This window comes from Polypterus senegalus, chromosome 5 (assembly GCF_016835505.1).
Source record: "Polypterus senegalus isolate Bchr_013 chromosome 5, ASM1683550v1, whole genome shotgun sequence".
Classification (NCBI taxonomy): Eukaryota; Metazoa; Chordata; class Cladistia; order Polypteriformes; family Polypteridae; genus Polypterus; species Polypterus senegalus.
Window position 1 is genome coordinate 98,205,684 of NC_053158.1, and position 210,000 is coordinate 98,415,683.

Here is a 210,000-nt window from a genome sequence, read left to right on the forward strand (position 1 = left end):
GAAAACATACATTACTAATAAAGACTTGAACAAATGGAAACACAACAAAAAACCAAAGGATTTATAGTCTTTTAAATCTTATCTGTACGGAGAGTTGAGCTCAGTCTGTAGTGGGGAATGAGAAGCCGACCATATCTCTTGTTCTGGGAAACGTTCCGATTAACAGTTCCTTGTGCTGGCCCGTCAAGTCCTCTCCCGTATTCCTTCCTCCCGAAAGAAAAAATAATTTGCTTGGAAATTAACCCGGGTTCACCTGACGATATCCAAGAGGTGTTAATCCTTTCCCTCGTGCCTTTTTTTGTTATGGCCTCCTTCTCTCTCCTAGCTCCTTCCTTCCCTTTTTTCCTGCCACCTATTTACATTCGGATAGCTCCTCCCCATACAGTCTGTTGGCCCTCCAAGCCGGGTGCTCCCGGGCCGGCCCTAAACATAAAGGCATACCACAAAACCAGGTATAGGAAAAGGTACAAACTTACAGGTACATATCCATATTTCATTTGACCGTTACAAATGTAATCATATCTAAAGATATATCACGGATTTTTCACTGGTTCACGGATTTCTGCGGGCAATGGGTCTTTTAATTTATGGTACATGCTTCCTATTCTGCGTCTGCATATCTGCGATATTTTTGGATACGCTTATACAGCAAACTGCTACAGCGAAACAATGAAATCACAAGCGCACAAACGCGTAGATCCTCACGCTATGGGAGAACAAGGAACGCTGAGTGAGCTGACGGGCTGGTAGCGTCAGCTTGGATGAATCCCCGAGTCGAGGCAGATTGGGAAACGCGTCACGCTTAACCACAGCCTGGCTCGTGGCTCGTTCCGTGAGCCAATGCTCGTATTTAGAGCCGAATGTTTCGCTCATACTTTCCTCTTATCTTGAATTTCTCATATACAGAGGTGATCGTATCTAGAGGTTCCACTGTGTATATATATATATATGTCACTCCATCGCGGATTTTAAATGTAAGCATATCTAAATATATATCATGGATTTTTTGCTGGTTCGCGGATTTCTGCGGGCAATGGGTCTTTTAATTTATGGTACATGCTTCCTCAGTTTGTTTGCTCAGTTGATTTCATACAAGGGACGCTATTGGCAGATGGCTGAGAAGCTACCCAATCAGAGCACATATTATGTATTAAATAAAACTCCTCAATGATATACGATATGCTTCCTGCACGGTGCTTCACACACTTAAAGCTTTAACAGCACATATTGATTTTGTTCATACAACAGAGTCCAGAACAGAACTGATCTATTATCGACAAGATGGTGGCTTTAAAGGCCAGTAAGGGAAGTGATTTCATCGGGATCAGAACCGGAAGTGATGTCATTGGCTGCCCTAGAGCTGGGAAGGATTTCCCTAGAATGGTCTGCAAGAGATCGAGAGAGAGAAAATTAGTGCACATTGCCACCCCCTGGTCTGGCAAGGAATTACATGTACTCAAGCCCTTTGTCTCCTAAACACGTGTGTGTGACACTATATATATATATATATATATATATATATATGTGCGTGTGTGTGTGTGTGTGTGGATACCTTACTAGGGTCCAAGTGAGCACCTACCAGCACAAAAAGACAATTTACCTAAGAAGCACATCTTTGCAAAATGAAAAGCCATATAGACAAACGAAGGATATGCAAACTCCACAAGGACAATGAGACCTCTGTGGTTCTGTGTCATTGGCTTTTTATAAGTAATATTAAGAACCTGAATTAGACACACATGCAAAAAATTATTGTGCCAGCCATTGTAAAATAAATTAAACGTAGTTGAATTGAGGAACATATGCAATGTATTATGTAATACATATGACTGCAGTGCTTTCAGGCAAACTATATTTTTTATTTATGTTATGGACATACATGTCAGTAAATAATTGGCTGGTTCTGGTTTATCACTCGCCTCAGAACTTGCACTTGGATAGTCTCAGCTAATTTTAAAACACAATGATGTTGGTAACTCATCACAGACATATCCAGGCTGCAGTTCATAGTTTAAGAAACACTGCCTTAAAATAATTGAGTAGACTTCCTAGTGATAGTTTATGAGCACTTGCAATTCAATAGATGCAGAAAAACCAAGAATTTAAAACCAGAAAGCCACAGCCAGTAAATATGTGCACTAAGTATGGCAGAGAACAGTAGAATGCCAATTATACAGGGAAATTCAAGTGAGGGAGGACCCCGAGTTATGACGTGTTACTCACGTAATAATGAAGCAACAGAAATGAAATAGATACTGTGCATACCATCATAGATGGGTAAACGATCAAATCCCATTCGTTGTTGTAAGTGGTCACCTTCTTCTTCCAAACACAGACGTGCTCCATATTTGCAAAGGTATTCACAAGCATTGTACGGGTGGTGGCAGCAATTTCTTTCCTGCTCAATGTTTTTCTGGAATTGTTCCAGTCTATGAGGCTTGTTCTTATACACGTTTCCGTTCCGTGGTCCCCAAAGGAAGAAATCCGTAGGTGACAGGTCCAGGGAACAAGGTGGCCATAGTCCCATTGAAATGACCCGATTGCGAAAAAACAATTCAATTTGTGCCATGCTGCGAGCCGACATGCGACAGGTTGCCCTATCTTGCTGGAAATAACCTTTGTTAATCTCATGGTCATCCAGTTCATTCACAAATAAGTCAATAAGAGCGCCATCCCTCACATATTTATACATTTATCCAGGAATACTGTAATTTTTATTTCATTTGGATTGCTTCATCATTAAGACGGTAATACATCATAAGTCGGGGTCCCCGCTCATTAGAATCACCCTGTATTTAGGCTATGAGGAGCAAGACATAGTCAGTATACCCACTTAAATTTTATGAATTGATGATTTCATTTCCATGAGGAAGTTCTGTTGTTTATGAAGATGATGTTTCTGTCTATTGGGGGTCTTAGCTCATTTGATCATTGGTTACTTAGAAGTAAATAAAGGTTTATAAAAGAACTCTACATTGTAAAGAGCAGCAAACAAACACAGGTTTCCTGAAAGAATTAAAGATGTTTGCAAGAAAGCAAAAGAGTAGATGGTAAGGGCCAAGTTATTGAGAACCTGTACTTCTTTAATGGTCATCAGAGTTGCAAGAAATGCCCTTAAATCTTTTCTTTAAACAAACTTTTAAAGAATTTTAAATAAATTCAACCATCGATTTTGTTTAAAACAGTTTATTTGGGTATTATGTTTTGATTCAGTTGTAGTTTTCACTGTTTTTCTTTTTTTTCACCCCTAAACAGACATGTTTTTCCAGCACATCCAAAGGATTTCAAGTCAGCTTGAGATCTGGTGAATTTGGAGACCAAGTAAACATCTTAAACTCTTTGTCACGTTCCTCAAACCATTCCTGAATAATTTGTTGCAGTGTGACAGCGTGCATTATTCTGCTGACAGAGGTCACTGTGGTCTGAAACAATCTATAGGTAGGTGGTACATGTCAAAGTACTGTCACATTCACATGAATCTCAGGACCCAAGGTTTCCCAGAAGAACATTGCCTAAAGCATCACTGGCTTCTTCCAATTGTACATCCTGCTGCAATCTCTTCCCCAGGTAAATGATGTACATGCACCAGTCTGTCTTTAAGATCTAAAAGAATATGTGATTAATCAGACCACCTTCCAATGCTGCATGATTCAGTTTTGATGCACACATGATGGTGCACTTGGTGGATAGAACACTCTGACCAGTCTGCAGCCTCATTCACAGGAATCTGCAATGCACAGTATGTTCAGACACATTTTACTCATGGCCAGCATTAGGTTTTTCAGCACTTTGTGCTAAAGTAGCTCTTCTGTGGGATTAGCCAGCCTTCCGTACCCACGCACACCAATAAGCTTTGGTCATCCAGGATCCTGTCACTGGATCTCCAGTTGTCCTTCCTTGGATCATTTTGAGTAGGTACTAACCACTGCACACCCTGAACATCCAACAAGACCATTTTAGAGATGTTCTGACCCAGTCATCTAGCCATCTTAATTTGACACTTATGCTTGCCCATTTTTCGAGCTTCCAATGCATCACCATTAAAAACTGATTGTTGGCTGCCACCTCATTTACAAGTGTCATTGTAATGAAATAATCAATGTCATTCAAGAATATACCACACAAGGTTCCTGTGTCTTCCATTTTCTTTCATTTATTTAAAACCTAAAAAATGCAAATGAGGTAACATTCAGCTTGGGTTTATACGAACCAAGCGTTAATTGGAATTTAGCTTGGAATAATAACTTGTATAAAACTCTGAAGGCAGAACAATTATACCAGTGTTTTTTCAACCACTACTCCATGGCATAGTGATGCACCATGGAAATAACAGCATAGCGCACTTGGGTCTGAACCAGTGAGGGACAAGCTCTGGTGGTGGTCGAGACCTGTCTGAGGGGGACCGAACTACCTGGAGAAGCTGGCATAAGAACAGATCTGCGATGTTGCAGACACAGTACCTATAACACATCAAACATGTCTCCTCGCTGCTAGAGTCCATCTGTGCGTGTAGTCGCCAGGCAGTCTCACAGGTCTGGTGGATAGTGGACATATGAGTTGTCTCTGACACAGAGAGGGGTGGGCAAAGGGACAAACTGGCTGGGAGATGCCACTGAAGTGCTCACTAATTGCCACGTCTGTGAAAAATGATCTTGGAGCTGCTTCTTTTAACGACTTCTCCGGTAGTCCTGCTTCTTCGGACAGCTGAACACGTGTATGAGATTATAATGTGTTTGTGGTTAGTAGAATAGTGGTGGTTGGTTGGGGTGGTTACCACAGAAAAAAGGTTGGGAACTATACATTTAAATATTTTATTTAGTTAGCATCTATACATTTCAGACATTAAAAAAAATCAAAAATTAAAAATAACTAAGATGAAAGACTAAAAATGTCAATAAAACACAATACAAATATAAGAACACAAAGAAATGCTACTGTTGCCAAGATCATGATTTACAATTCTGGTAAAAGAAAAAAAAAAAAAAGTCTTGAAGGACAATTTTGTATAAATAGTCTAGTCCTTACAGGATATACATTTTTATACATCTAACTACTACTTCCTATCTTCTGTTTCATCCGATTCTTTCTCCTGAAGTTCCCGTTCTCGTCTCATTTCTTTCAGCTCTTGTCTATACTTCCGCTCAATGAAGCGCTTCTGATGAGCCATCTGAGGAAAGTTATCTAAGAACAAATGTTTTAGATTAATAAAGGGAAAAATACTAGATAGCATTTTTTCCAGAAAGAAATATCCATCTAAAACAATCATTTTTGCATACCACATTTAAAATTTATACCAAATACGATATGTAGAGAATTAAACACTCTTTTGATTCATAAAATATGTGTCATGGACCAAAAAACACACACAAGAGGACCATTCAATACAACAGGATGACAAAGGTAGTTCCATATCCACATCAGACATTTAGAGAAAATTTGCTAGTACTCGAATACAAAAATGTTTTTAAATAACTGTGTGGTAATAAAAAGCAGCAGGCCTACATGCAGAAAGATTTTTCACCTGGTAATGGATGTGGCAAATAAAAAACTATAAAAAGGTTACCTTTACTTTTTCAAAAGTGTTTAATTTACTGGGCTAGAGTAAGAGGATTTCATTCTGCAAAAAGGCATATTTTATTACAATGGTGAATCTATAAACATACAGAATTGTTTTCAAAAATTTTAATGACATTTTATTTTTAAGTAACAAAACTCTACACCTTTATGCCGAACACCTCTACCAGAAAACATTTAACAACTTGCTTTAGAGCTGTTACTTTTAAAAATGAAAAAGAATAAGCAGTAACAGATTGATGAGATTATTAGGCACTTACTGTAATACAGAAAGATGTGTAACATAACACAGAATATTTTTAAACCTGCTTAATTCAACTTAGGGTTACCAAGTGCTGAAGCCTATCTAGACAGCACTGGGTGCAAGGTAGGAGATGACTCTAGACAAGGTGTCAGTTCATCACAGGGCCCACTCACTCACACACACACACACTCACACACTCACACACTCATGCTCATATTCACACCAAACCAGAGGTGGGTAGAGTAGCCAAAAATTATACTCAAGTAAGAGTAGCGTACTCAAGTACTGAGTAACTGTTTGAACATAATAAATAGATGATTTATTTTTTTAGAAATGCTGTAATAAAGATAGACAAAAATATAAAATAATGTGCAAATTCTGCCATTTCCAAATAATAAAATAAGAAAATGAGTAAAAATAAACTACATCTTTAAAAAATAAAGATTCACAAATAACGCAAAGTTGCAAATCTCAGTTTTTCACAACAAAGCTTTTGAAGCCAAAACCTACAGTAGGTAACATGTATGTTTGAACTACTTACAGTGACAAGATATACTGTACACTGACAGTATAATACTGTATATTCACTTTGGGGTGTAGCGGGTCTGCGGTTTCAAAAAAAGGCCAGTTTCAAATCCATAAAGCCGTCTCACTCTCTGTGGGCGCAATTGCATGACCACAGGGAGTTAATGAGGTAGTTGGAGCGAATCATTCTCAATTGCTTCATTGGCTTCCTGCGGCGTGTGATTAAGGCCCACAGAGACGGGAGTATATATATATATACGGGTCAGCACAAAAAAAAGAAGCGGGAATCAAAGAAAAGGAAAAAAGAAAAGAGGTTAAAGGACATGAAAGGCAGGCTTGGGAACAACAATCTGGCCACCTGGAGGGAGGAAGCAGTGTGAACTAGGGCCCCATGAAAGAGAATTAGCTGTGGCGCTCTAGGGGCTAGTTTGCCCCACTGAACATTTGGGTGGAGTGTGGCGAGCAAGGCAGGTGCCCTCCCTAGGCTTCCGAGATACGACCACGTGAGCCGACCTCAGACGGTCTGGCCGTGATGCCTGGATGCAGCCAAGATGGAGGTTGGCCAAACTGAGCTCGTGGCTGCCGAGTCTCCGCTGGCTACGTGAGCAATTGGTGAGCCAGGTGAATGAGAAGGAGGTGAGCTGAGATCAGGAGGAGTTGGTCTGCATTTTAACCTTGGATTTATTTATTGATTTTTTTTATCCTTACTTTTCACAATGATTTTTATGGATTTATATACATACTGTTTTTTAGAACACTGCACCATTGACACTTTTGTTGATTTTACTTTTGTTTTGACTATTTTTTAATAAAAGCACTTGAGCACTTTTTCCACCATCCTCTGGCCTCATCAGTGAATTATCCTCATGTGTCAGCTCATCTCGGTCATAACTATTGACGGTGTGGGTTAAGCAGACTCTCATGTGGGAAGAGGGCGTCTGTAGGGGACAAGCATCGTCACACATTTGCCCTCCAAACAGCACAGCTGATAGAAAATAACATTAGAACAAGGCAGCTTGTGCACATATGAGAAGTCTCACTTTACCATGACTTTCTGTGCATGTTTAGTTAAAACGTACTAGTTCTTCACTCAGTGAAGTGATGGTTAAGCTTCAGCAGGAGTTGGCACTCAAGGTTCTTACACTGAAGCTGTGACCGTTTAGCAGTGAAGAGGAGACCCACATGACTACAAAGTCTCTCACAGGCTGCAAGACGCAAGAAGTTTGTGTGTGGTCATGTGACTAAATAGCTACGTCTGATTGGTGAAATGGAGGCATGTGATTATTGTTGCGAAGTCCGATTGGTGAAACAGTCATGCAGTAGATCCAATGGTGACTTCTCTCTGGCAAAAATATAGTGTAATGTGTAAATGGAAAAAAGTAACGAGTCGAGTGCTGCCCAATGTAGCGGAGTAAGAGTAGCGTTTCTTCTTCACAAATGTACTCAAGTAAAAGTAAAAAGTATGGTGGAGTAAAACTACTCTTAGAAGTACAAATTTTTTAAAAAGTTACACAAGTAAATGTAACGGAGTAAATGTAACTTGTTACTACGCACCTCTGCACCAAACCAACATGGCATAGTACATTTTAACCTCAGAGGTACTGTATGCCTTTGAGGATGTGGTGGGGAAAAAACAGACTATTGGGAGGAAAACTAATGTAGACAGGGAAAGAACATGTAAACTCCACAAGGACAATGACTGGGTGTGGGATTTGAACCCTGGACACTGGATGCCTGCAATATAGGTAAGCAGTAACACTACACTGAGCTTGGCAATGCACATTGGCAGAATACTGCATTCATTTTCAAATAATTTTCAGCTTTTCTACATTTACTATATGACAAGTTCTGGGTGTCCAATTACAAAAGAAAGTTTAGATGACAAAAACATGTCTGAATAGAATTACAGGACTTAATTTTGTATAATTTTGGAAGCCACTCTAAATTTAACTTTGGTTTGCAGTATATTCAAAATTAGTTTTTCACTGTTTTATTAGATCACTTACATTTTTCAAGTGCATCCATTGCAGCTCCCATTTCAGCCTGCTGAATGCTGTTGTAAGAGGAAAGACACTTTATGAAACAGCCTACTATGTAATGATCATAGTTGCACATGTCAATGCTTTCTGATAAAATATATAATCAACACATCAATTAACTGTTAACATATGCATATGTTAATATATTATATATATGTTTATATATTATGTACGCTGAATGAATACAAAACATACAAAAAACAACAGGAAGTGAACTAAAATACTAGTGAGAACCTTAAAGACTATCAAAAGAAGGCAAATAAAATAAACAGTACATGCAACTACTTTTTGTCTCAAAACAATAAACTATAGGATGCTATCCAAATAAAATTATTTCAATATAAAAAAAAAGTAATTTTTATCATACTTGTTCAAATTACTGGATCACCTACATGGTGCAAATATCAGCATAAAGCCATTTAGTATAATGTATAATGAAGATAGAAAACGTCCAACTAATATATACTGAATGTATATATTAACATAAATAAGTCTACTTTTACAGATAGTTTTCTTCAATTTACAGACCACAGATTGATTTTCAATTAGATTACAGTTTAGGTTCTCAGATGGACATTTGTTTCATGTTAACAATTTTTTATTATTAGAAACTAGAAGGTCCACCACTGACTAACTTGGAGCTAATGGATATAAGAAATTACGCATTTGGACCTAATTTCCTGAAACTGACTATATTGTCCATTAATCTTATGGTACCATTACTGGTCACAACAGAACAGCCTCATAATATTAATAATCAACTACCATGCTCCACAGTGGGAATGAGATTCTTTTGTGTGCAATCCTCTACTGATTCCCAACCCCATGATGGTATAAATAGCTAGATGGTTCAATCGTAGTCATACCTACCCCTATAATCTAGTTAAAAAACATCTAAATCATGTTTGCAACATTCCAGAAGATTTGTTTATTGTAGTTTTTAAGCATCTTCTTCTGGCAGCAACTGTAAATGGCCAGTTGACATCAATGAATTGTTTACTTAAAGAAGAGTTGTTCAACACATGTCACATCTAGATACTGTAGCTTTCCAAATATGACCCTTTCACTTATTGTATTCTCTTGATTTTCTAACCATCTTCCATATTGTGCACCCAAGTCATTTTTTGTCAAGTTAGACACTATTAGGAATGATATTATAATAAACAACTGACATATGTAATTGGTATTTCCCAGATAAAGTATTTCCTGAATTATCATCAAATTGTTTATATATTTCAGAGACAATCTGTACAGTATTAAATCAATAAGCATTACTTTACCTTGGACCCTTACCACACCCAATCCTTTCCCCCTTAAAGTAAACAGCAACAGTATAGGTTCTTGCATGGGAAGGTCCCACAGTCTGAAGAGTCCTACAGTAGAAGTAAGATCAAAATAATTTCACTTTTACATGAAACATATTTTATAACTAAATAAAAACAATGAAATTAAAGGATAAAGGAAACACAACACACTGTTCCAAGGAAATCTGAGATGAATTGTCCGTTGCTGGACACAGAAAACAATGTACACAATTTCCTGCTCCATTTTTGTTACATCTTCTGATCCATCGAAGAGGACGCTCAAATCTGAAGTTATAGTCTTTGTAGTCTTTGCGATGCACTGCATGATACGCACCCCAAGCCCCCCTTCTCGAGAATGATAAATGGTCCTGACGTGAACTCCAAGCCTCTTGAGAAGCAGAATATCCTCCTCATATGAACACGTAGGACGTGCAAGTTTCGCTATGTGAAAGGCCAACAAAAAAAAAGTTACTCAGTGCTTGATGCTGTTCTTCAGTCAGCTTTTCTTGCCATCTGTCCATTGGACCACTGGGCCTCTGGTCCTGGCTGTGTATGTTATCAACCACTTGCACTACTTTCTGGTGCTCTCTACTATTCGCATGCTTATCAAAAGCTGGATGATTGAAGTTTTTAGTACATGTTTTTATCCGCCACAGTGGGATTTTCAAGGCATAGTTTGCACCACATTTCAGTGTGGGCGTCATTTGTTTGAAGCCAGCTGACCTCCTGCAGCCATTTTTCCAAGAACACATGCATGCACACAAAAACTAAACTGACTGCCCATTATGAAATATTGAAGGTTAAAATAACAGAATACAACAACACAGTCCATCTTGAGAGGCACTGTTATTTCTCTAGAATAATAAATAACAATGCTAGTAATCCCGGAGTCTTATTCTCTACGATTGTTCATCTGCTAAATCCAGGTCACTCAATGGAATCCCTCCAAAAACTTTCAGTGAAACTTGAGAATTTTGCTGTAATTTTTAATCAAAAAATGTATTATATTTGAAATAATATAGTGCATCTCTCCAATACCGAACCACCTAAACCCTGGTACTCCAGTTTAAACAAATTAAATTCTTTCACCAGGATAGATTTACCTGATTTATATAAAATAATTTCTCAACTGAGACCCTCCACCTGCGTCCTCAACCCAATATCAACAAGTTTTTTTTCAAAGAAGCATAGGGCGTACTAATTGATAGTATTCTTGACATAGTAAACTCGTCATTAGATACAAGGGTCTTCCCAGACTGTCTTAAGAATGCTGTGGTTAAACCCCTGATCAAGAAAAATAATTTTGAGTCCTTTGCTTTTGAAAATTTTAGACCCATTTCTAACCTGCCTTTAAGTAAAATTCTAGAGAAAGCAGTCATTATGCAGCTTAATAACCACCTCAATAAACATACTATTCTTGAAAAGTTTCAGTTGGGTTTCTGAACAAATCACAGTACAGAAAATGCAATCATAAAGTAGTAAATGACTTGCGGGTAAATGCAGACAGAGGCCTTTTATCTGTTCTCATCCTCTTAGATCCAAGTGCCGCATTCGATACCATTGATCACAATATTCTTAGAAATCGCCTTAGTCAATGGGTGGGCGTCTGTGACAGTGTCTTAAATTGGTTTGAATCCTACCTGGCAGGTAGAAAATTCTTTGTAAGTTGTGGTAATGATACTTCAAAGACCCATGATATTCTACATGGTATTCCACAAGGCTCTATCCTGGGTCCTCTGCTCTTTTCGATTTACATGCTTCCGTTAGGTCTGATTATGTTGGGGCATAACGTGAGCTACCATAGCTATGCTCATGACACACAACTGTACTTATCGATAACGCCTGACAACCCTGACTCTCTTGATTCACTGACACAATGTCTTACTTGTGTTTCTGAATGGATGAGTAGTAATTTTCTCAAAATAATAACGAGAAAACAGAAATTTTAGTGATTGGCGATAATGGGTATAATGAGGTTATTAACAACTAGCAGAATACCCATGCTTCGCAGCGGAGAAGTAGTGTGTTAAAGAAGTTATGAAAAAGAAAAATTTTAAAAATAACTTAACATGATTGTTAATGTAATTGTTTTGTCTTTGATATGAGTGTTGTTGTCATATATATATATATATATATATATATATATATATATATATATATATCTATATATCTATATATATTTATCTATATATATACAGTGGTGTGAAAAACTATTTGCCCCCTTTTTGATTTCTTATTCTTTTGCATGTTTGTCACACAAAATGTTTCTGATCATCAAACACATTTAACCATTAGTCAAATATAACACAAGTAAACACAAAATGCAGTTTTTAAATAATGGTTTTTATTATTTAGGGAGAAAAAAATCCAAACCTACATGGCCCTGTGTGAAAAAGTAATTGCCCCCTGAACCTAATAACTGGTTGGGCCACCCTTAGCAGCAATAACTGCAATCAAGTGTTTGCGATAACTTGCAATGAGTCTTTACAGCGCTCTGGAGGAATTTTGGCCCACTCATCTTTGCAGAATTGTTGTAATTCAGCTTTATTTGAGGGTTTTCTAGCATGAACCGCCTTTTTAAGGTCATGCCATAGCATCTCAATTGGATTCAGGTCAGGACTTTGACTAGGCCACTCCAAAGTCTTCATTTTGTTTTTCTTCAGCCATTCAGAGGTGGATTTGCTGGTGTGTTATGGGTCATTGTCCTGTTGCAGCACCCAAGATCGCTTCAGCTTGAGTTGACAAACAGATGGCCGGACATTCTCCTTCAGGATTTTTCTTGGTAGACAGTAGAATTCATGGTTCCATCTATCACAGCAAGCCTTCCAGGTCCTGAAGCAGCAAAACAACCCCAGACCATCACACTACCACCACCATATTTTACTGTCGGTATGATGTTCTTTTTCTGAAATGCTGTGTTCCTTTTACGCCAGATGTAACAGGACATTTGCCTTCCAAAAGTTCAACTTTTGTCTCATCAGTCCACAAGGTATTTTCTCAAAAGTCTTGGCAATCATTGAGATGTTTCTTAGCAAAATTGAGATGAGCCCTAATGTTCTTTTTGCTTCATGCCCAGTCTCTTTCTTATGGTGGAGTCGTGAACACTGACCTTAATTGAGGCAAGTGAGGCCTGCAGTTCTTTAGACGTTGTCCTGGGGTCTTTTGTGACCTCTCGGATGAGTCGTCTCTGCGCTCTTGGGGTAATTTTGGTCGGCCGGCCACTCCTGGGAAGGTTCACCATTGTTCCATGTTTTTGCCATTTGTGGATAATGGCTCTCACTGTGGTTCACTGGAGTCCCAAAGCTTTAGAAATGGCTTTATAACCTTTACCAGACTGATAGATCTCAATTACTTCTGTTCTCATTTGTTCCTGAATTTCTTTGGATCTTGGCATGATGTCTAGCTTTTGAGGTGCTTTTGGTCTACTTCTCTGTGTCAGGCAGCTCCTATTTAAGTGATTTCTTGATTGAAACAGGTGTGGCAGTAATCAGGCCTGGGGGTGGCTACGGAAATTGAACTCAGGTGTGATACACCACAGTTAGGTTATTTTTAGCAAGGGGCAATTACTTTTTCACACAGGGCCATGTAGGTTTGGATTTTTTTTCTCCCTAAATAATAAAAACCATCATTTAAAAACTGCATTTTGTGTTTACTTGTGTTATATTTGACTAATGGTTAAATGTGTTTGATGATCAGAAACATTTTGTGTGACAAACATGCAAAAGAATAAGAAATCAGGAAGGGGGCAAATAGTTTTTCACACCACTGTATACTAGCGTTTCGCAGCGGCGAAGTACTGCATTAAAATTTTTATTAAGAAGAAAATTAAACCTTTTTAAACTGAGGGAAACTATGCCAATAATTATTTGTTAAGGATCTCTTTGTATACCATGTTGTCAGTTCGGCCCACCGGTTGTAACATGACCGAGCTGTGCGCTGAGCTTACTCTTGAGCATGTAACTTACAGTTGGCCATGTGAACAGTAATCTTGTCTCAAATCTCACAGCTTGGATTGCTACTGTCATAATTGGTTTGAGTTTCATGGTTTGTTTCAATTACGACAGTATTTGTAGGACTTGTGTTGAAGAGACATTCGGCATCTGTCAAGCATTGTAAGTATACAACCGGTTTCATTGATAACTTCACATCCAGCTTTTGAGAGTTTAAACATTCATAAACATCAAAGTGTCCACTACTGAAATCGTCACCTGTCAATCTAAGATGTTTAAGAGGCATTGGCGGTTTCGAAAGGTGTAAAATATTTGGCCATTTCGGTACACTTGAAAGCGACAACCGAACAATTCAGCGGCAGCCATCAACTCACATGCAGAACCATAGGTGAAGGGCTTAAGCATTTCACTCTTATAGTGCTCCTGTGTACTATAATTATCTCCTGTACCGTCATCAGTCCACACCTTGAACCTGTCCCAGTCATACAATACATAAGATAGAATGTTCCTCCAGATATCAAGAGTGAGCCTGATATGGCCGTGCAATATGTAACACAGAGAATGGAAAAGGTAGGTGCCATCTCCGGGCATGAAAACCACTCGGTAAGTGACAGTTTGATCGATAGTGATCATCTCGATAGACATGGTAATGGGGGTTGGAACGATAAAGGAAATGGGTACCTGAGCAATGTAAAGTAAGTCTAAAATATCTACACAATAACTATAATTGTAATAAACAAACAATAAAACAGCGGAGAAGCCGTGGATTAAACAAAAAGGCTGTAGTTATCAGTAGAGAGACGTGAATCCCGTGGCGAAGCAAGGAGACCGGAGCGACAGACGGCCTTATATAGGTAGGCAGCCAACAACGTGGGAGGCGTTGGGATGGGGGACCCAACACCACCTCACACGGTGACCGAGGTGCAGTCTATGGACATATATATGTACATAAGTAGGATTCAGTTAGTGTTGGGAACCCGTGTACCAAATTTCTTGAAGATGGGCCCATAAGTAACAAAGACTGTTGAAAAGTTCAATATGGCGGCCGACAGTGGCATCATACCACCGAAATAAGTACAAAATTTCAGCCTTTTATCTACACGGGAAGTTGGAGAATTAGTGACGTTGGAAAGTTCAATATGGCGGCTGACAGTGGCATCATACCGCCGAAATAAGTATGTACATTGGTTTCGGTTAGTGCAAGGAAGCCGCCTACCAAATTTCGTGAAGATGGGGCCATGAATAAGAAAGTTTAATATGGCGGACGTTGTTGACCGTTATGCAGAGAATTTTGAAATGAAACCTGCTTAACTTTTGTAAGTAAGCTGTAAGGAATGGGCCTGCCAAATTTTAGCCTTCTACCTACACGGGAAGTTGGAGAATTAAGTGACGTTTGGAAAATTCAATATGGCGGCCGACAGTGGCGTCATACCATCGAAATAAGTAAGTACATTGGTTTTGGTTAGCGCAATGAAGCCGCCTACCAAATTTCGTGAAGATGGGGCCATAAATAAGAAAGTTCAACATGGCGGATGTTGTCGACCGTTATGACCGTTATGTGTAGAATTTCGAAATGAAACCTGCTTAACTTTTCTAAGTAAGCTGTAAGGAATAAGCCTGCCACATTTCAGCCTTCTACCTACATGGGAAGTTGGAGAATTAGTGATGAGTCAGTCAGTAAGGGCTTTGCCTTTTATTATTATAGATAAACTAGATGCATTAGAATTAAAAGTAAAGACGGAGGTAAAGAATTTAGGGGTAACTACTGACTCTGACCTGAATTTTAAATTTCATATTAATCAGATTACTAGGACAGCATTTTTCCACTTAAGAAATATAGCAAAAAAGTTAGACCTCTTATATCATTGAAAGACGCTGAGAAATTAAATCCACGCTTTTGTTTTCAGTCATCTAGATTACTGTAACGCTCTCCTCTCAGGACTACCCAAAAAAGACATAAATCGATTGCAGCTAGTGCAGAATGCAGCTGCTAGAATCTTAACTAAGAAAAGAAAATCCGAGCACATCTCTCCAGTTTTGATGTCACTACATTGGTTACATGTGTCAATTAGAATGGACTTTAAAATCCTGCTTATAGTTTACAAAGCCTTAAATAATCTCGCTCCATCTTATATTTCGGAATGTCGTACACCTTACACTCCAAATAATAACCTTAGATCTTCAAATGAGTGTCAGCTTAGAATTCCAAGAGCTAAACTTAAAAGAAGTGGTGAGGCAGCTTTCTACTGTTATGCACCTAAAATCTGGAATAGCTTGCCAATAGGAATTCGCCAGGCTAATACAGTGGAGCACTTTAAAAAAACTGCTGAAAAACACATTACTTTAACATGGTTTTCTCATCGCTTCATCTTAGTTTAATCCTGATACTCTGTATATTCAATTATTATCATTATTATTCATGGTATTAATATTCAAAATCTGTACTAACCCCTACCTTCTCTTCTGTTCTTTTTCCGGTTTTCTAGGGTGGCGACCTGCACCACCACCACCTGATCAAAGCACCATGATGTCTCTACATTGATGGATTAAAGGCCAGAAGTCCATATGACCGTCATCATCAGGTTCTTCCATGAGAAACCTGAATACAATGAGGACTGATCATTTATGTTAGGTAGAATGCCTAGAGGGGGCTGGGCGGTCTCGTGGCCTGGAACCCCTGCAGATTTTATTCTTTTTCTCCAGCTGTCTAGAGTTTTTTTGTTTTTTCTGTCCTCCCTGGCCATCGGACCATACTTTTATTCTATGTTAATTAGTGCTCCCTTATTTTAATTCTTATTTATTTTGTCTTTTTTCTCTTTCTTCATCAAGTAAAGCATTTTGAGCTGCATTATTTGTATGAAAATGTGCTATATAAATAAATGTTGTTGTTGCTTCTTTTGCGGTTCAGGTTCAGTCTGGCATTTCTTTGGAGGTGGAGGAATACCAAAGTAATTGCTCAACACTAGAATTACCAGAGCTTATGAAAAAACTCGTAGATCCGTCCCACCTTAAATCCGTCCGCACCTCTCCCAGCGTCTTTTGTCTTGTTAATGTTGAGATTAAGAGCAGCAAGCAGTCGGCTATTCCATCCCCCACCATCGCAGAACATGCACAAACTTCTCCCTGCTCTTGCCTTGATTGATTATCTGGGTGTGAAGTGGAGTTTTAGAGTGGAAATAATAGATCCTTATTTGGAACACACGCATTTCATGTGTGTTCCGTTTCTACAGTAATCTGTGTAAACACATTGTTAAAATAGAAACTTTTCCATATTTTAGTAATAAATGTTACAAAATCTAAGCATAAACTGTAGAATATGTAAGGGTTGATTTCCAAACCCTCATTCACAAAAGATTCAAGACTAGTACAGTAACTCCCATGGTGTAGCGGTAAGATTTGCTGTTGTAGCACGTTTACCGTGCCTCAGAGACCTGAGTGGGGAGAAACTGTTATTATTTTTTTCTTTTTAACCTCAAACAGACATAAAATTTATAAATTGGTATGCACTGTCAGTTAATGATATTGTTATATTTCCATGTGGGATGCTCCTTTTAAAATATTTTTAACAACTGAGACAGCAATTAACATGAACAAGTGTCCTTATAACTGTTATTTTTAAGATCCGTAACACACAGACAGACAGAGCACTGCGTAATAGAAACACAGACAAACAGGCAGAGAAGTCACTAAATAAACAGGGAAAGTACTGTATAATAGATATATCAAAAAACAGTGAAGGGAATAGTTATATAGATAGATAGGAAGGAAAGGCATTATATGATAGGCAGACAGGGAAGCTGCTATATAATAATAAAATTACTGTTATTACTATATAGATAGACGGAGTTCATAGTATAATAGACAGACAGAGAAAGCACTACTAAATGAAAAATAGGCGGGCTGGGGGTTAGAGCGTGATCGTCATTGAGAAAATAAAACTCAAAAAAGGAGGATGCAACATCATCAAGCTTCTGTTCCAAGACAGCCGGCTCCCCAGGAAAGTACACTGTGTCAGTGTCAAGTGCCCTTTCAATGTAATAGAAACAACAACATATAGAAAATTGTGCGCATTGCAACAGGTACACACATCGTAATGTAGGAAAGGCAGTTATTGTACACTCCAACTACCCCCCCCCCCCTTTTTGCCTGCCTGTTTGCGTGCCTCTTCTGATCTGACAGCGCGAGCGTTACTTAAGAGTCAGATCGGGGGAGAGGGGGAGGGGTTTGAGCACGTCAGCTTATTCTGTGCGGCTGGAACAACGCACATGTTGATCCTTTTTTTTCTTTCAGTACATGTGCCTTCCCAGTTTATTTAGTGACTTCTCTGCCTGTCTGTCTCTCTATTACGCAGTGCTCTATCTGTCTATGTGTTACGGATATTAAAAATAACAGATATAAGGACACTTGTTCATGTTAATTACAGTCTCAGTTGTTAAAAAATATTTTAAAAGGAGCATCCCACATGAAAATATAACGATCTCATTAGTTGACAGTGCATACCAATTTATAAATTTTATGTCAGTTTGAGGTAAAAAAAAAAAAAACTCTTCCTCCTTACCTGGGAATCAAACTCATTTCTCTGAGGCACAGCAGGAATGCTGTGACAGAATATCTTACCGCTCCTCACGGGAGATGTTGTATCATGCTTGAACCTTTTGTGAAAGTGCTTATTTGATCTTTAGAAATCAGGCTTCATATATTCTATAGTTTATGCCTACATTTTGTAACATTTATTACTAAAATATGAAAAAGTTTCTGTTTTAACAATGTGTTTATACAGATTACTGTAGAAACGGAACACACATGAAATGCGTGTATTCCAAAAACGATCTATTATTTCCACTCTAAAACTCCACTTCACTCCCAGATAATCAATCAATGCATGAGCTGCGAGAAGTTTGTGCATGTTCTGCGACTGTGGGGAATGGAATAGCCGACTGCTTGCTGCTCTTAAGCTGCACATTAACAGGACAAAAGACGCTGGCGTAGAGGTGAGGATGGATTTAAGAAGCGATTTAAGGTGGGATGGATCTACGAGTTTTTTCGTAGGCTCTGGTAATTCTAGTGTTAATGGAGCTGGCTTCTTGGACATTTTGATGAATGAATAAAATTATAAAAGCAGTGGCTCATACTACAGTCCAATGTTTAGCACATATCTTTCCTAAAATCTTAGGTACGCAAACGCATGTTACAACATTAGATCTGTCTAGAAATTGTTTATTTTGATAGCGCATACACACCTGTGCACCACTTATGTGCAACCCTGTCTATAAAGCTAATTGTAGAAGGTCACTTTACCTTCACTAAACCACTTCCAAGGTTACAGTAACATGTGAAAGTGAAGGACATAAACAAATACTTAATCTTAAATGTTAAACTTTATTATGAGTCTGATATATAGTTCACATAGCTGTCATGCTTTTTTAAATATTCACTGACAACCTGGTGGATGGGTGTATTGTCATCCTGGAAGATTTTACTTCAATAACAACAGAAATAGTGCTCTCTAGTGGAATCACTAAATACAACCAACGCCATAATAACCATCATAAATTTTGCCTATGAGGAACAAGTATTTGGGCCGGCAGACTTTTTCTATCATGTGGCATGCTGAAAGAAAACAACTTTTAGGATAACTTCTTTAAAAAAAAAAAAAAAAAAAAAAAGAGGTCACTAGATAACTGCAGAGGTCACTAGATAACTGCCTGTTTCATTTGTTCCACTCTAACCATAAATGTTAATTTTTCATCCATACTATTAAGTTAGGCACTACACCCAACCGCAATATCCTCTATAAAGTTGTTCACAGATTTACATTTCTGATAAATGAATGATTCAGAGTTGTGTGCCTGTTACCCTTGTATCCCAAACCAATGCACATAAATAAAGGTCATGATGTGTATATTTTAGTCTATAGTTGCAATTCGAGATATCAAGATATCAACATGTTCTGCAGTCACCACCACTGAAGTCACACAAGTCCCAACAATCTACATTATCTAAAACCCACTGAGATTATCACTGAGCAGCCAAAATTTCTTCACATAGATGCCAAAATAATAGCTGGGTGTCATACTTTACACTTTTAATAGTATGCTAGCTGCATATTTTCTCAAATGTAACAACTGTGTATAAGTGACTATTTTAAATATAATTTGTATCCCTAATATTACTCAAGTGTTTCCTTTACTTTTTTAAAGTGTGCTTTTGTATACTGTATACAGTACATATAGGTGCTTAAATAAAATAGTTACCAGAAGTTACAGTATTTTGTGAGTATTATGTGCAAAAAAAAAAAAAACACATGGAAAAAATGTTCTCTTTAATGCATACAGCATATACAAATTTTACTTTGATGAATATGTATTTTTTAACTATTAAAATAAACAAAGAAATTAAAGTCTTACTTGTACAAAGGTATATCAGGTTCTTTGCCTTCAGTTCTCAAAGTCAAACAGCACTGCTGGAGCTGGGACTTTGGGTCATTCCAGTCTTGATTGAGTATGAACTCCTTCAGAAACAAAAACACATAAAAAATCATGTAAACTTTTAAGAGGATATCAAATATAAATGCACAATTCTCCACAGCTGTTTAAGCAAAACCATCTATAGCACTTCAAATACACAGAAGAGTGTTCCATAGGGCATGCTAAAAGCTTATCCATTAAGACAGAAATATAAACAGAAAAATGCCTTAGTGTACAGTTACCAGTATCTATTTGATTCCTATAATTCTATACATCAAAAATTTTAAAATATATATTTTTGCTTTTCAACTCTAAGTAAACATCTCAAAAGTTAAATCCGGTAACAGATTTAGACTTTTCCTTTTTATAATAATCTGAGCAGACATCATTCCTATAATAATATTAGACCTGGAATACAAAGTGATACAAGATTTAACTTAGCTGACAATGTTTACATAAGATGTAATCATTGCATGTAGCAATACATACTAGAAGTTTAATAAAATTTATAAAGAATAAAAAATCCATCAGCTCCCTATACTTTGCACTGTAAACACTTGCTCTTTGTAAATCTGAAATGGAAAAGACTGTTGAAAAATGAAAGATTGATGAATAGATAGCTGTTTGGTAGCTATTTATTTTATAAATTCTTAAATAACAGCTGAATCTCCAGTATTTAAGATGAACACTTTTAAACATAAGTTTCATTCTTGTCACTCTTTCATAAAGGCTAGTATAATCTGGAAACTGCTGATTTATGCACCTTTACCACATTATCCATCCATCCATCCTCTTCTGCTTATCCGAGGTCAGGTCGCGGGGGCAGCAGCTTAAGCAGAGAGGCCCAGACTGCCCTCTCCCCGGCCACTTCTTCCAGCTCTTCCGGGAGAATCCCAAGGCGTTCCCAGGCCAGCCGGGAGACATAGTCCCATAGTCTGTAGCCGAGGACTTTACCACATTATTAACTATAAATTTCAGGAGGTTCTTTCCTGATGATCGTTGGCCTCTCATGGCCAAACTTCACATGACTCTACATTCTTCACAGAGCAGTGTTTTGTGTTCACTAAATAGCTTACATTTCTTTAGTATTGTAAGGCAGTTATATCGTAATTAAGACATCTTTTACCAATGCAAGACACTGTATAATGTAATAATTTTTTACTTCAACTCTCAGAAATGTTATAAGGTATAAAGTAAATAAATTTAAAGAATTTACAGAATTTAAAAAAATATATTTTTGGTGAAGTACAGGACAAAGATATAAGTTAAGGAACATAGGCAGTACTTATTAATGGAAGTGCGAATAGTTATGGTTACGCTACAAACCTGTTATGTGCCTCATCATAAATAGATTGACTATATTAGGCTTTCAATAATATAGAATTATTTTCATGCTAGGTTGAATAAAACATATTCAGCTTCAGCCCTGGACCCAGCATTTTTAATCCATTGTAAGCAATTCTTGTTGTTAGGTTTAATTGGAAATAATTGCTATACTACAAATGTCCACCAGAGGTCAGCAAGAACACATCACAAATTCTCCTTTGTGAAACTAAAGGGCACTCTGCAGTATATACTGTAAATAAGAAATAAACAATATTGCAGATTTTCTGTTAGCTGTAAAATTAACGTTTGTGTTAAATATTATTAAATTTGATGTATAATATTAGACCCATATAAAGCTTGTACACTTTCACACTCAAAAAAAAAAAAAAATAGCTTATCCCATACAAAATCACAGTATGAAGGATCTGATAAATATCAAATGCATGCCGTGAACAATTTTTGCAAGATGCAATTATTTTATTTCATGCAATGTTCCTCAAACTACTTTCATTACTGAATCTGAGCACTTCGATGAATATTCACAAGCAAAACAATTTTGGGATGCATGCTTGTTTATGCAGAAGGTGGATAAAACTTTTGTTAAGCAGAACATTCAGCTCCATGACTCAGTTCATTTCTATGTTATGGAATATGAGAATATTTAAAATAGACTGATAAAATATTATGGAAATATTTGAAGGTTGTAGACCTAATTCACAGTATTTTTTAAACCGGCATAAATAGTCTTTGTGATTATACTTTTTCGACAAGAAAAACAATCAACCTGGGGCTGTTTTGTGCCTCATCTAGCATTGCACCAGGGCAGGATAATAGTACAATGCTGTAGCACAGTTGCTAATTAAACCCTAGCCTTAAATTCAATATCATAATTTTATGGGGAAAAAAAATTCTCTTGCCTCTTTGAAAAGAGGAATGACTGAATGTGCAGCATCCTGGAAAACTCAACATTTGGGGACTATGTGATTTTCTTGGGGTTTAGGCATAAAAAGAAGACTGACAAAAAATAAAATGTTTTTTTTTTTTTTTTAAGAAAAAAGTGGCACTGAGCCTTTAGAACCCCTGGCAACCTGGAAATAAGCACCCTTGTGCGCCACCTCCACCTACTCAAAGCACCATAATGCTCCAACAATGATGGATGGATTAAAAGGCAGAAGTCTACGTGACCATCATCTTCAAGTCCTTCTGTGAGAACCCTAAAACCAAAGAGGACTGTTTCATGTATGTTAGGTAGAATGCCCAGAGGGGACTGGGCAGTCTAATGGTCTGGAATCCCTACAGATTTTATTTTTTTCTCCAGCCGTCTGGAGTTTTTTTTGTTTTTTCTGTCCACCCTGGCCATTGGACCTTACTCTTATTTTATTTTCTTACTGTGTCTTATTTTTCTATTCTTCATTATGTAAAGCACTTTGAGCTACTGTTTGTATGAAAATGGGCTATATAAATAAATGTTGTTGTCTTGTTCCCTTCATATATTTGATCATATTTGTATTCATTTCTGATATTTGATTTGTGAAATTTCATTTTCATTCATTAGTGAAAGAATGATAATTTACTATAGCACCTGTCATACTGAAAAGAACTGCAAATTAAACAAAGGCTAAAATGTACAATCCAGTATTTTACTTTTATTTGGGGCTCACTTCTTCAACTGGGTGTGAGTTGTGTGTGTATAATGTACTGTATATGGATTTTACATAAGAAAATCGCTAACAATAGGAAAATGAATGGTTAGCATTATTGAATATTTGTTATTTTTCCAATAGCCCATCAACTACTATCTGGAAGGGCTTTACGATGGCAATACTGTGGAAGCACAAACTATGGGCTATGGAGAACAAACCAAATGATTTTCTGTGTATGCCCAAAAAAAAAAAACTTGGGAAGAGCTGCAGCTTTTCCTGTACCACTGAATATGTTTACTTTCTGCAATCAAATCAGAAACCATTGTATCTTATTCTGTTTATTAAAGATCCAGAGGAATTGTATAAGATGTGGTTAGAGCACTCACACTGTTCCTTATTATTTTTGCATAAATATATTTTAAAACATACAAAAAAGTACCACATAAAATAAATGTTTTTAAAATGTTCGTCCCTACAGGTAAACAAAATGGTTACTGACATGGATTTTCCTTAAACTTGTCAACTAGATTTAATGAAAGGTAGATGGATGGATAGCACTTTAAAGCTTCATGCAAGGATCAACCCGCAATTATGAGACTACACTCTTTGGTCACTGACACGTACCTATTCTCAAAGTCAGTATTGTACCACTAAAGAACAAATAACCCACTGACAAAATCTGTTATTCTGTTTTCACATTTGCTTATGGCCATGTTTTTATCCTGAAGGTCTCTTATATGTAGCAAAAAAAAATCAAATCAAACAATTTAATATATAAATCTATGTAATGTTGCTAGATATAGCCTTCTCTAAGGTCATTGTTATCCATCACCTGTGTTCTAATCTCTACCACACAAAACATTATTCAGTTTTTATTATTCTTCATTTAAAATCTGGTTTTATGTAGCTGGATTAAGGAGCTTTGGATAGGTTATTAAAACATCTTTGGCATTCTTACACCCAACAAATTTATTCGGTTCAGAATTAACAGGAGACATCTTCTATCCTTGCAGCACTGGGCAGAAGGTGGCAACCAACCCTAGATGGAATGTCAGTACATCATGGAGACATTTACACATACACTTCCACAATAGGCCAATCAAGTGTCATGAGCATGGGACAGGCCATATATTAATAAAATCTAATAAAATTCTCAAGTTACTGAACAAGTAAGTCTTTGTGATGGGGGAAATGAGCATATCCAGAGGAAAAAATGAACAGATGAAGAGAACAAGCATACTACATACATCCAGTGTCTGGACTGGGTTTTGAACTTCAGACTCTGAAGCTGTGGCACAGCAGTGCTAACCCCACTGCTACTGTGCTGTACAATAGTTCAATGCACTAAATTAAAATATCAAAAGTGTTATATTAAAAAAAACTCACAAATTAAATATAAAAAAACTTGAAAAAAAATTGGTGTTATAATGAATGTGCTTACCTTTAATCTTGGAAAGAAGCAAACATTCATAAAAGTATGTACATACTCCAGATCTTTGTCAATATACAGTGCAGCTATAAAGGCTTGAGAAAGAAAAAACAAAAAAAAAACAAAAACAAAACAGATGCAACATTTACAGAATAACACATTACAAGTGATAACTTAAAGATTAAACTTACACATTTTTATTTCTAAATGTTAAAATAAAAAAGAGAAATATAATTTGTCTTTAAGATATTAAAATCGATACCCTCTATTTAGATACCCCAATAGATACAATTACTGTGTTTGTAAAATGTTTTTCTATGTGTAAATGAAACAGTAGTGCTGAATTTGCATTAAATATAATAGTGATGATTAATTACTTTATAGTGTTAATGATTCTGCATGTGAACACAATAAACAGTAGAAGGCAAATAATACAATTTCAACCACAAGTAAAGACCTCTGGAGTTATTTCAAAATGGAACTTTTGTGACAATAGAAGAATGAGTTCAAAACTCAACTGAGAAGACATAAAGTTAGAAATGGAGAAGGGAATTTTTAGCCCTGAAAACGTGTATGCCAGCTCGAAGAAAACATTTTTTAACTTAAATTCTTCACACTCTTTTTTTTTTTTTAATATAATCTCCGTTGGCTGATACTAAAAAGGTTCAGTTCCTTTATTCTTTCTTCATAGCTCAAGCCTTGCAGTCCTAGAATCAGCCTAGTACCACTTGTCTAGACCTTCTATAATATGGAGAACAAACTGCACACAGTACTCCAGATAACTTGGTAGTGCGTTATACAGATTAAGCATAATTTGCCTTTTCTTATACTCTACACATCTTTCTACACTATCAAACATTTTAATTGTCTTTGTTGCTTGTGTACACTGTAGGATGTAGAAGGTGACAAGTACGCTATGGCTCCTTTCTTCTCATGACATATCCATACCACTTTAACCTTCATTCCTGTATTTTTTTTAGATTTTCCTAATATTAGCTGTATCTATGATTCTCTCACTATTGATCTTAAGCTTTGTTACTCCATATATTCATCCAAACATCCTCATTTCAATAGCATCCCATTTCCGTTCATGCACCTTTTAAAAAAAACACAGGTTTCTGATCTATATGACAATGCCGGTCTGACCACTGTTTTATACACTTCACCCTTCATTCTTACACAGATTCTTCAGTCACATAAAAACTCCGGATACCTTTTTTTCCAACCTAATTGCATTCTATGGTTTATTTCTAGAATTCCTCTCCATCTACTGTTATGGCTGATCCAAGATATTTTAACTTTTCTACCCTTTTAATGCTCCACCTGGAGGTTAACTTTTCCATCTTGTTTTGATCATTAAGTCTTAGATATTCTGCCTTTTTCCCTACTAATCTTAAGGCGCCTATCCTCCATAGCTCTCTTCACTGCTCCAGAGTCCTCTCCACAATATTCTTAGTGGTGTCACATTGCACAATGCCATCTGCAAATAGCATGCACCTTGGGGCCTAATCTACTATTGACCTAGTAATAACATCCATAACCAGAGTAAAAAGGCATAGGCTTAATGATGTAACCCAACTTTAACTGTAAATTCATCTGTTATTCCTACTTCTCACACCCTCCGTATATGCTGTGCTGGTATACCCTTCTTCCTCTTACATCTCCATATTTCTTGCCAGGGAACCCTATCATATGCCTTCTCTAAATCTATAAATACCATGTATGCCTTCCACTTTTCCTTAATTTTATCTACAGTATATTACTTAGCACAGCTCCCCATTGACTTTATCTGTTTGATTTGGACAAGATCTATCTTTTTCTCCCATTCTCCTTCTCCCTTGCCACTGCCTGTGCTTTTGCTCTGGTCACGGCTCTCCTTGCATTCTTATTTATTCTCTTATGTTCTTCAATGGTTTTTATTCCCCATTCCCAATCTGTCCCATATCCTTTTTGTGTCCTTTTTAGCCTACAGTACTTCTTTTACCTCTCCATTCAACCAATCTGTTTCCTTATGTACTGGGGCATCATGTATAAATCGTGCATATGCTCAAAAATTTTGCATACGCCCATTTCCTCACACACTTTGAAGTGTATAAAAACTAAACTTGGTGTAGAGCCACACACATTTTCATGGTAGACCCCTACCTTGCATAAGCATGTTTCTGCTCAGTTTAGAAACCTGGCGGCACACAGCGGCACAGTGTGTTTCTGTGTCATTTACCTTTCTTTTTCATATTTGCATCAATGACACAGGATTTATCAAATACAATTAAATTAATCACATATCATTTACAAACTTAATTCATTTGATTGTAATCATTCTGTAACAATATAATGGTGCATGGAATGGCAAAACTATTCCAACTACCACAGCTGCTTTAGCGTTGTTAGAAGACATTGCAAATGTAAGAATTAGAAGAGTGTGTATTTATAGATGATGATAATGATGATTGGCTTCTAAGTCAATTTCGGTTTCGAGGCTATCCTCTTGGAGCTGTGTGCTGAACTGGTGCCGGCTTTACAAAAGGCAGACTTTGAGGAATTGTGCTCTGCCTGCTGCTTTGCAAGATCTGTTCACTCTCAGGTTTTTAACTACAGGAGCTTTCTAACGTGAACTTGTTGAATGACTGGGTATTTCACAAACATCACTGAGTCGCGCCATGCCATCTGTATAGGCTGGCATGATCAGCTTGTCATCCAGATATATAAGATTTCCTTACACTGTGGTCAAACTGCAAAACATCAAATGTGATCGGAGTGGTCAGCTGAATACACATTGCTATTGTAACGGCGCTGGACAAGTTACATCAGACAGGGATTAATAACCAAAAGAATGAGCAGGCATTACATCATATATAGCTGAAGAGCTTATAAGAGCAGCAGCTCCATACAGTCACAGGTGCTTTTTCCAACTAGTGCGGAAAAAGGCAAGCAGTCCTTTTAAGGACAGTGAGTCACCTCAAAGTGAAGAGCAGAGAATCAATCCGTTGTGTCACTTGGTGCCAGCACTGCATTATGAAGGCACCTTCAGAGAATAAATTTGCTTACGTAAATAGAAATCATTTCCAAAACTAGTTTACTGAAAGTGTGTTGCAGTGTGCAAGCATGTACCTGAAGAGATGTGCTATGATGAACCTAACCCTATACATGTTCAGCCAAGTCCGACAGCGTTATAACTTCGTTTGAATGTAATTAGCACAATGTAAAAACAGGTACTCAGATGCAGCATTTATTTTTTAAGCAATTAATTTCATATGTGGTCAATATCATATAGTATAGACCTTATATTCTTTATTCTAGTTCATTGGCCACATCTTTTACAGCAAACACTATTGCATTTTGTGACTGGAGAACAGTGTCCATCTGCACACAACCAGATGGCCTCCCAGCAGTTTCTCAGGCAGTAGTGTGTGTGCAGCCAGCGCTCAAAGACGGGCTTGGCACAACAACATCATCGCTGCCCGAATATCGTTTGGGGGGTCAGTTTTTGTAATATCGTCTGAAACAGAACAAACAACCGTTAGGTTGCGACTTGCCTTTTCACGTTGACTGTGATATCTGACCCATTTCTTTTTTCTTTCGGGCATTGTACGACTTTCTGAACTTGAACTTCCGAGTGTCTCCACCATGCTTTTATTGCTTATACCACTGTGTAAGCCAACAAATAGTACATTTTTCCTTGCCTTCACTTTGCATTCACTGAAATTCTTTTTTAACACGCCTTTTCCATTGTTTTTAACCAAATACTGAATGGAAGGCGATATTGATATTTATTTGCATATTAAAATGAGTCGGGGGTGGGGCTGTAGGTGCGTGCACATGCATTAAATTTCACGTTTGTTGGGATTTGTAGAGGGAAAGTGGGTGAAACTTGGCATCTGGATTTTTTTGTGCGCATGCACATTTTTACTTTTGTCAGTATGCCATGTTTTAGTATGAATTCTATGCATGGTGTTATACATGAAGCCCCTAGTAATTTTCTCCCAGTTGACTTTTCTATTTCTCCCATTTTATTAAAAATTCTGCTGTTTTCAATCCCACCATTCATTTACTAATATCTTCTGCCTTATTTTCTCAATAATCGTTTTTCTTCTTAAACTGCTTTCTATGTTCTCCTTGTCTAACTCACCACCATTTAATTTTTGGTCTTACCTGCTCTGGTCTTCCTTTTTATTCATTTATTTACTATATTTAACTTTGAAATCCATTACCAATAACAAATGGTGTGTTGCTACGTTCTCTTCATTTATAAAACTTTACAATTCTTAATTTCCTTTAAAGGAAGAAATCCAATTTGGCTCTCTCTGCCTCCATTCCTATATGTCACATACTTTTTGCTCTTTCTCAAAAAAATTATTGTCTATTGCCATATAGCGAGTCATTGCATAATCTACTATCTGTACTCCTACAGTTCCTCCGTGCCCAAATAAATAACATTCGACGTTTTCAAGAAATCATTTTATGACATGATTTACCTTTATTTATTTACTTACTTCTTAAAGCCTAAAGTCACAAGTAGCGTGCAGAGGACATGCTCAAAAATGTGTGTAATGCCACAAAAAGTGCCTGCTGACACTTTAGTATGCAAGCAATGGTATTTGCATTCTTGCTCTGATGTAGAAGGGAGCTGAGTTTACCTCTGTTACAGCGCGTCTATATGAAAACATCAGTGTCAGATACGGAGGTGGGGTGTGTTTGGGTTTGAATGCGGCTGAGATAATAAAACTGACAAAAAACAAACAAAAAAAAAAACAAAACCCAAAGCTAACCTTTACAAGTATCATAAATCACAACGGCTGTTACAGACTGAAGTCAAATGTATGTTTTTATTCTATAATAGTAAGACTAAGAGCAGTTTACTTCTCAAAACGGAGTGGTGCAGGATCGAACTCGCGACCTTATGGTTCCCAATCGGCAGCTGATTCTATTGCACCATGGAGACAGTCATAATAAACAGGTGTCAATGTCGCATGTTAAGGCGGCTTTTTGTTTCTGCAGTTATATTTTTGAATAGAAGCGCAATTGTTGTGTTAGATTTGTATCTTTTGTGAAAAGTATTTATTGGATACTTCAGGCTTCATACATTATATAGTTTATGCCAACATTTTGTCATCTACTAGTAGAATATAAAAAAACGTTTCTGTTTTAGCAATGTGTTTACACAGATTACTGTAGAAACGGAACAGACATGAAATACCTGTGTTCCAAACAACGATCTATTATTTCCACTCTAAAACTCCACTTCACTCCTAGAAAATCAATCAAGGCATGAGCTGGGAGAAGCTTGTGCACGTTCTAAGTCGGTGGGGGGATGGAATAGCCGGCTGCTTGCAGCCTGATTTTTAGCAGCACATTTAGATGACAAAAGACGCTGGTGGAGAGCTCTGAACGATTTTAAGAAGCGATTTAAGGTGGAACGGATTTACGAGTTTTTTCGTAGGCTCTGGTAATTCTAATGTTAAGGTGTCTTGAATTTTATAGGGTAAATAATATATCATTATTTGGAATACATATATTTAATGTGTGCTCTGTGTCTACAACAATCTGGGTAATTGTAGTATGACAGGAAATGAGACACAAGAAATGTTGAACTAATAACTAAAACAAACTTTTCATCCTATAGTAATACTTGACAAAATGCTGACATTAAGTGTAAAATGTGTGAAGACTGAAGTGCAAATATCAAATAAACAGTTTCACAAAAGGTGTAACAAAACAAGTGTGCCTTGATTGAAGAATACAATGGAAAAAAAAGAAACTACTCAATTTACATGTTACTTTCAATGTGTAAAAATCTAAGCGCAAATATCAATTGACACAGCCTAAACATGGCTTGTGTACAGGCAAGAATGACCGCTTCTAAATCAAGAGGTTGCAGGTTTAATCCCGAGTCTTCCTTGCATTTACCGTTTTGAGTAGTAAGCTGCTATTATTATTATTACTATTATGTAACAATATGTATGGGTGCAAAATGGTTTAAGGACTGAGAAAAAAAAGAAATGTTGACAGGAACCAATTCAGAAGTAGGAGAGGTTAAAAATGTTACGTCTCAGGGATCAGAGGTGTATACAATGACCTAAACCCAAAGACAGAAAACAAGCTGGTTTAGTTTGGCGTCATCTACAAATGTGGTGGAGTTGCAAATAATATAAAATAAGTCTAATTACTGCAGAAGGATTTGGACAGAATATAGGTGTGTAGAGATATGTGGCATAAGAAATTCAACACTAGCATCCCTGAAGCCTATGAAAAAAGTTGTAATGCCGGGCCACCTTCAATTCCTTCACACCATATCATCTGTGTCTTTTGTTTTGCAAATGTGTCAATCAAGTAGCAAGCAGCCTTCTATCCCATCCCCCACCAACACAACTAAAATCAGAAGGAAAATTCACAGAGGTCAAGTTTGTTTATCTGGGTGTGAGGTATCTTGAATTGTATAGGATAAATAATATATCATTATTTGGAACACATACATTTCATGTGTGTTCTGTGTCTACAACGGTCTCTGTAAATGTAGGATGACAGGAAATGCAAGGCAAGAAATGTTGAACACATAACTAAAACAAACTTTTCATGTTCTACTAATAATTGGTAAAACACTGATGTGGAGTGTATAATGTGAGAAGACTGAAGTCCAAATATCAAATAAAACACTTTCACAAAAGATATAACAAAACTAGTGTGCTTTTATTCAACAATATAACCAAAGAAAAAGCAATTATTTAATTCACATGTTGCTGTAAATGTGTAAAACCTAAAGCCCAAATATCACATCCACACAACCTAAATATTTTCGCTGCCGTAGAGATAAGCACTGCGTGAGAAAATATGTTAAACTAAAAACAACAATTTTTACATTAAAGGCATCCTTATAGCTGCAATATTTGCACATTCTAATGATCCACTACTTCTTTGACACTATAATTTATCAGCAAACCTTCATTATAGTCCAAAGTAGCCAACAGTTTTGCTTTGAGACTTCAATAAAAATTTTAGACTCTCCATTGGGTACTTATTTTAAAAATATTTTGTTTATGAAATTTGAACGATAAGCATATACCCTCCACAATTACCAACAGGACCTCAATCAATAACATTTTTACATCACTTAAATTAGAATCTGTTATCTATGAAAGCCATTGAGCCATGACAAGCATTTTTAACTATGTAAAAGCATATATTTAATTTGGACTACAAATGCATATAATTCTATTTTATTAATACTATTAGTCATTTGCAGCTTCTTTTTTGCTGCTTATTTATCTATCATGAAGTATTTTTCCAACTGAGTAAACACCATTACATTTGGCAAAAACATTGTAAACATTGCTGACTTTTGGTTAACAGAAAAGAGATAAAGCAAGAGGACAGTACTTCTGTTTAAAGAAGGTATACTGAATTATAAGTATTTAACTTTGTAAAGTATCGCATTATCTATGTAGTCTATCTAGTTAACCTGCTTTTAATTACTATGGACTGCACTATTAGGCCTATTTTTAATAGTAACTCTCAAGCAAACAGAAAGTACATTTATCCGGCATCTACTAATCCTCATAGCTGCCGATTGAGGGTCGACTGTATAGTTATTTTCTCACTACTCAAAGTGCTACCACACAAGAAGGACCTGGGATGTGAACTCATTATCTTCTTACTGCAAAGCAGCAGCGCTACCACTCAGACTAACATTTTCCCTTTGTAGCATTAAGTTTTAAAAATATGCAGTGAAGTCCCTGGTACAGTAGAAGAAATATAAAATGAGTAAAATAAATTAAAACAATTTAGTAAAGGTCTCTTACATTCCAACAGATCTGCAAGAGTCTTTGTCCTCAAAGCCACAGGTCGTTTGGTTTTATCATTTGTAATGGCATATTCCTGCATGCCTAATTCCTCCGCCACTTTAGCCTGAGTCCTATTGTTCACCAATGAACTTCTTAGCAACTGGGAAAAAAAAATAAATAAATAATGAAAATGTAAACAAATCATTACAATTTACTCATAAAGCAAAATAAAACTTATTTCATTATGACAAGGAAAAACAAAGTGGATGTGAAAGGCGAGTGCTTTCCATTGTATCTATTAGTTTAAAAAATATGTGCAAAATAATTTAATACATTTCTTTTTTTTAATTGACTAGAAATTAGCAACTACTCCATTGCACAAAAATATTTTTACTTTTGCTTTAAACGTCTGAAATGCATGTAAACTAAATAACTAGAAAAGCACAAAGCTTGGGAATAGATCTTTACTAATGTGTTTTGAAAATTCACTTTTTATATAAGCTTTTACTAAAATGTGCTTCCTTTACCGTTAAATGGCCTTCATGGTGGTCTGGGAAATGGATAAATAAGTACTCTGTGGCCACAAGCTGCATTATGGAGTCTCCAAGGAATTCCATCCTTTGATTGTGGCCTCTAAAAATGGAGAGAAAAAAAATTAAGCAATCTGCAGCATTAAAAAACTAACATGAAATTAATTTTTTACAAGATTCTGTTAAATAAAAAAATAAATAAATTCAAATGATGTTAATTTTATATTTTTAAATATTTAATGTTATACTTAAGGTATTTTTTAGTTCATTATTAATGTAGATGGATTTTACAAGAAAAAAAATTGATACATTTTAATGTTCAAAGAAGTAGCTGGTATTCAAAAACAGATTATTTATACCACAGAAACTTCAATTAAAATTTAGTTCCCCAAGAAAGAAAGCATACAGCAAAGTACAAACCAAAAGTCGATCATTGGTATAGACGCGTAGAATAGAAAAACATTTTATTTGACAGTTTTGGTAGCATACTGTTAGGCAGAAGTCAACATGGGATTTGGCAAAAAAAAAATAAAACAATGGTCTTATTATCTCTGGCTAATGGCTAAGTTTCTGATGACAGCAGAGTTTCATCTGTACAAAAAAAAATTAGAAAGCAAAAAGTTGAGCTACAGTTAATGGATATAGTTAGTATATGATAGTTTAATTTATACAAATTTTCTACAGAAAGGATTATATTCATATCATTAATCTGATTTTTATTAGCTACATTAGTGTGTTGGCTTCAAGAGCCCACAGGAAAAAAAAACGAAGTTAGACAAACAAAGTTTTAACTATGAACCCTTTATCAGGTTTATTACAACCACCAAAAGGATGCGTTTCTGTCTCTCTTTTTCAATTTTTCATCTTGTCTTAACTTACACTAAGTAGGCTTGCTTTCTGGCACTAGCAAAATTTCACTCTCAAACCAGTAAAAGTATACTTTAATTGTACAGTATAATGGAGATTTCCTTAACATAAACTAAGAAACATGATCATGGGATGGTACTTTTGCAACAGGTTTTCATAGGGAAAACTTCTGTAAGGTAAAAGTACCTCTTTTGAACATGCACATGTGAATTTAGAAACAAACCGTTTGAAATCACATATCAAGAGAGTAACAGAGTAAATGTACATTTTGAATATTTAAGTACACTAGGGGGCTTCGCACGCCAACCCCTGTGTTTGGTTAATCGGATATACAATTTTAAAAGCTTTTTTTTTTTTTATTTGGAATTGTTTCAATTTCATTATTTGCACTTTTACTTTAAAGCTTCATTAAAAACAATATTTGGAATTAACTTTTCTTCAAGATCGCTTTGAATTTTGATTCAAATTTTTGGAGATACATTGTGACAATGCAACGTATAACTAACTGCCTGTGAGTGAATATCGTTTCTTTTTCTCTAATAAATAATCTGACTTTTTCTTATGTTTGTCCCTGTGATTCGTTAATTGTCATAGCAATAGCTATTCTCATGGAAAACTGTAAACATTTTAATACGAATGGCATATCAAGATCTCATTTGGTGTGTAATGTTATTCGCGTAATATATACTACATTACCTTTCTTGTCGCCTGTTAAAATTTGCATCACTTCTCCATGATCATAAATATACACCTGACCGAATTGTGTTTTCTTTGAAATTAAACTTGCTTTAACTGTTGCGGAACCACAGATTCTCATAGTGTATGGTCCATTATTGTGTAAATCTACGTTTTGTGCATTGAACTATGAAAAGGCGAAGGCGGGAAGATTATTGTAGACTTGTATATTTTGCCTGTAATGTTTGTGGATTCTGCGGTGGGCTGGGATTGGCTCCAGCAGACTACTGTGACCCCTGTTTTTGGATATAGCGGTTTGGGAAATGACTGACTGTTTGTGTATTTCACTTTCCCCAAACATCAAATGTTTTAATTCTCTTGGATACGCCTTCTCACTGTGTAGAAACACTACTTTTCCCTGATGGCAATACAAATTAGACGATCTACAAGTCTCTGACTTAAACTTCAAAGCCTTACAATATTTTCATACTTCTGACATATCACCTATGTCCATATATTCGATCTCTATTCACCTTTCCGTTATTTCACTAAGTAATAAAATTTTCTCTTTTTAGCGCTAATGCTTTATATTCTATAAACTTGCTCTGTATGCATATCGCGCCAACTTTTTTTGTGTTAATTTCCTTTTGTTTGCGCTAATGCGATCTTTACTATCTTTTTTAGATACTGTAGCGACCTCTGCGCCCGGCTCAAAAAGAGAAGTAAATAAAACAGAGTGACGTAATAAAGTCTAACAAAAGTTTTACTTGAACAATCGCCGATTTCATAACCCCAAAAACAATTTTCTAGCACCCTCTCCAATCCCTCCTCCCTCAGTACTGCCCCCCACTGCATAAATCAATACCCTGCGGTCAGTCTTCTGTGCTGTACTCCTCCCTTCATCAATCGGACCTTACAGTCACTTAAAAAAAAAAAAAGGCTTCAACCTGGCTGGGATGCTACAATACTTTCGAATTGCACTGCTTTCATATTCTTTACTTTTCTCTGCATGTGTATTGCACCATCGTTATTTTGAGCCTTTCGAATTCCACTGCTTTCATAATCTCTTATCTGCATTTTTTTCTCTCCAGCGCTTTTGAGTCTCTTTTCTCAGCGCTGCTCTTTCTTCTTTGCTTAGTCGTTGACGTTTCATCTAGAACGTATTGTCCTTATACGCTTTATATGAGCTGAGAGCACAGGATCTGTGTGTGCTACGCACCATTGCACGACTGAGTGTTTTGCTCGCCATGATCTTATTTGATATTTGATATAATTAGGGCATGTCTTGCAAGAATCTCATGTTCCATGTCCCCGCGAGACAGTCCTGGGACAATCTCTATCGTCTCGTGGGTCTTTTAAGTGTCTTCCGAGAACTTCCGAGAAGATCACGTCTTGTTGCCCTGGTTTTCCTTTCCAAGATTTTTTTTTTATAATAGAGAGGTATCTAAATTGGAAAGCAATATACAAAAAGTAACCTGAATTACTAATTTTCCTCTCAAGATGTTACAAAAATAATCTATAAAATAATTTTCAACGTACTGTAGAGGACAATTATTTCGAAATCTGAAAAATTTAAAAGTGGAAATATGCCATACATTTTAAGGCATATATATTTATAATATTGTCCCATTAAGTTGTGAGTTGTAAGCTGCTGATGGATATGTTTTTTTTTTTTTAACACAAAATTTTAAAGAAAACTGAATAATGTAACAAAGCAACTGTCTGGGAAGAAGACAGAATGACACACATTTTGAATACTTTATCTTAATTTAAAAAAACCTTCAATGTTTTAGCACTTACAGTGTTAGATGATTAAATCCCACAGTGCGTAGTGTAAAGGCTCGTGCCAGCAGTCGAACATGGGTAAAAAGAACTCCAATCGCATTTTCAAAGTCAGTTAACTTCTGTAAGACTGGCGATGTCTCAATGAGCTGCCGATCTGTATTGGGTTCCTGCACCTAATCAATCAACAGAAAAAAAAGAATAATAAAAGCTTCAGTACCACAGCTACTGACATTCATTAACACTTAACAAATACACATATCTGTGTAAAAAATTATAGAATGTCTATGTGGAAAATAAAAACTTCAGGAGTTTTCCACTCAGAGGCTAAATGATCATATAAAATGAGTAAAACTAAAGCATTTACATTGCTTAAGGATGAAAGAATGTTCAAAAATACAGTACAGTGTCTGGGTTAACTGCTCTATTATTAAAAAGAGAAGTCATTATTTGAAATTTTCATTACAGTAAGCAGATAATGAAAAAAACTTGGATTACAGAGTATATATTCTATGAATGAGACAGAATACTTGCAAAAAGAGAAAATGGCAAATGAAACTGTGTAATGCAAGTGCATAAACCATAAAGAATTATGGCACAGATAAAGAGAAAAATAAAATTATTGTAAATCCTGGACAATGTAAAGGTCAGAGTATTTATAATGCCTACACAGCCCATTTAAAATTGGGCGTTTAACAGGCATATGTGCATGTGAGTCCTCCTATTTAAAATAATAAATTATTTTCTCTACACCTTTTCTCAAGAAGAAAAAATAACAAAACAAAAACAGCAGACAGTACACCACACAGTTGTTTAAAGTGAAGACTGCTTCTCTTCAATAAATGCTACAGCTCATATAAGATGAATGAGTCTATAACTACTGCTTATGCTCAGTGGATATAATTGAAAGTTTACTTGATTGGAATTGGAAGAAGTATATACTGACACAATGCATTTTTAATCACTGAACATACTACAGGAAAAGAAAGCATCCATCAAAGCATTCAATTGAAAAAGTAATTGATTCCAGTATTGTTGGAAAAGTATTTAAGCAAGATTTTTTTTCCACTCTTTAAAGTAATGTGTGGACAAATAGCCATCCCAGCCAGGTTAGTTAATGGTTATCTTTCCCTGTCAGGTGGACATTGGAGTGGAAGAACAGAGGGAGACTGCCTCACAAAGCCAAGTGTTTCTCCAATAGGCTGGACGGACTGTATTTTGACTCTTGCAGGGCTGCCTGCATGGGAGTTGTACTTGTGGTGGACAGCCTTGTTGAGGTCCTTCGGTGGTGCTAGGGGGAGTTACCAGGGGAAGGCTTCCCTGTCAGGGAGAGGTTCCACCTGGCCCAGAAGTGCTTCCGGGCAAAAACCTGTTGCACTGGAAGTACTCCCAGGCCCAGGGGAAAAGGAAGCACTTCACCGTTCCATGGTGAGTCAAAGTTGGGAGAGGAGTAGGGTGAAGCTCACCTGGAAGGCTTGGATGAGTTAAAGATGAAAAAAACAAATCATACTAGCAAAGTGAACTAATTGAAAATAAGTTTTGTAATGATTTTTTTTTTTTAATTATTAACTTTAACCTGGGCCTGCATCTGTAGCAATTGTATCATTGGTTTTGGGTGCCCTCTAAAGGCTATACCACTAACTCAAGGTTTACAGTATTCGGAAATAGTACACAAAGTCATAGAAACTTACTTGCAGAGGATGTAGTGGATAATTAAGCCACACTTCCCTTAGGTCCTGTAAAATAGTTAACACACTATTAAGTATTTAAATAGAGAAAAACCAGGTCAGGTTGATAATTTCAAACTGTTTTGGAGAAAAAAAAGTAATTGGATATGCAGACACATACAGCAAACCAATATAACAAAACAATTAAGTCTATGCAAGTGACATCTTGGAGTTTTAAGGTATAACACTATGCACTGCCTACAATAAAACATTAAAAGATAATCAGTCATAACACTATCTACCTATATCAATACATAAACATAAATAAAAAAAATATAGTATACAGATGTTGAAAAGAAGGTGCAAAACTACTCCCTACCTAGTTACTCATCACCTGAAAGTTAGAATAAGCCTTGCAGTAAAAATGATCAAAATTACTAAAAGGTTATTTTAAAGCTCTAGGCCATAAGCATTGGCAAAAACTGACCGAGGTTGTAGAGTTATTCTTTGACAAAATTGCTTAAAAGTATATATATTTATTAGCATCACCCCATCTTTCATTTACTTGGTACCACAGTACCTTAGATCAAAAGTTTGTGATCGACTTTATAGTCATGCTATTTGATTTTAAGCCATATATTCAGGACAACTGGCTAGAGAGAGAGAGAGAAAAAAAAAGGAATTCCTAAACATGAATACCCATACATCTAGAGTGATCTTATTGGTTTTCCAGATTACCACACAGCAGGAGGGCCAATCGTGAACCTTTGCTAGTGCTCTAAACTTGACAGTCATTATTTTTTCATTAGAGAAAGGTCTGCCTGTCACTTTGTGCTTGCATTCTATTCAGTGGAAGGGAAGACAGAAATCCTGGTTAGAAATTCTACCTGACTAAGTCAGCTTTGCAGCTCAAAGGTGAGTGCTTAGTGCAATTTGAAAACAGCATAGTGTCTCCTTCTGGGAGCAGGTGGCGGTTTTAGTAGCAAAAAAAAGTTTTATCTGAAGAGTTCTTTGCATGTAACAGTATCCAAACTGGACTGCTACAGGTGCATGTAATAATATGGCAATAATCAAAAAGCGTGCTGCAGGGGAACACTGGGTGAATTATGTCATACACAGAAGCAAGACATTTCAGCATGTAGATAAGATGGCTGGTTAGTGAAGTGAAATTTGTTTTTTCATAACTGTTTTGTGGCAGTTATTGCTCAGCTTCCAACATGACAGAACAAAACTCATAAATACTGACAAAATATCAATTAGATAGAGAATATTGTTTATTACAAATGTCATTTGCATGAAGCAATGCTGTTTTTCAGCAATAAATAACTTTTATGGTGAGCAACTTGACAGTTACAAGTGGTGCAATAATTTGTGCATGCGGGCTATCATTGGTTGTGGATTATTTTGTTCAGTTGCTCTTGTTCTGTATATTCTTTTTAATAGAAGACAGCAAACTTGTATGCAATAGATTTTTTATTTTTTTAATTGAAAGAAGAAATATGCAGGTTATAGTCTTCTTCAGAATATACTTGCGTAAAATATGGTAACAGCAGCAACTTTTTTACAGTATAAATCTTTTAAAAACTAGAAATTACACACTTTAAACAAAGCAAATTAATAATTTCAGAATGTAGCTGAAAATGTCAGATGCAAATTGAGATTTTGCCTATTACAGTTCTACTGAAGCAGCATGATTTTTATTTCAGGATCAAAAGATAAAACAAGAATAAAACATGGTATGTACTTGGATCAAAACTAATGAGACAAATCAATCTTTTGCCAAGCCGAAAATGTTAGACAAAATCATAAGACAGAATACGCTTTTAGTTTTATTCTAAACATGGATATCAAAACTGCAAATAATATGCCCTGTTATAGGGTCATGCTGATGATGTCACACAAGTACACTCCCAGGGATGTTGCCTTGGCAATGGTCGATGCAAAAAACCACCAAGTTTGATTTGTATTGCTTTACCTACGAAACCCCTTAACCGTCACCAAGATATCTCAAAATGTTCCTCAGGAAAGCACAAAATAATAATAAAACCAATTACAATAATTGATAGAGGCCCGAGGTGATTTAATCTACTGTATCACCTCTGTTACTTATGTCAAGAAACTCATTTAGATATTTTTTAATAATTGCTTACTACAAAACAAAAAGAGAAAAGTTGACAAGTAAATCTCATACAAGTTAATCTTGGAAATCACAGAAATATCTGACAACAGTTGCATAGGAGCAATATATTGAAATCAAATAAATTTGGACACTGGAAATGAATTTGAAATAGATGAGAAATATTTTAGAACATTGAAATTTGTTATTTATGCCTATTTATAAACGAGTAGATAAAATTATACTCAGCATATTTTTAAACAATTCTTTTAACCCTAATTAAAGATAATTACCTCACTATTAAATAACAATCGTCCAAATAAATGCTTTGCTTCTTCCAATCCACCCTCTAAGTATACAGCTCCTGAAAGAAGACAAAAAAAATAATTACAGGTAATCATTGACTTAAAACTTTTGCATCTTATGACCATTTCACTTACTACTGCTAACGCGTCGCATGGGTAAATGACCGTTTTTGCCACACCAGGTCCACATTCTGCGACTCATTCATCTCGATCTCAGTTTATTACCCGTCGTGATTTGACTATGTTCAGTTACATTTGTCTTACAAGTACAGGAAAAAGGCAACTGATCTTCACACAAAAATGAAGGTTATCAAGCAGTATGAGGAAGGAAAGAATGTGATTGCATGTGACTTTAAGTTATCCTATTGTAACCGGTGTTCATGGTATGCGCTATATTGCTATGCTCTGGGTTTAAATTAAATGTTTTATTCTATTTTAGCCACAAACAACATCGCAATCTTAATGCATTCTATCTGACAAAAGTCAGCAAAAATTTTTTGAATAGTAATTTTTCAGTTTTGCAGTATCCTCCAACTCTGTGCAAGTGTTGTTAACAAAAGAAAATATTTGTAAAAATGCTACATTTGGTTTTTTCACTGTGTACTTGTTTCTCTGAAAGTGTATGTGCAAAGCAAAAACTGCACATTGCAAATTGAAAAAGATTTACATTCAGGAAGAAGGTCCACAGTTCCATTTTTTTATGAAAAAGGTGTATTTTGTTAGAATATATTATTGTAGTTTAGAAATGGCAATGGCAAAATTATTGCATAGGAAATGGCAATAGCATTTACAAATATTTTACTAAAACCTGAGATGGCACACCTTAACTTAAAAAGAAAAAAACAAACATCCACGGTTTCATGTATGATTCATTTTACTGTAAGTTTTAGTTTTTCAAATTAAAAAAAAAGATTTGTTAATGTATATGGGGATATTTTGAAATAGAAACAGAAGCTTAGGGAGGATATTCATCTTGTAAATTCTCCTTCCTAAAGTAAGATGAGGGTAGACAATCTATGGATATCTTGTTTAGGTTTTTCCATGCAGACAGCAACATTTTGTTGAAAAAGAGCTTAATATTTACTTGTGATGTTTACTCCTAGGTATTTAAACTGTTCTGTAAAGATAAAAGGGAAGGTGTCCAATCTAATGTTTACTACAGAATTCACTGGAAAAATCACATTTTTGTTCAAATTAAATTCTGAGTCCTCGTAGAGCAGAATTTGTGATACCTAATTTAGAAACTGAACCAGATCTAAATACAGTCGACCCTTGATATACGACCGGCCTGACATGCAAACAATTTGATTTACGACCAAAATTTTTGTTTTGATTTACAACCAACGTCTTGCGTTACAACCCGAATGCGGTCACGTGTCTCCGCTTGTGCAATTATAAACAAACAGCCGAGAGCGTTCATAAGCATCAGTCGGAGCCCAGATACATGTGTTTGTGGACGTAATTTCGGTCAGTGCAGTGATTTATCTATACTAATAAAAGGCAAAGCCCTCACTCACTCACTCACTCACTGACTCATCACTAATTCTCCAACTTCCCGTGTGGGTGGAAGGCTGAAATTTGGCAGGTTCATTCCTTACAGCTTCCTTACAAAAGTTGGGCAGGTTTTATATCGAAATTCTACGCGTAATGGTCATAACTGGAAGCTGTTTTTCTCCATTTACTGTAATGGAGATGAGCTTGAACGCCGTGGGGGTGGAGTTTCGTGTGACATCATCACGCCTCCCACGTAATCACGCAGTACATAGAAAACCAGGAAGACCTCCAAAAAGCGCTGAAGAAAACATGCATTATATAATTGAGAAGGCAGCGAAACAATAAGAAGCGAGCGAGTAACATATACAACCATGTTTATGAGTTCTGCTACTTCGGAAACAAAACACGATGTAAATCTACACTTTAAATTAAGTTCATAGACAGGCTGCCGCTGGCGTTTGTAATTTAGTGCCTGCCCATATAAGGCCGTCCGTCAGCGCAATCCAATAGCAAACTCCCACTAAATATTCACGGGTGAAGGACTGTGTTTATGGAGAGGAAGATGAGATGGTCAGGGTGGTGTTTGACACAAACTCAGCGAAACTGCGAGAGAAAGTTTTAAGTGCCAGGACTAAGGTAACATTAAATACAGCCACGGACATAGCACGAGATGGCACCAGCACAGCTGGGAACCTTCGATGCATGTACACCGAGCGGCTCACGTGAACTGACGAGTGCACAGATAAAAGGCAACAGTTCCAAAGAGCGCTGAACAAAACCGAATTACACAATTGAAAAGGCAGCAAAAATATGAAGCGCCTGATAAGCATATTCATAAATCCAGCTACTGCGGAAACAAAGCACACGGTGGAAAAAGTCAATGTCCCGCTAAAGGAAGACAGTGTAAAAAAAAAAAAACCGTGCATGCAGTGTGTCAGGTCTCAGATAAAGAAGAAGACGAGCTGTTTATTGATGCAGTAAGAAACGAATCGATGAAAGAAACCTGTCATCTTTACAACGATTGACAAACACGGAATGTAACTTGAACACAACACATCCTACAAATACGAACCTGATTGAAAGAAATAATGATAATCAAATCCTTGATGACAGCAACACTCAGTAACACTCACAAAACAAATACTGTATATTGACAGTCATGTTACGTTATTTTTAAAATGTTCCCTTTTCTTTTCTAGCTTTTTAACACACTACTTCTCCGCTGCGATACGCGGGTATATATATATATGTATATATATATCCCGATCTACATACTCGAATAATGGATACTTTATTCGCCATCAATGATTGTTTTGGTAAAGCCATACTCAGTGTATTCATTAGATGAACGGTAAAAAGTAAGACGAGGGAGGATGCAGGCTGTAGTGCGCGTCAACTCTATCTGAATTGCGCGATCACATTTCAAAAATATATCTTTTCAAGTTCTATTTAGTCCATATTTGTCAAACTCAAGGGCCACGGGCCACATCCGCCCGCGTGTAATTATATCCGCCCGAGATCATTTTATATACTGTATTATTGTTATTAATGGCCCAGGTATATGAAGCGCTGGTAACACAATAAACTACAGATCCCATAATGCAGCGCTTCAGCTGCCTTGCCAAACACTTACCGCGTTAATCAAGTCTAGCTTATGATGCTGCAAGTTATTGCGAAGCTAGCTCACACGATGCTGAGAGAAAAGTTCATTCTGAAAATAGAGCCTTTAAAACCGATGGGAGGCTGAGTATATGTTTACTGAACCCGTGTGTCTCATTTGTGGAGCTGAATGTGGCTGTAATTACAGAATTTAATCTAAGACGGCACTATGAGACAAAACATCAGGGTAACCTGAATGCAATGCAGAAGATACAGAAAGCAGAATAATTAAATAAGAATCTGACACTTCAGCGGACGTTTTTACCCGTGCACAATCACAAAGTGATTTCAAGTGAAGCTGCTTTTATGGGACACAAATGCACCAGTACACCTTGCCCCACTTTCCCTGTTGCCAAGTAATGTTAAACCAAGTCGTCACTACGGTGTTCCCAAATACGCACTTTGCTGATAAACTGAGCGCACTGAGTTTGCACGGCGCTTTGGTGACTTTGAAGAACAAAAAGTCCGTCTACATGCGGCTCGAACCTTGTGCATGTTTGGTAGCACATATCTGTGTGAGAAGCTCTTCTCAGTGATAAAGACTAACAAAACAGCACACAGGAGTCGCCTCACTGATGAGCACCTGCAATCCATCCTGAGAATCTCCACAACACAGAACCTCACAGCAAACAAAACGAATTTGTTGCCAAAAAAAGATGCCAGGCGTCCAGCTCTAAAATGACATATGAGCAAAGACAACTGAATGATTTGATTTGTTATTGCTGAAAGGAACACATTTTATTTATATTTCCAGGTTTTGTTATGCAGCATGTTCATATTTGAATTTGTATAATTTTGACAGGATATATTTTTATGGAGAGCAAAATCTTTTGGGATATTTAAAATCTAAGTTTATTTTTATATAAAATTACATAAGAGTAAAGAAATTTGAATGTTTGTTCTTTTAATGTTTACTTTATTTCTAACTTGTATAATTTAGACAGGATATATTTTTATGGAGAGCAAAATATTATAAGTTGTTTAAGGTTTGAGTTGATTTATTCAGGAATAATATTCCTGTCTGTTTTTACCATTCCTACCAAAGATATTTCTGTCGACTAAATAAAAATTCCTTCTATTTAAAATTTAAATAGAACTTGAACAAATCGATAGTTCATAATATCCACGCAGACTTGCACGTAAGAGCGGGAGTTATCCATTTTAACAAGCAGCGTATTGCACTGATACTGAAATAGCTGTGTGTGCATATATGTAGATATATAAACATATATATACATACATATGTGTGTGTGTGTGTATGTATATATATATATATGTATTTGTGTGTATATATGTGTGTGTATGTATGTATGTATGTATGTGTGTATGTATATGTATGTGTATATATGTAGATATATATGTATGTATATATGTGTATATGTATAGATATGTATATATATATGTTTATGTGTGTGTGTATATATATATATATATATATATATATATATATATATATATATATATATATATATGACAACAACACTCATCACTCACAACAGTGACAAAACAATTACATTGACAATCATGTTACGTTATTTTCAAAATGTTTCCTTTTCTTTTCATTGCTTCTTTAACACACTACTTCTCCGCTGCGAAGCGCGGGTATTTTGCTAGTCTATATATATAATTCACTAAGACCATGGAAGCAAGACACATAATTGCTAAGAAAGGAAGAGAAGGTAACGAAGGTAAAGAAAGCAATTGTTAAGGGATTTTACCTAGCGGGCTGGCGCGGCACATGATGATATCACCAGGCTGAGTCAGCATCGGCTTGCTTTGGAGTGTATTATTACAGCTTTTCACAACACGACCAGCTTTGAACTGAGTGCTCAACTACTGTTATTACCTTGAGAAACAGCGATCACAATCGAAATGAAGAAGGAAATTGTGTGGAAATACGAGAGTGGTGTTCGTGTGACCGATCTCGCTAATATGTACAGCATGTCGAAATCCACCATCTCGACAATTTTACAAAGAAAAGATTTGCATGAGGAGGCTCCTTCTACACAATAACAACCTTTCGTTCATTCTCCTCCTCCTCCCTGCCTGCAGCCCAAAGATGTCAAATTAAATGGTGAGTACAGTATTAAATTGTTGTTTCTGGTAGGCTAGTCAATTTTTATAACTTTTTGGTTAGTACATTAGAACAATTATTGGTGTTTTGGTAAATTATGCACATTATACAACCCTTTTTTATTATGAAAAGGTTAAGTAAGTGTTGCAGTGGGAGGTTCAGAGCACATTATGGGTATTTCCATTATTTCTTATGGGAAAAATAGTCTTAACTTACAACCAACTTGAGTTACAACCAGCCCTCGCAAACGAATTGAGTTCGTAAGTCAAGGGTCCACACCCTACTAGGGGTTTAGACTAACTATTCAGGGAACACTCTGAACACACATCTGAACCTGTTAGCTCTGACCTTCCATTTCCTCTGACAGTAATGAGCCTGTGTAAGAAAGGTTCAAGATCAGAATTTGAATTTAAGCAAGCATAACCAATAGATGGTTAGTTTTAAATAACAGTTTGAGAACTTCACATTTCATAATAAAAAATGGTTTCTTATACCATGTGATATTGGACTGCATTGTTGCGGACTGTCCCAAAGTGAGACTGTTTTATGCCTAATGCACTTGAATTTGCTAGGTGCTCATTTCGCCTCTGAGAAAACGAGGAAGCTTATTTGGAAACATTTCTGTTGGGTAAATCTAGTTAAAGATTAAAACTTTTTTTTAACCTTGTATTAATTGTCAATCAGTCTCAGGAATTCAACCTACTTGTGATTCACTGACTCTAATGCCAATTTTAGAAGTGTGTTTTGAGAATGGAGATGGATATTATTTAGCCATTGCCAAAGAGCTAAAACTTGTGAATTTTCCCTTGGGATTAATAAAGTATCTATCTACAGGGTGCGGAAGAAATAACTCCCACATTTCAAAGGGGGATTGAAAAAAAAATGCTACGAGGTATTACCAAAAACTTTTTATTTCCCAAATGTAGATATAAATTTTTTTTTTTACTTTAAGTTTTAAAAATTATATCGTCCAAATGGTGGCCTTGACGGCTGATAAACATTTGGAGCCATTCTTGGAAGTTTTCCATCACTCTCACTAGCATGTCGGGCGAAATTCATTCAATTTCTTCTTGAATAGCCTCCTTTAGTTGGTCCAAGGACCGAGGACGATGTTTGAAAACCTCGGCCTTGAGGTACCCCCACAGAAAAAAGTCACAGGGACTTAAATCAGGCGAGCGAGGCCACGGAACTGCCTCGCGTAAGGAGACCACTCGACCCGGGAACATCTCCTGCAAAAGTTCGCGCAGACAACGTGCTGTATGGGCCATAGCTCCATCCTGTTGGAACCAGAAGTCCTCTAGGTGGTGTTCTTCCCCATACTCTTCAATTTTTGGGCGCAGAAAATTCTCCAACATGTCGCAGTATCGATTGGAATTCACAGTAACTGTGACTCCACCCTCTTCAAAAAGTAAGGCCCAATGACGCCTATAGATGACACAGAACACCAAACGGTCACTTATGGGCTGTGAAGATGTTGTGCATGGAGTTCGAGGGTTTTCAGCAGCCCAGTAGCAAAAATTTTATTTGTTCACTGTGCCAGAAAGGTGGAAAAGAGCTTCATCGCTACTCCACAGAATGCCAGTGGGAGGCACAGCTGCGAGGATCCCATTACAGCAATCCATACGTCCTCCCCAGTCTGCTGGTGACAATTCCTGACCAATCATAATCTTGTATGGGTGTAACTGAAGGTCAGTATGCAAAATTCGCCTCACAGTTCTTTCTGAAATCTAAAGAGCTGAGGCATGTTTCCGTGATGAATGCATTGGAGACAGCTCAATCGAAGCCCTCACTGCAGCAATGTTTTCGGGTGTTCTCACATTTTTGGGACGTCCGGGTGGTTTCCTCTTCACTGCAGAGCCTGTTGCCCTTACTCTTTGAACCCACAGCAAAATCGTTTTCCAGTCTGGAACACTTTCATTAGCACATAAACCGAACCGCGTGTGAAACACCCTCTGCGTCGCAGTTACAGATTCGCCATTTTTGAAAAAAGCCTCCACTACAAAGCCTCGATGCTCGCCCGACCACGGCATGGAGACAACTGAAAACTTTATTACGTACCATACCTAACGAAATGGGCCGCACCCCTCTAACTGCTTTGGTGAACCCACAGTGATTTTTCGAAATGTGGGAGTTATTTCTGCTGTACCCTGTATCTATCTATCTAAAATGGGTACTAGAATATTCCTTTGTTAGTAGATTATGCTACCATATATCTGGTGAAAGCACTGAAAGAGGTTTTTTACTCATATTGGAATACTTTTTGAAATTTCAACAGATCTGGATATACCTTTTACTTATAGATTTATGAAAGAATTGTGTAAGAATTTTACTATAAATAAATTATGCACAACTGTTTGTCATCTGCAGACAAATGAACTAACTGAAAAATGTAATACAGCACTGAAACAAATAATTAGGTATACTGTTCTCAAAGACCCAACATTATGGAATACTGCAGTTTCATATGAATTATGTGAGAGAAACACCATAGGCATCTACTGGTTGAAATGCTTTTTATGCAGATCTCCTGAGAGGTGCTTGATCATTTATAAGAGAAGAATGGCTGGACAGTCACACACATGATCATACGTTTAAATTAGCTGATCAACTCATTATTTTACAATAAAAAGTGTCTACATTATTCTTGATTGCAAAACTGCATTTGCAACGAGAACAAGAAACTGAAAAAGGTTTCTTAATCACAACACTTATTATTAATAATAACGATTTGGAGAATGAAAAGATAACAATCGTATACACAATGTTACTTGAACTACACAGAGATTCAAACAAATGCAAGATTAAACTTAAGTCAAAATATTTAATATACTCAAAATGAAATTAAAGCCTAAGGTATTCACAAATTTATAAATAGTAAATAACGCAAAAGATGGCTTTCTTGGTTTCACTCACAAATACATTATGTAACATTCTGAAAAAGGCTTAATCTATTCAGTATCAAAGTAGGGCCAGAGCCCATCCTGACAAAACTGTTTTCGAACCAGGAACAAACCCTGGATTAAAAAGTAATTCATCTCAGGGCCAACTCAGTAAAAACCCACACTCATACTGTGCTTGAAGAAATGCTGATGCAGATATGATGTGGCTGACTCGGACACAAATGGGCAAACTACATGCTGCTAACAGCTGGGTGAACAATTTGAACTCACGATGCTGCACATCTGAAGCAGCACAAATATATTTCCCATTAATTGATTCAATGTGACCAGAATTGCTCCAGGTATTTCTTAATAGCAGATAAAAGACTCTGAGCATAAAGTTCACTGAACTGTACTCAGCTTATGCATAATGATTCTAGAATGAAAATGTTACATATCAGTGTAAACCTTTATATCCTTTTCAGAACTCACTTTATGTAGGTAGGAATCTTGCATATTGCACAACATAGTCAAAGGTTCTGTGGCACTAAGCAATTTTTTATACCGCATTGCATTTCTTCTTTTTTTTTTGGTTGTGTCTATTGATGAGAAAGAGCTCTAGCTTTGGGTCCTTACTGGTTAAGTAAACAAGAAGAATGTTCCTGGGGATGGTCTGAGAAACTGGCTGATGTAATGTTCTTTCATGAACCTAGTAAGATTTGCTAGTTGCTATGTACACAGTTTTCAGAACAGAATAAGAGCTGAATTCAAGAGGTATTACAGAACAAGGATATAATGGAGAAAATTTTATTTTAGGCTAGTTGTGCCCTATGCTAAAATGCCTCATGTCTTTTAACCAATCAGAATATGGTACATAAGCATTAATTCAGCACTTTTATACAAATTTATTTGTTAAAAAATACACCTCTGCCTTTACTTCTCTGACCATTCTGATCATACTGTAACAGACTGCTTTGATGGATGCTCTCCCTTCAGCATGACGCTGCAATGGTAAATAAATGATGCAAATGAACAACGCAAATGCCTGATAACCAACTCAAAAAGGTTTTATCACATGTGTCCTTGTACAGCATAAGTGTCTTTCTTTAATTAATATGGTTGACCTCCACCACAATGGCTTGGGATTAACCTCTACAAGCAAATAAAGTTAGTCATATTTTATGCACTACATAGTCACATATTGTTCGTATTTTCAAAAATATAACAAAATCAAACAATTATTATGAACAAATCATATTGGCCATAACTGGCAGAAAGAACAATTCCATTCATGTATTTGAAAACAAAAATACGGGTAAATTCCAGTTCTGGAAATATGCTACAGCAATAAGCAATAATATTTATGACTTTTTTGATTGAACACATTTAAAACAATGATTAGCACTTAATTAATAAGTGAATCTTTATCTGGTATATTTGGTTGTTGCAAGGTTTATAAGTCTTGCATTTCATCTGAAAATAGATTTGCCAATATAACTTCATCTGGTAAATGTTTCTCTCTGATGTGCAAATTCAGAAAAATTATGCAGCTTGTAACGGTCACAACAGAAAAAACAAAATCAGAAAATAGATGCATTTAAATAGAATACTTGTTTAAAAGCTGTTTAATGTATATTTATACGACAAGTGATAATATAAGTACCATTACCTATCAAGGCTTCAAAGCAGTTGGCCATAGCATGCCTCAGATCCGACTCTCTGCACAAATCAGGTCCATGAGCATAAAGCATGAACCGGTCAAGTTCCAATTTCTAGTATATTGAAGAAAAAAAAAAAAACCAAATAAAAAAGTAGTACTATCGATGAAATCACATCACTTTCACATTTCTTATTCATTTTCTAAGCAAATAAAGAAATTATATATATATACATACATACAGTGTGTATATATATATATATATATATATATATATATATATATATATATATATATATGCACGAGAGATGATCAAAAAGTTTCCACACTTTTTAACTATTAAGAATTTCAAAAACAAATTACATCACCTTTTTACATTATCACCTTCATATGCAATGCAATTTTCCCAGCGTTGTACCAACTTATTGTCCAATCACTACTCCTCCCACCTTCACTGGAAACACCCCTTGTGTTTATATGTGTGTGTGTGTGTATATATATGTATATATATATATCACTCATGTTCATTAGTTGATAGTAGTTGAAAAAAGTTACATCTTTCCACTATTACCTCAATCACAGTGATCAACATTTTATTATTATGAGAGAGAATCAGTAAAATAAATAAATATAAAAGATAAAAACTGCAGTCAGTTGTCTATTCTATAAATGCTACATTTTACCTGAATTTGTTTGTACTCAAAAAATAAGGATCATGATACGTACATTTTTAAACATTAAATATTATAAATATGTAGATTAAACAAAAATATGTACTAACCTTAGCTAGCATAGCAAGGTGCTGATTCTGAACAATTGCTGTTCGGTAAGTAGCTAAGCCACCTTCTTCAAGGTTAGGGAACAAATAATACAAGTGCACACTGAAAAGAAGAAAATATAAACAAAAGCAAAAGTAGTATATATCCTGGAACATCAATCATTTTAGTATTATAGATAACAGAGGGGAAAACAATGAAAGAGTGCAGTCATCTGGATTAATGTTGCAATTACGTAATTTTGTCATTTTGCACAAGTATGGATCTGCACACAAGTAAAAGTACACTGTAAATTGGCCATATGGCTCAGAAGTGGCAAATGAGAGAATGTATTATTTTTTTTTTATTTTATAACACACACATATAGTTTATACTACAGGTCAAATCCCGTTAATAGTGAAAACCGAAGTAACACAAATTTCAGAATAATGAATACTTTTTATGGGCCTGAACAAAAGTTCATACAACATCATGTTTAATGGGTTTCATGTTAACAAAATGTAAATTTCAGTATACAAATGTTTTTTTGACCAAAAATAGCCACTGAAGATAATGCGATGCAAAAAATACTTAATGCCGTGCCTATTTTTGCTAAGTCTTAAGAACCCTGCAGCAGGCGGTCTCTTTATTGTTAGATCAAAGGAAAGCAAATGTTGTGAAATTTCTGGTCTATGGCATCTCAGCAAGAGTGTAGGTACGATATCATACTAATAGCCAATTTCTTAGTTAGTGCTCAACCGAGCACACATGTGGGTAGTTGGGTCATGTGCAGATATTTCTATAAAAAAAAAAAAAGTTATATCCAAGATCTCATTTTCAAATTAAATATTTCTTGCAGTTTAAGAAGCACTATTTAAAAAAAAATTAAATAGAAAGCCTTTCTTGTCATTTTACCGTTACAATGAAATTATAAAAGCTACATCTGCAAATGGTTTGTACAGGTATTGTCAAGCTTAGATCACAAAGCTGCATGAGATACAGGAAGGCGAGTCCAGGTTTCCAAGGAAAATGCAGCTACATTATTACTGTATAGAGAAGGCTGATACACTCTCAAGACTTCATTCAAAGTAGCAGCTGTTACTTCAGCACTCAAAATAGTAGTTGCAACAACACGGGCAATCCTTCTGCTTTCGCGCACATCTTCAGATTAGAAAAACACCAGTGACTCAGAATAACCACTATTGGCAGACCAGGGGACTCATGCATAACACCGTGCATAGAATTCACACTAAAACTTGGTGAACAGACAAAAGTGGAAATGTGTGTACGCACAAAAAAATCCAGATGCATACATATGTGTGTATGGCATCTTCCACGTTCTTCCATTCCACAAACCCCGGTCAGCATGAAAACTAGCTCTCATGCAGGTGATTGTGGCCACACCCTGACTTCTCCCAGGATTGCGCCTCTTTGAATATGCAAATCAATATAAATAGCCCCTTATGTTTTGTGAAAAGATAATGGCAAAAGCACGGGGAAAAAGGACATTTTTAGCGAATACCAAGTAGAGGCAAGGAAAAACATACGGTTTCTTTGTTTAAGCAGTGATATAAACAACAAAAGGAACTTGATAGAGTGAAAAAATGGCGGAGAAACTTGAAAGTTCAAGTTCACAAAGTGGCACAGTGCCCGAAATAAATAAGTGGTCAGATATCAAAGTCTCCGTGAAAAGGCCAGGTGTAGCCCATATGAGTTTTATGTGTAAGGGTATGTATATTAGGGTACAGAGGGGAAAAAAAAAAAAAACTGGGACACAGCGTGAAAAAAGGCCAAAATTTCTACTTGAAACATGTAGTTTATTTTGTCATTAAAGCAGAACGTCATAAACTTCATATTAAAATCATTTAATTGTTTCTTAAATCCAATTGTAACTAAAGTGGCATGTTAAATCTTCATATTCTATGTACTCTTATGTGTGTGAATCACTATTTGCCACTTAAACGGGCTTTCTCATAAGCCGACAAGACACAGAATACATTACATTCATGACGTTACATCTCTCTGAACAATTTAAATACTAAGATGTATACTTAATATCGTTTTCATGATGACAGAAATTAAAGCATGTATAAAACATTGAGGCACGTTGGCACAGTGTTGGCGATGAGCTGGCGCCCCCTTCCAGAGATTGTTCCTGCCTCCTGCATTGTGCGTAACCCTCAATAAAATAATTTATTGCGGCAGTACTGTCTCTTTCAAACATACTAACCCCCAATTCCTGTCCTTCCGTTTCTTTCTCCAAATAACCAATCGCCACACAATCAGCTATTTAATAAATGTCAAACCACCTGTAAGCTTAGAACGCAGATTCTTCAGAACTTTTAAGGAACATTGAAATATCTTTGTAGTACATGTTTAATTATTCCATCCATCTATCCATCCATCCATGATTGTGCGTGTACCAGCAAGCATACAGTGTGAGGCAGGAACAATCCCTGAATGGGGTGCCAGCTCATCACTACCGCAGACCACGGAGTCCTCGCATATTTAATCATTAACAGTATACATTATTAAAATTAAGTAAAAAATTTTATCTGTATAATGTAATATATATACTTCACTGCATTTCATCTTAAAAATGACATGAAGAGCTCCAAGAAGATAGCACCTGGAAATCTAAATCGACTTAGAAGCCAGTCATCCCCATCTGTAAATACATGCCCTCAACTGAATTGAATTCCTTTATTGCTATTGTATGATACAATAAGATTGAATATGCAAATCCTCTATGAACTTATTTTCCTATAAAAGGGTAAAATAACAAAATAATAAGGTAAAAAACAATGAAAAATATATAATATGAAAGCATAAGTGGCTCAGGTTGTGCAATATTTCAACTGTAATGCACGTTTACAGTGAGGCAATTGTACTTATAAGTACAAACAGTTCTACTGGGAGCACTTGATGGACTGACTGAGTACGTTTAGAGCTCTTGGGATGAAACTGTTTCTGAACCACAAGGTCCCTACAGGAAAAGGTCTGAAGTGTTTGCCAAATGGGAAAACTTCAAATAGACTGTGCACATGGCTGAGGCAGCATGTGCTAGAAGCTGTATCCCCATATTTCTTTCACTCTTGACGCAATTAGCTGCAGAGCTTTTAGATCAGTTGCTGTACAGCTGTGATTCCACACTCCGATACACTGGGTTAAAATACTTTGACTGGTGCACTGATAGTAACAACGCTAAAGTTGCTATGGTATTTGGAAAAGTTTGGCCATTCTGTGCACAATTATATAGTTACAGGTTGATTACAATCAGATGCCTTGAACTAAAAAATGATATGAGGTTAATGTCAGGGTATTTGATAAAGCTGCGTCAGGGATGTGAATCTAAAAATAAACGGAAACCACACAGGAACAGTAGCACTGCTTTGACGCTGGGTGCCACCAGTTTGCAAAACCGAGCGGAGAACTTGCATACGCAAGGGATTGAGCTGGTGTGAAAATGTGTGTGGCTTTATGCCAAGAGTAGTTTTTATATATCGTGATGTGAGCATGAAAACCGGCATACGCAACATTTTTGGGTGTACGCACCGTTTATATATGAGGGCCCAGGAGAGTACAAGGAAAAGGATGATGATGAATCATGATGCACCAACATTGATGGACTGAAAGCCAGAAGTCTACGTGACCATCATCATCAGGTCCTTCCATGAAAACCCTAAATACAAAGAGGACTGTTTGACTTATGTTAGGTAGATTGCCCAGAGGGGACTGGGCGGTCTCTTGGTCTGGAACCCCTACAGATTTTATTTTTTTCTCCAGCCTTTGGAGTTTTTTTGTTTTTTCTGTCCACCCTGGCCATCGGACCTTACTCTTATTCTATGTTAATTAATGTTGACTTATGTTTATTTTTTATCGTGTCTTCTATTTTTCTATTCATTTTGTAAAGCACTTTGAGCTACATTTTTTTGTATGAATATGTGCTATATAAATAAATGTTGATTGATTGATTGATTGACAAGGAAAAGGAGGTCAAAGCCCTATGTTAAATGTTCTAAACATCATGCGACTAGAATGTTACATGGTAAACCTGGTACTGCAAAGGACAACCAATTACTTTGCCCTTGGTTAACTGTTTACCAGACACAACAGAGCAGCTATGGAGCTGTCTTTGTACAGATGCCATTATAGATGGCGAATCGCCTGCAACCCCAATGGTACAAGTAATTTACAAAATATTCATTATAACAAAATTTCCAATATAACAAAATATTTTTATTGCCCCATGAATCTCGTTACAGTGGGATTCCACATGTATATACTGACACACAATCACTATGTATTTTATTAAACAGTGTGTAATAAATGTGTTGTCATATATTCCTTACCTTGTTAAAAATTCAACAACTGCATCACCAAGAAACTCCAGCCTTTCATTATGATTTATTCTGCACAGATAAAGAAAAATGAACTGAACAGAATTAACATTTAGTAAGATAGTCAACATATAACAAAACAATTAACTCACAACTGAAACATAAAATTTATGTTAAATATTTTTTTTTGCAATGTAAAACTTTATAGCTTATTAATGGTGCAAGGGAACAAACATGAAAGCTATTCTCAGAAGATTTCACCAAATTCTGGCCCAGAAATAATTATTGAATTGTGGAAGGAACCATTAGAGAACTCCTGAATCCAGAACAAATGTCTATATCAAAGGAGACAGTAGTCTGATGTGTTTGTTAAATGTTTGATGTAACTTGAAAGCTTTGTAGTGGTAAGACTGCAGGGGTTACCAAGATTAGGCCAGAAAGCCTAAAGGCATTGTTGCAATGTCATAGCCCATTTTGTGTTGAAAACAGGGATAGTACCATTGGATTGGCATACTGTGGTGATGGTCTCTGCTGTCAAACAGGGACACAGATGGACTTTTGGTTAATAAAGTACATTGCTTTCTGGTTCAAAAATGGGGGTGGAATGAAAATGGAAAACAAATTAAAAAATGTTTAATTACTGAAAATACCAAATATTGATAGATATACTGTCTTATATTTTCTTATATTAATAAAAATATTCTAAGCATAAGTACATCAATTACAGTAACAAAAAACATCATTTGCTAAAGAACAATGGCTACATACTCTTCCAGTATACGTTGCACTGTAAATAATGTTACCTTGAAGGAGAAGGATCATCCTGGCCAAGACGCGACATAATGTTAATTAATGTGTTAATACCTAAGGAAAAAACAGGTAAATATTTTCATTTACAACACTGAGTGAAAACACAAAAAAAAAAAATCTATCACTACACAAGTTCACGAAAGCCACAGAATTATTCAAAGACAAATTTAGATTTTGATAGGAAGAAACTGCATTCTGAGCACTGCTCCTTTTCTGAAATATTAAGAGAACAATGCTCTGAAATAGAAACAGAAGCTTGGGAAGGATGTTCATATCTGGACAGTACAGTATTAATTCTCTCTGCTAAAATGAGATAAAGGATAAACCATCTGTCTTAATTTTTTATATTTACTTATGATGTTCACCACTAAGTATTTGAACTGATCTGCTAAAATAAATGGGAATGTGTCCAGTCTAGCATTGTGTGCTACAGAACTCATTGGAAAAAGCACACATTTATGATACCTTGAGCATGGGAAAGGTGTTGTATAATAAAAATGTATTATTATTATTACATTTATTCAAATTAATTTTCAGTCAAGATACAGTTGTGCTTGGAAGTTTGTGAACCCTTTAGAATTTTGTATATTTCTGCATAAATATGACCTAAAACATCATCAGATTTTCACTCAAGTCCTAAAAGTAGATAAAGAGAAACCAGTTAAACAAATGAGGCAAAAATATTATACGTGGTCATTTATTTATTAAGGAAAATGATCAAATATTACATATTTGTTAGTGGCAAAAGTATGTGAACCTCTAGGATTAGCAGTTAGTTTGAAGGTGAAATTAGTCAGGTGTTTTCAATCAATGGGATGACAATCAGGTGTGAGTGGGCACCCTGTGTTATTTAAAGAACAGGGATCTGTCAAAATCTGCTCTTCACGACCCATGTTTGTGGAAGTGTATTATGGCACGAACAAAGGAGATTTTTGAGGACCTTAGAAAAAGAGTTGTTGATGCTCTTCCGTCTGGAAAAGGTTAGAAAACCATCTCTAAAGAGTTTGGATTTCACCAATCCACAGTCAGACAGATTGTGTACAAATGGAGGAAATTCAAGACCATTGTTACTCTCCCCAGGAGTGGTCGACCAACAAAGATCACTCCAAGAGCAAGGCGTGTAATATTCGGTGAGGTCACAAATGACCCCAGGGTAATTTCTAAGCAACTGAAGGCCTCTCTCACATTGGCTAATGTTCATGTTCATGAGTCCACCATCAGGAGAACATTGAACAACAATGGTGTGCATGGCAGGGTTGCAAGGAGAAAGCAACTGCTCTCCAAAAAAACATTGCTGCTCATCTGTAGTTTGCTACAGATCACGTGGACAAACCAGAAGGCTATTGGGAAGAATGTTTTGTGGATGGATGAGACCAAACAGAACTTTTTGGTTTAAATGAAAAGTGATATGTTTGGAGAAAGGAAAACACTGCATTCCAGCATAAGAACCTTATCCCACCTCTGAAACATGGTGGTGGTAGTATCACAGTTTGGGCCCGTTTTGCTGCATCTCGGGCAGGATGGCTTGCCTTAATTGATGGAACAATGAATTCTGAATTAAATCAGAGAATTCTAAAGGAAAATGTCAGGACATTTGTCCATGAACTGAATCTCAAGAGAAGGTGGGTCATAAAGCAAGACAACGACCCTAAGCACACAAGTCATTCTACCGAAGAATGGTTAAAGAAGAATACAGTTAATGTTTTGGAATAGCCAAGTCAAAGTCCTGACCTTAATACAATCGAAATGTTGTGGAAGGACCTAAAGCGAGCAGTTAATGTGAGGAAACCCACCAACATCCCAGCGTTGAAGCTGTTCTGTACGGAGGAATGGGCTAAAATTCCTCCAAGCCGGTGTGTGTAGGAATTATCAAAAGTCACCGGAAACATTTAGCTGCAGTTATTGCTGCAAAGGGGGGTCACACCAGATACTGAAAGCAAAGGTTCACATACTTTTGCCACTCAAAAATATTCTATCATTTTCCTTAATAAATAAATGACCAAGTATAATATGTTTGCCTCATTTGTTGAACTGGTTTCTAATTATCGACTTTTAGGACTTGAGTGAAAATCTGATGATGTTTTAGGTCATATTTATGCATAAATATACAAAATTATAAAGGGTTCACAAACTTTCAAGCACAACTGCATCTTTTGAAATTATTAGTGTACAGAGTACTGCTGGTACAGAAGTATGTGGATCTGACGTATACAGTACTGTATCATCTGTATATAGCGATATTTCCTGCCCAAAACCTTCTCTCTGACACAGTTTAAAAGAGAATGGTCAATGCCAATTGCAAAAAGCATTGGTGACAGGTGGCATCCATGTTGAATGTCACATTCTCATTTGAAGCAGTTTGAAATAATCCAAATTTGTACAATGTGGTGAATATGTAGTACCATTCAACCATGTAAAATGCCTTTTCTGTGTCTAAAGATAATAATATCTCTGGCATGTTTGTTTAATGTAATGTACTTGCCCATAAAACATAACGTCAAAGATTAGAAGCTATGTATCTGACTTTAATAAATCCAGTTTGGTCTTGAGATATTACAGAAGGATGCACCTTCTCAATACTGCTAGCATATCTTAAGTTCATTATTCAGACGTGAAACTGGTCTGTATTATGCACATTGTAATAAGTTCTTATTTTTCCTCAGAAAGACTGTAATTAATGCTTGGTCAAAAGTTGGAGGCAGAATTTTGTTGCCTCTAGCTCATATAAACATGGATTTTTTTTTTTTGTTTTTTTATAACATTCCACTGGGTACCCATCAGGGCCTTGCTGCTTTCTCACACTGGAGTGAGTTTATAGCGTCTAGGTTTGTCCAGCTCCTCTGCACTAAGAGTATCTATCTAGCTGTGGTATTTGTAATGTGTTAAAAAAATAAATAAAAAATAAAAAAATCATCAAATCATGTCTTATCACCTTTAAACTGGGTAGAATGTGTGGGTTATATTTTTATGATCAATGCTTTTATCTCCATTTATCTTGGTAACTTCTGTTATTGTGTTGCAAACTTCCTGCTTGTGGATTCGTTGAGCTAAGATCTTTTTAGCCTTCTCTCCGTGTTCATAGCATTGATGCCTCAATTTAAAGATGTGCTGCTCTGTTTCTTTAATTGTCAAGAGGTTGAATCCTGATTGCAAAACCTGTCTTTTCCTATAAAGTGCCTCATTTGGAGACCTGGCATATTCTTTACCTATTGTGGTAATTTCACTGATTAGCTCTGATGCCTCCTTCATGGTCTCCAATTTATTTTTGTGGGAAAAATATGAAATAATCTGTCCTCCTTAAAATGCCTTCAAAGTTCCCCATAGTATCCCTACAGACACCTATGAACATACATTTGCCTCTATTTAATAAACAATTTGCTTGGAGATGATGAGAACCGTACAGAATTCAAGTAATTTCATGGGGTTGAGCTAGCTATGAGATGAGTATGTAGGGTAGATCTGAAGTGAATGCTAGAAGTTGGCGAGTTGTTTATTAACAAATTTTTGTTATTTTGAGTTTGTAAAATTAGTGTAGGTCAGGGGGCTTTTTGCATATCGGCTTATTATACAATATAAACTTTGAAATAAACTTAGTAAAGTAAAATTTGATTTTTGGAGGATTTGTTTTCCAACTGCAATTACTTAGCAATGAATTCAGTGAGCGTGTTCGTGATTTCAGTACACATGAACAGGACTTTGCGCTGTTTACGTCACCATACTTTTACAATGTTGAGAATGCACCTGAGAATATCCAAATGGTATTGATAGAACTGCAGTCAGATTTTATTCTGAAGGCAAAATGCAATGAAGTTGGTGTGCCAGGCGGCTTGTATGCTTGCCTGCCACCCTCGTATGTGCAGATCCATAAATTGGCATTGAGAGTGCTGTCTATGTTCGGAAGCACTTACCTTTGTGAGCAATTGTTTTCGTTAATGAAAGCTACCTAAACCCCACATCCCTCAAGGCTTATTGTCTAGCACCTTTCATCTCTCATAAAAGTTGCAGCTGCTAACAAGAGATGCCAAGTGTCGAGACAAAAGAAATAGATCTCAGACTGTAAGACTCCTAATATAAGGACCTAGCCAAGTGACTAAGACTCTAATTGTACGCATTTGTATGGAGATTGTATGGAAATAAAATGCTTTTTTTTAAACTTTAAGTGTTACATTTTTAAAGTTTTCAGTATTGGAAAGAAAGCTGCAGTAACTTTGTATAATAGTATAATAGTATTTGTTACAGCGCGGCCTGCTGACGCACATATGGCAGTTGAAGCGGTCCACCAATGGTAGTGAGTTTAACATGCCTGTTTTAGAGAATAGTTGAGTTATGAAATTCATTGGGTTTAGACGTTGATGGTTTTCAAGGAGTCCTTCGATTCTGATGTTGTTCCATCTATATCTATCTTGCAGCGCAGCTAGTTTATCACAAAGCACTTTGCATTTGGATTTTACTGCAGTTGCCATTTTTTTCAGCAGCAGATGTCAGCCTCTTTAATAGAAGTCATAAGCGTTTTTTCTAGCACAGCACCAAGAACTCTAATTTTATTCTCAAATTTACTCATTTTCATGTATTTCTTCATCAATTCTTGCTAGAGTGTTTTTGAAGCTAACAGCAAAGTTATTACTTAAACATACCTCCTGGTCTTATATCCTGAAGCAACTTGTCATTTTTCTTGTGAATACCCTTTTTTATATCTTTTATATCCTTATTTATGTCACTCTTTATATTATAAATGTCTCTCTTTATATCATTTATATTCCCCTGAAGTGCAGTAATCATTATCTTCAACTGAGACAGTTCATTTCCATCTTTGCCGCACTCCAAAGGCAGAGTTGCAAGTCTGGTTGGAGTTGATGCTATTGACTCACTGGGGGTATTGGTAATAGTTAACAGTGGAAATAGAGGGGTCAACAACCCACCAGAGATCAGCAAATTCTCACTGCCCATCTCACTCACAGTTTTGCTCCCACTTTAGCTCTCGACTGGCGCAGATGCTGAAGGAAACATAACCCATAATTTGATCTCCAGGAATGTTTTAATTAAGAGAGTCTTACTTGTAGCATACCAAAATCATCACATGGAACTGAAAAACGGTTCAATAATTAAGCCTTAGATTCAGGAAAGACAATGTGGAAAAGTATATCACTTTGTCCTTGCAAAGACACTTTGGGTTTATTGGGAGTTTACCAATCTGTCTAAAAAAGCTTTGTGGATTTGGGAAAAGCTTATGACAGTGTACACTAATGTATCTTGTGAATGGTGCTGCAAGAGTATGGGATTGAAGAGTATCCAGTATGAGGAAATTAAGGGCTGCATTAATGCAGTTTGTGGACAATGTTGCCCTCATCATACTATAATCTCCAGTGTGCACTGGAATGTTTTGCTGTTAACTATATTGTCCACTGAAACAGAATTATCAAGCCTCTCAGAAAAGAATGGCATGTACCTTAAAGGTAAAGTGGTAGAAGATGCTCTAAGAGGAGCCAGAGTTGTTAGGGAAGTAGTAGTAGCAGTTTATAATGACATTACTGCCATATGTACAGAGTACAGTAACATTCTTACTTGCATAGTGAAATGGAGGATAATCCAGAGATGAAACTATCCATATCAGTATACATCCCTATCCTCAACTATGGCCTCAAGCACTGTGTAGTAGCTAATAGATTGAGATTACAAGTATGAACTCTTTGTGATTGCGTGACTCACTCTAAGTGACAGAGTAAGGAGCTTCATAACACAGGAGCCAGTTGAGATGGTTTTGACATGTAGTGAAACTGCTCATCTCAAGGTGTAAATGGGACAAACTGTGGAATTCAAATCTAGGTGTTTTGACAATGTTTTTTGTGGTGTATTTGCAGCAGGGACTGGTGCTGGCATGATGAAATAGCTGCTTAACTGGCCTGTGTAGATGTTGTCCTAGATCCCTGTTTCTGCTTAACTGGCCTGTGTAGATGTTGTCCTAGATCCCTGTTTCTCTTTGTGCTTGCCATTTTCCTACTATCTAGCGGTTTTTTTAGCTGATTTAGTTATATTACATTTCACAGTAACTCTTAGCTATTAACTAATGATGTAGTTAATATGAGACTGAGGTACGTCCGGTTATTAATAATGTGTCTGCTCTTTCACAAATTTCACCTGGATTAAAAATAAGAATGTGTCACTGTGTTAAAATGTTTAAACGTATTTATTTATAAGTTTAGTGCATGTGTGAAGAGGGACTATGGATTGGGAAGTGTGCTGGTCAGCACCAGACCCTAAGTGGCTACCCCCTTTCAGCTTCACTTTGAGACCACCTTTCAATAGTCACATTTCACCCTCATATAACTATAAACTTTGCCCTTCAATGCTAGACAGTATCCTATAGGTGAGTAGAAGGCCAGCCACCTCATATGACTCAATTCAAAAAAGTATATTACTGTACAAGCAAACCTGTGCAAGAAAAGGAAAATAATAATTTGGCATTCAGAAATAAAGCCTAATCTGAAGATGTAAATTTGGAATTCTGAAAATCTTTTGGTCTCCACATCAAAAAAAAAAAAAAAAGTAATTTCTAGTAATGCTACTGGCATCAGGTTTTGGCCATACACTGAGTGGCAAAGAAATAAAATATTTAAATATTTACAAAAATGAATGTAAAGCATTTTTACAGTATATTGTTTATAGTATAAATTAACTACAATCATCAAATTTTGAGTAAGTACAATAAAAACAAAAATACCTTTCTTTCTCATGTACATATGATGAACCTTCCTATCACCATATTTAGGTTGACGAATTCCACAATTTGACAGTGAATTTCTTGCATGATCTGGATTCATGCCAAAATTCAAATGGTGACTTGGATGGGTCATGGCCAGCTGCATAAGAGTGAAGGGGAAATCTAAAGTTAACACTTTCTAACAGCTGAAATATTTAAAACTACAAAATTAACTTCATGAGACTGTATTAAATAAGTCAGTATTTAATAAGATAATCAAGCTATCAGACAGCAAATCACACCTGCCAAGAAAAATAATGTTAAATATTTAATTCTGCAGACCTGGCAAAGGATGCAAAGTGTATTTTTAATAGTACTTTGACAAACAGCTGAAGCATGTAAAATTAACAAGAGGGTCTGCAGATTTGATTCTGAAGTATCAGCAGGACAAAATGTCAAAAGCTCCAGCACAGGCCAAAGAAAAGGGCTTTGCATTAGGGGAGGTCAATGAGGCCATGGAGAATAACTTTCAGAAACTGAAGAGGTGCCAGCAAAACCAATCAGCAACTGAAGAAGGATTAGGAGGATGTTAATCAGGCAGGTCTCAAAAAGGATACGGAAACTTTATTTCACCTGCAGATAATAATGAAAAGTCGAAACAGAATTCGGAGTCACTCATAAACCCTACAGTACCGCCAGAAGCATTGGCTGGAATATGATTCTTCCCTCTGGTCGAGATTTCTGTAGTCATTAACAAGCTCTGCATTGGGAGGCTGCAATGGTGTTTGATAATGGATAATGTTGGATGTTTAGACTAACACTATCTCTTCAAAGTTTCATGAAAGGTGGGGAACAAGCCTTGGAACTGGGTGACTAGGTAGTTGGTCCCAGTTTTTATAAAAGATAACAGAAAGGTGTGGTCAAATTACTGAAAGATAACATTCCTAGGGCTATCTGAAAAAGCACATAGTGGACACTGAAAATAGAGACATGATCTGATTCCACACTGGACAGTGGACTGGCTCTTTGCCCTTGCACAGACACTTGAATGGTCATAGGAGTTTGCCAATCCTGTCTGCATGTACTGTTTCAATTTGGAAATATTGACTGTGTACATCATGGTATCACGTGGAAGTATGGGTATGGAGTTTAAGGGCTGCCCACTGCACACCATTCAAACCTTCCACTTGTGGAAGATGCGTTTGAATATTTTTAATTAATTCAAGTCACTTCAGTGTGGAAGTTAGTGGGGTGTATGACATCTCATTTCCTTTCCATGATTTTCATGAACAGAATATTAACACTAGAATCTCTTTCTTTCAGGTGTGTAATAGAAACCACAGCATACAGAGAAGTGTGTACATTGCTTCTTACAGGAAAAGGCGATGGAAAAAGTGCACTTGAATAAAAGTGCACTTTTGTTATACTTTACACCAATATATGTTCCTGTGTTTGAACGACACGGGCAGATGGGGAGTGTCTGATTATTGCATATAGCGCCGAAGTTACTGCTCTTTACCATTCTTTCCTCTGCATGTCCTGGAGTACAAAAGAAACAGCATACAGCAACATGCGGGGACTGGCAGGAACACTCAATAAAACTGAATAAAAAGAAAAGCAAGTGACGGTGAGATACGAAGAAGGCAGCTTCGCCAGCGTTTGTGTGTCAAAACCCGGTTGGTGGGGGGCGTTAGTATGCATCGTGGTACATTGCAGAGCTATAGCGCGTCTTTAGTGAAAACAGCCGTGTCAGATGGGGTTGTATGAATTGATTCTGAACGCGATGGAGAGAATGAAAAGTGAATTAAAAAAAAAAAAGCTAACCTTTACAAGGATCATAAATTGCACCGGCTGTTACAGACTGAAATCAAATGTATGCTTTTATTCTAAAACAGTAAGACTAGGAGCAGTTTACTTCTCAAAACGGAGTGGCGCAGGATCGAACTCGTGACCTTTTGTTTCCCAAGCGGGAAATGATTCTGTTGAACCACGGAGGCAATTACAATAAAGTGCTGTCAATGTCGCATGTTAAGGCGGCTTTTTGTTTCTGCAGTTATATTTTTGAATAAAAGCGCAATTGTGTTATTCTTGTGAAAATGTTTCTTTGCTATTTGGACTTCAAGCTTCATACATTATATAGTTTATGCCTACATTTTGTCATCTACTACTAGAATATAAAAAACGTTTCTGTTTTAACAATGTGTTTACACAGATTACTGTAGAAACGGAACAGACATGAAATGTGTGTGTTCCAAATAACGATCTATTATTTCCACTCTAAAACTGCACTTCACTCCTAGATACTCAATCAAGGCATGAGCTGGGAGAAGTTCGTGCATGTTCTAAATTGGTGGGGGGATGGAATAGCCGGCTGCTCCTAGCTTCTCTTTATCAGCACATTTAGAAGACAAAGGGCGCTGGCGGAGAGGTGTGAATGGATTTAAGAAGCAGTTTAAGGTGGGAAGGAATTACGAGTTTTTTCGTAGGCTCTGGTAATTCTAGTGTTAAATTATACCTCATGACTCTCAGTGGAAAATGTAATAGATGTTAGCAACAGGGAACTAGTGTCCAAAATGTTTATCTATAAGCATCTTCAATAACTAGTCAAAAGTCAATTGCAGATCACATATATATCAGTTTCCTGCTTTGAGTATGATGTTGCTGAGGCAGTGGAGAAAAGGAAAACTGGAATAAATAAATAAAAGCTAAAAATTAAAGTTAAGCCTGTGTAAGTTTTCATGGTGGGATTTCAAAGGAAAATGTTGTCATTGTTTTTGGAACTACATGAACTGCAAGAAGAAAAAAAAAAAAAAAGCCAGATGCAGGGAGTTATGAGAGAATAAAGCATGACACCGCACAATCAATTAATTTAGTGCAGCTTAACTTGGTATTCTTATAATCTCAACGGTAGGTATAACAACTGACACAATTTCAATTTTGTGGGACTACTTACAAATTACATAAACTGTCAAAAATATCCAGAAAATCCTCGGACAGCTATTTATTCCTTGGACAACCCCCAGCCGCTTTTCAGAAAACTTACATTTGCTATTACTTTGCTTCCTGCTTTTTTGGGACACAGGTTACTCAGAATGCACTCTGTTTTTTCAATTATAATTATTTGTAAAGATTAAAAATACCACTTGCATACAGTGTCATCATTTGTAAAGAACAGTGTTATAAAACTACATTTTTAAATTAGTTATACACCTTTTGTTCTTAATTTAACTAGAGGCAAACCTTAAATAAAGTATCATTTAGTAACAATACATACAATTACATAATACACACATTTACACAAATATTCACACATATACTGCCTGTTTGTCTATAACTAAGGTTATAAATGGGATAGGCATAATTTAAATTAATTAAATTGATTTTTAACAACTTGTGTAATAGTAACATTATTTGATTTAAATTTTCTTCATACTTTAATGAAGGTTTATATTCTCAACTTTCTAAAATTGGTGTAAAAAATAATAATGCAGTCACTGGTGGCTACTCTGAATGTAGTTATATTTTAATTTTCCTGGACTTTCCTTGTGGTATGAAAATGATCTTGGTATCAAGTTTTTTATACTCACAATGCTGTAGTTATTTTCTTCAATGAAGCCCTCATTTAAAAAGTGAATTTAATATTTTTTTAAATGCTATTTTGTTTTGCTGAGGGATCTCACCATTTTGTAGGTTCCATCACCATAATGATGGTTCTGGTTCTATGGTGCGTGGCCTTTAGGGTGATGACATTGAGGGATCATTGGTGAAGGGTTAAAAGGTTGTCTCAACAGCCATTTTGTTGTAACTGATATTTGGATAACACACTAATATTTGCAATTCTCTTTACTTTTGATCTCTGGCTTTTGAAATTACTCTGTTCCTGGTCTCTGATTTTTGCTTTGTGGTTTGTTTTTTGTCACTTTTCTTTCTTATTTCCAATTTTGACATTTTCTGTTCTTCACTTTTTTTTGACTACTTGGTTGAGTTGTTACAGGTGACTTTATTTAGTTTAACACATGTAACATCTCAATTTGTTGTTGCTATACAAGTATACAATAAAGCATGCATATTTTCTTTAGAACATGAAAAATACCATCATTACTTACTTTTAAATACACTGTAGTATTTCAATAAAATGCTTTTCTGTTCCATTTAGTAGAATCAAACAGGAACACATGAATTTACTATATATATTACAAACTCCTAGATGCATAGTAAAATATCACCTGAAAGTAACACTGAGCTAAAAATTAAACTAGTAGAGGAGCTAGTTCATTCATTCTATTTTTACATATCAGTATGCTTCATGAGAAAGGTGCTAAATAATTAAATTGTATTACTATCATTTCAGCTGTTACCAAGTTTTAGCAATTCAATAAGTAATCAAGGAAAAAAAAAATTAAATGTCTTTACCTGAAGCAGACAGCGTTCTTTGAATACATATCCTATCAATTTATCCAAATGCATAAGACATTGATGGTATCGAATATGATGTGTAAGAACTGGTAACATCATTGCATGCTGGAAAGAGTAGAAATATATTTCATAACATATTACTCTGCATATTAAAGAAGATCTTATTTGTTTTTTCAATATTTCAAATGTTTTATTAATATTATGAGCAATTTAAAAAAGCGAATACCTCAGTATATGAACAGCACTACAATTTTCATTTCAATTATAATAGAATTTTCAAATTATTTTTAGGGATTTAGTATAAAACAGGAAACGTAATTATTTTAAACTAATTTTCATTTTTGATTCTACTCAGCACTTTCTATATAAAATATCTGGCTAAGGGAGGCACTAAACAGGCTACATGGCAAAAGCAACCAGTTAAAAAGAAAACAAAAAACTTACTTGCTTGATTATAAATAATATTTTTAGAGATTAGCCAAGTTACAATAACAACAGAATAATAAAATAACAACAAAACAAAAGCTTATCTAAAATCTGGTCAAGAAGTTTCATAAGCTTACCAAAAGTAAACATTTAAATAAAATAATAGTCTTTATAACACTGAATTACACTTCTGAAACAGAATATTAATAATTATTTTTTGCACCTGACAGACATCAGATCGAACGCCAGTCTTCCAGAAGCCTTGACTACTTAACTCCACAGTCACCTCTCTTCTCATAGTATTCTTCTGCCTGATTTTTTGAAGTGCTTCCTGAAAAAAGGTAAAATATAAAAATATATCCATACTGTAAATAATATTTCCACCATACAAAATTACCAGAAATAAAATAATCAATGTTAAGAAAAAGATGTTTCTCAATATCAGCTAAAGCAGAAACAAAACTACAGAAACATAAATGTACGACAAAAGATTACATCTTACATAACACATAATATTTATAAATAATACTTCAGCAGCCCTAAATCCTATTCATGCTTTACAAGGAGATTGGTTTACTGGTGTAGTCATATAATAAATTTTCTTTTATCTGAAAATTATATACTGTCTTTAGAACAATACTTATGGATTGTGGTTAGTGTATGCCTTTGTTTAAGGTGGCTGAAATATGCAAACGTCCATAAAATTAAACGAAAAAAAAAAAAAATTCTGCAACATTCTTAATGTTAATACCTCCTTCTCCAAATTCAAAAAATGCACACAACACACTAGTAACTTTCAGTGCTAATTATCTGAATTTCATAAATACGTAATACCAAAACTCATAAGTTGAAAATATACAACATAAAACACATAAATCACCCAATCATTTATTTCTTAAATGCATCTTTGATTGTACTTTTGTGTTTAGTAATGAGTTTGGGTTGGAATCCTGACCCTGGGCTTGGGTTGTGTGAGATACATTATTGATCCGAGTTTTTTTAAGGCTACATCTCTCACATTCCAATGATCTTATGTTAACAGTGAAATAAAAATAAAACACAAACTGAATGAATCATTTACCTCTCTCTGTGTTAACTTCTGCTTATCTACTTGTTTGACTTTTGGGCTATTGGCCAGCAGATGGCGTAGTTTTACATAACTCTTCCATAATTTCTGATATCTGAAATGCAAAACAAAGCATTACAATTTATAGGGTTGCTATTGCCACATGCACAGTGAAATTCATGAAGGTTAGGTTCAAAGGGTTACTATTTTAAGATCTGAAGGACTTACAATAAAATGATGAGACTGATAATGAATTTTTAAAAAGGAAAGAATGCAGCTACTAGGTAAATCTTTAGTTATTAATTATAACTCTATCCTAATAAAAATCTGTTGAACTCAGAAGAAGAACACATAAATAACAAATCACATTTTTAGTTCATAAAAGATAATAATAATAATAATAAAAAAAAAAAACTCACTGTGGGTCTCCAGCATAACTCAGCTGTGCTGGCCGTATTCCAAAATGAACAATTATAGGAAATGTAATGACATCTGGGTTAAACTGTTCCCTGTCTAACTGGTCAATACGAACTGAGCTGGGTTTCTGAGAAAAATAAAATTCAATATCACTAATAGTTTTAAAATGGATTATACTACCCATTTATCAAAACATCTTTATTATGTGAAAAGTGAGAATTGTATCACTTACTTTTCTAATAAATCTGCTATTATGTGTTTACCAAAAACACAATGCATTTCTACACCTGATATTCAGTATTTCTGTAAAAATTCAACCAAGTTGTTAATTAGGTAATTAGATTCATTGTCAGCATTGGTTCTCTTGACATGTTCTCATCTTAAAAAAAAAAATCACACAAAGAGTGTTTTTTTTTTTAAACTATCTAAGTGAACAATCAGAATCTTCATTTAAATGCATATACTACTCAAGAGAAAACAAATCTGAAAATGGCAACCTTTTAAACTGTATGTTTTTGTATATTTTCGACAAACTAAAAAAATGATTCAATAAATAAAAACTGCAAGGTAACATTGCATTAAAATTTTACATTATGTCAAAAAAGTAAATTACTATGATCAACTGGGGTTAATGATGCAAAATTAAGTAACAATGGTTTAAGAAATATGCACCAATATTTAATAAAATATTACATTCCCTAATAACAACCTATAAAAGACAAGAAAAATGTTATTTTTTCTAAATGTATACCTTCATCCATGATCTAACCGACGATTTAATTAATTCTAATCACAGACATAAAAGTCTATCATATTAACAGCTGACTTAAGACAAAGGAAAACTGTGCATCAATTTAATTTAAAATTAATTTAAAACGTATTCTCTGAAATTTAACTTACTTGACTCATGAAATGTCAGAAAAAGGATTACAAAGTATTTTTGCACGCAAAATATTACTTTTTAAATTTTTTTGAATTTTGTTAAATGAAATGTGAATGTTAAATAAAGAAACTTTTCTTTTTTAAATATAGATTTAAAAATCAATGTTTACAAAAATGAATATGTACTTCATTTTGTGGCAGGAAGTAAACCAACACTGACACTAAGTGGCACTATTATATTATAAAAACTGTAATATTCTATAACTTTTAGGATTATCACAACAAATTATCCTAAAATACATTTAAAAGAAATCAATTTATCAACTTTGCCATTTTCTTATTCTTTTAATTTCTGGCTTTTTTATAAACTAATTAAAAAAAGCCATCAATAATGCTATGATAAAAAATGTATTAATTCATTCAGATGCACTAAGTATTATTTAAACAGCAGTAATAAAAGACGGCAAAGTCAGAATAATAAAAATCATGGTTAAAGAAATGAGAAAACATCCTACGAGCCATGAAGATGCTTCTGAACCTATTAGTTCAGATGGCTAGTTAAAGAAATCAAATCCAAGTCCATCACACTCGTTCTATATATACTTTTCTCTCTTTGTCTATACAGTCAATTTACATTTCTTAGTCTGCCTTCCAAATAATGAAAAAAACCAGGACCTCAGAAAACTGAAAAATGCTGCAAAATTGGTTGGTACAAAAATCGGGGATGTTTGTCAGCCCTAGCATACTCCTCTAGTCCCCAAGTTGGTACTGGTTTTTGGATTGCCTCATAACCCTCACCCCATCCCCACAGTACAACTTCTCTATATTTGAAGTTGGAGAAAAGACAATGCACATGCAAAATTTTGTGAAAATCAGATCCAATATCTTTGTGTGATAGCCGAACAAACAAACAGGCAAATAAACAGAGAATGTCAATTTTATTTATACAGATAGTATTCACATAATATCAAAACTGAGTTACCATTCCAGGGTTTGTAACAATCATTCCTTTGCATTCTTCGGCATATTTCTGCCAGTCCAGCTCCTCCCATTGCAGCATATTGGCTATTTCTTCCTCAGGTACCAATGGTTTATTGCTGCGTAAAAGATACAATAGCACTTGATGCATTGATAAAACCTCCTTTCCACCATCTAGAAAAATTAAAAAACATATTCAACAACTCACAAATCAGTAGTTCCTACAGCTGTATAGTAACTCCAAGAAATGTAAAATAACTGAATATCAGCCTGATAAAATGTGTGAAAGATGTAGAGATTTTGATCTGTCATATTCCTTTTAATCAGTTTTAAATTCATTTTGAATCCCAAAAGCAGTAAAGTGTTAGCTGTACATTTATTCAACAAAATATGAATCAAATTAGCAGAATTATTTCAATTTGTGTTAAAATATTTTAAATATCTGCTTCAGTTTCACAATCTACCTTCAGAAACACTGTTTTCTAAATTATGAAAAAAGGAACTTTACCTATAAAGTTTCTTGAAAGTTTAATTGAACTAGACCAATCATAGGCAACATTGAACTACAGAGCTGCTTTATACATTAGCTATAAGACCATCTCTGCAATATATAAAATCATTTTACAGTCCCTCCCTTTCAAAGATCCAAGAGGACACTGGGAAAAAGATCTCTCAATTAATATATCAGAAAAGGAGTGGAAAATAGCAATGCAGAGAATTCACTCGAGCTCCATATGCGCAAAGCATATAATTATACAACTCAAAATTATATATCGAGCACATCTGTCTTGTCTAAAACTCTCCAATATGTTTCCAGAGCATGATCCAACCTGCGAACGCTGCAACCAAGTCCCAGCCTCACTGGGTCACATGTTCTGGGCCTGCACCAAATTAACATTATTCTGGACGAAAATTTTTAATTATCTTTCAGACAGCCTTGGTCTCACAATCCCTCCTAACCCATTAATAGCTGTGTTTGGGGTTCTTCCAGATGGGTTTAAAGTGGAGAAAGACAAACAAATTGTGATTGTATTTACTACACTTTTGGCATGCAGACTTATTCTGCTAAACTGGAAGAACCCAAACTCTCCTCTTTTAAGTCAGTGGAAAACCGATGTGTTATACTATTTGAAATTGGAAAAAATCAAATACTCATTTAGAGGATCTGTACAGACTTTTTTCAAAACATGGCAGGATCTAATCAGTAATATTTAAAAATAAGCTCTTAAAGCGCAGAGGAAGCAATTATTTCCGTATTTCTCTGTCTTATGCATCCATTTCATCAAATTTATTAATTTAGGTATGTTTACAAGCCTTAAATTTCACGCCGTTTGCCTTGCTCTCTCTCTCAGGGGTTTGTTCTTAACTCAATTTTACTTTTTGTAAAAAATTGATTGATTTGTATGGATTGCAATAAAATTAATAAAACTTCCAAAAAAAAAAAAAAAAAGAAGTATCTGAAAATTGAACAGATTCTGAAATAAGAAAACTTGTCAAAATCAAAAGAGGAAGCTACTCAGCTTGGTTAAAACTAGAGAAAGAAATACAGCATTTGATCCACAGCTAGTATTTTTCACCAGCAAAGGCAGTAATGTACTTGTGTGGAAATGCAGTGTGGGGATGTGCAATACAACACACAAACCAATCCTGACGTAACTTTCCAAAACTGTAAAAATGTAGCTGCACATACTTTTGAAATCTTCCTGCAGTATTTATAAAATATCCTTCCATAGCAAAGCTTACAACTTAAATCATTGTGATGAGAAGACATTGCACATAATAAGAAATATAATGTATAGAAATACCTTAGTTAACCATTACTTCCTAAAAACATGTGTGCAACAGTGCAATTAGTGACTTCATGTTGTTGAGATTTCACATCTTTTCGTCAGGCATGGTATTGACCTGTTAAATTACTTATCCATTCTGGTATGTGTAAGTAATTAACCTCTGTAAATTTCTGGAATGGCTATAGTGGGAACATTCTCGAACATCAAAACCGGTTCCATATTTCTTCTGTCAAAAAATACAAATATAAGAAACTAAAAAAAGATCTCATCAGATTCATAGTTGATGGACAAGTGTTTTAAGCTGAAAGAATAAACTACTAATATCACTAATGCCAACCGTTTGATTCTGTATTCCCTAAAATTAATTTTAATAAAATGTATTTTTGAATTTAAATACAGAGAACTACAAATTGTCGCTTTCAAAACAAAGACAATATTAAAAAATACTTTAAATGTTTGGAAATTTAGACTGTATTAAAAAAATGGGATCCTCTAATTACCTTTCCTTTGGTGAACAATACCAGATGTAGTCTTTTTACAGCAGATTTAAATTGTTTAATCTACACATTTGTACAACTTGCTTTCACAATATTTTCATATGTACTTGCTGTTAGAGGCGCACTTTAGCTATTTGTAAATTAAATTCAAGACGCTTGTCATTTCTACTTTCAGACATACCTCAATGTTCACTATGTCTCAAATGAATAAACATGGTAATATATAGAAAACTTAATAAAAGCAGAGCTTCTTATTAATCGCCGTTGATGCAGGCAAATAATGTATGAAAAATTTCTGTGTTAATTTAGTCCAGCCAATCTGACACGGCTTCACACATCCCTTGTAATACAGCATCATCCTGTATTGGAAAACAAACTACAAACCATTGCTATTAGTTTTTCTAAAAGTTATAGCAACCTCCAGGGTGTTTCTGGTACACAAAACGGCTCAATAAATAACTGGAATAATTTAATATACGCAGACAAGTGATTATCAACACTATTTTTAAGAAATTAATCACCGAGTTATTTCTTCTACCTTACAGAAAAAACATGCTAGAAGGAAAAACAATACATTACAATTAATATGTACCGGTAGTTAATTTTGATTAAATAATATAAAATTTGATCAATAATAATTACATTTTTTTAAATGAACACCAGCCTTTAATAAATGTAAAGAGTACTTTAGGTGTGCACAAAACAGGTCAGCTTTTGTCAAAAAGGCTTATCAATGCCTTTTCAGTGTTAGGACATCTGACGAAAGTCCAAAAGTAACTATTAAATGGAAATTGCATTCAGACTATTATGCTACTTCTTACTTTCTTACTTTTGTGTGTGTTTTTTTTTCCTGGAATTGTACTACTGCCATTATTTTGTGAAAGACATTAACACAGAAATTTCATTGCATGTGTAAAATACACATTAATGATTAATTTGTACTTGAGGTCTGTGTTTAACTTCTGCTGTAAAACAGAAGCATCAATAACTGTACAGTACATGGAGTTGGTCTTGTTGGAGATGGACGTCTAGGGAGGAGCTCCGTTAGCAGCAGGGTTGTTTTAACATTTTTCTTTTTTTAATATATCGAGACATCCTGTATTTATTCATCCCAAGGAGATTTAATAATACTACATGCTGTGATGGACGGCCAGCATTTAAGCCCGGCCGGAACATCCCTTAAAAGATGAAAACAGCCTTTTCAGGGCACATCCCCCGGGACACTAGATGGCAGCTCCCCTGGATGGAAATGGTTCCTCGGATTCCCACAGGGCAGCATGGGACATGGAGTCTGCCTCTTTAGCCCTGTTGGGTCCCGCCAGGGGGAGCTCACCAAGAACCCGGGGACTATTACGATTATGCCAACCCGGAAGTACTTTGGGGTCACGAGGAAGGAAGCCCGCAGTACTTCCGGGACACTTGATGAAGGAAGATGTGGTGTTGACCCGGAGAAGAAACACTTCTGGGTCATGGACTTTAAAAGGACTGTGGGGAAACCCCAGCAAACGGAGCCGGAGTTGGGTGGTAGAGGACGGAGCTGCTGGGAGTGGAGGATTGTGGTTATTGTGATTGATTATTGTGTTGATTTATTATTGAAGAATTGTGGAGCATGCGGTGCTTTGTGCACTTTATTGAAGAATTATTATTAAAGAATAATAGAAGAAGTGTGTCTGGGACGTCTGTCTGGTGGGCTCAATGGGGCAACAGTGACCCCTAGCGTCCACAATGCAAATAAGCATGTGTAGCAAACAAAGGGTGCAGAAGGAAAAGTATAAGGCAGCAAAAGCCTCAAAGTCTAAACCTGTTTCAAGTTCATGGTACAGCCTCCCAGAGACTGACCTGAAACAGACCTGCCAGGACCTGATACACGAGCATCGGCTATAGTGAGAGCGAAACTGCGAGAAACTGCATGGAAAAAATTAAACAACATGTTACTAGATGGTTTACCCTCCACCTTACATTAGCAGGGAGTAGAATCATTGTTAAGACAACCAACCTTCCAAGTTATTCTTCCTATTTTAAAGCATCCCCATATACATTAGCAAATAATTTTTTAAGAAATTAGACTCAATCACAACTTCATTTATTTGGAATCTGAAACATCCACACATCCAAAGGGCAACTCTACAATGACCTAAAGCAGAAAGGGGCATGGCACTACCCAATTCTATTACTGGCCAGCAAACATACAAGCTATAAAGACCTGGATATCAGCACAAATTCATGAATATCCACAAGCCTGGTCTGCAATAGAAATAAAAACTTGCAGTACTGCTTTTTATTCCCTGCTCTGTGCCCCAGTTAATACAAACTACCATCATTACACTAAAAATCCAAATTTTATCTGTTGCACCTTTACATAACAACCACCTTTTTCCACCCTCTCAAAAATATACACTATTCAATGCCTTGAAAATGCCCGGGACTAAAACACTTAGAGACTTGTACATAATAATGTCTTTGCATTCTACAAACAATTATGCTTCAGATGCATCTCATCAACACAATTCCTTCACTATTTTCACACTAGAAAATTAGCAAAACAGAACATGTACAATTTTCCTCACTTTCCATCCTGCTCTACTCCAGAGTAATTATTGATCAGTCTTGAAGACTCGGACAGCGTCCCGACAATTTATAAAAATATTTTAACATCTCTTCCTCAAAGGCCCCAGAGTACATTGCGGAAAGAATTTGTCACTTAATATTTCAGAAAATTGTGGAAGGCGGCAATGCACAGAGATACACTCAAGCTCCACATGTGCAAAGGATTCAGTCATTGAACTTAAAATATTTTATCAAGCACATTTATTTCATTTAAAAGTGTCCAAAATGTATCCCGAGCAAGACTCAAACAGTGAGCTCCATCCTCACTGGGCCACATGTTCTGGGTGTGCACCAAATTAACAAAATTTTAGAAGAAAATCTTTGCAAGCCTATCAGACAGCCTTGGTCTCACAATCACTCCTAACCCTTTAACAGCTGTGTTAGGTGTACTTCCAGAGAAGGACAAGCAAACTGTAATTTCCTTTACTACAGTACTAGCGTGTTTGTCACTGAACTGGAAGAATCCCACCCCACCACTCTTAAGTTATTGGGTAACTCATGTTCTTATACTTCTTGAAATTGTAAAATATAAATTCCTCACTTAGAGATCTGTTCAGAGCTTTTTCAAAATAGAGCAGGGTCTAATCAATAACATTTTAGAATAAGCTTCCATTTTGGGGAAAAGGATACCCTTCTCTTCTTGTTCCTTTTATAGAAAAGCTTTGGTTGCTGGCTCCTCTCTCTTTCTCTAGGGTGGGGGTCAAATTTGGTTCCGATTTGTTACATTTGACTTGACTGTATGGCATGTTATCCGTTTCTAATTAAAATCAATAAAAAAAAAAAAAGTGTATAGTACACGACACATAGAAATATCCAACATACCTGGCAGAAACCTAACAAAACGAGGCATGAAGTGAAACTTTGGGCAACTGGTGTCACTTTCTGAACCTACAACAGAAAAACAGAACATTTATCACAAACGCATATAATCATAAACTGTGTTCAATCAAATTTTTGTCTCTTCTATTTAAAGATGATACTATATTACAAAATGCTAATATACTGGAAATACCTATCATTTTTGACAATAAAAGGCATTTGTGATCTCGAAAAATGCTACGGATTCCAGACTGCATAGTGTTCCTGTTGACCCTCGATAAAATTGAGCTTGACATGCTTGAGCTAAAGATCAACAATTATGACAACATTTATTGTCAAATATTTGCATTCACTTTAACAAACTAAAAGGAATAACAGTTTAAGATTAGACTGCATTACCAGTTTTATCTTTGACTTCTAAGCAAACTACTTAATATTAATAAACACAGGCACAAAACGTTTATCAGTGGCATTGTATTGAACTGATGAAAATCTACTGAAAACTTTCATAAGGAAAATGTTAAACATGTAATCAGATTCAATGATTAAACTCTTTACAGGTTTTTAACACCATTTTTGTCATACAATGTCAACTGTGCAGTATGTGCTGTAAGTGCTGTAAGAAAAACATTCATATTACCCATTAGATTCCAGTCGTACAACTCCAATATATCTTTAAACAAATAGGATGAAAACAGTTCAAGACCTCGTACGCAAAAATTCTGTATAAAAAAAAAAAACAACTTAATATTGGAGAAAATAAAAGTTGTCACATACATCTGGTTATTAAATGTACATCTTGAAAACAATTGTTTTTACACTAACAAAATACCAAATTATGAATTATTAGGTACTGAGGCTGACATACCATAGTATAAAATAACAGCTGCATTTGATTAAGGAAGTATAATTTTTTTAACTATTTAATATAAACAAAATTTCGAGTACTCTGTCATCTGTGTCCATTGTAGATTCACTACAAAAGGCTTACTTACAGAAACCAAGGATGGTGATTGAATAGTAAATAAAACAAAATAATAAATAACAAAAAAATTTTAAAACTACAGTATATTTACATTTACACAGTCAATCCCTATCTTTTGACAGGATAATGTTGTTAGAAAATAGCATGAAAGTCATGGATGTTAAAGTTAATACAGTTATCCCTCCTCGATCGTGGGGGTTGCGTTCCAGAACCCCCGCAATAGGTGAAAATTCGCGAAGTAGAAACCATATGCTTGTATGGTTATTTTTATAGATTTTAAGCCCTTATAAACTCTCCCACACTATTAACATTATTAGAGCCCTCTAGACATGAAATAACACCCTTTAGTCAAAAGTTTAAACTGTGCTCCATGACAAGACAGAGATGGCAGTTCTTTCTCACAATTAAAAGAATGCAAACATATCTTCTCTTCAAAGGAGTGCCGTCAGGAGCAGAGAATGTCAGAGAGAGAGAGAGAGAGAGAGAGAGAGAGAGAGCGCACGACAGAAAAGCAAACAATCAAAAAATCAATACATGCTGTTGGGCTTTTAAGTATGCGCACCGCGATAAAGCAGCCGCAAAGAAAGGAGCAATGTGAAGGTAGTCTTTCAGCATTTTTTAGAGTAGCGTCCATATCTTCTAGGCAAACAGCCTCTGTGCAAACAGCCCCTCTGCTCACACCCCCTCCGTCAGGTGCAGAGCATGTCAGAAAGAGTGAGAGAGACCGAGAAAAGCAAACAATCAAGCACCGCTCAGGAAGCACATCGTATATCATTGAGGAGTTTTAGTTAATATGTAATACATGCTCTGATTGGGTAGCTTCTAAGCCATCCGCCAATAGCGTCCCTTGTATGAAATCAACTGGGCAAACAAACTGAGGAAGCATGTACTTTAAATTAAAGACCCATTGTCCGCAGAAATCCGCGAACCAGCGAAAAATCCGTGATATATATTTAGATATGTTTACATTTAAAATCCGCAATGGAGTGAAGCCACGAAAGTCGAAGCGCGATATAGTGAGGGATCACTGTACATAGGCTCTTAACCATAATCTAATAAAGGTAAGCCTAAACAGAAAAAAAAGATCAGAGGTATAAAATACTAATAGATTATACCAATTCCACTGCTGCCAACTGATTGTCACACAGATAGAAGTATCTAATGGTGAGACTGCAAAGGCATCAATTATTTAGTTACAGAATTTCAGCTTTAATTTTGCTACATTAATTAGAGCAGACCACAAGAATGTTTAATGGATTTAAATAAGACTATTACTAACTCTATCAGTCTAATCAAGTTACAGTTTCAGTTTCAGTTTGCGGTTTGTTGCCTCACTTATGCGGTACTTCTATTTATCTATGCAATGCATTTTTTTTACTATATGCATGTAAAATATACATTAAACAGATGGTGCATTGCAAACATTAAACACTGACTATGCTTTATGTTGTCTGAATTTTAAGGTTATACTAATTACAAAAAAGAGTTGTTTTAATTTCTAACTTTTCTTTACCTCTCATTCCATTTTTCGCACAGGGAGAGACTGAACATGTGCGGCCCGCGCATACGCACTTCACCAGAAGACACACACGGACACCTGGACGCACACAGGGGTTTTATTAAAGAGGATTCATGCACTGTAGGTATTACACATATTTATCAATATCTAATAGTTAAACCAGTTCCAAAACAATACTCTGAATGTTCAGTAACTTCAAGGTATTTCACATGTCTGTCTTTGTTTTTATGTTTACTCATGTTTCTTTGTTTTACTTTACAAAGCTTTAAATATATATTTGTAAAAAAAAAAAAAAAAAATTACCTCTGGCGTCATTTCTTCAATAAAATGAATGGTATAGTCTATATTGAACCGGATTACTCTGCATAGTGGAATCTGAGGAAAAAAATCCAACATGCATACATGTTTAAGCAAAGTGATGTACCATGAGACCTTGACTAAGGTACAGTAGTTAATTAAACTCTAGAAGTAGTATGATAAAAAGCATGCTCACCTCATCTCAGGCATCACAAAGGTATAATACATAAGGGATATAAATACAATTCAACAGCAGGAAGTAGGATAGTCAGCGAGATGCAGAAAGTAGACAGGAGAACAAGGAGATATGGTGCAAGGTGAAGAGAGAGGTGGCAAAGGCTAAAAAAAAGGCGTACCATGAGTTGTATGAGAGGCTGGACACTAAGGAGGGGGAAAAGGACCTGTACCGATTGACAATACAGAGGGACCAAGCTGGGAAAGTTTAGGATGATAAAGGATAAAGATGGAAACGTGCTCACAAGTGAGGAGGGTGTGTTGAGAAAATGGAAAGAGTACTTTGAGGGGCTGATGAATGAAGAGAGAGAGAGAGAGAGAAGGTTGGATTATGTGGAGATAGTGAATCAGGAAGTTCAACGGATTAGCAAGGATGAAGTAAGGACAGCTATGAAGGGAATGAAAAATGGAAAGACCGTTGGTCCAGATGACATACCTGTGGAGGTGGAGGTGGAGGTGTTTAGGAAAGATGCCACTGGAGTTTTTAAACAGATTGTTTAATGGAATCTTGGAAAGTGAGAGGCTGTCTAAGAAATGTACTAATACTGACTTTTAAGAATAAGGGGGTAGAGCAGAGCTGTAATAACTAGAGAGATAAAATTGATGAGACACAAAATGAAGTTATGGGAAAGAATAGTGGCAGCTAGGTTAAGAAGGGAGGCGATGATTAGTGAGCAGCAGCATGGTTTCATACCAAGAAAGAGCACAACAGATGCAATATTTGCTCTGAGGGTGTTGATGGAGAAGTATAGAGAAGGCCAGAAGGAGCTGCATTGCATCTTTGTGGACCTGGAGAAAGGATATGACAGGGTGCCTCAGAAGGAGTTGTGGTATTGTATGAGGAAGTCGGGAGTGGCAGAGAAGTATGTAAGATATTAGGGAAGTGTGACAGTGGTGAGGTCTAAGGTAGAAGTTATGGATGCATTCAAGGTGGAGGTGGGATTACATCAGGGATCGGATCTGAACCCTTTCTTATTTGCAATGGTGATGGACAGGTTGACAGACGAGATTAAACAGGAGTCCCTGTGGACTATAATGTTTGCTGATGACATTGTGATCTGTAGCGAGTAGACAGCAGGTTGAGGAGACCCTGGAGAAGTGGAGATATGCTCCAGAGAGAAGCGGAATGAAAGTCAGTAGGAACAAGACAGAATACATGTGTGTAAATGAAAGGGAGGTCAGTGAAATGGTGAGAGCGCAAGGAGTACAGTTGGGGAAGGTGGATGGGTTTAAATATTTGGGATCAACAGTACAGAGTAACAGGGACTGTGAAAGAGAGGTGAAAAAGAGAGTGCAGACAGGGTGGAATGGGTGGAGAAGAGTGACTGGGGTGATTTGTGACAGACGGGTATTAGCAAGAGTGAAAGGGAAGGTCAACAGGACAGTGGTGAGACGAGCTTTGTTATATGGGTTGGAGACGGTGGCACTGACCAGAAAGCAGGAGACAGAGCTGGAGGTGACAGAGTTAAAGATGCTAAGATTTGCATTGGGTGTGACGAGGATGAACAGGATCAGAAATGAGTGCATTAGAGGGTCAGCTCAGGTTGGAAGGTTAGGAGACAAAGTCAGAGAGGAGAGATTGTGTAGGGGAAAGATGTCAGGTATATTGGGAAAAGGATGTTAAAAATAGAGTTGCCAGGCAAGAGGAAAAGAGGAAGGCCTAAGAGAAGAAGATTTATGGATGTGGTGAGAGAGGACCTGCTCTGTTACACCCATCATCTACAAGATGCAGAAGACAGAAAGATATGGAAAAAGATGATCCAATGTGGCAACCTCTAATGGGAGTAGCCAAAAAAGAAGAATCTTTATTTTATCTTCACTCTCACTTCTTAAAATAAATCAACATTACTTGCAAGCTTGTAATGAAGTTAAATACAGAAGAACAAAAAGTTATGCTTCTTTTTTATTTTTTTTCTGAACTATACAGTTCTATGGAAGAAGAAAAAAACACCCTGGGTTTCCAAAGTTGTTCCCACATGAAGTACAATGGGCTGCTGTTGGTCAAGCTCTTTTCTCTTTTTCGAAATTATATGTTTCTTCCAAAATTCAGTAAAACTCTGCATGCACTGTCATTAAAGGAATATTCCACCCATAAAGAATGACTTATTTTATAGTTACTTACCGATGTAGTTCATAAGGCTGGGCAAGATAAACTTTTTTAAAAAAAAAAAAACATACAAATTGTGTGTATTGTTTTCTAACAGTTACTTCCTGGAAACACGGAATTCACAGTAAGTAGGAAAAATGTTTTTCCAAAAAAAGACAACACTTTCGATCAATGAATGAGGGGGAGAGGCAGTTAATAATATTTTAGAAAAGAATGCGAAAATTTTGCACACTTTGACCATACCAAAGGATATCAAACACGTGGAGCATGCAACATGAAGTAGGTGAGAATTTTTTTTCACCTCAATGGACACTTTCATTTGTTGAGTTTGAATATTCAATATGTAATTTCTCCACAACAACATGTGATTAAAACACACCACTACAAACTACATGGAGTTACCAACATTTTAAAAAATGTAATTTTGGGGTAAAGTATTCCTTTAAAATAAACTTTCATTAACTGGTTAAAATCAGGAATCTCTGATCCCCTCTCCTATCGAGAAAGTTAAAATCAAACTGAAATGATACTTTGTGTTAATGAAATTAACTTTAAGATAATCTCTGTAGTAGATATTTAAAATAATGTATGTTTATGAGGTTTCATGATTCAAATTCACAATTTGGGCTGGTCAATTACTGCCTAACTGCTTTAAAGATTTACTACATAAAAAGCTGCCACTTCCTATACATTTTAAGCACCAGCTTCAAAACCTCCTCTTTCCACTAGCTGAATGCTATAATTGTTGCTATCTCTGCATCCTTACAAATTGTATAAATTCTAATCAGCCATTTGGCACCATATTTCTCCAAATGGAGATTTAGCAATAAGGCCTATTTCTCAATAATTCATTCAAGAACATTGTCACATCCTTTTCATTCTGTACCAGTTAAGAGAATAACTATACATGTACCATTAAAATCACCAGTTATGTCATGTTTAACTGTTCTTAACCATATCAGCAATTTTTAATTTTTCTTTATTTCATAACTACTTTACTAGATAGCCAGGGAGATCAATATGGTTTTCCAAATTTAGGACATAAGTGAAGATTTTCATAGCTATAGTTGGGGCAAAGTGTATATGCTAGTATAGGATGTCCCAGAATCATTACTGTCTATAAAAGGAATTTTGAAACATACACTTTAATCAGATGGTATTCACCCCTCAGGGTACACGTTAAAGAATCTAAAAAATTGGACCAAAACAGTCCTGTTGCTCTTCTCAAATTTGTTACTGAGCGTTCTTTAGACAAGTCATCAAGGTCACCGAGTCTTTGCCAACCAACATGATCAAAAATATTCACAGCCGTAAGTTGTGGCAAAGTGCCAGCAGCTATCCTTCTCTATAAAAGGATTTTGCAAACATATACTGTTAATGTTTCACATCACTTTATTTTTGTAGCAATATTTTTTGTGAAAGTGAATTAAGCTTTTGTGGACAAGAGAATACATCTAGATCCTATTAGAGATTCAAATACTATATGCAGACATATTGATTTGTTCTTATTAAAGCCAAAGTGACTGGAATTCAACTTGTATGCCTTCTATTATTTTTTTTGCTTTCAAGTCTGTTTCATCAAAGGAAAAAGGGGTTTTCAAAAAAACCCAAAACAAAGTAAAAAATTATAATAAGAAAACTTACACTCTCTGTATCGACATCTTTACATGAAATACTTTTAATTGTATTTCTTCCTTCTGAACCCAGAATATCAGGAGAATTTAATACAGTGGTACCTTGGTATACATCCTTAAACCCGTCCAGATCCTTTGACTTATACCAAATAGGACGTATACCAAAAAAAATTTTCCCATAAGAAAGGAAAATGATGAATCCGTTCCTATGAAAAAAATCCTATTGTTATTGTCATATTACACATCGATGGGGTTGTATAAAATAATTTAAACACTGCTTAATACTAAAATACATAAATACAAAAAAAAATTAGATGAAATAAATGATAATTTAACCTCAATTTACTTTGTTATAGTGTTTTTTGTTTTTCACAATCGTAGATACCGTTGTTCTCGGCATACGGTATGCAGCAGCCATGTCCCGGATATGCATGCCACCTTCATACTTTTCAACAACCAATTCAAATCTACGTAAAAAAACACAAAATCACGTGAAACTTCACATAGAGTTATAGCACGGGTTGTTCACTGAATGCTAGCAACTGGCGTACTGACGCTCGTGGGCAGTCGTGGCTTTGTCTCGAGAGAGGTAAACAAGGGTAGTGTGCGGTGTTCTAGCACGCGAGTCGTATTCCAAACAAAGGTCATATACCAAGCAAAATTTTTCGCGTCCAAACAGGACGCATACCAAGTTGGACTTATTCCAAAGCGGACATGTACCAAGGTACCACTGTATATGTATTTATTTGTTTCTGCATTATTAATGACAGGAAGGCAAAAATTACTTATACATTAACGATCTATAAATAAATGTATACATTCTAAATTAGTAAAACTTACATTAGTAAGTGGAGTATGAGAAAACAAAGAAAAGCCTTCAAAGATGTACTCATGATCATCATATTCAATAACAGTTGGACGATCAGTCTAATATAATAAAAAAAATAAAAAAAAAATCAAACAAGCGAGACAGTATTACAAAAGTTGATGTAGATTATAAAAGGAAACTATAAAAGGCTTATAAAAGGAAACTATAGGTATTTGTTCGAAAGTGACTATTTAAGACCATACAAACCCTTCTGATAATATACAGTCCTAATTTATATTTTGTATACTACTTGACTGCAACTGTTGTAAATGAAGGGCAACATAATGTAATGTTTAATAGTTTCTAAAAATAAGTTTACCTTATTTACAAAACTGTCATGACAATACAAAAAATACAGAACAGAACTATGTATACAATGTCATTAAAGTAAAATTAAGATGGGCTAAAATCAAGAATTTCTTTCCTCTTCTCTTAAACAAAACATAAATGATACCATTGTGATTCTATGCAGCATGAGACTTGCTTAGGAGAAAAAGCAATGCATACAAACATTTTACACACTAGTTAACAGAATAAGGCCCATTTATTTGTGTCCCTGACCTTCCATCGTCATTACTTTAACTAACAATTATGAATAATGCTTTGTTGTGAAACCGTACTCATTTTAAAGTGGAATAAACACTGAACAGAACTAAATATCCTTATTTTCATTGTTCCAAATACATTTTATTGATTTTATCTTCATCTGAAAAGAGCCGATTAAAAGTATATTTTATTCATGAATGTTGGGTATACTGTATGTGTCCACTACTTCTGTTGAACAGGAAAAAATCAGAAAAGAATTTATACACGTGTTCCTTGAAAAGGTCTTTATCTTTCAAAACCATTTTCACATTATTTTCTCAGGTGCTAATCTTACAATTTAGCAAAGTAAGAAAGTATGACTTTTTCCAGATGATCAATAAAAATGTATACAATATACCAAATCAAAAGAAACATACTGAAAAGCTTTCAACAATTTGTAAAATTGTGAGATGAAGTAGTTTTCATACCCTTTATAAATTTAGAGCTAATTTTGCTTAAGTGCAATATATTACCTTACAAACTCCCCTAATTTGTTGATGGAGTCCACTTATGCAAGAATTGGAAGGATCGCCTGTGTTAAACAAGGATAAATAGCCCCTCTCATTTAGGTCTAACAATATATTTATGTCATAAAGCAAACGAAAATTAAGACAAAACTTCATTCAAAACAAGTCAGGGGTATACTTACAGGGAAGCACAGATCTGAGGAAGAGTGCAAGACTTCCTGAAAGTCAGCAAACAAACTTTGGGGTTCACTGCACCCCAAAATACAGAAATTGAAAAAATATAAAACTACAACCACACTGCCTAGGTTAGGCCATTTTTATAATGTTAGTCAGCAAACAAGAATGTCACCTGTCAGAGGCTACCATGTTGCTAAATAAATAACATGTCCTTGGCAGGGAAGAATCTGTAAAACATCACTTGGTGGATACCAAAGAGATGTGGTACAAAGTCTTGGGGTCTGATGAGGCTACAGTGACACTTTTTGAGCACTAAATGGTATGCATTGTGCAATTTTTCAGCAGCAGGGGCCAACAATCTGATCAGGATTAATGGAAAAAACGAATGCTACACAGTAAATATAGATCCTGAACAAAAACCTACCCCCTTTTTCAAAATGTAAACTTGGGAAGAGCTTTATCAATTAACAGGATAATTACCCAAAGCAGGTCACTCAAACAAAAATGGAGTGGTTTAAAAATAAAAAAAATCAATGTCCTTGAGTGGCTTAGTCAGAATGCTGACCTTAATCCCATCAAAAATTTGGGACATGACCAAAAAATGTCTGTCCACAACCAATCCTCAACGAGCCTGGCACTATTTGAACAATTTTGGAAAGAGGAAGGGATAAATGTTTCTCCATCAGAATGTGCATAAAGACTTTCCAAACAGACTACTTGTTGTAATAGGTATAAGAGATGGTTCAACCAGGTACTGAATAGGGGAGGAGAGATTATAATTTTCTTTCTTTTTAATTCCTGTTGAAACTCATCAAAATCTCAGGTTGTTATAATCATTTATGAGAAAAAAGGCAATAGGGACTAAATACCTTTTCAAGGCTGTATAAGTTATACAGATTCAACAAAATTACATAAATCATAATACATATTAGGTATCTTGGTTGGAAGAACTAGATTTATTAAAGTAGTCAGATATGTACAAAACTCATAACATCTTTCAAAACAGAAAAAAAGAATAAAAGAGAAGTGTACAGAAAAAAGCACCAAGAGGAATACCATGTTGTTAAGTCAATCTTGCTTAAAATGTATAATTTTGAGACATAAGTGTAATGTAAGTTCTTTAATAAAAAATATTTAATTACTTACTAAGAAGTTAGTGGGTGGAGATACAGTTATTCTGTAGTGGAATAAGCGACCAGCATTGTTTGTCATTGGGCGACATGCCTTAATACTCTAGGGAAAAAAAAAAAAGGAAAACCATTGCTGTGATTAGGCAACTGCAAAATACACATTTAAAAAGTGTTTTTATATACAGTTGCGCTTGAAGGTTTGTGAACCCTTTAGAATTTTCTATATTTCTGCATAAATATGACCCTGAACATCATCAGATTTTCACTCAAGTCCTAAAAGTAAATAAAGAGAAACCAGTTAAACAAATCAGACAAAAATATTATACTTGGTCATTTATTTATTGAGGAAAATGATCGAATATTACATTCTTGTGAGTGGCAAAAGTATATGTACCTCTATGATTAGCAGTTAGTTTGAAGGTGAAATTAGAGTCAAGTGTTTTCAATCAATGACAATGACAATCAGGTGTGAGTGGGCACCCTTTGTTATTTAAAGAACAGGGAGGGATCTATCAAAGTCTGCTCTTCACAACACATGTTTGTGGAAGTGCATCACGGCAAAAACAAAAGGAGGAGATTTCCAAGGACCTCAGAAAAAGAGTTGTTGGTGCTCATCAGGCTGGAAAAGGTTACAAAACCATCTCTAAAGAGTTTGGACTCCACCAATCCACAGCTAGACAGATTGTGCACAAATGGAGGAAATTCAAGACCATTAATACCCTCCCAGGAGTGGTCAACCAACAAAGATCACTCCAAGAGCAAGGTGTGTAATAGTCGGCGAGGTCACAAAGAACCCCAGGGTAACTTCTAAGCAACTGATGGCCTCTCTCACATTGGCTAACGTTCATGTTCATGAGTTCACCATCAGGAGAACACTGAACAACAATGGTGTGCATGGCAGGGTTGCAAGGAGAAAGCCACTGCTCTCCAAAAAAAAAAAACATTGCTGCTCGTCTGCAGTTTACTAAAGATCACGTGGACAAACCAGAAGGCTATTGAAAGAATGTTTTGTGGAGAAAGGAAAACGCTGCATTCCAGTATAAGAACCTTATTCCGTCTGTGAAACATGGTGGTGGTCTGGTTTGGGCCTGTTTTGCTGCATCTGGGCCAGGACGGCTTGCCTTCATTGATGGAACAATAAATTCTGAATTATATCAGTGAATTCTAAAGGAAAATGTCAGGACATCTGTCCATGAACTGAATCCCAAGAGAAGGTGGGTCATGCAGCAAGACAACGACCCTAAGCACACAAGTCGTTCTACCAAAGAATGGTTAAAGAAGAATAAAGTTAATGTTTTGGAATGGCCAAGTCAAAGTCCTAACCTTAATCCAATCGAAATGTTGTGGAAGGACCTGAAGCGAGCAGTTAATGTGAGGAAACGCACCAACATCCCAGAGTTGAAGCTGTTCTGTACGGAGGAATGGGCTAAAATTCCTCCAAGCCAGTGTGCAGGAATGATCAAAAGTTACCGGAAACGTTTAGTTGCAGTTATTGCTGCAAAAGGGGGTCACACCAGATACTGAAAGCAAAGGTTCACATACTTTTGCCACTCACAAATATGTAATATTCAATCATTTTCCTTAATAAATAAATGACCAAGTATAATATTTTTGTCTCATTTGTTTATCTGGTTTTTCTTAACCTACTTTTAGGACTTGAGTGAAAATCTGATGATACTTTAGGTCATATTTATGCAGAAATATAGAAAATTCTAAAGGGATCACAAACTTTCAAGCATGACTGTAGCTTTCAATTTTAATTTAATATATTTTTGTTACATCTTACAGTACAATTAAAAGCATATCTTGCCAGTAGCTGCTAGGGGTAAAAAATATATATTAAACACACAAATATGCACATATGTGAGTAGTCCAGGTGCGTGTGAAATTGGAGCTTATGAAGAGAAACATTTAACATTGTATTTTATTAGTTACGTAGCAAATATTTTTATGTAACTTACAAGAAAGGCAGTCTCCTGAGAATATAATGAGTGGAATCAAGGCCAATGAAAAACTAGTTTTAAAATTTGCCAAACATAAGTCTTCGATCATTTGTAGAGGGACAAAAATGACCCCGCCTACTAGAAGAAAGTTTTTGGTTGTTTAGAAAATTAAAACAGAATATTATGATGGTTGAAGAGGATATAAATGGCATCAGCATTTACCTGCATTTCTATTTGTTAGTTGTCTATATAGATGAAAAAAATGTTATGAACTAGTAGTGCCCCTCATTACTTACCTTGCTTAATGGAAAATTTCCAATTTACAAAATCATTTTCCACCATGGGTAGTACAGTTGCAACATAAAACAAGTCTCTCAATTTAGCAACTCTAACCTGAAATTACTAACCTAAATTAGAATAAAATATACTGGCAAAACAAAAAATATGTTGCTAACTAGCGTACTTTAAATTATCATATACAAAGATCCAAGAGTAAATGCATATTTAAAAAAAAAATAATCAAAGCAAACAATATAATTTTTAATTAATAAAACAAAATCAAAAAAATACAATAATGAAAAAAAAGTGTTCAGATCAAGATTGCTACCTTGTGCTAGCATTTTACTATTCAAAATGGTCCAGTTTGTCAAATTGTTAAAATGATTTATTTTGTTAACAATTATGACATTGGTTACACCCTGTAAACCTATGCCATCTTTTTCCAGAAAATGAAAATCGCTTCAAAGAAAAAGCCTCATTTGTGAGGTATGTTTACGATTAAATGAGATTTAAAAAAATTAATAAATAAATAAAAATACATGATACTGTGTACCTATGCCTAACACATGCCATTGAGGAGTGAAGAACTAACTAAAGAAACAAGGAATCCCAACAAAACAAACACTCTATATTGTGTAAACTCCATACAATGATTTAGAGCATTGGAGTGGATACATTTTATATATATATAAATTTAAATATACATATTTTTTCTGTTTATAAATGATGAAGATCTCATTGTTATGGTTTAAATTTTATTTTGACTTGAATCGAAAAAGCTTGTTTTTATTAACGTCTTGATTTCATAGTTTATATGAGTCACTCCAGTTGGAACCATGACCAATTCAGTTGCATCACTGATCATCAAATATGACGCTATAAATATAGTGGCATTTGTATCCTAGTTATCCTTCAGTGGATATTCTCGACAAAACTCTAAAATTTACAGCAGTTAGCCTTTCAACTCTAGTAGGCCCTATTGGCAAGTTTTCTGAAATTCTTTTTGTTCCTTTTTTGCTTCATACTTTTATGATTCTGACCTTTGCTTGTTTTTGAAATTAATTCTGGTGTGCCTTCTGGCACCTACTGACTCATTTTCTTTCTATCAAAAATACTGAGACACTGTTTTACAACATGTAAAAATGGTGTAGTCTCACCAAGATAAGTTTCATTTTTGTGAAAAAGATATGAATACATATATTTTTGATAAGCATCCAATCTTAAAATGTACGCCAACATAGGTACATTCTTGGCTTTGAAGTGAACGCAGAAGAAATTAGTTCACACAAGACTGAGCTTTCGAATTGAAGACAGGACACTTTAGCAATGAATGAGAGAGAAGTGGCCATCTTCAATTCAAAAGCTTGATCCCATGTGAACGCATTGCTCTGATTATTTGAAAGTATCCATTTAAAAATATTTTAACAAAAAAATGCATGATTTTGCCAATTTTGAGTATACAACTAGATTACTTGATGTGTTGATTATGTGACATGAGTAACACAAGATTTTTTTCATGGACATTAACATATCGTTTCCTGTGGTTCAGTTTTGGTCTCCATAGAAGGTCATTCTACCAAAATGTTTGTTATCTCCACTTTCCAAGAAAAAAAAAAAAAAAAGAGATTACATCTTTTCTTGGCCATCACTGCAAACCACAGGGTGGGCCATTTATATGGATACACCTTAATAAAATGGAAATGGTTGGTGATATTAACTTCCTGTTTGTGGCACATTAGTATATGTGAGGGGGGAAACTTTTCAGGATGGGTGGTGACCATGGTGGCCATTTGGAAGTTGGCCATTTTGGATCCAACTTTTGTTTTTTCAATAGGAAGAGGGTCATGTGACACATCAAACTTATTGGGAATTTCACAAGAAAAACAATGGTGTGCTTGGTTTTAACGTAACTTTATTCTTTCATGAGTTATTTACAAGTTTCTGACCACTTATAAAATGTGTTCAATGTGCTGCCCATTGTGTTGGATTGTCAATGCAACCCTCTTCTCCCACTCTTCACACACTGATAGCAACACCGCAGGAGAAATGCTAGCACAGGCTTCCAGTATCCGTAGTTTCAGGTGCTGCACATCTCGTATCTTCACAGCATAGACAATTGCCTTCAGATGACCCCAAAGATAAAAGTCTAAGGGGGTCAGATCGGGAGACCTTGGGGGCCATTCAATTGGCCCATGACGACCAATCCACTTTCCAGAAAACTGTTCATCTAGTAATGCTCGGACCTGACACCCATAATGTGGTGGTGCACCATCTTGCTGGAAAAACTCAGGGAACGTGCCAGCTTCAGTGCATAAAGTGGGAAACACATTATCATGTAGCAATTTAGCATATCCAGTGGCCTTGAGGTTTCCATTGATGAAGAATGGCCCCACTATGTTTGTACCCCATATACCCCACCATACCATCAATTTTTTTGTTCCAACAGTCTTGGAGGGATCTATCCAATGTGGGTTAATGTCAGACCAATAGCGGTGGTTTTGTTTGTTAACTTCACCATTCACATAAAAATTTGCCTCATCACTGAACAAAATCTGGAAGCCTGTGCTAGCATTTCTCCTGCGGTGTTGCTATCAGTGTGTGAAGAGTGGGAGAAGAGGGTTGCATTGACAATCCAACACAATGGGCAGCACATTGAACACATTTTATAAGTTGTCAGAAACTTGTAAATAACTCATGAAAGAATAAAGTTACCTTAAAACCAAGCACACCATTGTTTTTCTTGTGAAATTCCCAATACGTTTGATGTGTCACATGACCCTCTTCCTATTGAAAAAACAAAAGTTGGATCCAAAATGGACGACTTCCAAATGGCCACCATGGTCACCACCCATCTTGAAAAGTTTCCCCCCTCACATATACTAATGTGCCACAAACAGGAAGTTAATATCACCAACCATTCCCATTTTATTAAGGTGTATCCATATAAATGGCCCACCCTGTACACAGGGTAACGTTATATAACAGCTTATCCCCATCTAGCCTCAGAAAAAAATGATCTTAAGCCTAACACAGTGTACCCGAAACACATACTGACAATGGTGAGCGTACAAGATGCTGAGATAACAGTTAGTAATTATTACAAGCATTTCTAGCAAACCAAAATTAAACCTTTAGTTAAAATAAATGCTGCAAGGATTACATCAATTTATCCTGTAATGAAATGCAGAACTGGGTTACCGGTGTGTCAAGTTGGAATGAGTAAAGCCTTTCATAGAAACTGAAATCAGCAGAAATCAAATGAAAAGATTCTTCACGAAATGTGGAAAGCACTTTAAATACTAATAAATAACTAATGGCTGTGCCAAGTACTGTACTTTATTTCAAAACAACGCTGCCAATGTTAACTATTTATATTCATACAGCTTACAATTATACAATACTGAGAAAGAATAATATGAATTAAGCCAATTGAACAAATGTAGCCTAAAACAGACACTAAGCTGTAAGAGTGTATTCTTGTAAGACAAATGTACTAAACTAACTTTGAAGGTGGCTTTTGATATTATAAAACCAATTATTATGTGTGATGATCATTATAAGCTATAATAAGAATGTGCTGTGCATTACCAGACAGTATAACATTAATCCTTTTATAAGTTGAAATAGGATTCTTAAATTGTAACTGCCACATAGCCGTTTAAGTGTTATAAACCTGATGATGCAGAAGAATAGGGAAGTACATGTTTTGCAAAGTGCCGGCTCTGTAACTGTCTTGCAAAACTAGCCATAGCTGAATTGCATAGCCTAAGCTGGGTGGGAAGCCTGGGACTGTGGGTGTACCATCAGTTTCTCTTATCTAAAGACTTCCGTGTATTTCTGCATGTAATGATCTAATGTGTCATCTTAAGCTACTTGCAAACTCTGCATGACCTGAAAATGAACTGCCACACTTCCTCTTTTTGTTTAGTAAACAAGTTAGGTATAAAAAGAGAGAAACTCCCTGCTGACAGGAGGCTGCCTGTAGCAAACTGAGCTGACAGCTGCTGCGGTCTACTGCTCACCAAGAATAAAGAAATTGCTTTTTACTTTACATTGGTGTCTGTCTCCTGTCGTTCCTGGCTTTCAGTGACCACAATACCACATTTGCTCATCAACAACATATCATATTCTCTGTGCAACTTTGATAAATGGCATTACCAGTCAAAAATGACAACTGTATGAATTCTGTCAAAATGTCAACTAAAAACAGATGCTCACACACAGTCAAATACTTAAAATAAATGGTCACAAAAAAATGTAACTCACCTCTTCACCAGGATAAATACTGTGCCGAATTCCTGTTCGTCTGGCTTTAGCACTACACTTACACAATGGGCCATCATTCATCTGTACCAAATTATCAAAAATAAATAAACAAGAAAGTATTAGTAAATTTCTATGGGTGCCTGTTATCAATTGTCCAAAACAAAACAATTTTTTTTTTTTATAACAAAAAAAATGCATATGCATGGTCATTATTATATACTATATTGTAGAATTATCTTGGTAATACTTTGCAGCTCATTGTGCTTTAAGAGTAGTATTGAAGGTGGAAGTCAAATTACTGTATTATTTTTTTTTAAATGCCTGATACTGTACTTTCACTACTGTACAGCATGTGGAAGTTCAAATGAAATGAACTAGAATTGCATTCTTATGTGATACACTTACCTTCTTGCGGAAACACAACAAGGCATCTATAAGTAGCACCATTTATGATACAACTTGACTAGTAAATATACCATACATCACACGTACACGAGACTGCTACTGATTTAATTTGTCAAATTATTATTAAAGCAATTTAAGCACCAAAATACGGTTACTTCTTGAATAACTCTTCTATTTTCAGTGTTCCTTTACTTAAGAATTTGTGCAAACTCATTATATACCAAAATTTCATGTTAAAACAAAAAGAATAACAATTCATATTAATTAAAACCCAACTCTTTAATATTTAAATAATCAAAAGCATTTATTATTTTTTTAAACTGTTGCAAAAATGTGTTTTCCAATACAAGTTTGTTTTTTGAAAGTAGATCCCAACTTAAGCTATCATAGCCCATCCGGATTCCTCAGTGGAGACAACCTATAGAAATGATGCAAGAAACAGGTTTTGGCTGGGCAGGGTATAAATCAACCCAGAATACTTTTTTCCTTATATTTTCCTTAAGTAAAATATTTTTAATTCTAAACTTATTTTTATATTGACTCATACATTTCCTGTGAACTGATAACCTAAAAAAAAAAAAAAAAACTTTCAACTTCTCTCTTTTTTTAAATGACTGCCCATCATATTCTCAATCTAGTCTTCCACTTATTGATATCCCTGGATTTGTTATTTACTGCCCTCCCCAACCAATCTTCTCTAACTGCATATTTTCTCATTTTACTGCATGTTAGGCAGACATAAAGTATTATAAAGCCACCACTACTAAAATAGTGTGTTTACAATGCTCTTTTCATTGTTCAACATGCAACTAAGAGTTATCATTTTTTACCCCAGCAAGAAATACTCCACAGAAACAGGGAGACATTTCTTTATCAGCTTGCTCTTCTATAGTCATTGTTTAAGGCATTCATGTAATAAAAAGAAAATATCTTGGCATGCAAATGTGATGCATTTTATAATAATTTTAAAGAAGATGTAACTTTTTGAAATAAGTCGATTTTAAAACATTTCAAAAGCCAATATTGACATCTGAAATAAGTGAGTAAATGCAAGAATTTTACCAGGATGTTTAACTATGTGATAAAATTGTTGCTAAACCCTTATTACATACAGAATTTTAAGAAACTAAGGTATGCTGTCCTAAAAGCATTGAATATATGAAAATAATCCTTTTAGTGATTTCAAATGTATTTAAAAATAGTACTAAAATACTACATTTTATAATTATTAAGTCAACAAAAGTAAAAATGTAATCCACAAGAAAGAAAATTTCTTCCCTAGGAACAGTTTGTATTTTCTAGGCCTCTCATTTGATCCAAAGATAGTGAATTTTGAATGTCAGTTAAATGAAAAAAATTGGTATTTTTTTCAGATACACGTGGGTCTCAGATTATAGCAATTTCGCAGATATAGACAAGCACAAAACAAATGAATTTGTTTTTGAGTTTACCACTTGTCGTGTGTTTACAGGGACAGGGAAAGAGGAATGCAGTGCTATTACATTTTTTTTAATTTTATTTGAAGAAAACATTATTTTAATTTTATTAATATGGCTATGAGCAATAAAACTAATACTGAATCATGTTTTACTTAGCTTTATGACAAGGAGAATGACGTTTACAGACTGCACATTTACACAACAAGCTGTGGCAAGAAGTGTAGTGGTGTTGGTGTGGAAGGGAGTGAAACAGAATTCCATATTACAGGACGCCATCAAAAGCAGTATTGGGTAAAGGTAATTTAAAGTTGATTTATTCAAAGGTAAAAAAAAAAAAAAAAACTGCTAAAAATCTCAACAATGCATTGGCATCAAAGCCTAAAATGAATACTGCCTCATTATACGGTGGGATGGAATAAATGCCTACTAACAACAAAACAAAAACAAAAAAAAAAACAAAAAACTGTTGTTACGGTTCTGTAGCAGCTCTAAAACGTAATTTATTTGGCTTAAAGTTTTTTAGTTTTATGATTTAATTTAAATCACTTAATTTTAATAATAAAAAAAGGACAGTTTTAGTAATGCTAAATCAAATTTTAGTAATGAGGCTAGTGCAATGCAAATCCTTTTGGATGCTGGACGTTTTAGATGACAGCTTGGAGGAGCCAGTCTTCTATGAGGGATACATTTGCATGAAATGCCAGCTGATCCTGCACCTCGAGCTCAGAGTGGCTGAACTGGAGGAAGAGTTGGCTGGCTGGCATTGTAGTAGAGAATTGGTGGACCTGGCCCAGGTGTCCTTTAGAGAGATAGTGTGCACCGTTAAGCTGGCGCAGGAGGAAATTCCAGACCAGACAGGTAAGAGATAGGTAGGTCACGGGCACAAGGTAAAGGGTGCACACTGTCCAGGGGCATCAACCCCAGAATTGAAAGTGTCAAACCATTTTCAGGTCCTTGTGGAGCTGGTTGGTGTCTCTGATGATTCCGACGTGGTATGCCACCTCAAAACTAGTTCCCAGAAATAGAGGGGTAGTGATAGTTGGGGACACCATCATTAGAGAGACCAAAGCGAGAGTTTCACAGAGTGTGTTGCCTTCCGGGTGGCACGGATGGGAGACCTCACTGGAAGGGTGGATAGGCTCTTGACCAGAGCAGGGGTGGATACAGTTGTCAATGTCCATGTTGGAATAAATTACATACATAAAAGGTAGTCTGTCAGTACTGCGATCCAAATTCAGAGTAAGGTGCCAGGCTGAGAAGTATAACTGATAAGGTAGTCTTCTCTGAAGTTCTACCTGTGCCACTCGCCAGTCCAGGCAAAATTGAAGAGATTAGAAGGCTTAATTGGTGACTCAAATATTGGTGAAGGGCAGAAGGGTATAGGTTTATGGGGCATTGGGACTCCAAAAGAGATGGGACCTGTTTTGCCACAACAGGTTATATCTAAACTGGAGGGGCTCTAATGTATTGGGAAGGCATCTGAGTAAGTTAGTTCAGGATTGTTTAAACTATGGAATGGGGGGTGAGGGGTGGTGGGGAGTTTAGGACAGGCTACGTTTAGAACTACACATGAAGGAATAAACAGTGTAAAATTAATAATGTGTAGTAATGTAAATTCTAAACAAACATTTAAATGTAAAAGGAGTAACACATTAAAAATAGCTTACCTTAATTCTAGCAGTACCAAAAATAAGGCAAGTGAGTTGGAGTTGTATGTTGTAGAGCAGGGGTGCCCAATGTGTTGATCGCGATCGACCGGTAGATCGCAAAGGTAGTGCAGGTAGAACGCGTTGCATTCAAAAAAAATTTTTTTAAACATTAGTTTATCATATATCCTCCCTATGCCATTTGCCACTTGATTGACATACCGGCCAGTCTGAGATCTCTCTTCTTCTCACACACTTGTCACCCCGCACGCATGATCAAACGCTACTGCAAAACTCCGGATGTGATCTAGTTAGCCTTCCAATTTATATCGACTAAAGAAGGGATTAAAAAAAAAAATTGTTTAAGGAGGCTATGGCTGGATGTGGAATTGGAAGAGGATTTTTTTTCTCACAATGTCACAATCAAAGTGTGTTTGTCTGACATCCGAGGTTTGACTCCCGATGAGGGGTGCAGTGGAGTGTGTACGCTTGATGAGCCCAAAATAGGGTGAAACAAATGTCGCATACTCTTTGCATTATTTGAAAGTTAACTATGTAACATTCTATGATCTGCTTCTCGCAACTGAGAGGGCACCCGTGGCACATGTCTGCCGACTTGCAGACCAACCACATGCATTACCTGGTAGGTAATCACCCATACAATCAGACAGTGATTTAAACTTCAAATGATATATATCTGATTTTTAATGTAGGTAGATCATTTCAACCTGGTCATTTTAAAAGTAGCTCGCAAGCCGAAAAAGTGTGGGCACCCCTGTAGTAGAGCATAATTATGATATTTTAGCAATAACAGAAACCTGGCTAAATAACAAAGATGGGGAGAAGTATAACACAGAGGGACACAATTTTTTTATGAAGGATAAACAAAACAGAAAAGAAGGTGGAGTTGTTGTTTATGTCAAACAGAACTTTAATGCAAGTCATATTCAGTTGGACGATGAGCCCCATCGTATAAGGAAATATGGCTTCACCAGGAGAGCATTAGGGAAAGAGGGCTTATTTTAGGAGTGTGTTATAGATCGCCCAATGCAGACAGTAAATTGCAACACACATCTTTTTAGTAATATTCAAAAGGCAAAGACACTTGATTTTTTTTTTTTAGAAGAATTAAGTAGATAGGTCTGGCGAGCTTTGTTGGGCTGAATGAGTTGTAGAACCTCGCCTAGATGGTTCTAATGTTCTAAAAATGATATCCTCTTCTCTTTTGTATCACATTCTAAAAAAACTCAATCTCCATCAGCTATAGAAAAAAAAAAATACTTCATTCTGTTCCATTGTGGCTTAGCTACATCAGTTATTCTGCATTTGTTTTTCTTTTTCTATTTCCATTGTGGTTTTTATTGTTGACTAGCAAAATACCCGTGCTTCACAGCGGAGAAGTAGTGTGTTAAAGTAATGAAAAAGAAATATTTTGGAAATAACGTAACATGATTGTCAATGTAATTGTTTTGTCATTGTTGTGAGTGATGAGTGTTGCTGTCAATATATATATATATATATATATATATATATATATATATATATATATATATATATATATATATATTATATACACACTAATAAAAGGCAAAGCCCTCACTCACTCACTCACTAATTCTCCAACTTCCCGTGTGGGTGGAAGGCTGAAATTTGGCAGGTTCATTCCTTACAGCTTCCTTACAAAAGTTGGGCAGGTTTTATATCGAAATTCTACGCGTAATGGTCATAACTGGAAGCTGTTTTCTCCATTTACTGTAATGGAGATGAGCTTGAACGCCGTGGGGGCGGAGTTTCGTGTGACATCATCACGCCTCCCACGTAATCACGCAGTACATAGAAAACCAGGAAGACCTCCAAAAAGCGCTGAAGAAAACATGCATTATATAATTGAGAAGGCAGCTAAACAATAAGAAGCGGCGAAAGTGACATATACAACCATGTTCATGAGTTCTGCTACTGGAAACAAAGCACGATGTAAACCTACACTTTAAATTAAGTTCATAGACAGGCTGCCGCTGGCGTTTGTAATTTAGTGCCTGCCCATATAAGGCCATCCGTCAGTGGCAATCCAATAGCAAACTCCCACTAAATATTCACGGGTGAAGGACTGTGTTTATGGAGAGGAAGATGAGATGGTCAGGGTGGTGTTTGACACAAACTCAGCGAAACTGCGAGAGAAAGTTTTAAGTGCCAGGACTAAGGTAACATTAAATACAGCCATGGACATAGCACGAGATGGCACCAGCACAGCTGGGAACCTTCGATGCATGTACACCGAGCGGCTCACGTGAACTGACGCAGTGCACAGATAAAAGGCAACAGTTCCAAAGAGCGCTGAACAAAAACCGAATTACACAATTGAAAAGGCAGCAAAAAATATGAAGCGCCTGATAAGCATATTCATAAATCCAGCTACTGCGGAAACAAAGCACACGGTGGAAAAAGTCAATGTCCCGCTAAAGGAAGACAGTGTAAAAAAAAAACGTGCATGCAGTGTGTCAGGTCTCAGATAAAGAAGAAGACGAGCTGTTTATTGATGCAGTAAGAAACGAATCGATGAAAGAAACCTGTCATCTTTACAACGATTGACAAACACGGAATGTAACTTGAACACAACACATCCTACAAATACGAACCTGATTGAAAGAAATAATGATAATCAAATCCTTGATGACAGCAACACTCAGTAACACTCACAAAACAAATACTGTATATTGACAGTCATGTTACGTTATTTTTAAAATGTTCCCTTTTCTTTTCTAGCTTTTTAACACACTACTTCTCGCTGCGATACGCGGGTATATATATATATATGTATATATATATCCCGATCTACATACTCGAATAATGGATACTTTATTCGCCATCAATGATTGTTTTGGTAAAGCCATACTCAGTGTATTCATTAGATGAACGGTAAAAAAGTAAGAGCGAGGGGAGGATGCAGGCTGTAGTGCGCGTCAACTCTATCTGAATTGCGCGATCACATTTGAAAAAATATATCTTTTCAAGTTCTATTTAGTCCATATTTGTCAAACTCAAGGGCCACGGGCCACATCCGCCCGTGTAATTATATCCGCCCGAGATCATTTTATATACTGTATTATTGTTATTAATGGCCCAGGTATATGAAGCGCTGGTAACACAATAAACTACAGATCCCATAATGCAGCGCTTCAGCTGCCTTGCCAACACTTACCGTGTTAATCAAGTATGATGCTGCAAGTTATTGCGAAGCTAGCTCACACGATGCTGAGAGAAAAGTTGATTCTGAAAATAGAGCCTTTAAAACCGATGGGAGGCTGAGTATATGTTTACTGAACCCGTGTGTCTCATTTGTGGAGCTAATGTGGCTGTAATTACAGAATTTAATCTAAGACGGCACTATGAGACAAAACATCAGGGTAACCTGAATGCAATGCAGAAGATACAGAAAGCAGAATAATTAAATAAGAATCTGACACTTCAGCGGACGTTTTACCGTGCACAATCACAAAGTGATTTCAAGTGAAGCTGCTTTTATGGGAGACACAAATGCACCAGTGCACCTTGCCCCACTTTCCCTGTTGCCAAGTAATGTTAAACCAAGTCGTCACTACGGTGTTCCCAAATCGCACTTTGCTGATAAACTGAGCGCACTGAGTTTGCACGCGCTTTGGTGACTTTGAAGAACAAAAAGTCCGTCTACATGCGGCTCGAACCTTGTGCATGTTTGGTAGCACATATCTGTGTGAGAAGCTCTTCTCAGTGATAAAGACTAACAAAACAGCACACAGGAGTCGCCTCACTGATGAGCACCTGCAATCCATCCTGAGAATCTCCACAACACAGAACCTCACACAAACATAAACGAACCTGTGCCAAAAAGATGCCAGGCGTCCAGCTCTAAAATGACATATGAGCAAAGACAACTGAATGATTTGATTTGTTATTGCTGAAAGGAACACATGTTATTTATATTTCCAGGTTTTGTTATGCAGCATGTTCATATTTGAATTTGTATAATTTTGACAGGATATATTTTTATGGAGAGCAAAATCTTTTGGGATATTTAAAATCTAAGTTTATTTTTTATATAAAATTACATAAGAGTAAAGAAATTTGAATGTTTGTTCTTTTAATGTTTACTTTATTTCTAACTTGTATAATTTAGACAGGATATATTTTTATGGAGAGCAAAATATTATAAGTTGTTTAAGGTTTGAGTTGATTTATTCAGGAATAATATTCCTGTCTGTTTTACCATTCCTACCAAAGATATTTCTGTCGACTAAATAAAAATTCCTTCTATTTAAAATTTAAATAGAACTTGAACAAATACGATAGTTCATAATATCCACGCAGACTTGCACGTAAGAGCGGAGTTATCCGTTTTAACAAGCAGCATATTGCACTGATACGAAATAGCTGTGTGTGTATATATGTAGATATGTATGTATATGTATATATATGTGTGTGTGTATGTATATATGTATGTGTGTATGTATATGTATGTGTATATATGTAGATATATATGTGTGTATGTATATGTATGTGTATATATGTAGATATATATGTTTATATGTGTATGTATATGTATATATATATATATATATATATATATATATATATATATATATATGACAACAACACTCATCACTCACAACAGTGACAAAACAATTACATTGACAATCATGTTACGTTATTTTCAAAATGTTTCCTTTTCTTTTCATTGCTACTTTAACACACTACTTCTCCGCTAGCGTGGTATTTTGCTAGTGTGTATATATATATATATATATATATATATATATATATATATATATATAGCAAAATACCGCTTAGCATGTCATGTGTTAAAGAAGTTATGAAAAGAAAAGGAAACATTTTAAAAATAATGTAACATGATTGTCAAAGTAATTGTGTTGTGTATTTGGTGGCAGCGCCACAAAGTTTTTTCGTCTAGCTGCATCAGAAAATGTACCACAACGCCTGACACGCCTCCTTTTTAGTGTTTTCTCACAGCTTGGATTGCTGCTGTCATATATATACACACACACACACACACAAACACACACATACATACATATATATACACATACATATCTTCATATCTACATATACACACACATATATACACATACATATATATATATATATATATATATATATATATATATATATATATATATATATATATATATATATATATATATATATATATATATATATATATATATATATATATATATATATATATATATATATATCTATAGCATATATACATATATACATACATACACACAAATTATATATATGTGTGTGTGTGTATATATATATACTTGTGTGTATGTTTGTATGTGTCTATATGTGTGTGTATAGCTTTGGTCACTGAGTGCAAGGGAAAAATAATAAAATATAGTCTATAAGTTATTAAACAGTAAAACATTAACGTTTTAAGGAGTACAGGTACATTGAGCACTACTGGAGTGGTTTCAGGTAAACTACATTTTAAAGACTGTGTAACACAACATGTAAGTAACTAACAGCAGCTAAAATGTATATGGATCATCTCTCGGTAGTTGATCCCTTTTGAAAGGCGCTACACGACGGCTGTGGTATAGAAATTACATTTTCTATGTGAACGCTCAAATTTGTGCCTGTGGTAATGTGCCTTACCGGCATTTAAAGAAAATTAGTTTTGTGTCCTCTGCAGTGTTAAGAGAGAAAGGCTTTGGTTTGGGATAAAAGGAAAAAAGGTGTAAAGAAAGGAAAGTTGCCTTTTCTTTTATATAGTATAGAGAGATGTGTTCGCTGACGTTATGATCGCCTTGTGTAAACTGGTGAGACGTCCCTGCCATTAATCAGCTGTGATGGCACGTCAGTCCTCCACTCGTGTGCGTGTTTTCATAATCCGAGGTGAGGACCTCATAATCGTATACGTGCAAAAGAAAGTGTGAATCGCCTTAATATTATTTTCCGTGGTGTAGAAAAGGGGTCCCGTGTTTGCACTTGTCTGGGCTATAGCGCAGGGGGAGGATGAAAAAAATTAAAAGTGCTCACTTTGACTTAAGGCAGAAGCGCAGTCAGCGTCTCAAAGGCGGCACAGCTATGCGCGCGCTGGCTGCTCGACTTTTGCTGGGCAGGAGACCACAGTTTTGCAGACACGCTCATGATATCAAAAGTCTCAGCTCTTTGGAGGTCATTCATATATTATATATATAGCAAAATCCCGCCTCGCAGCGGAGAAGTAGTGTGTTAAAGAAGTAATGAAAAAGAAAAGGAAACATTTTAATAATAACGTAACATGATTGACATTGTCATGAGTGTTGCTGTCATATATATGCCTGCCTAAATAAGTCACCCTCGCTTTGCTCTTACTTTTTTACCGTTCATTTAATCACGGCTATTGGCGGAAAAATTATAAAATGGAAGGAGGATGGCTTTACCAAAACAATTATTGATGGCTTAATCGATTATTCATAAAGCTTGAATTGGTGATGTTTTTCTGTGTTAACCTCATATTTTTCAGACTTTTCTCAAACTAAGGTGGTGCCAGGGTAAAATGAATCGATGCGCTTGATCAATGTAATCGTGTACCAGGAAATCATGCATTGACAAAAGCTCCCTTTGCTTGTAATGCAAAGTGTGATTAAATGCATTATTTTTTAACGCATTATGGAGCACATGCATCGAAGCTTCTCAGCTGTGCTTGTGCTAAGAAAAGGAAAGATTTTAAAAATAACGTAACACGATTGTCAATGTGACCTTTTGTAAGTAGTGCCTGGAGGATTCAGTGTGGAGAAACTCTATAGAGACAGCGTGTGTATTAACTTGTGGATTTTTCTGTGAGTATTTGGTGGCAGTCTGACAAAGTTGCTTCGAAGACGGCATTAGCTGAGCTCAGCTCAGACCGAAATTAGATGAATGGGAGGGGAGATGATGACGTGACTCCCCCACCCGCCTTTAACTGTCAATCCCCCACAAACACAGTCTCGGAATTTGCATAAGCACACCCCTTCACCTACAATTTTAACTTAGTTACAAAGTGATCAAAACTCTCGCTTATATCCGCGTCCTCTCATTAAACTTGTATCCCGCATTACCTGTGGGCATGTGAAACGCCAGCGTAGCCTGTCTATGAACTTAATTTAAAGTTTAGGTTTACACCTTGCTTTCTTTCCGAGGCAGCAACACTCATGAATATGGTAGTATATGTCACTCGCTCGCTTCTTATTGTTTTTCGCTGCGTTCTCAATTATATAATGCATGTTTTCTTAAGCGCTTTTTGGAGGTCTTCCTGGTTTTCTACGCACTGCGTTGACAGTCAGTTCACGTGATTACGTGGGAGGCGTGATGATGTCACACGAAACTCCACCCCCCACGTCTTTCCAGCTCAACTCTATTACAGTTAATGGAGAAAAATACCTTCCAGTTATGACCATTACGCGTAGAATTTCGAAATGAAACCTGCCCAACTTTTGTAAGTAAGCTGTAAGGAATGAGCCTGCCAAATTTCAGCCTTCTACCTACACGGGAAGTTGGAGAATTAGTGATGAGTGAGTGAGTGAGTGAGTGAGTGAGTGAGTGAGGGCTTTGCCTTTTATTAGTATAGATATATATGTCTATATGAAAGGTGTGCGATTTTCCTAATAATGTTCAATCAAATAACTTGGCCACTGGTGGACTCCATAAAAGGTATAGAAGCATCTCAATGAGGATTAATAAAATGGGATTGCATCCAAGCCAAATTTCAATGTGATATTTCAGATTTTTTTTTTTTTTAATAATAAATTTCCAAAAAATTTTATAATTCACTGAAAAATGTCAATGGTTGCTTGATTAGGTTTCCAGCATAGTGCAGCACACTAAAACATAAATTTTGCTAACCTGGCCTGGGTCATTGTACCACAGTTCGTCATGCAAGCGGTCAGGATGGGCTTTTTTTCGTTTGATTTCTGCGATGACATCAAATACTTCTGAATCTGAGCTACTAGTACAGCTGCTTCCTCCATCTGAATCACAGTCCGAATCACTTGAGCTTTCATCTTAAAAAAAAAAAATAAAAAAAATTAATATGTATATATGTTTTTTGGCACTATTCGTTATATCTTATCTACAGCATATTAAATTTGATGGAATTCCTCCACAAAAAAGAACCCACAACTGTGTCTGAAATAACTTGAAACTGACAAAAGTAATTTGTGCCCATCATTGTTTATTCCATATTTAACAAACATCAGACATTGCTTTAGAATTTTGATTCAACAGAATATTTCAAATAGTAACACAAATGAAAATGGCATGGACAAAAATGATGGAACACTTAACATACTATTTTTGTTGCACAACCTTTAAAAGCAATCGCTGCAAATAAGTGATTCCTGTAGCTTCCAATGAGACTTCTGCAACTGTCAACAACTGGCACACTCTTCCTCAGCAAACTTCTCCAGCTGTGACAGGTTTGAATGGCGCCTTCAACAGAATGCACGTTTCAGTTCTTTGCGTAAATGTTTGATAGGATTTAAATTAGGGCTCAGAGAAGGCCACTTCAGAATAGAACAATGTTTTGTTCTTAAACATTCTTTCGTGCTTTTATTTGTATGTTTTGGGTTAGTATCTTTTTGACTGAGACAGAACAGACACTGAGACACTGTGTAGTATGTTTCACTCTTGGATGTCTTGATAATCTTGAGATTTCGTTGTTCCCTGAAAAGACTCAAGACACCTCATGCTACACACAGCAAAGCAGCGCCAAAATGTAACCAAGGCTTCTCCATGTTCCACAGTAAGGATGGTGCCCTTTTCTTTGAAATCTTTATTTTTCGCCTCTGGACACAGAGCTGATGTCACTTGCCAAATAGATCCAGTTTTCTCTCATATGTCCAAAGGACATTCCTCCAAAAGCAGTGTAGTTTGTCAATGTGCATTTTAGTTAATTCCAGTCTGGCTTTTGTATGTTTTTTTTTCCAGCTGCAGAGTTGTTCTGGACATTCCTCCATTGAGCCCACTGTCACTCAAAAAGAGACAGATGATGCGATCAGACACTGACCTTGAAGCTAAGTTTGTATCTCTTTGGAAATTGTCCTTTGCTTTTGGTCTACCATTCTCACTATTCTTCTGTCCATTCTGGAGCTAATTTTCCTTTAGCTGCCATGTCCAGGAAGGTTGGTTACAGTCCCAAGGACCAAAAATTTCAGAATAATATTTGCAACTGTTGTGATGGTTTTATAGCCTTTGCGTTTAATATGCATGTCTCTAGTACTCTTTCTGAACTCCTCAGATGACCCTCTCCTTTGCTTACTCTGTTCCATGTTCAGTGTAGGACACACAATGTTATTAAACATCAGAGTAACAACTTTTATACATTTAAATAGGTTGAATGTCTGTTTGCATAACTGGAGACAAATATAATACTGAACATAGAAAACAGCTAATTTGAAAGATCACTTAATTCCAATTGTTTATGAATCTGGCCATTTTTAGAAAATCTTTGTAAAACAAGCAATATATTATCTCATTTCACACAAGCTTTACTTTACTCAAAGACATATCGAATGCATGCAGGAATACATGGGATAATCACTTATTTTATCACGTTTCTACAAGGCATACAGCACTTTGTTCAATGTGCTGTAAGTGTATCAACATTTATCTACATCCATGGGTGTGTGTATACATACAGTATACACCCGTTTCTCTCAAATAAACACACACAAAAACACACAAGCCACAGTGATAGATTAATTTAAAATTATTTGCTATGTTATGCCCTGCGTGTACTTTCAGCGCCTTTCCTCTGCATTCGCAGTTGTCTAAATCTCTCTTTATCAACACTTCATCTGACATGCGTTTTCCCATAAAGTTTGTTTCTCAGACTGTCATTTTCAAGATATCTTTCTTGAATATGGTCTGGTTTTATACTTTGTCTTTCATGATGACTCATTCAATGTGTTCCTTTACTCGTCCACATGTGTCTCACACTTGCACTTCCTTTCATTGTGTCACCAAAACCAAACTAACCACTCCGAGGGGCTAGACACACAAACCATAGAGTTTTATTGTATACATTATATGCAACAGTCTAAACATATTTTATCAGACATTGACACAAATCAATCAATATACAACAAGCCTGGTCTGCAATAGAAATACAATTTTGCAGTACTTCTTTGTATTTACTGGGGCACAAAGCTGGGAATATAAATTATTATGAATATACTAATAATCCAATTGTCCTTGAATCACTCAAAATATGAAATCAATGTAGGAAGTATTTTAAGACAGATAAGCTTTAATTTGTTGCACTTCGCAGGGTGGTCCAGATCTAATTATGCAATTATGAAAAGGAGAAACACATTGCACCCGCTGTTTGACTGACAACTGTCTCCCTGCAATTTTGGAATGTATGGCAGGTGCTACCATCTATCAGCAACAAAAAGATTTTTTTGTGAATTCTCTATGGAATAAACTTAATAAGTTATAGCGTAATGAAAATTGCATAATTAGATCTGGACCACCCTCCTTGGGATTAATAAAGTATCTATCTATCTATCTATCTATACTTGACAAATCACCTTTTCCTACCCTCTCACACCATTTTCCTTACCTCCGACTATTTTCTATTCAAGAAGAAATATTGGTCAGTCCTGAAAACTCAGACAGCATCTCTATATTAAATAAAAACAGTTTAAAATCCCTTTTAAAGATCCCAGGGTACTGTGGGGAAAATACCTTTCACTTAATAATTTAAAAAGGAGTGGAAGGCACCCATAGAATATTAGCTCTATATGCTCAAAGCAGTCAATCATTCAATTTAAAATCTATTATCGAGCACATTTATCTCATTGAAAATTATCAGAAATGTATCCAGGGCAAGATTCAATCTGTGAACGTTGCAGTCTAGCTCACTGAGCCACATGTTTTGGGAGTGGACCGAATTAACATCAATATGGACAAAAACCTTTGAATGCCTATCATACAGCCTTGGTATCACAATCGTTTTGTGTACTCCCAGGTGGGAGAAGAAGGAGAAGGACAAACAAATTGCATGTAAACTTACCTTGCTTAACTGGAAGGATCCCACCATACCTCTTTTAAGTCAGTGGGTAACTGATTTTCTCTATTATTTGAAATTGGAAAAAATCTAATTTTTACTTAGAGGACCTTTTCAGAGCTTTTTCAAAATATGGCAGGACCTAATCAATAACATTTTAGAATAAGCATCTATAAATCGGGAAAAGAATACTCTTCTTTCTCTGCTGCTTTTAAAGAGTTGATCTGGTTGTTGGCGCTCCTCACTTTCACTTGGGTGAAAAATTATTTTTGGTTTGTTAAGTTTGACTTGACTGTATGGAATGTTATTTGCTTCAAATAAAATCAATAAAAAAACCCTCAAATTTAATAAATTAAGTATAATGTGTATAACGTAATTTTTTAGTTGACCTGGTTATTTTTCTGTTTTAGCTGAAAGGTCACGTTAGATTACAGTTTGGTAAACTCAGATAGCAACGAAATAGCACAAATTGTACCACTAGAAGTTATCACTACAAAGGGAGTTCACAGAAATTTTCTCATTGTAATACTCACATTTCACATCTTGTGCAATGCAACACACATATGTTGTTGCTTTCAAAATCTTTTAATAACACAATTTTTAAAATACTACTGTGACACAAGAACAAATTAGTACATGGGGGGGGGCATTGCCACTGTTTTTAAAAGTATGTTCTTATGTCGGAGCCTTACAAGGGGTTCATTTAGCAGCTTTGAACTTTGAAGTGTGCAGCTCCCCTTCTTTGTTGTTTGCCGTGGTTTATAGACCTCCTGTAACTAATGATACTTTCATTTATGAATTCTCTGATCTTCTGGCTGATATCACACTCTCCCATGACAAAATATTTATTGTTGGCAATTTCAACATTCACGTTTGTTGTCAATCGAAACCTTTGGTCAAAGACTTTTTATCACTATTGGACACATTTGATTTTATACAGCATATTAATACGCCAACTCACTCTCTCGGTCACACCCTTGATCTCGTTCTTACTAGTGATATTTCAGTGAATAGTATTGATTTATGTGATGTTTCTTTCACTGATCTCTTTTCTTTAATGATGGATCTGCATATTACTGTTGATCTCCCGACTAATAGCCGTCCATCATGCTGCTCGCGCTTTATAAAGTCTTCCATCATATCTGATTTTAAAACCATTTTCTCTAGTCTTTATATGCATAACCAAAATAATATTGATGATTCTGTCGTAATATTTAGTTCCTCCTGTAAAACGGTTTTAGACGCAATTGCTCTGCCCAGGATACGCAGTAATAAGGTAAGACCTGCTCCCTGGCTAAATGAAACTACGCGATCACTGCGCCACGCCTGTCGAACTGCTGAACGGCGATGGAAAAAAGATGGACTAAACATCTCTAAACAGATTTTCAGGAATTCTCTTTTCAATTTTCCAGGCTGAAGTTAAGAAATCGAAACATGACTTCTTTGCCGATTTAGTATCCCGTCATTCAAACAATCCTAGGGTTTTACTTAATTTAATTAATGCAGCCATTCACCCTCATTCTATGATGGGATTAAATAGCACTGTTCATTCATGTGAGCAGTTTCTATCATTCTTTGTCAGTAAAATTGATGCTATCCGCCGTGGCATTGTTCAAACTGGCTATGAACTTCCTACTGTTAATCATGACATTGTTTTAGATTCCTTTGATCAAGTCTCACTTTTAATGCTAAAAAGAACTATTGACACCCTTAAACCATCGTATAGTCCCCTCGATATTATACCACCATGTCTCTTAGTGGAAGTCTTTGATGTGTTGGGCCCATCTTTACTAGCCATTATAAATGATTCTATTAGTTTGGAGGTTGTGCCCTCATTTTTTAAACATGCTGCAGTCCGTTCCCATCTAAAAAAGGCAGGATTAGATACTGGAGTTTTAACCAACTTTCGTCCAATTTCCCAGCTGCCATTTCTGGCTAAAATTCTAGAAAACATTATTTATAATCAATTGGTCAATCACCTTAACTCCAATAATTTATTTGAGATCTACCAATCTGGTTTTAGGCAATATGGTGTTGAAATGGCACTCCTCAAAGTGTTCAACGACATCTCTCTTATTACTGACTCAGGTGATGTGGCAGTCCTTGTCCTCCTTGACCTGTCCGCTGCCTTTGACACCATTGACCATAAAATATTGCTGATGCGGCTTGAACATCTTGTTCGGCTTAAAAGATTAACTGGTAGACACTTTTCAGTGACTTTAAATTCCTCTTTTTCCATCTACTGCTCCTCTTAAATATGGTGTTCCTCAGGGATCCATCTTGGGTCCTATTTTATTCTCTATATACCTTCACCCTATTGGAGCTATTTTTAGGAAATTTAACATTTCTTTTCACTGCTATGCTAATGATACTTAGGTTTATATTCCCGTCTGCAACTCTGCAACAAATCAACTCCACAACTGTCTATCTGAACTAAGATCCTGGATGGCTAATAATTTTCTTGATCTAAATCAAAATAAAACAGAGGTGCTTATAGTGGGTCCATCAGCTAAAGCCCAAATTGTTCTTGGACTTCTCGGCTGTTTCTCTGTCTTTTCCAAACCTCAAGTCCGCAATCTTGGTGTTACCTTTGATAGTAACCTCTCTTTTGAGAAACAAGTAAATTCTGTAGTCAAGAGTTGCTTTTTCCAACTTCGTCTATTAGGTAAGATCAAGCCTTTTTTATCTTTTAAAGATCTTGAGAAAGCTATTCATGATTTTATTTTTTCTCTCTTCGATTATTGCAATTCGCTGTATTCTGGTATTAACAAATCTCTGATACACATGTTACAGCTGGTCCAAAATGCTGCCGTTCGTTTTTTGGTTGGGGCAAGGAAGTATGACTCTGTTTCTCCTATTTTAGCTTATTTACACTGGCTGCCTGTCAGTTTTCGATTTGATTTTAAAATCTTGTGGATAGTTTTTAAATCTTTACATGGGCTTGTTCCTGCCTATTTATCTGAACTGTGTGTTTTACACCAGCCATCCAGAGTGCTTAGATCTTCTGGTCAGTTATCTCTCGTTGTCCCTCGTACCAAATGTAAAACCAAGGGGGATAGGGCCTTTGCAGCTGCTGCTCCTCACCTGTGTAACTCTTTACCTCATTATATAAAGGAGTTGTCTATAATTGAACTGTTCAAAACAAGTTTAAAAACTCACTTATTTTCACTTGCTTTCAGTGACATTCAGTAATACTGATGGTTTCCATCTTTGTGATCATATAACATTATTTCTATTTATTATCTATTTTATTTTATGTTCATATATTTTATTACTATTTATGTTTTATTGTTTATTGTTTTTGTTTTTTCTTTTATTCTATTATTGTAAAGCACTTTGGCCACAGCATTACTATGTTGTTTTAAATGTGCTATATAAATAAATTGACATTGACAATATCATCAATACAAGCAGTATAGCAACTAACACTGTGACTCTACTGAGCTTAAACAATTAATCTCAGGATTGGGTGGCTTCTAAAAGGGGTTTTATTGTGCTGTCCAATTTACGTGAATTTCCTATTCGGGTGTCAATTTCTTGTCACTAACCTGAACCTGTGTGAGGTGCCTTTCATGTATTGCTTTTCGGGAGTAGTTTCTGCTTTGTGCCTGCTTCTGGAATAAGTTATACCTCCCAACTTTCCATAATGGGCAAAGAAGTTTAATAAATAGAAACTATATATTAGAAGTCTTATGTGTCATAGATTCAGTACCAAAAAATTAATAATATAGGTATGTCACAACTACATTTAATGTTCATACACCACAAAAAAAAAAAAACACAACACTTCACCTATGTCTTCGTCAAGTTTGGTCTTTGGCGGTTCCCATTCAGGTCTTGCTGCTTTAGCTCTTGATTGTCTCTTTCCTAATTCTTCTTCAAACCTATCATAGAGATCTCTTAGCTTGCTTGTGCCAACAACAGTAGAGTCTCCCTAAAAAGGAAAAAGACACAAAATTAACAAATCAATAGAAAATATAATATGGAAAAAGTGAGGAAAGCAAGCCTTTACTCAGCCACTCCAAATGTAGACACAAATCTGTTTAAAAAATATTTTGCCAGGAAAATGCATGTATCAGTGGAACTAATTTTTGTGCAGTGAATGACCATGAGAGGCCAGCACGGTGGCACACTGGGTAGCACTACTGCCTCAGTTAGGAGACCTGGGTTCGCTTCCTGGGTCCTCCCTACATGGAATTTGCATGTTCTCCCTCTGTCTGCACGAGTTTCCTTCGGGTACTCCGGTTTCCTCCCACTGTCCAAAGACATGCAGGTTAGGTACATTGGTAATTCTATATTGTCCCTAGTGTGTGCTTGGTGTGTGTGTGGGTGTTTGCGTGCCCTGCGGTGGTCTGGCGCCCTGCCCAGCGCCCTGTGTTGGATGGGACTGTCTCCAGCAGACCCCGTGACCCTGTAGTCTGGATATAGCAGGTTGGATAATGGATGGATGACCAGGAGAACTGAAATAAACAGTGATGCTACTAAACTTAATGGGCATCTGCTTTAGACAGAAACCACTACTGCCTCTGAAATATTCCAAATTCATACACAAGAATGGCCAAAAGCAGAAACAGAAAAGACCATGGTGATGAATTACAGAGATAAGCCGAACAGCAACTATTGGGACTTTAACAGTTTGATGTTTTAAGGGACAAACCCCATGTGCAGAATGCACTTTGAATGTAGCATTGTCTTGTGCACTATGAATGTACTTTGAATAAGTAAGTGAGCAGAGGATGAACTGATTACCAAAAGGCATTAATTTAAAGATGACACATTTCATTTTAGCATTTTATGCAAGATTAGTGTATTGTTTTTGTTTTGTACAATTGCATATTAAATAAGGAAAAGAACACCATGCAAACGTTTGGGCACTCCAAGATAGTTGAGGTCTCAGACTATAATTACTTCATTAGAGCTATGGCTTGTTCACAGTCATTGTTAGGAACCCTCAGGTGATGTATGTAAATAGAAAGCATTTTCAGCTATACGTTTCCTCAGTTCATATTATTTTTAAGAAACAGCAATTAACAGGAACGATGGAGGTCAAGTTAGGTCTGGGAGACCAAGGAAACTTTCTTAAAAACCTGCTTGTTGGACTGCTAGAAAGGTAAATAAAACCCACTGTTTAACCACAAAAGACCTTCTGGAAGATTTAGCAGACTCTGAAGTGATGGTACTCTGTTCTACTGTGCAGTAACACCTGAACAAATATGACCTTCATAGAAGAGTTAGCAGAAGAAAATCTTTCCTATATCTTACACACAAAATTCTGCAATGGAACATCTCAAGAGGTGCAAGTTGACGGTTTTGGCCATGGTCATCATAGTCCTCAGACCTAAACATCATTGAAAATCTGCGGCTTAGCAGTGCATGCAAGACGGCCCAAGAATCTTGCAAAATTAGAAGTCTTCTGCAAGGATGAATGGGTGAAAATACTCCGAGTAAGAAATGAAACACTTTTAGATGGCTACAAAAGTGTTTTCAAGCCGTGATACTTGCCAAACAGGGTGTTACCAAGTACTGACCATGCTGGGTACCCAAACTTTTGCTTCAGGTGCTTTAAATTTTTTTGGTATTTTGTACCTGTGAGTAATGGAGCTGAAAATATAATCTTGCTTAAAATATTAAAGGAATGTGTCATCTTTAACTTTATGCCTTTTGGTGATCAGGTCATTCTCTGCTCACTTAACTATTCACAGTAAAACATTTGAAGCAAGAGTGTCCAAACTTTTGCGTGCCACTGTATACAGAAAAGGTTATTGTTACAAAAAGACATGGCATTGGAGTGAGCAATGGATATTTCAGTAACAGAGTCTACTGCAAAAGCTGCATCTGAATTGCAACAAAAAGGCACTGAATGTGAAATACAAGGAATTTACGTAACTCATACTAAATGTTAAGCATATCAGGGCTTAAAGCAAGAAAAATTCCTGAGTATAAAACTTTTTACTGAGGGCTATTACAAAATATGCAACAATCTAAACATAAAAATGAATTTATCCATATTTTCCACATTACATAAATAATAAATATACAATGGAAAAAAATGTTTAGATTGTTTAATGTGACATTTATATACATTATTTATTAGGGATAGGAACTGATTAAAAGAAACTGACTAATTGTACTTAATTAATTGTGATTAGTCATATCTAACAAACAATTTAATTATAAAATGAATACATAAATCATTAAGTAAATACATACTGAATTACAAAATTAATGTAGAATCAATACAAAGGTTTAACTTAATGACCTTTAACCTGAACTTTTAACAAAATACTATTTGAGCATGCACAACCTGAATTTGAATACCTACCTTGAAAAGAAGGCAATAAGAAAACAAGACCGGTGTATTAAGTACCAAATTGACATAGCATATGAGACACAGATCTGCCAAGTAAAAACTATAGAGACAATCTTAACTAACTGCATGATGGCCTGGTACAACAGCTGCTCCAAGACTGCTAAAGAAGCCCTGCAGCAGGTCGTAAAAACAGCAGAGGCCATTATTGGGACTGAACTGCCATCACTCGAACTCTTATATAAGACTCACTGTGTGAAAAGGGTCAAAGACATTCTCAAGGACAAAACTCATCCTGGAAATTCTTTGTTTGAGCTCCTCCAGTCAAGCAGATGCTTTAGGTCAATCTGAGAATGCACAAACAGACTAAAAAATAGCTTTTTCCCATCCGCCATAAACTTTCTGAACTCTGAATCTCCTCAGTCTGAGATCATTTTTAATTGAACATGTCCATTAAGCGATATTAGTAATGTGCAACATACTAATGTAATACAATATACAGTATAATATGTAATGTACTATTCATTAACAGGTGCAATAACAATTTATGCTGCTGTACTTTGAGCAATAATAATTTGCTCTGGTTACTTGATCACTTAACACTGTCCCTGGGTTCAGACCGCAGAGAGACACATGATCCTCAGGTGGTCGAGACCTATCTGAGGAGGTCAATACTACCTGGAGAAGCCAACATAAAATGCAGCTTGGGTACTATAAAGACTCGCCAAAAGTCCTGCTACTCAATCGCATGAAATTGTTCCAAAGGCTTCCAACCATTTGCAAGTTGTAACCTTGCATAGGATATACCTCCTTCTGATCAGCTATTAGTATAAATCCATTGTTAAGTATGACAGAGAACTCAATCTCCCTATGTTGTTATACTTGACAAAAATCGCAAATTGCCTACTCTTCCCTTAATAGGTAAGAATAACAAAGATACTACATCAGCTTTACAAACACTAACAGTGAAAAAACACAATTATAGGCTAATTAACTGAGAAGATTTTAGTTTTCTATCGGATGTAAAGAATTTTCACCAATACCTTTACAGCCAAAAGTTCATGCTGATTAAATAATCACCAATGTTTAATTTCAATGTTTAATAGCAGAAAAGTAATTTACTCAGTGACTGGTAGCGTTCCTGCAAAAAAACAATTTCTCTTGGATCACATTTCTACTACAGCAAATAAAAATCAACAAATTGGCAGTGATGCTAAGTTATTACCATTACAAAAAAGATGGATCAAATATTCTACCCACTTAATAGATATCATAATATTTGGTCATTTACATTTTATAACTGGTTTTACATAAAGAGAAATGGGGAATAACTCAAGGATATCAAACAGTTAAAAACACCAACATAGAGGGCTGACTAATTATGAAAAGCATCTTTACCCAAAAAATGCAGTCAAAAATAACTTGCTATCTGTACATCAATCGATCTTAATGGCTGGAACTCATGGAGCATTCCTTTAACTGGGGAAGAGAGTACTTTGCAATATTCTTAATAATGCACTTGTTAGAACAAGGTGGCATTAATATACAGCAATTTACCATATTTCACTAAAGAGGGATTCTAAATCTTCACAAAGAAGAATTGCATTAAACATGTTAGATCTGTTTCTCATTATCCAATAATAAATGGTTTAGTTAGGAAATTTGTCCAAAACTTCAAAAAGGCCCTTCAGGCCGTGGATAAAAAACTTACTATTGCAACAAAAACTTGATCACTATCATTTTGCATTTTTTGCAAAACACACAACAACTAACCCTACACCAGTAATAATTGAGTTTAATACACACATTAAAATTTCATTTGCAACTTATGAATATGATATATGGCACACAATGAAGATCACAACTAGAACAACTTGATCTTTGTTCAAATTAGAAGCAATACCTCCCAAGTGGTTTTTCAAATTCAATAAAGGCTGTGACTACGTAAAAGTTAAGAGCACAACTCAAAAGTCTTCAAACACATAGACATATCACCCGACTCTAGTTATATACTTTACTTCATTTGTCCCCACGAGAAAATAAAAATTTTACAGAAGCTCTAATAAATAAATAATTAAATAGATAAGATAAGAACAACCAACCTACCAAAACACACATAAAAACATCTTGCTTGGATAACAAAGAGCTGCTACTGTCAAAACAGGCTTGTAGGTGGCAGTAGGATGAGGATTGGATTGTGCCACAGGTTAATATTTAAATGCACTAATGTTTAGGGAAAGCAGTGTCCACAAAAGGAACAGGTCTAATGGGCCTTTACTCAGTCTTTAATATCATCAGCATTAAGAATAATTCATCAAAAAGATATTGGCACAGAGTGAATCATTTCTGTTGCTGAGTCAGCCAGGATGGTGTACAGTAATTCAGTTCATTAGTTCAGCGCAGAGGGAAAATGTAAAAGAAAAGTCAAGAAAGACTAGAAAAATAACCACAAAGAATGAATCTTGAATTTGTTGAATGCTGAAAATAGACTCAACAACAACAACTTAGTAACTTCAAACAGAACAATCTCTGTAGTCTCCTAATATTGACCAGGCATTTAGCCAATGTTTCATAAAAGCTTTAAAAATGATCTAAATAGCAGCAATACATTTCAAAATACAAGTCCAATCCTAATTGTATATGAAAACAAGCATGGGTGTAATCTACAGTATGTATTGTTCTGACTAAAATCAACCTTAAAGCTTAAGTAATGACCAACAGCTGAGGAAGACTAGTTTAGCAGCAAATCACATCAAGCAATAGAGAAACTGCTCCAAAACATTTGGAAACTTCTCTCAAACCCTAACTAAAAAAAGCTACGATTTTGAAAGTCTTTTAAATAGCACATATTTGATAAAATATTTACACCAATGATAACTTAAAAGTTTTAATAACCTCTAAATGAGACAAGAATAACTATGTACTATTATAAAGAAAATTACATTTCCAGTAATAAATTCTCTGGCTCACATATGCAAAGTACCAATAAAAATTTATCAGAGAACAAACGCCAGAATTCAAACCAAAATGAAATTTAGTAAATTTGCAAGGAAAGCTTAAATAAAAAATATGCAAAACAAGAAAAAACCAAGAAAAACAAAATAAAAATGAATTATGTTAAAAAATGTCATACATACCACTTGATCCATAGGATCATTTGAGTAATAATTCTCAGCATGAGTGCACCGAATCCACACAGGCTTTAATAGTTCTTCTTCTTCATCTTCTTTCTCAGTATGACTATCCTCCGCCTCCTTGGTTTTCAGTGAAGCCAAGTTTCTGTCTCTTGTGGAACTACGACTCTCAGGTCTTCTTTCACGTTCTTCTTCCCAGCGAAGCCGTTTTCTTTCACGACTGGCAGAACGACTGAAATTAAAACGTATTGTCAGGTTTCTAAACTCTTTTGGGACTCCCCCCAACGGGACGACACGATGAAGAACATCCCGAAGTGCGAGCGCATTGTGAAGAAGCTCACTATTGATGAAGTCCTGTCAGGGATAGACGAGAGCCTTTTTGATGAAATGCTACAGAACGACGTCCACTCGCTGCTAGAACTGACCCACAGACTAGAGGGTGCACAAGCCACCTGGAAATAACGGGGTTACGCAGGCTTGACCCCGATTTCGATCCAGCCACCACAAACCTTCAGTGTCACCAGCACCACAGGTAATAGACGCCAGAGTGTGAACACCATAGTGTGGACTAAATGCAGCTGCTTTTGCTGCGATCGACTGGGACATCTGAATCAGGAGTGTAACCTCCCAAATGCGCAAACAATGGCTATCGGTCTGGCCCAGCCATGTGGCTCGCAAGTTTCCCCCAAGGTGTTAAAGGAGGACAATTTGAAGGTCTCTATTACATTGGCAGGATGGGAACTATCTGCACTGCTGGACTCTGGTAGTGACTTCCGCTTAGTCTGCTGTGATTTGCTCTGGCTGACCCCTTATAAGACCACAGACAAAGTGAACATCCACTGTGTCCATGGTGACATTAAAACATGCAAGACTATATTACTCCCTCTTGAAATTTAAAGGGAAGAACTTTAAGGTTTGGACTGCCATATCAGACACCTCATCCTGGCCACTCCTAATAGGAAAAAGAAATGTCCTCTTTCCAAGGGTGCTGGCCACCTGCAGAGCACCTACCCCCGTAGCAGATAGAGAGGGGCTCGCCACAGACAATGTCAGTCATGGGAACAGGTTTAAAATTGAACTAGAGTTGTTCAGGGAGCTGGGGGACTGATCCTCAAGTTAAGACCCAGGACAGCTTGCAAACTTTTCCATGCCATCGCACGCACCAACAGCTTCCCCAGACCAGACACTCGAAATAGACTCAGACGAAAACAAAATAGCAATGAGATGTGAGTGTGATGCTGCATCAGACACGGAGGAAGCAGAGACTGTCGTCTAGGTGGAGTTTGCTCACCAAAAAAAGCTCATAACTTGGATTTTGCATTTAGACAAGCCCATGATGACTCATTATGTGGAGAGAGAAAACCCAAATTTTAAAAATCCACATTTATTACTGAAGGATGGTTTTTTAGATCAGGTAATTTCTGATTGTATGGGTGATTGAAGTATCGAGCAATTGGTAGTACCAAGTGAGCATAGGAAGAAGGTTTTAAAAATTGCTCACAGTAACGTTTCGGGGGCCACCTCGGCGCAGAAATGAGGAGGGAATGCTTTTATTGGGTGAATATGGGCCGGGATATGGAGCAATTTTGTAAGGCCTGTCCAAACTGTCAAATAGTTTCTGCTCACAGACCTGCTAAGCCACCCCTTGTATTGATGCCTATTTTAGATGTCCCCCTTTGAGAGAGTGGGATAATATATTGCTGGCCCACTTCCCATAAGTAAAAGTGGCTTTCAGTATATGCTTATGTTAATTGATTATGCCACAAGATACCCAGAAGTAGCAGTTTTGCAACAGGCGGACACCCGAACTATTGCAAAAACGCTCTTGGATATGTTCACACATATTGGTATCCCTCGCGAGATTCTCACTGATCAGGGCACACCCTTTATGTCTCTCATCATGAAGCAGCCATGCGAAAGTTTCAGAATTAAGCAGTTACACTCCACAGTTTATCATCTGCAGACAAATGGCCCGAAGGAACGATTTAATAAAACCGTAAAACAGATGGTTTGGATTGTAGCCAATGACGATCCAACTTCCTAGAACACTGTAGTAACTTTCCTCCTCTTTGCTGTCCAGAACCACCCGCAAAGGACAATTGGGATGAGCCATTGCAAACTATTATTTAGACAGAGACGGTAAGAATGGACAGGGAATCACAAAACCACCCCTGCGGGGAGGTTTGTCGATCTAGTCATTTTGCTACAAGAGCCGATTGCCAGATTGTCCTCTATTGCGGTGGAACATCACGAGCATGAGCAGGAAGCACAGAAATGTAATTATGACAGGAAGAGTAATTTCCACGAGTTTAAGAAGGGGGATCTTGTGCTGGTGTTGATTCTGTCCGATCCACATAAATTTCGGACCGAATGGCAAGGGCCAATAGTGATAGAAGAGTGTACGTCTCCAGTGATTGATAAATTCAGAATTCCCGGGTGGTAAAAACCTGTACAAATTTTACACATTAATTTTTAAAAGAGCGACCATATAAAGTCCTGGGGCCTCATGTATAACAGCGTGCGTAGAATTCGTACTATAACATGACGTAAGCACAAAAGCTGAAATATGCTTACGCACAGAAAAATCCAGATGCAGAAATCTGTGCGTACTCCAACTTCCATTCTCCTGGTCAGCGTGAAAAATAATGCATGTGCACGCACCAGCTGTCCCGCCCCAATTCCTCCCAGAATTACGCCTCTTTGAATATGCAAATCAATATACAGTAAATAGCCCTTAAGCTCAGCGTTTTGTGAAAAGACAATGGGAAAAGCACAGGAGAAAATATAAGAATTTCAGCGAATACCAAATGGAGGCAAAGGAAAAACATACTACTTGTTGATTTAAACAGTGGTATAATCAACAAAAGGAAGTTGAACAAGTGACATAGCATGTTGGAGAAACTTGAAAGCTCAAGTTCACAAAGTCGCACAGTGCCCGAAATAAAAAAATCGTCACATATCAAAGTTGCCGTGAAAAGGCGAGTTGTAGCCCACCGTCTGAGTGTCATATGAAAGCTCATTAGGGTACAGACAAAAAATAAATATAGGCACACAGTGGGGGGAAAAAAGCACGAAATGTCAGCTTTAATCTTGAAATTTCCACTTTAATCACGTAGTTTATTTTGTCATTAAAGTAGAACATCATAAACTTCATCTTAAAATCATTTAATTTACTAGTTTCTCAAATCCCATCGTAACTAAACTAGCATGTTAAATGCTTTGTTTTGTATTTGATCTTCAATGTGCTCTGTGTGTGAATCACTACGTGCTTCCGTTCTTTCTCTTTCTCCGACAGGACACAGAATCCATTACATTCGTGATATTACAGCTCTCTGAATAATTAAAATACTGAGATGTATACGTGACATCATTTTCATGATGATTGGAATGAAAGCATGTTATTAAACATGGGAACACGGTGGCGCAGTGATTGTTCATGTCTCACGCAAGATGCTGCTGCGCCATGCGTGACCTTCGATGAAATAATTTATTGTAGCAGTACTGTCTCTTTCAAATGTACTAACCTCCAATTCCTGTCTTTGCTTTTCTTTCTCCACATACCCAGTCACCACACAATCAGCTCTGTAGTAGAGCATCTGTAAGCTTACAATGACGATTCTTCAAAACTCTTAAGGAGCATTGAAATATCTTCATAGTATGTGTTTAATTATTCTATCCGTCTATCCTTCCAGTGTCGCGCCAGCCTCAGCAAATATACAGCGCGAGGCGGGAGCAATACGTGAACTTGCTAGCGCTGTGGCATCGTGTCCTCACATGTTTAATTATTAATAATACAGATTATTTAAATGAAGTTAAAGTTTTATCTGTATAATATAATAAACATACTTTGCTGCCTTTCATCTTAAAAATGATATCGTCATCATATGTAAATACGCGCTTTATAAAGTGGTGCAGTTTGTGCAATATTATAACTGTAGTGCAAGTTAATTATACTTAAGTACAAACAGTTCTACAAGGAGCAATTGATTGAGTGCATTTATAGTTCTTGGGATGTTCTTACTGCTGCTTGGCAGTAAGGAGACTGTGGAAGATTGTGGGTTCACTTCCCGGTTCCTCCCTGTGTGGATAGCGCTTTGAGTACTGAGAAAAGCGCTATATAAATGTAATGAATTATTATTATTATTATTTGTTTCTGAACCGCGAGGTCCATACAGTAAAGGCTTTGAAATGTTTTGCCGTGGCTGAGACAGCGTGTACTTGATGCTGTATACCGATAATTCTCTTTCCGATCAGCTGCTGCTGTGATTCCCCACTCAGATACAGTGATAAAAATACTCAGAGTGGTGCAGTGAGTGTAATATGGAAAAAGACGATTCACTGTGGCAACCCCTAACAGGAGCAGCTGAAAGAAAAAGAAGAAGGTGCAGTGAGAGTAACAACGGTAAATCAGCTATGGTATTTACAATAATTTGACCATTCTGTGGGCCATTATATTGTTACTGGCTAATTACAATCAGACGCATTAAACTAATAAACAACATGCGATTTATTTCAGTGTATTTATAAAGCCGCGTTAGGAAAAGAAAGAATAAGCACACAGGAACAGTAGCACTGCTTTGACGCTGGGTGCCGCCAGTCTGCAAAACCGAGAGGAGAACTTGCGTACGACAGGGTATGAGGTGCCGTGGAAATGTGCATGGCTTTGCGCCAAGTTTAGGTTTTATACATCGGGATTTGAACATGGAAACGTTCTTATGCAACCTTTCTGTGCGTACGCACCGTTTATACATGAGGCCCCTGGTCACAGCCGTAGCGGTCCCCATTGGGGATGATTTAACTAACTCCCAGAAAATGGAATTGCTCCAATTAGACATTATTCGGCAGAGCAAAAGCGAATGGTGATGTCCAACTGTACTTGTCTCAGAGTCTGACGGTTCGGTTCAGTACTGTATGGATTTTAGGCGTTTGAATAAGATTTTCAAGTTCAATGCATACCCAATGCCGCATGTTGACGAGTTGTTGGAAAGGCTCAGGCAGGCTTCATAAATGTCCACCCTTGACTTCACGAAGGGTTATTGGCAGGTCCCCTTTGAGAAGTATAGCTGCAAGAAGACTGCGTTCGTCACTCCGGACAGGTTGTTTGAATCTACAGCATTCCCTTTTGGTCTCCATGGTGCACCGCAGTCCCTTCAGCGAATGATGGATCAGATCCTGCGTCCCTATTCCACGTACACGGGTACCTATCTTGACAATATGGTTATTTTCAGTAATAACTGGGAATCTCATCTTGTTCGCCTTCGGGCGGTGCTTGACAGTTTACGGCTGGCAGGATTGACAGCCAGCCCTAAGAAGTGCAAGCTGGGTATGTTGGAAACCAGTTATCTGGTATATTCCTTGGGGAAGGGTTTGCTCAAGCCTCAAATGGACAAGATATAGGAGGTGCTTGCATTTTCCCGTCCTGAAACACAGAGACAGGTTTGTGCCTTCCTTGGGCTTGCGTGGTATTACAGGCGGTTCATTCCCAATTTTGCACATCAGGCTGCCCCTTCACTGACTCCGTTACTATCTCTGGGGACAACGGCTTATCCTGGTGACTGACACGCCCCGCTGTGGACACGAAGTATATGAATGCCCGGCTCACTCGGTGGTCTATTAGCTTGCAAGATTTTGCTTTTGATGTTCGCCACCATCCCGGGGCTGCACCCACCAATGCTGGTTCTCTCCTGCCTAGCCGAGCCCAGCTTGGACGGTCACTTTACCCACACCGGTGTAGACAAAGCTGATGGGGGAGATATAAGGTTTCTAAACTCTTTTGGTACTCCCCCCAACGGGACAACATGCCAAAGAGCGTCCCGAAACGCGATTGCCATGTCTGTAGAAGACAGCCTATCAGCTGCCTGAGCAACTGCAGGCTCCCAGTGAAGTAGCAGCTCACAGCAAAAGCAAATCTGAGTCGATCGCATTCACGCTATATGTGCCTGTTGTTCATGGGTGATGCAAGGAACATTATAAATGCAGGGAACAGTATTACCTGGCCACGACCCTACCTGATTACTGTGTCTGTGTATAGGAGAGTGGTAGATCTCGTTACAATAAATAACCATGATGTTCCTGTTTTGAAGCTGAATAAAGTTGGTTTTGCTAAAGTACTGAGCCTCAGCCTCATGTTTTGGGGTGCAAGACAGGGACTCGCATGTCACAGTATGTAAAGTCAAATTCTATTAAGAATATTGGACACTAAAAACTGTATCAATATAAAATATAGACAAAAAAAGTACTAAGACAGGACTCGCGTGTCACAGTATGTAAAGTCAAATTCTATTAACACTAGAATTACCAGAGCCTACGAAAAAACACGTAAATCCGTCCCACCTTAAATCGCTTCTTAAAATCTTTCTCAGCTCTCCACCAGCGTCTTTTGTCATCTAAATGTGCTGATAAAAATCAGGCTGCAAGCAGCCAGCTATTCCATCTCCCCACCGACTTAGAACGTGCACAAACTTCTCCCAGCTCATGCCTTGATTGATTTTCTGGGAGTGAAGTGGAGTTTTAGAGTTTTATTTGGCACGGACATGCTCAAAAAATACATGTGTAATGCCACAAAAAGTGCATGCACACATATCTGTGCCAAATAAATAACATTCGACGTTTTGAAGAAATCATGGTGTAGTGCAGGTTCAAACTCGCGACCTTTTGATTCCCAGGCGGCAGCTGATTCTATTGCGCCACGGAGGCAGTCGTAATAAATGGGTGTCAATGACGCATGTTAAGGCGGCTTTTTGTTTCTGCAGTTATATTTTTGAATAAAAGTGCAATTGTTGTTTTAAATTTGTACCTTTTGTGAAAGTATTTCTGTGATACTTTATAAATTATATAGTTTATGCCTACATTTTGTCATCTACTAGTAGAATATAAAAAACGTTTCTGTTTAAACAATCTGTTTACACAGATTACTGTAGAAACAGTGTTTACACAGATTACTGTAGAAACAGTGTTTACACAGATTACTGTAGAAACGGAACAGACATGAAATGCGTGTGTTCCAAAAACGATCTATTATTTCCACTCTAAAACTCCACTTCACTCCCAGAAAACCAATCAAGGCATGAGCTGGGAGAAGTTTGTGCACGTTCTAAATCGGTGGGGTGGATGGAATAACCGGCTGCTTGCAGCCTGATTTTTATCAGCACATTTAGATGACAAAACACGTTGGTGGAGAGCTGTGAACGATTTTAAGAAGCGATTTAAGGTGGGACGGATTTACGAGTTTTTTCATAGGCTCTGTTAATTCTAGTGTTAATAGAATTTGACTTTACATACTGTGACATGCGAGTCCCTGTCTTGCACCCCAAAACATGAGGCTGAGGCTCAGTACTTTAGCAAAACCAACTTTATTCAGCTTCAAAACAGGAACATCATGGTTATTTATTGTAACGAGATCTACCACTCTCCTATACACAGACACAGTAATCAGGTAGGGTCGTGGCCAGGTAATACTGTTCCCTGCATTTATAATGTTCCTTGCATCACCCATGAACAACAGGCACGTATAGCGTGAATGCGATTGACACTGAAAATTGTATCAATATAAAATATAAGACAAAAAAAAAGTACTAAGACAGTGGTTCCTTATTTGTTTGAATCATTTTACATTTTTCACTGGAAAATGCAAATCAATTTTTGATTTGGATGAAAATAATCAATAATTGTTTAAAATTTTATCTCTGAATTATCTATATAATAAAAGCCCAGCGCAGTGTCCGTGTCCGGGTCCGTGTTCCTTTTGGCTGTATAGCCGCCCTGTAGAAAAGCCCCAGTCCGTCCCCTCTCAGAATTCCTGCTTACCCCCCTCCGTTCTTTTCCCTTTGCTTTTATTTTTCCTGTTCCCAAAAATCTTTTCAAAACAAAAGTAAAGAAATAGACAGAGCGTCACATTAACGTCTTCTCCCCTCCGCCTATTAAATAATCAATAAAATGAAATAAAAAAATCACAAAAGAAACAGAAACCACAAACTACCGTTACAGTGTCCACCGTGCTTCTGGCATTACAGCCAAACATGTGGTGTATGCAGGTTATGAGCTGTGACGCTAATTAACGCCCGTACTACAACAGATTATATTGTTCATATACTATTAACTATTTACAGGGATCAACTCTTTTGGGGAAGTTCATAACAAAAAAAAATGTAATTATAAATAACATGCGCACTTGAGTATTTCGAGCCCCGCGTCTGACTCGGATGGTTCCCCTGGTCACCAATTCGTGTGTTTCACTATGCCCACTATACCTTTCCGTTTTCAGCTACCCATGTGCACTTGTACGGAGGAGACCTTACTGAACAATGCCGAAACAAAACGCAACTAAACCTGCTGCTGTGAGAGAGGACACATTACAGCGTGAATACGAAGCAAAGAGGCAAAGGCCTGACAGTCGCTCGCAAGAAATGGACACTCAGCATTCACACAGATTAGCTCAACGACGCGTCTCTGCCGCTGTGAAAGGCAACTGAAACCCCTACAGAGAGAGAAGACAGATTATGCCGTGATCACGAAAGAAAGAGGCAAAAAGCGTGCCAATGAGACACCCGACGAGAGGTCCTTACAATTGAGTCCTTCAACTGTGGTCATCCAACGCGCAGCATAGCGCGCGCCAAGTTGCTAGTACTAATATAATAAGGATCTTCATTTCTCTTGCAGCAGAATCCAACACATAAAGTTAAATCATGTAATTAATCCAACACAGCAACTTACTTTTCACTAATAGTTATAAGCTATGATAATTCATTCTCTGAATGAGATACTTAACCCTATGAATTCAGCAAGCCTACCAATGGTCCTGACACACAAACTGAGAGGCATCCGGTATATAAGATCTTATTTTAAACTACTAGGGGGCTCTGCTGCCTGCTCGCTTCGCTCGCCAACCCCCAGGTTTGGTCCTGTGGAAATACAATTTAAAAAGTGTTTTTTTCATGGGATATGTTACATATGCATTATGTTCACTTTTGACAATGCAACTGGCCATGAGTGAATATCATTTCAATAATAATAAGACTTTTCTGAGAAAACAATCTACATATGAAATTGAGAATATCCAGAGCCGATGTAGCAGGTGGCACGGTTTCTCAAGAAGCTGCGGATTTCTGGCCATTGTGGATTACACCTCACTGTAAGAAATAAATCTGGCCTTCCGATAGTTCTGGATATTGCCATTGCCTCATGATATAACTGCTGTAATACTCTTGGACTACCTTGATAGGATGATGGTAATATTACTGCTATATCAATTTTGAATTTGTCTGAACTATTGATATTTGAATTTTAAACATGATCAATGAGACCTTGCATATGTTCCATTCTAAGTTTAGCTTGATTTGATTTAATAAATAAGAGACGATTAGCTGCAACTTTAACATATGCATTAATAATGTATTGTTGCGAAAGAAGTTGAGATGATAGAAGTGGGTTAAATACATGGGAACGTATCGCTAATTTTGATCCGAAATATTGTGTGGGTGTTATTCATTTTGCTGAATGCGTTTGTTTCACATTGGACGACCATCCTGTTTCGCCATCTGGGAAAAGCAAAGGTTAAAAGGTCGGCATGTGGCAATGTATTTGACATAAAAATGACGAAACATGCTTTGCCTTTGGATATACATGAATATCTACTGTGCCTTTGATATCTCCGTCTTTCGAAAGTATTATTACTGACAATTCATCACATGTGGGTTTATTATAAATGCGACTGTGATCTTTCGGATTCATATAGAGATCCAATAAAATGTCTTTGTTCATGTGTTGCTGGTTAATCTTGTGTAAAGTGCGACACGTTTGGACGTATGGATTTCCATCTGTTATTGGCTGTATAATGTCTATTACGTTGAATCGTTTAACTGTTTCAATCCTATGTTGCATCTTCTTCATGATCAAAAAACACACCTGACCAAATTGTGTTTTTTTTTCGAAATTAAACTTGTCGTAGCTGCAATTGTTGCGGGAACACAGATTCTCATACCGTATGGTCCATTATTGTGTAAATCAATGTTTTGTGCACTGAATGATGCCAACACAAAACGATTATTGTAGACGCATATATTTTGCCTGGAGCGTTTGTTGATTTCACTTTCACCAAACAGCAAATCTTTTAATTCTTGCAGAAACGCCTCTTCATTGGGAAGCAGCAGTACTTTTCCCTGATGGCAACACAAAGTAGATGATCTACAAGTCTCCGACTTAAAACTTTAAACCCTTACAATATCTACATACTTCCGACATATCGCCTATGTCCATATATTCGATCTCTTTTTGCTGTTCCGTTATTTCACCTAGTAATAACTTCCATTTGTTTGCACGAATGCGATCTGAACTGTCTTGTTGGTGACACTTTCAAATTTTAGTACTGTCCTATTTTTGAACTTGTTCTGCGTGTGCATCACGCCAAGGTTATTTATGAGCCTTTCGAATTCCACTGCTGTCATAATCTGCAACCTGCTCTGCATGTGTATGGCGGCAACGTTTTTGAACGTTTTTATGAAGTTCTACTGTGTCTTTTACTCTTTGTCTTTTATCTCTGACCCAGTTTGGACATGCAAGGTTTTAAATTCCACTTGTTTCAGACTGATCATTACTTTTCTTGCCTAGCTCTTTGTCTCACAGGTACATGCTTCCAATAGAGGTCAGTTTGACGTGACTTGACCGTGTTGTGAGAAGTGAAAGTGTCTCTACCTCTCTGTCTCTCTTCAAAACATCACATCTCATCGCAAGATAATATAATTTTTATAATAGAGAGATCAGTTTCACTTAGGAAACAAACGGGGAAGTGCGAATGAAGGTGCACAACTGCAGCTCTGAAAAATGACCCAGCAGGATCTCCGTAGAGCAACTGACATGTTTTTGACATTGCTGCAAAGTCGGGAGTGAGGGAAACTATTGATACATTCGTCTATATGCAGTTTGACATGAACATTCCTCTCAGAGTATGTTGTGTATTATGTCCTTTAATTATGCAATAGTTTCATATATGAACGTTCTGTAAAAATACAATGTAGGAAGGATATTTTAGAGAGTATTTCAAGAAATGGATTGACTTCCTACACTAATCAGTGACAAAGATATGCAAGCATAAGTAAGAGATGCTCCTAATCGCAGAGTCGTCTGGTGAAATCAGCATGTGCATAGCTCAGCCTCCTCTACCATTTTGTCTGCATGTTTTAGAGATCAGGAAAAAAAAACTTACCATCACAAAGTAATTGGATCATCAGGAAACGCATGTGAATTACTACACAGTAAACAGATCCTCATTCATTTACATGGAGAGACCGATACGGTGCACCGTGTTATTGAAATAGCGCAGCCAAAAGTATTTACCACCAAACAAGAAGTGCTATTTGATAGTGATGATAATGCTGACAGTTTGTCCCAACTAGACAGTTTGACCTTGAATAAATAATTGCCTTTTCAGAAGAATTTGGAGCTATTTGACGATAAGTAAACCCCCAAAATATTTTGTTTGTATTGACATCTACATTTTTATAAATAATGTAAATGAGTGCAATTCAGAGAAAAAAAGAGAGTGACCAGTGAAACATAAAAGACATTCCATTCCTCAAACCAGTAATTCCAAACAATAAGCATACCCAGGGGTTGAGCATTCTTCCAAATGTATTTAGTATTACAATAGCCACCATATAGTTCTAACAGAGTACTGAATATTATTTGTACATTTTACTTGAATTGCACAAAATGTATTATTCACAATAAGTTCTGCAAAGCAAAGGACACAGAGCCAATGAAACACAAAAACTGTCTGGAGGACTAAGCAGATTAATTATGTGTGTTGGAATTTTTACTATCAATGGTCCTAGTACAAAGGCCACATCAGGGAGGAGGAAGTGTGTGAACCGCTATCAGGAAACTGCTTGGCAATACAAGGATTTTAATGCTGTACTGTGTCTCATTCTGAACAGAAACGGTTTTGAACAGTGAGACATGTAAATAATTTTCCAGTTTCTGATATAAAACAAATAAATGTATATACTGTAATTCGTTGGAGTTTTAAGTGAAAAATGTTGAGTGATATTGAAAACTATGCTGAAGTAATTTCTTTATTTTCCTAAAACTGTTGGGATCTGTCAAGGTATCTGTATTTTTTCAGCAAAGAACGGAAGATTTGAAAGGCGTTTATTGGCATTTATACCACTTTTTTTAGATAAACTATAAACTTATCCATGGTTGTACTTGTCATTTTTGAAAAGTAAAACTTCTGCTGGAAAAAAGGCATAAACCCCTTGGTTCTACTGTCATGAAATTAACAGGCAGACTTCAAAAAAACACTACAAAACACTAAAAAAGGCTTAGACATTTGAGAATTTAAATAAATCATTTGGATGGGATTAACTCTGCCGAGCTCAGGCTACCTGGTCAAATTGCCTTGTAAATAAAACGTACTTAATTAAGGCAGAATAAGTTGACCTGCAAGATTAAATGTGCACTGAACTGTACTATACAGGGAAGAGTTACTTTCCCACTCAAAACTATATTCCTTTTTTTCCATATGCTTATACACACATTTTAATAATAAATTGTGTGCTGTACTGATAGAATATCTGCAAGTTTATAAATAGCAAATTTCTTCTGTGTAATGACTTATTTGGCTAACTCCAAATAAGCATTACTAGTTTGGCAGGAAAAACTAACACACTGGACTTGTTACTTACAAATAACATTCTCTAACCTGCTTTTACGGATTGGTTTTACATTAGTAGCACAATGATAAGCATTGTCAGCAGCGAGTAACGGAACACTGCTTAGAATCCTGTTTTGCGTGTTAGGTAAACTTCACATATTCTCCTGGTATTATTGTTAATTTCTCCAGAAACACTTGTTTCTTTCCACAATCTATAATCTCAAAGTCAGGCCAAATAGCAAATGCAATCTGCTCCAACATACATGTGTATATTTTCTATAATGAACTGCTACTGTTGCAAGAGACAGTCTGAAATTAAACTTATGTTCATGACCTTATTAGAGTGAATGCCTATGTGTATAGCTGTGTACCCTGCAATAGACTTGCTTCATATCCAGGTTTAGTTCCTGCCTTGTAATCAGTACTGCCAAGACAGGTAAGCCCTAGGGATCCTGAACTGGATATGATGATGACAAAACAGATAGATCAATGCACTTCTGCAATATATGAAATTATCAAATTGTACGACTTTCACAACCCACATGGTGTTAGAAATAGGATATGAAATGTAACATTAACAAAAGTAAAGAAACATCATTACAATAATAAAAATACTGTAATGTTACTAGAAATATAATCAAATATAAAACAGAGCTATACAAACACTAGAACTGGCATGCAAAACATCTCTAAATATTTTTTTAAAATGTCTTACACCCCCAAACCTAAAGCAATTTCAGTGTCTGAAACATACTGTGTTTCCAAAAAGCTTTTTATAGCTATAGCAGCTAAATCTCCAAAAATTAACCCTTATTCTCTGTCATGTTCTATGTCTTACCTTCTTGGCCTCTTATAGTCTTTTCTGTGTTGTCTTTCAATAGATGAGGACCTTCTGGTTTCCCTGTGTCGATGGCGATCCCTTAATTTGGACAAACGTGAAAAATGTGTAGCATTATTTGCATTTCATCTTATTATTTTTCCAGTTTTATAAAACAATCTAAACCAGTGAAGGTGGGGAGTTGTATTTATTTACTTATTTAAATATATATATATATATATATATTTATTGTTGAGAATTGTTGATTTAAGACTTTCTGCTCTCCTCTCAGGACTACCCAAAAGACATAAATCGTTTGGAACTAGTGCAGAATGCAGCTGCTAAAATCTTAACTAGGAAAAGAAAATCCAAGCACATCTCTCCAGTTTTGATTTCACTACATTGGTTACCTGTGTCATTTAGAATTGACTTTAAAATCCTGCTTATAGTTTACAAAGCCTTAAATAATCTCACTCCATCTTATATTTCGGAATGTCTTACACCTTACACTCCGAATCATAACCTTAGATCTTCAAAGGAGTGTCTGCTTAGAATTCCAAGAGCTAAACTTAAAAGAAGTGATGAGGCGGCCTTCTGCTGTTGTGCACCTAAAATCTGGAATAGCTTGCCAATAGGAATTCGCCAGGCTAATACAGTGGAGCACTTTAAACTAAAATGAAGCTATGAGAAAGCCATGTTAAGGTAATTTGTTTTCAGCAGTGTTTTAATCATGATGCTCTGTATATTCAATTAATTACATGATTATTAATGGTGGCTCCAAAATCCGTATTAATCCCTACTTTCTTTCTGTTCTTTTTCCAGTTTTCCGGAGTGGCGGCCTGCGCCACCACCACCTGATCAAAGCACTGTGATGTCAAAACATTGATGGATTAAAGGCCAGAAATCCACATGACCGTCATCATCAAGTTCTTCCATGAGAACCCTGAATACCATGAGGACTGATTGAGGTAATTTATCTTAGGTAGAATGCCTAGAGAGGCTGGGCAGTCTTGTGGCTGGACCCCTGTAGATTTCATTTTATTCTCCAGCTTCCTGGAGTTTTTTTTTTTGTTTTGTTTTTTCTGTCCTCCCTGGCCATCGGACCTTACTTTTTTTCTATGTTAATTAGTGTTCCCTTATTCTAATTTTTATTTATTTTGTCTTTTTTCTCTTTCTTCATCATGTAACGCACTTTCAGCTGCATAATTTGAATGAAAATGTGCTATATAAATAAATGTTGTTGTTTCTTTCAACATATTAAATTAGCAGTAATCCATTGGTTTACCTAGCACTATATTATATGAACCCTAATGCAACAATAGTGTTTAACATAAAAACAATCATGTAACTGGATTAAGCAGAACTATTTAATAAAATCATTTAAGACAGTTCAAATAGTTCTCTCATTACATTAATTAAAAAATAGCTTTTTTTTTTCCCCAAAAACTGCAAACTACATCAAGGTTCTCCTCTATTTACAACTTATAATATTTTTTTCAATTTACGAATTGTCAGTCATGACATTTCCAAACTAAGACCACTTCTTTCTCATTTGGATATTTTGCAAAATTAGGATGCTTTCTTAATTTAAATGATGTAGTAAGGTCAGATAATTCAAACAAAAATAAATACTGTAATACTCCACTGAAATGTGGAGTATTAGTGTCCTCACACATCCAAGCTAACTCAAGATTGATAATCAATTATTTGATATTTCTAGTGTCATTAAAACCCAAGGTGATAGATAGATAGATAGATAGATAGATAGATAGATAGATAGATAGATAGATAGATAGATAGATAGATAGATAGATAGATAGATAGATAGATAGATAGATAGATAGATAGATAGATAGATAGATAGGATGTTGATAATGCCTTGCTAAATATATGGGCGCCTTTCTTATTTGAGGTTAGAGCAAAAGATATCCTTTTCCCCCTCTCACTCAGCAGTGCAGGCATTGTTTGAAGCTGCTTGTGGCTTCCAGCATCGACTAAAACTCAGATGCAGCAGTGTCAGAAAGAGAAAAGGAAAAACACCACATTACCAAAAGACTATGTTGCTACTGCATTATTAGATTGTTTCCCCCTCAGACAATACCCACATTTTTAAAGTTTTAGACCACATTCAGACTTGCAAAAATAACAATGCCTTACAACATCCAATTTTAAAGGTAGCCAAATGGTATCTCTGGGACTAACTACTCTTCCTATTCGGCTCCAAACTTCTTTTCCGGCTTCTACAAATCACTTTCCTTAAATCTCTGAACTAAGCTTTTTTTCTACCTGTAAACCACCCTCCCCACAATTTTAACTCTTTGAGGGCTGAATATTTTTTCCAAGCACACAAAGCAATGGTTTAGCACATAAAACATAAAACATCTATTGCTACGTGCTATGGCTGCTGTTGCTGCATATTCTGCATCTCTGGCGACAGTGGCTGAACAGGGGCGCCTCACTGGCCAGCAGGAATGCACAGTAGACCGGCTGCCTGGCTGTCTGCAAACAGCAGTTGGGCAGCGGTGGCAATATGGTTTATACCTCTTGTCATCATAAGTAATGGTCCTCCCAGGTGAATGCTACTGTAGGCGTATCAGCTACATGAACGTGTTCAGCACCATAATCAGCTGGGAACTGATCAGCCGATGCTGGTACCTCATTTTCGCTTGTGATCTCCATCTCCAGATCATTTGCATTAAATTCCAAGTCCAACAAGTCAGAGTCCAATTCAGCGATAATACATAAAACATTCAAGGTATGTTTTAATTTGAACATTCACTTTAGTCTCTCACCAGATATTGATGCCATTTTAGAGGTTGTTTGCTCTTCGCTACTCATGTGTGCACAGGGAATCGAGGTTAAATCAACAAAGCTACTTAACTGTAACTAGCAAAATGAGTCGAATTAAAATGTAAGGGCGAGTTTTGTCACAGTTTACAGCCGATTACCGTTCTCTACCGCTGAATTTCGACAAAAGTCGACATCAGCCCTGAAAGAGTTAAATGCTATCCTAGTATAAATGACTGAAAAGTAAGAAGTTCCAGGGCACTCCTCTTCCCACTCCTTCCAGAGCAGCAGATTGCAAGACAAGAGAGAGTGAATGCATTTTCTGGTGTGTGGAACAGAGAGAATAATTTGCCAAAGGTCTCTATTACACATTTTAGTTTGCGGTGGAAAGAAGAAACATGACCTCAAACTATACTGAACAGCTACAAAGCAATGTGTAAGATCCCCAGGGCAGCATTCTCAGACAAAAGGCCCTAGGGACAACATTGAAATATTCTTATAGTATGATTCAAGTATTGAAACAGTTTTTCTACTTTCACATGTTACCATAGGTCATAGACAATTGAATGGAAGATTGTACTAATGTTTTGACTCAACAGGGACAGTAGGCAAGTATGCCTGTTAACATTTATTTGAATTGACTGATATTTGTTGACCTATTCATTGCTCTATTCCACATAATACTGTGAAGACTGGTATGTAAAAAACAAGTGTTTGGTGATGGTATCTTAAAAGATGGGAGTTTAAGTGTATGTGTTATATTTAAGAGTTTCCAAGTAATGTGGCACCTAAAACGTAATAATACTAAATAGTGGGCTACAAAATAATATTATTGTATAAGGGAAGGTATATTCGTGTTGTGACTTGAAAATAACTACTTTGCTACTGAGTTCCTGACTTTGGAAAGAAAAGTAGAAATCTCAAAGAATGATCAACTAAAATATTATAAGCAATTCAAAGTAATTGGTTAAGGTGGAGAGTAAACAACCCATATTAAGTTAAAATTACCTGCTTCTTTCTCTGCTTCTGTAATGAGGTGAGCTTCTGCTGCGTTCATAGTCTGACCTGTGGCGACTACTCTCCTGTTTTCTTTTATCAGGACTCCGCCCATGGTCTCTTCGTTCTCCCAAGTAATCTTGCCTGTGCCGATCATTGTGCACTCCGTAGCCATAACCTTTCGGCCTGTGATCTTCATGTCTTCTGCTTCTTTCTGGTGACCTTCGTTCATTTTGGCTCTTTTCAGTTTTATATTGACTTGCATGTCTAAATTGATCAGATTTAAAAGTACTTGAATTCTGCTGATAACCTGAACTAAAACTGGATGGGGGAAAAGGCTGCTGGGAAAAGTTTACAGAATAGGGAGGCTGATAGCTCACTTGTTGCGGCATGGCAGGTGGAACAGGTGGAGGCGGCAGTGGTGGTGGAGGCAAAGTGTGCATCATGTAATGGTATGAATTTTGACTAGAGTCTGTTGATCCAGACAAAGTGTTATTACCAGGGCTAGGGACTGGTGGAGGAGGAAAATTAGGGGGTCCAGTAAAAGCTGATCTAAGGGGAGGGTTTGGAAACGGTGGTCTAACAGGACACTGGCCTAAAGAATTTTGTCCTTGAGAAGGAGCTGGGTGAGGGTATGGAATAAAATCAGGTCTTGGAGGCATGTAACCTACACCTGGATTAGGATAACCAGATGAGGGAGTAGCTGATGAGTCATAATGGAAAAGGGGCACTGATTGCTGAGGTGGGATCTGGTGGAGGTTCTGAGGTCTGTAATTCTGAGGAGCACCACGCTGCACAGAAGCTCCTCTTCCTCTGGGACAACCACGTCCAGGGTGAAAAGACATTTCCTGTAAAAAGATAAAAAATTCTAATTATCTTTTTACTAGACTGTCAAACAAAAAATAGAAATAACAGTTCAAATGTGTAAGTAATTTTATGCTTAGTACTTTTGGAATTTTAAATTTCATTTTTTAAATGCCCCCTTCCCTAAATAAGTTTTATTTACAGCTTTATTGAAATTTTGAGTTTGGAAAATAGATCATCCTAAATGCTACATTTGACTCTCTAAATGTTAATCTGTGGAACTTACTTGGTTATTAACATCTTTGAACCAATTAGTCACATTGTGACAAGGTAGCTAGTTATAAATAGCACATATCTAGTAGAACACCATTATTTCTGGTTGTAATAGTCCATATAATGACAACCATAGCTCAATTTAGCAAAGAATAACAAAGCCCACCAATCCTTTAAGAAATTAAGACCAGCACAGGTAGAAACTTACAAGAGCTCTAAAAGTGGAGCCACAAAATCCACCAACAGCTACCTTGAAACTGTATCTCTTAAGGACCACTACAGAAAAAGCAAACAAAGAGTTACCTCTGCTGCAGAGGTTAAGTATATTTGATTCAACAGCCACAAAAAAAAAATATATCAACAATTAGCTGAACCTCAGATTACAACTCATATCGATGCTTGCCACAGACACATCCCAACAACTGTCTGGAGGCGGCTATCTAAATCAGACCCACACTGCAGAATTGCTTCCAAGAAATTTGAAGGCAACAAATAAAAATTTGCTTGGGCAAAGAAACACATGAGTGAACATCAGGCAAGAAAAATGTTGTCCTCTGAACTGACGAGTCCATGTTAGACATTTTTGGTCACCTCCTATGTTTCTATCAGAAACACAGAAGGTGAATGAATGATGTCTAAGCATGTGGTTGACTCTGTGAAGCATGGAGTATGACAGTGTGGGGGTATTTAGCTAATGAGACTATCAGCAATTTATACGGTAGCTATGATCCAATCGATTGGGTAAAATATCTAATTGAGATTTTTCTGACAGATATTGCAATTTGATTTACCATATCCTTTTTTTAATGCAAGCTTCAGTTCAATATTTACCGTGTAATAGATTTAAAACATAATGGAGCATTATAGCATAGAATACCATGAAAATATTAACTTGCTTTATAGTTCAATGCAAGGATAAAATTTTTATTACACAATTTAATTTGCATAAAACAATTAAATATGGAACAATTATCATAAAAACTATGACTTGTGGCTCTGGAGTAGCATCTACATATTTCACAATCTGTAATCAATAGAACATTATTTATAGATATCCAGCATTTAGCTTATAAACTGACAAAGAACAGAATACTTATCAAAAAAAAGTGATCACTAAACATAATAATAGAAATAGAATATAAATTTTACATAAAATATCTAAATATTGCCCATTCAGATAAAAATATACAGGCAGCTAGAATTAAAGTTTTTTTTCCCCACAAAGGCTGCCATTATAGGATATAGTGCAGAAAAACTAAAATCTTAAAATGACTCCAAACAGCAGAAGTCTTACATAATACAGTACTTTCTTTCTTGACTTCTCTGCTTCTTCCCAACACTCACTGTGGTTTTTGCAGATTTTTTATCAAGAGCACCAGCAAGTCAATCTTTGCTGGTTTCAGACATGAGCACTGACACAAGACACTAAATAGTCTCTCTGATGGCAAATTTGCACACAACTTCCTGCTGAAGGTAATGCCAATTCTGTCCGCACCAATTAACCATTTTGTGAAGGATATGTAATCATACTTGCTAGAAGGGCAGCTATTAATCAAATATTACCTATTCTATTCTTTGTGAATCTACAAGTACGTGAAATTACGCATATTTTATAACAAAGAGTATTTTTTCCTCATTAAAAAATATAAATGGATAGCCATACAGGTCTGAATGGATGGGCATGGCCCCATGAGGCCCAACCACAGTTACATGTTTGACTTGTGTATCAAACAGTGCAGCAATAGGGCAGAAAAAAAATTTAAGGGGTCTAGCGGTGACTTTTACTAATGAGAATAACAAGCTAATTATTCAAAAGTACAAAAAGGCAGAATGTGGAAGTGCAGTAACAGATCTGCAAAATACTGCAGCTTTACATAGTACGTCTACAATAACTTGATTCTAAAATAAGTGAGAGTAAATAAACAACCATTCTTTTACAATCAAATGTCACTTTTTGCTATCGCATAAGACCTTTGTTAAATTTCAAATTATATTCATTCAATCTGATTGCCCTATTGGTAATGCACACGTTACATAACATACAGTGCATCCGGAAAGTATTCACAGCGCATCACTTTTTCCACATTTTGTTATGTTACAGCCTTATTCCAAAATGGATTAAATTCATTATTTTCCTCAGAATTCCACACACAACACCCCATAATGACAACATGAAAAAAGTTTACTTGAGATTTTTACAAATTTATTAAAAATAATTTTTGCTAACTTCCTATAAACCGAGAGCACCAAGGCAGACTTTACCAGAGAGAAAGAGAAAAATTAGCCTTTACGTTAAAGAAAGTGGAGTAATAAACTGAGAAAAAGGAAAATCGGAGGAACTGCCTTGTGCAATTAGAAAAAACGGCAACAGAAGCTGCTTTAATAAATTCAGACCTTTATATTATGTCATTTAATTAAAACATACACTGCTTTGTCTGAGTTTGGAAGATGAGTGTGTTTAGTATAACAGTGCACATTTTCAATTAGAAAAAAAAAAAAAAGAAAATTGCTTCTTAGTAAAAATTAGGTTTGTCAGGTTAAAAGCAAATGTGTTTATTTTACTTGTGAACATGTTACACATATTAGCCTTGTATAACCCTAATAAACAACTTAAGAACATCTACTAGATTTCTGACTTTAATGGTTTGTTCTGTGTTAATTATTAGTTTGTGTGTGTCATACAATACAAGTTTTGGTAAAAGAACAAGTAATGGATAATTAAAATTATAATTATATTTATAATAAAACCTAGAACCTTCTAGCTGGTACACTTGTAGAACACCTGTATAAATGTTGTAAATGTATATTTTAACAGCAACAAAAGCTGTAATACAGATAATGATTAAAACTTATTCAAAACTATAAGTGCATATACTGTATATTCACATTTAAGCAGTGTTTAACACTAGAATTACCAGAGCCTATGACAAAAACTCGTAGATCCAGCCACCTTAAATCCGTTCACTCCTCTCCACCAGCGTCCTTTGTCCTCTAAATGTGCCGATAAAGACAACCTGCAAGCAGTCGACTATTCCATCCCCCCCACTGACTTAGTATGTGCACGCACTTCTCCTAGCTCATGCCTTGATTGATTATCTGGGAGCGAAGTGGAGTTTTAGAGTGGAAATAATAGATCGTTATTAGGAACACACGCATTTCATGCGTGTTCCATTTCTATAGTAATCTGTGTAAACACATTGTTAAAACAGAAACTTTTTCATATTTTAGTAATAAATGTTACAAAATGTAGGCATAAACTACAAAATGTGTGAAGCCTGAAGTCCAAAGATTAAATAAACACTTTCACAAAAGGTTCAACAACAATACAACAGCTTCTGTGGTGTACCGGTAAGATTTGCTGACTCAGAGCGCAGCAGGCTTGCCGTGCCTCAGAGACCCGATTTCGATTCCCCTCTGGGAAGAAAATATTATTTTTTTTTCTTTTTAACCTTCACCGCTCTGCCTGCCTGCCTGAACTCCCTGTCTGTCTATATAGTAATAACAGTAATTTTATTATTTTATAACAGCTTCCCTGTCTGCCTATCATAGTGCCTTTCCTTCCTATCTATATACCTATCCCCTTAGCCGTTTTTTTTATATATCTATTATACAGTGCCTTCCCTTTTTATTTATATATCTAGTGACTTCTCTGCCTGTCTGTCTGTCTGATTGCATATAGCGCTGAACTTATTGCTCTGTACTATTCTGTCCTCTGCATGTCCTGGAGTACAAAAGAAACACCACCATACAGCAACATATGGGGACTGGCAAGATCGGGGAAAGAAAATATGCAATCACTGATTACAAACCGCAAAATGAAAGAACAAAAGAGACAATATATGTGAAAACATCATCTCACTAATGCAATATTATTTGAAAACGAACAGCGTCAGATCGGATTTGAATATACGCTCAATCTGACGCTGTTCGTTTTCGAATAATATTGCATGTACTGCACTATTTTAGAATAAAAACATACATTTGATTCCAGTCAGTCTGTAACAGCCAGCGTAAATGTATGACAATTGTAAAGGTTAGCTTTTTTTTTTTTTAATTCAGTTTCATTCTCTCTGTCGCGTTCACGATTCCCCCCACCCCTTCTGACACTGCTGTTTTCACATAAAGACGCTCTACAGCTCGAATGTTATTTATTTGGATCACATAAAAACACGATATAGCGCAAATGTTATTTATTTGGAGAAGTGCTATAGCTCGAATGTTATTTATGTAGGGAAGAAAGTACAGTGTCAGGTGCTCATTCAGTGTAATAGGAACCATAGCACAGAGAGGTGTGTACACTGCAACAAGTACACATGTCGTAAATGTAGGAAGGGCGGTCCTTGGGTATGTGGGAACTGTTAATATTTGAATGTGACGATTTTATATAGCACAGATCGGAAATCAGCTGTTCTTAGCATTGCACCACGCAAACTGTCATATCAACCGCCTACTGTAACTTGCTTTCTTTTTTCTTCGGTTATAGTCTTGAATAAAAGTGCACTTGTTCTGTTATACTTGTACTCCAACATATGTTCCCGTGTTTGAGTGACACAGGCATGCTCAAAAAATACACGTGTAATGTCACAAAAAGTGCGTGCAGACACTTCAGTTTGCAAACATTGGTATGAGAATGCAGTCACAAGTACACTGCAGAGCTATAGCGCGTCTTCATGTGAAAACAGCAGTGTCAGATGGGGAGTGCCTGATGACTGCATATAGCGCTGAAGTTACTGCTCCTTACTATTCTTTCCTCTACATGTCCTGGAGTACAAAAGAAGCAGCTTACAGCAACATGTGGGGACTGGCAAGATTGGGGGGGAAAAAACGCGCGGTCACTGATTAGAAACTGCAAGATGTTATGCGAATGAATATGAATAACGTTGCATCCATGCCACAAACTTTTCCGAAATGTACTATACAGGTCATAAAACGAATAATTCCAAATATCATACATACCTATGTCTCTGGTTTTTTTTTTTGGATATCATAGACCATAAGGTGCATACTAATTCAGCGTGAGCAAGAATCTATACTAATAAAAGGCAAAGCCCTCACTGACTCACTCACTCACTCATCACCAATTCTCCAACTTCCCGTGCAGGTAGAAGGCTGAAATTTGGCAGCCTCATTCCTTACAGCTTACTTACAAAAGTTGGGCACGTTTCATTTCGAAATTCTACGCGTAACCTATTTTTCTCCATATACTGTAATGGACGTTAGCTCGACGGCCGTGGGGGGCGGAGCTGCGTGTGACATCATCACGCCTCCCACGTAATCACGTGAACTGACTGTGACCGCAGTATGTAGAAAAGAAGGAAGAGCTCCCAAAGAGCACTGAAGAAAAACGCAGAGAAGCTTATTCATAAGTGCAGCTACTGTGGAAACAAAGCACGGTGTAAACCGTAAGTTTATATTAAGTTTATGGACACGCTCCCGCTGCCGTTTGTCATGCCTTCCTCGAATACTTTATTCGTGAGATACAAACAGTACAGAACTGCGAAGCAAGGAGAAACGATGGCCTTATATGCCATTCGTTTATAAAGCAGCAGAGAAGCTGTGTGAAGGCAGCTACACAAAAAAACAGCCACACTCTGAATGTATTCCTGGCATCACCTGGCATCTCCCAATTTAATTGAAATGCCTCAAATTTCTAGTAAGGCTGGAATATATATATAGTGGGGCATCCGTCCTGGTTATGTTGGGGGCCACGGGTAGAGGGCTTGGAAGCCCAACCCTGTAGGGGCCCGTGGCAGGCGGCGCCCAGGTGCCTGAGGAACCCTGGAGCCCAGCACTTCCGCCACACCAGAAGTCACCCGGAGAGCTGCCGGGAGGACAGCCGGCACTTCCGCCATGCTGGGGCGTGGCCAAGGGAGGAATGCCGGGAACACCTGGTGCTCAATATATATACATATATATACACACATATATACATATACATATATATATATATGTATGTATGTATATATATATATATATATATATATATATATATATATATATATATAAAACTGCTCAAAAAAATTAAAGGAACACTTTGAAAACACATCAGATCTCAATGGGAAAAATAAATCCTCCTGAATATCTATACTGATATAGACTGGGTAATGTGTTAGAAACGAAAGGATGCCCCAAAAATCAGAGTGAAAAAAAATGTGGCAGGCTAGTCCATTTTGCCAAAATTTAATTGCAGCAACTCAGAATTGTACGCAGCACTTTGTATGGCCCCTGTGTTCTTGTATACATGCCTGACAACATCGGTGCATGCTTTTAATGAGATGACAGATGGTGTTGTGGGGGATCTCCTCCCAGATCTGGACCAGGGCATCACTGAGCTCCTGGACAGTCTGAGGTGCAACCTGGTGGCATTGGATGGACCAAAACATAATGTCCCAGAGGTGTTCTATTGAATTTAGGTCAGGAAAGTGTGGTGGTCAGTCAATGGCATCAATTCCTTCATCCTCCAGGAACTGCCTGCATACTCTCACCACAGGAGGCCAGGAATTGTCGTGCACAGGAGCCACTGTACCAGCATAGGGTCCGACAATGGGTCCAAGGATTTCATCCTGATACCTAATGGCAGCCAAGGTGCCTTTGTCAAGCCTGTAGCGGTCTGTGTGACCCTCCATGGATATGCCTCCCCAGACAATCATTAACCCACCACCAAACTGCTCATGCTGAATGATGTTACAGGCAGCATAATGTTCTCCATGGCTTCTCCAGACCCTTTCACTTCTGTCACGTGCTCAGGGTGAACCTGCTCTCATCTGTAAAAAGCACAGGGCACCAGTGGTGCATCTGCCAATTCTGGTATTCTATGGCGAATGCCAATCGAGCTGCATGCTGCTGAGCAGGGAGCTCAGGGCCCAAGGACATGGGGCCCTTGGGTCACCCTCATGAAGTCTTTCTGGTTGTTTGGTCAGAGACATTCACACCAGTGGCCTGCTGGAGGTCATTTTGTAGGGCTCTGGCAGTGCTCATCCTGTTCCTCCTTGCCCAAAGGAGCAGATACTGGTCCTGCTGATGGGTTATGGACCTTCTATGGCCCTCTCCAGCTCTCCTAGAGTAACTGCTTGTCTCCTAGAATCTCCTCCATGCCCTTGAGACTGTGCAGGGAGACGCAGCAAACCTTCTGGCAATGACACGTATTGATGTGCCATCCTGGAGAATTTGGACTACCTGTGCAACCTCTGTAGGGTCCAGGTATTGCCTCATGCTACCAGTAGTGACACTGACTGTAGCCAAATGCAAAACTAGTGAAGAAAGAGTCAGAAAAGATGAGGAGGGAAAAATGTCAGTGGCCTCCACCTGTTAAACCATTCCTGTTTTGGGGGTCATCTCATTGTTGCCCCTCTAGTGCATCTGTGGTTAATTTCATTAACACCACAGCAGCTGAAACTGATTAACAACCCCCTCTGCTACTTAACTGACCATATTAATATCCCATAAGTTTCATTGACTTTATGCTATACTCTGATTAAAAAGTGTTCCTTTAATTCTTTTGAGCAGTATATGTAAAATGTTTATATTGAAAAAATGTGCTCATACTGAATATGTTCAGTGGAACCTGGAGCTATCATACAGTACTTTAAATTTTAATTCAAACCAGTTTTAATTTGGCATTTAACAATTTAGAAATGCTATGTTTACCTTTTTTCTTTTGTTTTTTTTTTCTATACAGTATATTAAGCTGTGATGTGAGCGATATATGCAGAAAGATAAAAACCAAGCGTAATTTTAATGAATGAATACCTTATGTTAACCTTATATATATATATATATATATATATATATATATATATATATATATATATACTGTATATACACACACATACATACTTGTGTTTATCAGGACATTTAGAAGACAAAAGACACTGGCAGAGAGGTGCAAACGGATTTAAGAAGCGATTTAAGGTGGGACTGATCTACAAGTTTTTTCGTAGCCGCTGGTAATTCTAGTGTTAATGGCCAATATAAATTAAATGAGTAAATATATAAGAATCCAGTAGAAACTCCATATCTGCAGATTCAGTTGCCATGGTTTCAGTTATTCACAGATTACCGTGGGCTAAAAACTTACATGGAAAACTCCAAAAGAAAACGATTGCAGCATTTCATAGCCAGCGCTTCTGGGTAGGGGTGCATATGTGTCCAATATGTTCTCCCCACTGATGTGTCAACTACAGTATTAACCAGCCTTTAGAGTTCTCTGTCCACATTTGTAACTATGTTATTGCAGTGTTGTGAAAATAACCCTTAATTTTTATAAAGAGACAAAAAAAAAAAGAGAAAATGTACAATGTATTTTATTATTATTTCCATCCATCCTCTTCCGATTATCTGAGGTTGGGTCGCGGGGGCAGCAGCTTGAGCAGAGATGCCCAGACTTCCCTCTCCCCGGCCACTTCTTCTAGCTCTTCCGGGGGAATCCCAAGGCGTTCCCAGGCCAGCCAGGAAACATAGTCCTTCCAGCGTGTCCTTGGTCTTCCCCAGGGCCTCCTCCCAGTTAGACGTGCCCGGAACACCTCACCAGGGAGGTATCCAGGAAGCATTCTGATCAGATGCCAGAGCCACCTCATCATTATTATTATTTAAATGATGGTTATTTATCAAATAAATTTTATCCTAGGCACGTATGAATGTAAATAATAATTATAATAACAATAATCATAAATTTTACAAATGAAAAAATGGCCCAAATATAGGGTTTGCTACTATACCCTGAAGGTCTTGGAATGTATCAACTGGTTCTCCTGTATATATTTTCTTGTTAGACAAATAGTGAAAACAAAGTTTTCTTTAATTAAGCTTGGTTTCTGATAAGCATATTACAGAAGAAATTAAACAATATGACTGCTTATAATATGAGAAGTACTTTATTTTTTATGGCATGTGCATCATGGATAAATATTTTCTGTGCATATTTAGTTTAAAATGTATGTATTTTATGGTAATTTTATTTATTTTAGTATTTTTATGGTCACAGAACAATAAGGCTATAGAATTTCATTTTGTCAACAAAACATGAACAAGTAATACTTGTGGTCTATAGTTTAAATTATAAAAATACTACAGGTAACACTTTAACACAGAAGGCTTCTATATGTCTGTTTATGACATAAAACCTGTAGTGATATATGAAAGGCTGTAGAAAAGCATCCTTGAGGGAATGCGAAATGTGTACAAAACTGTCTTTGAGGCCAAAGGTGGCTACTTAGAAAAAAAACTGCCATAATTCTGATTTGGTTAACAATTTTTCATTCGCTGTGCAATACCATAGACGTTACTTTACAGTTTTGATGTATTTCCTGTTATTCTAAAATTTGCAGTATTATAAAAGAAAAACCTTTTTTATTTGTTTGAGGCCGAGGATGCACCTGGCAAGCCACTGTATCCCTCTTCCTACCGTAAAACTGGTGAATGTGCGGTCCTGACATAATCAACTGGCTGAATTACAAGCTAACCCTCATTTTCTGCAGAAACATAAAGATGCATGTGTCAAAGTTAAATCATGAAGCCAGTTAAGGAAAACAATAATTCCTTTATTGACATATACGTGGATACACTCAGTACATGGAAAGAAGACTTTCTTAAATAGACGTATCAATTACAGAAGTGCTTGATTAGATTCACATTAGGCAAAGTGGTGGCTCTGTGGGTATGGATCAGCACTATGTTATTTTTAATTTGTTATTAGAATAGCAAAAAAAGTTCCAAAGCAATAGAAACAGGCTACAGTAATTCCATTAGCTAAAAACAAAAACCTTAAATTACTTCATCCCAACTGCCATTAATCTTAATTATAACTTTAATAAACTTCCTAGACTCATTCACATCGATCATTAGTCTAATCTTAATGTAGTTTAAATTATAACTAACATTATTGATATGTTATACCATCAGTATTTTGTTCACTGTTGTTTATATTTAATTGCACATATACAAAATTTATGTTTGATGTTGCGCTCTTTGTTAATGCATTTTTAATGCTATGTCGTTGCCTTTCTGTAAAATCTGGTGACAAACCAAATTTCCCTCTTGGAACTAAATAAATAAATGTAAAAACAAGTATTTATGCTCAGACTTTTGACTGGTTTTGTATATTTGGATAAGTTATATTCCTTAATGCTGGAGACAGTTACGGAATAGGAATAATTTTGGTGAATCTGTTTTTATATGGCTTTATATTAGGCATAGCAACAACAACAAAACATATTACTCTAAAACTCGTGTCCATTTAAAAAAGATGCCCGCTAATAATTTAGAAGATCCATTAAACAAATGCATTACAAGCATTTTTTATTAAAACTGTAATAATCAAAACAGTTAATGCCATGATATATGATATATTGACTCATGACTCAGGCACCGCCGCGAGTGGCAGCTTTTCCAGCAGCTCCATGTATGACTTTATTTTTCTAACCTTTTTCTCTATTTTACTGATCACTCCTATCACTTTCTTTAATGTGGACTCGTTCCCTGGACACTTTTTACTACTTTTTTACTATTTGTGAATTTCCCCTTGGGATTAATAAAGTATCTATCTATCTATCTATCGCCCTTCATATAAAATAAATAAATAAAATTACAATACACTAATGAGTTTCTCATTTGCAGTAGCACAGCAGACCACCTCATACAACAAGCTTTATAGTTATGTACATTATTTAAAAAAAAAAAAAAAAAAAAGAAAGAAATAAAACTGCTTACTTGAGTGCAGAGTCACAGAGGGCGAGAATCAACCCAGGAAACAATAAGTAATAAGGCAGGAATCAGCACTGGACATGGCACCATTGCACTCTACTGCCAATTAATCTAACACGCATGCCTTTGGGATATCTGAGGAAAACCAGGGTTTCTGTAAAATAATCCATACAGATGCAGGAAGAACCCTCAAATTTCACACGGGATTAGATTCCATGAAAGGACTACAGCAGATTGGTTTTAAATGAGAAACATGAAAGGATGAGTGTATTTTGAAATTACTGGGGTGAGGGAATTTGTAGGCAAAGGTACTGGTATATTTAACAATGGAACTTTGCTCAATTTATCTCTAAGCTATTTTTTCAGAAAGGAACATTCAGGCAGAGGTCTCGCATAAAAAGCCACACCTCCCACCCTAAATTATTCTCATATAAATAAGTAAACCTCTAGACAGAGATGCTTGTTGACAAAAAGTGCTGCTTGACCAGCTTTGAATTATCATGTAGCCTATTGTAAATAGTCTGGAATGTTAGACTCAGATGAAGTAATAGGACCCACTTCAAACAAAGTGGGTTTTATTTATATTAAAAATCAAAAGCTAACATGACAGTAGCAGAATTATATAAAAATGTTTTGAGAAAACATTGCCAAGGAAACTATCTCTTTGCAATTGGACCAGAAATTGTCTAATAATTCACACCTGAAGAACTTCTCCAAGTACTGGCTCACCCTTTCAGTCTGCTCATTACTGTCTGAAAAATACCCAAACATGAGGCTAACCTAAGTACTGATCTCTCAACAACAATATTGCTAATATTATCACCACTTTCAATAATGTAACTTATAATGCAATGTAACCAACGGTGTTGTGATTACTATTTATTAAAACAAGTCAGAAAAATCCTTGAATGCACCTGAATGCATTAGCTATTTTGAAAGCTGAAGCACTTTTTACATTTTTGCTTACTTCACTAAAGAAAGAGAGATCATATTTTGTTGATTAACTATTTTTGTAACTATGAATAATATTCAAAAATAACAGAAAGGAAAGAATATCACTGCATAGGTTAATAGAATATACATCTGTCATCTTTTTGAATGACATTTAATTAAAACATGTAATTCAAAACCAAGTAAAAAGAATGTATCATTACAATGCTGTTTTAAGGTTTTAATGTTGTGCAAATTCATCTGTATTCTGTTTAATACATGTATTTTTCACAGGCAAGTTAATGAGGTGACAAAGTTATTAAATTTAAAATTTGAATATCAATTTATTGCAACTGAATTAAAAATCAGTTTTTACGTTATTATGTTATTATATTACTATATACATGTTATTGCATTAATTTAGTTATTCATCAGTGCCACCTTCAATAACCCCACTCAGAAACCAATGCCAACCAATAATCAACATTTTCTAAGGGAACACTGCAATATTAGCAAAAGTCTATTCAAATTTATCTTTATGGTGCTGGCAATGGCAGGTCAAAAACAAAGCGAAGAAAGACATGTAGAAAGAGTTTTTGAAGTCAGAAAGGAAAAACTATTTCTGACAGCCTCAAAAACTTTCAGGCAAACTACAGGTGCTGGTCATAAAATTAGAATATCATGACAAAGTTGATTTATTTCAGTAATTCCATTCAAAAAGTGAAACTTGTATATTAGATTCATTCATTACAAACAGACTGATATATTTCTAATGTTTATTTCTTTTAATTTTGATTATTATAACTGACAAGTAATTAAAGTCCCAAATTCAGTATATCAGAAAATTAGAATATTGTGAAAAGGTTCAATATTGAAGACACCTGGTGCCACACTCTAATCAGCTAATTAACTCAAAACACCTGCAAAAGCCTTTAACACTAGAATTACCAGAGCCTACGAAAAAACTCGTAATTCCGTCCCACCTTAAACTGCTTCTTAAATCCCTTCACACCTCTCCACCAGCGTCCTTTGTTCTCTAAATGTGCTGATAAAGAGAAGCTAGGAGCAGCCGGCTATTCCATCCCCCCACCAATTTAGAACGTGCACGAACTTCTCTCAGCTCATGCCTTGATTGAGTATCTGGGAGTGAAGTGGAGTTTTAGAGTGGAAATAATAGATCGTTGTTTGGAACACACGCATTTCATGTCTGTTCCGTTTCTACAGTAATCTGTGTCAACACATTGTTAAAACAGAAACTTTTTTTATATTCTAGTAGTAGATGACAAAATGTAGGCATAAACTATATAATGTATGAAGCCTGAAGTCCAAATAGCAAAGAAACATTTTCACAAGAATAACACAATTGCACTTTTATTCAAACATATAACTGCAGAAACAAAAAGCCGCCTTAACATGCGACATTGACACCAGTTTATTGTAACTGACTCCGTGGTTCAATAGATTCAGCCCCCGCTTGGGAATCAAGGGGTCACGGGTTCGATCCTGCGCCCCTCCCTTTTGAGAAGCTAACTGTTCTTAGTCTTACTGTTTTAGAATAAAACATACATTTGATTTCAGTCTGTAACAGCCGGTGCAATTTATGATCTTTGTAAAGGTTAGCTTTTTTTTTTTATTCACTTTTCACTCTCTCGCTCAGAATCAATCCATACAACCCCATCTGACACGGCTGTTTTCACTAAAGACGCGCTATAGCTCTGCAGTGTACCACGATGCATACTAACGCAACCCCGGGTCTGACACACAAACGCTGGCGAAGCTGCCTTCTTCGTATCTCACCGTCACTTGCTTTTCTTTTATTCAGTTTTATTGAGTGTTCCTGCCAGTCCCGCATGTTGCTGTATGCTTTTCTTTTGCACCCAGGACATGCAGAAGAAAGAATGGTAAAGACCAGTAACTTCGCGCTATATGCAATCATCAGACACTCCCCATCTGCCCGTGTCGCTCAAACACAGGAACATATATTGGTGTAAAAGTATAACAAAAGTGCACTTTTATTCAAGTGCACTTTTTCCATCGCCTTTTCCTGTAAGAAGCAGTGTACACACTTCTCTCTATGCTGTGGTTTCTATTACACACCTGAAAGAAAGACAATATATGTGAAAATATAATCGCACTAATGCAATATTATTTGAAAACGAACAGCGTCAGATCGGGTGTGAATTTATGCAGGAACTGGAAATTCTCTGATGCGGACCTTCCCCAGGGAAGAAAGTACAGTGTCAGGTGCTCATTCAGTGTAATAGAAACCATAGCACAGAGAGGTGTGTACACGGCAACAAGTACACGTGTCGTAAATGTAGGAAGGACGGTCCTTGGGTGTGTGGGAACTGTTAATATTTGAATGTGATGATTTTATATAGCACGGAATGAAAATCTGCACTTCTTAGCATTGCACCATGCAAGATGTCGTATCAATCGCCTACTGTATCTTGCTTTCTTTTTCTTCGGTTATACAGGTAGTTTTGAATAAAAGTGCACTTGTTTTGTTTGCGAAATGAAGTGTCTGCGTGCACTTTTCGTGGCATTACACGTGTATTTTTGAGCATGCCCGTTTGAGCAGTATAAAAGTATTGAAAAGTATAACAAAACAACGGGCAGATGGGAGTGTCTGATGATTGCATATAGCGCCGAACTTACTGCTCTTTACTATTCTCTCCTCTGCGTGCCCTGGAGTACAAAAGAAACAGAATACAGACGCGCTATAGCTCTGTGCTGTACCACGATGCATACTAACGCCCCCCCACCCGGTTCTGACACACAGACGCTGGCGAAGCAGTCTTCTTCGTATCTCACCGTCACTTGATTTTTTTTTATTGAGTGTTCCTGCCAGTCCCCGCATGTTGCTGTATGCTGGATATGTTCATATGTATTGTCTCTTTCTTTCAGGTGTGTAATAGAAACCACAGCATAGAGAGAAGTGTGTACACTGCTTCTTACAGGAAAAGGCGATGGAAAAAGTGCACTTGAATAAAAGTGCACTTTTGTTATACTTTTACACCAATATATGTTCCTGTGTTTGAACGACACGGGCAGATGGGGAGTGTCTGATGATTGCATATAGCCGAAGTTGGTCTTTACCATTCTTTCTTCTGCATGTCCTGGGTGCAAAAGAAAAAGCATACAGCAACATGCGGGACTGGCAGGAACACTCAAGAAAACTCAATAAAAAGAAAAGCAAGTGACGGTGAGATACGAAGAAGGCAGCTTCGCCAGCGCTTGTGTGTCAGAACCGGGGTGGGGGCGTTAGTATGCATCGTGGTACACTGCAGAGCTATAGCGCGTCTTTAGTGAAAACAGCCGTGTCAGATGGGGTTGTATGGATTGATTCTGAACGAGACAGTGAAAAGTGAATAAAAAAAAAAAAAGCTAACCTTTACAAAGATCATAAATTGCACCGGCTGTTACAAACTGAAATCAAATGTATGTTTTTATTCTAAAACAGTAAGACTAAGAACAGTTAGCTTCTCAAAAGGGAGGGGCGCAGGATCGAACCCGTGACCCCTTGATTCCCAAGCGGGGGCTGAATCTATTGAACCACGGAGTCAGTTACAATAAACTGCTGTCAATGTCCGCATGTTAAGGCGGCTTTTGTTTCTGCAGTTATATGTTTGAATAAAAGTGCAATTGTGTTATTCTTGTGAAAATGTTTCTTTGCTATTTGGACTTCAGGCTTCATACATTATATAGTTTATGCCTACATTTTGTCATCTACTACTAGAATATAAAAAAAGTTTCTGTTTTAACAATGTGTTGACACAGATTACTGTAGAAACGGAACAGACATGAAATGCGTGTGTTCCAAACAACGATCTATTATTTCCACTCTAAAACTCCACTTCACTCCCAGATACTCAATCAAGGCATGAGCTGAGAGAAGTTCGTGCACGTTCTAAATTGGTGGGGGATGGAATAGCCGGCTGCTCCTAGCTTCTCTTTATCAGCACATTTAGAGACAAAGGACGCTGGTGGAGAGGTGTGAAGGGATTTAAGAAGCAGTTTAAGGTGGGACGGAATTACGAGTTTTTTCGTAGGCTCTGGTAATTCTAGTGTTAAATGGTCTCTCAGTCTAGTTCTGTAGGCTACACAATCATGGGAAAGACTGCGGACTTGACAGTTGTCCAAAAGACGACCATTGACACCTTGCACAAGGAGGGCAAGACACAAAAGGTCATTGCTAAAGAGGCTGGCTGTTCACAGAGCTCTGTGTCCAAGCACATGAACAAGAGAGCGTCAGAAGCGTCTCGCCTAGGCTAAAGACAAAAAGAACTGGACTGCTGCCGAGTGGTCCAAAGTTATGTTCTCTGATGAAAGTAAATTTTGCATTTTCTTTGGAAATCAAGGTCCCAGAGTCTGGAGGAAGAGAGGAGAGGCACAGAATCCATGTTGCTTAAGGTCCAGTGTAAAGTTTCCACAGTCAGTGGTGGTTTGGGGTGCCATGTCATCTTCTGGTGATGGTCCATTGTGTTTTCTGAGGTCCAAGGTCAACGCAGCCATCTACCAGGAAGTTTTAGAGCACTTCATGCTTCCAGCTGTTGCCGAGCTTTATGGAGATGCAGATTTCATTTTTCAACAGGACCTGGCACCTGCACACAGTGCCAAAGCTACCAGTACCTGGTTTAAGGACCATGGTATCCATGTTCTTGATTGGCCAGCAAACTCGCCTGACCTTAACCCCATAGAAAATCTATGGGGTATTGTGAAGAGGAAGATGCAATATGCTAGACCCAACAATTCAGAAGAGCTGAAGGCCACTATCAGAGCAACATGAGCTCTCATAACACCTGAGCAGTGCCACAACTCCATGCCACGCCGCATTGCTGCAGTAATCCAGGCCAAAGGAGCCCCAACTAAATACTGAGTGCTATACACGCGCATACTTTTCATGTTCATACCTTTCAGTTGGCCAACATTCTAAAAATCCTTTTTCTGCATTGGTCTTAATTGATATTCTAATTTTCCAAGATACTGAATTTGGGACTTTCATTAGTCAGTTATAATCATCAAAATTAAAAGAAATAAACATTTGAAAAACATCAGTCTGTGTGTAATGAATGAATCTAATATACAAGTTTCACTTTTTGAATGGAATTACTGAAATAAATCAACTTTGTCATGATATTCTAATTTTATGACCAGAACCTGTACTTGATGAATTACGATGGACAGTCCAGACTTCACCATGCATGGCCTCAGCGAGGGGGTGACATGTGGCAAGAAATAAAGAAGGTGCTGCATATTGGAGTATCTTGGCCAATTTCCTTTTTCTGTGTTTTAGGAAGAGGTGTGAGATTTGGAAGCCAGTCCCCATTTTGAAAATTATGTACAGGAAAGTGTTCTCCAGTCACAACTTAACTATGTTGGGGTGCTGAAAAAGGAGACTGTGGTAAATAAAGCAGAGACTCAGATTCCACTCTGACAATGGAACAATCTCCCAATTCTTTTTCCAGACACAAATATATGAAGAGTTGTGCAAGTTTAACAAGCCCACCTTTTTTTTTTTTTTTTGTAAATGCGGAGACTTATGTGTACAGGAATGTGAACAATAAGGACCAACAAGAATGAAGTATACTTATTTAAAGGCTTCAAGCTAAGGTAGTTACTTAAGAGTAAATAAGACAGATGTTTTGAAGCAAGGTACTGTCCGTCTGTCACTCATTTACTCGCAAACTAATTGGGCTAGAACCTTAATATTGGTCATAATTGAAAGCATGTGACCTATTAAAATTCTGGAAAATTTTGAAGTAGTGGCAACATTAGCAAACTGACCTATGGTTGTGGTTTTATTGCAATAAAGTGACTGGAAAACAAAGTGTCATGGATAACAGAAAATGAAGAACAGTGATATCAAGGCATGACCAGTGAAGCTGATGGCATCACAAAGAACACCATAATAGGAAGATGTACAGTAGAACAAGGCGAACAGCCTCATTTGCTGAGTGTCAAGTAGGGGACACAGAATTCAAGAATGACACAGAAGAAGAATGCGGTCACTGGTCCGTGCATTTCACTAGTACTCATTATACAAGGCGCTTGAGAGAGCCAATGTATTGCAAATAATAATTTCACTGTACACCTGACAATAATGGTCCTGTAAACCTTCTGAAGATTAAAACCATTTTCATAAAAGTAGTAAAATAATCATTTCACTAGAAATGTAGGAGTTACTTCAATGGGCAGCACAGTAGTACAATGTTAAGCATTGCTATTTCACAGCATCGATAGACTGTGTTCGAATTCTAGGACTGTCACCAAGTTGGAAAATTCTCTCAATGTCTGCATGTGCTTTTTCCTGGTACAAGACAAACATGTGCAGACTACATTAACTGGTAGTAGACATACAGTGAGGAGGTATGCCCCATGATGGACAGGTACCTTGACCAATACTGGTTCATGCACTGTATCCTACTAGGCACAGGAAAGGCTTCATCACTACCATGATCCTTTAACTGGACTGAGTTCTGGCGAAGGTAACTTTAATAATAACAACAACAAAGAAAGATATTTTCAAGATAAAAATGTAACTGTAATTGAAAAAAAAAAGTACAATTCCAGTGACTTTGATCAGTCAATTCGGGTTCATTTATATTTGCCAATTAACGTAACTCCACTGGGAGGAAATTCCAGGCAGATATGGGAAAACCATGCAAATTACACACAAGCATTACCAAGGCCAAAATTTTAACCCAGGACTCTGGAGATGTAAGGCAGGAGTGTTATGAACCAGCTAAATGCCATTGTAGAAGGGACCTTTAATTATAGGGAGTATGCTCTGGTATCATGGGCATCAAGGCAGTTACACAGCAAATCCATATACGCGCACAGATGACATATCTGCATTATTTTATTCTCTTCAAAGAAGGCAAATATTAAATTCACCTGCGGTCATTAAAATGACTAAAATGCGATTAGTCTCGAAATCTTGACGCTTTCAAATACACCATCTAGATTCTTCTTCTCTTTAGGCTGCTCCCGTTAGGGGCTGCCACAGCGGATCATCTACGTTGTCCGCATAGATTAAACAATCAAATTTAACTACATGCGTTTATTATTTTGAAAATTTCATCCATAATCTTAGAACCTACCCACGTCAGTTCCAATTAACTGTTGATGAAATTCATTGTGCTGTAAAACATAAACTTCTACTTCACGTTTGACCCAAAAGATTTCTTAAATATAAATGCGTTGGAGAACCTCTGCTAAATACGACACATTTATCTAATATTCCTAGATAATACCGTTAATGTTCAGAAAGCTTACCTTGAAATCGTAATAAAATGTGTGAATATTCCAATCCTCCTGAAGGCGTCAATCGAAATAAATTACATAAAAAAAGACATTATATATAAAATAAACATCACATTTTCCTTCAATGAGTTATGTGAGTCTTCTGCTAAACCTACCACCATAGGAAACTACAAAGAAAAGCCCACCCTCTCGATTTCAATTGGCCTTTTAATGGAACCCACGTGTTCTATTGGATAAGAGTTGTGAGTGTGCTATAAAAATCCACCGACTATGGTTTCCTAGGGTATGAATTAAAGGCTGGACAGCGTTTAGCCAATCGCGGCTCTTTAAATGAAGTGTAACGTTATACTTTACCGTTCCATAAAAACCATAGAAATAATGTTCCGTGGTGGTGGTAGGTACAGTAGTAGTAAATGTAGTTCTGAGGTTAATTGTTATTAACATAAAGTATAGAACAAAAGCAAAGCAAAATATAAACGAGAAACGAAAATATGAGTGGCAGTGCTGTATTACGTTCATATAAGGATCTGCCTGTGTGGATAGTTGAGGATCATCATGAGGCGAGTATCTTTTTACTTTATTTTTAGTACTAACGACAGAATTTACAAATAGCAATATATTGGAGGTGTATAAGTAGATGTGAGTTTTTAATTAGCAGTGATAAACGGTTATTTAAGTGAACTACCGTAATTTGGATGACGGAAGATACATTTTAAAATCGATCCAATATATATCTATGAGTTCTTTAATCGCCGAGGTAAAGCTAGCTTAACTGTAGATATTCCTTTGACATTCGCTCATTCAAGCCCCGTAGTTGAGAGTAATACATTTGTGCGTGTGTGTGTATAATGTGTTGCACTAGTAAAGCTTGCCATAATACTCTATCCTAACTTTATTTTTTTACCAGGTTCTGCCTTTCATCTACCGTGCAATTGCCTCCAGGCATTTACCTTTAAGTAACATTGCCATGGTTCACTTAGATTCTCACCCTGACCTGCTCATTCCTGTGAATATGCCAGCTGATACTGTTTTTGAAAAAGAGAAGCTGTTTAGGTAAACCACAAATTTCCCAATGTATACATTTTGGTTCATTGTATTTATTATGTAGCTCTACGATTTTAACAGGATGCCTTCACCTGCTTAGATTAATGGTGTTAATAGCACAAAAGCTGACAACAAAGGTCAATGAGAACAGGATTTTGTTTTTGTGTGAGTGTTCAAAACACATTTTGTTGATGTAATCCTACAAATGATTAATTGCAACCCCCACGTGTCTTGGATCTTAACTGATGCATTTTATAAGAATGGAATGCAGCGGAATGGTAAATTTTTTATTCCTCTTGTCAACCAGATTTTTTTGTGTGTGTGTGTTGATGATAGATGTGTTAACTGTGTAGATTTAATTTGTTTTCACTGTTGCATCACAGCCCTATCAACCTGGATTATTTTCCTAGGCCATCTGCTGTCATTGTGTATGTGGTGGTGGTGGTGGTGGTGGTGGTTGTTGTGTTTTTTAGGTTTTTTTTTTCCCTCCTTTTGCCCAATGCTGTCTACTATGAAGGTTCTAGTCACTTGTCTTGACAATGGATGAAATGTGTTGTGCCCAATTCAATTAATAAGTGAAGATTACTTAAAAAAAAAACTTAAAGCTGTGCACCCTGTTGACTGCATCCCTAGCAAAATAATGTGGGGTGTGGGTTCTTTTTTGGAACAAGGTGTTTATGGTTTACTTTCTGAAGTCTGCAAACCAGCTCCTTGGTTAGCTGCCATTAAAGATGAGTGTGTAGTCCTGGCAGCATTATATTAGCAGGTAAATCTCTTTTCTGTAAGTAGTCTCATTTTTGGTGACATTCCTGTGATGGTGAAATCAGCAAATTTAATGATTAGTTTGGATCTGTTTTTTGTTACACCATCATAGTTGAACAAGTGTAGAAATGAGTGTGGAGTGCCTGCACATGCTGAACTCTGCCTGTAAGGAAGTCCAAAAAACGCTTACAGAGGGTAGGTAGCACTACGTTTAAAGATCATGAAATTGAGTGTACAACTTTGACAGTTCAACAATGTTAAATGCTGAGCTCTAAATAACAGTACACTACCATAGCACTGTTTACTACACAGGTGTGCAAAAATCTTTTATGAAAAACAAGGAATTAGATTTTTGTGGACTAATTGTGATAATGTCCAAACTGGAGGTGGTCCAGACTATCTGGAATGTTAAGTTTAATATGTCCCAGCACCCATTTCTCATGACTGTTTTAAGAACCACCAGGGGCCTCATGCATAACGCTGTGCATAGAATTCTCACTATAACATGACATAAGCACAAAAGCCAAAATGTGCTTACGCACAGAAAAATCCAGATGCAGGAATCTGCACGTACTCCAGCTTCCGCGTTCTGCTCCATAAATCCCGGTCAGTGTGAAAAGTAACGCATGTGCACGCGCCTTCTGTCCCGCCCCGTCTCCTCCCAGAATTACGCCTCTTTAATATGCAAATCAATATAAATAGCCCTTTAGCTCAGCTTTCTGTGAAAAGGCAATGGCAAAAGCACGGGGGAAAATATAAGAATTTAAGCGAATACCAAGTGGAGGCAAAGGAAAAACATACTATTTGTTGATTTAAACAGTGGTATAATCAACAAATGGAAGTTGATCGAGTGACATAGTGTGTTGGAGAGACTTGAAAGCTCAAGTTCACAAAGTTGCACAGTGCCAAAATTAAAGAAGTCACATATCAAAGTCGCCATGAAAAGGTGAGTTGTAGCCCACCGTCTGAGCTTATTAGGGTACAGACAGAAAAAAAATAGGCACACAGTGGGGAGCACAAAATGTCAACTTTAACCTCAATTTCCACTTTAATCACGTAGTTTATTTTGTCATTAAAGTAGAACATCATAAACTTCATCTTAAATTCATTTAATCTACTAGTTTCTCAAATCCCAAATTGTATTTGATCTTCAATGTGCTCTGTGTGTGTGAATCACTACGTGCTTTTGTTCTTTCTCTTTCTCCCACAGGACACAGAATCCATTACATTCATGATATTACAGCTCTCTGAATAATTAAAATACTGAGATGTATACGTGATATCATTTTCATGATGATTGGAATGAAAGCATGTTATTAAACATGGGAACACGATGGCACAGTGATTGGTCATGTCTCACACAAGCTGCTGCTGCGCCATGTGCGACCTTCGATGAAATAATTTATTGTAGCAGTACTGACTCTTTCAAACGTACTAACCTGCAATTCCTATCCTTGCTTTTCTTTCCCCAAATACCCAATCGCCACACAATCAGCTCTGTAATAAACGTAAAGCCATCTGTAATCTTACAACGACAATTCTTCAAAACTTTTAAGGAACATTGAAATATCCTCATAGTACGTGTTTATTCTATCCGTCTATCCTTCAAGTGTCGCGCCAGCCTCGGTAAATATACAGCGCACAAGGCAGGAACAATACATGAACTTGCTAGCGCTGCGGCACCATGTCCTCACATGTTTAATTATTAACAATACAGATTTATTTAAATTAAGTTAAAGTTTTATCTGTATAATATAATCAACATATTTTTGCTGCATTTCTTCTTAAAAATGATATATCCTCATCATATGTAAATACGCGCTTTATAAAGTGGTGCAGGTTGTGTAATATAACGGTAGTGCAAGTTTACAGTGGGGTAATTGTTCTACAAGGAGCAATTGATTGAGTGCATTTTATAGTTCTTGGGATGAAACTGCTTCTGAACCCTGAAGTCCGTACAGGAAAGGCTTTGAAACGTTTTGCTGTGGCTTTGGCAGCGTGTGCCTGATGCTGTATACTGATAATTCTATTTCCGATCAGCTGCTGCTGTGATTCCCCACTAAGATTCAGTGATATAAATACTCTGAGTGGTGCAGTGAGAGTAATATGAAAAAAGATGATCCGCTGTGGCAACACTTAAAGGGAGCAGCTGAAAGAAGAAAATAAAGAAGATGGTGCAGTGAGAGTAACAACGCTAAAGCAGTTATGGTATTTGGAATACTATGGCTATTCCCTGGGCCATTACATTGTTACAGGTAATCTGCAATCGGATACATTACACTAATAAACAATATGCGGTTAGTTTTAGTGTATTTATAAAGCCGCGTCAGAAATGTGGTTCTAAGAAATAAAGGGTAACCACACAGGAACAGTAGCACTGCTCTGACGCTGGGTGCCGCCAGTCCGCAAAACTGAGCGGAGAAGTTGCGTACGACAGGGTATGAGGTGCCGTGGAAAAGTGAGTGGCTTGACGTCAAATGTAGGTTTTATAAATCGCGATTTGAACATGGAAACATTCTTGCGCAACATTTCTGTGCGTACGCACCGTTTATGCATGAGGCCCCAGTTCTGTAGGTTGTGCTGTAGGGGACTTAAAAAGATTACTAAAATACATTTAAGAATTTAATAGTTTTTTAACAAAATGTCTACTTTTTATTTTCCTTTATTCTTAATCATGTACATTGTACAAATTTATTCTTATGCTGTTCGAATGAATACTCTTCATTATGTAAAGAGCTGCCATTCCAATTAACTTCTAAATAAACTGCTCAAAAAAATTAAAGGAACACTTTGAAAACACATCAGATCTCAATGGGGGAAAAAGAAATCCTCTTGGATATCTATACTGATATAGACTGGGTAATGTGTTAGGAACGAAAGGATGCCACATCGTTTGATGGAAATAAAAATGATCAACCTACAGAGCCCTGAATTCAAAGACGCCCCAAAAATTAGAGTGAAAAAATTATGTGGCAGGCTAGTCCATTTTGCCAAAATTTAATTGCAGCAACTCAAAATTGTACGCAGCACTTTGTATGGCCCCTGCGTTCTTGTATACATGCCTGACAACATCGGTGCATGCTTCTAATGAGATGACAGATGGTGTTGTGGGGGATCTCCTCCCAGATCTGGACCAGGGCATCACTGAGCTCCTGGACAGTCTGAGGTGCAACCTGGTGGCATTGGGTGGACCAAAACATAATGTCCCAGAGGTGTTCTATTGAATTTAGGTCAGGAAAGTGTGGTGGCCAGTCAATGGCATCAATTCCTTCATCGTCCAGGAACTACCTGCATTCTCTCACCACATGAGGCCAGGAATTGTCGTGCACCAGGAGCCACTGTACCAGCATAGGGTCTGACAATGGGTCCAAAGATTTCATCCTGATACCTAATGGCAGCCAAGGTGCCTTTGTCAAGCCTGTAGCGGTCTGTGTGACCCTCCATGGATATGCCTCCCCAGACAATCATTAACCCACCACCAAACTGCTCATGCTAAATGATGTTACAGGCAGCATAATGTTCTCCATGGCTTCTCCAGACACTTTCACTTCTGTCACGTGCTCAGGGTGAACCTGCTCTCATCTGCAAAAAGCACAGGGCACCAGTGGTGCATCTGCCAATTCTGGTATTCTATGGCGAATGCCAATCGAGCTGCATGCTGCTGGGCAGTGAGCTTAGGGCCCATTAGAGGACATGGGGCCCTTGGGTCACCCTCATGAAGTCTTTCTGGTTGTTTGGTCAGAGACATTCCTGCTGGAGGTCATTTTGTAGGGCTCTGGCAGTGCTCATCCTGTTCCTCCTTGCCCAAAGGAGCAGATACTGGTCCTGCTGATGGGTTATGGACCTTCTATGGCCCTCTCCAACTCTTCTAGAGTAACTGCTTGTCTCCTAGAATCTCCTGCATGCCCTTGAGACTGTGCAGGGAGACACAGCAAACCTTCTGGCAATGACACGTATTGATGTGCCATCCTGAAGAAGTTGGACTACCTGTGCAACCTCTGTAGGGTCCAGGTATCGCCTAATGCTACCAGTAGTGACACTGACTGTAGCCAAATGCAAAACTAGTGAAGAAACAGTCAGAAAAGATGAGGAGGGAAAAATGTCAGTGGCCTCCACCTGTTAAACCATTCCTGTTTTGGGGGTCATCTCATTGTTGCCCTTCTAGTGCATCTGTTGTTAATTTCATTAACACCACAGCAGCTGAAACTGATTAACAACCCCCTCTGCTACTTAACTGACCAGATTAATATCCCATAAGTTTCATTGACTTAATGCTATACTCTGATTAAAAAGTGTTCCTTTAATTCTTTTGAGCAGTATATGTAAAATGTTTATATTGAAAAAATGTGCTCATACTGAATATGTTCAGTGGAACCTGGAGCTATCATACAGTACTTTAAATTTTAATTCAAACCAGTTTTAATTTGGCATTTAACAATTTAGAAATGCTATGTTTACCTTTTTTCTTTTGTTTTTTTTTTCTATACAGTATATTAAGCTGTGATGTGAGCGATATATGCAGAAAGATAAAAACAAGCGTAATTTTAATGAATGAATACCTTATGTTAAGCTTTTCTCTAAATGTGCATGTATTTTGTGTTTTTAGTAGGCATGGCCTCTACTGGAGGCACTGGAGTGTAAAACATCAACTAACCCTGAAATGAGGACTAGCCCATTCCAGTGTAGAAACTCTATACAGTTAAATATGAACTTGATTATTGCATATTTTGGCTAACTAGTTGGTGTGTGTGTTGTGTGTTGTTTTTTTTTTTTTTTGCATTGCCTGCAATTGATGATAACCATGGTGCTTGATTTATGATAGAGATCACTATTTTAATTTTGTTGGAACCCAGAGCTCTGACCGATATTGTTCCTGTTTCTCCCCAGTGTGTAACATGCAATTTATTGGTTCACAGTAGGTGATTAACGTTCTGCTTTCATTCCACAAGTATGTTAATTATAAGGTGGTTTGTGTGCATGTGGGGCTTCACACCTTCCATGATCAACGATTCTTCCCAAGTCATTTCTCTTCAGTATTAAAGATCATAGAAGTTTCAAACATTGTAGAAAATGGAGGGTTCTGTTTGTGCTGTAGTGTTGGCTGAATGCTGATTATTGTAGAATGGAATATACAATAAATTAGCAATGGGGTGTTTTCACTTTCTGTAGGATATGAATAGTTTAAGTAAATGAATTGCATCCTAAACTAATACGCTATAGGCAAATAAGTTTGGCCACATTACACTTGACAGTTTGTCATTTCAAGTGGTATAGCATTGTTTTCCTGCAAGGTGAAACTTTCTGTAGCATGGTATCAACAATCTGTATCACTTACTACCTACTATCCACCATCACATTCTTCAACATCACTGAGACTAAGGCACACACTAATGTGTCTAGTTTTATCTGTTTCCTGTGAATGTCTCTTTTGCTGGGCTCCTCCTGATGCTTGTCAAAGGATGATTTGCCCTTCCATGATTGATGGACAGCTTTAAATCAAGCATTTACCCGTGTCTCGTTGGTGAAGAGCTTGCATATAGCTCCATTCTAACCTCTAAAGAACAGCTGCTGGTATATATTCTCACAAACACAGTAATCAGCATGGTGTTTTATAACATAATGTTTAACATTATTTTTTCCTGCACTTTCCACCATCTCAGGCCTAAGGAAGAGTGGGGTTCAAAGAGTAATTTGGTAGTTCCAGGTCATTGCCACATTTGCTTCTTAGCTGCAAATATTTATGAAAATTTTCTTTTACTTGAGGCTATCTCCTGCTTTAAACTTAATACTGCCTGCTGTCTCATATTTGCACTCGGATTATAATCACAGAGTTGGGGAAAAAAAAATTACTGATGTGCATTTTAAGTATCCTGTCTTTTGAGACAGAAGTAGATTATCCCAACCACGTGTAATTTTTAAAGGCTGGTGGTTGCTGCAGATCTGTTCCGTAACAAACTAAGTTTCTCTGAAATTAGTCCACATTTTAGAAACTACTTGAATGGAATGAGAATGAATTCCATTTAATTTTCAATACAATTTTTTTGTTTTCTTTGAAACTTTTTATTTATATTTTCTAAAGTTTTTATTTATTTGTTTTGAAAATGCAGAAACTAAGCCAAAAAAAAACTCTTACACAAACCAGTCCATAGTTAAGAGGCTGGTTGCACTGAAAATCTGCCACGCGGAATGGTCAGGTTTAAGAACCTATTTCTTAGTTTTATGTAGTTTTTAACAGATAATTATGTCATGGAAAAATGTTTGAGCTTTGAAGCTTGTATTCTCAATACCAGCTCTTCATCTTCCTTCTCTTTCACTTTGTCCTTGGATGCCTTATTGCTACAAAAACACACTTTCCTCTACCTTTCATGTACCATCTTCTCTACCCTAGCTGCACAGATCATAGATATTTGTAATTCACACTTTAGTGTTTTTTTTTTATTTATTTTAAACTAGCAAAATACCCAAGTTTCGCAGCGGAGAAGTAGTGTGTTAAAGAAGGTATGAAAGAGAAAAGGAAACATTTTAAAAATAATGTAACATGATTGTCAATGTAATTGTTTTGTCACTGTTATGAGTGTTATTATTCCAGCCTTACTGGAAATTTGAGGCATTTCAATTGAAATGGGGGATCGGAGGGTATAACGGTGATGTCAGGAATACATTCAGAGTGTTGCTGTTTTTTCGTGTAGCTGCCTTCACACAGCTTCTCCGCTGCTTTATAAACGAATGCCATATAAGGCCATCATTTCTCCTTGCTTCGCGCTTCTGTACTGTTTTATTGTTCGCTTATTACGATTCTTATAGTTATTGTGTAGCTATTCGAGACTTACTTTACTGTTCAGGTACCCATTTCCTTTATTTAATCCGCAGCTTGTACGTTATTTTTTGTTCATTTATTACGATTATAGATATTTATTGATTCCCTTCTTTAGCTGACTGCCTGCTCGTATAAGACGCTCCGCTGGTTTTTTGTGAAACAGCCTTTACACTGCTTCTCCGCTGTTTTATAAACGAACGACAAATAAAGCCATCACCTTGTCAATTGTGTAATGCGTTTTTTGAACAGGTTTGATGTATGGAAGTTATCACTCGTACTGTGTTCAGTCAGTTCACATGAGCTGCTCTCTTGTGTGATTTTGCAATGTCCACGGCTTTATTTAATGTTAGCTAAGACCCGGCACTTAAAAGTTTCTCGCTACAGCAATTTGAACTCCGTTACAAAGTGATTCAAAGTCTTGTTTATAAATCGTGTCTTCTCATTAAACTTGTATCTCGCGAATAAAGTATTCAGCGTTTTTCTTCAGCGCTCTTTGGGAGCTCTTCCTTCTTTTCTACGTACTGCGGTCACAGTCATTTCACGTGATTACGTGGGAGGCGTGATGTCACACGCAGCTCCGCCCCCCTCGGCCATCGAGCTAATGTCCATTACAGTATATGGAGAAAAATAGGTTCCAGTTATGACCATTACCCGTAGAATTTCAAAATGAAAACTGCCCAACTTTTGCAAGTAAGCTGTAAGGAATGAGCCTGCCAAATTTCAGCCTTCTACCTACATGGGAAGTTGGAGAATTAGTGATGAGTGAGTCAGTGAGGGCTTTGCCTTTGGTCATAACTGGAAGCTGTTTTTCTCCATTTACTGTAATGGAGATGAGCTTGAACGCCGAGGCAATCCAATAGCAAACTCCCACTAAATATTCACGGGTGAAGGACTGTGCTTATGGAGAGGAAGATGAGATGGTCAGGGTGGTATTTGACACAAACTCAGCGAAACTGCGAGAGAAAGTTTTAAGTGCCAGGACTAAGGTAACATTAAATACAGCCATGGACACAGCACGAGATGGCACCAGCACAGCTGGGAACCTTCGATGCATGTACACAGAGCGGCTCACGTGAACTGACGCAGTGCACAGATAAAAGCAACAGTTCCAAAGAGCTGAACAAAACCGAATTACACAATTGAAAAGGCAGCAAAAATATGAAGCGTCTGATAAGCATATTCATAAATCCAGCTACTGCAGAAACAAAGCACACGGTGGAAAAAGTCAATGTCCCGCTAAAGGAAGACAGTGTAAAAAAACCCGTGCATGCAGTGTGTCAGGTCTCCGATAAAGAAGAAGACGAGCTGTTTATTGATGCAGTAAGAAACGAATCGATGAAAGAAACCTGTCATCTTTACAACGATTGACAAACACGGAATGTAACTTGAACACAACACATCCTACAAATACGAACCTGATTGAAAGAAATAATGATAATCAAATCCTTGATGACAGCAACACTCAGTAACACTCACAAAACAAATACTGTATATTGACAGTCATGTTACATTATTTTTAAAATGTTCCCTTTTCTTTTTCTAGCTTTTTTAACACACTACTTCTCGCTGCGATACGCGGGTATATATATATGTATATATATATCCCGATCTACATACTCGAATAATGGATACTTTATTCGCCATCAATGATTGTTTTGGTAAAGCCATACTCAGTGTATTCATTAGATGAACGGTAAAAAGTAAGAGCGAGGGAGGATGACTTATTGAGGCATGCAGGCTGTAGTGCGCGCGTCAACTCTATCTGAATTGCGATCACATTTGAAAAATATATCTTTTCAAGTTCTATTTAGTCCATATGTGTCAAACTCAAGGGCCACGGGCCACATCCGCCCGGCGTAATTATATCCGCCCCGAGATCATTTTATATACTGTATTATTGTTATTAATGGCCCGGTATATGAAGCGCTGGTAACACAATAAACTACAGATCCCATAATGCAGCGCTTCAGCTGCCTTGCCTAACACTTACCGCGTTAATCAAGTCTAGCTTATGATGCTGCAAGTTATTGCGAAGCTAGCTCACACGATGCTGAGAGAAAAGTTGATTCTGAAAATAGAGCCTTTAAAACCGATGGGAGGCTGAGTATATGTTTACTGAACCCGTGTGTCTCATTTGTGGAGCTAATGTGGCTGTAATTACAGAATTTAATCTAAGACGGCACTATGAGACAAAACATCAGGGTAACCTGAATGCAATGCAGAAGATACAGAAAGCAGAATAATTAAATAAGAATCTGACACTTCAGCGGACGTTTTACCCGTGCACAATCACAAAGTGATTTCAAGTGAAGCTGCTTTTATGGGAGACACAAATGCACCTTGCACCTTGCCCCACTTTCCCTGTTGCCAAGTAATGTTAAACCAAGTCGTCACTACGGTGTTCCCAAATCGCACTTTGCTGATAAACTGAGCGCACTGCGCACCGAGTTTGCACGGCGCTTTGGTGACTTTGAAGAACAAAAAAAGTCCGTCTACATGCGGCTCGAACCTTGTGCATGTTTGGTAGCACATATCTGTGTGAGAAGCTCTTCTCAGTGATAAAGACTAACAAAACAGCACACAGGAGTCGCCTCACTGATGAGCACCTGCAATCCATCCTGAGAATCTCCACAACACAGAACCTCACACCAAACATAAACGAACCTGTTGCCAAAAAGATGCCAGGTGTCCAGCTCTAAAATGACATATGAGCAAAGACAACTGAATGATTTGATTTGTTATTGCTGAAAGGAACACATTTTATTTATATTTCCAGGTTTTGTTATGCAGCATGTTCATATTTGAATTTGTATAATTTTGACAGGATATATTTTTATGGAGAGCAAAATCTTTTGGGATATTTAAAATCTAAGTTTATTTTTATATAAAATTACATAAGAGTAAAGAAATTTGAATGTTTGTTCTTTTAACGTTTACTTTATTTCTAACTTGTATAATTTAGACAGGATATATTTTTATGGAGAGCAAAATATTATAAGTTGTTTGAGTTGATTTATTCAGGAATAATATTCTAAATAAAAATTCCTTCTATTTAAAATTTAAATAGAACTTGAACAAATACGATAGTTCATAATATCCACGCAGACTTGCATGTAAGAGCGGGAGTTATCCGTTTTAACAAGCAGCGTATTGCACTGATACGAAATAGCTGTGTGTGTATATATGTAGATATGTATATGTGTGTGTGTGTGTGTGTGTGTGTGTGTGTATATATATATATATATATATATATATATATATATATATATATATGTATATATATATATATATATATATATATATATATATATATATATGACAACAACACTCATCACTCACAACAGTGACAAAACAATTACATTGACAATCATGTTACATTATTTTCAAAATGTTTCCTTTTCTTTTTCATTGCTTCTTTAACACACTACTTTTCCGCTGTGAAGCGCGGGTATTTTGCTAGTATATATATATATATATATACACACACACATATACAGCGCATCACTTTTTCCACATTTTGTTATGTTACAGCCTTATTCCAAAATGGACTACATTAATTTTTTTCCTCAGAATTCTACACACAACACCCCATAATGACAACGTGAAAAAAGTTTACTTGAGATTTTTGCAAATTTATTAAAAATAAAAAAAATTGAGAAAGCACATGTACACAAGTATTCACAGCCTTTGACATGAAGCTCAAAATTGAGCTCAGGTGCATCCTGTTTCCCCTGATCATCCTTGAGATGTTTCTGCAGCTTAATTGAAGTCCACCTGTGATGAATTCAGTTGATTGGACATGATTTGGAAAGGCACACACCTGTCTATATAAGGTCCGAACAGTTGAAAGTTCATGTCAGAGCACAAACCAAGCATGAAGTCAAAGGAATTGTCTGTAGACCTCCGAGACAGTATTGTCTCGAGGCACAAATCTGGGGAAGGTTACAGAAAAATTTTCTGCTGCTTTGAAGGTCCCATTGAGCACAGTGGCCTCCATCATGCGTAAGTGGAAGAAGTTTGAAACCACCAGGACTCTTCCTAGAGCTGGCCAGCCATCTAAACTGAGTGATCGGGGGAGAAGAACCTTAGTCAGGGAGGTGACCAAGGACCCGATGGTCACTCTGTCAGAGGTCCTCTGTGGAGAGAGGAGAACCTTCCAGTAGGACAACCATCTCTGCAGCAATCCACCAGTCAGGCCTGTATGGTAGAGTGGCCAGATGGAAGCCACTTCTTAGTAAAAGGCACATGGCAGCCCGCCTGGAGTTTGCCAAAAGGCATCTGAAGGACTCTCAGACCATGAGAAACAAAATTCTCTGGTCTGATGAGACAAAGATCGAACTCTTTGGTGTGAATGCCAAGTGTCACGTTTGGAGGAAACCCGGCACCGGTCATCACCAGGCCAATACCATCCCTACAGTGAAGCATGGTGGTGGCAGTATCATGCTGTGGGGATGTTTTTCAGCAGCAGGAACTGGGAGACTAGTCAGGATAAAGGGAAAGATGACTGCAGCAATGTACAGAGCCATCCTTGATGAAAACCTGCTTCAGAGCGCTCTTGACCTCAGACTGGGTCGACGGTTCATCTTTCAGCTGGACAACAACCCTAAGCACACAGCCAAGATATCAAAGGAGTGGCTTCAGGACAACTCTGTGAATGTCCTTGAGTGGCCCAGCCAGAGCCCAGACTTGAATCCGATTGAACATCTCTGGAGAGATCTTAAAATGGCTGTGCACCGACGCTTCCCATCCAACCTGATGGAGCTTGAGAGGTGCTGCAAAGAGGAATGGATGAAACTGGCCAAGGATAGGTGTGCCAAGCTTGTGGCATCATATTCAAAAAGACTTGAGGCTGTAATTGCTGCCAAAGGTGCATCAACAACGTATTGAGCAAAGGCTGTGAATACTTATGTACATGTGATTTCTCTGTTTTTTTACTTTTAATAAATTTACAAAAACCTCAAGTAAACTTTTTTCACGTTGTCATTATGGGGTGTTGTGTGTAGAATTCTGAGGAAAAAAATGAATTTAATCCATTTTGTAATAAGGCTATAACATAACAAAATGTGGAAAAAGTGATGTGCTGTGAATACTGGCCTCCAGCCACTCTTTTCATATTTTTGAATCTCTTATAGCAACTAAATGAAGTGGCAGTGACCAATATGAAGACTTGGGATTAGTTTAAGTTTGGCTCAAGTGTATATTTGGCAGCTGTACTACATGACCACCACAACTCATACATCACATGTCAATTTTCCTATCCACATAAGGTCTTTGTTTGACATACAATGGCAGACATTGAAGTCTTATACTAAAATGTAATTGGTATAAGGAGCACAATAAAAAATTTCACAGGAGTGCATCCCTCTCTAAAATATTTTAATAGGATGCATATTTCTGCATAAAAAGCACAAATGATTTTTTAATAATGGAGACTTTTTTTCTTTCTTTTCATGATTAAGTGCCACATTTATCGGAAAAAGATGATTGAGGAAGTTATTTTTAAAGGTATCTCTTATGCTATCGGAGTACTGTCCTGTTTATTTAATATTACCTCTGGCTCTGCCACCTGAAAAATTTAACTTCTGTTTAAAAAAAAAAAAAAAAAGTTCTCTTACAACTTTTGCCCCTGCTGATCAACTGCAAATAAGATATGACAAGCCAGAAATTAACTTTTTTTTGTGCCTTCAACGATGGAATGGAAAACTGTCACATCCTGGTTTCATCCCACCAGGACACCAAGTCAGTACTGTGAGCAGATATTCCTTAGTGTTATGGAAAGTAGAATAAGTTTCTTTCAAACATGCAATCATCGTACAATAAAATGGATGATCTCTAAATATTTTAAGCTGTAGGACTGATTACTCTCACTTCAGTGTTTTGTTTTAATACATGACAAGGCTGTCATTCTTCCTGGATATAATCTTTTTAGAGCCAATCATTGGTACTATATCTCTGCAAAAAAAATGTAAAAGTGACAAAGTCTGTGTCTTTGTTCACAAATGTGGTGCAGAAATGCCAGAATATTCAAAGAAAAAGCTATTGACCTCATCAGCAATTTCTCATAATTCCAAACTATTTTATCGGCCAAGAAAGTTTGCATGTGCCATTCTGAGAAGAATGTATGTCCTCAATCAAATGCCATAATTGTGATACAGATTTTAGCAGATCATGTCTCAGCCACTGATAATAAGTACCTGCATTCCATATTTGTCTTAAATGATTTTGATTATTTCAATTGAACCCTCCAACTACAAGAAGACCGTGAAATGTGCTACTAAGGAGAGGAAAAACTGGACCACTGCTATAGCACTTTCTCAAGTGTTTACCATGCCCTTTATCTGGTCACCTTAAGCAGCTCTGACCATGTCATTGCCCTCTCTTATAGATAGGAATTTAGATAAACCAGAAATAAAAACCGTGCATAAGTGGACTAGAGAGGCTGTGGAGAGACAACATGTTGGCCTGGTCTCTCCTCCCGGGGAGATGTTCAGAGAAGCCTGCACTGGATTTAATGATGATTATATGGCCATGGTTACAGTTCTTAAGGGCTTTTTGTTTCCCCAGAAAGACTGTATTCAAACAGAAACAATTCTCAAACAAATTCTCAAACATCACTCCATAAACCCTAGAGCTCTGTGTTGATCAGTTAACACCTATGTTTGAAGATATTTTCAATCAGTCTTTGGCTCAATGCAAAGTATCTATCTGTTTCAAATAATCAACTATCATCCATGTGTCCAAGAAGTAAAGGTTTTCCTTCTCGATGCATTTTACGTTGACCTCTATAATAATGAAGACATTTTTAACTTTTTAATTCTTCAATATGAAGTCTGTCACAGATTCTTTTCATGACCCTCTATAACACAAAGTATTCTAGGCATAAAATCATACTCGACATATTGTATATATAAATGTACGAATATGATCTAAGATCACACTTCCCAGGTGTAATCCTCTCTTTCAGTTGTTATTGTCTTGGAAATATTACTGGTCAACTGAAATAAATTACCACTTAGCAGATAGTTTCTTTCCTGTTGCAATCACTTTGGTTAAACACAGTCTGTGATTAATTTCTCTCTCCCTGCACTCCAAATATCTCAATTCAATCTCCATTTAAGTATACTTTATAAACATTTACTGTATATCTTACTGGCCATGAGTGCAATTCTGCATTGTCAAATTGTTTAATGTATTTGTGTTTTTCTGCAATATATTTTCATTCACTACTGCTGATTATAAATAATATGATCATATTGTTGTTTACATTTTCTTATATCTATAGATGTAGCATGATGAGAAATTCCTAGCAGCTCTGGTGCCTAGCAATAAAATTCAAAATGCTAGTTTATAAGTGAAATTGCTTAGCATTTTTTGCCCTTAGGGTAAACAGGGAAACGTAGGCTACATAATTATTTAACATATTAATAATTATCAGAATTATCTGTAATGGTGTACTGTTTCTTTTCCATTTTTAAAATGAAAATGGTCTATTTTATTTTTATTTTAATATGTACACACACACACATCCATGCCCACAACTAAACAGAGCCAATTTATAGTTCATCCTTGGAATGTAAAGGTAAAAACAGAGTTCCATGAGTAAGCTTTACAAGGACACTTGAAGAACTTGCAGATCCAATATGGATACAAACTGGGTGCAGGATCTGAACCTAGATGCTTGATTCTCGAGGCAGTAGCTAAAATCTAGCCTATTAAAAAAAAAACAATCCTTATAATCCATATAAAATTATTCATTATGTGGAGTTGGATATAGATAAACATACTAGCGTAGTGCAAGCAGAGACAGACTTTTTATTATAATAATAAACTCCTTGCACATGATTCATTACTACTAAAAAAATGCCACCTTAATTTCATGGGCCTCTACTGAAGACTGAATTTTGGTGGTATATTCCAATGGTGAGATTTATTTTTCAGTCAGATCTTTTTGCCATAATATGCACTTATGCTTTTTCACCTCTTCTTCTTTTCTTCTACCTGTCTTTGAAGATATTGTCTGTAGTTGACATAATGACTTCAGATATTTTAGCTGTAATGCTAATAACATTTTTCAGTTCAATCCAACTTCTCTGCATATCACTATATAATACTGCAATCCAGCTTGTTTGGAGAGCTCTATATAAAAGTATACCAATGTCTCAGAACTTGTTTAAACAGGTTTGCAAGTGTACTATATACTGTACTGTGTGTGTGTATATATATATATATATATATATATATATATATATATATATATATATAGATAGATAGATAGATAGATAGATAGATAGATAGATAGATAGATAGATAGATAGATAGATAGATAGATAGATAGATGATAGATAGATAGATATATAGATATATAGATAGATAGATAGATATATAGATAATAGATATATAGATATAGATATAGATACATAGAGAGAGAGAGAGATCTCATAATGACATAGGTTTTTATAAATGTTCTAGCTTGGCAAGGTCTCCAAATCTGTTGCATAGCTCACTGGCAAAATTGTCTTGAATCGGTGCAGAAAGTGGGAGCATATCCTAGAAGCAAAAGTTTCAAGAATGAGGAAATTGGTCCAACACACCGTTCAGTGTGTTCCCATTTTGCTGCTGTTGTTGCTAGGAAAGTCTCTAGCCTCTCCTCACCCTGACCTTTAAAATTTGCAGGTTCAGAAAATTACTGAATAAGTTAAAAAAAACAATTTAAAGAGCTATTCCTGTACAATATACAAGTATCTACACTGTGTGATATCTCATATTTGCATGTCCTTTATGATTCCACCCACTTGTTCACTTTTTTTTTTTTTTTTTTTGTGACATAGTTTGAACAAGTAATTGGAAGAGAGTAGTTAATTAAAATCTAAAATTTAATTAGGTAGATGAAATATGGACACTATAACTATATACTTCTTGTGATATTTATTTGTAGATTTGAATGAAAACTTAAAAAAAATCCTGAAATAAAAAGGCTTTGTTCAAAATTTGTGCCTAAGCCTTTTTTAAATCTAATATATTGTAATTTATTTGCTGAAGAACCTTACTGTGAAAAACACTGTATAAAATAAGGACTGAATTATTTGTGGGATATATTTTAATTACACTATGGATTTTAATGTTCAGCTTTTTATTTATGCATTTATTTAGTGAACTGAGCATTGAAAATTGGATAATGCCGGCAGTTTATGCAGGGCATTTATCTCACGTTCTGTGGCTTCACCCATATTGGGCACAACAAATTGCGGAAGGTGAGCACAAGTTTTTTGTGGGAAAAGACTCCTCTACAACTACTATCAGGTATGATAACAATAAAATGTATTTCTTAAACTATGAGATGTCCTGGTAATATATTTCTTTACTTACTAAAAATATTAATAATGGTGTTTTATTACAAGGAGTGACTTTGAAAAAAGTTAATACCTATTAAGCATTAAAGTTTGAGACACATTCAATTTTATTACTGAAAAGGTGTGGAGGTGCTAAGACTGACTTAATGCAACTTTTAAACACTAATGTTTGGAATGTTACACTGATTATATTATTGAATGAGCTGAGTTGTATTTATTGAAATGTGATCAATAAGCTCAATAAAACTTGGGAGTGTTCTATAAATAGCTAAATGTTTCAAGATTATTGTCTGAACCTGATGTTCTCTAATTTTATTAATTTATTAGCCACCTTTTTACAGTATGTACAGAAAGCTGGCATATGTCACTTGTAAAGCATAATTTATATTTCAAGGCACTTTACAAATACCAATTTGCTTTTTAACATTTAGCGATCAGTGTCCTGTGACATTCAGTAAAGACTAATTGTGGGAAGAAACATTCCATTTTAATTTTCAAATTTTTTTTTTTTTCCAATACATTAAAGTTTGCAGGTTGTCAATATTTACTTAGCTAACTCAAAGATCTGTGTTAATTTCTGGCTAAGAAAAACTGATTATCAAGTCTTGGAAAATTTTATTCATTGTTATAGTTACATTTCATGATTACCAGCAAAGTTTTACAATGACAAAGGATAGCATTTTCTTGTTTTAAATAATAGCTTTTCTGTTGAGTAATTTTAACTAATTACTGCATATTATGAAAATGCAAAGACTGCAGCAAAACGCTCCCCGCTTTTGATGGTAAATGTATACTGCCTTACTGTCTCACTCATGTGACTTCTAAGAACTGGTCACATGAAGGACAATGTTGTATCTTATTGACAACACAAATAACTGGCAGCAGACAATGCTAAGTATGCACATACTGTATTTCAAAATGACAATAATAAACAGTAAGTTCTTCCAAATAAATCGCAAACTTCTCTCCTGACTCCTTTTGAATTAGAAAACACCAGCACCACCTGCTTTTTTTTTCTCTCAGTGTATTTTTGGCACTCCAACACAAGAAGAAAAATTGTAACCTGTAGTTTACTTTGCTGTTTTAAGGTGACACATTATTTGTGCCATCTGCACATAAACAAAATGGTCAGGTGGCTTGCAATTCTTTTCAGGTTGCATGTTCATGATACAGTATTAACGTCAAAGATCTTACTTAGCCTAATTTAGAACATTTTACCTCTGTTGATAATGGCTACAGTTAACACAGTACTTTTTTTTTTTTTTTCCTTTCTTTCTTTCTTACATAAAAATGCACACAAATACAGGAAAACGCACCATTGTGCATTTTTTTTTCTGCAGGAGAACGTACAACACTGATAGCCTGCCTCTAAGGTATTCCCTAACAACTGCCCTTTCCTGGTTCTTGTTTCATACAAACAAAGTTGACCACATGGCACATGCCATGGAGGAAAAGTGCAGTATTGTCATTTGAGTGCTCTCTCCCTAGTATTTCTGTCTCCAATGCAAAACTCTGTTTTGGGAAGCTAGTATTACACTAAAGAGCATGGAGGTAAATGGTACATAGTGTAGGTTTACAAAATGTCTACACGTCTCTCGGAAATAGCTCCAGTGGGTTTTTTGCGTTTTTTTTTTTGAGAACTTTATTTAGACACAAAATGACTGGCAGATGGATGTAGTATTAGCTCATTAAAAATGAACCTGAATTAATATACATGTCTGAATAAGCACAGATGTAAATTGGTCCTAAAGTCATTCTCGGGCTTGGATCACATATGATAATTGACAAACTTTTTAATCTTCCCTAATTGCTTTTCACTGTTTTCAGCTGGCCTGGTTTTGTTCTTTCCTATAATAGTTTTAAATTCAGTCACACTGTTGATGAAAGCTATACAGCGGAAATGTAAATGTAATGGTTATTTCAGTGTGGGAATAACTTTTTTTTAACTTTTAAAAATGCTTTGTTTACAATTTAGAAATTGCTTTACCACATTAAATTATTAAAAATGTATTTTTTTTAAAGTATCATTTCATTATTTTGTTCTGTTTTCCAGGGTTTCATGTAAAGATAATTACTTTTTAAGTGATGGACTCTATGTTCATGAAAGTCACCTGGAAAATAAAAAGAATTTGCAATTGGATGTAATTCAAGTTAATTTGAATAACAATGCTGTCTTACAAGATGACAAGACTGAAAATTATGCAGCAAAGCGAATTAAATTGGACAGCTCAAAAACTTCCCATTCATTGAGAAGTGAAATAGCTGCAGTAGAGCCTAGCACTTTGAGTTGCATAAGTGAAGCAGCAGAGGGCACTAAACACAATGACATCGAAAACCTTGCCTCACCACAGACAAATGCAATTGATGTGACAAACCAGGACAGTAAAAAGATCCTCAGCATCGTAGAGCAAGCAAAAGCCTATATTCTTGACATTGACCTGGATTTCTTTTCTTGTAAAAATCCCTTTAAGGAATTATATACACAGGTAATTACTTTTTTCTGTTTTATTATTTAGAAAAGGTGTATGAATACTAGACTTTTACAGTGACTCCAGTGCTACTACTACTGGAATTCATTCATCCGCTTGTTTGTTTTTTTTTGTTTACCAGTTTTAACTTGTGTGGAACTGGTTCCTTTACCCAACAGAACTGGGTACAAGGCAAAAGCCAGTCTAGACAGGAGACAAGAACTTTAAATGGTATGCACATATATACACAGTCATCCTGTTACCACATAAACTATCTGCCTATTTTTGGATTGTTGGAGGGAAGCAAAGTCATCAGGGAAAACTCATGTGAACAAGAGAAATTGTTTAGCATATGCAGAAGGCACTTTAGGTAAAAATAAGAAATACATTCTGCTTGTTTTAGCAGAATATATGAAAATACTTGGTTTTTGAAAACCAATGATTGTTTTCATTTTATTAATTATATAATTTATGAATTCAATGTACACTTGAATAGGTAATAAACATGAACAGCAAATAGTGCATGGTTAAAGAGTAAGAGTGCACATAAAGTGAAAGTATGATTCAGCAATAATCAACATTCTATTCAGCTGTGTAAACTATAGAGTCTTGTCAGTGTCTCACTGCACTGTAGTGAGATTTATTTAGCCAGAAGGAGTGAAATCTGCTGAAATTCACTGAAGCATGTTGACTCAGTATGAAAGTGAAAATGGCGTGACTCAAAGTTTATGAATGGGTACAAAGGTTTAAAACGGGTGGAAGAAATTTAACCAACAAAGTGCAATCTGGTTGACCTTCAACATCACACATACAAGCCCACATTGACATGGCAAATGCCTTCATCAGAGAAGACCTACCGATTTACATTGTCCTCTGTTCCTTCACATTTGGAAATCAGCAGTGAGTAATGTGTTAGAGTCCTGAAAATGGTGCACAAAATGGGTAATAGCTTACTGATCTGCACAAGGCAAATTCATTCAGTAGAGCAAAAGAATGTATATTTAGAAATGTACATGTTCTAGTATATCTGCGGTGGGTTGCCGCCCTGCCCGGGATTGGTTCCTGCCTTGCGCCCTGTGTTGGCTGGGATTGGCTCCAGCAGACCCCTGTGACCCTGTGTTTGGATTCAACGGGTTGGAAAATGGATGGATGGATGGATGGATGGATGTTATATTATATATTTAACTAGTTATTTTTATTTGAATATTCAAACCTTTTTTTTTGGCTAATCTCACAGCCCAAGTATACAGTGTTAACTTTCTGATGCTGAGCAGACTGGTTTGCAAATTCCAGAGCATACCATCAACCACAAGTTAAGAGATTGTTTAATACTGGGAGCAGTGTAGTCAATGCTTCGCGTTCATGTTTGACACCAGCAAAGGTTGATATTTTGGTTTTCTTGAAAAAAATCTGTAAAGATCATAATGAGTGTTGAGAAGAAGTAGATATGTTAGGGAAGTAAGTATTATGTAAAGCTTCTTTTTGGAGTAATTTTAAAATCTCTATCTATCTCTATCTCATCACTCTTTTGATAATTATTCGGTTTGTGAATTTATAAGCTATTATTTAGTAAATAATATTCTATTGTTTACAGATTGTGCGATATTTTGAAGCTACTCCTGAACCACAAGTTCAGCTTTAGCAATATTGCAATTGTTCCTTCTTTGACTGTTCTATGCCAATTAAAAATGTAATAAATTACATCATTTCATTAGATTATAAAGCAGTTTAATATTTTGGTACTAACATGTTTTAAATATGTTACACAGTGAATATTGAACTAATGCTTGAATTAAAGTAATTATATTGCAAATTAAATTGCAAATCACAATATCTCTCACAAAATTCATAATTAGATATTATCCCCAAATCGTTTAGTTTTAGACAAGCCTGCTCTGTACTTTTTGTCATAGTTATTTTTGCCTTGGTGTTTTCCCCCTGTGAAAGGCTCAACAAGTCCTATCACTGCAGTTTCAGAGTGCATTTACATGGTAATTGAGTTGTAGAGCAGAGTTTCTCAACATTTGCTCATCGGGGCCCCCTGTGGCTGCAAGATTTTTTTTTTTTTACAAACAAGATTCTCAATCAGTCAGTCATTATTAAATTTAATTGATCTTATCGTTTAATTAGCTGACATATTTTTTAGTTTTATTTTGCATTTAAAAAAGTGCAGTAGTACCAGATTTACACTTATAGGAAACTAAGACATATTTAAATTATTTCTGTATCTTTAAATGATTACTTTGTTTTTTAATTCACTTTTCAGTAGTGTTTGCTTTCTTAGTTGTATCTTAATAGACAATTAATGTTTAGCAGAGCAGAGGCCAGCACAAATGAGGAGCAACTACTTCAGTGTTACTAACTTGTGTACTTATTACATGACGCTATAGACACTTTTCAGTGACTTTAAATTCCTCTTTTTCATCTACTGCTCCTCTCAAATATGGTGTTCCTCCAGGATCCATTTTGGGTCCTATTTTATTCTCTATATACCTTCATCCTATTGGCTATTTTTAAGAAATTTAACATTTCTTTTCACTGCTATGCTGATGATACACAGGTTTATATTCCTCTCTGCAATAAATCAACTGCACAACTGTCTTTCTGAACTAAGATCCTGGATGGCTAAAAATTTTCTTGATCTGAATCAAAATAAAACAGAGGTGCTTATAATGGGCCCATCAGCTAAAACCCAAATTGGTCTTGGACTCCTTGGCTCTTTTTCTGTCTTTTGCAAACCTCAAGTCTGCAATCTAGGTGTTACCTTTGATAGTAACCTCTCTTTTGAGAAACAAGTAAATTCTGTAGTCAAGAGTTGCTTTTTCCAGCTTCGTCTATTAAGTAAGATCAAGCCTTTTTTATCTTCTAGGGATCTTGAGAAAGCTACTCATGCTTTATTTTTTTCTCACCTTGATCACTGCAACTCGCTGTATTCTGGGATTAGCAAATCCCTGATACACAGGTTACAGTTGGTCCAGAATGCTGCCGCTCGCTTTCTGGTTGGGACAAGAAAGTAGGACTCTGTTTCTCCAATTTTAGCTTCTTTACACTGGCTGCCTGTCAGTTTTCAAATTGATTTTAAAATCTTGTTGCTGGTTTTTAAATCTTTACATGGGCATGCTCCTGCCTATTTATCCGAATTGTGTGTTTTACACCAGCCATCGAGAGTGCTTAGATCTTTTGTCAGTTGTCTCTTGTTGTCCCTCGTACCAAGTGTAAAACTAAAGGGGACAGAGCTTTTACAACTGCCGCTCCTCGCCTGTGGAACTCTTTACCTCATCATATAAAGGAATCCTCTACAATTGAACTGTTCAAAACAAGATTAAAGACTCATTTCTATTCACTTGCATTCCGTGACCTTCAGTAATACTGATGGTTTCCTCATTGTGATTATATAACATTACTTCTATTTATTATTTATTTTATTTATGTTCATATTTTATTTCTACAGTATTTATGTTAGTTTTCTTTTATTCTATGATTGTCAAGCACTTTGGCCACAGCATTCCTATGTTGTTTTAAATATGCTATATAAATAAATCGACATTAGTAAATAATTGTCTAAATAACCAAAACATTACAAAAAAGTGCAAATTCTTATCCATCTAACACATAAATTCTCGCTTCATTCAGTCAAAATTTAGCATAACCTGTTTTTAATTTCCAGATGGTTATAAAAAACATAGAAATTAGGAAATAATGTTTTGCTTAATTAATGGGAGTTCAATTAATAGAAAAATGGGTTGGGACAAAAACCTTCAGCCCTGAAGACTGAAAATTGAGAACCACTGGTATATAGTATAAATTACATTTGTTATTTACATTAGTAGCTATCCAAAGTTCGATGCAAGTGTTAGAGTTTGCTTTACTTCTACTGTGTGAAAGGGCATCAACATTTTATCAGGAATAATTGTTCATTAATGGTTTTATTCTTCCCTGGTTTATAACACATTATAGTTCTACACAGTGTGCCTGTTACCTGATATAGCTGTCAGTATGCCATGAGTTTTTCGTCCTTTCGTTTTATCCTAACCATTACTTATTCACTGCATACTTTCCATCAGTCCTTTCAGCTTCAGTCATGAAACAGTCTCAGATGTGTGTGTCAGCATTTCCATGTAGCACAAACAAAGAAAGCTAAATGTTTTATTTTCGCTTTTATTTACATTGTCAGGCCTGCCATGTTTGTGAAAACTATTACGAACAAACAGCCTTCCAGCATTATACTCTTCACAGGTGGCCCGGTTTGTGCACAGTGTGCCATATGACATGTTCTTCTTTCCTTGCATCAGATTGATGCTAGCTGTGTACTTTGTATTTCACGTTGTGAAACATTGTGATGCCATATCAACTGATTGTAGTCATTTTTACTTAACTAAAATAACTGGAGATGCTTTTTTTTTCAGATTTGTCTCTTATTCATCATGCATAGCAAAACAATGTTAGTTGTTATAGGTGTGATACACTTTTTCAGTGATTATTTTATAGTTTTCGGTTAAAGAGAAACCACAATTCACTAGCAATGTTCAATAATGTAATAACAAATAACAGCGGGACAGAGACCGAGACAAAAAAGACATACAAAAACATACAAATGAAATCAAGTGCGAGCTGAGACGGACAGAAATTCACATCTGGGTACCGGCATTCAGTGGCATTGCTTGCAACAATAATTGTTTGTTAATGTTAAAAAATTTTAAAAAGGGCAGTACATCTATTTAGAAAAAAAACATCAATGAAGGACACACTGATGAAATAATTAAAAATCTGAAACACCATACATCCATGACTTAACTACTGTTAAATCACTTGTTGAGTTTACTTTTACGAAAGTTGGAATAATTTTTAGTGTGCTTTCTTTACCTGAAGGGATACCAGGCTTCACCTTTGCCTAGTGGCACTGGATGGGTCTTTTTGGATAGCTTTTAGTATCCCTTAATTTGTTTCTCTCTCTCTCTCTCTAATTATAAAAGTGGTTGGTTTCTGAAAGTTGTAACAGGTTGAATTTCCTTAATCCAAAATTAAAAAATTTGGAAAGCTTCAAAATCCAAAATTTATTAAGTGCAAACATGAAGCCACAGGTGGAAAGTTCCACATATGACCTTATTTGCTCATATAGGTTTCCAATTTTCACTCAAAAAAAAAAAAAATTGTGCGAATGTGAATAATATCACATGAGCTTGTACTAGCTGTTTATGACAGATTTATTCAACTACCTATGAATTTAAAGTGGCAGGCCAAGATATGAGCAACAAGCAGGAGGTAAATGTTTGGGATCCACAGGTCCATTTACCAAGGGGTGAAAGGCACGATAACATTTGCGCAGTACCCACACAGCTTATAAGGAATGTAGGCTCTGACTTTGTGTTGGTGCCAGTTTTTAATTAATCATCATCATGTCCAGACCTACAGTATATGCTTTACTCACTGGGTTTTTTTTGCATCCTCTCTATGTACAGTAACCTTTAATCAAAATACAGCATCGTATGTGGATACCAAAAGCCTGCAACAACTTTTAACAGCTGATACAGGTATTCTGCCAATGCTACTGTGCACAAACTTTGTTTCATGTACAAAATTATTAAAAAAAAAAAAAAGTATAAATTTACCTTAAGGCTATGTGCATAAGGTGAATATGAAACATAAATTTCATGTTTAGACTTTGTTTTATCTTGGTAGAGTAATATATATTGCTCTACTTTCCCCTATTGTATTATTAATATGTAGCCTTAGAATGCCTAATCTCACAGACTTACCACTGTATATAACTTATCCCCACCTTCCCTTCTATATCTATAACCTCAGGCAATTAGATGTAGTAAAAAGACAAGCAGGAGTTAAGTTACACATAAAATAATGTATTACTGATAATATTCATAAATAAATCTCTTGGGACCTCCACCAACTGGACAACACACCAAAGAGTGTCCCGAAGTACAATCACTGTGTCTGTGGAAGACTGTTTATCTGTTGCTAGGGCAACAGCAAGCTCACAGCTCTGCTGCGGCTCGGCACTGACGGACATGACTAACTGAAGCAAACAGAAAAGATCTCGATGGGTGATGCAAGGAATATTGTAAATGCAGGGAACAGGATTACTTGGCCACTAACCTGGTCACAACCCTGCCTGACTTCTATGTCTGTGTATAGAAGAGTGACGGATCCCGCTACAATAAATAACCGTGCTGTTCCTGTTTCATGCTGAATAAAGCTGGTTTTGCTAAAGTACTGAGACTCAGCCTCTTGTTTTGAGATATAAGACAGAGACTTATAGCACGCCCACGATCTTTTTGGATTCTCTCTTGTGGCGCTTCACTGCACCTCTGTCAGCCTGCTGTTGCCCTGCCCCGGCAACGGACAAAAAAAAATCTTCCACAGACGCGGCAATCGCGCTTCGGGATGCAGTTCAGTGTGGTGTTCCCATTGGGTGGGGGGTATCCCAAAAGAGTTCAGAAACCTCACAATAGGAAGAAAAGTATGATTCAGCGTCTGATTGATAACTGTGCTGCCCACAAGATGCTTCAGCGTTTAGATAATGTTCACGTTAAATTCCTCCCACCCAATTGCACAGCAGTGCTTCAGGCATTGGATTTGGGCATCATTTGCACCCTGAAAGTGTATTATCGCAAGGAAATGCTGAAAAAAATTCTCATCAGCATAACTTATATACAGGAAGACTTTAAAATTAACATGAAAGAAACTATTGAAATAATTGCAAACGTCTGGACGCAAGTTAAAGAAAGCACTATAGTGACAAATACTTAATCTCATTACAATGAAATTTTCATTAAAACAAAATATTTTTTAGGTCCCTGGCAGTTCGTTGTAATAGAATTTTACTTGTATTTTGTAATATCTTGTACTGTGTTGCCAAAAAAAATATGAAAACACTCCTTTTGGTAGGTTTCCCCAGATATACTTAGCAGTATTAGTATTTGCTTTTTGGTTAAATACTGTTTATATGCTGCAGAATTTCAAGATCAGCTATGATGCTTTGATTTAACCAATACCTTAATTAAGGTAAAAGATGCTTTCTCTTTTGCAACACTTTGAAAATTTTGTTTTAAATAACTTTTTTTTTTATATACCTAGGAAGAATATAAGATATTGCAAGATCTGTATTCTTTCAAAATACCTGAAGGTGATCCAGACGAGGTACTGACTTATGATTTGTGGTATATCATTTTAACATTTTTTAGTCTAAAACTATAAAATTGCTTTATTTGTATCCTCTGTTTTGCAGGCAATTTAATTAAAGTATGGATCTTGGTAAAATAGTTTAAATGTTTGGCTTAAATGTTTTACAGATGTGAAATTATGAGATGAGGTGTGAGAAAAAAAATCTAAATATATTTCTTACAATTCTTTCTATTTTAAAGAAAATTTTAAAATGTTTTTTTAAACAACAATATACTTGAATTTGAATTTGCTAATGTTTTCAATATATCAAAAGTAACTTTTTCCTTAATTGGATTTGGATTTTAGTTGTTACAATGTGAAAGCTAATTTAGTTGTCTTGTGACTTTATTTCAAGGAAAATATAATATAAAAGAAATAACTTAAGAGTTAAATGTAAGAAAGAGAGAAAATAGGCTTATATCACATTAAATGTTGTTTCCTGCAAAGATGCTGGCTATGGAAATGCTTTGTTCTCTTAAGTATCTTTTAGCATTGCTTGTGACAATATACTGTTGAACATACTTTGGCATGCCAACTGTTTTGTTTTAGATGTTGACAGTATTGTCAGGTTTAGGATCTCAATATAAACTGCTCAAAAAAATTAAAAGGAACACTTTGAAAACACATCAGATCTCAATGGGAAAAAGAAATCCTCCTGGATATCTATACTGATAAAGACTGGGTAATGTGTTAGGAACGAAAGGATGCCACATCGTTTGATGGAAATGAAAATGATCAACCTACAGAGCCCTGAATTCAAAGACGCCCCAAAAATCCGAGTGAAAAAATTATGTGGCAGGCTAGTCCATTTTGCCAAAATTTAATTGCAGCAACTCAAAATTGTATGCAGCACTTTGTATGGCCCCTGTGTTCTTGTATACATGCCTGACAACATCGGTGCATGCTTCTAATGAGATGACCGATGGTGTTGTGGGGGATCTCCTCCCAGATCTGGACCAGGGCACCACTGAGCTCCTGGACAGTCTGAGGTGCAACCTGGTGGCATTGGATGGACCACAACATAATGTCCCAGAGGTGTTCTATTGAATTTAGGTCAGGAAAGTGTGGTGGCCAGTCAATGGTATCAATTCCTTCATCCTCCAGGAGCTGCCTGCATACTCTCACCACATGAGGCCAGGAATTGTCGTGCACCAGGAGCCACTGTACCAGCATAGGGTCTGACAATGGGTCCAAGGATTTCATCCTGATACCTAATGGCAGCCAAGGTGCCTTTGTCAAGCCTGTAGCGGTCTGTGTGACCCTCCATGGATATGCCTCCCCAAACAATCATTAACCCACCACCAAACTGCTCATGCTGAATGATGTTACAGGCAGCATAATGTTTTCCATGGCTTCTCCAGACCCTTTCACTTCTGTCACATGCTCAGGGTGAACCTGCTCTCATCTGTAAAAAGCACAGGGCACCAGTGGTGCATCTGCCAATTCTGGTATTCTATGGCGAATGCCAATCGAGCTGCATGCTGCTGGGCAGTGAGCTCAGGGCCCATTAGAGGACATGGGGCCCTTGGGTCACCCTCATGAAGTCTTTCTGGTTGTTTGGTCAGAGACATTCACACCAGTGGCCTGCTGGAGGTCATTTTGTAGGGCTCTGGCAGTGCTCATCCTGTTCCTCCTTGCCCAAAGGAGCAGATACTGGTCCTGCTGATGGGTTATGGACCTTCTATGGCCCTCTCCAGCTCTCCTAGAGTAACTGCTTGTCTCCTAGAATCTCCTCCATGCCCTTGAGATTGTGCAGGGAGACACAGCAAACCTTCTGGCAATGACACGTATTGATGTGCCATCCTGGAGAAGTTGGACTACCTGTGCAACCTCTGTAGGGTCCAGGTATCGCCTCATGTTACCAGTAGTGACACTGACTGTAGCCAAATGCAAAACTAGTGAAGAAACAGTCAGAAAAGATGAGGAGGGAAAAATGTCAGTGGCCTCCACCTGTTAAACCATTCCTGTTTTGGGGGTCATCTCATTGTTGCCCCTCTAGTGCATCTGTTAATTTCATTAACACCACAGCGGCTGAAACTGATTAACAACCCCCTCTGCTACTTAACTGACCAGATTAATATCCCATAAGTTTCATTGACTTTATGCTATACTCTGATTAAAAAGTGTTCCTTTAATTCTTTTGAGCAGTATATTCAGATAATATAGGAGGTGTATTGTTACCTCATTTATCTCCAAAAAATGATATTGCACAATCCTATTGAAATGTCATTGTCAGCAAATGCTAACTTTGGATGAATAATCTTTTCTTCTGGAGCATACTTACTTACTTTTTTTTGTTTCTTTAACCCTAACCCTTAGTGCCCATTCACACTTAGGCATTTTAAATTTCCACTGCTTCTTTAGCATTTCTTAAGCTTTTTAATGTATTTTGTATGTGTTTTTCAAGCGTTTTTCAGGTGCTTTTCAGTAGTTTTTTTGTTTATTTATAAATGTTTTTTCCAGTGTTTTTAACGAAGGAGAGAATATGATAATAATTTCCATTTGTAGGTTGTGAGGTGATTTAGTGTTATAAAGGTGAATATTGTACTTCCAGATTGTCTTCAATGACTTTATTGCTTTTAATCCTGGCGATCACAGTACTGAAGTGAAGGTGTTGTCAGTGTTGTGAGCCAAGATATTGGATGCTTTTCAGTAAAGGGAGTCGGACATTTCTGGACTCTCTATGATGACCTCAGGGGGCATCCTGAAACAATCCAGGATTATACATGGGTGTCAATAGGCAAGTAAGTAGTGATATGTGGGGGAAAAAAAAATGTCCTGCTGCCCTCAGTGCAACATCTAGCAAGTATGTGATCTGGTTATCTAGTGACAGTTAATGAGGAAGGGGTTATTGTGCATAGCTGTAATCAACTCAAAAAGAATTAAACAGTCATTGTATTCAAATGCATTTAATCCTGCATATGCTGAGGGGTAAGATGCCCAGTTTAGGGTCACTGGGAGTCGGAGATCATCACAGCAGCAGGTTGAGAAGCAAATATGGCTGACAATAAGTGTCAGTTTAATTTTAATTGTGTTACTTGATAAAGATATTTTGAAACTTCTTGATCTTGTAGCTCAGCAGCCAGTGTTTACCCAACTTGCTCAAATTGTGGATGGAAAAAGGTGATGGATGTTATTTACTTCACAAAGGACTAAACGTATTTTGTTAAATAAGAAGTATTACACGAACATTTCTAGTTTTCAGTGTTTAAGCAGGTAATAATGGTCATTTAAGTGCACTCACTATTACCGGTCAATCCAGAAATGCACAGCATGCAAACCCCATACAGTTAGCACTGTAAGGAAAGAATGCCTATGTGTTAAATGTATACCTAGATGACCAAAGCACAACAACTCTAGCATTTTTTTTTTTTCCCCCCAGTGAGCTGCTTCGATAACAAGCGTTTGGCTGAAAACTCTGGAAAACTGCCACATACAGGAATTTTCTAAACTGCTCACTGCTAAAATGCTTAGATGAAAATAGTGCCATTGACAACAATGGCAAATAACTTTTCAAGTGGTTTGGGAGCATTCTGGTCTAGCACTAAAATGCTATAAAAATGCTAAGGTATGAATGGGACTCCTTACACATAGTTTAGGCACAGGTGAAATAGGTAAATTTCAATTGGTTTTAAAACATTTAACAGTTTCAAAAAGAGATTAAATATATTTTGGGAAGCTGTAATTCCCATTTATTAAATTAAGGTAAAACCATCACTTTCCTTTTCCATCTCCAGGAGACCTTGACAGACTGTGTGGAATGTCGTGTACGTCAGTTAGAAGATTTAGAAGCAGCTTTTGCTGATTTGGTTGAAGATGACAGTGAAGACATTTTGAAAAAATGGGCTGAACACCCAGGGTAGGTTTAATAATAGTGTTACTCAGATGAGTGTGGAACAGGACTGAGGATGCTGGAAAGTGTTTATTTTTTGTGAGAGACCAAAATCTTCATACTAGTTGCTGATTTAATTAAAGCCCAAATACCATTATTCAAAGACCACGTAATCTCGATGATAGATTTTTTTTTTCCTCAGTATTTTTTTAATATTTGGATGGTTGCTGGAGAATGTCTTTATGACCAAAGCGGTTGGAACAAATAACTTTGCCACTTGTCTAAAAATCATACAGAATGAATTATCTCTATTATAAAAGAAAATCTTGAGACAAGACAAGACTATTTCCAAGAGATTTTTCCAAGTCCCACGAGACAAGACTATTTCCAAGAGATTTTTTCAAGTCCCACCCTCCTGTCAACCATTTACGGTTAACGGCCCACGGACCTCTCACCTCTCAGTTTTGTGAATGCTTTTGTCCGACACAATTCTTGCGCTCTCAATGAAAGAAGACTTATGTCCAAATCTTAATGAAGAATTTCATCCCAAAGAATTACGAATTAGGAGGAATTAACATGAAAATTGTCGATCGGTTACATGGCAAATTGGTTAAATGCGTATCAATAGACTATGCTGAAACGGTTGATGGTGATTGTGTGGAAGATGAAAACATCAACTTACAATATCCCATAGAATATCTATAACCATTAACACCATCCGGTCTTCCACTGGCCAAATTACTGTTGAAAGAAGGATGTATCGTAATGTTGTTGCGGAATTTATGTATGATTGATGGACTATGCCATAGGACAGGGGACCTCAATCACGGTCCTGGAGAGCCACAGTGGCTGCAGGTTTTTGCTCCAACCCAGTTGCTTAATAAAAAGCACTTATTGCTAAAGTAACACTTCTGCTTCACTTTAGTGATTTTGAGCCCTTATTGCTTAATTTTGTCTTAAACAGCTATTTTAATTGCTCCTTATTATCAATAACATGCAAATGACAAGAGAGAGCATCATTTCTCCATTTAGCTTATTTACATTTACACCTGTGTGTATTTATCTGCACTATTGGGTTTAATTAAATACTTGGAAGAAAAATGAAGAGAAAAAAGTGAAGGACTGAGAATTACTCGTCCATTTTAGCCCTCAAATCATTTGCATGATAGAAAGGGAAAGAAAATCTAGGATATGAGAATGACCTGACATAGCAGAGTTAATTTAATTTCATAGCTTGTTAGTGCTTTATTGGCAAGAATTGCTTTCTAATTAAGCAACCAGGTCAGAACAAAAACCTGCAGCCACTGCGGCTCTCCAGGACTGGGATTGAAGACCCCTGCCATAGGACAAGATTAGTTGTATTCAAAATTGGTCGAACAATTCTCACATGTAAAATTATGACAGACAACAAGAAAGGTAATGTAGTACATATTCCGCGGATAATAGACACCAAAGGAGATCTTGATATGCCATTCGTATTAAAGCGTTTGCAGTTTCCTGTTTTGCTATGACAATTAACAAATCACAGGGACAAACATTTTAAAAACTTGGTTTATTTATTAGAGAGAAAGAAACGATATTCACTCATGGGCAGTTTAATGTTGTGTTGTCACGATGTAGCTCCAACCACGAAATCAAACTTCAAAGTGATATTGACGAAAAATTAATTCCAAATATTGTTTTTACTGAAGTGTTACAGTAAAAGTGTAAGTTTAAAAAGTATTTGCGTGTTAATTTCAAAGCCAAACAAAATGAAAGCGTACAATGCAATGAATACCTCTGACGCAACATGAAACATAATTATTTTTCAATTTATTACGTTTTACTATTTTTTACTATGGTTAATTACTCACTGTAATGTAAAATAGTTAGGTCTATTATGCATATGTAACCACTCCCATGAAAGTAACATCCATTATCCAACCCGCTATATCCTAACTACAGGGTACGAGGTTCTGCTGGAGCCAATCCCAGCCAACACAGGGTGCAAGGCAGGAAACTAATCCCAGGCAGGGTGCCAGCCCACTGCAGATGAAAGTAACAATCTGTTTAAATTGTATATCCGCTTCCCCATACATGAGTGTCAGAGCCGCAGAGTGGCTAGTGCATAGCGCCTGCATGGGGGTTGTCGAGAGTGAGAAAGCAGGGCAGAGCCCCCTAGTTTAAAATTATATAGATTGTTTTCTAGACATTTGTAACTGAGTAAATCATTTTAAAGAAGACTTTGCTTTTTCATTTTTAAAAAACTTAAAATTAATTTTACTAGTCTAACATATATGTTCTACAAATATGTTATACAATATAGATTCCTCTGTACCTTCATTAGAAAAGAGATGAAGTGACATTCCTTGGCAAATTGCCACTGTAAGCAGCTAAAATATTTTTGCTTCTGATGCAGAGCTGTAAAAAATGTAGCAAGTATTTCATTTGAAAATATTAAGTAAATGTAAAAAGTATGTTTATAAAAGTACTCCAGTACAAAAAGTAAAATTATATTTTATAATAATAAAAATCATGTCATAACATAAATGCAGCAAGAGCTTTTCATTTTCCTCCAAAACATATTATACACTCTATAAACTGTAAAATGTTCTGTTTAGCTTAAGTAGTAGCTCATTTTCAAAATTCCTGCTGTCCAGCTGTGCTCATCTAGGGCTAAATAAAATTCCTACAATGCTTTACATTTTATTTTCAAACACTGGTCAAATCCTGTTAGTAATAAAAATCATTAAAGAGCCTTACAAATGTCTTCCTTTCTGACATGAAATGCTGAAAGATTTTATACATTGAAGAGGATGCATTTTTACTATAACTTAAAAGTAGGATTAGGATTTGTTAACTGAGTGTCAGTTAGTACAAGACATAATATTTAATGAAATATGGCCTATGCTTTAGTCAGTTGAAAGCTATCTGCTGTGCATAGTGATTATGTTGCATGAAGCAAGCAAAGATACAGCTTACTGTGCACTGCACTGTTATAGTATGGCTCCTGGTCGCTTGAGGAGTCCTGGACAGCAGCACTCTAGCCAAACTCTGAAGTTCTGACGGAAGAAGGTCCACATGGGCTGGTAGTTCTTCCGGGCGTCCATACGGTAATTCTGCCACAACTGGGAGTGCTGCCGGAAGGTGAACAGGGAGCACCTAGAGCACTTCCGGGTGTGGTATAAAAAAGGCCGCCTCGCTCCATTCGAGGAGCCAGAGGTGGGAGGTGGAGGACAGAGCTTGTGAGGAGAGGAGTGGAGGTGGCAGAAGAGAAAGATAAAAGAAACGGAAGAAGGGACTGAGTATTGGTGCTGGTGATTTGTGCACTGTGTGTGCTAAAAGAAAAATAAAACGTGTACTTTTTGGACTTGTGTGTCATTGTGCCTGTCTGTATTGGGGCTGATTACAAATAATTTTCATCACTCTTAATAATTAAACAACACAGTAATAAAGAAGAGAGAGCGTGTTATAAATTACCCAATCTCTCTGAATGGCCAGAAACACAAAAGGGTCTGGGCCCCGTACCCTATCCAGTTTGCTTCCCATTCACCCTGAACAAACCTGGTGTACAGACAGTTGGGTCTCCAGGGTTTGGTTAGTATTATGGTGATTATCTGAAATGTTCTATTAATGGGTGTGGATACTGAGTACTTGCTGGAAATTAAAAAAAAGGATGACATTTAACCAAAAAGTAGGGGTAAAAGTATTATTTAATGAAATATGTAAAGGACAAGTAGTTGAGCATTTGGCCAATAAAAGTAATTGTACTTTGGTTTTTTTACACCTCTGTTCTGTTGTCTTTTTCACAAGGTGTGATTAGTTCAGATTCTGGTATGATTTTTCTAATTATTGCAATTTCCTGCACTCCAGTGCTCTCTAATCTTGGTCATACTAATAAATCACGAAAAACAGAGTACAAAAAACACAATATTAAATGTCATATCAGCCATACCCATTTATATAAAAAAAACACAAAACATCAATGTTTTATTAGCAAACCACACATTTATTAAGTAGGTCTTATGTTGTGTAGTAATTTCAGACTTAGCCAAACATAGCTTGGAAATTTGCTTTGGGAAGTGAATTCTTTATAAGAATAAATTGAAGAGAATTGAGTACATTTGTTGCTGTAACTGGGTTGCACACTATATATTTGCTCTTTTTAGAATCCCAAGGCTAGGAATAGCAAACCTACTGTGTTTTCATCTTAAATAGTAGACTAGTGATGAGATTACACATTGTATTGTCATTGGTCTTAGGATGGCAGACTGCCCTAGCAACCACTACAAAACATGGCCACTGACAAAAGGAAGAATGGCAAAACCGCATCAAGAATGTCAAGACATTTTCAAAATGGTAGCAGAAGGACATCACCGGAAAGAATTAGAAAATACTGCAACACTTGAATAAAAACTAAACATACTCCACTGTCAAAGTAGCTAAAATGAATATGTTTTGCAACAGATAAAAATAGCATAATCAGCAACTGAGTGATAGTAAGGTAAATAAACTAGGAACAGTGAATGCTCAGAGCAAATAAGGTTTACAAACCAACAATGAAAATGCTCCAGAGATTCAGTGGTGCAGAACTGAAAAAAACGTGTAAAGAAAAAAACATATGGAAACTTTGACAAAACATAAGCATTGACCATTACTTAAAATGTTCCCCTGAAGATTATATGGGAAGTTGACCTTTATCAAAATATTATTTTGTTTATATAGTTGCTTCTGCATATTTAAATTTGACAGTTTGTTTTGCTGCTTCATTCTTTCTTGAAAAATATGGGTTTTGTTTGCATGAGGCTAGCTGATGTGTTTGAGTTTCTCTTCTAAGCCTTGTTTCTCGGTGGGGAGGTAAGGGCAAGACAGTCATTGTTCATCTCATTTATGCTTATGCTGTCTTTCTGTTAATTCACTGATTGCATTACTAGTAGTAGGGGCCTGCAGTGAAAAATTAAACTTTTGCTGAAAGTAAAAAAATGAAAAAGATGTATTTTATAGTTCATTTTTCAAGAAAAAAAAAAAACACAACTGTATACTAGTCATCGCTCACTTACATTTTGTAAGTTGGAATATTAAAAGCCTTAATCATGAATTCAAAAGAAAAATGTCCTTTTTATATCTTCGCTTCCTGGAGTCAGATATTGTTTTTGCAGAATAGCCATGTAAACGGCACTGATAATTCTCAGTTGAAAAGCGGTTTGCCACATTTTTCACTCCACCTGTAATAACAAGGGCTAGGAATTTTAATTTACAAAGCAGACACTTTCATAGCTCTTTAGATAATATCACAAGGGTAGAGAAACTGTATAACACTAACTTAATTCTAATATAAAGGTCAGATTTCATTAGCATAAACTCTGTTTTAACAAAATTCTTATTTTACTAATTTTTTTGGTCCTGCCAATTTCCTATAGAACTAATGTTTTAAATACCCTATTACAGTGAAGTCAGTTTTATCTGAAAAATGCATTACAACAAATTAATTTCTCATCAGAAAGCGCCAAAATAAGCATATTTCTGTACTTGGCCCAAAAATCTTAATTCAGTAACTCTGCTGAACAGCCAATTAGATTGCGCGTGTATGTCCCTTGGTTTACTCTACAGTTATGCTGTTGCAGCTGCGGAGCTCAAGAAGATTTACTGCAGACTGGAGGCATAGTGAGCATATCTAGGGGGTGTGATAACTGTCAATCAAATTTTACTTTACTGTACTTATGGAGCTCTGGAGGCTCACTGAAGATCGACTCTTTTGCTTATTTACAGGTTTCTTGAAGTATGGTTTGACTTAATGTTTATGCTACTCAAAGTTTCCAACATGTTTCATAAATTTGCCTGCACAACATAATCCAATTTTTTTTTTTTGTTACATTTCAATTTTTTGCACACCAATTTATGCATCCAATAACTATTACTTTAAAGTGTGACCTTTGTTTCCTCTAACATTTTACCATGATCTTTTTTTATGTAAAACATTTTCAGATTTTGAAAAAGGGTGACTAGCAAAAGAATATGTGATAGCTAGAGAGAGACGGTCAGTCCATTAGGTGACATCACTAGAGCTGTGCTGTTTTTCGTAAGTTAAGGGCTGCACACTCTGGGCATCGAGGGGAGGCATTTAACTCAAGCTACTCTGGAAAGTCCGTATTGTGGATACCAAGAGGTGCTGTTTTGATAGCTACAGGGTGTGTGATTCAGACATTGAGGGGTCCCCCGACCCACCTCTTCCTGGATCTTAAAGTCTGATAATACTAACTGCACACTAGACACCTAGGGGCACAGTTTATGTAATTAAAACAATTTATTGTACAGAAAAAGTTGGAACTTTTCACTGCCATTGATTCCAGCAAGAAGAAAAGAGACATTGCCACTGAGTTTGCTATTCCGCAGTTAGCTTTGATAACTGTACATGCCTAAAGACCTCGCTATGTTCCAATTCCATTATAAAGAAATTCCTGTTATATCAAAATTTTTTCTGTCCTGAGCTCTTTGTTCTAATGGAATTTGAACTGTATATGCACTGACTTTGGAAGATAAAAAATTTATGGTTAAGGTATCTGCATTAATTCCTATTATAACCTGTCAAACTTATAATTACAGGAGATTTCAATTGTGTATTAAACCCTGATTTATATGGGTAATCAAAAACTGCAAAATAGGTGTAGTTTCACGTTTTATCATGCAATATAACATGTTGAACTCAAGGAGGCTTCTCTACCCATTTTTGAGACTATACTCATATCCTTATTACTTTTTATGATAACTTGATGCCATCTCTCAAACTCAAATCTTGCAGATTTGGTACTTTTGTTGTCTCTGACCATTATGCTCCACTAGTAAAATTCAGAGGCTTTATTCAATTCATTTGTACACAAAATGACATTTTAAAATATGTCAGCTCCAGAAATATCTACTGATACAACCTAGGAGAATTATAAAGTATATTTAAAGAGACAACATATTCAATATGTTTTCCATGAAATAATTATAAATTGGTAAAGCATCAGAAATAATTACTGTGAGCAAGAACATTGAAGATTGCCCAGTGATATGGTGTGCAAATAAAGTCTGCCATTCCAAGCACAAGTTAATCTTATGGCCATAAGAGTAAGGTAGAAACTAATTTTAAAGTCACGTTATTCTTATTAAGACCATAGAGAAAAGAAATATACAAAAAGGAAATTCAGATCACAACTGAGTACAATTAATTACAATGAAGATATGAGTACAGTTAGAACTAAACTTAAACAAATTGAAATAACTAACATGTTTAAGGAGTAAAATCTGTATACACAATTGAGCATAACAAAGGGTTAGGCTCATGCAAATTCCTTGTTAAAACTGAAATGCCACAGCTCAGTAGACAGTAGATTTGCTGGACAAACCCTTGAGATTCTCTGATATCCAAGATTATACATTTCCCATAAAACTTGAATACTGAATGTCCAGATGGCTATATAGTATAATTTTATTTAAAAAAAACTTGCTTTGTTTAAGGAAGTTGGAGAAGATAGCTATTTTACCAGAATATTATGCTAGGCATCTTTTGTCCTTTCAAAGAAGAATAAAGAAAGATTTAGAGAGGGTATCCTACAGACTAGTTTCAGTACTGTTGTTAAGGTCCTGGCAAATGTTATAGCTAAAAGAATAGAGACAAAGCTCCCTTCTATAATATTACTTCATCCTACTGGGTTTTTAAAAGGAACACATCTATTACCAAACCTTTGATATTTTGGTTTCAGGCACTGCCTGTGCTCTAATTTCAATTTGAAAGATCACTGTTCAATAAACTAATACAATCAATCAATCAATCAACATTTATTTATATAGCACATATTCATACAAAAAAATGTAGCTCAAAGTGCTTTACAAAATGAATAGAGAAATAGAAGACACAATAAAAGATAAACATAAGTCAACATTAATTAACATAGAATAAGAGTAAGGTCCGATGGCCAGGGTGGACAGAAAAACAAAAAAACTCCAAAGGCTGGAGAAAAAAATAAAATCTGTAGGGGTTCCAGACCAAGAGACTGCCCAGTCCCCTCTGGGCAATCTACCTAATATAAGTCAAACAGTCCTCTTTGTATTTACGGTTTTCATGGAAGGACCTGATGATGATGGTCACGTAGACTTCTGGCTTTCAGTCCATCAATGTTGGTGCATCATGATGCTTTGAGTAGGTGGTGGTGGCGCAGGCCGCCACCACAAAGAAACCGGAAAAAGAAACAGAAGAGAGAGTAGGGGTCAGTATGGATTTTGGAGCCACTGTGAATAATTATTATGAAGAATTGAACATAAAGAGTATCAGTACTTAAGTTAAAGTGAAGTTATAAAAAGGCCATGTTAAAGTAATGTGTTTTCAGCAGTGTTTTAAAGTGCTCTACTGTATTTGCCTGGCGAATTCCTATTGGCAGGCTATTCCAGATTTTGGGTGCATAACAGCAGAAGGCCGCCTCACCACTTCTTTTAAGTTTAGCTTTTGGAATTATAAGGAGACACTCATTTGAAGATCTAAGGTTACGATTTGGAATATAACGTGTCAGGCATTCTGATATATAAGATGGAGCGAGATTATTTAAGGCTTTATAAACCATAAGCAGTATTTTCCTGAATGACACAGGCAACCAGTGTAGTGACATCAAAACTGGAGAAATGTGTTCGGATTTTCTTTTCCCAGTTAGGATTCTAGCAGCTGCATTCTGCACTCGTTGCAAATGATTTATGTCTTTTTTGGGTAGTCCTGAGAGGAGTGCGTTACAGTAATCTAGTCTACTGAAAACAAAAGCGTGAATTAATTTCTCTGCATCTTTCAATGATATAAGAGGTCTAACTTTAGCTATGTTTCTTAAGTGAAAAAATGCTGTCCTAGTGGTCTGATGAATATGCTATTTAAAATTCAGATTACAGTCAACGGTTACCCCTAAATTTTTTACTTCCGTCTTAACTTTTAATCTCAGTGCATCAAGTTTATTTCTGATAACCTCACTGAATCCATTATTGCCAATTAATAAAATTTCAGTTTTCTCTTTATTTAGTTTGAGAAAATTACTATTCATCCATTCAGAAATACCAGTAAGACATTGTGTTACAGGGAAAACATGCAGCAGACCGCATCCAGGTATGGTAATTGAACCAATGACACTTGAACTGTAAAACTGCTTGCCTCAAAGCTTCAGAGTTGTACTAAAGACAGTGCTTACAAATCAAGTGTAATATCGAGTCCATCATGAAATGTGTCGTTCTCAGCTGAGTCAAAACTGTGAACAGAATCTGATTCAGGCTTTGTATGTAACGAAGCGTAAAGTAAAGAAAGCTGTCGGAGAAGCCATTCATTTTCCTGCCTTTTACACACAGCTGTGATATGTACAGTAATACAAATGGCAAATTATAGACAACTAAACATTAGAATGAACTGAAAAATTTGGCTATCCAATGGTGATGAGCATTTCACTGTATGTGGTTTGAAGTAGGTGACATCTTTGCTAAAAGAAGATTCACTCAGTTTTGATGCGCTGCTCGCCTTGGGGACTAACTTTGCAAATCACATATTTCAATAATGAAAGAGAGCAGACAATGTGGAAACCTGTAATTTATTTGAAAAAAAGATACCCTTGGGTATGTAAAACTTCCATTTTTGATTTTGATTGATTTGTGGGTTTACTGAAATGTACTCAAACAACTTTAAAATATCATTTTGTTTCGCCAACAGGAAACCTCATGCATAATTGGTTAGTTTTGGAAAGTGGAAAAATGTCTCCAGAACTTTGACTGCTGATAGCTGAACATTCATCTTAATCAGTAACACATAATACAGCCTCGCATAACAAAGCAGGCTCATCCCATGACGTGTTCATGTTTTCTGGAGGTGGAAGCAGCACATCCCACTTACTATAAACAGAGGCATTCTTCCTGATTAGCCACCACTTCACATTTTCCACATGTGTATCACCAATCGACACTTATTTGTTGCATTGACATACTTTCCAGTTGCATATTTTATAAAGGTCCTCCTCAGTATATTCTGCCTACAAATATGGTTCAGCAATTACGCTAACAGCATCATTGTCTTCATAGTCAGATAATGCTGATTTGAAATGATAGCTTAGTTGTTAAAATCCGGAAAGAATACATATCTGTAAGGAGTAGATACTAAAAATAAAAATGGCATGCCTCACATTCACAGTACGAGCTAAAGAAAAGCACTGTCCCTGGGGGGCGTGAAAGACTGCCATGGAGAAAAATAATCGGCAAGATGAGGTGCAGAGCTGGATTTCTGTTAAAATGGCCAAATCTAAAAATAGGTTGTTACTTTAGCAAGGAATAAAAAAAAGTAACATCAGTACACTGTTTTAAAATATTTGTGTAATCTGAAGACACAGGTTAATATCAAATAACATTCTTTCCTTAAAAACTTACTAAGCTTTTTTCATGTTTGGACCCATGTACCCTTCATCCCCATTATATGCTGCAAGAACAGCCAAGGTATTTTTAAAATGTGTAAATAATGCTTCACTTTTGAATGCAGTTTTATGTGGAAAATTTAATATACACATTGATTGTAAAGAAATAACTTTGACTTGAAAAATATCATACTTATCCTTTAACTTGAATATGAGCATGCTTTTCAGTATGAATTGTCTTGCACATCAGATTAAACCAGATCACATTTTATTGTTTGTCTAAGAGTTGTTGAGATGCCAAGAAGAACCCACAAACCACATCAGCTGAAATACAGGCTTCTCTGCAAACAAGTGGTGCTGCCGTTTTCAAGATGCACAATATTGAGGTACTTGAACAAAAATGGGATGCACTGTAAAGTTGAAAGAAAAAAGCCTTTGCTGTGCCAATGTCACAAAATATCCCACTTACAATATGATAAGCCTCAGAACTTCAGGAACAAAGTCCTCTGCAGTCATTTGACCAAAATTGAACTTTATGATCACAACCATAAATGGTATGTTTGGAGAGGGTGCAACAAGGCCCATGACGAAAAGTACACCATCCATACTGAGAAGCATGGATGTGGATTTCTGATGTTCTGGGTGTGTGTGAGCTACAGTGGCACAGGTAAATTAATGAAAATTGACAGCAAGATGAATGTAGCATGTTACCGGAAAATATAGGAGGACAACTTCCATCATCGTTCTGAAAGCTGTACAAGGGATGCACTTGGATCTTCCAAAATGACAATAATCAAAAACACAAATCCAAGTCGACCCTTCAGTGGCTACCACAGAAAAGCGCAAAGGTGCTTCAGAGGCCATCACGGTCTCCTGAACTCAATATCATTGAGCCCATTTGTGGAGAACTCAAACATGCAGCTTATGCAAGGCAACCTAATTTACTGGACCTTGGAGGCCTTTTGCCAAAAAGAATGGGCACTTCTCCAACCAGAGAAAATCAAGGGCCACAACTATCACAAAAGACTGCATGCCATCATTGATGCTAAAGTGGGCAATACACAATGTTAAGAATGTAATGTATGCAAACATTTGAACAGGGACCATCACATTATCTTCCTGATTACTGTGCTTTGTTTAATGGTGGTATTCTGTGCCTTATATGTTAATTTTCATTTCATTAAAAGTAAATTAAATATCTTTTGCCTGATCAGTTATCTTTTCTTTTTGAAGTGAGGTACACATCTTTCAAATTCTGCCAGGGTAAATTAATCAATGGGCACAAGTGCATGTGTAAATACAAGAAAGTTATCACAGATGTCATGCTTATTTTCAAATTTACGGTGGCCAATGATTACATTTAACTCATTTCTGCCTAAGGAGAACTCCAGAACATTACTTTCCCACCTAAGTATGTTGTATTAAGAAACCAGGTTTCTGGCTTTACTTTTATTCACCTTAATCTGATTATATGTGTGCATGTAAATACACTGATTGTCAGTGTAGGTTTTCCTCCTATGTCTTAAGATCATGCAGATGACGTTAATTGATAAATCCATATTGGACCTGTTCGAGTGCGAGTGTGGATGTTTGTGTGTGAATGGGCCCTCCAATGGACTGGCACCCTGTTCAGAATTGTTTCCTACCTTCTGCTTATTGCTTCCAGGACAGGATAAAGTCCTCCGAAATCTTAATTCATATTCAGCAAGTTTGAGAATGGAAGAGTATGGCAAGTAACAATGTATGTAAGGTCTAAGAAAAACTTTCATTTATTGTGAACTAAGTTTAAATGTAAGACATAATGACTTTTGGAAGTGGTATAGAACTAATAGTAAATGTGCAATACTACAACATTACAAGTTCAGGGTGTCAACACTGAATACTAATGGGAAGTAATTCATTGCAGTATATACTTATATAATGTATAATTAACAGGATGGGCTCACTTTCCCTGCTGGTTCACAGTTTGAAGAGCAGAATGGACTCGCCCGATTATGAAATGGTGAGCATTCCTTTTGTGTCGTATTCATTGTATATCAATCAAAATTGTATGTGATCCTGTTAGGAAATATGATTATGTTGCTATATCAAGAAGTACTAATCAATGCTGACCAGCATAGTTGCACAGCCGTACCACATCATGGATCCAACGCTAATGATTGAAATCCCATGCCTTGTTATCTGTGTTAAGTTTGCATGTTCTCTTAGTGGTCTTCACTGGTTTTCCTCCAGATACACCAATTTTCTTTTCAAATCCCCAAACATGTGGTGGTGTAAATTCATTGCTAATTGCAAATTGTCTGTGTGTGAATGGTCCCTCTGATGAACTGGCGCCCTGTGGACAGAATCCAGATCTCCACAGTGCTTAATTGGAGTTAAAGATTTTGAGAATGTCAAGTTATGTTATGAAATAATGCTTTCATATTCTGCTGTTTTCAGGTGCATCAAGCAGGCCTAACATGTGATTACTCTGAGCTGCCACATCACCCAAGCACTAATGAAGAGATTACTTGTTTAATACAGTCTACACAGTCCTTGTTAAGAAATATGCCTAAGCCAACATTAGTAACAATTTCAAGGTAGATTTTTTTTTTTTTTTACCTCTAAACTGTGAAATTGTAGGAACCACAACATATGGGCCAGTAGTTGATTTGTTTTTTTTTTTTTACTGGAAACATAACATTTTATTAACACTTGTAAGCATTTTTGTTTGATTTTCTGTCAAGTTGTAGTAAAAAGTAAAATCCAAATACATTTACATTTTAATATGGTCATTTTTTTTTTCTTTTCTTGTTCATATTAAAAGATTTGAAATCTCACTTTCTCACCCCACCACTTACTTATTCATATTTGTTGATATGCATCATTCAGATCCTATATGTTAGTGTCTTCATATATACAGTATACTGTATTTGGTACAAATATGCATACTAAATATATATTTTCTGCTATAGATTCTAATATTTTTTACTAACATACTTCTCTGCCCTACCCGACTGAAAATAAGGTAGAAGCACTGTGCTATAAAGGTTTACATTTCTGTTTATTATTTTGGCTTATATATCTTCCCTTCTTTTATTTGAATAAAATAGATTCCAGACAAATTATATTGGAAATAAATCTTCCCCAAAATAATGGAAATACCCTGCTTTAAAGATGCTAAACACAATTCTACTTTGAATCCCCAATGTTAGCATGTACTGATTATTTAATATTGCACTTGGAAAGTGTAATGTGCCTGAATTAATTTTTGTCCTTTCTTTTTTTCAGGTCTAGTATGGATGAGTATTGTCCTGCAGAAAAAGTAGACTACATTCAAAATGCAGTACTTAACATGCTTCAATCACTTTATGGTGCTGTAGATGTTCATTTAGAATATGTTACAGACACTTCAACTTCTGACCTCTAATTTGTTGTTTTAAAAATAATCACAGCAATAAGAGGCTAGTTGTATCCTGCAAAGATTTCTCAAGATGTTGTCATCTGAAGGCTGAACAGACTGGTATGTACAGTTTGGAATTGGTTTTCTAACCTTTATCTACAATGAGATTACAGTAAAAGACACTTGTGTATCATCCTTCTGTCAGGGAAAGGACGCTGGACTAAATTAAGAATCACTGCATAAAAGTCAGGTGGATCACGTATACACATTAAAATTTACAGCATTGCTTACAGGCACACATGCTAATATTTGAACTAAGAGTGTAAACAATACTCCAAAATAATACATTAATTGTGTTGAGATAATGTAATGTCTCTAGAGGTTTGCTTCCCTTGATCACTGTTTGGCCTGCTTTAAGCAGGCAGTCTTGGTGTGGTAATTGTGTCTTACAAAGGTGAATCAGTACGTAAACCTTTTTTTTTCTTTTTAAGATGACCTTGTATATTGATGTTAATGTTTTATTTTTTCTGTCAACTACTATTTGAGTACAAGCAGGTTTAAAATGTGTTTAATACAAAATAATCATCTTTTCCTTATATCAAAATATGTACCAATAGAGCTACACACAAGTGATACATATTTAGGAAACTAAAATAAAGAAATTCAATTCATGTGTAATTTTAGTCTAGTAGTTTTCTTTTGTGGATCCATTATTGAGTGTTGTTACCTCACAAGTCAAATTCCCCAGGTTGAAAGCTCAGTTGCTCATGTTCTCCCCATGTTTGACCGGATTTGTTTCCAGGTGTTACTGTTTTCCTCACTATTCTAAAAAAGACATGCATGTTAGGGGTCAAAATGGAAATGCCAATTAACCTGTCTAAAACTTTGTGTGTGTGTCTGCACAGTTCATAGTTATTTGCCTTACATCCAGTGCTACTGGGTCTCCAACTCCGATGACCCTAAATTGGGTTAAAAATGTTAGGTTACGTTATAGTATGCTGTGTTGTCTTGTGTATTTGTTAGTTGGGCTCTTTTTATTAAGGGTTAAAGATTTTTTTTTATCTAGTAGGCTCAATAGGATTTATGGTACAACAATCCTAGGATAATTAATCAAAATGGTACAGGACAGGAGAAATGAGGAACATTTAAAAAGTAACTTCGGAAAAGAGGGCAATGGGTGAGGTTTTCTCTGGGTTTCTTCCTTTATCCTCAAAGACACACAGGTTAGGTGAACTGTTAACTTTAAACTGGACCTGGCATGAGTGAACATGGGTGTGCACTTGTGTGTCCATGTGCATGTACTTTGCAACCTTCCAGCACCCGGTCCAGGGTTAGTTTTGGTTATGTATCCATTACCTTCAGAATAGGCTTCTGCACTCCACAACCCTGAACTGAAATGCATTTATCTGAGAATGTATTTATATACTTTTGAAAAAGGTTGGATCCAATGGATAAAATGTTTCAGTTATCGTTATAAATTAACAGGAAAAGTGGAGAATAATGGCTACTGGTGTGTGCAGATGACATGCTCTATTTTTGGTGCAAGATAAAAATAGATAATGAGAAAAGGTATACCACTGTACTGCCATGGGAGAGTAAAAATGTACATGAAATGGGATTCCCTTGAAAAATAGCCACCAATTAAATTTTGTTGTACTGTTTATACTTTATGCCTATTTATCTAATGGTAATAAATAATTAAAAAAGAAAGCCTGTAACTAATGTCCTGAAGAAGGAGTATGTGTTAAAAGTTTTTCAAATGCCTGACATGTATTGTGAAAATGTTTTGAAAGCCTTTTCTGTACTGTCTATTACTTTATTCATAGGGTCTTTCTCTTTGTTATCAGAGTTTTCATTCAGCTTTGAGCTACCTAATAATTATCCTACCTCTATCCAGAAAGTTAAAAGTGTCTGTGACATGTCTTCCTGACAAAGTGGAATGAGCAGCCTCGCATGATAATCCTGACTACACCCCAGAAATGCTATTGTCTTGATACATACAGCTTGATCTAATGTGATCAACAGGGTAGAGCATCAGGCACAAAGCAGAGACATTCCTAGATGGGACTTTAATGCATTGCAGGGCACACAGTCCATTTCAGAAGCTATTCTACAATGATTAAAAGTAACAGTTCAAATGTCTTTATTAAATTGGAACAAAGTGTGGAAAACAGTTACAGACATGTGCATCTGAAGCCACAGAAGCAGCCATTACCACTCTTTCTAAAGTAAGAATCTGATGTTGTAGTCTTAATATCCAAGATTACACATGTTGATTAAGTGATACATTCAGTGAATTGCAAAGAATTTAATCATATTAAGTAATCGTATGGAGCAGATTCAGTAGTATGGTTTTGATTATTCAGTCATTACACTGCAACCATTCTATTTAGTCTGAGAGTAGTGCCTGCAATTAAAATATTAAATCCAATTTTAAATCTTTTGCAGCTTTTTTATCAGCATAACACCGTGGAAGATACTGGTTCATTTGTACTGTGTGCTGCTACACTGCAAATGTCTAATGCCAGATTATTTTTCATAGATACTCTGGCTCAGAAATTAACAATATAATTGAAGCAAAACAGATTGCTAAGCATTTAGTTTTAACCATATACCTTGCAATTAGAATTTAGATTTTTTGACATGTACCTTGCAAGTCATTGTGTGCAATTCTTTACTTTCCACCTATTTCTGCAGCAAATTTGTTAAGTTTTATCTTCAAGTTTCAAGGTCTATAGTCAACAGCATTACTGCCTTCTAGCAAGAGCTACAGATATAAAGGACAGCACCTCCAGACTTACATACATGTTTTTAACTTGAACAGTAAACATTTTAAACACTCATAACTGTCAGGAATGGCTCGGGCCTCCCCTTTCCTTTTTTACTACAAAAATGTAATTCACTATTCTAACGATGTTAGTTGACTCACGTACACTGTTGAAAGTATGAAGAAAACATAGTAAAGATGAATCCTAAATTTGACAGAAAAGATGATAACCTCTCCAAAATAAAGTGTGGGGATACTATTATACAGGAGGCACATCACATGTACTTGTATAGTGATAATACTTTAAAAGAAGTGTGCTAAGTGCTTGGCATCAGCACTGAGGAAATGATTATGTGGATTCAGTGATGATCATACTATACGTCCAGGCAACCCACAGAATGGGATATTGGTGTGACTGGCCCCACTTTTAGAAGAATTTTTTTGCATAAAGTCAATGGGAGGTTGTAATTTTCTAAAAATTATTTGAATAAGGTGCATCTTCTATGAATATTGATGTTTTTAAGCTATTGCTTTTAGTATATACCACATATTGTTGTTTTTTTCCATATTTAAGTTCTTTAGGCATGTTAATATACAGTTTGATTACTTGACATGGGATAAGGAACAATGGTATAATATTAATAAACGTCAGTTTTTGAAAAGGGGTGGGGGAAGTGTGTGGTTGGTTTCAGGTGGGGGATTCTGCTCCCACAACATTTGGTGCAATGGAAAAACCACAGGATACCAGAGTGACCCACTAACCCACAACTGTCCTACCGAACACGTTTAGAGTTGCCAATTAACTTGAACCCCAAATATCCAAGAAAACATACATAAAGATATTGATTTGTGAGTCAAAGCCACTACTAAACATTGCACCATAATGCTATCCCATTTTAGTAAGTCCCAAAGTAATTTATAATCTTGACAGCAGATCAGGTAAACTCATTTCAAAGAACGGATTAGTGGCAAAGCCTCAGCATATATATATATATATATATTTTTTTTTGGTGTGAAGTGTGTTTGAATAACCCAATGTAAAGCCAATATTTGTGGAGAATTTTTTTCTGAATGGTTGCTTGTAAATGTTAATGTTTGTTTCTTTGTGTGTGACTACCACGTTATTCATTTAAATTAAAAAAATATATATTAATACTTTACCTAATAGGGCCTGAATAGGTGCATTTATTTGTCTGTTACTACTATGTGACAAAACCTTAGCAAAAGCTTTGTTTCTGTTAGAAGGCAACAAGTGAATAACACATGCAACAAAAAATTCCCTTAAAGCCTCGATTGTCTCATGTTGTTAAGAAACGTTTAACCCCTGAAAAGAAAATAAAGTCTTGTAAAGTTTTGATGTCCCCCATTAGAGTAAGCATAATATTATGTATTTAGAAATAGCTCAACCTTGGTTTTGAGCCAAAAAGATTTGTGATCTTGTGATGTGCAACTTCAAACAACCAGCAGAGGGTAGGAGAATGCTTGCTTTTGATTTCTTTGAATTTATTTTAAGAATTACTGACCTAAGTAAGAATGTATTGTATGAATAGTCAATGTCTGTTGACTATGTACAAAAATCAAAGATAATTGTTTATCTCTTAAGTAATATATTAATATATAAATATATTATTTATTCCCCCCTCCCCTGGCAGGTAAAGTCTTTGAACATTAAAGCACAACTGGATGATAATAATAATAATAATACATTTTACTTATTCATATGTGCCTTTCTAAACACTCAAGGACACCAAACAAAAGATAAAACATACATTATGAACAAAACTAAAAATACAAAAATTAAAATCAGACATAGCCATTATAATCAAAGAGAAAAAGCAGTCGTGAACAGATTAGTTTTAAGTTTAGATTTCAAATGTGAGAATGAATCAATATTTCTAAGCTTGGATGGTAATGAGTTCCAAAGCTGGGGAACAGAGCAACTGAATACTCTGCTTCCCATGGTAGCAAGATGGACGAAGGGGACAGTCCAATGGATGGACGAAGAGGATCTAAGGGTGCAGGAGGGAATGGCAACATGGAGGAGGTCAGACAGATATGGAGGCAAGGTTGTGGATAGCCTTAATTGTTAACAGGAGAATTTTGTCAATATGGAACTTAACCAGAAGCCAATGAAGCTGCTGCAAGACTGGAGTGATTTGGTAAATAGAGGGGGTTCTAGTAATGATGCGGGCAGCTGAATTCTGAACCAGTTGAAGCTTGTAAAGAGATTTGTGAGAAAGACAGAAGAAAAGGAAACTGCAGTAATCCAAACGAGAGGTTACAAGGCTATGAACAAGGATAGCAGTTGTATGGGGAGTGAGGGAGGGGCGAAGATGATTAATGTTATGCAAGTGGAAATATGCAGACCGGGAGATGTTGCTGATGTGGGACTGAAAAGATAGAGTAATATCAAGGTTGAGATATCTCACCCATTGCTAGTTTTGTGTCACATTTCTATAAATCATTTTGTACTTTTCTATTTTAGAGGAAACTATATAAGAATGTTGCTTTATAGTATAGAGGCTACATTATTTAAAAGCCTAATCTGTAGTGCTTAATTGCTGATTTAGTAACTGAGGTCTCAAAAATAATACATTATTATCACTGATATAACTTTACTTTTAAAGTTCTAAGTAACATTATTTACATACAAGTGTATGGGGTCTGTCTGATATAGATTTTTGGGTGCCTTGTTTGAGTTTCTCTGTCAGATTTTCCGGTGTCATATTGAAATTCTGCTCAGGTCAGTGAGATGGATGTGTGAGAGAGGAGTTTATTTTTATCTGCTGATTATTGTGCAACATCTAATATAGTGTATGTTTGATAAATTGCTTTTTTTCAGAAGCTTTAAAAACAGTCTAGCTATTTGGTTAACTCTATCTATAAGGTAAATTCAGTTTGGTTCATGTCTGTCACCAATTTCACCAATGTTATGCCTTCTCTTTTGCCTTAGTAAATTCTTAAAAAATAAATGTATTCTTTTAGTTTGCTAGCTTTATAAATAAAGTTAATATCAGCCTTTTATTTCCCTAGTGACTCAACCTGTCAGACAGATTGTGTCTGTTCTTAAAAAACTAACATATATTTATTTTTTTGTCCAAAATAAATGCATAGATAAATCATTCAAACATTTGGCATTACTATAACAGTTTCCTAAAATTAAAATAATTCACAATGTTTGCTCTAAAACATTGATGTTAAAAATAAAAATGTGAAAACTGTAACAGCTTCTCGTTGGATTGACAGCTCTGCGCTGACTTGAGTCATGAACATTAAGGGCCAAACTATAGTGTACAAGCGGCTGTGAATTTTCTTCATCTAAATAATAGGTAATTGAAAATTTTTATTTCTCTTGTTAAGAAAAACCTATCAGGGGAACTAAGCCTCTGTTTAACAATGACATTATATAGGCCATTGCTCTGAGCTAACCCAATAGACTTGAATTACAATGCAAAAACCCCTTTATAAATTGTCATAAAACCCCAATAAACTGTGTTCAAGGTAACCAGCACAGTCATATATATCAGCCCCAGGTTAGATGTTCCGACTCATCCTTTAAAAAAAATTGCATCTGTCCCATTAGTTCTCAATAAAGTCAATGTATCCAGACACTGCACTGTGCATTTTAGTGCCCATGGTGCTATGTATATACATCATTGCACTAAGCTTAATCCCCAGTCACATCTTTATCATGATAACTTTATTTAACCATATTTGCCTCGTAAATACACTGAAACATAGAATGACAAGCCTCCATCTATGAAACATTTTAAAATTGTTTTTGTAAATTATCCCATAACTGCCATATATTCCTTTAGAAACAATAATGACTGGTACAATTTTGATACAAATAGATAGATAGATACAAATTTTAGAATTTATTGGATACATCGGTTAGAAAATTGAGGAACTGGTGCTGGAAACCATAAACAGGGCCTGAGTAACCACCCGATGGACAAACTATTATCAAACTATCATTTTTCTATGTGGTGCATCATAACCTGTGACTTATTGTACAAGCAAACAATGAATGTTCATGATGATAAACTTACAAAATTTTAAAAAAGCAAAAAAATAAATAAAATGGGAAATTGTGTCTAATATATTAGGCTTTAAACATTCTTAATTATAGCCTTCATTCCATCATTCTAACCAGGGCATGGTCACGGGGCAGCTGGAGCCTAGCAGCACCTATTCAGAAAGCCAGTATGACACAAGCAATTACAAAAAGATATAGAAACTGTCAGACTATACAGCAAATTACTGGAAAAACGTGTAAGAAGTGGCCACAGGTCAGAATACCAGAGAGGCAAATCAAGCCAAATAACAAGGATAAAATACAAACACAGGAAAGAAGTCGCAAAAATGCTGATAAAATTCCTAACACTAATTTGGATTTTTGGCCTCAATTATCCTGGAAAACTTAAGTGGCAATGTACTAGAAAATTTTGCATCAAAGTTAGGATGCTATGATCTTGGTTCCATTATCTTATATTGGAAAAGAAAACTGACATCACAGTATTGCCCCATGTGACCAGCAACAGCAGACAAAGTGGCTGCATCTGTGACAAGACCACTCAGAGTAGCATTTGGTGTAGTGTTAAGACCATCTTGTATGTGCAATTGCCATATTCCTACAGGATTAGCAGCTAAGAGAGGTCGCCTTCAAGAAGAAGCAATGTGCTGAGAAGGCAGCTACTTTATCAGGTAGCACTGGTATGGAATTATTTTCAGGTCTGAAAACAGACATCTGGTCTGATTATGCCAGACGAATAAGTCTCTAGGTTTGAGGCAACTGTCCATGTGTGGATAAAACTGCACGTATAGGTCTCTAAAAGCATTTTAAGCATTCATACATGCATCACAGTTAATATAACTATTTACTAGGAACATCCATGATAGAAGAACTTACATAATGAAACACACTCTCAGAGCTGCTCATTCCAAATCAGGATCCAACCCCAGCAGTCCTGAGTACAAGACAGGAAGTATCCTAGGGTGGGAATACAATAAAATAAAAAAGCTAATAAATAACAACACTACAACAAAAAAAATCAAAACAGGTGTGTGAGACCAATATACAGTATGTATTCTAAGTTAAATGTCACAGGTCGTTCTGTATTTTTTGTTTTCTTTTAAACTATTGGCAAGTTATCATAATTATTGAATTTAGTTGGTTGCGATTCTGTAATTTTGTTACTGTTTTTGCTGATTTATTTTGTTTATTTGTAAAAACTTATTTATCTAAATAGCCTTAACTCAATAGCAGTGTAGACTTACATTTTTATAATGAACTAGCTGAAATACCCAGCGTTGCCCGGGAGGAATTTTTTTTTAATTGTTTGAGAAAAACATAATTTAAAAAAAAAAACAACTTTAAAAATAAATTAACAAACAATAAACTTGGTTCGCTTCCTGGGTCCTCCCTGCGTGGAGTTTGCATGTTCTCCCCGTGTCTGCATGGGTTTTCTGCAGTGTGCTTGCGCCCTGAGGTTTATTTCCTGCCTTGCGCCAATCTGTAGTTGGGATATAGCTGGTCGGATAATGTATGGATGGATAAAGACTCACTAATGTGCTTGTATTGCAGTGTTTTATGTATGTTATCATCCAGTTGATGCTCAGAAATGGCCAATTTAATTTAATTTGAAAAGCAAAAGGGCGCAGTGCTGCTCAAACATAAAGAATGCTGGAAGTCACCTGGTATTTACTAACTGTGTGATCCTAGAAAGTATTTAAATCGTCAGAACTACTCTGGGCATTTCTCTGCTAGAAGGAATCATGTTGCTGAAGTGCTTGCATCGTTAGTGCATTAGCAGCTAAGTGACTGTCTTTTTTAGGAGGTTTTCTTTTGCCGGTGTACTGGCCTCGCTTGCGTATACATCTCACTTCTGGGCCGGACCGACACACACACTTCCACTCGTAGAACGCTATTTAATTTCAAAAGCAATGGGGGCAGTCAACTCCAGTTTGCTCTCTGGTGGTCGTTCCAAGTGTCAACTGGATGATAACATGCATACAAGACCGCAAGATCACCCCCTACCCTACCCAAAAGTGGGTGGATTACGGCTGATTTCACCCTACAGTATTTTTAGTCGACCAATGAGGAACATGTGTACCAAGTTTCATGAAAATCGCTCCAGCCGTTCGGACATGATGCTGAAACATACATACACAGATTGACTTATATATTAACATATATAAGGTTAATGAACTAGCTGAAATACCCAGCGTTATATAAACTGCCCAAAAAAATTAAAGGAACACTTTGAAAACACATCAGATCTCAATGGGAAAAAGAAATCCTCCTGAATATCTATACTGATATAGACTGGGTAATGTGTTAGGAACGAAAGGATGCCACATCGCTTGATGGAAATGAAATTGATCAACCTACAGAGCCCTGAATTCAAAGACGCCACAAAAATCAGAGTGAAAAAATTGTGGCAGGCTAGTCCATTTTGCCAAAATTTAATTGCAGCAACTCTAAATTGTACGCAGCACTTTGTATGGCCCTTGTATTCTTGTATACATGCCTGACAACATCGGTGCATGCTTCTAATGAGATGACAGATGGTGTTGTGGGAATCTCCTCCCAGATCTGGACCAGGGCATCACTGAGCTCCTGGACAGTCTGAGGTGCAACGTGGTGGCATTGGATGGACCAAAACATAATGTCCCAGAGGTGTTCTATTGGATTTAGGTCAGGAAAGTGTGGTGGCCAGTCAATGGTATCAATTCCTTCATCCTCCAGGAACTGCCTGCATACTCTCACCGCATGAGGCCAGGAATGGTCGTGCACCAGGAGCCACTGTACCAGCATAGGGTCTGACAATGGGTCCAAGGATTTCATCCTGATACCTAATGGCAGCCAAGGTGCCTTTGTCAAGCCTGTAGCGGTCTGTGTGACCCTCCATGGATATGCCTCCCCAGACAATCATTAACCCACCACCAAACTGCTCATGCTGAATGATGTTACAGGCAGCATAATGTTCTCCATGGCTTCTCCAGACCCTTTCACTTCTGTCACGTGCTCAGGGTGAACCTGCTCTCATCTGTAAAAGCACAGGGCACCAGTGGTGCATCTGCCAATTCTGGTATTCTATGGCGAATGCCAATCGAGCTGCATGCTGCTGGGCAGTGAGCTCAGGGCCCATTAGAGGACATGGGGCCCTTGGGTCACCCTCATGAAGTCTTTCTGGTTGTTTGGTCAGAGACATTCACACCAGTGGCCTGCTGGAGGTCATTTTGTAGGGCTCTGGCAGTGCTCATCCTGTTCCTCCTTGCCCAAAGGAGCAGATACTGGTCCTGCTGATGGGTTATGGACCTTCTATGGCCCTCTCCAGCTCTCCTAGAGTAACTGCTTGTCTCCTAGAATCTCCTCCATGCCCTTGAGACTGTGCAGGGAGACACAGCAAACCTTCTGGCAATGACACGTATTGATGTGCCATCCTGGAGAAGTTGGACTACCTGTGCAACCTCTGTAGGGTCCAGGTATCGCCTCATGCTACCAGTAGTGACACTGACTGTAGCCAAATGCAAAACTAGTGAAGAAACAGTCAGAAAAGATGAGGAGGGAAAAATGTCAGTGGCCTCCACCTGATAAACCATTCCTGTTTTGGGGGTCATCTCATTGTTGCCCCTCTAGTGCATCTGTTCTTAATTTCATTAACACCACAGCAGCTGAAACTGATTAACAACCCCCTCTGCTACTTAACTGACCAGATTAATATCCCATAAGTTTCATTGATTCAATTTATTCCTTTAATTCTTTTGAGCAGTATATATATATATATATATATATATATATATATATATATATATATATATATATGTATGTATGTATGTATGTA

At 36.5% G+C, this 210,000-nt stretch overlaps 2 protein-coding genes across 4 annotated transcripts; one reads left to right on the plus strand and one right to left on the minus strand.

The window, feature by feature from the left end:
- Positions 1–4,888: 4,888 nt before the first annotated feature.
- Positions 4,889–154,326, minus strand: drosha (drosha ribonuclease III). Its single transcript, XM_039753150.1, has 32 exons — positions 154,177–154,326; positions 134,203–135,038; positions 130,429–130,509; positions 116,945–117,173; positions 111,293–111,434; positions 104,335–104,492; positions 92,976–93,056; positions 86,504–86,590; positions 84,101–84,187; positions 79,292–79,363; positions 77,125–77,206; positions 76,488–76,553; positions 70,776–70,945; positions 68,914–69,038; positions 68,510–68,609; positions 67,652–67,759; positions 67,000–67,107; positions 62,608–62,746; positions 55,883–55,943; positions 55,092–55,151; positions 50,766–50,865; positions 49,997–50,099; positions 40,210–40,280; positions 37,825–37,869; positions 36,152–36,309; positions 32,807–32,912; positions 32,298–32,439; positions 24,514–24,596; positions 20,044–20,147; positions 9,663–9,755; positions 8,350–8,396; positions 4,889–5,181 (listed from the first exon to the last, which is right to left on the minus strand). Exons 2-32 carry the CDS (start codon positions 135,033–135,035, stop codon positions 5,054–5,056), a joined length of 3,969 nt encoding a protein of 1,322 aa, XP_039609084.1. The 5' UTR covers positions 135,036–135,038; positions 154,177–154,326; the 3' UTR covers positions 4,889–5,053.
- Positions 154,327–154,443: 117 nt separating this feature from the next.
- Positions 154,444–201,344, plus strand: c5h5orf22 (chromosome 5 C5orf22 homolog). Of its 3 annotated transcripts, XM_039753152.1 has the most exons (9): positions 154,447–154,724; positions 155,072–155,217; positions 171,938–172,087; positions 174,191–174,623; positions 181,698–181,760; positions 185,522–185,643; positions 197,937–198,003; positions 198,441–198,580; positions 199,272–201,344. In XM_039753152.1, exons 1-9 carry the CDS (start codon positions 154,656–154,658, stop codon positions 199,408–199,410), a joined length of 1,329 nt encoding a protein of 442 aa, XP_039609086.1. In that variant the 5' UTR covers positions 154,447–154,655; the 3' UTR covers positions 199,411–201,344. The 3 variants fall into 3 exon arrangements, with proteins under 3 accessions (XP_039609085.1, XP_039609087.1, XP_039609086.1); XM_039753151.1 differs by lacking the exons at positions 197,937–198,003; positions 198,441–198,580; positions 199,272–201,344 and adding an exon at positions 196,286–197,929 and having other exon boundaries at positions 154,444–154,724; XM_039753153.1 differs by lacking the exons at positions 155,072–155,217; positions 197,937–198,003; positions 198,441–198,580; positions 199,272–201,344 and adding an exon at positions 196,286–197,929 and having other exon boundaries at positions 154,444–154,724.
- Positions 201,345–210,000: the final 8,656 nt, after the last annotated feature.

Bases quoted from the DNA above. Each gene is read 5' to 3' on its own strand.
- c5h5orf22 (XM_039753151.1), top strand. From the start codon at position 154,656: ATGAGTGGCAGTGCTGTATTACGTTCATATAAGGATCTGCCTGTGTGG. The intron at 174,624-181,697 runs GTAATTACTTTT...TTATATACCTAG, and splicing joins TTAAGGAATTATATACACAG to GAAGAATATAAGATATTGCA. The intron at 181,761-185,521 runs GTACTGACTTAT...TTCCATCTCCAG, and splicing joins CTGAAGGTGATCCAGACGAG to GAGACCTTGACAGACTGTGT.
- drosha (XM_039753150.1), bottom strand. From the start codon at position 135,035: ATGTCTTTTCACCCTGGACGTGGTTGTCCCAGAGGAAGAGGAGCTTCT. The intron at 111,435-116,944 runs GTATGTATGACA...TTTCCTTTTTAG, and splicing joins ATGATCCTATGGATCAAGTG to GGAGACTCTACTGTTGTTGG. The intron at 76,554-77,124 runs GTAATATGAATG...TTTCTGTTGTAG, and splicing joins GTACGACTGGAATCTAATGG to GTTCAGAAAGTGACACCAGT.